The sequence below is a fragment of the Pristis pectinata genome, chromosome 1 (assembly GCF_009764475.1).
Source record: "Pristis pectinata isolate sPriPec2 chromosome 1, sPriPec2.1.pri, whole genome shotgun sequence".
NCBI classification, from domain to species: Eukaryota; Metazoa; Chordata; class Chondrichthyes; order Rhinopristiformes; family Pristidae; genus Pristis; species Pristis pectinata.
In genome coordinates, this window is record NC_067405.1 from 82,816,135 (window position 1) to 83,062,678 (window position 246,544).

General features: G+C 42.1%; 1 protein-coding gene across 4 annotated transcripts; it reads right to left on the reverse strand.

Annotated features, from left to right (window-relative positions):
- Positions 1–1,155: 1,155 nt before the first annotated feature.
- On the reverse strand, positions 1,156–228,179 carry LOC127578397 (tau-tubulin kinase 2-like). Of its 4 annotated transcripts, none has more exons than XM_052030378.1 (16): positions 227,890–228,179; positions 202,035–202,187; positions 182,319–182,466; positions 149,759–149,832; positions 144,159–144,299; positions 139,070–139,174; positions 124,102–124,167; positions 116,547–116,639; positions 108,155–108,280; positions 100,189–100,346; positions 91,647–91,878; positions 68,233–68,444; positions 63,446–63,887; positions 32,318–32,560; positions 6,139–7,577; positions 1,156–5,242 (listed from the first exon to the last, which is right to left on the reverse strand). In XM_052030378.1, exons 2-16 carry the CDS (start codon positions 202,101–202,103, stop codon positions 4,765–4,767), a joined length of 4,026 nt encoding a protein of 1,341 aa, XP_051886338.1. In that variant the 5' UTR covers positions 202,104–202,187; positions 227,890–228,179; the 3' UTR covers positions 1,156–4,764. The 4 variants fall into 4 exon arrangements, with proteins under 4 accessions (XP_051886338.1, XP_051886347.1, XP_051886357.1 ...); XM_052030387.1 differs by lacking the exon at positions 227,890–228,179 and adding an exon at positions 227,363–227,418; XM_052030397.1 differs by lacking the exon at positions 32,318–32,560 and having other exon boundaries at positions 227,890–228,146.
- Between the last annotated feature and the right edge of the window lie 18,365 nt (positions 228,180–246,544).

Genomic DNA, 246,544 nt, shown 5'->3' on the forward strand with positions numbered 1-246,544 from the left:
GAGAATCTAGAATCGGTGGGGTGGAGGTGGTGGTGGTCATGGTTTCAAAATAAGGGTCTCCAATTTAAGACATTAATTTTTTTCACTCAGAGTTTAGTCTCTTTGGAACTCTCTTCAAAGTATGGTGGAAGCAGATTATTTTAAAGTAGGTAGTTTCATGATAAAGGCATGAAAGGTTAGCATAGAAAGGTGACAATGTGAATTTGAGGTTACAAACAATTAAGCCATGATCTTGTTAAACAAATGCATAGCACACAGCATAACAAGGAGTGAGCTTAATTGCGAAAGATTTGAGTACAAGAAAGAAAATGTCTTACTGTAATTATACAGGCCTCGGCGAGACTGTACCTGGTATATTGTGTACATCTAGTCTCCCTACCGAAGGAAGGTTACACTGGCAATAGAGTGAGTGCAGCAAAGGTTCACCAGATGGATTCCAGGTTTGTTGTCAGAGGAGAGAATAAGCAGACCACACAGCTAGCTGACCAATAACTGAATGTCAACCACAGGAGCTTCTTTTATCCAACAAGTCCCAAATTCAGTCACGCACTTAGATGAACCATTTGAAACGTGCTACATTTTTTCCACACATCATTCAAGTGCAAAATTATTCAGATAAAATTAGGTGCAGTTTGATCATATGGTCCATGCCCAGATGGGCACATAGAGACTCAAGCAGCCTTCAAGCTTGCTCCACGCTGAAATTAATTTCATCTGACCTGTATTTCCATTTCTCTGCCTTTGATCCATTTCTGTTGATAACCTAAACTATAAAAAAAAGTCAATCAATCTTGTTTTAGACTTTAATTGACCCCCAGACTCCTCAAATTTTTACAAGAGTGTTTCATGTTTTTACTCTTCCTTGTATGGAGTAAGTGTTTCCTGATTTCGTTCCTGAATGGCATAAGTTCAAGTTTAAGACTATCCTTTTGATATGGATTTTCTCATTCCAGGAAAAAATGCAGTTGTATACGTTTATCAGATATCTTTATGTTTTGACTCACAAACATTGAGTTCTGGGGGCTGAATAGATCTAGTTTTAATAACCCTAGATAAACAATACATTGTGAATAAAGATAGAGAGTGAATCAGACAGCTTTTACAAGATACAGTAATCACAGATATTAAATGAAGACTGAGATTTGTACACCTGAATTAATCAATTCATTTTTATTTGGATGGTTGAAAGAAGATGGGTCATTAAATTAGTGGCTTTATAGTTAGATTTCCATACCACAGATAAATGCCCTTCAAAACACAAATCAAATGAGTACAGGAGACAAAGATTATTTGGGGGGGGGGGGGGTTAATAAAATAAAAACAATCCATTATTTGTCAGCCTTTTTTTTATTGGAATACACAAGACATGTTGGCATGCTTAGTGAATATTTTATTTTACTGGTTTATAAAAATAAAATACAAAATAATTTTAGAACACAACATAAAACACTGTACAAGGCTTTGATATGATACAAATCAAAGAACTTAAATAATTACATCTTTATGTACACCCTACCTTCAAATGATGTATGTCATTTGTTCATCTGCATATACTCTGCAGACTATGAAACCTGCCAGACCATTTCATACTCATTGTTGCTTTTGTAAAGTATTATGTTGATGCTAAATAGGGCTCCATAAAACAGATCACAATTCTTGGCCAAGATAATCAAAAGTAGCATAAAAGGCATTAAAATCTTTATTTCCCATCCTTTCAAGTTGTGCAATGAAATTCAAAGTATCTAGTAGATGCAATTTAAGTTTGGAAATATTATTCTTTTAACTACAAAGACAATGAATAGAAATCACCACATGAAACACCTAGCAATCTATTCTTCAGCTTAAGAGCTTAGAAACTTTTAGATACTTGATAATAGCAAAGCCTTTTGTATCTGCACCTCTTCATATTATGTAGCCATGATGCCCATATCTTGAGCAATGCAGTTTATTTATGTACAATCTTCTACCAGGAAGGAAGTTTGATTGACCTGCATGGAGCCCAATTTCCATTCACATTTTTAAAAAATCTTATGTAAATCAGATTATATATTCCCATGAGCCGTTGAACAACAAGCCCAACAGGAGTGAAGGAAATATTGTCAAAGGAAATTGGTGCCACAAAAAAAATCGTAAAAATCTTTTAGCACCTTGAATGCAACCATTTGCTAGAGTCATGGCCAATTTAGTCTTTCAGTGCACACAATTTGTACGTAAAGCTCAAGGTAGCTAAAGTGGACAGACTGAGGAAGGTCAGCAATTTGGTAACTCCTTGTCTCTTAATTATTAACATAAAATACAAAGTTTGAAATGACTTCAGATTAATTTAATGAATGCATGCATAAAGCTTTACTGTCTCATGTTTGAACATTACATTGACATAAATTTACATGTTATATCATTAGCCTAGATTACATACATATGAGTGATAACATTATTAATCTAGAGTCACTTCAGTCTACAGGTTTAAAAGTGCAGTAATTTCACTTTGAGTAGGTGCATGATGCTGCATCCTCTATTTGAATTCAGTGGAAGTAACACTATTCCATCCCTGCTGCACTAACCTTACCAAACTTGGTTAAAGCTGCCATAGTTCCTATTGTGGCCACAGTAGAGAACTTCTGTTTTGTCAAAGACTCCCGCAGCCCCCCACCCCACCCCAACTTTGTTAGATTTTTATAAAAATTTCCCTTTTGAAAACAACTATGACAAACACTACAGACTCTTTGACATTTTGTTTGGAAGAGAACTACATGATAAGGGCAAGCACTGAAATACTGTGTTCAAGGGAAATCAAAAAAAGGATACTTGCAGGTTTAAAATGCCCATGCTAAAGGGTTAACAGCTGTACACCTACTGGGCACTCAGGATAAACAATAACTTGGTTGGCATTTTTTGTGTATTACTTTTTTTTGCCTTTACAGTTTAATTACAGAAAAATGTCCTATTTATTCTCCTTCCTGATACAATTATAGCCCCTGTGGGATTAACAAACCCAACACCTCTGCTGTTTCACACCTTAAAGAAGCTCATTTTTTAAGTTTTATCTTGATAGTGCATGTTCCCCATTACGACACTAAGGTTTTGCATGCAGGGGAAAAACTGTAAAGTAAATAGCATTCAGGCATGCAAAACAATCTTACAGCCTGTTTAATTCATATGAAATTAATAAATATATATTACCAAGTGACATGCAGTTATTGTTAACATTTACAATACAATATACAAACCATAAAACAGGGCTTCAATTTGTTTTTAAGCATTTAAGCTGGTCGTTGAAAAGCTTAAATCTTTAATTTACCTAGCACGTTACAATACAGATGGAAAATATTACACGTTAAATAACTGAACCCCACTGAAAGCTAGCAAAAAGTGATAGCCGAAATGATTTCCATTTAACAAACAGGCTTCGCATGACAAGTTTCTTTTAAGAAACTCTTTTTCCTTCAACCAGAGATTCTTGCCTTGGCAGCAAAGTAATATATAGTCAAGATACATTAACATTTTTTAGACAGGCACATGGTACTCAAACGCTAATTGGTATTAGTTTATGCAAAATTATTGCGCATAAAATACTTTGTCTTAATTTTCTTTTGTTGATTTATCACTACCAAATCAACGGCTCATTAATTTTCCTCCTCTTGATTATGTGTTTGCATGATGTCTGATATCACAGTGGTTACAAGGAAAGTAGGTTGGTAAACACATAAAGCAGAGGTTTCCCCATTTTTGTTAGAAAGAAGGAGTTACATCTGAAGTTGCTATTGAGCCTAGCGCTGTTGGGACTAGACTTAGAATAATGGAAAAGAAGAGGCTTTTTGAACACCCCATTCCCCACCTGCCCCCAGCATTCTACCCGCCCCATCCCAACACCTTCCTAACCCAACGTCACATCACTATTCATGCCCATTTTCAAAGAACTAGTATTTTATATCCTTTTAACAGAGGTAATTCGAGATTTTGCCTTCTAATTCTATAGGACAATTACAAAACAGGAAAACTACACTACTCATGTCAGATGTCAGTATGCAACAAACATATGCACTCTGGTCTTTCAACTACTTTGATTTTAACTACTTCCTATGAATCCTGAATCAATTCAGTTACTTAAATTAAATTTTATTTATATCTAGACAGCCTGTACATTAAAAAAAAACTCACAGTTGACATTTTCATAAAAAGATGGCAAAAACATTGGCGATTGAAAATACTACAGCAGCCTTTCTTCTAATTACGATCCTGAGGTCTCCCTCAATTGAAAATGGCACAAGGACAGGTTAAGTTTTGGAGGAGGACACTGTACACAAGATAAAGATGGAAGTATTGGCCTAGTATATCCTACTCAAGTAGCTCAAGGCAGCAGAAGCCAAAATAAAACCTAGCAGCATATTGCACAGAGTTTACCCAACATCCTGTGCGATAGATTAATTTTATACAAAGCAGTACCTGTTCAAAAATCACAAACATCCTGTCCAGTAGCAGATATTTTAAAAGATGGAGCAACATTTAACACAGGAGAGAGGGAGAGAAAGTGAGAAAGCGAAAGAGAGAGAAAGCGAGAGAGAGAGAGGAGGGGGAGGGGAGAGGAGGAGGGGGAGGGGAGAGGAGGAGGGGGAGGGGAGAGGAGGAGGGGGAGGGGAGAGGAGGAGGGGGAGGGGAGAGAGAGAGAAGCAGAGGGTGGGGGAGGGGAGAGAGAGGGGCTGGGGGAGGGGAGAGAGAGGAGGGTGGGGGAACAGGAGAACAGGTGGAGAGATACTGTAGAAATTATTATCTGCTGAGTTTACTGGATATTTTGCCATCTCTGCCTGAGCACTTTCCCTTCATGGATTTACTTTGACACAAGTGGTGAGGACTCCCAGGTCCCTTCAAGCTATTTTTACCCTGTTTACCACAGCCATGCTCCTGCAAGAAGCTTCTCCGGGAGGGCGAGGACCCAGAGTAACTGGGAGGAGAGCGGCTTCTGGCAAAATGTGGCGACGAGCTTCTCTGGTCTGTGTATGGGCGGCCACGTGAAGGGGAGGAGCTAGCAGTGCGCGGCAACGAGGTGCTTCTGGGTGAAGCACTAGGACTCCGTCGGGGGATCACCGGACTTTTGGGTGGAGTTTTGGGACTGCGAGGAGACTGTGGGCTTTTGGATTGTGGGGAGCTTCGGGTCTTTTGGGATCCATTTTGAAGGATTTGAGCAAGATGGGTTAGTAGGTCAGAATCGGAGCTACCACTTCCAACAACTCTGTATCGCCGTAACCTGGAAATGATAATACATGGAAAATACACATTAGAAGGTAGAATACAAGACAATTGGCACTATATGAGCTCAATGTAGAGGTAGGAGTGTGGACTCTAGGTTTGATTAATTCAGCAGTAACAGAACTGGATGCATCTCACCCACTTAAGCTTATAACTGAGGCTGAGATGGCATCCAGTGAACTGCTGCACAATGAGAGGTGGTGTCTTTGGAATGAGGCACCGAAGCAAGTTCCCATCTGCAGCACTACATGGACATAATTGAACCAACAGAATGAATTCAAAGTAGAGTTGGGACTTCTCCCCCATGTCCTTGCTGATATGCAATCCTCAATCAACACAGATACCTGCTCAGTATCCTACAGCTAAAGGTAGGACTCTGAAAATTGGCTGTTACGTTACGCATTAAAAACTTAAGAGCTTGAGAGACAAGATATCAATGGAAATCTTTCCTCACCAGGGGCAAATGCAACATCAACAATCTTTTTTTCAGGTCTATGTAAAAATAGGGAAGTGGAACTGAACAAGGATGTTTGACGATTCAAACACAAAAGACTGCAGATGCTGGAATCTGGAGCAACAAATCTGCTAGAGGAACTCAGCAGGTCAAGCAGCATCTGTGGGGGTGGGAGGGTGGGGCAGGGAGGAGTCATTGACATTTCATAGCATTAGCCCTGAGTTCAGATTTGGGTACAGCAAGCAACGAAAAACATAAATAACTAAGTTGAAGTGAATGCCTGTGCAACCATTGTCTTCATGTGCATTTACTGTGCTTTGAAGTTACTTTAAAACAACTTTGTCACATCAGACTCAAGACATAGTTTAAGTTGCAGTTTAAAATTGATTCATTCATTAAATGTATATCCTGAAATGAAGTTATTGCAAGATAGCACTTACCGGACCTCCACACTGGGTCGAGTTGGAGGCTTGCCTGGAGGTGGCCTTGGGACTAATTGAGTTGAGGTTGAAGTAGGGGTTTGTTCGGTGTTGGTCAATGAAACCGGTCTTGGTATTTTACTTCTCCGGGACTGAAGACTGGTTAGAAGAGAGTCCTCATCAGTCTGTTTGCCCGATTGCTGTTCTGTTCCAGGTTTTAACGGAGGTCCAGAAGGGGTTCCATCGTCTGACAAAGTCATTGACGGGACAGACATTTTCTCTTCTGCAGACTTCTCAGAAGTAGATGACAGATCACCCAGAAGGGACGTTCTGAGCGTGTGTTGTCTCTTTTCAGCTAACTGTCTTGTTAAGTCCGTTTGATGAGCCTTCTTTTGAAGTAGTTTCTCTTTAGCTGAGACAGGAGCTGAAGACTCAGAAATTATTTCTGCATCAGATGCGAGGACTGGGATACGACTTTGCCGGAGAAGGGACGGTTTGCCTTCAACCTTCTTGGGATGGAGTGAATTATCACCAACTGTCAAGATGTGAATCAAATCTCCATTTCTGAATCCACTTAGTTCTGAAAGGTTGTTCTGTTCCTGAATCTTTCTCTGCATCATCTCAGAAATGTAACCTATTTCACACCCATCATTTCCAACATTATTGGCACAGTGCTCTTGCTCCGATACTGCAGCATGAAGCAATTTCTTTACACATTCATACGAAACGCTAGCAGGTTGTTCCTTATCTGTCTCACCTTCAATATACTTATAAAAGCCATTTTCTTCTTGGTCATGAAGTTTATCTTTCAGCCCATCCATTACAAGCTTTGTATACTCCATTGACTTAGACAAAGCATCGTCCTCTCTAATTGAAAGCACTTCACCAGCTGCAGCTGGGCTGGCTATAATATCATTTAAACAATGATCAGATGATTTAATTTCTTCATGCTTTTGCACAGAACTCAAGCTCCCTAGTTGTGCTGATGGCAAACATTCACCACCTATTTGTAGTTGCTTCTCCAAGGGTTCACTTTCACCTGAAGAGTACTGCCCTTCATCAGGCTGACTTCCTCCATCCCCAGAAATCATTTGACCGTCTTTACGTTCAGCTTCTTGAGCTGAATTGAGAGAGTCATCTCTGTTGTGCTCAGAATGAACACTAGTTTTTGCAATTATCTCACCTTGGTTACTGCTTCCTACTGTACCAGTCCTGATAGCCTCTTCCCTTTGAATTGTGTCTATGTCCAGTTCTAGTTTAAGGTCAGCACTGAAGGTACCATTACACAAGGGGCCATGCACTGCCACAGTTGGCCTTGATTTCTCTTCCGGAAAATGGGCTTGCTGTTTTTGATCAATGGTGTTTTCTACTGCATGTTGATCAGTCTCTCTCTGCTCATCGCGCTCTGCAACCACAGAGGCAGCATGAGTTGGTGTTACTGCAGGCTTAGACGCTGTTATCTTAAAAACAAAATAAATAATATTTTGAAAATACAAGTCAAATTACTCACATGCTGCCAAAAATTTCACACGAACTTCATTCAGAAGGATTTTAAAATTCAAACTACAAACAATAATACTCAGAAGTCCATTACATTATTGAGTTTAGTCAAAGCTGTTACAACAAGATGTGAACACAGAGTAATCCATGTTCAACCACGTGGGTAAAACACAATGATTCAACATCTTGCAAACAGTACTGGGAATCTCTGTACTCCCTACATGCTTTTCAATTGTGCTTAGGTGGAATGAAAAGGCTTTAACAATGTTTTCTATGTGTTTTCACACTGAAACAGCAAGTTCCAGCAGACCAAGTGACTGCAGAGGTAGAAACAAAAGTTTAGAAACAAACACCTACTTCAATCTGGGAAGATAGTGGGTTAGGGTTTTTTTGGTGGAACCAGAAGGAAGGGATATCCAAATGTCCTACTGATTTCTTTTCTCCAGATAGAAAGTAAAATCTTCATGTTGGGGAGGGGAAGAAAAATGGAGAGTAGGCAATTCCTCCCAAAGTTTTAGAAAAGGTGGATATTAACAGGATGGAGGATAGTGGAAGAGGTCAACTCTGAAACCTGACGCAAAGGCTTAACAACTGCCCAGAATTTTTGGCACATTTTTGGTGTGACATCTTGCATGCCCTATTCATAAAATTTCTGACACAATGAGACTGGGGAATTAATAATGGGAAGTAAAGAAATGGCAGAGACTATGAACAAATGTTTGGAATCTGTCCTCATAGGAGGAAACTCTAACACCATCCCAATAATAATAGAAAATCCAGGAGAACAAGGGCAGAAGTTAAAACAAAGTAGTGGGCAAGTGTTAGAGTGGGGTATTGAGGCTTTGGTTCAAGAGGCTTTGGTGAGAAGAGGAGAAGGTAGGTGTCTGGTAAGTATATTGTGGAGGGTCGTGGCTGTCACGTGACAGCACTGCCCCCTACCTGGTCAGAAGACACACTACTGCCAATCAAGGTTTGGCCCCACCCCATCCATCAGCACACACCTGACCACTGCCCTTTGTAATCGATTATTCCTTGCTGGCAATGGACCATTGGCCTTTGTAAATTACTTGGGCTGGATGCCCCCAGCCCTATAGAGTGCCACGTGCTAAGCTCTTCCTCTGTGACCTTCAAGGGATCACCCTGCTTCACTCCAGGCTGAGGACTGTGGGACGGTGCTGGAGAAATCATTGGTGAGGTGTGCACTGTTAAAGGGTTGGGAGTGTTTTAGTTAGTGTCCCTGGTAGCATAGAGCCGTGCCTGCTCTGAGTCAAGGGGTGGCAGGTATTGTATTGTTCCTTGATTGTCTGTACCTAGTTCGTTGTGTGTGTGTGTGTGTGTGTGTGTGTGTGTGTGTGTGTGTGTGTGTGTGTGTGTGTGTGTATTTCACCCCCATTGTGATTTTCCCACGCTCGCTATGAACTACGTGCTTGTGTGTTATCCCCGTTACCATTTTCCCATGTTCGTCTTTTGTAAATAAATCATTCATCTCCAGACTGTGTTCAGAGTCCTTGCCTTCTGAGACCCAGAATCTGTTACACAACAGTAAGTTCCTTCTTTTCTTTGATTTCTTGTTTCCTTTTGTGCCACACCAGAGCAGTGAGAATGGTTCCAGGATCAGTGGTGTGTTCAGCTTGTGCAATGTGGGAGTTCTGCGAGTCTTCCTGATAACTACATCTGCACAAGATGCATCCAGCTGCAGCTCCTTATAGACAGTGTTAGGGAACTAGAGCTGCAACTGGATGACCTTTGGCTACCAAGGGATAGAACATAGAACAATTACAGCACAATTCAGGACCTTCGGCCCACAAAGCTGTGCCAAACATGTCCCTACCCTAGAAATTACTAGGCTTACCCATAGCCCTCTATTTTATTCAGCTCCATGTACCTATCTAACACAGTCTCTTGAAAGACCCTATCGTATCAGCCTCCACCACTGTTTCCGGCAGCCCGTTCCATGCACTCACCACTCTGAGTAAAAAACTTACCCCTGACATCTCCTCTATATCTACTCCCCAGCACCTTAAACCTATGTCCTCTTGTGGCCACCATTTCAGCCCTGGGGAAAAGCCTCTGACTATCTACCCTATCAATACTGCTCATCATCTTATACACCTCAATCAGGTCCCCCCTCATCCTCTGTCTCTCCAAGGAGAAAAGGCCGAGTTCCCTCAACCTGCTTTCATAAGGCATGCTCCACATTCCAAGCAGCATCCTTGTAAATCTCCTCTGCACCCTTTCTATGGCTTCCACATCTTTCCTGTAGTGAGGCAACCAGAACTGAGCACAGTACTCCAAGTGGGGTCTGACCAGGGACCTATATAGCTGCAACAATACCTTATGGCTCCTAAATTCAATTCCCCGATTGATGAAGGACAATACACCATATGCCTTCTTCACCACAGAGTCAACCTGCGCAGCTGCTTCGAGCGTCCTATGGACTCGGACCCCAAGATCCCTCTGATCCTCCACACAGCCAAGAGTCCTACCATTAATACTATATTCCACCAATATATTTGACCTACCATAAATAATGGGGAGTACGTAGACAAGAGCTACAGGGAGGCAGTCACTCCTAAATTGCAGGAGGCAGGTAGCTGGGTGACTGTCAGGAGAAGGAAGGAGAATGGGCAGGTAGTGCAGAGTGCCCCTGAGGTCGCTCCCCTCAATAACAGGTATACCGTTTTGGATACTGTTGGGGGGCAACCTTCCAGGGGAAAGCTGCAGTGACCAGGTCTCTGGCACTGAACCTGGTTGTGTGGTGCAAAAGGGAAGGGGGGAGAAGAGGAGGGCAGTAGTGATAGGGGATTCCATAGTAAGGGGGGGGCAGACAGGAGATTGTGGACGTGAAAGAGACTTATGGATGGTATGTTGCCTCCTGGGTGCCAGGGTCAGGGACGTCTCAGATCTGGGCCACAGCATTCTGAAGGGGGAGGGTAAACAGCCAGAGGTCATGGTACATATTGGTACCAATGACATAGGTAGGAAAAGAGAATGAGGTCCTGAAGAGGGAATGTAGGGAGTTAGGTAGGAAGCTGAAAAGCAGGACCTCAAGGGTAGTAATCTCTGGAGTGCTGCCTGTGACACGTGCCAGTGAGGGTAAGAATAGGATGATTTGGCAGATGAATGCATGGCTGAGGAATTGGTGCAGGGGGCAGGGTTGATCATTGGGATCTCTTCTGGGGAAGGTACGACCTGCACAAAAGGGATGGGTTACACCTGAACTGAAGGGGGACCGATGTTTGTTAGAACTGTTGGGAAAGGTTTAAACTAGTTCGGCAGGGGGATGGGAACCGGAGTGATAGGTCAGAGGTTGGTGCATTTAGTGTACAAGTAGATGCAGAGTGTAGAAAGACTGTGAGGAAGTATAGGTATTTGAAAGAGGCATTTGCAGTCAGTTGGATGGGCTGAAGTGTGTCTACTTTAATGCTAAAAGTATCAGGAACAAGGCTGATGAACTTAGAGCATGGATAAGTATGTGGAACTATGATGTGATGGCCATTACAGAGACTTGGCTGTCACAAGGGCAGGAATGGCTGCTGGATATTCCGGGGCTTAGATGTTTCAAAAGGGACAGGGATGGAGGTAAGAGGTGGGGGAGTGGCTTTGCTGATCAGTGTCACAGCTGTAGAAAGGGAGGATGAGCTGGGAGGATCGTCTACTGAGTCAGTGTGGGTGGACGTCAGTAACAGGAACGGAGCAATCACTCTATTGGGAGTGTTCTACAGACCCAATAGCAGCAGAGACACTGAGGAGCAGATCGGGAGGCAGATTTTGGAAAGGTGCAAAAATAACAGGGTTGTTGTCATGGGTGATTTCAACTTTCCTAATATTGATTGGCACCTCCTTAGTGTAAAGGGGATAGATGGAGCTGAGTTTGTTAGGTGTGTCCAGGAAGGATTCCTGACACAGTATGTGGACGGGCTGGCTAGAGGAGAGGCCATACTGGACCTGGTACTAGGCAATGAGCCTGATCAGGGTTCAGATCTCTTGGTGGGAGAGCATTCTGGAGACAGTGACAATAACTCCTTGACCTTTACCATCACCTTGAAGAAAAATAGGAGCAGACAATATGGGAAAGTGTTTAACTGGGGGAGGGGAAATTATGATGCTATTAGGCAGGAACTTGGGAGCATAAATTGGGAACAGATGTTCTTGGGGAAGTGCACAGCAGAAATGTGGAGATTGTTTAGGGAGTACTTGCATGGGGTTCTGGATAGGTTTGTCCCATTGAGGCAGGGTAAGGATGGTAGAGTGAAGGAACTGGTTGACAAGAGATGTGGAATATCTTTTCAAGAGGAAGAAAGTTTACCTGAGGTTTAGAAAGCATGGATCAAACAGGGCTCTGAAGACTTACAAGGTAGCCAGGAGGGAGCTTAAGAATGGACTTAGGAGAGCTAGAAGGGGGCATGAGAAGTCCTTGGCAAGTAGGATCAAGGAAAACCCCAAGGTGTTCTACACGTATGTGATGAATAGGAGGATGATTGTGAGGGTCAGACCGATCAGGGATAAAAGAGGAAACATGTGCCTGGAGTCGGAAGAGGTAGGGGAGGTCCTAAATGAATACTTTGCTTCAGTATTCACCAGAGAGCGAGAGACCTTGACATTTGTGAGGATAGCGTATGACAGGCTGATATATGCTAGGGCACGTTGACATGAGGGAAGAGGACGTGCTGGAACTTTTGAAAAACATTAGGATAGTTAAGTCACCGGGGCAGGACGGAATATATTCAAGGTTATTACGGGAAGCAAGGGAAGAGATTGCTGCACCTTTGGCGATGATCTTTGCATCCTCACTGGCCAGAGAAGTAGTGCCAGATGATTGGAAGGTGGCAAATGTTGTTCCTTTGTTTAAAAAAGGGAGTAGGGATAACCCAGGGAATTACAGACCAGTGAGTCTTACTTCAGTGGTGGGCAAATTACTGGAGAAGATTCTTAGAGACAGGATTTATGGACATTTTGAGAAGCATCAGCTGATTAGGGATTTGTGAGGGGCAGGTCATGCCTCATAAGCCTTATTGAATTCTTTGAGGATGTGACAAAGCACATTGATGAAGGTAGAGCACTGGATGTGGTGTACATGGATTTTAGTAAGGCGTTTGATAAGGTTCCTCATGGAAGGCTCATTCAGAAAGTCAGGAGATATGGGATCCAGGGAAACTTGGCTGTGTGGATTCAGAATTGGCTCACTCAGAAGCGGGAAGCTTGCGAGCAGTTTAAAAAGCAGAAGAAAAAACAACTTCGGCAGTTTCGTTTTTGGGTTGTTTTGGCACCGTTTGGACTTCGGAGCAGCTAAGTTTTTTCCTCTCTAACCAGGAATAGTGGGGCAAGACTGTGCAGGCGCGTGACGTAAGCGGGTAGCGGAGTGAGAGGGAGCAGAGTGATTGGGCTTTGGCGGTAAAGGGGTGAGGCAGGATCCACTTATCTAACACTTTCTTCGGCATCAAGAGGCAGAGGCCATCTGCAACAACACTAGTGAGTAGCTGGTATGTAAAGGTAAGGTTTACTGTTATTATTATAAATTTTTTAAGTAGACTACAGCTAGGTAGGGGGGAAAAAAAACTAGTTCAGATGGAGGGCATGGCGATGTGCTGCAGGCTGCTTGAGGTGGGAACTAGTGGACCCTGCTGTGATGCAGTAACCACATCTGCAGTAAGTGTTTGAAGCTAGAGGAACTTCAGCTCATAATTGATGAGCTGGAGTCGCAGCTTCAAACACTGTGGAGCATCAGGGAGGGACAGAGATACATAAGATGCTGTGCATTGGGAGGCAGTCACCCCTCTTAAAGCAGGTACTTCTAGGGTCCAGGAGGCAGAGAGATGGGTGACGGTCAGGGCAGAGAAGGGGAACAGGCAGACAGTGCAGAGGACCCCGGAGGCTGTTCCCCTCAGTAACAGGTTTTCCGTTTTGGATGCTGTTGACGGGAATGACCTACAGGGATCAAGCAGCAGAAGCCAAGTCTCTTGGCACTGGGACTGGTCCTGCTGCTCAGAAGGGAAGGGAGGAGAAGAGGAGGGCAATAGTAATAGGGAACTCAATAGTCAGAGGAACAGACAGGAGGTTCCGTGGACATGAGCAAGAATCCCGGATGGTATGTTGCCTCCCAGGTGCCAGGGTCCGGGATGTCTCTGATCAGGTCCACAGCATTCTTGAGCAGGAGGGAACGCAGCCATAAGTCGTGGTACATGCTGGTACCAACGACATAGGTAGGAAGGGGGATGAGGTCCTGAAGAGTGAGTTTAGGGAGCGAGGCAGAAGGCTGAAGAATAGGACCTCAAGGGTAGCAATCTCAGGATTGCTGCCAGTGCCATGAGATAGTGAAGGTAAGAATAGGAGGTGATGGCAGTTGAATGCGTGGCTGAGGAGTTGGTGCAGGGACTAAGATTTCAATTTTTGGATCATTGGGATCTCTTCTGGGGAAGGTGGGACCTGTACAGAGTGGATGGGTTATACCTGAACTCGAGGGGGACCAATGTCCTTGCAGGCAGGTTTGCTAGTATGGTTCGGGAGGGTTTAAACTAGTTTGCGAGGGGGGTGGGAACCGGAGGGATAGGTCAGTGGAAGAAGTGCATGGAGTAAAGTCAGATCTAGCATATAGAGAGGCTTTGAGGAAAGAGAAGCGGAGTATAGGGTATAGAAGTAGAAAAGTGGATGGGCTAAAGTGCATTTACTTGAATGCAAGTATCAGGAATAAGGGTGATGAACTAAGAGCTTGGATAAATACGTGGAACTATGATATTGTGGCTTTTGCAGAGACTTGGCTGTCACCAGGGCAGGAATAGATACTGAATATTCCTGGATTTCAGTGTTTTAAAAGGGATAGGGATGGGGGGAGAAGAGGAGGAGGGATGGGGGGAAGAAGAGGAGGAGGGGTGGCGTTACTGGTCAGGGACACTATTACAGCTGCAGAAAGGGTGGATAATGTAGAAGGATCCTCTCTGGAGTCAATATGGGTGGAAGTTAGGAACAAGAAAGGAGCAGTTACTCTACTGGGAGTATTCTATAGGCCCCCTGGTAGCAGTAGGGATACTGAGGAGCACATTGGGAGGCAGTTTTTGGAAAGGTGCAAGGATAACAGGGTTGTTCTCATGGGAGACTTCAACTTCCCAAATATTGATTAGCACCTTCTTAGTACCAAAGGTTTAGATGGGGCAGAGTTTGTGTGTCCAGGACAGATTCCTGTCACAGTATGTTGCCAGACCGACTAGAGGGAATGTCATATTAGATCACTGTAATGAACCATGTTAGGTGACATATCTCTCGGTGGGTGAGCATTTGGGGGACAATGACAACTGCTCCCTAACCTTTAGCATTGTCATGGAAAAGGATAGGAGCAGAGAGGACAGGAAGATATTGTCTTGGCAAATTATGAAGCTATAAGGCTAGAACTTGCGAGAGTAAATTGGGATGACATTTTTGAAGGGAAATGTATTATGGGGATGTGGTTGTTGTTCAGGGATCTCTTGCAGGATGTTCGGGATAAATTTGTCCTGGTGAGGCAGAGAAGGAATGGCAGGGTGGAGGAACCATGGGTGACAAGAGAGGTGGAACAACTAGTTAGGAAGAAGGCAGCATACATAAGGTTTAGGAAGTAAGGATCAGATAGGTCTCGAGGAATATAGGGTAGCAAGGAAGGAACTTAAGAAGGGGCCAAGGAGAGAAAGAAGGGGACATGAAAAGGCCTTGGCGAGTAGGGTTAAGGAAAATCCCAAGGCTTTTTTCATTTGTGTGAAGAGCAGAAGGATGACGAGAGTGAACGAAAGACCCATTAGAGACAAAAGTGGGAAGATGTGCCTGGAAGCTGTGGAAGTGGGTGAGGTCCTCAATGAATACTTCAGTATTCACCAAGGAGAGGGGCAGTGTTGGTAAGGTTACTGTTCTGGAGCATGTGGATATCAAGAGGGAGGATGTGTTGGAGCTGTTAGAAAATATTAGCACAGGTAAGTCCCCGGTACCTGATGGAATAGTCCCCAGGCTGCTCCACGAGGTGAGGGAGGAGACTGCTGAACCGTTGGCTAGGATCTTTGAGTCCTCGTTGTCCACGGGAATGGTACCAGAGGATTGGAGGGTGGCAAATGTTGTCCCCATATTCAAAAAAGGAAGTAGGGATAGTCCAGGGAATCATAGACCAGTGAGCCTTACGTCTGTGGTGGGCAAGCTGTTGGAAAGGATCCTTAGAGATAGGATCTATGGGCATTTAGAGAATCATGGTCTGATCAGGGACAGCCAGCATGGCTTTGTGAAGGGCAGATCATGTCTCGCAAGCCTGATAGGGTTCTTTGAGGAGGTGACCAGGCAAATTGATGAGGGTAGTGCAGTAGATATGGTCTACATGGATTTTAGTAAGGCATTAGAAAAGGTTCCACATGGCAGGCTTCTTCAGAAGGTCAGAAGGCATGGGATCGAAGGAGGCTTGGCGATGTGGATTCAGAATTAGCTTGCCTTTAGAAAGCAAAGGGTTGTGGTGGAGGGAGTGCATTCAGATTGGAGGGCTGTGACTAGTGGTGTCCCACAAGGATCGGTTCTGGGACCTCTACTTTTCGTGATTTTTATTAATGATCTGGATGAGGGGTAGAAGGGTGAGTTGGCAAGTTTGCAGATGACACAAAGGTTGGTGGTGTTGTGGATACTGTGAAGGACTGTTGAAGATTGCAGAGGGATATTGATAGGATGCAGAGCTGGGTTGACAAGTGACAGATGGAGTTCAATCTGGAGAAGTGTGAGGTGGTACACTTTGGAAGGACAAACTCCAAGGTGGAATACAAAGTTAAAGGCAGGATTCTGGATAGTGTGGAGGAGCAGAGGGATCTGGGGGTTCATATCCACAGACCCCTGAAAGTTGCCTCACAGGTGGATAGGGTAGTTAAGAAAGCTTATGGGATGTTAGCATTCATAAGTCGTGGGATCGAGTTTAAGAGCCGCGAGGTGATGATGCAGCTCTACAAAACTCTGGTTAGACCACACTTGGAGTACTGAGTCCAGTTCTGGTCGCCTCATTATAGGAAGGATGTAGAAGCGTTTTAAAGGGTGCAGAGGAGATTTACCAGGATGCTGCCTAGATTAGAGAGAATGCATTATGAGGAGAGACTAAGGGAGCTAGGGCTTTACTCTTTGGAGAGGAGGAGGATGAGGGGACACATGATAGAGGTATACAAAATGCTAAGAGGAATAGATAGAGTGGACAGCCAGCGCCTCTTCCCCATGGCACCAGTGCTCAATACAAGAGGGCATGGCTTTAAGGTAATGGGTGGGAAGTTCAAGGGAGATATTAGAGGGAGGTTCTTCACCCAGAGAGTGGTTGGTGCATGGAATGCGCTGCCTGGGGTGGTGGTGGAGGCAAGTGCATTGGTCAATTTCAAGAGATTGCTAGATAAGCATATATGGAGGAATTTAAAATACAGGGACATTTGGGGGAAGGGGTTAGATAGTTTTTTTAGGCGAGGTTTAAAGGTTGGCACAACATTGTGGGCCGAAGGGCCTGTATTGTGCTGTACTTTCTAGGAGTCTATGACAGGGCGGTGGTAGATGGAGCTTATTCTGCCTGGTGACCAGTGGTGTTCTGCAGGGATCTGTTCTGGGACCACTGCTCTTTGTGATTTTTATAAATGACTTGGATGAGGATGTGGAAGGGTAGGTTAGTAAGTTTGCTGATGATAAAGGTTGGTGGTGTTGTGGATGGTGTGTTGTAGATTACAGCAAGATATTGATAGAATGCAGAGCTGGGCTGAGAATTGGCAGATGGGAGTTCAACCTGGAAAAGTGTGAAGTGATACACTTCAGGACATCAAATTTGAAGGCAAAATACAAGATTAATGGCAGGACTCTTAGCAGTGTGGAGGAACAGAGGGATCTTGGGGTCAGTAGCGTGGCAGTTAGCGCGATGCTATTACAGTGCCAGCGATCGGGGTTCGATTCCCGTCGCTGTCCGTAAGGAGTTTGTACGTTCTCCCATGTCTATGTGGGTTTCCTCCGGGTGCTCCAGTTTCCTCCTACATTGCAAAGACGTTCGGGTAGGTTAATTTGGGTTTAAAATGGACGACGCGGACTCGTTGGGCTGGAAGGGCCTGTTACCACACTGTAAATAAAATTAATTTAATAGATCCCTCAAGGTTGCCAGGCAGGTTGATAGGGTTGTTAAGAAGGCGTATAGTGTATTGGCCTTCATTAGTCGGGGTATTGAGTTCAAGAGCCGCCAAGTAATGTTGCAGCTCTACAGAACTCTGGTTAGACCACACTTGGAGTATTGCATTCAGTTCTGGTTTCCTCATTATAGGAAGGATGTGGAAGCTTTAGAGAGGGTGCAGAGGAGATTTACTAGGATGCTGCCTGGATTGGAGAGCATGTCTTATGAGGATAGGTTGAGTGAGCTAGGGCTTTTCTCTTTGGAGAGGAGGAGGATGAGAGGAGACTTGATTGAGGTATACAAGATAAGAGGCATAGATCGTATGGACAGTCAGAGACCTTTTCCCAGGGCGACAATGGCTAAGGGGGGGGGGCATAATTTTAAGGAGATCGGAGGAAGATAAGGGGGATGTCAGGGATAAGTTTTTTTGTACAGAGTTGTGGGTGTGTGGAATGCACTGCCAGCAGAGGTTGTGGGGGCAAATACATTAGGGACATTTAAGAGACTTAAATAGCCACATGAATGATAGAGAAATGGAGGGCTATATGGGCTGGGGGGTGGGGGGGAAGGGAAGGGTTAGATAGATCTTAGAGCAGGATAAAATTTCAGCACAACATTGTGGGCCGAAAGGCCCGTACTGTGCTGTTATGTTCTAATACACTATCATGAGAGAAAAGCTACCAGGCAAACTAATGGGAGTAAAGCCTAACAAATCCCCTGGAAGTGACAGCCTGTATCCACAGGTCACAAAAGAAGGGTCTGCACAGATGGTGCACTTATTCATCATGATTTGGACAGACCTATTGATCCTGGAGAGTTCCCAGAAGATTGGAAAACATCAAATGTATTGCTCCTCTTCAAAATGGAGGGAGGCAGAAGAAACAGCAGACCAGCTAGCTTGACATCTGTCATTGGGAAAGTGCCAGTCATTCCAGAACACTCAACTAAGGAGGTAGAAGAATATTTAGAAAATATTTACGTAATTAAGCAGAATCAACATGGTTTTGTGAAAGGGAAATCATATTTTGCCAAATATTACTTTTTTTGAGGAAGCAACAAGCAGTAAGATAGATAAATGGGGATCAGTAGATGTACTGTATTTGGGTATACAAAAGACATTCCCTGAGATTTAATACAAGATTACGGTAAAAGTTCATGGCATACAGATGATTTGTTAACCAACAGAAACCAGAGAATTAGGATAAATGGGTCATTATTAGGATAGTGCGTGGATTGGTGCTGGGCCTCAGTAAGTTCTGATCCATATAAATGACTGGGATGAAGAGACTGAGTATAATGGAGCCAAATTAGCAGACAACACAAAGAAAAGGTAGAAAAGCAAGTTGTGGGGAAGATGCAGAGTCCACAAATGGATATAGATAAATAGGTGAGCAAAAAATTTGACAAATGGAAGAATAATGTGTGGAAATGTTAGGTTATCCACTTCAGTCGGAAAAACAAACTGGTGTCCTTGTACAAAGCTAGCATACAGCGAAAAGATAAATGTTGGAATGTTGGCCTATGTTGCAAGGGGGCTGGGGTACAAAGGTAAAGAAGCCTTTTTAAAACTGTACAGGCGAGACCACACTTGGAAAACTGCATACTGCATTGGTCTCCTTGTTTAGGGGTAATTCGGAGAAGCTTTGCAAGATTGGTAGCAGGGATGAAGGGGCTGGTTTTGTGGTAAGGTCGAGTCTATGTGACTGGAGATCAGAAAATGAGAGAAAATCTTATTGAAACATTACATTCTGAGGTAGGTTGCTGGGCCAGATGCTTAGAGAATATTGCCGCTCATGGAGGAATGCAGAACTAAGGAGCATACGTTCAGAATAAAGGGCTGCCCATTTACGAGACTGAGAAGAGCTTCCTCTCTCAGGATAGTATGTATCCGGGGTAAATAATTCCAGAGAGGAGTGGAGACCAATTTACTGAATGTATAAAAAGCTAATAAGGAAGTCAAGTGCAACAGGGAACAGGCAGTAAACTGGGGTTGAGGCCAAGATCAAATCAGCCATAATCTCATAGAAAAGTGGGGGGTTCATTTGGTTTACTCCAGATCCTATTTCATTAAGTTCACTGACATTGTTTTATGTCTAAAGAACTTTAAGATAATGATAGCTTCCACCACTTAAGGCAAACACTCACTGCTGTACTGAAGGAGTGTTAAAAGGCAAACACCTCTTCTCTCTCAAGTCAATGTAATAGATCACATGGAACATTGAAGAAGAGCAGGGCATCCCTGATACCCTGCCCAGTATTACTCTCCAACCCACATCACTAAAACGAGTCTTGCCATTATCACAGCACTGATCTGAAAAGAAAGTGGGACAGGATTAATGCTCCAATATAGGGCCATTACAGACTCAATAAAATGAGTTGGCTCTTTTCATGCTGTAACTATTTTTAAAATCTGTTTTTAAAACCTGTACTTCGCTGGCAAGGCAGCATTCATTGCTGAAGCCTAATTGACCTTATGAAAGCAATAGAGAACTGCCTTAGACTGTAGTCATTTTGATAAAGGTAACCCCACTGTGCTTTTAATTGCAGCCTACCAAACTGACAAAGGTATTGTAGAAGAAGAACTTGTGGGAGTGTGTTAGGGATTGCTTCTAAGAGCAGAACCTCCAGGAAGTGGCTATTTTAGATCCGGTCATATGTAATGAGGAAGGATTAACAAGAGATTTTGTGGTTAAAGATTCCCTCAGAGGTAATGACTACATTATGATATTCCAGGTACAGTTTGAGGGTGAACACCAAAGGATCAAAACACCTTCATTTTTGAAAATCCTGCAGGAAAAATAACATTATTGTGAGTCTGAAACTCTCTGGGACCTAACCCTCCCTTTTCCCACTGACACGCAATTTTCTTAGGAACACAGCTACTGCATTATAGCAGAACTACCTGCAATTAAGGCAGCAAACTCGAATTAGGCCTTTATTGTGAAGGGGATCGATTTTTAAAAAAAGGGAGTTTTTATTACAGTAGTACAGGGTGTTGGTGAGGCCACACTTGGAATACTGTGCACAGTTTTGGTCCTATTCCCTAAAAGAGAATATTGTTGTTGGAGGCAGTCCAAAGGGGATTCGCCAGGCTAATTCCTGAGATGAAAGGGTTGTCCTATGAAGAGAGGCTGGACAGTTTGACTCTGTATTCCTTGAAGTTTAGAAGAATGAGAGGCGAATTTATTCAAACAAAAGTTCCTACGAAGGCTTGACAGGGTAGATGTCGAGATGTTTTCACTAGTGGGAGAGTCACAAACAAGAGGACATCCTTACAAAATAAGGGACTGGTCATTTAAAACTGGAGGTGTGCAGAAATTTTTTCACACTGGGTAATGAATCTCTGGAATTCCCTGCTCTACTTACAAGCCTGTGCCTGAAAGTTGTCCAGATCTTGCTGCAAGCAGACATGGGCTGCTTCATTTGCTGAGAGTTTTTTTTTGAATGGAACATTGTGCAATCAGTGAATGTCCTCACTTCTGACCTAATGATGGAAGGAAGATCATTGATGATGCAGCCAAATATGGTTGGGTTCTCAGCAAGTCCTGCAATGATGTCCTGCAGCTAGGATGATTAACCTCCAACAACAGCCACCAGCTTCCTTTGTGCAAGGAGCAACTCCAGCCAATGGTGTGTTTTCCCTTTGATGCTCACTGACCAGTTTTTCCAGGACGTGATGCCACACTTGGTCAAATTCTGCCTTGATGTCAAGGGCAGGCACTCTCACCTCACCTTTGGAATTCAGCTCTTTGGTCCATGACTGCAATGAAGCTGGAGCCAAGTGGTCCTGCCAGACCCAGCCGGACATCAGTGAGTTGATTGTTTGCGGGTAATTACTGCTGATAGCATGGTCAACAACAGCTTCACTCATTTTGTTGATGTGCGACAGTAAATTGCTGGATTCAATTTGTTTTGTATTTTGTGGACAGGATATAACTGACAATTTTCCACATTGTTGGGTCGATGCCAGTGTTGTAACTGCACTGGAATACCTCAGTCAGAAGTGCAGCTCAGAGTCAGTAATACAGCATGGAAACAGGAACTTCAGCCCAGCTCATCCATGCCAACCAAGGTATCCACTCTAGCTAATCCCAATTGCCCGCATTTGGCCCATACCCCTCTAAACCTTTCCTATCCATGTACTTCCCCAAATGTCTTTTTACATGTTGTCACTGTACCTTCCTCAACCACTTCCTCTGGCAGCTCATTCCATATATATACTATCCTCAGCGTGAAGAAGTTGCCCCTCAGGTCCTGTTTAAATCCCTCCCCTCTCACCTTAAACCTATGCCCTCTGGTTTTCAATTTCCTTTCCCTAGGTAAAAGGACTGTGTGCATTCACCTCATCTATGCTCATGATTTTATCCATCTCTTTAAGGCCACTCCTCAGTATCCTACACTCCAAGGAATAAAATCCTAGCCTGCCCAATCTCTCCCTATAATTTAGGCCCGAGTCCTGGCAACATTTTCATAAATCTTCTTTGCACTCTTTCCAGCTTAGTTACATCTTTCTTATAACAGGGTAACCAAAATGGTACAGAATACTTCAGATACAGCTTCACCAATGTCTTGTACAACTGCAACAATAACGTCCCAACTCCATAGAACAATACAGCACAATACAGGCCCTTTGGCCCACTATGTTGTGCCAACCTTCAAACCACTCCTAAGACTATCTCACCCCTTCCTCCCACATATCCCTCTATTTGAAATTCCTCCATATGCTTATCTAACAATCTCTTGAACTTGACCAACGTATCAGCCTCCACCATCACTCCAGGCAGCGCATTCCATGCACCAACCACTCTCTGGGTGAAAAACCTCCCTCTGACGTTGCCCTTGAACTTCCCACCCATTACCTTAAAGCCATGCCCTCTTGTATTGAGCATTGGTGCCCTGGGAAAGAGGCCCTGGCTGTCCACTCTATCTATTCCTCTTAATATTTTGTATACCTCTATCACGTCTCCCCTCATCCTCCTCCTCTCCAGTGAGTAAAGCCCTAGCTCCTTTAGTCTCTCCTCATATTCCATACTCTCTAATCCAGGCAGCATCCTGGTAAATCTCCTCTGCACCCTTTCCAACGCCTCCACATCCTTCCTATAGTGAGGCGACCAGAACTGGACACAGTACTCCAAGTGTGGTCTAACCAGAGTTTTGTAAAGCTGCATCATTACTTCGCAGCTCTTAAACTTGATCCCACGACTTATGAAAGCTAACATCCCATAAGCTTTCTTAACTACCCTATCCACCTGTGTGGCAACTTTCAGTGATCTGTGGATATGAACCCCCAGATCCCTCTGCTCTGCCCAGAATCCTGCCATTTACCTTGTACTCCACCTTGGAGTTTGTCCTTCCAAAGTGTACCACCTCACACTTCTCCGGACTGAACTCCATCTACCACTTCTCAGCCCAGCTCTGCATCCTATCAATATCCCTCAGTAAGCTTCAACAGCCCTCCACACTATCCATAACTCCACTGATCTTTGCGTCATCTGCAAACTTGCTAACCCACCCTTCCACCCCCTCATCTAAGTCACTAATAAATATCACAAAGTAGAGGTTCCAGAACCGATCCCTGTGGGACACCACTAGTCACAGCCCTCCAACCCGAATGCACTCCCTCCACCACAATCCTCTGCTTTCTACAGGCAAGCCAATTCTGAATCCACACGGCCAAGCCTCCCTGGATCCCTTGGCCTCTGACCTTCTGAAGAAGCCTACCATGCGGAACCCTGTCAAACACCTGAGTAAAATCCATGTAGACCACATCTACTGCACTACCCTCATCAATCTTCCTGGTCACCTCCTCAAAGAACCCTATCAGGCTAGTGAGGCAAGATCTTCCCTTCACAAATCCATGCTGGTTGTCCCTAATCAGTCCATGATTCTCTAAATGCTCACAGATCCTATCTCTAAGAATCCTTTCCAACAGGCTCACTGGTCTGTAATTCCCTGGACTATCCCTACTACCTTTTTTGAACAAGGGGACAACATTCGCCACCCTCCAATCCTCCGGTACCATCCCCACGGACAACGAGGACTCAAAGATCCTAGCCAAAGGTTCAGCAATCTCCTACCTTGCCTCACGAAGCAGCCTGGAGAATATTTCATCAGGCCCTGGGGACTTATTTGTCCTAATATTTTCTAACAGCTCCAACACATCCTCTCTCTTGATATCTACATACTCTAGAACATTACCCTTACCAACACTGTCCTCAGCATCAAGACCCCTCTCCTTGGTGAATACTGAAGAGAAGTATTCATTGAAAACCTCACCCACTTCCACAGCTTCCAGGCACATCTTCCCACCTTTGTCTTTAATCGGACCTACCTTTACTCTAGCCATCCTTCTGCTCTTCACGTACGAGTAAAAAGCCTTGGGATTCTCCTTAACCCTACTCGCCAAAGCCTTTTCATGTCCCATCTTGCTCTCCTCAGCCCCTTCTTAAGTTCCCTCCTTGCTACTCTATATTCTTCACGAGCCCTGTCTGATCCTTGCTCTTACACCTTATATATGCTGCCTTCTTCCTAACTAGTTGATCCACCTCTCGTCACCCATGGTTCCTTCACCCTGCTATTCCTTCTCTGCCTCACCGGGACAAATTTATCCCTAACATCCTGCAAGAGATCCCTGAACATCGACCACATCTCTATAGTACATTTCCCCTCAAAAATGTCACCTCAATTAACACTCTCAAGTTCTTGCCTTATAGCCCCATAATTCGCCTTTCCCCAGTTAAACATCTTCCCATCCTCTTTGCTCCTGTCCCTGTCCATGACAATTCTAAAGGTTATGGAGCAGTGGTCGCTGTCCCCCAAATGCTCACCCACCGATAGATCTGTCACCTGACCCGGTTCATTACCTAAAACTAGATCTAATATGGCATTCCCTCTAGTCGGCCTGTCAACATATTGTGACAGGAATCCGTCCTGAACACACTTAACAAACTCCGTCCCATCTAAATCTTTGGCACTAAAGCAGGTGCCAATCAATATTTGGGAAGTTGAAGTCTCCCACTATAATAACCCTGTTATTTTTGCATCTTTCCAAAATCTGCCTCCCAATCTGCTCCTCAGTATCCCTGCTGCTACCAGGGGGCCTATAGAATACTCCCAGTAGAGTAACTGCTCCTTTCTTGTTCCTAACTTCCACCCATATTGACTCCAGAGAGGATCCTTCTACATTATCCACCCTTTCTGCAGCTGTAATAGTGTCCCTGACCAGTATCGCCACCCCTCCTCCTCTTCTCCCCCTCTCCCTATCCCTTTTAAAGCACTGAAAACCAGGAATATTCAATATCCATTCCTGCCCTGATGTCAGCTATGTCTCTGTGATAGCCACAATATCGTAATCCCATGTACTTATCCAAGCTCTCAGTTCATCTCCCTTATTCCTGATGCTTCTCTCATTTAAGTAAATGCACTTTAGCCCATCCATCTTACTACTTTTATAGCCTGTACTCTGCTTCTCCTTCCTCAAAGCCCCTCTAACTGTTAGATCTGACTTTTCCCCATCCCCTTCTTCCTCTGACCTACTCCTCTGGTTCCCAGCCCCCTTGCAAACTAGTTGAAACCCTCCCGAACCACTCTAGCAAACCTGCCTGCAAGGCCATTGGCCCCCCTCAGGTTCGGGTGTAACCCGTCCTCTCTGTACAGGTCCCACCTTCCCTAGATGAGATCCCAATGATCCAAAAATCTAAAACCCTCCCTCTTGCACCAACTTCTCAGCCACGCATTTATTTGCCATCTCCTCCTATTCCTACCTTCACTATCACATGGCACTAGCAGTGATCCCGAGATTGCTACCCTTGAGTTCCTGTTCTTCAGCCCTCTGCCTAGCTCCCTAAACTCACTCTTCAGGACCTCATCCCTCTTCCTACCTATGTCGTTGGTACCAACCTGAACCACGACTTCTGGCTGGTCTCCCTCCCACTCAAGAATCCTGTGGACCTGATCAGAGACATCCCGGACCCTGGCACCTGGGAAGCAACATACCATCCAGGATTCATGCTTACTGCCACAGAACCTCCTATCTGTTTCCCTGACTATCGAGTCCTCTATCACTACCGCCTTCCTCTTCTCCCTTCCCTTCTGAGCAGTAGGACCGGTCCCGGTGCCAGAGACCTGGCTACTGCCCTGATTGATGATGCCCAACATGCCAAACACCTCATCTACTCTGTTAGCGAAAACCACAAAAAACTAAGATTTGTTGCACACAATTTCTCTTCCATAAATCCATGATGACTGCTGAATCCTATCGTTTTTTTTTAAGTGCCCTGGTTAATAATTGATTATATCAATCCTTGCTACTGTTTTGAGGCCATCTGGTCTGAAGCTTCCCTTTTTCTTTGTCCTTTCAGCAGCGATTTACCTCCTGATCTGATTGGTGAGACTATGTGCAGTACAATGCTTCCCAGCAATAAACAACAAGACCCTCCTGCCAAGTCTACTACGTTTCAAATTGGAGATTCTGGGGTGCACAGACACTAGTGAAAGTTCATAATTAAAACATGCATTAGAAACCATTTAAAACAATTACATTTAATGCCATTAATAGGTAAATTACCTGAACTTCAGCTCTCTCTCACATTAAAACAAACTGGACCTCTGGTAAAACATACTGAGTTACTGAACCTGGACCATTAGGATACTGTGAGAATGACAGTGACATGGAGTTCTCACACAGATCAGCATTTTCATGCGTGAACCAAGACCTTAATTTCTCAACAGTCTGAAACTCCGTGCTACACTACTGACATTTCCCAGGAAAATTCAGGCAATATCATGTCCTCCTTAAGTAGCTTTGGGATTTTGGCAGGAAAAAGAATCCTTAGTTTAAATGTCTTCAAGCTGCAGCAAACATTTTTATTTTAACTAAATAAACATACAACAGCACAGGAACAGGGCCTTCGGCCCACAACGTTGCACCAAGCTAATTAAACTGGTAATTAAATGCCTAACTAAACTAATCCCTTCTACCTACACAATGTCCATATCCCTCCATTCTCTGCACATTTATGTGCCTAGGAACCTCAAACGTCTCTATCATATTTGCCTCAACCACCACTCCTGGCAGTGCATTCCAGGCACCCACCACTCTGTGTAAAAAAAACTTGCCCCACACATCTCCTTTCAACTTACTCCCTCTCACCTTAAATGCACATGCCCTCTAGTATTAAACATTTCAACCCTGGGGAAAAAAGATACCGGCTGTCTATCCATGTCTCTCATAATCTTATAAACTTCTATCAGGTCTCCCCTCAGCCTCTGACACTCCAGAGAAAACAACCCAAGTTTGTCCAACCTCTCCTCATAGTACATGCCCTCTAATCCAGAAAGCATCCTGGTAAATCTTTGACAAAGTTTCGGCTTCTTTTCCAATGAACCTTTAAAGCTCTTCATGTTTAAAGACTGCAGGAAGAGAGGAGAGGTCTTTGAGGTTTTGAGAGAAAACTCCATTAGCAAAGGAATAGAGATTAGCATCATGTAGGAAAATGTATAAATGTATGGATGTATGGACTGTTGGGGGTGGGGTGGGGTCAGTGGGGCGGGAAGGAAAGGAGAATGAGAGGCAGAATTAATAATATGAACAAAACTACATTACAATTAAAACACAAGAAATATAAAAATTAAGAACCTGCACAGTAGTAGAATCCAAATCACAAACACAATAATACAACTTTTCCAGTGCAAGAATTAGAGATCAGAAAAGTAGAATTAGAGATCAGAAAAGTGACCATGGTAAACAATATAGTCTTTATTCAGCCCCGATTTCCCCTGACATTTGGTCCCTCTCCTAAGGAGGGCTCTTTCTACCATCGCCTGTTATTTTTTCCCTAACGGTCATTCTTGTGCAAATATAAACTATTAGCACAAACTGTTGAACAGCTGAGTTTAAACTCCTGCTCAGTGGGAACATTTCACACGTGCACTGAGTAAGTGAATGTGTGAGAAATGCTGCAGTTTGTAGCTCCACTCCTATGACAACGCCACAGTACAGTACCAAATGCCGCAAATAATGTACCATCTCTTGGTGGAGACTTTACACTATCTGCATTCTCAGTGGGTGCAGAAGACTCTATAGCAGTATTCAAAAGAAAGTTGGCATGCTCCTTGATATTTATCACTCAGCCAGCATTGCTGAAACAGATTATTTCACTCATTGTTATTTATGGAACTTTGGCTTCCATATTACAATATTTCACAAGCACTCTGCTACTTAGAATTTTGGGATGTGCCAAGGTTAGAAAACACACTATATACATTCAAGTTTGTTGATTTTTTTATCTGGGCACCTATGGTGGCCTTAATATAATTCAGTGAACACTAGTTCACAAACTAGAAATCAGCTGGGTATAAAATTAAAAACTGACCAATAATGAACCAACCCAAAGCCAAAGGCTTTTTCTAAAATACCAACCTGAACCAACACATCCTTGGATAACCAAAGCACTTGCAGAGTTTTCTAGAGTTAGACAATTAGAGAAAAGGGACTTCGCTGAATTTTAAGTCTATATACAAAGCTTTCGACATCTTATCTCTGCTCTGAATGGCTATGGCCCTTGGGGAAGTACCATTCCTGCATCTACTGGCAGCATCCTGGTAAACCTCTTCTGAACCGTCTCCAAAGCCTCCACATCCTTCCTGTAATGGGGTGACCAGAATTGCACGCAATACCCCAAATGTGGTCTAACCAACATTTTATACAACTGCAACTTGACCACTTTCAGGGAGGTATGGACTTGGACCCCGAGATCCCGCTCTACATCAATGCTGTAAAGGGCCCTGCCATTAACTGTATACTTTCCCCATACATTTGGCCTCCCAAAGTGCAACACCTCACACTTGCCTGGATTAAACTCCATCTGCCACTTCTCCGCCCATAACTGTAACACCTATATCCTACTGTACCCTTTGATGGCCTTCTTCGCTGTCTACAGTTCCACCAATTTTTGTGTCATCTGCAAACTTATTAACCAACCCATCTACATTTTCATCCAAGTCAGATATCACAAATAGCAGAGGTTCCAGCACTGATCCCTGCTGGACACTACTGGTCACAGACCTACAGGCAGGACAATACCCTTCCACCAATATCCTGTCTTCTATGAGCAAGACAATTCTGAGTCCAAACTACCAATTCACTGTGGATCCCATGCATCTTAATATTCCTGATCAACCTACCATAAGGGACCTTGTCAAACACCATACTAAAGTCCATGTAGACAACATTCACTGCACTATCCTCATCAATCACCTTGGTCACCTCCTTCAAAATCTCAATCAGGTTTGTAAGTATCAGCTGACACATCTTTATCTCTCCTCACACAACAAACCTTCTATCCTATGAATCAATGTGGACAACCTTCTGTCACCAAATATCCTTTGTTAGGGAGGCCAGATCTGTACATAATGCTCCAGATGCTATCTCACCAGTGCTCAGTATAACTGGGCAAGATGTCTCTATGCTTGTACTTAAATTCTCCTGCAATAAATGCCAACATACCACTTCCCTTTCAAATTGCTTACTGTACCTGCACGTTAACTTTCAGTGATTTGAGTTAAGGGTACACAGGCCTCTCTAAACACCTTTCAATCTCACATCATTCAAAAAATTCTCTGCCTTTCTATTTTTTTTTGACTAAAATGGATGACTTTTCTTCACATTAAACTCCAACGGCCATGTCCTTACAAATTGACTTTACCCCGAAATTCCCTGTATGTCATCAAACAATTCTACCAACTGTGCAAGCCATCCAGAGCCTAATCCACCAAATATTATAAAACAAAGTACCCTTGAAATAAGAATTAGTTCCAACAATGTAGTGAGCCTTTTGCTTATTGTCTGGAGTTCAAATTAAGAGAAGAATCCAAGTAACTAGGACCCATTCACATTATTCACAACAGCATCAATTGGCAACTTCCATTATGTCCTATACTTCTCTGATAACCAAGGACAAGAATGCAATAATAAAGCTATATTAGAATTGTATGAGTTAGGTAATTAGGAAGAATTTGGTATGCTCTTTGTGCACTCAGAACATCCAAGTGCAACAAGCTGACAGAAATTGCTTCAAACAGTTATCTGCTTTGCTTCAACACCCACTAACACTATAGTACTGAAACACCACCTTTGAAATCGGGTCAAAGGATAATCCACAGGCCATTACAACTGGGCCTTGCATTCAGAAGCATGAATTAAGAAGAAAGTTAACAGATACTGTATTGTATTTTTAACAAAGTTATGATTATTCATAAAGAGCTGGACCCCTGATTTGGTGTTGAAATAGATTTTATACATTCTTGTAAACCCTATTTTAGACATTATATGTGATTTATCATACTACACTCTTTAACATCTACAGCTGCACTGCATTTCAGATTTTAAGAACTTAGTATGAAAATTTTAGGCTTATGTAAATCCCACATTTGCTGCTTTCATTCATTTATGAATGGTCTGCAACTCAGTGCCTCAGGAAGCTAAAAATTAAGAGACATCAATGTATTTTATTCAAGAGGAGTGGAGTAGCTAGGAGACTGACAAACTCTCTCTCAAGAGTACTGGGTGAGTTGCCAACATTCATTCTATTTAATACATTCCATGGGGCAGTGCCAATGGCTGCTCCAAGAATTTCTGAGAACACCAACTGCCCTTTCTACCATGATTCTGGCCAAACTCTCCAAAACACACAGTATTATTCTCATCGTCATGAACAGTGGATTGTGCCAGAAGTGCAATATTGTGCTTTTGCAGATATCAAAATCTTGAATATAATGATTGGAAAAATAATTGAATTATATCTGATCTGTGGATCAATACTGGGACATTTTTGTCCAAGTGGACACTTGGACTGCATCAAGTAACAGAGCACAATCAGTTCTGAACCTGAATATTGCTTTAAACCTTATACTGGCTGAAAATAAGGCCTAAAGATTCTCCAAAACAGTTCATAACTTTATAATATGCAATGGATGGGCTTCCGATTCAGTGACCTAATTGTGAGATATGTTGGGAACGGGACAGCAAACAGGAAGGACAGATACCAGGGCAGAAAATGTTGGAGGTACTCAGCAGGTTAGAAAGCATCTGTGGAGAGAAAAAAGGCTTAATGTTTCAGGTTGATGACCTTTCATCAAACCGGGCAAAGTTAGAAAGTAATGGCACGTTTTAAGTTGTAGAAAATGGGGAAGGTGGAGAAAACAAAGGGTATGCTTGGGATAGGGCGAAGACCAGGAGACACTGTTTTGCAAATGGTGGTGGTGCTGGCCAAGAAAGGACAATGAAAATTTGCTAACTGAAGATGACCTGTACACCTGTAAAGTGCTGATTCATTGTAGCACTTTTTGCCCTGACCCTCTCAGGAACATACCCCACCTGTACTCTAAGACAGACACATCCACTCAGATTTCATGCTGCTGCGCTCAGAATGAGGTGCAAAGCCCTACCCTCTTCTGGCATTCTCCCGGCAATGAACTCCCTTCGGATCTGTGTGGAGAGGTTGCCTGTGTAAGTTGGTGATGGGCAGGTCAGGGAGAGTGGTGCAGCCGCTCAATGCTGAGATATGAAGCTCAGGGCTGCACCCTGGTTAGCATGGTGATTCCAGGCCATCACTGGGGATTGGCAGCACCAGTTCCACATGTTCAGTGCTCACCTGTACTGCAGAAACCAAATACAGATTTGAGTGACGTCTTAGCAGGAAACCTCCAGTCACTCCACAAGGACAACCCTGACCTTCCAGTTGCCTGACACTTTAATTCTTGATCCCACTCTGATCTCTGATTTACATCTCTTGCATTGTTCCAACAAAGACCAAAGAAAACTGAAAAAATAGAACCTCGCCAGAGCTGGCTAGTTGTGATACAGGATCATGCAGTAACTTGAACCCAGTTCTTCCTCTCTCCTATGATGCAGTCTGACCTGGTGGGTAGTTCCAACATTCTCTTTTATTTCAGATTCCCAGCAACTGCAGTATTCTGCATCTTGCAGTTCCAGCACTGATTGTTTCTTTCTCTCATCCATCTTCACTCCTCTGTGTTCTCTTCCAGACAGATCAACTGTAACTGAGAACCCATCAAACATCCTCTCTCAGCCAGCATCTCCAAATTTCGACAGACTAACCACATATTGGGCAAACCATTGCACACCTGTCCACTATCAAAACTGTTATGAGCACCAACTATTTTTCTGGTTCAATAGCCAGACAGCAGTTATTTAATTGATGCAGTGAAAAACATTCTAACTTAAATGATCAAACATATTCAAATATAACATTCCTTAGAAAAAACTGTTTTATTGTAATAAACATCAATGACGCATCCTCCAATTGGTTGTTCACCTACATAGCCCCTCTGTTAAAACCTGCGAAGCTCCTTCCAAACATAGATGACTGTTCCTTAACCAAAACACATTCCCAGAATGTTAATGAAATAAAATGGTTGATACATTTTTAAATTATTAAATTTAGGGTTAGTATTAAATACTGACAGATGGATTTAAAAGAAATTAATACAATGTTAGAATAGTTAAAAAAGAGACTCAACTACAGTAGAGAATACTGCAAACAAAATCTATTGGTTCACCTGTTGGAGCTGAGCTTTGGAGATGCGAATGACAGAAGGCAGCTTGGTGTTGCCTGGAATGAAAGGTAGCTGCCTGCGACCAGGGGAGCGTGAATTGTTCTCAGCTGACTGGCTCCTGTGCAAATCTGACTGCTTCCTGTGAAGTGGATCCGAATCAGAGGATAACAATGCTACAGGGCTCGGGGATCGGAAGGGACACTGCTTCCTTGGAGTGTTGGGATGTGGCAAATGAGTTGTGTTCAGCTGTGAGAACATATGGATGGGAATATTGGTGAATTCAAGATCAAGACGGCTCTCTGCATACATGAAAAAATACAAGCACACCAAGAAAACACACACATATTCTCATATCACACACACATATTCTCGCTTCTCAAACGTTTAGAATTCAGTCTGGAGTAATGTTAGTGTTCACAATGGAAAACAGTAATTACAGACATGTTCATTCAAGGATACAACCAGCCCACACGTTGAATTGCAACTCAAAAAAAAAGACAGCCTATTGATGAATGGATGAAGAACGGCTGTGGTAAAAAGCAAACAATACAAGACTGAAGGCACAATTCTCTTTATTACTAGGTTCTGTCTCCATTGCTGGGAAATAATCTCACAAATGCCTACAGATCAACAACTCCCTCATGTGGCCATTCATTCTTTATTTCCAAGCTTAAGAGTCAAGTGGGTCAAAAAAATGGTTTGACCATGCAGTGAATAATATCAAAGTCCGACCCTGCTTTTAACATGTGCTAAAACGAGCCAAAACCCCAGTTTATATTCCTTTCTCTTTCATGGAAGCATGCAGTGACATCAGCAAAGCCCGAGCTGAGACTGACTTCCACAACATAGACTTTTACTGAACCAAAATAAACCTCTGGGGGAACTCCAATTGTAGCATTGTGAAAAATGTCTTCATTTTCATTCCCACTACTGATTCTTTCAGTATTTTCAGGTCATTTCATCTTCCAATGCCGGCTAAAAAAAATCCAGGATTTTTTGAAATTTGTTTGCTATTGCTGGCAAATGCTAGCAAGCTTTTAAACAAATTTCCTGGAACACAAAAAAGTGAATTTTAGAAGGTCAATTTAGCCATGAATTGCTGAATAATTAAAGGACGTGCTCTAAAGCAACAGCCTGCTAGAATAGAAAATAAAATCATAAACTGTTCTGTGTGGATGTAAGTAGATTTGAAAATTAGCTTTATTTTAGGTTTTATAGTAGAAGTTCCTGCAGCATGTATTAAATGTGCTAGTGGGATGAGATACATTTCAAAACTGACTGCACCATTTATTATATTCAGAGAACTCCACCCTAAATGTTAAGTTAGAGCAAAAATTTTGCAGTGGCAGTGATGTTTAATAACTTCTGCCTCAAACTCACAGCAAGTAATTCACAAAAGCGTGACTCCAAATGATCTGCAATGACCATAGCTTTATTTTTAAACTGACTCTCATTTTCTTTCATAGTCACAAGATTCATTTGCTATACACATTAACAGTTTGGATATTAATGTAGGGGATATGATTAATAAGTTTGCAGATGACATGAAAATTGGTAGCATTGTTGATTGTGAGGATACTCATGGGCTACAAAATTATACTGATCAGCTGGTAAAATGGGGAGAGCAATGGCAGGTGAAATTTAACCTGGATAAGTGTGAGGTGATGCACTTTGGGGGGACTAATAGGGCAGAACATACTCAGTGAATGCAGAGCTTCAGAGTAATGAAGAACTAAGGGACATCAACGCACAAGACCAAGGATCTGTGAAAGGGCAGCACAGGTGGATAAGGTGAAGAAGGAGGTATACAGTTCACAGAATATAAGAGCAGGGAAGTTATGTTGCAACTTTCCAAAACACTGCTTAAGCCACAGCTGGAGTACTGTGTACAGTCTGGTTCCCACACCATAGGGAGGATAAGATTGCACTGGAGTGGGTGCGGAGGATGTTGCCTCAATGTTGGAACATTTCAGTTACAAGGATAATTTTCCTTGGAGCGGAGGAGGCTGAGGGGAGGAACCTGATAGAGGTTTACAAAATTATGAGGGGTATAGGGAGGGTAAATAGTAGGAAATCTTTCCCCATGGCAGAGGTATCTAAAACTAGCAGGCATAGGTTTAGGGCACGGGGTAAAAGGTTTAGAGAGGATGTGAAGAACTACTTTTCCACCCAGTGGTTGGAATTTGATATACATTGCCTGGATAGGTGCCGCAGGCAGAGACTTTCAGTTTAAAGTATCTGGACAAGCAGTTAAATCACCAGGGCATAGTAGGCAACGGATCAAATGCTGATAAATGGCATTAGTTTAGGTAGAACAAAGGTTGGCAGGACATTGGTGCGCTAAAGGGCCCATTTCTGTAACACATGATTCAATGAGTCATTTCCATAATTTTCAATATCACATCATCTTCTTCTGTTATTTCGGTGGTTTAATGTGAAAAAATGCCCGGTGTAATTAGTGCAAAGCTGAAGTATTCAAACTGGGAAGGTTCAAAGTTTACAGAAGTAAAATATTACAGACATTTGAAATCTGAAATAAAAACAGAAAATCCTGCAACTATTCAGCAGGGCAGGCAGATTCTGTCTGGCAGATCAACAACCTTTCAGCAGAACTCACTGAATGAAATGTTAACTAAGATTTTCTCTCTCTCTCTGATGTTGAGTATTTCCAACCTTCTAAATTTGAGACACAATCAATGTTGAGCTGACTGATCACAGATGAAATATAATGTTGAATTTAGAATAAGGAATTGAATGGCAGAATGTTACAACACAGCAAAGGCCCCTTGTGCCTCTGCTGGATCTTTAGTAGTGCCGACCTTGTAGGTACGCACTTCAGTAGTGCGGACCTACTCCCCAGCTCTTTCCCCATGATTCTGTGAAAATTATTGTCTTAGCTATATTTATCTAGTTTTCCTCCTGCTATTGAATCTTCTTTCCCATCAACTTGCCCCTCAAGCCAGCCCAGAATCTTTTTCCAAATATAAATTTGTGCTCCAAGTGACTCATCCACCCACTGTCCATCTACTGGACAGAATCTGCTAGACCTGCTGAATAGTTACAGAATTTTCTGTTTTTATTTCAGATTTCAAGCATCCGTAATATTTTACTTTTGTAAACTTTGAACCTACCCAGTTTGAATACTTTAGGCTTGCACTTATTACACAAGGCATTTTTCTTTCAAAATTCCTGAATCCTGAACTTAATCTTCCCATTTTTCCCCCAGAACAACTCCACTGCTTTGCTCTCTCTCTCTGTGAATGAAATCCCTTACTCCAGGTCCCAATACAAGTAAATTTCTTCTACACCGTCTCCAAAGCAGCTCCTAACAGTGCTAGAAAACAAATATAACACTTCAGGTGAGGCGCAACAATAGCTTTATAAAGGTTCAACACAACTTCCTTGGTTTTGTAACCTACACCTCAATGATAGAGTCAGTCACACAGCATAGAAACAGGCCATTCAGCCCACCATATCCACACTGACCAGTGAGCACCCATCTGTATTAATCCCATCTACCACCAGCACTTGGCCCATATTCTTCCATGCCCAGGCACTTTAAGTGGTTGTCTAGACACTTAAATGCCATCACTCTGCTTCCACCATTCTCCCTGGCAGTATACTCAAGCTACTTGCCACTCTCTGGGTGAAAAAAGATCCCCCCCCTCAGATCCCCTCTTAAATCTCTTAACCTAAATCTATATCCTCTAGTTTTATTCACCTCTGATAAAGGGGAAAAGTTTCCTGCAGTCTACCCTCCATATACCTCTTATAATTTTATATGTGCTAATCGTGTACCCTCTTAACCTCCTCCTCTCCAGGGAAAACAGACCCAGCCTCTCTAGTCTCTCATAAATGAAACACTCCATCCCAGGCAACATCCCAGGGAATCTCCTCTGCACCCTCTCCAGCATTATCATCTCTCTCCTATAGTGTGGTACACCAAGAATTTTGATTTTACAAGGCTGCGTGCACATTTACCCACTTTCTTACTGTATCCTACCTGAAATCATACCAGATAATTTACGTTACTTCTCCTTATTCTTAATAAATGGCATATCACACACCGCCACCCCTAAATTTCTTGCCATGTGATTAGTTCCCCAATCCATATCTCCTGAAGTCTGTCATTATCTTCACCATTTACCACCTCTTCTACTTAAGCAGTTTACAATTTGAAAATAGTACACTGGTCCAGGTCATTAATATGTATCAAAAGTGTACCGTTCCAATACTGATCCCAGGAGACATCATTGTGTACTCCTCACCAAATGTATGCATCAGGAAGCAAGAAATTTGCCTATGAAGCATTGGTTTGGTTCTGAAAGGTGATCAGTATCTGTGAGATATTAAACAGCAATTAGCACCTGCACAATAAAAAGTAAAGAACAGAGCCCAGATCAGACCTTCCACGGTGTCAGCAGTAAGTCGGTAGAAATCACTTTCATCTAAGTCAGAACGTTCACACTCCATCCTACTCACTTGAACACACAATCTCCTATGACACCCAGTGTGTACTAAAATAGTAATAAATGGTCACTCTATAATTTCCATTAAGCTCGTGAAGCAGCAAAGGCTCAACAAGATGTAGAGGATCATGTCAGCACTGGCATCACACATAATTAAAACTGAAGCTATGACAGAAGCTACAGGCAGAATAAACAGCCAATTAGAAATTGAGCTAAACAATCCCATAACCAGCTGATCAGATCAACTTAAAGCTTTTAAACTTTGTCACACGTGGTCATGAATAGCAGTGATCACTCAAACCAACAAGAGAAGGTGTTTCAACGAACATCCCCATTCTTAGCAATGGTGGAGCCAGCTGAAGCATCTGTAACTATCTGCAGCTGACTGATCTATCTTGGCCTCCTTCTGGATCTCTACCCTGTCAGAAGCTAGTCCAGCCAAATCAATTCATTCAATATGATGTAAAGAAATGTGAAACTAACTGAATTATGGTGGTGAAGGGAACGAATGCTTAGGGTAGTGGATGGGGTGTTAATTCAGTAATGTTCCTGGAGCTGCATACTCATCCACACAACTGGATGGTATTCTATCACATTCCTGAAACTTCACTGGCTTGACTGGTGGAGAAAGGAGTCACCTTATTGCAAGTCAGTCACCTTATTGCAATCTGCTTTTGTAGTTACAGTATTTACGTGGGTGGTCCAGTTATGCTTCTCACCAAATTACAACTCCTGGGATGTTGATCCTAGGGAACTCAGTGACAATAATGCCATTGAATGTCAAGGAGAGATGGTTAGGCTCTCTTGTTAGAGATGGTCATTGCCTGGCACAAACGTTAACTGCTACTTGTCAGTCCAAGCATGTTATCTCAGTCTTACTGTATAAAGGCACAGACTGCTCCATTTGCTGACACCACCACTCTCCTTTTTCAAAAGTCTCAAAACCAGGCTCATTTAAAAATAGAGGCTTTTTAGCCCATGTGCAAGTTTCCCAAATTATATGGAATCTTATTTTACACAACTTTGAAACTTCTGCAAAGAGCAGAATCCCGCCCTTGGCCCTACACTTGCCTATCAAGATAACAACTATTGTAAATTGCTTGTAACTGCAAAATTGACCAATTCAAACCTAACAACTCAAGTTCAAGGACATTAAAACCAAAATCTGCTCTCTAGAACATGGGGATTTCTGGACTCAAAACCCAACAGGGCAGAACAAGCCCCACAAGTAGGAATGGTGGAGAAAAGACTGACAGATGGCATAGCAATGCTCCACGGCTGAGCGAGGTGTCAAAACTGTCAAAAAAAAATTGAATGCCCCAATTCAAAAACATTGATGAACTAATAATTATTTTAAAATATTCAAATGATTGAAAAATTTATAAAATTAGAACATATTAAAATATTTAAATAGACTCAATTAGTTAAAAATAGAAACCGTCTTATACTCACCTCAGTTACTCAAAGCTGTTCTGCTCCTTGGGAAGTTTCCACAGTCAAGCTCTGGGGATGTGTCGGAGTTTCACACCCCACACTAGATTCCACAAGGAGCTCAGCTGCCGAATGCAGTCAGTAAAACCCAAACGAATACTAGTTTAGACTTCTAATCCTAAATCAGTATATTCAGAACTATTTGTATGTAAAATTGTCAAATGAAATACTGCGCAAGACCAAAAAAGGTAGGAGTGGCCACTTGGCCCCTCAAGCCTGCTCTGCCCTTCAATGTGATCATGGATGTTCTACCACCCCAACACCATCCTGCTGCCCTATGCCCATCTCCCTCAATTCCTCTAATACCCAGAAATATATCAACCCAGTTGATGACTGAGACTCCAAAGCCCTCCAGGGTAGAGACTTACCAGTCTCTGAGTGAGGAAATTTCTCCTCCCCTGTCCTAATTGGCCTACACTCAATTTTGAGACCATGACCCCCTAGTTCTAAACACCTCAGCCTGGGAAACATCCTCCAGGCCATCCTTTCATACCCATAAGATTTTGGTGTATTTCAATAAGAACACCAAGTGTATAGGAAAGATAGGCAGGTAGGTAGAGGGGGTGGCGTGGCCCTGATGGTAAGCAATGATATTAAATCACTAGAAAGCAGGGATATAGGATCAGAAGAGGTAGAATCCTTATGGGTTGAGTTAAGAAATGGCAAGGGTAAAAGGACCCTAATAGCAGTTGTATAAAGGCCACCAAACAGCAGCCAGGACGTGGACTATACAGCTGGAAATAGAAAAAGCATGTCAGACAGACAATGTCAAGACAATAATGGGGGATTTTAACATGAAAATGGATTGGGTAGTCAGGAAGGTACTGGATCTCAGGAGAGAGAGTTTGTGGAATGCCATCGAGATGGCTTTTTAAGAAACTAAAGGTAAAGGAACTCTTAGGAAGTAGTGATCATAATATGATTGAGCTCAGTTTCAAATTTGAAAAGGAGAAGCTGATATCACGTGTGTCAATATTTCAGTGGAACAAAGGAAATTACAGTGGCATGAGAGGGGAACTGGCCCAAATTGATTGGAAAAGTAGGCTAGGTGGAGGCACGGCAGAGCAGAAATGGATGAAATTTCTACAAGAAATGAGGAAAGTGCAGGATGGATATATTCCAAGAAAGAAGATGATTATGAATGGAAAAACGGCACAAATGTGGCTAACGAGAGAGGTTAAGGCTAAAATAAAAGCAAAAGGGAGGGCATTCAAGGAAACAAACATTAGTGGGAAAAGAGAAGACTGGGAAGCTTTTAAAAACTTACAGAAAGAAGCTAAGAAAGTCATTAGGAAAAGATGAATTATGAAAGGAAGTTGGCAAATAATATACAAAAGGATACTAAGAGTTTTTTTTAAATATATGAAGAGTGAAAGAGAGACACAGGTAGATATAGGACCAATTGAAAATGATGCTGGAGAAATTATAACAGGTAACAAAGAGATGGCAGAGGAACTAAATGAGTATTTTGCATCAGTCTTCACTGTGGAAGACAGGGGTCTCAGGGAATAGAATTAAATACAGTCAAGATTACTAGAGAGAAGGTGCTTGGGAAGCTGAATGGACTAAGGACAGATAAGTCTCCTGGACCGGATGACGTGCACCCTCGGGTTCTGAAGGAGGTGGCTTTAGAAATTGTGGAGGCATTGGCGATAATTTTCCAGGCATCAATAGACTCTGGCATGGTTCCGGAGGACTGGAAGGTCACAAATGTAGTTCCATTGTTTAAGAAAGAAAGAAGACAGCAAAAAGGAAATTACAGGCCTATTAGTCTGACATCGGTGGTTGGAAAGTTATTGGAGTTGATCCTCAAGTACGAGGTTATGGAATACCTAGAGGTGCATGACAAGATAGGTCCAAGTCAGCATGGTTTCCTTAATTAAGGGAAGATCCTGCCTGACCAACCTATTGGAATTTTTTGAGGTAATTTCAAGTAGGATGGACAAGGGAGAAGCAGTGGATGTTGCGTATTTGGATTTTCAAAAGGCCTTCGATAAGGTGCTGCACAAGAGGCTGCTTAATAAGATGAGAGCCCATGGAATTACAGGAAGGATATTACAATGGGTGGAGCATTGGCTGATAGGCAGAAAGCAAACTGTGGGAATAAAGGGATCCTGTTCTGGTTGGCTCCCGGTTACTAGTGGTGTTCCGCAGGGGTCGGTGTTGGGGCCACTTCTTTTTACACTGTATATCGATCATTTAGATTATGGAATAAATGGTTTTGTGGCTAAATTTGTAGATGACACCAAGATAGGTGGAGGAGCAGGAAGTGTTGAAAAAACAGAAAGGTTGCAGAGAAACTTGGACAGTTTAGGAGAGTGGGCAAAGAAATGGCAGAAGAGATTCAATATTGAGAAATGTGCAGTTGTACACTTTGGAAGAAGAAATAAACGGGCAGATTATTATCTAGATGGGGAGAAAATTCAAAATTCGGAAATGCAAAGGGACTTGGGGGTCCTCGTGCAGGATACCCTAAACTTTAACCTCCAGATTGGGTCGGCGGTAAAGAAAATGAATGCGATAGAACATAGAACAATTACAGCACAATTCAGGACCTTCGGCCCACAAAGCTGTGCCGAACATGTCCCTACCCTAGAAATTACTAGGCTTACCCATAGCCCTCTATCTTACTCAGCTCCATGTACCTATCTAACAGTCTCTTGAAAGACCCTATCGTATCAGCCTCCACCACCGTTTCCGGCAGCCCATTCCACGCACTCACCACTCTGAGTAAAAAAACTTACCCCTAACATCTCCTCTATATCTACTCCCCAGCACCTTAAACCTATGTCCTCTTGTGGCCACCAATTCAGCCCTGGGGAAAAGCCTCTGACTATCTACCCTATCAATACCGCTCATCATCTTATACACCTCAATCAGGTCCCCCCTCATCTACCGTCTCTCCAAGGAGAAAAGGCCGAGTTCCCTCAACCTGCCTTCATAAGGTATGCTCTGCATTCCAGGCAGCATCCTTCTAAATCTCCTCTGCACCCTCTCTATGGCTTCCACATCTTTCCTGTAGTGAGGCGACCAGAACTGAGCACAATACTCCAAGTGGGGTCTGACCAGGGACCTATATAGCTGCAACAATACCTCTCAGCTCCTAAATTCAATTCCCCGATTGATGAAGGACAATACACCATATGCCTTCTTAACCACAGTCAACCTGCACGGCCGCTTCGAGTGTCCTATGGACTCGGACCCCAAGATCCCCCTGATCCTCCACACTACCAAGAATCCTACCATTAATACTATATTCCAACATATTTGACCTACCAAAATGAACCGCTTCACACTTACCTGGGTTGAACTGCATCTGCCACTTCTCAGCCCAACTTTGCATCCTATCTATGTCCCTCTGTAACCTCTGATAGCCCTCCAAACTATCCACAACACCCCCAACCTTCGTGTCATCCACAAATTTACTAACCCACCCCTCCACTTCCTCATCCAGGTAGTTTATAAAAATCACAAATAGTAAGGGTCCCAGTACAGATCCCTGAGGTACACCACTGGTCACCGACCTCCACTCAGAATACGACCCTTCTACAACCACTCTTTGCCTTCTGTGGGCCAGCCAGTTCTGAATCCACACTGCAATGTCCCCTTGGATCCAATGTCTCCTCACCTTCTCCATAAGCCTCGCATGGGGTACCTTATCAAACGCCTTGCTGAAATCCATATACACTACATCTACTGCTCTCCCTTCATCGATGTGTTTAGTCACATCCTCAAAAAAATTCAATCAGGCTCGTAAGGCAGGACCTGCCCTTGACAAAGCCATGCTGACTATTCCTAATCATATTATACCTCTCCAAATGTTCATAAATCCTGCCTGTCAGGATCTTCTCCATCAGCTTACTAACCTCTGAGGTAAGACTCACAGGTCTATAACTTCCTGGGCTATCCCTACTCCCCTTCTTGAATAAGGGAAAAACATCCGCAACCCTCCAATCCTCCGGAACCTCTCCCGTCTCCATGGACGACACAAAGATCATCGTCAGAGGCTCTGCAATCTCCTCCCTTGCCTCCCACAGCAACCTGGGGTACATCTCATCTGGTCCCGGCGACTTATCTAACTTGATGCTTTCCAAAAGTTTCAGCACCACCTCTTTTCTAATATCTACATGCTCAAGCTTTTCAGGCTGCTGCAAGTCCTCACTACAATCCCCCAGATCTTTTTCCGTGGTGAATACTGACGTAAAGTATTCATTCTGGATCCATACACAATGCTGGCATTCATTTCAAGAGGAACAGTGTATAAAAGTAAGGATGCATTGATGAGGCTCTATGGGGCACTGGCGAGACCTCATTTGGAGTACTGTGTGCAGTTTTGGGCCCCTTATCTTAGAAAGGATGTACTGATGTTGGAGAGGGTTCAGAGAAGATTTACAAAGATGATTCCTGGAATGAAAGGGCTGACATTTGTCGGCTCTTGGACTGTATTCATTGGAGTACAGAAGAATGAGAGGGGACCTCATAAAAACATTTCAAATGTTGAAAGGACTGGACAGACTAGATGTGGCTAAGTTGTTTCCCATGGTGGGTGAGTCCAGGAGAAGGGGGCACAGTCTAAGAATTTAGAACAGAGATGCCGAGAAATTTCTTTAGCCAGAGGGTCGTGGATTTATGGAATTTGTTGTCACGTACATCTGTGGAGGCCCGATCATTGGGGGTGTTTAAGGCGGAGATTGATAGGTATCTAATTAGTCGGGGTATCAAGGGATATGGGGAAAAGGCCGGGAACTGGGGCTAGATGGAATAGTTTAGCTCATGGTGAAGTGGTGGAGCAGACTCGATGGGTCAAATGGCCTACTTCTGCTCCTTTGTCTTATGATCTTGTAACCATCTAAACTCTAGAGAATAGAGCCGAGCCTGCTCAGTTTCTCCTTATATGATAGACCTGCCATCTTAGGAACCTGTATGGTGAACCTTTGCTGCACTCCCTCAATAGCAAGTCTTACCAGGGCCCTAAACTCAAATTGTTAGAACCCCAGAACACTACAGCACAGAAAACAGGCCATTCGGCCCTTCTAGACTGTGCCAAAACGTTATTCCGCTAGTCCCACTTACCTGCACCCAATCCATAACCCTCCAAACCTCTCCCGTCCATGTATCTATTCAATTTATTCTAAAAACTTACTACATTTACTACATCAGATGGCAGCCTGTTCCATACTCCCACCACTCTTTGAGTGAAGTTCCCCCTAATCCTTTCCCCTTTCACCCTAAAGTCATGTCCTCTCGTACTTATCTCTCCTAATCTAGGTGGAAAGAGCCTACTCACATTTACTCTGTCTATACCCTCATAATTTTGTAAACCTCTATCAAATCTCTCCTCATTGTTCTGTGCTCCAAGGAATAAAGTCCTAACCTGTTCAACCTTTCCCTGTAACTCAACTCCTGAAGACCCACCAACATTCTATTAAATCTCCTCCGCACTCTTTCAATCTTACAAATATCCTTCCTATAGTTAGGTGACCAGAACTGCACACAATACTCCAGATTTGGCCTCACCAATGTCTTATACAACCTCACCATAACATCCCAACTCCTATATTCAATACGTTGATTTATGAATGTCAGGATGCCAAAGCCTTCTTTACAACCCCGTCTACCTGTGACGCCACTTTCAGGAAATTATATATCTGAACTCCTAGATCCCTTTGTTCCTCTGCACTCCTCAGTGCCCTAGCATTTACTGTGTCTGTCCTACCTTGATTTGTCCTTCCAAAATGCAACACCTCACACTTGTCTGCATTAAATTCCATCTGCCATTTTCTGGCCCATTTTTCCAGTTGGTTCAGATCCCTCTGCAAGCTTTGGAAGCCTTCCTCGCTGTCCACTACGCCTCCGATCTTAGTATCATCAGCAAACTTGCTGATCCAATTTACCACATTATCATCTAGGTCATTGATATAGACAACAAACAACAATGGCCCCAGCACAGATCCCTGAGGCACACCACTAGTCACAGGCCTCCAGTCTGAGAAACAATCATCCACTACCACTCTCTGTCTTCTCCCACACAGCCAATTTCGAATCCCATTTACAACCTTTCCATGGATACCTAGTGTCTGAACCTTCTGAACTAACCTCCCATGTGGGACCTTGTCAAAGGCCTTACTGAAGTCCATGTAGACAACATCCACAGCCTTTCCTTCATCTACTTTCTTGGTAACCTCATCGCAAAACTCTACAAGATTCGTTAAACACAATCTACCACGCACAAAGCCATGCTGACTATCCTTAATCAGCCCTGGGCTATCCAATTACTTGTATATCTGATCTCTCAGAACACCTTCCAATAATTTACCCACTACTGATGTCAGGCTCACTGGCCTGAAATTACCTGGTCTACTTTTAGATCCTTTTTTAAACAATGGAACAACATGAGCTACCCTCCAGTCCTCTGGCCCCGCACCCGTGGCTAAGGACATTTTAAATGTATCTGTCAGGGCCCCTGCAATTTCTAAACTAGTCTCTCTCAATGTCTGAGGAAATATCTTATCAGGCCCGGGGGATTTATCTACCTTTAGTCGCTGTAAGGCAGCAAGCACCTCCTCCTCTTTAATCTCTATATGTTCCCTGACACTACTGCTTGGTTCCCTTCCTTCCATATCCACTATGCCAGTTTCCTGAGTAAATACTGATGCAAAAAAACTGTTTAAGATCTCCCCCATCTCCTGAGGCTCCACACATGGATGATCACTCTGATCTTCTAGGGGACCAATTTTGCCCCTTACTATCCTTTTACTCTTCATATACTTGTAGAAACCCTTTGGGGTTACCTTCACATTATCTGCCAAAGCAACCTCATATCTTCTTTTTGCCTCTCTAATTTCCTTTTTTTTTTAGTATTTTCTTACTTTTTCTATACCTCATTTGTTCCTAGTTGCCTATACCTGCTATACACCTCTCTCTTTTTCTTAACCAGATCGCCAATAGCCCTTGAAAACCAAGGTTCCCTATGTTTGTTAACTTTGCCTTTAATCCTGGCAGGAACATGCAAACACTGCGCTCTCAAAATTTCACCTTTGAAGGCCTTCCACTTACTGAACACATCCTTGCCAGAAAACAACTTATCCCAATCCACTCTTCCTAGATCCTTTCTCATTTCCACAAAATTGACCTTTCTCCAATTTAGAACTTCAACTCGAGGACCAGACCTGTCCTTATCCATAATTAACTTGAAACTAATGACATTATGGTCACTGGACCCAAAATGCTCACCTACGGATACTTCCGTCACCTGACCTGTCTGGTTCCCTAATAGGGAATCAAGTATTGCATTCTCTCTCGTTGGTACCTCTATATATTGATTTAGAACACTTTCCTGAACACATTTGACAAATTCCAAGCCATCCAGCCCTTTCACAGTGTGGGAGTCCCAGTCAATATGTGGAAAGTTAAAATCTCTTACTATTACAACTTTCTGTTTCTTACATCAGTCTGCTACCTCACTACAGATTTGTTCCTCCAATTCTCTCTGACTATTGGGTAGTCTGTAATACAACCCTATTAGTGTGGCCACACCTTTCCTGTTCCTCAGCTCCACCCATATGGCCTCTGTAGATGAGCCCTCCGAGCTGTCCTGTCTACGCACAGCTGTGATATTTTCCCTGACTAGTAATGCCACTCCTCCCCCTTTCATCCCTCCCCCTCTATCACGTCTGAAACAACAGAACCCCAGAACATTAAGCTGCCAGTCCTGCCCCTCCTGCATCCAAGTCTCACTAATAGCAATAATGTTGTAATCTCACATGTCAATCCACGCCCTAAGCTCATCTGCCTTACCTACAATACTTCTTGCATTGAAATAGATGCACCTGAGAATGTTTCTGTCACGTACAAACCTTTGACTTCTATCGATACCTGCAGTCCTCGCATGACCTTTTTCCTCCTCCACCTCACTATCTGCTCTAACAGTCCGGTTCCCCTCGCCCTGCAAATCTAGTTTAAACCCCCCCGGAGCAGCACTAGCAAACCTATCCGCAAGAACGTTAGTCCCCCTCCGGTTCAGGTGCAAACCGTCCCGTCGGAACAGGTCCCACCTTCCCTGGAACAAGGCCCAATTGTCTAGAAACATGAAACTCTCCCTCCTGCACCATCTTCTTAGCCACATATTTAGCTGCATGATCCTCCCACTTCTAGCCTCACTAGCTCGTGGCACGGGTAGCAATCCTGAGATTGCAACCTTGGAGGTCCTGTCCTTCAACTTTGCACCTAATTCCCTAAACTCTCTTTGCAAGAACACCTCCCCTTTCCTATCCACGTCATTGGTCCCTACATGGTCCACGACATCTGGCTGCTCACCCTCCCTCCTGAGAATATCGAGAACTCGATCCGAGACATCACAGACCCTGGCACCAGGAAGGCAACAGACCATCTGGGATTCTCGATCTCTCCTACAGAACTTCCTATCTGAACACCTAACTATTGAATCCCCTATCACTACTGCTCTCTTCTTTTCCCGCCTTCCTTTCTGAGCGGAGGGTCCCATCTTGGTGCCAGAAACTCGACCACTGCAACTTGTCCCTGGTAGGTTGTCCCCACCAGCAGTATCCAAAACAGTATACTTATTGTTGATGGGAACGGCCACAGGGGTGCTCTGCTCTTACTGTCTTATACCCCTTCCCTTTTCTGACAGTCACCCAGCTACCTGCCTCCTGACTTTTAGGGGTGACTATCTCCCTGAAATTCCTGTCTATGTCTGCCTCACGAATGATCCGGAGTTCATCCAGCTCCAGCTCCCTAACTCCGGTTTGTCAGGAGCTGCAGCTGGATGCACCTTTTACAGGTGTAGTCATCAGGGACAAGTGTGCCGTCCCTGACTTCCCACATACTGCATAGGAGCACACGACTGCCCTAACTGCTGCCATCACTACCTACTCCTAAGTTAATTAAATTAAAGGAACTTACCTCTCTGGGAGCAAGCTCTTCCCCAGCCCCTGCTCGCCAAAGCCTCTTGAGCCAAAGCCTCAAAGCTCCAAAGCTCCACTCTTAGCCTGAGCCACTCATACGTTTGTCACTCCTCACTGGCCGCTCCTCTTCAGTTACTCCTCCTTATATTTGTCCCTGTTAAACACCTCAAGTAAACACTCCCTCTAAACAAGCACTCAACACTGTTTAACCCCTCAGTTACCCTCCAATTATTAAGCTTTTTAAATACACTCACCGTACCTGAAAGGGAACTGCTGCTCCAACGACTGCCGGGCTGCTTTTGTAAAAGAAAAGCCCGCGAAACACAGCTTTTTAAATACACTCACCGGGCCTGAAAGGGAACTGCTGCTCCAAAGGCTGCTGGGCTGTTGCACCTTCCTAATTGCTTGCTGCACAAGCTTGTTAGCTTTCAGTGACTTGTGCGCAAGGGCATCCAGATACCTTTTAACATCAGTATTTCCTAATATCCCATCATATGAAAAATAATCAGTGTGTTTTGTTTCCTACCATAAAGTGGATAAACTGACATTTCCCCACATTGTACTCCATCTGCAATGTGTTGTCCATGCACCTAGCTTCTCTATACCATTTTGAAGCCTCTCTGCATTCTCATCACCATTCATATTCCCACTTAGTCCAGCAAACTTGAAAGGGTTGCATTTGATCCCTTCAGCTGAACTGTTTATACGGATTGCAAATAGTTGAGAATACCTGCGATATCCTCCAACTCACATCCTGTTAACGTAGACAGGGCCTGCTTATTGCTACTCTGTTTCCTATCCGTTAACCAACTCTCAATCCACACCAGCTTATTATCCACAATCCCTTGTGCCCTAACCTTGTTCACCAATCTGTTGTATAGGTCTTTATTGAAAGCCTTCTGAAAATCCAAATACAGGAAGTCCCCGACTTACGAACGCCCGTACTTACGAACTGACCTTCGCGGTCAGTTCGTAAGCGGGCCCGGCCCCCAATCCTACCATGGCTGCGGTACACCTTCTTTGGCCCAACCCTGGGCCAAGTGCGCATGCGCAGCTGGGGCCACGTGCGGCCGCGATCCCCGGCCCAAGTGCGCATGCGCGGCCGCTATCCCCGGCCCAGGTGCACATGCGCGGACACTGTTCCGAGTTACATACAAAATCGGGTTACAAACAGTCTCAAAAACGGAACTCGTTCGTAACCCGGGGACTTCCTGTACATCAAATCCACTGGTTCTACCTCTTCTATTCTACTAAACACATCCTCAAAGTCTAATAAATTGGTCAAAAATTATTTCCATTTTATAAGCAGGTTGCTTATTATTTTCTGAGTGAGAGACAGTGATACAGCAGGGGAACAGGCCCTTCAGTCTACGAAGCCCATGCTGATCATCATTTACACGAACCCTACACTAAGCCCATTTTATTCTCCCTACATTCCCCACAAGATTCTACCACTCACCAACATACCAAGGACAATATTTGGCGGTCAATTAACCTATCTACTCATCTTTGGGATGTGGGAGAAAACCAGAGCACTTGGTGGAAATGCATGTGGTCACAGGAAGAGCATGTAAACTCCAGACAGACAGCACTAGTGGTGAAGATTGAACTCACATCGCTTTAAGTTGCAAGGCAGCAGCTCTACAACTGCACCACTGTGCTTTGCACAAATTGTTTAAATGTCATACCCTTTAATGTAGATCCCAGCATTTTCCCAACTACTGATATCAGGCAAGACATGTTGATGGTCCCCCATTTTCTATCTCCCTCCCTTCTGAAGTAGTAAGGTCACATTTGCTAATCTTCAATCTGCAAGGAACCATTCCAGAATCTATGGAATTTTTTAAGATAACTATTGCAATTTTAATTTTTACCTTTTTCTATACTGCAAATAATTAGAATTTTGGTGTGTTTGGAAGTAATCAAAAATTGATTACATTGACAAACTTTGGAAGGACTGCACTTCATAAGAGGAATTCAAACTCATGGATGTGAATGAATTAAGACAGTCCTGAATCAAACTGGATAACTTGCATTTATAGTGCTTTTAACATAGTGAACTATCCCAAAATGCTTTACTGCAATAACAGAAAAAAATTGACACAATGTCACTTGAGGGCTTTTTTGATAGATAACCAAAAATTCAATCAAAGATTGATCAAGAATGTAAAAGCCCAAGCGATGAAAAGTGGCAAATTGGATCTAAAATTTGCTAAATGGGAGAAAGCAAAGGATGAGGGCAAATGGGAGTCTTAGTGACTGGAGGGTTCTGCAGGGCTCAGTACTGGTCCATTCCTTTTTGCGCTTTGTTAATAACCTGGACATAAATGAAGAGGCATGATTAGGTTTGTCAATGATAGAAAACTGGGTGTGGTTAACAGTAATGAAGGAAGTTCTACATTCAAGGATGTTCTTCTTCTTTAGCAATCCCTCAGTTGTAGGCATTGAGGTGGCCAATGAGGCCAAGTGGAGACTTTTCCCACAGGTGGAAGGGTAGTTTGAGAGGTGGCACTTCTGCCATATACATAGGATCTCTTTGTGCTCTTCACATAGTTCAAGTTTCTCAATATCATCGCGAATACACCACCTCCATTTTGAGCAGTTATTGGCCAAGGCTTTCCAAGAATTACAAGAAGATGGAACAGTGCAGCACAGGAACAGGCCCTTTGGCCCTCGATGTTTGTGCTGATCATGATGCCAAGTTAAACTACACATCTGCCTGCTTGTGGTCTATATCCCTTAATTCCTTGCCTATTCATGTGCCTGTCTAAATGCCTCTTAAAACGTTGCTGTTGTATCTGCTTCCACTACCTCCCCGACAGAGCATTCCAGGCACCTACTGCTCTGTGTAAAAAAGCCTCCATGTAAATCTCCTTTAAACTTTCCCTCTCCCATCTTAAACCTCCACCCTCTAGTATCTGACATAACCATCCTGGGAAAAGACTCTGACTATTTGCCCTATCTATGCCTCTCATCATTTTATATTCTTCAGTCAGGTCACCTCTCTGCCTCCATGTCCTTGAGCAAGCAATCCATTTTTGTCCAACCACTCCATTGGTGGAGATGTTGTATTTCTCCAAGGAAGTTTTGAGCACATGCTTGAATCTATTCCTTTCTGTTTGCTAATCTCTTCTCATGTCAGAGCTTGGAATAGAATGTCTGCTTCAGGAGTCTGGTGTTAGCCCTGTGAACAACCCGGCCTGACCAACGCAAGAAACTGAGTGTACGTAGGACCTTGAAAGAGCCTGCAAAGCTTTGCTTGTCTAAGTGAAGCCAGAGGATTTTGCAGAGGCTGCGTTGGTGGTAATTTTCCAGTGTCTTGAGATGCCTGCTGTAGGTAATCCCTGTCCCTGGAGCATAGGGATCACTGCTGTTTGATAGACCACGTGTTTTGTGCAAGGTTTGAGGTCTTAATCGTCAAATACTCTTTTCTTCAATCAACCAAAGACGGTACTGGCACATTGAAGGCCACGAATTTCATCGCTGATGTCTGCCTTCATCAAGGGGTGGTTTCCAATATATGGGAAGTGATCCACATTTTGTCATAGAATCATAGAACAGTACAGCACTATATAGGCCCTTCAGCCCACAATGTTGTGCCGACCTTTAAACCTCACCTAAGATTATCTAACCCCTTCCTACCACATATCCCTCTAATTTTAAATTCCTCCATATGCTTATCTAGCAATATCTTGAATTTGACCAATGCACCTGCCTGCACCACCGCGCCAGGCAGTGCATTCCACGCCCTAACCACTCTCTGGGTAAAAAAACCTTCCTCTGATATCTCCCTTGAACTTCCCACCCATTACTTTAAAGCCATGCCCTCTTGTATTGAGCATTGGTGCCCTGGGAAAGAGGCATTGGCTGTCTACTCTACCTATTTGTCTTAATATTTTGGATACCTCTATCATGTCTCCTCTCATCCTCCTTCTCTCCAAGGAGTAAAGCCCTAGCTCCCTTAGTCTCTCCTCATAATACGTACTCTAAACCAGGCAGCATCCTGGTAAATCTCCTCTGCACCCTTTCCAACGCTTCCACATCCTTCCTATAATGAGGTAACCAGATCAATAGCTTCCAGTGGTCTCTGAAGGTTAGTGCCACTCCTGCAGGAATATACCTGGAAGAGAGATGCAACATTGCGGCAAGAAAGATGGAAGAAAGGGTTGGGGGCAATGACACAACCTTGTTTAACACTGGTCTTCATTGAGAATGATTCACTCAGAATGGTCTAGGATGTAATGAACTAGTTGATAGTGTTACGGACTCAGTGAAAGTCCCTTTAAGATAAAGAGTGTGTGTGTATGTGTGTGTGGGGCGTGCTTACGTCAATAGAAGATAAAGGACGTAATGACGTTGTTGAAGAAGTCAGAAGAAGAAGGAGAGAGAGAGAAGGGAGAGAGACGCCAGCCTGCTTGTTTTCTCTATCGATGGATGAGAAACAATAACTGTGTTTGCCACTGAAATTCATGTATGGAAGTTGGAAGTAATCCGGTGGAGTTCACTTTGTTGCTGACCTGTAGAAGGAAACAGGTATTTGTGTGTGGACGACCACGGTTCGGATGCTTTTCGGGGTGAGGAAGTCACTACCGAGTAAACACTGAAGTGTCGTTTGGGTTCCATCGTGGAACATTTGGATTTCGTATGTACTCTCTCTCTATGTTTTTCTACATCTACATCTTATCTTCAGACAACGGTGGTTGTTGAAGAAGCCCTTGCTCATGTTTCACCTTATGGCTTGCGGAACTGAACTTTAAGAACCATTCAGGAACTGGGAGTTTTGGACTTTGTCACACACACACACGACGAGTTTAGTTTTGGGGTTAACGTTCGAGGTTTAACATTCTTGAATTCTAACATACTAACATTTTTACTTTTATTTTACGTATTATCATAAGTAGTGATTAATAAAATAGTTTTTAACACTGAATCATGCTCAGTGTGTTTCTTTTGTTGCTGGTTTGTGACAAAATTGGGGGTTCGTCCGGGATCGTTCCCAAGGTTAACGAGATTCGTCCGGGATAGTTCCCAAGGTTAACGAGTGTCATCTGGGATCGTTCCCCAGTTTGCCGAGATTTGTTCGGGATTCAATCCAAAGATTTTTGAGGGAGGTCTGATAAATTCTTTTTAATTGGCTTGTGTGTGTGGAAACCAGCAGCAATGGATATTAAGGCATTTTTGGAGTCACCAACCCAAAAGGGATTGGAGGTGGCGAAAAAGGATGATTTGATAAAGATTGCTACGAGGTTAAACCTTACAGAAGTAAAGCAGTCTATGAGAAAGGCAGATATTCAGAGACTGATAGCTGGTCATTATGTGGAAAAGAAGGTGTTTGAGAAGGAAGTGTTAAAACAGTTTCCTGGCAGTGAAATAGCAATTTCTGAGGCACAGGTGCAGCTGGCAAAGATAGAGGCTGAACGAGAGCAAACTCAGTTAAAGATAGAGGCCGAACAAGAGAAATTAGAGGCCGAACAAAAGATAACTCAGATGAAGATAGAGGCTGATCTAGCAATGAAGAGGATGGAGCTGGATAACGAGGAGAAAAAGAGGCAGCATGAGTTACAAATGAAGCGTAGGAGTTTGGAATCTGATTCTGATGATGGTTTTTCAGCCAGCAGGGAGGTTCGATTAGTCCCTTCGTTTGAAGAGGATCAGGTTGATCAGTATTTCCAACATTTTGAAAAGGTTGCTGTGAGTTCTATACTGGCCAAGGAAAGGATGGGCTCTTATGGTACAGAGTGTGATTAAAGGTAAAGCTCAAAAAGTTTATTCTGCTTTGTCTGTTGAGGATGCAGCTGATTATACCAAGGTAAAACAAGCTATTTTGAAGGCCTATGAATTGGTCCCTGAGGCTTATAGACAAAAATTCAGAGACTTGAGGAAATCTGCAGATCAGACTTATATGGAATTTGCCAATGGAAAGAGAATATGTTTTGAACGATGGTGCCTGGCTAAAAATGTAGATGGGGATTATGATAAATTGACAGAATTGATACTGGTGGAAGACTTTAAAAGATGTGTTCCAGCTGAATTAACAACATATTTAAATGAAAAGGCAGTGGAAACTTTACAAGAAACTGCTAGGTTGGCAGATGATTATGCTTTAACCCATAAATCCAAATGGGGACAACCTAAAACCTTTCAAAAGAGTTACAAGGACAATCCAGGTAAACCGGAGATTAAATTGGGAGGTAATCAAAAAGGAAAAGATGAAAAGAAGCCAGGGCTGGAGAAACCTGTTGAGCGTACTTGTTATTACTGTAGGAAACCTGGCCACGTGATATCTAATTGTGCCCTTTTGAAGAAAAAGGAAGCTGGGCCCAATGCTTGCTTTCAGGCAATTAAAAATCAAAAAGGTTTAGGAGATGCTGTTAAAGATCAGTCCTTGCAAGAGGGAAAAGCGGAAAAGTTGGAGGAGGTGAGAAAAGAATTCCGTTCGTATGTATCAGAGGGTTTTGTTTCACTGAATGATGAGTCACCCCAGGTGCCAGTGAAAATTCTTAGAGATACTGGGGCTAGTCAATCTCTCTTGCTGGACAGTGTTTTAAATTTTGGTGAAGAAAGTGACACTGGTGAAGTAAATCTAGTACGAGGCGTTACAGGTGAGACCATGTCTGTCCCTTTTCACAGGGTGATTTTAAAGTCAAAGTTCGTAGAAGGACCAGTTGAGATAGGGATAAGACCTAGTTTGCCAGTGGAAGGAGTTTCTTTGTTATTGGGAAATGACCTTGCAGATGGAGAAAGTGATCCTGTGGTACGGTTAACAACCAAACCAAGGATTGATGAGTCTGAGAATGATCCAGATGTTTACCCATCATGTGCGGTGACTCGAGCTAGAGCTAGAGAATTAGCCAAGACAGACAGTCCGGTGCAGTCTGATGTGGTTCCTTGTGACAGTCCTAAACAGGAAGAAAATTATGATGCCTTATCTGAGACTTTTCTGTCTTCACTGGAGGATCAACATCCTTACAGTGAGCCTGAATTTAAAGATTTGTCTTTGTCGAGGAAGGATTTTATGGTGGAACAGACAAAGGACCCTGAGTTGACAGAATTGAAAGAAAAAGCACTCTCATGTGAGGAGATTGAAAAAGTGCCAACTGGATACTATGTCAAAAATGGAGTGTTAATGAGGAAATGGAGACCTCCTCATGTTTCTGTTACTGAGGAATGGGAAGTTATTCATCAGGTTGTTGTTCCAAAAGTTTATAGGGATGAGATTTTAAACCTGGCCCATAGTATGCCTTTGGGTGGTCATTTTGGTGTGAATAAAACTGTAGGGAAGATCTTGAAACAATTCTATTGGCCTGGTTTGAGAAAAGATGTGGTGATGTTTTGTCGAACCTGCCACACATGTCAGATGGTAGGTAAACCAAATCAAAAACCCCCTGTGGCTCCATTGAAACCAATTCCTGCTTTTGGGGAACCCTTTTCGAAGGTGATTGTGGACTGTGTTGGCCCATTACCAAAGTCTAAGACTGGAAATCAGTATTTGTTAACCATCATGTGTGCCACTTCTAGATTTCCAGAGGCAATACCCCTTAGAAATATTAAGGCCAAGACGGTGTCAAAGGCTCTTGTAAAATGTTTTACCTTGTTTGGTTTGCCAAAAGAAATCCAATCTGATCAAGGTAGTAATTTTATGTCAAAAATTTTTCAACAAATAGTCTATGAGCTGGGAGCAAAGCATATCTGCATATCACCCAGAATCTCAAGGAGCTCTGGAGAGATTTCATTCTACTCTCAAAAATATGCTGAAGACTTATTGCTTTGAAAACACCAAGGATTGGGACGAAGGTATCCATTTACTTTTGTTTGCCGTTAGAGAATCGATCCAGGAGTCAATAGGATTTAGTCCGTTTGAGCTTGTATTTGGACATAGGGTGAGAGGACCTTTGGAATTGTTAAAAGAGCAATGGGTTAATGAGGAAGTTCACTTGAGTCTGTTGGACTATGTCCAAAAATTTAAAACTCGGTTGGAGAGAGTCTGCCAGCTAGCGAGAGAGAATTTGAAAACAAGCCAGATAAGAATGAAGACATATTTTGATAGACGTGCTCGGCCTAGGACATTCGCAGTGGGGCAAAAGGTGTTGGTATTTTTCCCTAGCCAACATAATCCCTTGCAATCTCGTTTTTCTGGACCCTATGTTATTGAATCTCGAGTGACTGATCTAACATATATAATCAAAACACCAGATAGACGCAAGAAAACACAACTCTGTCATGTAAACATGCTAAAACCTTATTATGAGAGGGATTCAGTTGTGGCCTTGGTGGATGGTGTAAAGGTTGTTTCTAGAATGCCTGATGTTGATGTTGAGGAAGGCCAATTTAGACCAAATATTGTTCCATTGAAACTAAAAAACCAAAATATCATGGAGAACCTTGAAACGAAGTTGGACCATTTACAAGTTTCACAAAAACAACAGATGAGAGAATTAATTTTAAAATTTAAAAATCTGTTCCCAGACGTTCCAAACAGAACATCGATAATTACCCATGATGTTGATGTTGGGGATGCAAAACCAATCAAACAACACCCATATCGAATGAATGTGGAAAAAAGTAAACTTGTTGATCAGGAAATAAAGTACATGTTGGAAAATGATATTATTAGACATTCTACTTCAAATTGGAGTTCGCCCTGTGTTATTGTACCTAAACCTGATGGAACTGTTAGATTTTGCACAGATTACAGGAAAATGAATGCTGTAACAAAGTCAGATGCTTACCCTATTCCTAGGGTGGATGATTGCATAGACAGAGTGGGAAAGGCAAAATTTCTTACAAAGATTGACCTATTAAAAGGGTACTGGTGTGTTCCATTAACAGAAAGAGGAAGGGAAATTTCAGCCTTTGTAACCCCTTCTGGATTGTATGAATACAATGTTTTGCCATTTGGAATGAAAAATGCTCCGGCAACATTTCAAAGAATGATTAATTCAGTGATTCATGGGTTAAAACATACAGATGCCTACATTGACGACTTAGTGACTGAGAATGATACTTGGGAAGATCACATCTCTGTGTTAGAAAGGTTGTTTGAAAGACTTTCCAAGGCTAACCTTACAGTTAACTTGGCTAAAAGTGAATTTGGCCATGCCACTGTGACGTATCTTGGTTATGTTGTAGGTCAAGGCAAGCAAGCTCCTGTTCAGGCAAAAGTTCAAGCAATATCTGAGTTCCCTATTCCCACAGGTACGAGGACTGTTAAAAGATTTTTGGGAATGGTTGGATATTACCGAAAATTTTGTAAAAATTTTGCTGATATTGCTCTTCCCCTAACTAATCTTCTGAAGAAGGGAGTAAAGTTTGTTTGGACAGATTCTTGTCAAGAAGCATTTAAGAAGCTGAAAGCCATTTTATGCTACCATCCTGTGCTCAGAACACCTGACTTTGAAAAGCCATTTTCATTAGCAGTAGATGCCAGTGATGAAGCTGCAGGAGCTGTGTTGTTGCAGAAGGGTGACCTTGATGATATTGACCATCCTGTAGCTTACTTTTCAAAGAAATTTAATGAGCATCAAAAGAATTATTCCACCATAGAGAAAGAATTACTGCCGCTTGTTTTAGCCTTGCAATATTTCAGTGCATATGTTTGCACCGCTCAGAAACCATTGACTGTGTATACAGATCATAACCCATTGGTGTTTCTGAGCCGAGTCAAAAACAAGAACAGAAGGCTGTTAAACTGGAGTTTAATTTTGCAAGAGTTTGATCTCATGATAACTCACATTAAAGGCAAAGATAATGTGATTGCTGATTGTCTTTCCCGATGTTAAATGGGAAACATGTATCTGTACTAATCTGATAGTCTGTAGTTGTGTAGCATGATAATTATTAACATTACTAACTGTATGCGCGGTTAAATTTTTCTTGGGAAAAATATTTTTTAGGTGGGAGGTGTTACGGACTCAGTGAAAGTCCCTTTAAGATAGAGAGTGTGTGTGTATGTGTGTGTGGGGCGTGCTTACGTCAATAGAAGATAAAGGACGTAATGACGTTGTTGAAGAAGTCAGAAGAAGAAGGAGAGAGAGAGAAGGGAGAGAGACGCCAGCCTGCTTGTTTTCTCTATCGATGGATGAGAAACAATAACTGTGTTTGCCACTGAAATTCATGTATGGAAGTTGGAAGTAATCTGGTGGAGTTCACTTTGTTGCTGACCTGTAGAAGGAAACAGGTATTTGTGTGTGGACGACCACGGTTCGGATGCTTTTCGGGGTGAGGAAGTCACTACCGAGTAAACACTGAAGTGTCGTTTGGGTTCCATCGTGGAACATTTGGATTTCGTATGTACTCTCTCTCTATGTTTTTCTACATCTACATCTTATCTTCAGACAACGGTGGTTGTTGAAGAAGCCCTTGCTCATGTTTCACCTTATGGCTTGCGGAACTGAACTTTAAGAACCATTCAGGAACTGGGAGTTTTGGACTTTGTCACACACACACACGACGAGTTTAGTTTTGGGGTTAACGTTCGAGGTTTAACATTCTTGAATTCTAACATACTAACATTTTTACTTTTATTTTACGTATTATCATAAGTAGTGATTAATAAAATAGTTTTTAACACTGAATCATGCTCAGTGTGTTTCTTTTGTTGCTGGTTTGTGACAATAGGCACAAAAAATGGCAACTGGAATTTAATCCAATAAAGTTCAAGGTAATGCATTTGGGTAAGCAAAGCTAGGGAATACATACTAGGTAGGAGGATACAGAATACCGTAGAGGAGAAATACAGATATATAAAGTCATTAGAAAGGTATAAAAGATACTTGCTTCTAATGGCTCAGGCAGAGAATAGAAGAGCACTTATTACACCAACACTAATAGGCCACATTTCGTACAGCATCTACAGCTTTGATCACACACTATGGAAAGACATGAAAGCATTAAAGGATGTGGAGGAGATTGAACATGAAAATGTTGCTGGGCTCTGAAGAGTTATGCTTACGAGGATAGAATATCTAAGCTGCAGTTGTATTTTGGGGAACAAAGAAAACTGAAGGTGATTTAATTGAGGTGCACAAATTTGAGGGTGAACCCTTGGCACAGAGGTGACGATGATGAGACGTAGACTTAAGTTCACCAAAGGAAGGAATAGAAGGGAGTTGAGGAAAATTTTTATCACCCAAAGAGTAGTGGGAGTCTGGAACTCACTGCTTGAAAGGGTGGTTGAGGCAGAAAACCTCAAATTTAAATGCGTCTAGAAGCATTTGAAGAGCTGCAACTTCTAAGGCTATGGATTGACAGGTGGGAAGTGAGAGTGACCTTAATAACTCAGTTTTTAGTTAAAATGGACACAATGTGCTGAATGGTTTCCTTTTGTTATATAAACTTTTAAGATTCCATCTTTCAAAGAGCTAAGTTTTAAGGAGCATCTTAAAGTGACAGAGAGGGATAGAGAGGTGGAGAAGGATAGGGAAGTAGGTCCAGAGTGACAGGTAACCAAAAGTATGACTGCCATTGCCAGAAAGATCAAAATCAGATTTGTACAGGCTGGAAACAGGCCTTTCTGCCCACCAAGTCTGCAACAACCTTCAATCACCCATTGACATTGATCACATTTTATTTGCCCCACATTCCTATCAATTCCCCCCAGATTCTACTCCTCACCTATACATTAGGGACAATTTACAGCAGCCAACTAACCCACCAACCTGGACTTCTTTGGGATGTGGGAGGAAACTGGAACACCCAGAGGAAACCCATGCAACCACAGGGAAAACTTGCAAACTCCACACAGACAATACAGATCAGGATCAAAGCCAGGTCAGTAGAGCTGTGAAGCAGCAGCTCTACTAGCCATGCCAGCCCATTGCAGGGTCAAATGAAATGCTTTAAACAACCTGACTCAGCCTCGGGTAATTGCCAGGGAGGGAGAGAAAGAATTGTGGCCAACACAGTATGTGGTGGGACCTGAGGAGAAAGGCGCCAGTTTTCCTAACATTTAGTGATTGCCGGGCTTTAACACTAAGAAATCAAAGGCAAAACAAGTTTATTTACGCAGGAGCTTGAAGGATGGCTAAATAACACTTCTGAGAAATTTGCTGTAGAAGGAAAATGTAAGATTTTTTTAAATGTTTTTACTTCACTAGAAAAATCTGCATTGTAAAAGCACAGAGGACAGAATTGTTGACGTAGTTGGTCCTCCACTCTCTGACCCCAGGTTTATTAATAAATGTGGTATGCAAGCAGGACACATTTATGTTTGAGGAGATTTCTCTCTTTTTAAGAGGAGAAGAAAATCTATCTATAATGCTCTTTAATGCACTGTTTAGATAATGTTCCTGTAACTAATACACATTCTGGCTACTACCCCTTCATATCCCTTAAGTCTTGCTTTGATTTCTCACCCATTTTCTCATCTCTCAACTTTTATCAATTCCCATTACAGACAATAAAGGTCAAGTCACCAGCAGTTGGAGGAAAAGCACTGAACTGATTGAAAGACCCAATTATAGTTAACCCAATCAGACAGCTACGAATCTCTGTACCACTAAGTAGGAATTTTATCAGCTAATCAATCCTCCATATGACTAGGTAACATTTTCACAGCAGGTAATCTTGCTACCAAACAAGCAAGATCTTTTATCATGGTCATGCACTTAATATAATGATCCCCATTACTTATTTATCACTTATTCAACAATGTGATCTTTCAAGTTTGACAAATTTAACATGAACACTCCAGGGTTGATTGGTCAATTTCTGGCAATTGTGCAAATTATTACAATCAACCAACCTTATTTCAACAAATTAAGTTATCTCAAAGAGAAATATAAGATAATGCATTTTATACAGGTTTTCCAACATACAAAACATCCAAGGAGCTCAGATGAAAAAAACTAATACAATCCAAAAGAGATATTAGAACAGGTGACCAAAAGGTTGGCAAAGGTTTTAAGCTGCGTCTTAAAAGAAGAGGCGGTAAAGATAAGTTCCTGGAGCCTAGACGGCTGAAAGTGGGGCTTCTGCCTACAGTGGCATGCAAAAGTTTGGGCAGCCCTGGTCAAAATTTCTGTTACTGTGAATAGTTAAATGAGTAGAAGATGAACTGATCCCCAAAAGTCATAGAGTTAAAGATGAAACATTCTTTTCAACATTTTAAGCAAGATTAGTGTATTATTTTTGTTTTGTACAATTTTAGAGTGAAAAGAGGAAAGGGGCACCATGCAAAAGTTTGGGCACCCCAAGAGATTTGAGCTCTCAGATAACTTTTACCAAGGTCTCAGACCTTCATTAGCTTGTTAGGGCTATGGCTTGTTCACAGTCATCGTTAGGAAAGCACAGGTGATACAAATTTCAAAGCTTTATAAATACCCTGACTCTTCAAACCTTGCCCCAACAATCAGCAGCCATGGGCTTCTATAAGCACTCTAAGCCATGGCCTAGCACTCTGAAAATTAAAATAAATGATGCCCACAAAGCAGGAGAAGGCTATAAGAAGATAGCAAAGCATTTTCAGGTAGCCGTTTCCTCAGTTCGTAATGTAATTAAGAAATGGCAGTTAACAGGAACGGTGGAGGTCAAGTTGAGGTCTGGAAGACCAAGAAAACTTTCCGAGAGAGCTGCTCATAGGATTGCTAGAAAGGCAAATCAAAACCACTGTTTGACTGCAAAAGACCTTCAGGAAGACTTAGCAGACTCTGGAGTAGTGGTGCACTGTTCTACTGTGCAGCGACACCTGCACAAATATGACCTTCATGGAAGAGTGATTAGAAGAAAACCTTTCTTGCGTCCTCACCACAAAATTCAGCATCAGAAGTTTGCAAAGGAACATCTAAACAAGCCTGATGCATTTTGGAAACAAATCCTGTGGAATGATGAAGTTAGAATAGAACTTTTTGGCCACAATGAGCAAAGGTATGTATGTTTGGAGAAAAAAAGGGTGCAGAATTTCATGAAAAGAACACCTCTCCAACTGTTAAGCACGGGGGTGGATCGATCATGCTTTGGGCTTGTGTTGCAGCCAGTGGCATGGGGAACATTTCATTGGTAGAGGGAAGAATGAATTCAAGCAATACCAGCAAATTCTGGAAGCAAACATCACACCATCTGCAAAAAAGCTGATGAAAAGAGGATGGCTTCTGCAACAGGATAATGATCCTAACCACACCTCGAAATCCACAATGGACTACCTCAAGAGGCACAAGCTGAAGGTTTTGCCATGGCCCTCACAGTCCCCCGACCTAAACATCATCGAAAATCTGTGGATAGACCTCAAAAGAGCAGTGCATGCAAGATGGCCCAAGAATCTCTCAGAACTAGAAGCCTTTGGCAAGGAAGAATGGGCGAAAATCCCCCAAACAAGAATTGAAAGACTCTTAGCTGGCTACAGAAAGCATTTATAAGCTGTGATACTTGCCAAAGGGGGTGTTACTAAGTACTGACCATGCAGGGTGCCCAAACTTTTGCTTCGGGCCCTTTTCCTTTTTTGTTATTTTGAAACTGTAAAAGATGGAAATAAAAAAAGTAATCTTGCTTAAAATATTAAAGAAATGTGTCATCTTTAACTTTATGCCTTTTGGAAATCAGGTCATCTTTTACTCGCTTAGCTATTCACAGTAACAGAAATTTTGACCAGGGGGGTGCCCAAACTTTTGCATACCACTGTATAGGACTAAAAGAGAATGGAATGCAAAGAGGCCAGATCTGGTAGAACCGTAGGCTTCTAAAGAATAGGAGATTCAGACACACTTGAACTCTAGAATAAGAATTAAAAAGTTCTCTATTGAGAGAATAAACATTCATAAATTGAAGGGTCGGAGAATGTAAGGTGATAACAGCCTGATGTGTGTAAAGAACCTATTGCCAAATGAGTCTTTCTGCAGGTTTGGTGAAAATGGGATGGTTCTATACTGCTCAATGACAGAAGCAGCTGTGACAAGTCAAATACAAGGAGGTGCAATTATCACAAAACTGCTAGATTTTTTGCTCACAGTGAAAACAATGGACCTTTGACTGTTGTCTTTTTTCAATGTAAGCTTTATTGCCTTTTTGTATCCCCATGATTAATAGAGATTGGCAACACTGTATTGGTTGCTAGCATTTGGTTAAATAAAGTCAAGGCTAATGAAATGAGAGTGAAGAGTACTAAAAACTAATTATTTTAAGTGGTCATTAGGACTTGTAGCCTAGGGTGGCAGTGGATTTATCAATCCCAAATGTCCAGGAATCCCTGGATACAAAGAGAAATTCAGACAGTGATTAAATCAGAAAAGGAGTTGAGACTGATTATTCTAATGGGACAAAGCAGTAATCAAGTGCTGTTCAAACACATTTTACCAATGAGTTTGTATTATACTACCACTGGTAGCAATGTTGACATGTATGAATAGAAATGCTTGACTCTCATTATAGATGCATTGTAAAAATCAGAGAAAACCTCCTCAACAGTCATATCTGTCCCTGAAGCTATGATTGTAGTTCCGCTGTGATATTGCCTATGCTGCTTCTTAAATTTTTAGATGACGAATGTCATGAAAGAAGAAGTCATTAATATAGCCAAGACTCCTCAATACAGTATCACTAAAGCTGGGTCCCATCACTGAAAACAGTCCAATCATTTAGCCAATAAATGGAAATACCTACAGGCCTTCAGTGAGAAAAGCTGATTAAGGACATAGTTCTCAGGCCCCCCTTTCCACTTCTCCATCCTTCCTTATTGCAATGACATGGTTGGCAATCAATGGGCAGTTCGAATGTTAATTCTTAAGCTATACTCAACAGAAATGGCATTAAAAACCCAGCAAACTCCCTATTTCTTTACAAATGAGGATTTATCTTAGACAGAGTAGTTAGCCTTGAAATTGATGTCTGACAATGATAATTCTACCAAAAAGTGGGACACTGCAGATATACTGATAGCTATGCTACCCAAAAAGCATGCACTAATTAAATATTTGAGCTCTGGCTTATAATTACAATCATTTGGGACACGAGTTGAATTTTAAACCTCCAGCAGGACAGCAAAGAATCTGACAAAAGCAGATGCAAGTTTGGTGCTGTTAAATAACAATTACAGACACAATGGCACAGACAGACAAAGACAGATGTGATGGACAAATTAGTATCAATCCTTTCAAACTGCACTTCAAAACAAAATCACTAAAAACAAATTCCTTTACTTGAGGTGTATGCAATTCTCAGACTGCATTTTCAACAAATTCACTTTGTTAACTGTTTATCCTCTCACTGAATGGTGCAATTTAATAGTTACACAAACACTTGCTTCTAATAACTGGTACCTGCTCTCTCTCTGCTTCTGGTGACCTTGGACATCCCATGCTTTTGCTTGAAATGGCTTCGACCAACTTTAATCCTTCAGCCTGAGGAGAATCTTCTGCAAGGACTTCTGGCTCCTCATCATCTGTTCGTCCAGTTGGACTGGTTAATTTCTGGCTCTGACGTCCGTCTGTCCTGAAATCCTGGAGGTCACGTTCTTTATCCACAATGACCCACTCCTTGGAGTCAACCTCCTGCCTGCAGGAGCTTAAATTGAGTGCTACAAAGCCATTGCTAACAACACCATCACCATGCTCAGGAGACCCCAAAGAGACTGGTTTTGTACTGTCTGGAATGTATTCCTCATCAAAATGCCACACTCTGTCAGTACGAGCAGCAGCAGAGGCTTTCCGAGGCTGAGAAGCAGCAACGTCCCTCAATAAGTCTTCCTGGAGCTTTGTGGAACTGGACACAAAAGAACATCAAAAGTTACGCAGGCTTATTATACTAATATATCATCTGAACAACTTATAGAAGTATTCAGAATAACTAAATCCTTTTATTTAGGTTGTTGATTAACCCTAAATACTATATCCATGCCCCAAGGACATTTCATCTGCATTGGCTGTGCCGGACCATGTACCTTTTAATATCCCCACATTCCTTTTTCTGATCCATAGTGCAACATACTATAACAATAATTTCTGTATTGTTTTCAAAAATATGTTCTGGGATCTTCACAGATCTTTGTTTAAAAATCAAAGAGTAAATGGGAACAAGACTCAAATAAAGGCCACATTCATCATGACATTGAAATTCTAGAGTAAACAACAAAATTACTGTTGTTTACTGATCAACGTATTAAACATCTGAGCATGCCAACTTATAGGGTTTACACACTTACATGATCCTAGGTTGAGAAAGAACCAGATGTACAATTTTATGTAATATTCTGTATTACTGATAAAAAGCTACTAATTAACTGCTGAAATGGAGAATGAAGGATAGTAAAATCTAAAGAGTATATAAAATTATGAGAGGCATAGATAGGGTAGATAGTCAGTCTTTTTCCCCCAGGGTAGAAATGTCAAATACTAGAACATATAGCTTCAACATGAGAGGGAGAAGTTTATAGGAGATTTACAAGGCAAGTATTTTGTTACACAGAGAGTGGTAGGTGCCCGTAATGTTCTGCCAGGGGATATAATAGCAACGTTTAAGAGGCATTTAGACAGACACATGAATAGGCAGGGAATGGAGGGATATAGATTATATGCAGGGCAGAGGGAATTAGTTTGGATTGGCATAATGGCCTGCACAACATCGTGGGCTGAAGGACCTGCTCCTATGCTGTACTGTTTGATGTTCCAACTGGATATTTTTCATTATAAATAAAAGGAGAGCAAAAGGGAGAGAGAGTCATACAGGCAATAGAATATCTACAAGAGTATTCATTCTGACACTCTACAGACTACTGTCAATATTTCTCTTCATCCTTCCACCTTTTTGATTTTGTGTTTTGAAGCTGTGAGCCAATTCGTAAGTTGAAGGGTTCAAATGTGGAGTAAAGAATAGTACACCAATGATACTTTACACTATCTTCTCAGTTTTTGTTGTTCATCATATGCCTTCTCAGCCAGCTATGTTCAACTGCATACCAGGGAAACTAGCAGAAAAGAGACCATCTCCAAGGGAGCAGAAAGTTAAAATTAGATTTTTAAAAAATTATAAGCAACTTTAATGGGATGAAAGAGTAATCCTTCTGGTTCAGAGGTCAAGCAGAGAGGTCATGAAATTAAAAATATTAGAAATTTCTTTATCCAGGGACTTTAAAGCATCTAATGCTTCACCACCAGGAGTAGCTAACAAAACTGAAGTTTCTCCTGGTGGCTCAGTGGAGGGTTGTCTCTTATCAGATAACGTGTGTGGCCCAGAGTAGTTCTTTACTTTCTCTTTTTATTACTGCACTAGCAAAAATCAATGCTTACTCAAGATAAAGGTGAATAAATTCTGGAAGCAGAGGGCAATGCACTGCACTGAGATTATATTTTAAATTGTTGGCACAGAGATGATGGGTTGTAGATTTTTTTTCCCCCAACTCTTTCAAGGGATGTGGCCATTATGACAAGGCCAGCAAGCAACTTCAATTCCTAATTGCCCTTGGGATGATGGTGGTAAGCCACCTTCTTGAGTATTGCAATACTTACGATAGAAGTATCACCTCAGTGCTTTTGGGCAGGGAGAAATGTTACTTACTCATGCCTAAATGTTGCATAGGCATGACAAGAGCATTTGCAGCCACCTGTAGCTAAAAGTGCCAAGTGGATGATTCCCCCTCTGTCTTTTCAAGAGGTCCCCACCAACACAGAAGGCAGCCTTCAACCAACTTGATCCACTCCACAGCTGACCATTCCAGATACTGCAAGCTTTTATGTGCTGGCAGCATTCTGGCTTTTTAGTGCTGAAGACATGTGCTTCAGAACTGGCTGCATCTCAAACTGGGAGAAAAAAAATAAAATGTCGTGAAGATTAGTGGTAGACCAGGTGATTGGGAAAATTTTAGAAACCAGCAAAGGGAAAAAATTTAGAAAACAAAAAAGGGAGAAAGTGCAAGTTAACTGGAATTACGTAGGGAAAAAAAACAGCTTCTACAAGTGTATGGGAAAAGAGTGTAGCTAATATAAGCATTGGCTCCTTATGACAAGGCTGGGGAATTAATGATGGGATGAATGGAAGTGGCAGAAACTCTGAACAAATATTTTGTATGAATCTTAATAGTAGAAAGCATGAAAAGCATCCCAATAACAGCAGAAAATCTAAACGCAAAAGGAAGGGTGGAAATTAAATTAATCCACCGTCATTAGTGAAAAGGAACTGAGCAAACTAATGGAACTCAGCCGACAAGTTCCCTGAACCCGATGGTCAGCAGCCAAGGGCCTCAAAAGATGTGGATGCAGAGATGCATTGATTATGATCTTCCAAAGCTGCCTTGATTCTGGAAAGATCCAGCAGAATAGGACATAATCCCCATCATCACTGAAACTGGGGATTTTCTTGGAGGTACCTTTAGCTGTCAGCTGCCTTGCTTCCCATAGCTGCTCTTTACAAGCTGCTTTGACCCAATTTTTGATCACTGTCTTGATAAGAAGTCTGCTGTCAAGTTTCGTCTAATAATGCTTGAGTGCTTTTAAATATTTTACCACATGAAAACAAGTTGCTCTTGCTGTAAAGTTCTTAGCCCATGAAGGTGTTCCTGAGGGATAGACATTTAAAGTATGTATCTTCATTTCTCAAAAGTATCACTTAAGAGTCCTGCTCTGGTGTCGTGAATGTGGCATATTGATGATGAAAAGCAAAACAGGAACAATCCATTAACATATTTTTCAATTGGCCACCAAAACAGCACAATATTGAAAATTCTTGCCTTTCATTACCTTCAAATGGTTGAACATTTTAGTTTTGGCCAATTCAAAGTCTTCATTAATGAGCTAGAACATACCGATCTTTAGTTGGAAGCATCAGATAAATTGCGGCTTCATATTCCATTAGCCACTGGCTTCCACTCTTGCACACCAAAAGACTAAAGTCACAGGAGAGCAGAAGTCAGATGCCAGCATGGTGGACCTCCCCTTGCCCTGCTGGACTTGCCACTGAGGGTCTAGTCACTGCTCACTCTGCTTCACAGACAACCACAGAACCCAAACCTACAGGATAACGGATCTCACAGAAAGGTGCAAGAAACTTCAAGGAAGAACGTGGGCAGTGGGCAGGACCTAGCACTATCAGGCCCTGGTCTTTTTTTTAATGTCGAGCCATCCTTTATGTTAACTGAACAATACTTTAGGATCATCGCTTTATTACTTCATTGTATTAGTTCTACACTGCAGTAGAAATAACATTTCTAAAATACCTTATATGCAGCACCATCCAGCTAGCACCTTACATGCTTGTAGAAATAGGATAACTTTGGATCTGGGTTTATAAAATAATGAAGGACATAGATAAGATGAGTGGTCACAGTGTTGTTTTTCACGGTAGGGGAGTCTAAAATTAGAGGGCAAGGTCTGAGGTGAGAAGGAAAAGATTTAGAGGGGACCTAAGGGGCAAGTTTTCCCCACACAGAGGCTGGTGGGGATCTAGAATAAGCTGCCAGAGGAAGTGGTAGAGGCAAATACATTTACAATGTTTAAAAGACATTTGGACACATTGGTTTAGAGGGATATGGGACAAATTCAGGCAAATGGGACTAGCTCAGGAAGGCAGCTTGGTTGACATGAACAAGTTGGGCAGAAGGGCCCATTTCAGTGCCATATACTGTAACTCTATCTATTTATGTTCTAACATAGCCCAAAGGGAAAATGGCCTTAAGAAGGTGGGTCTCCGAAACAAAGCAAATTTTTCATGTTAAAACTAAATACATGAGAATACTTTTTTCCCCATTTTCCTCATGTTTTGATCAACTAACTCTGCGCTGTCTTTATTAATTAAACCATCTAGTTTCATAACCAGAATACCTGAATTTCTCAATTAATTTTACATTAGTTTACAATTATTTCAAAAATATATCCAAAATTAAAAATGATAACAATTAACTACAAAAGTTGTTACACTGAAAAATTAAACTGACTCAAGGCACAAGAATCAAGTTTCACATAATTCATCCTGATGTCCTGTGAAACATGCTTTTCCATTGCAAAATGAGCAGTGTTCAGCGCAAGTGCCAAGACTCTTTTGAGTACACTCCTTTAAATAACTGCAGAATACATTCACAATAGAAAATTAATCCAGAAGAGAATAAACTTGCACTTACCAAGCTTCCAAGAATTTATCAGTGCTAGGCTTTGGCTCCAAGGTGAGACGTTTTTCAAACTCAAAGCTGTGAATTGATCTCAACTTTCTTAACAATGGCATATCCCGATCTGGTTGCAAAGTCTCAGAGCGCACCTTCACAGGGGATCCCAGGCTTGGCCCATTTTGAGGTACATTTCCAGCACCATGACTGCTCTCTTCTTCAGCGACCCCCTGCATTTTTAGAAGAAAAATGTCTGTAATCTCAGCTACAAAGGCCAGCCAATAAAAACTTGCCCACCTTTCTTTTGCTCTTGTTACTTTATCCCTCATCTTTAAACATATTAAGCAACTAAATATTGTCTGAAGTATTTTAGAAGATGTGTTTAAACCAAAAGCTGAACTGCACTCACAGGAAGTCACTAAAGAGCCCATAAGGAAGTTGGGCTGTTGTGGTCATCATTCAACTCTCAATCAAACTCATTAAAACATGTTTTCTACTGCTTATTGAACCATGCTGTGAACAAATTGATTGCTGTATTTTCTTATAAAACAATGACCAAAAGTATTGAATTGACTGTAAAGACCTTCAGGATATCATGAGACTGTAAAAACAGCTCCAGTAAAACAAGTTTGCTTTCTTCCTTTAAGATGTATGCATCAATGGAAGAAACATTGATCTTCAGCTCAAAGATCCTGTGTCAGAACTGGAAAGGAAACAAAAGCTTGTTAATCTGCAGGGAGAGTAGATGAGGGGGATGTCTCTCTAAAACTGGGATGACCATGGGATAGAATCATAGAACAGTACCATCACAATGCAGGCCCTTTGGCCCACAATGTTGTGCCGACCTTTAAACCTCGCCTAAGACTATCCCTCTAATTTTAAATTCCTCCATATGCTTATCTAGCAATCTCTTGAACTTCACCAATGTACCTGCCTCCACCACCACCCCAGGCAGCGCATTCCATGCACCAACCACTCTTTGGGTAAAAATCCTCCCTCTGATATCTCCCTTGAACTTCCCACCCATTACTTTAAAGCCATGCCCTCTCGTATTGAGCATTGGTCCCTGGGAAAGAGGCGCTGGCTGTCCACTCTATCTATTCCTCTTGATATTTTGTATACCTCTATCATGTCTCCTCTCATCCTCCTCCTCTCCAAAGAGTAAAGCTCTAGCTCCCTTACTCTCTCCTCATAATGCATACTCTCTAAACCAGGCAGCATCCTGGTAAATCTCCTCTGCACCCTTTCCAACGCTTCCACATCCTTCCTATAATGAGGCAACCAGGACTATATTCAGTACCTCCACGCTATCCACGACACCACCAACCTTTGTGTCGTCTGCAAACTTGCCAACCCACCCTTCTACCCCCTCATCCAAATCATTAATAAAAATCACGAAAAGTAGAGGTCCCAGAACCGTGGTCTAACCAGAGTTTTGTAGAGCTGCATCGTTACCTTGTGGCTCTTAAACTCAATCCCCCGACTTATGAATGCTAACATTCCATAAGCTTTCTTAACTACCCTATCCACCTGTGAGGCAACTTTCAGGGATCTGTGGATATGAACCCCCAGATCCCTCTGCTCCTCTACACTACCCAGAATCCTGCCATTAACTTTGTACTCCGCCTTGGAGTTTGTCCTTCCAAAGTGTACCACCTCACACTTCTCCGGATTGAACTCCATCTGCCACTTCTCAGCCCAGCTCTGCATTCTATCAATGTCCCTCTGCAATCTTCGACAGCCCTCCACGCTATCCACGACACCACCAACCTTTGTGTCGTCTGCAAACGTGCCAACCCACCCTTCTACCCCCTCATCCAAATCATTAATAAAAATCACGAAAAGTAGAGGTCCCAGACCCAATCCCTGTGGGACACCACTAGTCACAGCCCTCCAATCTGAATGCACTCCCTCCACCACAACCCTTTGCTTTCTATGTGCAAGCCAATTCTGTATCCACATGGCCAAGCCACCCTGGATCCTCTGACCTTCTGAAGAAGCCTACCATGTGGAACCTTGTCAAATGCCTTACTATATTAAATCCATGTAGACCACATCTACTGCACTACCCTCATCAATCTGCCTGGTCACCTCCTCAAAGAACCCTACCAGGCTTGTGAAACATGATTGGCTCTTCACAAAGGCTTGTGAAACATGATTGGCCCTTCACAAAGCCATACTGGCTGTCCCTGATCAGTCCATGATTCTCTAAATGCCCATAGATCCTATCTCTTAGAATCCTTTCCAACAGCTTGCCCACCACAGATGTAAGACTCACTGATCTATAATTCCCTGGACTATCCCTACTTCCTTTTTTGAATAAGGGGACAACATTTGCCATCCTTCAATCCTCTGGTACCATTCCCATGGACAACGAGGACTCAAGGATCCTAGCCAACGGTTCAGCAATCTCCTCCCATGCCTTGCGGAGCAGCCTGGGGAATATTCCGTCAGGCCCCAGGGACTTATCTGTCCTAATATTTTCTAACAGTTCCAACACATCTTCTCTCTTGATATCTACATACTCTAGAACATTAACCTTACCAACACTGTCCTCAGCATCATCAAGGCCCCTCTCCTTGGTGAATACTGAAGTAAAGTACTCACTAAGGACCTCACCCACTTCCACAGCTTCCAGGCACATCTTCCCACCTTTGTCTCTAATCGGTCCTACCTTTACTCTTGTCGTCCTTCTGCTCTTCACTTAAGTGAAAAGAGCCTTGGGATTTTCCTTAACCCTACTCGCCAAGGCCTTCTCATGTCCCCTTGCTCTCCTCAGCCCCTTCTTAAGTTCCTTCCTTGCTACCCTATATTCCTCATGAGCCCTATTTGATCCTTGCTGCCTACACCTTATGTATGCTGCCTTCCTCCTCCTAACTATTTGTTCCACCTCTCTTGTCACCCATGGTTCTTTCACCCTGCCATTCCTTCTCTGCCTCACCGGGACAAATTTATTCCCAACATCCTGCAAGAGATCCCTGAACAACAACCACATCCCCATAGTACATTTCCCTTCAAAAATGTCATCCCAATTTACACTTGCAAGTTCTAGCCTTATAGCCTCATAATTTGCCCTTGCCCAATTAAATATCTTCCTGTGCTCTTTGCTCCTATCCTTGTCCATGACAATGCTAAAAGTTAGGAGCAGTGGTCACTGTCCCCCAAATGCTCACCCACTGAGAGATGTCACCTGACCCAGTTCATCACCTAATACTAGATCTAATATGGCATTCTCTCTAGTTGTCCTGTCAACATACTGTGACAGGAATCCTTGTTTATAAAGCTATAACCAAGCTATCTGGTCAATGAGTAAATGGGAGCAGTAAGAGCGTGAGAACATAGACAAAAGAATGTAAGAGGTGCGAAATGCAGCGCAGGAGGACTTGCCCAGCAGGTTAGGTTGGATATGTCCTCCACTCTCAGAGGAAGAAAAAGGGGGAAGAAAGCAAAGCCGATCCAATATCACAGATGGACAACTGATACGTACTGAGAAATGAAGTAACCTGAAGTTGTAGAATTCAGTGTCGGGTCCAGAGGCTTTAATGTGCCCAGGCAGTTGAGGTATTTTCTGCTCTGGGAGTGGAGGACATATCTAGCCTGACCTGCTGGGCATGTCCTCCTGCTCTGCACTTCACAGCTCCTACATTCTTTTGTCTGTGTTCTCTCGCTTTAACTGCTCCCATTTAGTCATTGACCAGATTGCCTTGTTTACTGCTTATCCTCATGGTCACCCCAGTTTTACTATGTCAGAGACATTTCATCCCACCCTCTGCCCCACCTTTCTTGCAGTTGAACAAGCTTCTTTTGTCTCCTTCCCAGCCCTAATGAAGCGTCTTTGACCTGAAACGTTGACTCCGCTTCTCTTTCCATAGATGTGGCCAGACCTGCTGAGTATTTCCAGCATTTTCCACTTTTACTAAAGATTCCCTGAATCTTTTTATAAAATTTTCCCCTGTTAAGAAGTTCTTACTGCACTTAACCAGATTTTGCTCTAACTCCATCTACAAGTTCACAAATGACACCACTGTAGTGGGCCAGATTTCAAATAACAGTGACAATGAAGTTACCTGAAGTTTAGAATTCAATACCGAGTCCAGAAGGCTTTAATGCGCCCAGGCAGATGAGGTGCTGTTCTTCAAGCTTTTGTTGGGCCCTCATCTGTGATATTGGCTCAGCTTGTTAGTTTCTTACCCCCCCCCCCACCCTTTTTTTCTCCTCTGGAAGTGGCGGACATGTCCAGCCTTGACCTGCTGGGCATGTCCTCCTGCTCTGCATTTCACAACTCCAACATTCTTTTGTCTGTGTTCTCTCGCTTTAATTGCTCCTATTTAGTCATTGACAAAATGGTTATTGGGGCTGGATGAGATGTACCCCAGGCTGCTGTGGGAAATGAGGGAGGAGATTGCAGGGCCTCTGACGCTGATCTTTGCATCGTCGATGGAGACGGGAGAGGTTCCGGAAGATTGGAGGGTTGCGGATGTTGTTCCCTTATTCAAGAAAGGGAGTAGGGATAGCCCAGGGAATTATAGACCAGTGAGTCTTACCTCAGTGGTTGGTAAGCTGATGGGGAAGATCCTGAGAGGCAGGATTTATGAACATTTGGAGAGGTATAATAAGATTAGGAATAGTCAGCATGGCTTTGTCAAGGGCAGGTCCTGCCTTATGAGCCTGATTGAATTTTTTTTTGAGGATGTGACTAAACACATCGATGAAGGGAGAGCAGTAGATGTAGTGTATATGGATTTCAGCAAGGCATTTGATAAGGTACCCCATGCAAGGCTTAAGGAGAAAGTAAGGAGGCATGGGATCCAAGGGGGCATTGCAGTGTGGATCCAGAACTGGCTGGCCCACAGAAGGCAAAGAGTGGTTGTTGAAGGGTTGTATTCTGAGTGGAGGTCGGTGACCAGTGGTGTACCTCAGGGATCTGTACTGGGACCCTTACTCTTTGTGATTTTTATAAATGACCTGGATGAGGGAGGGGTGGGTTAGTAAGTTTGCAGATGACACAAAGGTTGGGGGTGTTGTGGATAGTTTGGAGGGCTGTCAGAGGTTACAGAGGGACATAGATAGGATGCAAAGTTGGGCTGAGAAGTGGCAGATGCAGTTTAACCCAGATAAGTGTGAAGTGGTTCATTTTGGTAGGTCAAATATGATGGCAGAATATAGTATTAACAGTAGGACTCTGGCAGTGTAGAGGATCAGAGGGATCTTGGGGTCCGAGCCCATAGGACGCTCAAAGCGGCTGCGCAGGTTGACTCTGTGGTTAAGGTGGCATATGGTGTATTGTCCTTCATCAATCGGGGAATTGAATTTAGGAGCCGTGAGGTAGTGTTGCAGCTATGTAGGTCCCTGGTCAGACCCCACTTGGAGTACTGTGCTCAGTTCTGGTCACCTCACTACATGAAGGATGTAGAAGCCATAGAGAGGGTGCAGAGGAGATTTACAAGGATGCTGCCTGGAATGCAGAGCATGCCTTATGAAAGCAGGTTGAGGGAACTCGGCCTTTTCTCCTTGGAGAGACGGAGGATGAGGGGGGACCTGACAGAGGTATATAAGATGATGAGGGGTATTGATCAGGTTGATAGTCAGAGACTTTTCCCCAGGGCTGAAATGGTGGCCACAAGAGGACATAGGTTTAAGGTGCTGGGGAGTAGGTATAGAGGAGATGTCTGGGGTAAGTTTTTTTTTTACTCAGAGAGTGGTGAGTGCGTGGAATGGGCTGCCAGCAATGGCGGTGGAGGCGGATACGATAGGGTCTTTTAAGAGACTGTTGGATAGGTACATGAAGATGAGAAAAATAGAGAGCTATGGGTAAGCCTAGTAATTTCTAGGGCAGGAACATGTTTGGGACAGCTTTGTGGGCTGAAGGGCCTGAATTGTGCTGTAGTTTTTCTATGTTTCTATGTGTTCTCTCGCTTCAACTGCTCCCATTTACTCATTGACCAGATTGCCTTGTTTACTGCTTATCCTCATGGTCACCCCAGTTTTACTATGTCAGAGACATCCCCCACCCCCGCCCCCCCACCCTTCCTGAAGTTTAACAAGCTTCTTTTGTTTCCTTCCCAGCCCTAATGAAGGATCTTTGACCTGAAACGTTGACTCTGTTTCTCTTCTCATAGATGTGGCCAGACCTGCTGAGTATTTCCAGCATTTTCCATTTTTACTATAGATTCCCAGCAGCTGCAGTTTTTATTTGATCTTTAGTTTCAATAGAAGCTGGTGCATTTATTTTTCTTCCTCTAAACACTATCCCTATACCAAGTTTTTCATGGAGTCATCATTTACACTTTTTATATAATGATTACTTAAAACTGCGGTTGTCTCACAACTTGCCTGGATGCACATTTAAAACTTTGGGCAGTAGCAAATATTTTGCCATCTTCAAGTTTTCTGAAACAAAGGTTTATGGAGGGATTACGCAATAAACAGGTATCAGATGAAACTAAAATCCACTCATCCCAACTTCAAACACTACTGAATGAAAATAATTGTAGCTCTACATCTATTATGGAACACACGTATACTATACTCCAAGTATAGTCGCAACAACTCCAATTACATCAAATGCAATATTCTGAACTATTTTTATAAAATTTTCCTTGTTAAAAAGTTATTACTGCACTTAACCAGATTCTGCTCTAACTCCATCTACAAGTTCGCAAATGATACCACCATAGCGGGCCAGATTTCAAATAACGATGAGACAGAGTACTGGAAGGAGACAGCAAGACAAACATGGTGTCAGAACAACCTTTCTTTCAATGTCAGCAAAACAAAAGTACTGGTCATTGACTTCAGGAAGTGGGGGGGGGGAGGGTGTTGTGAGAAATCCACATGGCTGTCACTTGACAGTAACGACACTGACCTCCGCTGACCGGAGGACAGCATTGCTCCTCTGTTCAGGAGTGACACTACTGTCAATCAAGGTGCAGCTACATCCACCCCTCAGGTGTGAGAGTACCCTTTGCCTCTGAATTTGCCTGACCACTCTGAACTTGCCTGACCAGTACCCTTTGTCTCTGAACCTGCCTGACCATTGGCTGTGGCAGGAAACTTTGTCTTTGACTCCCACACCATTGGCTCATTTAAATCACAACAGTCAGGCTCCACCCAGCCTCCTAGGACCATAAAAAGGGCTGCAATCCCCTAGCTCTCCCTCTTTTGACGACCCCAGGAGTAGTGAGACAATGCTGCAGAAATCACTGGTAAGAGTGCATCACCACATGGTCTGGGAGCGTCCCACTCAGACTCAGGGTAGTATTAGAGCCAATGCTAGTGTGGGACAGGCATTGAAGTGTTCTATCCTGAAGTTGTACATTGTTATTGTGTGCTTGTTTGTATCAGTGTGTGTGTGTGTGTGTGTGTGTGTGTGTGTGTGTGTGTGTGTGTGTGTGTGTGTGTGTGTGTGTGTGTGTGTGTGTGTGTGTGTGAGAGAGTGTTCTATACCCCAGTTGCGATCCCCTCTCATGTTCGTGGTATCCCGCATGTGAGTAAGTGTGTGTCTGTTCCCATCCATTCTGTCCTGCGTTTGTCTTTGTGATTAAACTAGTTTTGGTCTACAAAGCTTGTGTCCAGAGTCCTTGATCCTTAAGACAGCAAAGAGCGATTTCACACAACATTTGGTGCTGCGAGCAGGGTCTTCAGGATTTTGGCTGGACACAAACGCGGGGAGAATGTTTTGGAACTGGGGATACAAGGCTAGCGCAGATAGAGGAGAGGATCCCGGGGTGGACAGACAAGAGTGAGGGATTTGGGAGCATGGCCAGCCTGCTGGCAAACCATGGCAAGCCCATGGACTGGGCTGAGCAGTTAGATCCACGTGGTGAGAAACTGGGACACCACATGGTGGCCCTGCTCCAGCAGTCAGGGTTCTCCAGTGCCAGAGGGAGCACGAGGGGTGCCATCTGGCTCCTAGCATCCCTCCTGAGGCGCCAGGTCGAGATTACTGGCCAGTTGCAGGATTCCTGCTCAGTAAGGGAAAGACAGATAGAGACCATCTGACAAAAGTGTTGCACACTCCAGGAGGCGGTCCAAACTGCCCAGACCCGGGCCAATGACCTTGAGGTCCAGGGTACCGAGGTCGCCTGCCAGCTGGTTCAGGTGCTGCAGGCACAAGCCACCTGCAGAGCCGGCTGGCAGCCAGATCCCTTTAAAATCCGAGCCCTGGTCCAGCTCGGCGACCGGCTAGACACATGGCTTGGGGACAGGGACATATGGATGGACACGGACGAGGAAGGGGCGCTTGAAGAGCAGGAGCCCCTCCAAGCCCGACCACCACCCTGTGCCCCCGAGCCCTTGCAGGCTCGACCCGTCCGAACACGGTCCCAGGTCCGCTCCACGAGGGAGGGGAATGGGGATGAGGCAGCCCCGGGGAAGAATGCACGGAGACCCGGGACTTCTCCATCAAGGGTTAACGCAGCTGGCAGACCGGTACTGCCAGCAGCCAGGTGAGCACCTGGCTGCGTGGCTGCTCCAGCTGTGGGATGGGGGGGCCTCCAACATGAGCCTCTCCCATCAGGAGGCGTGTGCCCTGGGAAGCCTGTCCGACCAGCAAAGCATCAACAATGGCTGCAGGTGCCACCAGGGAGGGCTGGGAACGATGCCACGCTGTGGAACCGGGTAGTGACCGCAGTAAGGACCTGGTACCCTACCCTCCTAGAATGGGACCTATTCGCGAGACCCCAGTGGAGTACAGTCAGTGAGGGTACAGGGGTCATTAGAGAGTGGGCGCTGGAGACAGGTATTTACCAGAGGGCAGGTGACCTGGAGCTTTTAGAAAATACCGTGGCGACTAGCGCGCTAGCAGGCTACCTAGTTGCCACCGTGCACCCCGAATTGAGACTGGTGGTCCTGCCCCTCATGGGACCGATTGGGGGGAAGACTGTACGGGATGCCATCACCCTCCTGGAGGGATTGGAGTATATGAAGCGGGGGATGCCCTAGAAGGTCCAGAGCGGAGACGAGGGCTGAGGACACCTCCCCCCGTCCCACGCGCAGGCAGCTGTACTTAGATCTGTTGCGCACAGGGGTGAATGGCGCGAGTATAGTTGGAGCTCTGACCTCCGCTCTCCACACGCGCTGGAAGGAGCTTAGCGGGGAGAAGCCTGGCCGCGGTAAGCCCCGGGGCCACCGCAGCTCCAAGCCTGACTCAGGGGTGCCCCCAACCGCTGGGCCACGTGGGCTGCCCCTACAGAGGCTGACATTGCCTCTGCTCCTCCCTTACCTGAAATGGCCTCTCCTGCACTCATAGCTCAGCTATGGGACCTGTTGCGGCAGGAGATGGCCCAGTTCCGCCCACAAGAGCCCTCACCCACAGAGTGGCAGACCCCCAGCCCCCTCCCATAGGATGAAGGCCAGGGTCCCCAGCGTGCCTGCTCCGTCACCCTTCCGCACCCGGGGGATCTGAGGCCACACATACCTGTAGCAATACACTGCGGGAAAGTACAGAGGTGGATGGCACTCATCGACATGGGTGCCCAGCACATTGTACCAGGGAACCCCGCTATTTGGAAGGGGCCACAGATGCAAATTGAGGGGTTGTGGGGTTCCCTTTTGCCAGCAAAGGCAGTCAAGGTCCGCATGGCTGTCGGGAACCAACCACCCACCACCCACCCCCCCCCCCACCCCCGAACGGTGGCCGTTTTAATTGCAGGCAGACTCGGCCGAGTGTATACTGGGGATAAATGTCCTAAAGGGACAGTCCCTGCACACTAGTCGGGGCAAGTTTACTTTCGGAGTCGCCCGAGCCACGGTGGTAGTCGGGGCGGCTAAATGGGAGCCAGTTGTCGTCCCCCCTCCCTTGCAGGTAGTCTATAGTATAGGGTACTGGGAGGTCACCAGGATATCACAGAGGCTGTGCAAGCCTTGCTGTGGGAGGGAGTTATTAGGCGTGCAGCCTCCCCTTTCAATAGCCCCGTCTGGCCCAGCCGAAAAAAGAATGGGACCTGGCGCATGACGGTGGACTACCGGCTGTTGAACAAGGCTGACCCCCTCCCCCCCGCCCCCCACCAACCCCCCCGCTTCCACAGTACCCGATACAGTCACCCTCGTGGAGAATGTGTCAGGGCACCCAGACAAGTCATGGTACGCCGTTATAGATCTGGCCAATGCTTTCTTCTCCATCCCCCTCCACAATACCTCCCAGGATCAGTTTGCCTTTACCTGGGATGGGAGGCAATATACATTTAGACACCTCCCCCAAGGGTACATCCACAGTCCAACCATATGCCATGGGTTAATTGCACGGGATTTGCAGACCACTGAACTCCCCCCGGGGGTGGTAGCCACCCACTACATCGATGATGTCTTGCTGCAAGGCCATTCCGAGGCCATTGTTGCAGAAGCCCTTGACATGGTAATTTCCTCTCTCAGAGAGCGGGGCTGGGACATTAATATGGAAAAGGTGCAAGGCCCAGCCCAGGATGTATTGTTCTTAGGAATCCGCTGGCACGAGAGAGATCCTTGAGTCCGCATGGAACAAAATTTCGTATTTTGCCGTCCCCAAGAACAAAACCAATACACAGAGGTTTGTGGGACTCCTTGGCTACTGGAGACAGCATATCCCGCACCTTACTATGATCCTGAGACACCTCCATAGGGTTTCCCGAAAAAAGGCCACCTTTTCCTGGGGGCCTGACCAGCAGGCTGCCTTTGAGACAGCGAAGCAAGCTGTGGAGCAAGCCCTGACCCTTGCCCCCCGTCAGGAAGGGGTCCCCTTTGAATTACAAGTCTCCAGTAGTGAGTCGGTCACTAAATGGAGCCTCTGGCAAAGGACCCAGGGGTGCAGAGTCCCACTTGGCTTCTGAACCAAGTCCTTGCCGGAGGCTGCTGCCCGCTACAGCCTTCGAGCGCCAGCTGCTGGCCTGTTACCTGGCGCTCCTCGCCACAGAGCACCAAACTGGCACTGACCCCGTCATCCTTCGCCCCCATCTGCCCATCATGCGATGGGTCAAGTCCCCCGACTCCACTCACAAAGAGGGCCGAGCCCAGAGGTCCTCGGTGAAGTGGAAGTGGTACATTGCGGACCAGGCTCGGCCCGGTCCAGAAGGGGTCAGCTGCATCCACGAAGAGGTCATGTCCTTTCCCCAATCCCAGGAATCACTCCCAGACATTCCCGAGATCGCGCCCTCCCCCGTGTCCTGGGGCCAACCTTTCGACTCCCTCGATCCCGAGCAGAAGCGGCATGCCTGGTTCACAGACGACTCCAGCCGCTGGAAAAATGGGAAGCAACATTGGAAGGCGGCGGCACTTCATCCCGCCATGGGAAAACAGTGACAAAAGAAGGAGCGGGAGGGCCCAGTCAATGGGCCGAGCCAGCAGCAGTGACGCTCACGCTGCAGAACTCCACCGGGCCAGTCCACATCTACACCGACTCTTGGGCAGTGGCCAATGATATGGCGGTGTGGATGGCGCGGTGGCACGAAACGGGTTGGGGAATTCACGGACGCCCCCTCTGGGGCCAGGAACATTGGCGCTATATCTGGGACCAAGCAGCCCAGAGACACATATCGCTTCACCACGTGGATGCCCATATACACAGAAAGAGCCAGGAGGCCATCCATAATGCCACGGTGGACAAGGCTGCCCAGATATGTTGCGTTACCCTTCCCCCTGATGAACTCAACTTCAGCGCCCTAGCTGCATGGGCCACCTAGGGGCTGACGGTACATGTCGTTGGGCAGAACGGTTCGGGGTCACCCTTACGATGGACCAGTGTAAGACCACAGTCGTGAACTGCCACATCTGCCAGCAGGTAAAACCACTAGGTTGGCCGACAGGGCCACTGTGCCACATTCGCTGCAGCACGGGAGCGGGTTGCGTGTGGCAGATAGATTATATCGGACCGCTCCCACGCCATAACAGAAAGCAATACGCCCTAACGATGGTGGACACGTACTCAAGTGTCCTGGTGGCGGTACCCTGTGAAAGGGCCGACCAGAACAGCATCAGAGGATTGCAGTACCTCTCCTCCATCTATGGAGTACCATGGGAGGTACAGTCCGATCAGGGCTCCCATTTCGCGGGGGCCAAGGTACAAAACTGGGTGGCAGAGGAGGGGACCTCGTGGCTGTTTCACATCCCCTACCATCGGGCCTGATCGAGAGGATGAACAGCCTGCTGAAGGAGACAATACGCACGCTAACACCCTCCCGCACACTGCAGGGGTGGTCGGGCGTGCTACAGCAGGCCGTCGATCAACTGAACACATGGCCCAATGGCCAAGGGGGGTCTCCATTATCCCGCCATCTGGCTTACTCCCCACCATCCGACTTGCGAGACCCCGAATCCCCTGGGACTGAGGAGTCCGGGAGGGTCTGGGTCTGACAGCCACAAGGCCCCCCTGAGAAGGGGGAAGTCGTTGCACGCGGTCCTGGGGACACTTGTTGGGTCGCGATTCCGGGTCGAACTAACCTGTCCTGTCTCCATACCCGACAACTGACCCGCCGGGAATGAGTTTGTTTCCCCCGCTACAGGACGATGGCACTGCTCCCTCCACCCTCCATCTCTTTCTGCTGACTATGATTGACGAGATGTCTGCTCAATCTTCCCTTGAAATTACTCACGGCTCCGCCAGCACTTCCAAAGACAGAACTGTGGAGCATGTGAAACGGTTGAATCTACCCCTGAATCCCGGCACATGCCGTTAAAGCCTTGCCATCGACGATGATTCCTTTGGCTACTTGTCAGAATGGACTGTTTACATGGACCGTCTTGTTTTTTATTAGTTTTCCTTTTATCTCTGTTGCGGTGTTGTGCAGTTCAGTCTCCCTGTTGCGCCTGTCGGGCTCGTTATATCCATGTTCTGGGGAGCTGGATGGCAGTTCCTCATCATTTCCCCCACCATTCCACATTCTTCCCAGAGATTCCGAATGGGGTGGGTGTTTTAGGAGCTGGTATTTCCCTTCATACAATTTGACCTCCACGCGAGTCCCAACCCTCAGAGTATTCCGCAGTTACTGAGCACACCAAGGGAATGCTGGTGCAGACTCCAGGATGAGTACAGTTCCACCTCTTCAGTTGGCCGTTGTGAGTTTGAGCGAGACTGGTGTCCAGATGCCCCCATGACCACTGCTGATGGTGCCGCTAAGCTGGGGCTCCCTAAACTCCAAACGGGACCCACTGGATCTCCAGCTCCAGTACCTACCCGTGGCTCCCCATGGGCTGGTACAGTTGCTGTCTTCCAGTGTTTGACGGTGCCCTGAATCCACACTCGATGAACAGGGGGAGCACTCAGCACACAGCACGTACAGGGACAGCAGGGCCATCGCAGAAGCGGAGAGGGTCAAGAGGATAGCCTGCCCCCCGTATTGCACGGCCAGACTGTCCCATAAGAAACGACGACAGCTGCAGAACCGGCTGCAGTCAGGCTGGTAACCTGGTGGAATCAGACGGCCCTGGATGGTCCACTCGCTGCGAATGGTGGTACATGTGCGGTGATTACAGAGGAGTGCTGCACCTTTGTCTCCGATACATCCAGCAACCCCTCCAACCTGGCTACTCACTTCGGGGACTCGGTGGCCAAAACTCAGAACCAAGGGACCAGCTCCTCCAGCATGACACCTTATGGGAAACAAGTGGCAGTTTGGGTCACTGGGGGATGTTGGGCTACTGTCACCCACTGGCCATTGCCCTCCTTTTGTTGATTATGGTTTCTGTGTACCCTGATAGCTCCCCCCTTGATTGGCAAGTTGTCTAACTTCTGAGGGGTGGAATGTTGTGAGAAATCCACATGGATGGCACGTAACAGTAACGACACTGACCCCCGCTGACCAGAGGACAGCATTGCTCCACCCACCTGTCAGGTGTGGGAGTACCTTTTGCCTCTGAACTTGCCTGACCATTGGCTGTGGCAGGAACCTTTGTCTTTGACTCCCACACCATTGGCTCATTTAAATCACAACAGTCAGGCTCCACCCAGCCTCCTAGGACCATAAAAAGGGCTGCAATCCCCTAGCTCTCCCTCTTTTGACGACCCCAGGAGTAGTGAGACAAGGCTGCAGAGATCACTGGTAAGAGCGTATCACCACATGGTCTGGGAGCATTCCACTCAGACTCAGGGTAGTATTTGAGCCAATGCTAGTGTGGGACAGGCATTGAAGTGTTATATCCTGAAGTTGTACATTGTTGTGTGTGTGTGTGTGTGTGTGTGTGTGTGTGTGTGTGTGTGTGTGTGTATGTGTGTGTGTGTGTGAGAGAGTGTTCTATACCCCAGTTGCGATCCCCTCTCATGTTCGTGGTATCCCGCATGTGAGTGACTGTGTGTTCCCATCCATTCTGTCCCGCGTTTGCCTTTGTGATTAAACTAGTTTTGGTCTACAAAGCTTGTGTCCAGAGCTCTTGATCCTTAAGACTGAAAGGAATGACTTCACACAACAGGGGGGCAGAGTACACACCCCTGTTCTATATCAAATGGTATTGTGGTGGATGCGGTTGAGTGCTTCAAGTTCCTAGGTATAAACAGCACCAATAGCTTGTCCTAGTCCAACCACGTAGACGCCATGGCCAAGAAAGCACACCAGCACCTCTGCTTCTTCAGAAAGCTAAGGAAATTCAGCATGCCCCTGTTGACCCTCACCAATTTTTATAGATGCACCATTGAAAGCATCATATCCAGATGCATTACAGCTCAGTATAGCAACTGCTCTGCCCAAGACAGCAAGAAATTGCAGAGAGGTCTCAGTCCATCACAAAAACCAACCTCCCCTCCATGGGCTGTCTACACTTCTCGCTGCCCCGGAAAAGTAGCCAGCATAACCAAAGACCCCTCCCAACCTGGTCATTCTCTCTTCTCTATCTTTCCATCAGGCAAAAGATACAAAAGCTTGAAAACACGCACGGTCAGGCTCAAGGACAGCTTCTATTCCGCTGTTATAAGACTCTTGAATGGACTTCTTGTACATTAATGATAAACTCTTGACCTCACAATCTACAGTGACATGGCCCTTGCACCTTATTATCTACCTGCACTGCACTCTGTAACTGTAACACCATATTCTACATTCTGTTATTGCTTTTCCCTTGCACTAACTCAATGTACTTATGTTTTGAAATGATTTGTGTGGATGACTTGCAAAACTAATTTTTTCACTGTATCTCAGTAGATATGATACAATAATAAACCAATTCCAATTAATGTTCATGGAAAACTCCAGTTAAAACAAAAGAAAGTAAAAACCCACTTTCTATTCGAGAGGAGAATTATTTTCATTTACTAATAACTGGAGCAAGAAAAATCTAAGATCATCCACAGCAATCAATTGTTCAACTTCATTCTTTCTTTGATTGCAGCTTTCTTCTGCAATTATTCACAAAGGAATAAAGGACATGCTTTTTAATGATCAAAGGATGTCATGCAATGTACATCAGGACTGCTGACTTCTGGCTGTGTTGCATCCTCAATGCTGTTCTCTTGGAAAACAGTGTAAATACTTGAAGGACCCGAGGGCTGAATGGACCAACTGACGCCAGGCCATTTATGGTAACAATGTTAAATTCCATTTTTATCATATGGTTGATTTATTTAATGAGTACACTGGGGACAAAACTTGTTATTCAGGTCAGGTTTTCATGAAACTTTCTAATTTATTATGCTATTCCTTCAACAAGGAATTCAAATCTTTTCCGATTTTCCTTTTAAGGCTAGAAAAGCCTTGTGGAGCAAGATCCAAGACTTTACAGGGATCAGGCAGAGAAAGGTTATTTGTAAGGAGATGGGAGACACAACTGATACAGCAAATGGAGATTACAGATTGAGAGTGAAAGAAAGCGAGGAAGCAAAGACAGAATAAGAGTGAAGAGTCTGGATTATGAATCTGGTAGGCAGTTAAAGCTGAAGCAATGAAGATCTGTTCAGGGAAATGAACTTCATGAAAAGCTCATTAGTGAACACACATTATTGCTTTGGGCTGGCTATCCTTGTACTATGCTATAAAATTCTAAGGTTGCTTTATTTTGTATCAGCTAAACCTCCCATTGCTTACATGTTGCTAACATTTTGAAGTTTCATTTGCTCTCAATGAACCTGAATTCCAAAATATAAAATAAGTTAAGAATCACAGCTAATTAAAATTATTGTATTCATATTTCACCTTCTTAAACATCAAAATGTTAATTCATGATGTACTCTTGAAGTATTGCCTCTATTATAATGCAGAAAATGCAGCAACCAAACAACCAATTCAGGCAAAGCAATTTCCCCTCAAACAATATAATCTGTTTTAGTGATGCTGGTTAAAAAACCAGCATTGGTCAGGACACTGGGGAGAACCTCTGCTCTTGTTCAAAGAGCCACACAATCTTTTACATTCAGCTCAGAGGGTAAGCATTCTCTGTTTATCATTCCTTCTGAAAGAGAGGACACTGCCCACAACGAAGGACACTGTACTGCAAGCAGAATGTCAATTTAGATTACATACGTCTCTTATCAAATTTTAATCTACAAACATCAGACAAAAGTATTAACATGATGTCGACACTGACACTTACAATAAAATCAATTTCAACTATTCAATCACCATAAGTCAATTACCATTAGAAAAGTCATGCAAAATTCTGCAACAGTAAAATTCTTTCTGCTCTGTTTGTCTCAGACATTGGATTTAAACTCTACTAGTGGATTCATGACGTACAATAAACAAATTCTAGCTCTGATAGTAAAGGAATATTTGTCCTCTTAGCCTTATTACATTTTAGCAGGATACAGGCTGGAAGGACAAAGATTCAGTCCCTCGAGTCTGTTTTGCCATTCAACAAAAATGTAGCTGATCTTCTAATGACATTTCCTTAGCCTTTCTCCTTATCCCTCAATTCCTCAAATACCCAGAAGTCTACCAATCACAGTCCGGAATTAATTCAATGACTGACCCTCCGCACTGTCTGGGATAGAGAATTTTAAATATTCACTACCCTGAGTGAAGAAATTTCTCTTCCTCAGTCCAAAGTAGCCTGTTATCCAAGTTCTATACTCCTCAACCAACAGAAACATCTCCCTACATCTACCCTATTTTTCTTACAAAAGAATCTGGTGTTTCAGTGAGATCAACTTTCATTCTTGTAAACTTCAGAGATTAGAAGCCTAGCCTACTCAATTTCTCCTCATATTTCAGACCTGCTTTTCCAAACATCAGATTGGTGAATGTTCATTGCACTCCCTCTACAGAAAGTACATCTTTCTTTCAATGTAAGGAGACAAAAAAAAAGCAATAAGGTCCAAGTATGGTCTTACTAAGGCTTTAAGTAATTGTATTACAACATCTTTACTCTTAGACTCAAAGAAATACTATTTGCCTTCCTACCTACACATGAGCTTTCAATGACTTGTGTAGATTGGGTTCCAGATATTTTAAACATCAGCATATCCCACATTCAACCACTGAATGGATATGGAAATACTCAGCATTTCCATTTTTTTTGTCGATCAGCTCACATTTTCCCACATTATATTTCTCTGGCAATTTGCTGCCCTCCTACTCAGCTCGTCTATACTTCCTTGAAGCTCCTTCACAGTCTCATCACTGCTTGGTCTCTTGGTCTTATTTCATCAACATGGTACATTTGGTCCCTTCAGCCAAACCATTGCTATGAATTGTGAATCACTGGAGCCCAAGCACCAATCTCTGTGGTACCCAACTAACAGAGACGGACCACTTCATTTCCTCTGTTTTTTTGTCTGTTAACTAACTCTAAATCCATGTTAGCATAGCAACTCCCCCACTCACCCCAAATTCCTTGCACTCCAACCTTGTTCATCACCTGTGTGGGGCCTTACGAAAGGATTTCTCTCATCCAAATACACAACATCCACTGGTCCCCTCATCGACTCCACTAGATAAATCCTCAAAAGAATTCCAATGTCAAACATGATTTTCCTTTTATAAATCCATTTTGAGTCTACTGAATCATGTTATCATTTTCTAAGTATCACATTCTTTACGATCCATGTCAGGTTAACAGGAAGCTAGTTCTGTTTTATCTCTTCCTCCTTTCATAGGTAAATAGTGGGGCAATATTTACTTTCCTCCAATCTACAGGAACCATTCAAGAATCTATCAAATCTTGGAATATAATAACCAGAGTACTCTCAGTCCTTATAGTCACCTCTTTGAAGCTCTGGGATGCAGATTATCAGGTCCTCGGGTTCTATCAATTTTAAGGCTCTTTAATTTCTCTCGTAGTAGTTCTTTATAAATACTAATTTATTTTACATATTTGCACTGGACTCTTGGTTCCACGGTATTTTTGGTAGGTTTATGTGACTTCATACATAAAGACAGCCACAAAATAATTGTTTAATTTTTCTGCCATTTCATTATCCCCCAGTATATTCTTCCATCATTATCAGTAAGAGACCAACATTTGATCTTGCATGTCTTTTCCTTTTTACATGCCTACTGAATCTCTTAGTCAGTCTGTTTTCTCTTTCCTCATTAGTTAACTGTCTTTACACTTTTCATCAATACCTTGGTCAACCTTTGCCAAATTCTAAAACACTGCTCAGTGGTCAACTATTCAAGCCTTTTTCAAGATTTAATACCACTTTTATTCCTGCAAATCACAGCTGAACTACTTTCCCTTTTGTGTCTTTTTGCCTTAAAAGAATGTATATTTGATGCAAATTAAACAATAATCGAGGCTTTTAATAGAACGCTCTCTTGGATACTATTTTATGAAGGTAAAAAAAATGAATAATTTATACTGAAGTTGGCTTTAGTTTTCTCCAAGTAGTCTCCCTGGCATGTCACTAAAGGTTAAATAAACAGTAATCAAGTGGCTGCATCTAAAAGGAAATACGAAGCAAACTTAGTAATTACTCAAAAGGTATTCATAACCATGAGCCATTACCTTGGAAACTAATGGAGAATAATCTATATTCCAAGGCAATGAACAGGGTTCAATTCTAATTTGATCAGTCCCAGGAAACAAATATGTAATTATTATGCAACAAGCACATTTGAGTTTATGGGCAACAACCTAATTTGGCTCTTTAACTCAATTAAAAAAATTCCACAATACATCTGGGTTAGCATTGGTCAGTAGATTCATAAAATCATTAGTCTTCAAATCTTTAGAGGTTCCTTTGATGATGCTAATGCACCCACTTCATGGCTTGGTATGGCTACTGCTCTGCCTGAGACTGCAAGAAACTGCAGAGAGATGTAAACACAGCTCAACTCAGCACATCACAGAAACCAGCCTTCCCTCCATGAACTGTCTAGCCTTCTCACTGCCTCAGTAAAGCAGTCAACAAAATCAAAGATCCCATCCAACCCAGACATTCTCTCTTCTTCCCCCTCCCATTGGGCAGAAGATACAAAAGCCTGAATACACGTACCACCAGGCTCAAAGACAGCTTCTATCCTACTGTTATAAGACTCTTGAATGGTCCCTTAGTACAATAAGATGGACTCCGGACCTCACAATCTATGTCTGCCTGCACTGCATTTTCTCTGTAACTATAACACTTTAATCTGCATTCTGTTATTGTTTTCCCTCAATGCACTGTTGTAATGAAATGATCTGTATGGATGGCATGTAAAACAAAATGTTCACAGCACATGTGACAATAACAAACCAATTCCAGTTTTTGGTCTTTGATTCCAGTTCACCTCACTTTTTCCACTTCACATTTGATTTTGCTTCTAGCGCCATGTCCTATCATCTCCTCTCACCTCTATGAAGATTAGATTTCGGCCACCAAACCAAAATGGTTTTGACTGAGTTCAAAAATAAAAAAATCTAGGATTTGACATTCGCAATGTTTTACAAAGACTTGATTTTCTTGTATCAACTTTGGAAGAAAATAATTATTTTTCTTGTTTTGAAGAGTTTTCTTAAAACATAATCTAGGGTTTAAACTAGTTTGTGAGGGGGAAGGGAACCGGAGGAGTAGGTCAGAGGAAGAAGGGGATGGGGAAAAGTTAGATCAAACAGACAGAGGGGCTTTGGAGAAGGAGAAGCAGAATACAGGCTATAAAAGTAGTAAGGTAGATGGACTGAAGTGGGTTTACAAATGCAAGAAGTGTCAGGAATAAGGGGAATGAACTGAGGGCTTGGTTAAGTATGGGGGACTATGATATCGTGGCTATTACTGAGATGTGGCTGACGTCAGGGCAGGAGTGGATATTGAATATTCCTGGTTTTTGGTGTTTTAAGAGGCATAAGGAAGGGGGGAGAAGAGGAGGAGGGGTGGCGATACTGGTCAGGGACACTGTTACGGCTGCGGTAAGGATGGATGTTGTAGAAGGATCATCTCTAGAGTCTGTATGGGTGGAATTAAGGAACAAGAAAGGAGCAGTTACTCTACTAGGAGTATTCTATAGGCCCCCCGGTAGCAGTAGAGATATAGAGGAGCAGATTGGCAGGCAGTGTTTGGAGAGAAGCAAAAATAACAGGGTTGTTATAATGGGAGACTTCAACTTCCCAAATATAGACTGGAACCTGCTTAGTGCCAAAGGTTTAGATGGGATGGAATTTGTTAAATGTGTCCAGGAGGGATTCCTGATGCAGTATGTCGACAGGCCGACTAGAGGGAATGCCACGTTAGATCTAGTTTTAGGAAATGAACCAGGACAGGTGAAGGATCTATTGGTGGGTGAGCATTTGGGGGACAGTGACCATTGCTCCATAACCTTTAAAATTGTCATGGACAGGGACAGGTGCAGAGAGGACAAGAGGATTTTTAATTGGGGAAGGGTGAACTATGAGGCTATAAGGAGAGAACTTGGGAGTGTAAATTGGGATGTCCTTTTTGAAGGAAAATGTACCATGGAGATGTGGTCGATGTTCAGGGATCTTATACAGGATGTTAGGGATAAATATGTCCCGGTGAGGCAGAGAAGGAATGACAGGGTGAAGGAACCATGGGTGACGAGAGAGGTGGAACGACTTGTTAGGGAGAAGGTGGTAGCGTACATGAGGTATAAGCAGCAAGGTTCAGACAGGGCCCGTGAGGAATATAGGGTAGCGAGGAAGGAACTTAAAGGGCTGAGGAGAGTTAGAAGGGGACATGAAAAGGCATTGGCTAGTAGGGTTAAGGAAAATCCCAAGGCATTTTTCAAGTACGTGAAGGGTAGGAGGATGGCTAGGGTAAAGGTAGGTCCGATTAAGGACAAAGGTGGGAGAATCCGCCTGGAGGCGGCGGAAGTGGGAGAAGTTCTCAATGAGTACTTCTCTTCGGTATTCACCAGGGAGAGGGGTCTTGATGACGCGGAAGGGAGTGCTGGTAGGGGTAATGTTCTCGAGGTTGTAGATATCAAAAGAGAGGATGTGTTGAAGTTGTTAAATAATATTAAGACAGATAAATCTCTGGGGCCTGATGGGATTTTCCCCAGGCTGCTTCGAGAGGCTAGGGAGGAGATTGTTGAACTGCTGGTAAGGATCTTTGAGTCCTCGTTGTCCACAGGGATGGTGCCAGAGGATTGGAGGGTTGCGAATGTCGTCCCTTTGTTCAAAAAAGGTAATAGGATAGGCCAGGGAATTATAGACTGGTGAGTCTCATGTCTGTGGTGGGTAAGCTGTTAGAAAGGATTCTAAGGGATAGGATTTATGAACACCTAGAGAATCATGGACTGATTAGGGACAGCCAGCATGGCTTTGTGAAGGGAAGATCTTGCCTCACAAGCCTGATAGAGTTCTTTGAGGAGGTGACCAGGAAGATTGATGAGGGCAGTGCGGTGGATGTGGTTTACATGGATTTTAGTAAGGCGTTTGATAAGGTTCCTCGTGGTAGGCTTCTTCAGAAGGTCAGAGGCCAAGGGATCCAAGGAAGCTTGGCTGTGTGGATTAGCAATTGGCTTGCATGTAGAAAGCAGAGGGTTGTGGTGGAAGGAGTGCCCTCGGATTGGAAGGCAGTGACTAGTGGTGTCCCACAGGGATCGGTTCTGGGACCTCTACTTTTTGTGATATTTATAGATGACTTAGATGAGGGGGTGGAGGGCTGGGTTAGTAAGTTTGCGGACGACACTAAGATCGGCGGTGTTGTGGATAGTGTGGAGGGCTGTCGGATCTTACAGAGGGATATTGATAGGATGCAGAGCTGGGCTGACAAGTGGCAGATGGAGTTCAATCCGGAGAAGTGTGAGGTGGTACACTTTGGAAGGACAAACTCCAGGGCAGAGTACTGGGTAAATGGCAAGGTACTTGGCAGTGTGGAGGAGCATAGGGATCTGGGGGTTCATATTCACAGTTCATTGAAAGTTGCCTCACAGGTGGAAAGAGCAGTTAAGAAGGCCAGTGGGATGTTGGCTTTCATAAATCGCGAGGCGATGATGCAGCTTTACAAAACTCTAGTTAGACCACACTTAGAGTACTGTGTTCAGTTCTGGTCGCCTCATTATAGGAAGGATGTGGAGGCGTTGGAGAGGGCGCAGAGGAGATTTACCAGGATGCTGCCTGGATTAGAGAGTATTGAATATGAGGAGAGGCTTAAGGTGCTAGGGCTTTATTCACTGGAAAGGAGGAGGATGAGAGGAGACACGATAGAGGTATATAAAATATTGAGAGGAATAGATAGAGCAGACAGTCAGTGCCTCCTTCCCAGGGCACCAATGCTCAAGACGAGAGGGCATGGCTTTAAGGTTATGGGTGGGAGGTTCAGGGGAGATGTCAGGGGGAGGTTTTTCACCCAGAGAGTGGTTGGTGCATGGAATGCACTGCCTGGGGTGGTGGTGGAGGCAGATTCATTGGACAGGTTCAAGAGCTTGTTGGATAGGCATATGGAGGAGTGTGGGATGGGGGGATATGCAGGAGGAAGGGGTTAGGTAGTGTGAGGGTAGTTTGATGGACAGCACAACATGGTGGGCCGAAGGGCCTGTTTTGTGCTGTATGGTTCTATGGTATAATCAATTCCCTGCCTCTTACTCACATTGATATTCCCAAAGGTTGAAACTACATATCAAATCATTGATTTATTTCTCTTCCTAGTGTCAGTATCCCCTTAAACTCATTTCTGGTATGTTCTTATAGCATAGAAGGCTATTTAGCCCATTAAATCTATGCTGAACATTCCTATCCATTTCATTCTTCCACTTATTTTCCTGGAAGCCCTTCTCCCACATATGAGAGCTATGAGGGATTGTTTTATATACAAACCAATATCAGCTTGCATACTTGTGGCAACGAAACTGTAAAGTTCCAGATCAAGTAGGTAGTCCAAAATAATGAATGTCAGTAATTTCTTATTCACTATTTTACATAATCTCTATCGAAGATTTTTTTCATGCTTGCCTTGAAACAGCCAACTTACATCAAGGTGAAACATCTGTGACAATGATAGAATTGCTGCAAATGGAGTAGACTCATGGGAAAAAGAACAGATTCCTAATAACAACTCAATAAGGTAACTTCCATACAAGTACAATTTGCAATATTTTCAGAGATGGTGAGTAGAAATCCAAATTCCGATGTCCTTATTTGATACACTGAATCCAATTTACCTTGTAGCCAGAGATCTTCATTTTGTTCCTGTTAATGTCCATTTCTTCCCAAACATCCTTCTCTCCAACGTAAGGAGTTTGTGGGTTTTGAGATCCTTGAATTTCTGCCATCCTTTCAGGGCAAATAACTCCTGGAATAGCATTCTCGCCATCACTGAGCTGTTCATCTTGCAATACCTCATCAGTGTTTTCTTTCATCAGATCTCCTGGCACCAGTGAAGCATTGGCGATTCTATCAAAATACAAGTATTAAGACACTTCATGCAGTCTACTTTTCATGGGGAGGAAATAAAAATAGAAACTTCTGTAACTTATTAAAAAGTATTTCTTTTGACAGCAGTCTTATCTGATTAAAGGGAAAGAGGTTAGATACTTTTGTAACTTGGGAAGCATTGCCTATACGAGTGCTGGGAGCAGATTCGATAGTAATCTTCAAAATGGGTAACTAGTTGAAAATGTTTAAGGGCAAGGAGGAGGAGCAAGAGAATAAGACTAATTTACTAACGGGTCTTTCAAAAGCAGGAGGAGACAAAAAGCCTCTATGCCATAAAATTCTTAACCCCCCCCCCCTCAAATATTGGTCTTGCTATTTGTACAAAATATGTTTTAGCAACCAATGAATGATTCTGCTATTACACATGGAAATGCTACAACACTTATAGTACAGTAAAATCCTATTATACATCAATTGCTTACGTTGAGTAAAATCTGCTTTCCAAAAATACATCCTGCCTGATGCTACATTCTTTCAATCACTTGAAGTGATTAATATTGGTCAGTTATAATCAATATCTTTGTGATATTTCCTCATGATTTGACAACTATTACCTCATACACTTTGCACATGAATAGATGATACAGCAGTAATGGACAGCTGCCTATTGTTAATTGGCTAATTGCAAAGAAATCTCAAAATATCCCTATATATGCAGAATTGAGGGATTCCTCTACTTTCATCAACTTTCTATACTACGTTCCACTCATAATGACAAGTTTAGATCCTGGGTCACGAGAGCACCAACACCCTGAGCAGCACATTATAGGAGATACTGAGCAGCTATTGTATTTGCCTGTATAGTCAGTGAAGTCACATTATGCTTTGAGGAAATCAAAATCAATCCAGCATCAAACATCTGGCATATTACCAGTTGGTTATAGTGATTAAATTAGCAGTTACCACATATCAGTAATTTATGCAGAAGCACTTTAGTTGGTGGTCAAAAATATATTTTTCAGAAAAACAAAGCTAAATTGCACCTTACATACAAAAATATAGCACGAGAAGATTAATGGTATGGCCAGTTAACCAGGATATATCATACTTCTCAAGGGGGAGGGTGAACAGCCAGAAGTCATTGTGCACATTGCCACAAATGACGTGGGTAGAGAAAGAGTTGAGGTCTTGTGGAATGAATATAGGGAGCTAGGGAAGAGGTTAAGAAGCAGGACCTTGAGGGTAGTAATCTCTGGATTACTTCCAGTGCCACATGCAAGTAAGGGTAAGAAAAGGACAGGGCAAATGAATGAGTGGCTAAAAAATTGGTGTAGGAGGCAGGGATTCAGATTTTTGGACCATTGGGATCTCTTCTAGGGCAGATGTGACCTGTACAAGAAGGATCAGTTACACCTGAACTGGAAGGGGACCAATATCCCGGCAGTGCTTCTAGGGTGGGTTTAAACTAGATTGGCAGGGGTGTGGGATTCCCATGCAAAGGGTGGTGCGTATTTCAAATGCACTACCAGAAATAGTGGTTGAGGCAGACACATTAGCAATATTTAAAAGTCATCAAGATAAGTACATGGATAGAGGGCTATGGGCCAAACATGGGTAAATGGGACTAACTGAGATGAGCATCTTGGTCGGCATGGACCAGATGGGCCGAAGGGTCTGTTTCCATGCTGTATAATGCTTTGACTCTATGACTTCTGCTTTCGGAGCAAAGCAACTAGAATTAAACAAACTTGATTTGGAACATAAATGGCAGCATTTCTTTACCACAAGAAACAAACAAAATGTTATGTTCTGGTTATTCAAAGGACTAAAATCCTAATGTAAGACTTTGTTCTGAAGTAAACAAAATTACTTATTTTTAAACCATTTTCCATTAGAGTGGTTTAAATGGTTCCACCAGTGACGAGTCACAGGGTTACTCCTGACATTTCCCCCTTTTTGGGATAGTTATTGGGGAAAGACCGATAACAATGTAGAAAGGGATTATGAAAAAGCTGAGGGTACATTGTGCACTGCTTTACAGTTGCCATAAAAGTCAAAAATCACTCGTTGACAACAAATGGAATGTGGGACAGGTCAATTTAATGACATAAGGAGTGGGGTGGGTGGAAAGAAGAAATTAAAAAGCAAAGTCAGTAAGTGCTCTGATTTCATAGCTAAATACATAAAACAAAATTACTTTGGATTTTATTTTTGCAGAAGGATATTGTTTACCATTACATTGGATGCATTCTCATTCAAGCCAGCAGGTTGTAGTCACTGGAAATTCAAACAAAAATGTCTTGGCCAACTGGATCCAGTGTACCACTGTGGGAGTGCATCACTATTGCAGATATCATCTTTTGGATGAAACACAAAATCTGCCTCCAGATGAAAGATCTCATGGCATTCAAAGAGTTGGGAAGCTCTTGCAGCTGTTCTGATGAATAATTTATCCCTCAGACAATATCAAAGACACAGATTATCTGATTAGCATAATACTATTTGTGGGAAAACGTTGTGTATAATTTGGTGGTACATTCCCAGCACTAAAGGTGCAAATACTCAGGCAACAAATAAAGTTAATTGTTGCAGGGTTTAATGACTTTTCATTACAAGGTCATCAACCTAAAATGTTAACTCTGTTTCTGCTGCCTGACTTGTTGAGCATTTTTGGCATTTTCTGTTTTATTTCAGACCTCCAGCACGTATAGTGTAATGTTTTTTTTTTGATTATTGACTGTAATCCTCCTTCAGATAACTGGAAACCATGAAAAACACAATAGCAATCCATTTTTTTTTTGAGTTCATAATTATATTTCCACAAACTGTGGTGTCTAGAAAATGCCCAGGGAAATGAGTGTGAAGGAAATTGTTTTCCAAGAGAGAATTATTTATTACAGATGGAATTCTAAAGCAGAATAGGTGTCCTCAAGATTTAAAGTCATTGTATTACAAGTTACTTTATCAAAGTGCTTTTCTATTGTCTCAAAATAGATATTTGCTTAGAATTTTCCTCACCCAATAACACTACATAGTACAAGGTAGTCAACAAATTGTTCTAGCAATTAAATTTAATGACTTGACTTCAATGGAATGAATTTTGCAAGCAGAGTAAATGCATTGATATCACTACATAGCATATTTACCACTACTGACTGGCAACGAATTTCTAAGTAGCTATGATGTTACTTGGCTTGGTCCAAGATGAATTAATTTCCCTGCTGACTGGTTTAAAGACTATTAATAACATTTACTGAACTGCAGCTGAATTTTGATATACAATTGTAGTGGTAAAACTAAATCCCAGAAACAAGTTTTCAGACAACCCAAGTCAATCTAATAACTGAATGCTTCATGAAATACATTCAATCCTGCACAACAGTCTTCAATGATTTTTTATTTGAAGCACTAAAATCGTGCCATTCCCTAAAAACCCACGATTTAGATAAACCAAGACTGCATCTAGTTGGAAATAGGGCCGTGAGCTAATAATAAGCCTGTCCTGGTAATTGTCAAGAGATCGAAACTCAACCAAGCAAAATCCCATTTTACACAGAGGACCACTGAATATCAGGAGGCACAGCTACCAAAGTATATTATTGTCAAGTAGCATGCTGTCCAGCTCGCCTGCCTTGCCACATTCATGTGGGTTTCCAAAGCTAATTCTCTCCATTTTATTTTAAAGCTTTTTCTATATATCAAGCAGTCAGTTTACTTACTTGCTTAAAATAAATGTGACATTCTCCTGCAAGGAAGAATACTTTGGAAATACAGATTTATGCTGTCAATGTGTGCATGATGAAACTACTAATTCAGATTTGGACTCCTATTTTTTAACCTCTGCAAAAGATTGTAATGATTTGCAAAAAGTGATGAAATAGTATTTTTACATTTGTTATAAACTCTAAACTATTATATTCTGTATACTACTTTAATTAAATAAAATTAAAACCAAATTATTGTAATGCTCTTCAGATTGGATTGATATCCTCCACTTTGCATCTTGTTCAAAACTGTTCTTCTGACTACATTCCAAATCCTACCATTTTATCACCCACCCTTGACGAGTTATGATGGCTCCCTAGCTAAATTATCTCACATTTAGTATTCTGTATCTTCACCCTTTGCTGACCTTCATCTCAGTAACCCCTACATTTCTTGGGATGCACCAGATGTTCAAATCCATTAATCAAAGGTTCAACATACAAGAATTGCCTTCATTCACATTCACCCACTCAGAACTTAAGTTTTTTGACCAAGTTGTTGGTCACCCTCTTAATCTTTTCATCTTTGTTTCAGTGTGCATTTTTCCTCATATCCATGAAGCATTTTTGAGTGTTCTGTATCATATACATGTAACCTGTTGCAGTACCTTGACAGAAATTAACCCTGCCCTCCCTTAACTTCCTAATGTGCCACAATTCTCCCTACAAAAAAAAACAGAATAAATGATTTCCCCTATGACTAGCAATTAGTTTTAAAAAAATACATCTGCTGGGTTGTGCCTGATTATGTCATCATCTTAACATTGCTTTAACTATGTGCTTATTGCTTTTAGTCGATAGCAATATATTTATTTACCAAGGTGGACAGAGGAACGTTTAGAAAATACAGCATAATGGCATTCAAAGATAATGGAATAAACAGCAATATTTCTTTATAAGAATTTGGAAAATACAGGGGATACAATGGCTTAACTTAGAACGCCAGTATGGAATATTTTTTAAACAAGCTCTTTTGAAATGATTGTTTCATTTCACATTTCATTTTACATACCCACATTGGAGGGTAGGTAACAATTTGCCTCAATTTAGCTCATATTCTGCATAAAGTATTTTTTCTACTTAACAAATGAAATAAGATAAACCTTATTAAATTTGTTAATGGTAAACATTTTATTTGTGTACTTTGAAAGTTACACCAGCTGTTCTTTAACATCCCATATCAAATTAGGTATTCCCACCAGAGAACATAATTCACCAGTGCTCCAATGTGATCCTTTTACTTAAATTTCACGTCAACTTTTCTAATTGAGTATTAAAGCAAGCTCGACTAGCCCCCAGTCCACAGTGAAGCCTGTCTGTGTAGATCCCATATACTCTGTCTCAGTTTCTTTCTCTCTGTTGCTTTCTCTCTGTAATAGAAAAATAAAAAATTCTTTAATGTTTAAAAGCTTTTTATTTTCTCTGGCTCTGTGTCCCCCTGTTCTAAACCTATCCTCATTTTCCTATCCCTCCATCCCCAACCTATGCTGTTTAACCCTTCACTTGTTGTCTTTTATTCTTAGTACTGTCAGTTGTTAGCTCTATAACAGGTCACATTTATAGCATTTAAAACATCCAAAAGGTGCTTCATTGATGCAAACATCAAACAAAAGTCAACATTGTGCCATTTAGTTACATATCTGAACAGCTGACCAAAATGTTGTTCAGAAAGGTAGTTTCCAAGTGTGTCATTAAAAGGCCTAGGGCTTTACAGCAAGACAGCTGAAGGCACATCATCCTACCAGAGCAATCCAGGTCACTGAATACAGGACTTATAATGCTTGGGTTAATGATGTGCACCATAGGGCTTAGCTTGATGGTGGAGGAGTGGAACTGACACCAAACATGAGCAGTGTTTCGAATACAACTCAAGTTTACAAAGGGTACAACTTGGGAAGCCAACCAGGAGATCATTGAAATTGTCCTAACTTTGTCATTTTCCCTGACTCCAGAAAAAACATACAAAGTGCACAAACCATGCTTTAAGCTCTATGAACATCACTGCAATGCAAATGAAGGCAAGTTGTTTCCAGTGAAAACTATTCTCACCTCTAGCATTATTACAGTAACTTACACCAAAATTGGTTAACTTTGATTATGACAACACGAGAACTGGAGCAACACACAATCTGCTGGAGGAACCCAGAGGGTCGAACAGCATCTGTAGGAAAGGAACTGTCGACGTTTTGGGTCAAAACCCTGCATCGGGACTCTGTTCCAGGTGTCAGATATCCCTGGGAACTGAAGACCAAATCAACTGACATTGGAGAACAAGGGAAATTCACACCACAGGGATCAATAGACTAGTCCTGATGCAGGTTTTCGAACCAAAACATCGACAATTCCTTTTCTCCCACAGCTGTTGCTCAACCCACTGAGTTCCTCCAGCAATGTTAACTTTAATTATGTCAGCCACAACTAGTATTAAAAATCTTGTAATAACTTGAATGATTTATAAGCCAATTAACTTTTTAAACTAAGAAATCATGGTGAAGAATTATAGTACAGAAGACAACTAAACCTAGCCCCAGAAGGTGGAACATGTTAATTTCTATTAATTCTTTGCTTCACTCTATAGAGCTGAGTCAATTAAGTTATTAGGGTTTACAGTAAAATAGCAATTTGGTAAAATTTGTTAACTATGGGGCACAGTCACCAAGAATGAAAATATTCTTTGTGCTTTAATCTTATGTATAATTAACAGCTGCATTTGAGATTACAAAAAGCATATCTAACTCTTGTTTTCAGACATTACTCAAAAGATGAAGAAAGGATTCAGCAGTTAAATGCAGATCCTCTGCATTCAGATAAGGGCTGAAGACTGCAAGGTCCGAGGAAAGTTCATATACAGGGTATGTTATGGATTCTGATCCAGGTCTTCATTTACCAATTACTGGCTCAGAGGAGTTGCACAGATAGTTATTTTTGTACTGAAGAGACAGAGGTAAAGTTACATAAAAAGTGAAGCTCGCTGTAATGTTTATCCTTGTTAATAGTATATGTTTAATAACCTTAGTCTAAAATTTACAACCTAAAATATGGTTTGATGGTATTTATTCCACTGGTTTCCTCGAGTCTAGAAAATTCAAAGGGGAATTGCACCATACACAGTAAACTGTTCCAATCCTGGCTCACATCAAGAATTTATTGAAATCCTGGATACAGAGCATGATACACATAAAGAGTAACTGTAAGTGAATTGTTGGTGCTAAAGATCAAACTTAAAAAGTGTAGACTGTAGGAGGAAGAGAAATAATTGAGAAAGTAAAGATTTCCAAACTTCTGGAAAAAGAAAAGGATAAAGAGATGGAAATAACCATAAAGGCAGAAAGGACATGCAAATTCTTCAAACAAGTTTACCACATTTCAAAACTAAGAAATTATAATGACAATGGTCTAAAAGGCCAACTGTAAATAATTACATTTCTTAAGACCTATTTGGAAGACACATTTTCAATGGTATTAAAATTAGTAGCTGCATTCTGTAACAAAATCAGGACTTAATCCTCTTTACAGATTCTTTCAAAAATTACATACATATCAGTTAGGACATTTTGTTTTGAATTAATGAAGAGGAATGCTTTAATTCCTTATTAAGGAGTAGAACAGTTGCCTATTATAGACTGGGGAATTCACTGGTACACCAGCTAGCTAAGATGTAGCTGGATTTGCCTCATGGCTAAATGGAATGGAATTAATTAAAAAAGGTCAATTATGAATGACATTTAATCCAATGTTTCCTTGTAAGTCATTCTACTGTTGACCAATGTTTTAGGTAGAAAAGCCTTGTTTAGGATATATATACTGCAAATTTTTCCCAACAGCATCTGTGAGGTGTGCAAATTCAGAGTTTTAATAAATTGAATGTCAATTCCAAAAATTAAGTACTGATGTCACCTCTCACTGGTATGGATAGTTGAATAATGCCTCAAACAGCTTTGCTAAGGATTGGGCTGTTAGAAAAATAGGACATTTTAAAAACCAATTGACAAATATTGGCATTTTTCCCCTGAACATTTACATTATCAGTATTTTGCTGCATTTCTACTCAATTCCATTAATTTTAATTGCATAAGTTGATCCATGAGTGATTATTTATCAATCTTCACAACAAGCCAAAGAACCCCACTTAGTCTTCAAATGTTATTCCATATAAACTTCTATCATACTACCCGTCTCCCCTCAAATTCATGGTAATTGTTAGGAGGCAGTCCAAATGCTGTAATCATTGGATTTCCAACATCTTCAGTGGTTCTACTTCTGATTGCTATAATCATCCATCTACAAATTAGTGATTGGATTACAAGAATCTCCCATCTCCAAAACTCAAAACACAAAAGGATGCAAGTGCACAACTTCCACGAGTATAAATCATTTAAGTTCTTTCTTATGCAGTATATGGCTCAACATAAAGGTCCTGTTCTGTGGGACTGTGCTTCTTTATAGAACATTGCCTGAATTATGACACACTACATGACTGGGAAGCTGATGTTGAATATTCTCCTCACATATTTAAACTCTGGATCACAGCGTTTGAAAAATATACTAACAGCGTTGTACTCACCCAAGAGCAGCAGGTGTCTGCCGTGTATGTAGCTGAGGAGTGGTAGAGGTGGTTATCATGGTGAAAGATCCATCCATCCCAGTTTTCTCCCAGTCAAAAGGATCACTGTCAACAACCCCATGTGCTTTAATGCTGCTGTCAAACACGGACATCAACAACTACAGACAAAGAGATAAGGGAAGATCAGGATAACGAAAAATGTAACAGTGCAATAACAGGACTGTTATGTTATTCTGGAATAGTTACAGGGAAAATAATACATCATGGTTACCATGGTTATATAGTTTGGATTTCAACAAAGTCCCAGTTATGAGAATGATGCCTTGAAATCATTTAAGGTAGAATAATGGATGTAGAACCTATTAGCAAGACTTTGTTTTTTTATCTATGTAACACACCTCAGAGGCAATGAGCAACAGGCTATGAAGGATTATTGAAATATCATCTATTGAGTTGTCATCAATAACTATCCAGGAAATAAAAAATTATTAAACATCAGGACTAAGTTCATAAGATTTTGAATTCAGCCTCATTTTCAAGTACTTATAATCAATAAATCTGCAAACTTATCAAACTACTAACTGAAAGGGCAAAAGAATAGAAGTCTAACACTACTGAACCGGAGAACACACAGAAAATGTTGTTCATTTTGTTTTCATCCTTCATACTCTGCTGTCTTATAATTACATATTATCAAATAGTCTTTAAACTTGAAAGACTATAAAAAGGGAAACAACAACTCCTGAAGATGTGAGGAATGTTATTTTGAGCAAATGATGGTGAAATTAGAAATGGAAGGTATTCTCCTTTTCTTCATCAACCAGACACTAAACAAAAGGCAAGTATCATACCAAGGTACATGAGACTGGTCGTAATATCTGTGGATATCTTAATAGATAGAACATCAGGCAATTTAGAAGTATGCATGAACAAATGGTCTTCACTAGGATTCCCATCTTCTCTTTTGAGAATCCAATAAACCGCTCATCTACTTTGATATTTACAGAACCTAATCTCAAGGGAAACAGTAAGCTAGCATTGGCCAGAATTACATTGTGACTGGGTATAAAGGGGCAAGGACACAGTTTGAGGAATTTTCACATCAATCTCTCAACAGAAATGAACTATCACATTATAAGCTATTTGATGATCAGAGGAGACCACAAAAAAAAACTTATTGTCATCGATTTGAATAGAGATAGACCAACCCTCCTTTAGTTTTTTAATTACCAATATCATTCATCACTGTGCAATTTATTCTTCTTGGTTCTTTCACCTAGCCAACAAAACATTGGGGTATATCCCATGCAGTTTGCCTGAGTGTGAAGCAGTGGCTTATAAGTGGGGGGGGTTGAACAGGGGAGAACTGGGGGGATGTTGCAAAATACTACACATGGGAAATCTGAAGATAAAACAGAAAATGCCTGAAATACTTGTGACACAAGAGATTCTACAGATGCTGGAGTCTGGAGCAACACACACACAATACTGGAGGAACTCAGCAGGTCAGGCAGCATCTGTGGAGGGAAATAAACGGTCGACATTTCAGGTCGAGACCCCTCATGAGGACTGGAAAGGATGAGGGCAGAAGCCAGAACAAAAAGGTAAGGGGAGGGGGAGGAACACAAGCTGGTAGGTGATAGGTGAGTCCAGGTGAGAGGGGGAGGGGGGGATGAAAGGGAGTAGCTGGGAGGTGATAGGTGGAGGAGGCAAAGGGCTGGAGGAGGAAGAATCTGGTAGGAGAGGACAGTAAAGGGAAGGAGGTGGGGAATAGATGGGCATGTCATGAGGGTGAGGGAGGGGAAAGAGAAGGGGTGAGGGTGCCACTGGAATGAGGGAAAACAAAGGGGGGGAGGGGAAGAGGGGACGGGTTACTGGAAGTTAGACAAATCGATGTCGAAGCCGTCAGGTTGGAGAATACCAAGGCGGAATATGAAGTGTTACTCCACCAACCTTTGTCTGGCCTCAATGCGGCAGTAGAGGAAGTCGTGGATAGACATGTCAGTATGGGAATGGGAAGTGGAATTGAAGTGGGTGGCCACTGGGACATCCTGGCCGTTGCGATAGATGGAGCGAAGGTGCTCGACGAAGCGGTCACTGATGTACTGCCTCACCTGGAAGGACTGTCTAGGGCCTTGAATAGTGGTGAGGGAGGAAGTGTAGGGGCAGGTGTACCACTTTGCATGGTTGCAGGGATAAGTGCCAAGAGGGTGATCAGTGGGGAGGGACAAGTGGACAAGAGAGTCACGGAGAGTGCGATCCCTGCAGAAATTGGGTTTGGGGGGGGGGGGGTGTTGGAGATGTGTGCCTGATGGGATGCCATTGGAAGTAGCTGAAGTTGTGGAGAATGATGTCACAAGATCACAAGACAAGGGAGCAGAAGCAGGCCATTCGGCCCATCGAGTCTGCTCCAAGGAAAAGGGAAAAAGAAATGGGGTGGGAAAAAAAGAAAAAAAAGAAAAGAAAAGAAAAAGAAAAAAAGAAAAGAAAAAAAGAAAAAAAAACTATTCTAATCCCATTTTCCAGCCTTATCCCCATATCCCTTGATACCCTGACTATTTAGATATCTGTCTATCTCCTCCTTGAACACCCCCACTGATCTGGCCTCCACTGCTGTGCGTGGCAAGGAGTTCCACAATTTCACCACCCTCTGGGTAAAGAAATTTCTCCTCATCTCTGTCTTGAAACTGTACCCTCTAATTCTAAGATTGTGCCCTCTGGTCCTGGACTCGCCCACCAAGGGAAACAGCCTAGCCACATCTACTCTATCCTCACCTGTCAACATTTTAAATGTCGCTACGAGGTCCCCTCTCATCGTTCTGTACTCCAGTGAGTACAGTCCAAGAGCCGACAAACGCTCATCATACTTAAGCCCTTTCATTCCCGGAATCATTCTCGTAAATCTTCTTTGAACCCTCTCCAACGTCAGCACATCCTTCCTAAGATGCGGGGCCCAAAACTGCGCACAGTATTCCAAATGAGGCCTCACTAGCGCCCCGTAGAGCCTCATCAACACTTCCTTACTTTTATACACTATACCTCTCGAGATGAATGCCAACATAGCATTCGCTTTCTTAACCACCGATCCAACCTGGTGGTTAACTTTTAAGGTATCTTGTACGAGTACCCCCAAGTCCCTTTGTACTACCGCACTATCAATCTTCTCTCCTAGATAATAATCTACCCGCTTATTTCTGCTTCCAAAGTGTACAACTGCACATTTCTCAACATTGAATTTCATCTGCCATTTCCTTGCCCATTCTCCTAAACTGTCTAGGTCCCTCTGCATTCTTTCTATTTCCTCTATGCTCCCTACTCCTCCACTTATCTTGGTGTCATCCGCAAACTTAGCCACACAACCATTTATTCCATCATCCAAATCATTGATGTACAAGGTAAAAAGGAGCGGCCCCAACACCGACCCCTGCGGCACACCTGTGCCCCTGTGTTGGATATGCAGGCTTGTGGGGTGGTGGGTGAGGACAAGGGGAACCCTGTCCCTGTTATGTTGGGGGGGGGGGGGGGGGGGGTGGTGAGGTGAGGACAGACATACGGGAAATGGAGGAGATGCGAGTGAGGGCTGCATTGATGGTGGTGGAAGGGAAACCCCATTTGCTGAAAAAAAGAGGACATCTCAGATGTCCTGGAATGGGAAGTCTCATTATGAGAACAGATGCAGCAGAGGAACTGAGAGAAGGGAATAGCATCCTCGCAAGTGACAAGGTAAGAAGAGGTGTAGTCAAGCAAACTGTGGGAGTCAGTGGGTTTGTAAAAGATGTCAGTGGTTAATCTGTCTCTGAAGATGAAGCAGAGAAATTAAGAAGGGGGGGAGAAAGATGGACCAAGTAAATTTGAGGGCAGGGTGGAAGCTGGAGGCAAAGTTGATTAAATTGCTGAGCTGCGCATGGGTGCAGGAAGCAGCACCGATGCAGTCATCAATGTAGTGGAGAAAGAGTTGGGGAGCATTACCGGTGTAGGCTTGGAACATGGACTATTCCATGTAGCCAACGGAAAGGCAGGCATAGCTGGGGCCCATACGAATGGGCATGGCTACACCTTTGGTCTGGAGAAATTGGGAGGAGCCAAGAGAGAAGTTGTTGAGGGTAAGTACCAGTTCTGCCAGATGGAGGAGGGTGGCAGTGGAGGGGAACTGTTTGGGTCTGTTGTCAAGTAAGAAATGGAGAGCCTTAAGGCCTTCCTGATGGGGGATGGAAGTGTACAGGGACTTGATGTCCATGGTGAAAATGAGGTGGTCAGGGCCAGGGAACTGAAAGTTGTTGAAGTGATGGAGAGCATGGATATAGGTGGGAAGGGACTGGACCAAGGGGGACAAAATGGAGTCAAGATATGAGGACACGAGTTCAGTGGGGCAGCAGCAGGCAGAAACAATGGGCCTACCTGGGCAGTTAGTGGATCTTGGGTAGGAGATAGAAACGGACAGTGTGGGGAAGGGGAACTATGAGGCTGGAGGCTGTGGTGGGGAGATCTCCAGAGGTGATGAAGTCGGTGATGATGTGGGAGACAATGGCTTGATACTCCTCGGTGGGGTCCTGGTTGAGGGGCAAGTCAGAGGTGGTGTCTGACAGTTAACATCTGGTCTCAGCAAGGTAAGGGTCAGTCTGCCAGACTATAACAGCACTGCCCTTGTCTGCAGGTTTGATGGTATGATTAGGATTAGTACAGAGAGAGTGGAGGGCAGTGTGTTTGGAGGGGGTGAGGTGAAGTTGAGACGGTTGATGTCCTGTTGGCAGTTAGAAATGAAAAGGCCCATAATGGGCAGAAGGCCAGGATGAGGGGTCCAAGAGGAGGAAGAGGGCTTAAGGTGGGAGAAGGGGTCATCAGTGGGGGGTGGGGGAGTCTTGCCAAAGTAGGAGGCCCAGAGATGGAGGTGACGGAAGAACTTGGCATCACAGTGGGTGCAGAACTTGTTGAGGTGAGGGCGCAGAGGGACAAAGGTAAGTCCCCTGCCAATGACAGAACATTCTGCCTCAGAGAGGGTAAGGTCAGAGGGGATAGTGAGGACGTGGCAGGGGTTGCAGCTAGAGTCAGTTCAATACTTGTCATGTATTAGAAATGCCTGTACTTAAGCTTTCCTGCCCTCGTTCCCAACTGGAAAAAGTTAACTTTGCTGCTAATTTCCACAAGGTTCATCTCCAGCTGTTCTGTTCATCAACATCTCTATCTCCATTTCCAGGGATAGTATAGTGACCAAAATCCACTATAATTCCACCTTAACGATACTTCCTCTGACTTTGCACATCTGTTTGATTTTCCCAGTTTCTCAGTCTTTGTTGTATCTGTTCCCACGTCAACTTGCATCTAATACTTCTAAAATGTCTGTTTTTCTTCAGTCGAGGAGTCCCTCCACTGTGGAGGGAGCCCTTAATGATACCTATTCCATTTCCTGCACTAACCACTTCTTTCCTCTCTTGGAACCACAATAAAGTTTACCTCGTTTTCACTTTCCACCCCAACATCTTCCATATTCAACAGATCATCTTCCACAAAAACAAATTCCTCTCCCTATTCAACATTCAGAAAACCATGGTTCCACTTCTCAATCACCTTCAACCACCCCTCCATTCCAGGTGGTGAAAGCAGCATATTGAATATTTGCTTTTTTAGTGGGGATAACAAATTTAAGAGCAGCGAGGTTATGGTACTTTATAATATATTGGTTAGGCTACAGCTGGACCACTGTGTGCACTCCTTATTGCCACACCATAGGAAGGCTGTGATCATATTGCAGAAGGTAGAGAGGAGATTCACTAGGATGTTGCCTGGTTTGGAGTGTTTCGGTTGATAGGCTTGGTTTGTTTTCTTTGTTTGTTTTCTTTGTAACGGTAGAGGCTGATCGAGTTATACAAAATTATGAGAGGCATAGATAGAAACATTTCCCCATAACAGAGATGTCTAAAACCAGGGAACATGGGTTTCACTGCATGTCTAAAATCAAGAAACATGAATTTCCTCATTTTACAGACCAGCTCTGCTTCTGATACGCTGCTCACTACTACCCTACTTCCACCGTCAAAAATCTCTCTGAGGAGTCTTGGAATTAGGGTCTGAAGCCAGTCTCTGTACAACCTGTGCATAATAAATCGACTAGAAGACAAAAGGGGTGACAGATAAAAGGGTAACTGTACTTATTTCTACATACTGTATATTTGTTGATACAAAAACAACAGGGCTTGGCTGTAGAGGTTGAAATAAAGGGATGCTGAAAACTTTAAAAGTATTTACAAAGAAAGAACATAATACAAGCAAAGAAACATCAAATTTGTCCTATTTTAGGAAAAGTTAACAGAAAAATGTGTTCACATGAGGGGGTGGGGAGGCCTTATGAAATCTGGTGAAAAACAGATTGAATCCCTTTCTATGCGAGGAACGACAGTGGGTCACTATTCGTACGTGGCCGTTCTTTAGAACATCCCGAGCTCACTGCAGTGCGTGTGGGAGCACATTCTGCATTTCCATGCCTGCAGCTGGAGTGTGCAACCTGTGCACATTGGAACTCCTGCTCTGCCCGAGTCCGGGGCATTCCGAAAAGCACCGAGCCAAGAGGCCGAATCCAGTGTGTACTTGGATCCTTCATTTTAACCCTCTCTCCCTCATGTCTGTGTCTCTGTGTATAGATAGATATATATAGAGATGTATAGATAGATATATCTCTCTCACACACACATAAATAAATAAATAACTGGGTATCTGGCATGGTCCCATGCATAGAGTCATACAGCACAGAAATAGGCTCTTCGGCCCGACATCCATGCTGACCAAGATCTGAGCTAGTCCCTGCTTGTCTGCATTTAGTCCATATCTCTGTAAACCTTTCCTATCCATGTACCTGTCTAAGTGCCTTTTAAGTGTTGTCAATATACCTGCCTCAACCACTTCCTCTAGCAGCTCATTCCTTCCACTGACCCCCCCCCCTCTGGGTGAAAAAGTTGCCCCTCAGGTCCCTATTAAATCTCTCCTCTCTCACCTTAAAACCTTTGCCCTCTAGTTCTCGATTCCCCAGCCCTGGAAAAAAGGCAGTGCACATTCACCTTGTCTATGCCCCCCAAGTTCTTTTACACCTATAACATCACCATTCATTCTCCTATGCTCCAATGAATAAAGTCCCAACCTGTTCAATCTCTCCCCATAACTCAGTCCCTCGAGACCCAGCAACATCCTCACATTCCCTCTGCACTCTTTCCAAATTACTGGCATCTTTCCTATAGCAGGGTGACCAAAACTGAACACAATATTCCAAATGTGCCTTCACCAACATCTTGTACATTCATTTGAATGGAGTCACCAACCTTCTTCAACAAGGTAAGCGAAGGCTGTGTTTTTTTTAAATTTTAATTGCTACAGATCCATGAACATTTATAAATTATGGTTTCAAATGAACTTGAATGATTCATTATTAATACATCCTTTAAAGTTTTTTTTTCCAATTGCTTTTACATATTTCCAATCATGTTCAGCATTGAGAAACCTTCTGACTGCACGTGATCAGGTAGCTATGAGATCAATCCATGGGCCAAGTTTTCTCCACCAGTGGCCACTTGCAACCTGCTCTGCCTTGAGGAATAACCATAGTAGCCATGCCAGCAAGAAGTGAATGCGAGGCACGAGCTGATTCGAGTGTGGTCCAGTCTGATGACACAGAACAATGGATGAGAGCTACAACAGCTGAGCAAGATGTGCATAGTATCTTCAATCAGTCATTGTGCACTGTGGTAACAAAACTGCGAAGGTGTTCTTTATGAATACAGAGACAAATTTATTAATATTGTTCAGTTCATAATTTCAGTTGGACTCAGGAGAGAGCAAAGATCTTCACTGCATGAAAATAAATGCCAGAAGCCAAGCCACTCTTACACCTTTTAGTGGGTGAAGTGGGTGATATTTTTTGCAAGACGTACTCTGCACCTAGATCTATTATGGATCTGACAAGACACCACATCATATTTACCTGATAATCCGGTTTTGTGAAATAATCTAAACAGAGAACGTGGTCCAGAAATAAAGCAAACTCTTGTGGGAGATGCTTCAACATAAGGCGGTGATCATATTTTTCTTTAATTAGGCCTACTTGTTCCTATAAACAAAACAGAATAAAAAGGACATGTTTAGACCATACGCAATCCAATTACCAACACCAAATCAATAGATTTAAACTTAAGCCTATCCATACTGCAACTAATTACTTGTAATTTACTTCACAACACAACCAAGTAATAAAAATTCTCACATAAGACTTATGATCTTTTATTTTGCAATCTTACTTTACAGCTTTTTTTGTTCAGTTAATTTTCATAAAAGATATTGTTTTCAGTTTGCACACTTGCACAATTTATGGAGATTCAGATCTTGTGTATTAGCCTAGAAACCCGGTGTCCGCAATAACCCTCCTGTTGCCAGCACAGAACACATGTCATACTGTTGGAGATGCATTTATTAAAAAAGTAGTACTAAATCAAAATTCCATGGACTCGTACGAGGCTATCACAAGCCTCATGGCACTTTCAGAAGTCAATCACAAAGGTACTTCCCAATGCTTTATCTTTGATATTTATTACCAATCAATAGTTCAGAAAACAAAAGATCATCAGGTCCTAATCATACTGCTGTTCTGAGACACCTTGCTGTGTGGTTGTCATGTTTGCAACATTACAATGGCGACTTGATTTTTTTAAGCATTTCCTTAACTGTGTGTTGTCCCAGGCAGAAAAAGACACTTAAATGAAAGTGCTCCTCTCCACACCAAAAAAGACATTCACAGCTGTATTTTTTGTTGAATACAAGTGATGCTAACTATGACTTTTCACTTTGCTTTTAGCTAATGGTCCACTGGAAACTTCTTTACCATCTTTTTCCAGATGCTCTCCACAACATTTTCAACATCTTGATTGGATGCCGAGAGACTTGCTGTTTATTATATTCATGTCCAAATTGTTAGAGTACGTAGGAGGTATAATTATAAAATTTGAAGATGACATGAAAATCGGTGATGTTGTTGATAGTAAGGAGGATAGTCTAAGGCTATAGGATGTTACTGATCCATTGTCAAGATGGGAAGAGCAATGGCAAATAGAATTTAATCTTGTTAGGTGCAAGGTAATGCACTTTGGGAGGGGTAGGACATACGCAGAAGGACTGTAGGGAGCATTGAGGAACACGGTTCTCAGTGTACAAGTCCAAGGATCCCTAAAGGTGACAGCACAGGTAGATAAAGGTGGTGAAGAAATCACAGGTGATACTTGCCTTCAATAGCCAGGGTATAGGATACAACAGCAGGGAGGTTATGACACAACTTTATAAAATATTGGTTGCGACACAGCTGGAGTACTGTGTATAGTTCTAGTCACCACACTATAGGAAGGATGCAATTACACTGGAGAGGGTGCAAAGCAGATTCACCAGGATGTTGCCTGGGATGGAGCATCTCAGTTATGAAGAGTGACTGGATAGGCTAAGTCTGGTTTCCTTGGAGTAGAGGAGGAACCCGATAGAGGTATATAACATTAGGAGGGACAAAGATAGGGTGGATAGTAAGAAAACATTTCCCCACAGTAGAGATGTCTAAAAACTAGACACAAGTTTAGGATAAGGGGCAAGATGTTTATAGGGGATCTGAGCAAGTACTTTGTCACCCACTGTGTGGTTTGAATCTGGAATGCACTGCTTGAGAGGATTGTGAAAGCAGAGCCTCTCACAACATTTACAGTAAGTACCCAGACGAACAGTTGTCAAGGCATAGAAAGCTCTGGGCCAAGTGCTGGTAAATTGATTTATTGTATATAAGTAATTGATGATTGGCATGGACATGGATAGCTGAAGGTCTGTTCCTGTGCAGTGTAACTCCATGAACAGCATCTTTTTGTTGTTTCATGAATTGGGATAAGTTAGTTTTGGTATGGTTTTCTCCCGCATAGGTTAAGTGACCACTGTAAATTATCGCTAATGCAGGTGATAGAAGAAACAAGGAGTTGGAGGGCATGAGACAGAATAGGTCACAGGGAAAGCATGCTCCTTAGCCCACTGAGTCTGTGCCATTCAAGAAGCACCCATTTACACCAACTCTACACTAATCCCATTTTATTCTCTGCAAAGTCCCATCAACTCCCCTCAGATTCAACATTCACCTATACTAGAAACAATTTACAGTAGCCAATTAACCCAAGAACTTGCACATTTTTGGGATATACGAGGAAACCAGAGCAAATCCATAGGGTCATAGGGAAAAGCTGTAAACTCCACACAGTCACCACCTGGGAGGCAACAGCTCTACTAGCTGTGCCAGTGTGCCTCCAAGGTTAAAGTGAAGTAACTGCTTAAACATTTCAGAGATGACAATATTTAAGGAATTGTAGTCCTTTTGGCCTGCCATTGTGGAATTACCATTAAATTGGACAATAACAAATTCTTCAAGTGCACCTATGACCTCTGGAGATGCCGTTAGGTTCATAAATTCTCAACTGAAATGCATGTGCTAATACACTATGGGATGCATCCTGACACTTTGTCACGTTGAGTTTGGCAATGCCATCCTATGCAACTAATTCATGCAACTGCATGATCCATATTCCCATTACTGTCCAGCAATTGCATGACTCACATTTCTATTACCTTCTATGCAATGACATTTCAAGTGCTCACCTAAAAATGATGGTCCAGAACATACTGGTTTCTAGCCAGTGGTTGCACAGAGGATTGCAGCCAACTGCAGTGTGCAGGTAACCTCATTCCTGTCTTCTGCACATGCAGTACATTAGTCAGGAACAAGTTGAAGGTCAGATGCTGCCACATCCGACAACCAATTCTGCTGCTGCTCACAACATTAAACCCAGATGTGAAGCACAAACATACCAAGTTGAGAGGCCAAAAGCAAATTGCAATAGAATTCATGGTAACTTGATAGTTTGGATTCAGAATTGGCTAGTCCATTGAATACAGAGGGTAGTGGTGGAAGAGTGTCATTCTGGCCGGAGGTCTGTGACCAATGGTCTGCAGAGATCAGTGCTGGGGCCTTTGTTGTTGGCAATATAAATGACATGGATGAAAATGTAAATGAATGGGTTATTAAGTTTGCAGATGACACAAAGATTGGAGTGGTGGACAGTGTTAGGTTAGGGTCACAGGTTAGGGTCCTGAACTAGAGCAGAGCAAATTTTGGAGCCATTAGGTGGGATCTTGCAGTGGTTGATTGGACAACATTGTTAGCAGGGAAAGGAGTATCTGTGAAGTGGGAGGCTTTTAAAAGTGTGATGTCAAGAGTTCAGGGCCTGCATGTTCCAGTTAGGGTGAAGGGCAAGGCTGGTAGGTTTCAGGAACCTTGGTTGATGAGAGATATTGAGGCTCTAGTTAAAAAAAAAAGAGGAAGGCATACACTGCACATAAGTAATTGGGAAAGGGTGAATCCCTTGATGTCTTGGACCACATACAAATTAGCAGGGAGAAGGTACTGGAGGCCTTAAAGTGCATTAAGGTGATAAATCCCCAGGGTCTGACCTGGTGCATTCTTGGACCTTGTGGGAAGCTAGAGAAGAAATTGCAGAGGCTGTTGCAGAAATTTTTGCTTCATCCCTGGCCACAGGTGAGGTTCCAGAGGACTGGAGGGTGGCTAATGTGGTACCATTGTCTAAAAAGGGTATCAAAATCAAGCCAGGAAACTAAAGGCCAGTGAGTCTGACATCAGTGGTGGGCAAGTTGTTGGAGGGGATTCTGAGGGACAGGATCTACCAACATTTGGAGAGACAGGGCCTGATTCGGGACAGTCAGCATGGCTTTGTGCATGGGAAGTCATGTCTGACAAGGCTCTTGGAGTTCTTCGAAGAGGCAACCAAGAGGTCAGATGAGGGTAGAGCAGTGGATGTTGTCTATATGGACTTTAGAAAGGCCTTTGACAAGGTCCCTCAAGGCAGGCTAGTCTGGAAGATTAGATCATATGGGACCCAGGGGAGATAAGCCGATTGGATTCATGATTGGCTCAGTGCTTAGAAGCGGAAGATGATATTTGAGTGTTGTTTGAGGCCTGTGTCCAGTGGAATGACCCTTGTTGTTTGTAATTTATATAAACGATTTGGATGTGAATGTATAAGGCATGGTTGGTAAAGTTTGTGGATGATACTACAATAGGTAGTGTTGTAGACAATGTAGGTTATGAAAAATTACAGGGGGATCTTTATCAGCTAGGTATGTGGGCTAAGGATTGGCAAATGGCTTTCAATCCAGATAAAAGTGAGGTCCTGCATTTTGGGAGATCAAATCAGGGTAGGACTTTTACAGTGAATAGTAGGGCCCTGGGGAGTGTTATGGAACAGAGGGATCTAGGTGTGCAAGTGCATAGTTCGCTGAAAGCGGCGTCACACGTAGATAGGGTGGTGAAGGTGGTGTTTGGCACAATGGCCTTCATCAGTGAGGGCATTGAGTATAGGAGTAGGGAAGTTATGTTGCTGTTATAAAAGACGTTGGTGAGGCCTCCCTTGGAATATTGTGCACAGTGTTGGTCACCCTGTTGTAGTAAACATGTTATTAGACTAGAAAGAGTGCAGAAAAGATCTACCAGGTTGTTGCCTGTACTTGGGGGCATCAGTTACAAGGAGAGGTTGTGTAGACTCGGACTTTATTCCCTGGAACATAAGAACTAGGAGCAGGAATAGGCCATCTAGCCCGTCCAGCCTGCTCTGCCATTCAATAAGATCATGGCTAACCTGGCCATGGACTCAGCTTCACCTACCAGTCTTTTCCCCATAACCTTTAAATATATTTAAGACACAGTCAGATATATTTTTGCATAGTAGGGGAATTAATGAAGTAACCTCTACTGCTTCCCTGGGCAGAGAATTCCACACATTCACTACTCTGGGAAAAGCAGTTCCTCCTCATCTCAGTCTTAAATCTATTCCCCTGAATCTTGAGGCTATGTCCCCTAGTTCTCGTCTCACTAACCAGTGGAAACTTTCCCACCTCTATCTAAAGCCAGTACATCTTTTCTCAAATAAGGAGACCAGAAATACACACAGTACTCCAGGTGCGGCCTCACAGTACCCTGTACAGTTGCAGCATAACCTCCCGGCTCTTAAATTCAATCCCTCTAGCAATTCCATTTGCCTTCTTTTCTAGCTTTTAATTAAATCCAGATAAATATGAGGTATTGCATTTTGGGAGATCAAACCATGGTAGGACTTATACAATGAATGGTAGGGCCCCGGGGAGTGTTTTAGAACAGAAGGACCTTGGAGTGCACGGGCATAGATTGCTGAATGTGGCGTCACAGGTAGGGTGGTATTCTTTTAATTCATTTCCAGCACAGTTATTTTAAAGTAAAGTGCCTACTGGAACGTAGAGAATTGAGGGGTGGACCTGATAGAAGTATACAGATCATGAGGGGCATAGACAGGGTGAAAGCGTACAGTCTTTATCCCAGGGAGAAGGTGCTAAAGGTAAGAGGACATAGGTTTAAGATCAGAGGTGACAGATTTAAAAGAGACATCAGGGGCAGCTTCTTCATGCCAAGGATGCTGCATATTTGGAATGAGCTGCCAGAAATAGTGGTTGAGACAGGCACATTAGCAGTATTTAAAAGCCATCTAGATAAGTACATGGATAGGAGAGGTTTAGAGGGCTATGGGCCAGATGGGACTAGCTCTCTGGGCAATGCAGTTGGCATGGATAAGTTGGGCAAAGGGCCTGTTTCCATGCTGCAAGATTATGACTCTAGTGAAGAGTGTTATTAAGGGTTACAGCAGGATATAGATCAGTTACAGATATAGGCGGAAAAATGGCAGATGGAGTTTAATCCTGGCAAGTGTGAGGTGTTGCACTTTGGGAGGTCAAAGTGCAAGGGGAAATAAGGGGAAATGTACAGTTAATGGCAAGACCCTTAACAGCATTGATGTACAGAAGTATCTTGGAGTCCAAGTCCCTAGCTCCCTGAAAGTGGCTACACAAGTAGATAGGGTGGTAAAGAAGGCATATGGCATGTTTGTCTTCATTGGTCAGGGCATTAAGTATAAAGGAGGTCACATTACAGCTGTATAAAACCTTGGTTAGCCACACTTGGAGTACTGTGTACAATTCTCTTTGCCCCATTACAGGAAGGATATGGGGGCTTTGGAGGGTGCAGAAGACATTTATCAGGATACTGTCTGGATTAGAGAGTATGAGCTATAAGGAGAGGTTGGACAAATTTAGGCTGTTTTCTGTGGAGCATCAGAGGCTTAGGGAAGAACTGACTGAAGTTCATAAAATTATGAGAGACTGAGATAGGGTAGACAATCAGAATCTTTTCCCCAGGGTAGAAATGTCAAGTACTAGAGGACATGCATTTAAGGTGAGAGGGGGAAGTTTAAAGATGTGTGGGGCAAGTTTTTTTTTAAAAAACAGAGTGGTAGGTGCCTGGAATGGGCTGGCAGGGGTAGTGGTGGAAGCAGATACAATGGTGGCCTTTAAGAGGCTTTTAGATAGACACGTGAATATGCAGGGAATGGAGGGATATGGATCATGTGCTGGCAGAACAGATTTAGTTTAATTTGATATAATGTTCGGTGCAGACATCATAGACCAAAGGGCATGTTCCTGTACTGTACTGTTCTATCTTCTAACTCATCCTTCAACACTACACAAGGTATGGTTGTTGAGTGTAGTTTGAATGGGGATGCCTACTTTTATGGAATAACTAAGTGCATGTGGTCTTGTTTCCCTTCATTTTATTCCATGTTTTTATTTCTAGCACAGTTAAAGTATTTTTTTAAAATCAAATTTATATTTTTTAATTCTTTAAATTATTTTGAGCTGTTTTAAAAGCCTCTGGTCATCAGATTTGTTTAAAGGTCTTTGACAGCAGTATGCTATCAAAAGCCTGTCACCGTTGGTGCCACTTTGCAAGACAACAGCATGAAGCCGCCAGTCCTGTCAGCTCCACAGGCCCGTGAAATGTGCAGGAATAGCACAACCAGCAGGTCTGATGCCTCTGGATATATACAAATTCCTATCTACTATTTCCCATCACTCTTCTTCTCTGGCACATTAATTTCACAAATTAATCCTTCATGTATTCCTGCAATAAAACACCCTTCCAACATAAAACACATATCGCCAGAGCTTTCACTTTCCCCCATATTCTTCTTTTCACATAATATTCCATCCCTTCAAAGTCCAGTATCCTGAATTTGAATATCATGACAGCTGTCAACAAGGTTTCCATTTTCATTTCACTCTTATAGTCAAGCCTTTGAACTCGAATGTTACTGTAAATAAAAACTTTGCTTTGTACTATGGCTTTATGACAAATTAGTCAATGTTAGAATCTATTTCTATCTTGTGCTTCCGTCTGCTGCAATTTGAGAAAAGTAAATCAATTATACCAAATTTGGCGGTTGTAGAGATAATACTGAGGGGGCTGCAACAGATTACATGACATTCATAAACCTGCAGAATGTGCAAATAACTGGCCAAATTCAGAAAAGATAAAGGTGAAGTAATACAACTGGTTAGAAGGTGGGAGTCTGGGTGGGGTAGAGGATAACAGGACCTTGGAGTACAAATCCACCAACTACTATGAGTTACACTGCAGGTTAGCAAGGCCATTAACAAAAAGCAAAACAACCACTAGGATTTCTAGAGGTTATGCTAAACTTGTTTTGAACTTGTTTTGGTTCAGCTATACCTAGTGATCTGCTATGGTTCTGGTTGTCAGAGAATAAAAAGGACACCGGAGTAAGTCAGAGGAGACTACCGATATCATGAGGGTATGCATATCATGAAAGGGTGAACAGACTGGGTCTCTATTCTTGATAAAAGTAAGCCAAGCGTGAGACTAGGCCCCAGGTTTTGCAATATATAAACGCATATCTACAGAAAACAACTGTTTTGGTTGAACAGTGCAGCGTGAGGCTTAGTCTCTAACCTATACTGAGTTAACTGAGTCAACTGGGAAGTACCAAGAACAGCATTTATGGTTTCAGTTTATATTTTATATCCTGAGTTTTCAGAATTACCCAAGGATTACAGAACACCAGCTTGCATATACGAATACCAGCTTGTGCACCTTTGATGTTTCTGGTGGACTCAACTTCAATATCAGCCTCATAAATGTTTAAATGCACCTAATTAATAAAGATGGCTTCCAACGATGACAGGCACAACAGACATACTGTACAAGCCCAGCAGTAAAGATCCAGTCCCAGTGCAAAAGATCCCATACAATTGTTCACAACAATGTTCCATCCAACATCTGCTGACATGGCACTGTGCTCTTTTTTAACCTTGATCACAAAGATAATTAACAAAATGGAAATTACAATCGTCTAGCACTGTAGTACATTTTGGATTTGTGTTTCAGCTTATTATTTCAAGAATACCTTGTCCTTTATCTTCCTCCATGGTAGCTGCCCAATGACAAACTCCACCAACATGTAAAATAAGGACCAGAGGTCATCATGTCGGCCCATTTCCTGTGTTTTCAAAAACATTGGTAAAAGTTAAAATGCTGTCAGAATGCTAAAATAGATTTAGGAAATAGCACAGTACAATTTTATTATGCAAGTTTTGGATCACTGAAAATCATAACTAGACCTGTAATGAGTCAATTGCTAATACAGTGGCCTATCTTTCCTAAAGACTTTCTTAGCAAAATAAACAAAGACAACATTCCAAATTACATCAACTGATTTGAGATTCTATCTGTTGAAGGAGCACCATATTGCAGTCACATTGGCCATTCAAAGGATTAGCAACATGCTGATTCTTTTGCTGACAAATGTTAAACAGCTGCTAAGCCTTTCACTTTTGAGAGCTATGGTTGCACATTTCAGTCTTCCACAGCAACCTCCTTGCAGATTCAGTTTCCATGGAAGCATGTTGCACTGGAATAGATGCATAATTACATCTGGCACCACATAATGCACAAGGTTAACTAGTGGGACAAGCTTCATTAAGCATGCACTAAAATAATTGCTTCAAATTAGAATAACAAATAAAAGTTTGACAGTATAGATTAATATGATAGGATCACAGTTAATTAATTTAATTATAACATTTAGCTACTAGTTCATTCATATTTAATTTATTGATCCGCTTACCTTTATCAGAAAGATGATAGTACAGAGACAAAGTTTGTTTGTTAGTTAGCTAGCTAGCTAAAATGCCTAATGTAAATATCCTGCAAAGACATTTCTCTTCTGGTTACTTCACTGTTTCAACCATTTAACCTGACTTGGGGTACAAAAGAACCTTCAATGAGAAATAGCCCTCAACCATTTTCAATAGTCAGAAATGTTTTAACTGGTTCTATGACTCTCGTGACTAGGCTGGCCAAAGTGCTCTGTATGAAACTACACCATTATAACAGAAACTGCAGATGTGCATCCTCCTTTTTTTTTCCAGTATAGTGGAGGTGGAGAAGGGCAAAACATTTATACTGCAATATAGATCCCATGATGCATGGTGCATGACATCCAGCAAGAGCTTGTCAGATCAGTGTGGTGTCCACTTGAAGAGGAATCTACTTTCTGAAATTGGGCTTGTTTGGTTTATTTATTTGTGAAGAATTGTAGCCGAATGATGGGCCTTCACTGAGTGGTGACACAAGAGATTCTGCAGGTGCTGGAATCTGGAGTGACACACGAAATGCTGGAGCAATTCAGGTCAGGCAGCATCTATGAAGGGAAATAAACAGTCGACGTTTCGGGTCGAGATGTTTATTTCTCTCCATAGGTACTGCCTGACGTGTTGAGTTCCTCCTGCATTTTGTGTGTTGCTTCATTGAGTGGTCGTTGTTCACTGGTTCAGGATCCACAATTCAGTGCATAATAGAGGGGCCTCTCAATTATTGTCTATCGGATAGAAGCTTGCTGCTGCTGGTTTGGATTGCCAACCATGTACCTCTTTGTATCTGCCCATGTCTATAGTAAGATTGTCCAATGCAACTGAAATGTGTCACAAGGGGAAACTTTTTGACCCAGAGGGTGGTCTAGAGAAAGTGATTGAGGCAGGTACATTAACAACACTTAAAATACACTTGGACAGGTACATGGATAGGAAAGGTTGAGAGGGATATGTGCCAAACATGAGCAAATGGGACTAACTTATATGGGTGCCTTGGTCAGCATGGACCAGTTAGGCTGAAGGGCTTGTTTCCATGCTGTATGACTCCATAACTAATACCAAATCAATGACAATAAACTAATCACAAAAGTGTTAATTTTCTCTCATCAAATAATGCACCAATGCTATAGTCCGAAACATTATTAAAATTAAGTACCATCTAATAGTCCTTATGCCTTTATATGTGCCATCAGACCCAATAATGATGCAAAACTATTCATATTTTATAAAACAGCATAATTAGTCAAAAATTAAAACTTCATATGAAAGATTTTTGGACTCAGATTTACTAAGTACATAAATACTCAGGTAGTGAGTCAACCAAGAAGATAAGTTTGATCCCTAGTCTCACACAAAATGAGGGCACTACAATTGTCTGGAGTAAAATAATGATCTTACACATAATTTGATGTCTGCTGTTATTAGAGTTGTAACAGATATTTGCTGTGATGTTTGCTTAGCACTGAATAATGTGTCATCAGTCACTCCCTTGACATATGTATTATTATTCCATACTGCTGAACAGATCTCAGACTTCCAAACATCTGTCCATACCTACAGTATCCATCTTCAGGTGAGGAATTGCAAAAAAAAAATGCAAAATCAGCTATGAATGAGTAATAAAGCACTCACCCCACTTGGGGAATGAAAGGAACTATGTTTCTATGCTGGTTAGAGATTTTCTTTTCAGCATCAGGAAATAGTCTAATTTTGGACTATAACATAAGCTATACATTTCAAGCAGAAAATTCTCTAAAGCTGACAAATATTTATATTTCACTGTTCAGAATTTTATAAATCATCCTATAAATTCCCAATTGCAATTAATGCAATTGGTGCAACCAGTGAAATGCTCATGTCAACTATATTCTTTAAAATAACTTCTATAATTTAATGCTTTACATTTTTCATTGTTGCAAATTCCTATTACGTGTTTAATATACATTACAATAATTGGCAAAAACACCATGATATAGTAGAGTTTTGCAAAACCTAGAGGAGAAAAAGGAAAAATCTTTGATTTTCCAGCCATGAAGCTACTTTTGCTATCCATGTAAATTATAATAAACACAGTCCTATATAATTCTCCTTCTCTGAGGGTATTAATACATAATTGCAAACTAAATTAAAACATATGAGGAGTATTGAGTGCTAGGAAGAAAGTAAGTAAACAAAGTTTGTTTGAAAGCAAAAAAAATGCAGATGCTAGAAATCTAGCCATTAACAAAAACATGGCTGAGGAAAGGGCAGGAAATAGCTGCTCAATGTTCCAGGAAACACATGCTAAAGGCATGACAAAGGTGCAGTTAAGAAAGGAGGGAGAATTGCCTTCTTGATGAAAGAGGACATAACAATGGTCCTTAGAGAGGATATTCTTGGGGAATCATCCAGTGAGGCTGTATCAGTAGAATTTAGAAATAGGGATAGTTAGTCTGATGGGATTGTATTTAGGCACCACCAACCCCCACCACCAACAGTCAGCGGGAATTGGAGGAGCAGATATGTAGAGAGATTTGCAGCTAGTTGTAAACATAACAGGGTAGTATTAGTGGGAGATTTTAACTTCCCTAAAATTGATTGGCCGACCATAGTGTAAAAGGCTTGGACAGAGTGGAATTTGTGAAATGTGTCCAAGAGAGCTTCCTTTCTCAACATATAGAGGGAACTACTAGAGAGAGTGCAACACTGGACCTCCTCCTGGGGAATGAGGTAGGGCAAGTGTCGGAAGTGTCTGTCGATGAGCACTTTGGGTCCAGTTACCATAACTCTATTAGCTTTAAAATAGTTATGGTAAAGAATACGACCGGTTCACAGGTTAAGGTTCTGAACTGGGTGGGGCAGACCAAATTTCAGGGCCATTAGATGGGGTCTTGCAGAGGTTGACTGGGCGAGATTGTTTGCAGGGAAAGAAGCATCTGCCAAGTGGGAGGCCTTTATAAGTGTGATGTCAAGAGTTCAGGGCCTGCATGTTCCTGTAAGGGGAAGGGCAAGGCTGGTAGGTTTCAGGAACCCTAGTTGACGAGAGATATTGAGGCTCTGGTTAAGAAAAAGAGGGAGGCATTCGCTGTGCATAAGTAACTCATAACTAGTGAATCTCTTGATGACTACAAGAAGTGTAGAAGTGCACTTAAGAGAGAAGTTAGGAGGGCAAAAGGAGGATATGAGAAGGATCTAGCAGGCAAGGTGAGGCAAAATCCCAAGAGATTCTATAGGTATATTCAGAGTAAAAGGGTGGTGAGGGAGAGAATAGGTCCCCTTAAAGATCACCATTGTGTGTGGAACCAAAGGAAATGGGAGAAATCTTTAATGAATATTTCTCTTCAGTTTTTACTGTGGAGAAAATTATGGAAGCTAAACAAATATGGGAAAATGAGTGGTGTTGTTTTGGACCACATACAAATTAGCAGGGAGGAGGTACTGGAGGCCTTAAAAGTACATTAAGGTGATAAATCCCCAGGGCCTGACCTGGTGCACTTTTGGGCCTTATGGGAAGCTGGAGAAGAAATTGTGGAGACCCCTGCAAAGATTTTTGCTTCATTTCTTGCCTCAGGTGAGGTTCCAGAGGACTGGAGAGTGGCTAATGTGGTGCCATTGTTTTAAAAGGATAGCAAAAACAAGCCAGGGAACTACAGACTGGTGAGTCTGACTTCGGTGGTGGGCAAGTTGCTGGAAGGGATTCTGAGGGACAGTCAGCACAGCTTTCTGCGTGGGAAGTCGTGTCTGACAAATCTCTTGGAGTTTTTCAAGGAGGTAACCAAGAGCGTAGATGAGGGTAGGGTAGTGGGTGTTGTGTACAGTGACTTTACCAAGGTCTTTGACAAGGTCCCTCATGGTTGGCTAGTCTGGAAGGTTTAATCGCATGGGATCCAGGGGGCAATAGCGGATTCGACTCATAATTGACTCAGTAGTAGGAAGCAGAGGGTAATAGTCGAGGGTTGTTTCTCAGACTGGAGACCTGTATCTAGTGGTGTGCCACAGGGGTTAGTGCTGGGACCTTTGTTGTTTGTAATTTATATAAACGATTTGGATATGAATGTACAAGGCGTGGTTAGTAAGTTTGCAGGTGATACTAAAATAGGTGTTGTTGTTGACAATGGAGAAGGTTATGGAAAAATTACAGGGAGATCTTGATTGGCTAGGTATGTGGGCTGAGGATTGGCAAAGGGCTTTCAATCCAGATGTGAGGTATTGCATTATGGGAGATCAAATCAGGTAGGACTTTTACAGTGAATGGTAGGGCCTGGGGAGTGTTATGGAACAGAGGGACCTACAAGTGCAAGTGCATAGTTCACTGAAAGCAGTGTCACAGGTAGGTAAGGTGGTGAAGAAGGTGTTTGGCACGCTGACCTTCATCAGTCAGGGCAATGAGTGTAGGAGTTGGGAAGTTATGATGCAGTTATACAAGACGTTGGTAAGGCCGCACTTGGAATATTGTGTACAGTGTTGGTCACTCTGTTATAGAAAAGATGTTATTGAACCAGAAAGAGTGCAAAAAAGATTACCAGGATGTTTCGTAGACTTGTGGGCCTGAATTACAAGGAGAGGTTGCGTAGACTAGGACTTTATTCCCTGGAACATAGGAGATTGAGGGGTGATCTGATAGAGGTATATAAGATCATGAAGGGCATAAACAGGGTGAAAGTACAGTCTTTTTCCAGGGAGGGGGTGCTAAAAACAAGAGGGCATGGGTTTAAGATACGAGGCAACAGATTTAAAAAGGGACATTGGGGCAGCTTCTTCACACAGAGGGTGGTGCGTATTTGGAATGAGCTGCCAGAAATAGTGGTTGAGGCAGGCACATTAGCAACATTTAAAAGCCATCTAGATAAGTACATGGATGGGAGAGGGTTAGAGGGCCGAGGGCCATGGGCCAAACGTGGGCAGATGGGACTAGTTCGCTGGGGAATGCAGTTGGCCAGTTTCCATGCTGAATGACGCCATGACTATCTGAAATGAAACAAAATACTGAAAATGCTCAGTGGGTCTGCAGTAGCTCTGGGAAAACAGAGATAATATTATATATTGAAGAGAAAACAAGGTCTATGATGGGATAAATTACAAGTTGTAATGACAAAAGGTAAATGACAGTTAAAAGACTGGTCAAAAGCAGATGCAAAGAACCATTATCAATTGGAAAATAGTGTGCCAGAAATCTGAAAATCAGACATTGCTGATCCTCTGAAATCACTGAACACAGTGTCGAGTTCTGAAGGCTCCAACGTGAGGCTGGTGTTCCTCAACCTCGTTGAGTTTCAAAGGAAAAAGTTAGGAGGTTGAAGATAGAGGTCAGAGGGACAGTGGGATGGAGAATTAAAGTGATGGGCAATTGGAAGCTCAGTCTTATCAGCAGACTGAGTAAAGACGTTCTGCGAGTGGTTACCTGAACTATGTTTGGTGTCTCCAGTGTAGAGGAGATCACATCATGAGTACCAAAACAAATCCACAGTACCAAATTGAAAGGACACAAGTAATTCGTGATATCAGTGTTTTGGGGCACTGGATTTTGGAAAGGAGAAAAATGAGCCACTGTTGTATGGTTCCATAGGACGATGTCGTGGTAAAAAGGCATCAGTAGGTATTGGTAACAATGGAGTATATCAGAGTGTCCTTGAAGAGATGATCCCTTTCCAATGCTGAAAGCTGACAGGAGGGAGTTGCACTTGCTGGTGGGATTGCATCAGAATAATATGAACAAAATTTGGGTACAAGCATTTCCATCCTCTTACATCATTATTGCTTTGTTGCTTTTCTTTCCACATTCCCTTTCTGTCCATCTGAAGCCAATGCTGATTTAACACACTTACTTACTGGATAAAAGGTTTATTAAATAGCTTGCACCCTCTAAAAAGATTTTATTAAATAGCTTGCACCCTCTAAAAAGATTTAGTGGAAAGCATCAGTCATTCCCTATGGTGTAGTGAAACATGCCCCACCATCAGTGAGGATTACACTTGTAAGAAGTTCAAATGGAACAGTCAGATCAAAGCTATGTCTACAAGAGCAGGACAAGGGCGATACCTGGATTAATGTTTGGACTACAAATTCCTCAATCGTTCACAAGACTCAATATGATGTTGGATTCTTGCTAGGGAAGGAAGTCTGCTATTCTTATGCAACTGACATACATGACTCCGGTTCCACATTAAATGGCTGACTTTTTCTTGAGATGGCAGAGTAACACACCCAGTTATTTAATGCTAGCCATGGCAGTGTCCCCTACACCCCAAGGATAAAACAGGAGTGTACTGGAATACTCAGCATCCACCTAAATGAGAGCATCTTCACTGTCACTCAAGAAGCCCTTCACCATTCAGTTGTGAAAGTCAGCATTCAGTTTCATTTGCTTGTACTCTTAATGTAGCACTCTCTAACCAAAGTCAATACCCACCACCTCACCTCTGGTATATTGTAATTATAGGATGTACATTCAGCAGGAATCATATGTTCAAAGATTATAGCTACAGCACCTCATCTCAGCCATATGACAGATAAGAACAACATCTTTGGGAACAAAGTTACACTCCTCCTGACTTGTACAAATAGTGATATCTGTCCCTCAGAGTATTCCAGTTCCAGAATGGAAAAAGTGAACATTGTTAAATTATGTGCATTTCTTGTAACTTCTATTTGCAGCAGAGACTTCTAGTTTTTGTCATTGGGGACCATGGTATTGATCAAAGAAAGCTGCCACTGGTTCTAGTGTTTCCACGTTATCACTGGGAAATAAACATAAAATATCTGTGTTCATAACATTGTCAGCAAATTTATGTTCTGTATATATTAACCTTTCAATAAAGCATCATTACTTACCCGGTTTTTATGGGCATTGATTGATGCATAGCGCACTGTGCCTCTGAACCCTGCCACCACCCGAGGCTGGAAAAAAACCAAAAGGAAAATAGAATGGACCTTTTGTGAAACTATATATTTTTTTAAAAGGAGAAAGTGACAACTCAGTATTTCACTCAATACCAGAGAAGAGCTAATGCACTAATGAACTCTGGTAATACCTCCATCAAAACTGACACAGCCTCCAAATGTGTCCATTATTTGTTTCTGAATTAATCCAATAGAAGCAAATGATTTATTTCCACCCTGGCATTGTTTAATGAGTAAGCTCAGCAAATGCACTTTAACTAATCAAGCACAGATGAAAATAGCTCAAGGGGCATTCAGTGCAATGCAGAGTCTATTTGCCTTCAGCGTTTCAACTTCTTTTGTTTAAAGTCAGTTTGGTGAGCCTCTATGAGGTAGATTATTTACATTTTAAAGCCTAATTTAAACCTCAATTGATTATGATTTTGCAATTCAAAAGCAGTACAATTCTTAATTAATTGGAAATAAAGAAACTAAACAATCATTCCTTGTTCTGGATTTTGCAAAAGTGAAATTCCCAACCTGCAGAACAGTTTAGGGAGTGATAATGTCTTGAAGGTTAAAGAAAAAGTGACAAACTAACAATTTCAATCAACAGAAAAAAGTTAATTATATGCCAAGTTCTTCTTACGCAGTCCCTTGGGATCATTTGCATTCCTGACATCAGACTACTGGAACAGGCACTCGGACTTTTGCCCTAGGAGGAGCTTACCAGGTGGATTGAGGAAAAGTGTAAGTGCTGCGTAAGTGCTGAAAGGAGCAGACTGCTTCACAAACCACTCACACAATTCATCAGGCACAACTGTCCTATTCGTGCAAGAGTTCACAGTCCCACATTGGCCTCATTGATCACCTCAAAACACACTAAATCAGAGTGGAAGTCAGTCAACTACTTGAGCATGATCTGTTCTTTTGAGCTTCTCCTCCTCCAGCTAATTGTTTACCAGACCTGACAGCTGTATTAGAATTCCTGAAAGGATCAAAACTGTTACTCTAGCAGAAACTTAGTTTTGTAGGGTCTATTCATCAGCTTTATTATGACTGTCACCAACGCCTAACAATGTTACATTTCAGCTGGGTAATCATAAATTCTAACTTGCACCCTCTATTGCCAACGGTACATATTAAAATAATTGAACTGAAGTCTTAAACTTGACATGAGTGCAAATTACACAACTCTTTGATCACATCCTTGATTTGTCAGTCCTGTCTGCTGACAATTTGTTCATGTTCTCAGGCTGCAAAACTGGGTGGGGATATGGATCTTGTAGGCAATAAGGGAAAGCAGTTCGCTTTGTATGCCTGAAGGGCTAATGAGATGCAAGGGAAGGCATCTATACAGTAGCAATCTGGTCCAGATCCAGATGGGATGACTGATCGTAAGAATATTTGAGACCAATTTTTTTTTAATTGTGCATTTGTGTGGGTATGACCAATATCATAAGTGTGTTGAGCATAAAGCATCAAGCATAATGATGGTACATTTTGTTTCAGTTTAGATCAACCTTAGAGACTCACTTTTAATAAAAACACATCAACAAACTGCAAGAGTACACCATTGGAATTCTCAAGTCTGCTTCATCAGTCAATAAAGTCATAGTCAATCTGTCCATTCAAAATCAGTATTCTCATCTTGTTTTCATTAATCTTGGCTGGCCCCAGTACCCATAAAGGGTTTTTAAAAAGTTCACATGCAAGGATAAAGTTACACAACTAGATTAAAAAGTACAGATGAAAAAGATAATGCAATTTTCTCTAACTAAATCTCTCCATAGACTAAATACCCTTTCCCCTGTACACAAAAGCTTCACACAATCTATTTAATCTCCGAAGAGTATAGCATACACTCCTGGCTCCTGCCCAACAAATCTAGCAAAAATATTAGTTTCTCTTTTACATCAAGAACTTGCATTTACATACATTTTGGATAAAAATGGTGACTTGGTGACTAGCAAACAAAATGTTTTCAGTATATGCTCCAGTTTTATTATTGTATATTGAGACAATTTAAGTAAATTGTTAAAAGATTCTGAAGTTTAAAGATTGGTAAGGAAAAAAAATCAGAGATTTAATCCACTTATGTTCAGCTAGGTGGCCTGCTCAACAATGGGTATTTTTCCACTATAAATAATTCCAGATCCAACTAGAAACTCAATGAGTGGAACAGAAAATTAGAACAATTCCTTACACCAATGTTAAAGACACAAGTTCTCTTGCGACTTGTGACTAAGATTGGGGAGTTGTTGATAGTGTGAAGGGTGGTCTTAGGCAACAGGGTGATATTGATGTGTTGGTAAAATGGGCTGAGAAATGGCAGATAGCATTTAATGTTAAAAAAAAAGAGGTGATGCATTTTGGAAGTACAAATGAATGTAGGACATACACCATGAATGGTAGGGTCCTTGGGAATAGTGAAGAACAGAGGAACCTTGGTGTACATCCAAAGAAGGTGGCAGCAAAGGTAGACAACTTAGTTAAGACAGCATATGGGATGCTGGCCTTCATTAGTTGTGGTACTGAATATAAGAGCAGGGAGGTTACGCTCCAACTTTTAGAAAGCATTGGTCAGATCTCAGTTAGAATACTGAGTGCAGCGCTGGTCAGCATGCTATAGGACAGATGTGATACTGCTGGACAGGGTACAGAGGAGACTCACCAGCATGTTGCCTAGGGTGAAGCACTTCAGTTATGTGGAGAGACTGGGTCTGCTTTCCCTCGACTGAAGGTTAAGGAGGGGATATGATTGAGGTATATAAACTTGAGGGCAAAGGTTTCCTGTAATTTATCCAATCAGAGATAGATAAAACTAGAGGACATAGATTTAGGGCTAGGGGGTTTAGAAGGGATCCAAGGTTGACCTCGTTTCCCCCAGAGAGTGGCGAGCACCTGGAATACACTGCCTGAGAGAGTGATGGAAGCAAAGTCACTGATGGCATTTAATAAGTGTTTAGAAGAACACTCGAATCATCTAGGCATAGAAGGCTGTTGGCCAAGTGCTGGAAGATGGGATTAATACAGATTTGTGCCTACTGGTAATGTGGTCATAGTAAGTTGAATGGCCTGTTTCCATGCTGTATGACTGCAACTCTGTTAAGGCAGCAACATGAAGACAGGAAAGCACTGCCTCCCATGCACTCAAGACAAATCACAACACTTGACATTAGACAAATTTCAGAGTGAAACTCCTATTGCATAGATCAGCAGGTACTAAAAACATGGTTCACTTTCACTCATGGCATCTTTTGCCCAACTACATGGCATCGATTTAAGATCTTCATCTTTGTCTAATCATAAAGGCATTTACAATTATTTACCCATTAAAAACAGAACTACCATTTAAATTACCACACAAATGTAAATGCAGCATACCTTCCAGAATGTTTGAATGGCAAACTAAATCTACAGCAAAGTGTTTGGTTAATGCAGAATAGTTAAACCCCACATTGTATTAACTATGACTACAGGTTCTGTTTAAATGCTAACAAAACAACTGCACAGAATTACTATGAAAGTCATTCATGGATTTTTAACCACGTTACCTGCAATACACAGAAGCAGAGACAAGGATTTAAAGGGGCATCATTAAATGGGGCAGGACAAAACTAAAATGTAAAAGTTAGCAAGCTGTTTATGGAATAACTGCTGGTCATCAGAGTGAAATACAAGAACCTCTAATAAGAAGATTTTGCAGCAGAGTAAAGAAAATAATGCTTATTGGGTGGACTGCTGCTGGAGTACTTCCTTGCCTTTTCAAAGTTAAGACTGCAATGCCCTAAACAAACATTAGGAAACATAGATATGACAAAGAGATAAAAAGTGACTATCCTTTCACCTACACCTGCATCATCAGACACCACTATCTCCGGGAGAAATTAAAATTGCACAACCAGAATGAATGACTGCTCGAGGGCAGACACATTGACTGGAATAATAAAGAGATTACAGCAGCATCTGATGCTTTGTTTTTATGACTGCTGCATTAAACACAACCACTCCAACCAGCATCCTTCTAGAGTGTTGCGACATTTATTTGACAGCCACGGAATCCACAATTGAAGGTGTGAATAATTATACTATGGTAACAATTACTGAAACAAATGGAAGCAACATAAATAACAAAGACTGACACTCTGAGATCTATTTGCTCCTTCAAACCATTCACAGGTAAAATATACTTAAGTAGATACAAGAGATCAATTTCTGCAGGGTATTACTAGACATAATTATCATCCTTCTTCAGTTTGTTCAGTCTTGATTCTAACTTATTAACACCACAAGAAAAAAAAGAGTAAATGAACACTTTACATATTGCATTAAGACTTTTTGCAAGGTTTTTCTGGAAAGAAAAGCACATCTATACTGACAAAATTTCCTTTGTTTCAGTCAAGGTACCTGTGGTAGTAGGAGTATTTTCTCCTTCACATAACAGGCAACTGCTAATGTTACTTAAAAATCACCAGCTTTGTGCTGGATGGCATTGAACTTCAAGTGTTGTTGGAGCCGAACTCATCCAGGCAAGTGGAAAGTACTCCATCAGAATTCCAAGATTGTAGAAAAGGTTTTGGGAAGTCAGGAAATAAATTATTCTCTGCAGAATGCCTAATCTTTGGCCTACTTTTGAAACCACAGTATATCCATTGAATCTGTGCCCACTCTCCATTCTGTTCAATTCAAGTTTTGACAAAGGGTCCCAGAGCTGAAAAATTAACTGTTTCTCATTCTACAGATGCTGCCTTCATGTACGGAGTGTTTCTAGCATTTTCTGCTTTTATTTCAGATTTTCAGCACTGACAGTTTTTCAATTTCCTTTCAAACTTCTGGTTAGTAGAGACTTTCACAATGCTCATTATGGTGGGCAAACTTAATGATGGTAAAGCCAATCAAGGGGAGCTGCTGAGATTCTCTCAGACTTGGTGCACATTTTTGGCATTTATTTTTCCAAGCCTAAAGTTGCCCTTGTCTTGCCATGCACAAGCACAGAATTGCAAATGGGACACTGAAATCACACATCCTCACTTCTAGCCTTATAAATGATGGTGGGATCGTTGATGAAGCAGTTGGGCCTGAAACTCCACGCTGAGGGCAGCACCATGGAAGGCCTGCTGCCTCACAGCTCCAGGACTCGGGGTCAATCCTGATATCAGGTGCTCTCTGCTTGGAGGTTACACATTCTCACTGTTACGATGTTAGGAATCCCCCTGGTGCTCTGGTTTCCTGTCACATTGCAACGATGTTCTGGTTGTTTGGTTAACTGGCTACTGTAAATCACCCTTAGTGTAAGTGGGTGGGAGGAAAATTAGTGAGCTTTGGGATTTAAATGGGCACGAGAGAGAATTGGTTACGGGGAATAAGGGGGATTGATGCTATTGCTCTGAGAACTAAAACAGATTTATGGGCCAAAAGGCCATCTACATTTTAAAAGAATGCGAGAACTACCGCAATAACCGGCCTTCAGCAACAACAATTATTCTTAGTGATTCTAGCCAGTGGAGTTTTCAGCTTAATTCCCTATTACTTTAATGTAATCAAGGCTCTTCGATGCCACTTTCAGTCAAATGCTGGCTGCAATGAGAATAGGAGTCAAGAGAGCCTGGAAGAACACAAATTGAACGTCAGGAGCTGGTTTATTGCCAAGTGCTGCTTATAGCACCAATAGCGTCATCTCCCATCACTCTGCTAATGACTGATGATAGGGAATTCGGACAGTAATTGACTTCATGGATTTATCTTGTTTTTGGGCAGTTTTTCATATTTTTGGATAAATGTAATTGTTGCAGCTCTATTGGAACATAAACATAGCTAGGTCTGGAGCATGTTTTCAGCTGGGATATTGTTGGAATTGATCATTTTTAACTGTATCCAATGAGCTCAGGCATTAAAGAATAACAGGTGTGGAAGTAGCAAGTGATCAATGTTTACAAAATATTAAATCTTACCATAGAACAATACAGCACAATACAGGCCCTTCAGCCCACCTTCAAACCACTCCTTAGACTATCTAACTCCTTCCTCCCACATATCCGTCTATCTTAAATTCCTCCATATGCTTATCTAACAAGCTCTTGAACTTGACCAACGTATCAGCCTCCACCATCACCCCAGGCAGCGCATTCCATGCACCAACCACTCTCTGGGTGAAAAACCTCCCCCTGACATCCCCCTTGAACCTCTTCCCCCCCCCCCCCCACCCCATTACCTTAAAGCCATGCCCTCTTGTATTGAGCATTGGTGCCCTGGGAAAGAGGTGCTGGCTGTCCACTCTATCTATTCCTCTCAATATCTTGTATACCTCTATCATGTCTCCCCTCATCCTCCTTCTCTCCAATGAGTAAAGCCCTAGCTTCTTTAGTCTCTCCTCATAATCCATACTCTCTAATCCAGGCAGCATCCTGGTAAATCTCCTCTGCACCCTTTTTAATGCCTCCACACCCTTCCTATAATGAGGCGACCAGAACTGGACACAGTACTCTAAGTGTGGTCTAACCAGAGTTTTGTAGAGCTGCATCATTACCTCGCAGCTCTTAAACTCAATCCCACAATTTATGAATGCTAACATTCCATAAGCTTTCTTAACTACCCTATCCACCTGTGTGGCAACTTTCAGTGATCTGTGGATATGAACCCCCAGATCCCTCTGCTCCTCTACACTGCCCAGAATCCTGCCATTTACCTTGTATTCCGCCTTGGAGTTTGTCCTTCCAAAGTGTACCACCTCACACTTCTCCAGATTGAACTCCATCTGCCACTTCTCAGCCCAGCTCTGCATCCTATCAATATCCCTCTGTAAGCTTCGACAGCCCTCCACGCTATCCACAACACCACCGATCTTTGTGTCATCTGCAAACTTGCTAACCCACCCTTCTACCCACTCATCTAAGTCATTAATAAATATCACAAAAAGTAGAGGTCCTAGAACCGATCCCAGTGGGACACCACTAGTCACAGCCCTCCAATCCCAATGCACTGCCTCCACCACAACCCTCTGCTTTCTACAGGCAAGCCAATTCTGAATCCACACGGCCAAGCCTCCCTGGATCCCTTGGCCTCTGACCTTCTGAAGAAGCCTACCATGTGGAACCTTGTCAAACACCTTACAAAAATCCATGTAGACCACATTCACTGCACTACCCTCATCAATCTTCCTGGTCACCTCCTCAAAGAACCCTATCAGGCTGGTGAGGCAAGATCTTCCCTTCACAAATCCATGCTAGCTGTCCCTAATCAGTCCATGATTCTCTAAATGATCATAGATCCTATCTCTTAGAATCCTTTCTAGCAGCTTACCCACCAAAGACGCAAGGCTCACTGGTCTGTAATTCCCTGGATTATCCCTACTACCTTTTTTGAATAAGGGGACAACATTCGCCACCCTCCAATCCTTCGGTACCATCCCCATTGTCAACGAGGATTCAAAGATCCTAGCCAACGGTTCAGCAATCTTAGTGGCAATACTTATCTAAAGAATTACTACAAAGTTATTTCACTTGAACAATGTTGTAATTCACAGTGAAAGAAATGTTTTGAATAAGATAATGGCTAAGATAGAAAATGTTTACACAGTTCAAATTAAGATTGGATGCTAGGCTGGGAATGTAAAGGGGGGGGGGTGGGAAACACATGTGGCCTTTCCCTATCTTTGACAGTTTATACATTCGAATGGAGTAATTTTACATTCCCAGTATTGGTATCACTTAGCTTGTCTATGCAAGTAGATAGAAAAGATATAGCTAGCATTTTGTTTTTGGTAGATAGGCAGAGGTAGGTGCAATTTCTCATGTGGTCCTTGTCGTGCATATTCAAGTTATGAAGTTCAGAGTAAGAAAGCTGAGATTGTGCACACACTCATTTAACTTGAGAAAATGACTGAGTACTAAAGTATCTCAGGGATGGAGGAATAACAGCAAGAAAAGAACAAAAATAAACACTTTTTGGCACACAGGATTGCAAAGCAAAACCAAATTGGTAAAAAAAACTCATTACATCATTAAGTCAGAGCCATACAGCATGGAAACAGGCCATTCAATCCACCATGTCCATGCTGACCAACAGGCATCCATCTTGTTGTGTAGCCTTCAATGCCCAGGCAATTCAAGTGCTTGTCCAAACACTTCTTAAATGATATCAGCGACTTTGCTTCCACCACTCTCTGGCAATACATTCCAGGTACTCACCACTCTCTGGGTGAGCAAGGGCCACCTCAGATCCCCTCTCTTTAAAGCCTTATAATTTATGGCAGTTATTCCAATTAAAAAGAAAACCACCTTTCAGGAGAACAAAAATAGCTAGATTAGCAGTGTTAAATAGCACTGGATATCTGAATTATTATCCAGATGCTGAAGATGCATTCTTTAGAACATTACACCACAATCAATATGTTGATTTTTGTTTTAAAAATGCAGGAAAAGAGAAGACATGAAAATCCAAAGACTTTATCGTGACCTTCTTAAAATTTCTGTCTAAAGTATTTTTAAGAAAGATTCCCACAGTACACTAAAATTATTATACAGGTTTGTGTTTCAACATCAAAATCTTCATTAATTTCAAATATTAATATCCAGAAAACCTTTTATTCCATTACCAAAGAAAACAGCCAGATCAAAGACTGTTTAATTGTCTATTGCAAATGGGATTGAATACTTTGATTATCTTTCCTATAACAGGATGGCCAAAACTAACACCATATTCCAAGTGCAGTCTCACTAATGTCTTGTACAACTGGAACGTAATGTCCCAAAGCTTATATTCTCTGCCCTGACCTATGAAGGCAAGGATGTCATATGCCTTCCTCAACACCCTGTCAACCCGTATGGCTACTTTCAGGAAACTGTGGACTTGGACATTAGGGCTCCCTCTGTTCATCAACATTTCTCAGTGTCCTATTTACTGTCTGCGTCCTACCACTATTTAACTTCCCAAAATGCATCACCTTGCACAGTGTTTAATTAAGGTTTTCAAAACTATAGCAAAAATCTAGCAATTTCATGATTAAATACATATTGTATTATTGTTGTGAAATCTCTTCACTGGCTGTAGTCATTTCCAGCTAAAGCAAAAATGATGATAGTTCTTGGAGGTCAGTAACCTCAGCCCCAGGATGTTTGCTGTACAAGTTCCTCAGTGCATTAGTCTCAGCTTAGCCATGAGTTGCTTCATCAATGACAGGTTAAATTCAGAAAGTCAGAGTCATTGCTCATTGGGACAGTCCCTTGACGAATATAGAAAGTGCAGGAGAGTATTTAAAAAGAAAATTAGGAAAAAGGGCTATGAAACATCATAGGCAGACAAGATTAAGGAGAATCCCAAGGCATTTGATAAGTATATTAGGAAGAAGAGGCAACCAGGGAAAGAGTAGATCGCCTTAGGGACCAAAAGGGCAATCTGTGCATGGAGCTGGGTGATGTGGGCAATGTCCTAAATGAATACTTCTCATCTGCATTTACCAAGAAGGGTGTGGTAGACTTCAAGGGGAGGGATGGTGATGTTCTGGAGCATATTGGCATTAAGACAGAGGAGGTATTAGTAAGTTGGACAGAGCAATGCCAAAAGAAATTTAATCCTGACAATTGTGAGGTGATGCACTTTGGGAGGGCAAATAAAGGAAACAAGTACACAGTACATGATAGAGCCCTAGGGAGTGTTGATCATAGGAACCCTGGGGTACGAGTCTAATGATCCCTGGAAGTGGCAGCACAAGTGGATAAGGTGATGAATAAAGCAGAAAGGATGCATGCCTAAATTGGATGTGGCTTAGAATACAACAGGTTTTTAGCAAGGTTCCTGCAACGTAGGCTGGTCCAGAAGTTAAAGCACATGGGATCCAATGTGTCTTGACAAACTGGATCCAAAAATGGTTTGGCGAAAGGAGGCTGAGGGCAGTGGTGGAGAGTTGTTTCTCTAATGGATGTCTCTGACCAGTGGTGTATCACAGGGATTGATGTGGGGATGTATCACGGTTTGGTACGGCAACTGCTCTGCCCAGGACCGCAAGAAACTGCAGAGAGTGGTGGACACAGCCCAGCACATCACGGACACCAGCCTCCCCTCCTTGGACTCTGTCTTTACCTCTTGCTGTCTGGGTGAAGCAGCCAGCAAAATCAAAGACCCCACCCACCCGAGTCATTCTCTCTTCTCTCCTCTTCCATCGGGTAGAAGGTACAGGAGCCTGAGGGCGCGTACCACCAGACTCAAGGGCAGCTTCTACCCCACTGTGATAAGACTATTGAACGGTTCCCTTATACAATGAGATGGACTATGACTCCACGATCTACCTTGTTGTGACCTTGCACCTTATTGCACTGCACTTTCTCTGTAGCTGTGACACTTTACTCTGTATTGTTATTGTTTTTACCTGTACTAACTCAATGTAACTGCACTGTGTAATGAATTGACCTGTACGATCGGTATGCAAGACAAGTTTTTCCACTGTACCTCGGTACAAGTGACAATAATAAACCAATACCTTATACATAAAACACATATATAAATGATTTGGGTGACAATATGGGTGGTCTGACTAGTAAGTTTGCTGACGACAGGAAAATTGGTAGAGTCATAGATACTGACAAAGGTTGTCTAAGGATAAAGCAGGTCTTAGATCACTGGGAATTTGCCAGGAGTGGTGGCAAATATTATTTAATCCAGCCAAGTACGAGGTAATGCATTTTGGGACATCAAATACTGGCTGCCACATATAGTAAATGGTAGAGACCTTAGGAACATTGATGTACAGAGGGAGCTTGGGTACAAGTCCATAGCTCACTGAAAATGGTGACAAAGGTGGATGGGATAGTGAAAATGGCATTTGGCACATTTGCTTTCATCATCCAAGGCACTGAGTACAAGAGTTGGGACGTCATATTGCAGCTTGGTCAGTGGTGTTGATACCAGACTGCCTTGTCCAATTGGTATTGAAGTCCCCCATCCAACGTACAGTCAGTGTCCTTGCTGCTGTGTGCTTCTGGCAAGTGTTTTCATCATGGATTTGTATCAATTCATCAGCAGAGGCAAGTGCTAAGTATTATCAGCAGAATGTGCTGATGCCTTTTGACTTTATGGAATCCAGGTTTAATGATAAAGACTCCCAGGCCCACTCCTTTCAGTCTTTGAGATAATAAGCCATTCCAGAATGCCCAAAAGGCTTAGAATGGATCTAGCAGCTCGAAATCTACCACATAGGAGCCCATTATTCGGTTCTTTCTGTGGCATCCAATGTACAGGAGGCCACATTCTTTTACGCAAATTGGAAGAACAACACCTCAGATTCTGCTTGGGTAGCTTATAACCCAATGGTATGAACACTGAATTTTCCAATTTCAGGTAACTCATATCCCCAGTGTTCTTCTCCCACACACACTCACCTTGTCCAGCTAGTTCTCTTCACCCTTTGTTCACTTTTCCAACCCTTCCCCCCACCTGGTTCCAGCCTCTTCCCATCTGTTTGCACCCATCTCCTACAAGTCACTGTCCCACCCCTTTTTCCTACTGCTATATCCTGGCTATCTTTCCTCTTCCCTCTCAGTCCTAATTGCAGTGTCTTAACCCAAAATGTCGACTTACACCTTTTTCCTCCACAGAGGCAGTTTGATATGTTGAGTTCTTCCACCATTCTGTTTTGCTTTCTAATAGCCATATAGGCAATATAAAATGAACTGCCAAAAACCGACCCTTCTTTGTGCCTCTTCAAGAAATTCAATCGTCATTCAGACATGACCTTCCCTTAATAAATCTATGATGATTGTCCCTGATTAACCTCTGACTCTTCAAGTTTATGCAGTCCCTTTGAATAGATTCCAATAATTTGCTGACATTAAACTAGTTGGTCAGTAATTACACAGTGTAATTACTTTCCTCCCTTTCAAACAACCATATATGTCAGCAGTCTTCCAATCCTTTGGCATCACTCCTGGAGCCAGGGACGAATGAAAAATGGTCAGAACATCTGCAGTTTCCTCCTTTGCTTAATTTAACAGCTTGGGATATACTTCATTCAGGTCTGACAATTTAACCATTTACCAACATGTTAAATCCCTTAATACTTCACATGTCCTCTTTCACTACACCAGCATCACCTCCCTCTTTTGTAAATATAGCCATAAAATATTTATTAAGAACCTCATCGACATGCTCTGCCTTGAAACACAGGTTACCGTTCTGACCCCTAATAGGTCCTATCCTTAGTTGTTCATTGTGGATTTATAGAACATCTTTGATGTGACCTGCCAGTATTTTATCCACATGCTTTCTTAATTTCTTTTTAGATTTCTCTCCTACACTTCCTAAACTCTCCCAGACTTTGTTGTATTAAACCCTTATGGTCTCAATTAAGGTTTTTTTTAAAAAAAACTTTATTCCTCACACAATGCACCTTCTCCTCCAGGGTGTTCTAGATTCAGTAAGTCCCACCTTTCCTCATGGGTAAACATACACCAAGGCCATTTCCAATCTATGTTTGCTAAATCCAGTAAAATTGGCCAAACACCAACTTAGAATCTTAACTCCAATTTCATTAAAACTTTGCTAAATACATCTAAGTTATGATCACTACCACTGATATTCCTTTCATCTGCCAGTTTCATTCACATAAATAAATCCACAACTGCACATCTTTTTGATGAGCTTGCTACATACTGGTTAAAAATGTTCTCCTAATTGCAATTTAGGAATTCTTTGTTCTCCATACTTTTTATCCCAGTTAACATCCAATCAAAATCCACTGGTATTACCACTTTTGCACTTGTCAGAAATTGGCTTACAAATTTGCTCTTCAATCTCCCTTGGACTGTTTGATGTTCTGCAGTACATTCACAAAGGGCTATTGTCCATTTTTATAGCTAGCCTCACTTTGCATTTGCAAACGGCTAGCAAATGTTTTTATACCCAATTTTATCATCAGACCCCTCCATTTTACCCCTTATCCCCTTCAAAAATCTTGTAACCAGGAGTATTAAGATTCTAGTTCTGCCTTCTGTAGTAGCTAGAAAAATAATACTTCCATGTATCTATCCATGCCTCAACTAATGGGTTTTGATGAAAGACCACTGACCTGAAATGTCAACTCTGTTTCACTCTCCACAAATGCTGCCTGATCTGCTATTTCCAGCATTTTGTTTTTATCCATCACTCGTCTGCCTTATTCCTTACATTTACATATATACCATTAAGCACAAACCAGGCTCCTTTTTTGCCTATTTTCTAACTTTTCTGCCTTTCAAATTTCCAAATTTTTGCCTCCATTTCTAGTTCTGCCTTTCTCCTTCTGAATCTTTGCTCACCTTCCTGTCCTCTTGCCAAACTCATTTAAACCCTTCCCATAAAGATATCTTTATTAGTCACATGTGCATCGAAACACAGTGAAATGCATCTTTGTGTGTAGTATTCTGGGGACAGCCTGCAAGTGCTGCCACGCTTCCGGCGCCAACATAGCATGCCCACAACTCCCTAACCTGTACATCTTTGGAATGTGGGAGGAAACCGAAGCACTCAGAGGAAACGCACGCAGACACAGGGAGAATGTACAAACTCCTTAGAGACAGTGGCCAGAATTGAACCCAGGTCGTTGGAGCCGTAAAGCATTACGCTAACCGCTACACTACTGTGTCTGCAGACCTACTGCAAGGATATTAGTGCTGGCCCTGTTGAGACAAACTACCTGGCCTGCAGATGTCCCATCTTTCTCACAATTGGTCCCATGGCACCAAGAATCTGATGCCCTTCTGCCAACTTTGTGGTCATGCAACTTTGTGGGACTTCAGGCTTCTGTACGTCCTGCCCGATGGCAGCTGTGAGAAAATGGCATGACCTGGATGGTGGGGATCTTTGATACTGGATGTTGGTTTTTTGAGGCAGCGCTTCCTATAGATACTACTAATAATAGGGAGGGAAGTGCCTGTGATGCATTAGGCTGAGTCCACTACTCTCTGGAGCTTTTTTGCGTTCCTGCACATTTGAAGTGCCATACCAGACCATGATCAGGCTGGAGGTACAGAAGCCTGAAGGCCCACACCACCAGGCTCAAGAACAGCTACTTCCCTTCAACCATTTATTTCTTGAACTGACCAGCACAACCCTGATCACTACAGTTCAGCAACACTATGACCACTTTGAACACTTAGCACTAAAGTGGACTTTGTTTTTTGTTCTAATTGTGTATAATTTATGTTTAATTTATGTTTTTCTTGTGAATGCTGCTTATATGATGCTATGTGCCTGTGATGCTGTTTCAAGTAAGTTTTTCATTGCACCTGAAATGTACTTATGGATGTGACAGTAAACTCGACATTGACTTTATCTAAATAAAAACCCAAGAGATTCTGGAAACACTCAGCAGGTCAGGCAGCATCTGTGGAAAGTAGAGTAGAGTTACCATTTCAGGTCAGAGACCCTTCATCAGAACTGGGAAACACAAATACTAACTTTATTACGGTTATGGGAGTTAAATATGGATGGAGCAGGCTTGATGGCACTTTCTCATGTTTTATTTGAAAAGGTTATGTATTTATAGCACTAAAAGATATCACAAAATTAGTGTAGAAGCGAAAACTTCCAAAACATGCCACTGCTGTATCTAAACTGATGCATAAAGTTTCCCTCTCCTATGCTAGAACAATCCCACCAACTTTTCCACAACAATCTGTAATAATCTTAGCAGTCAGCCATCTGGTTAAGTCTATAGCAGGCCAGGTTGAATCAAATTGCAGCCAATTCCATGCAGTGGCCCTTCCTCTTTTAGAATTGAAGTTGCAATAATTTCATCCTGTTCCACAAACAATTTTAAAATGACAAATTTAAATTGGGGTTTAAATTGGTCAAAATGGCACAGGCATAATCAACTGCATAACTCAGCTCTTCTCAGTATGATTGCTCTAAATTTTTAAATATTGAATCAATCACAAAAAATACTTACAGGTCTAACATCTCCACAGGAATTTGTGAACTGTCGTGCCAAACCAAAGTCCAGCATGAAACATTTTCTACAGGTGCTCGGAAAACGACCCATTGCGAAGTTTGACTAAAAATTAAAATAAAACAAAAGAATATTTTGCTAGTTTGAGTGAATAAATTGGCACAAACCACTCAATCAATACATTTTCACAGTTAAAGGTTAAAGAGATGTATGGAAACAGGCCCTTTGGCCCACTGAGTCCATGAAACCATTTATATTAATTTTATACATATAACATTTCAGTCTCCCCACATTCCAACAGCTGTTGTATAAAATATAGTTGCCAATTTACCTACAGCAAGATCCCACATATAGCAATGAAATCTGTGGCTTGATAAACAACTTTCAAATAATGCTTGAAGAATAAACCTTTGTATATGGTAGTCATAAGATGGATACCAGATTGTGAGGCAGTTACAATCTGATTGACATGCGATATTGTATATAGTGTTCATCATTAAAACAAAAACAACTTGGGGTGTAAAAGCAGGAAGGAGGAGAAATTTTACAGACTGTGGGAGGAAACAGAAGACATTCCCAAGCAGCTTTTATTTTAGGGTCAGTGGGTACTTGGGACTGAAATATAGTTATCATACAGAAAAAAAAGACTGCAAGCTCCACTGATGTTGACAACCTGGAAAACATAGGAAAGCAAGGCATCTGAGCCTAGTGAGTGCAGCAAGAGTAGGGTTAAGGGGGTTCAAAACTTGACCTCTTTTGCCTCTCAAAACCCATAAGATGAGAAGTGGCGATCTGAGCTCTCCACTTATATGAATATAAAAACACAAAAGGGCATGGTGTCCCTGGGCACTTTGAATGCATTAATTTTCTTTCTGTATTATGACATGATTTGGATAGATAATTCCGAAGATCAGAAGCACAACAACTAAAAGCTTAACCTCTATGAACTAGATCAACCAGAGAGACATATGCAGAAGTTCTTTGAAGGCATTATTTAAAGACCTACATTGAATTGCAACATCCATCCCTTCTCTCTGTGTAATTTATATCTGATGACCTTATATAACTAAGTTTCTGTAATATTTGTACAGAAAGATGCTTCTGACTCAAATGTGCTCTAGTTAGTGGAGCTGAAGTAACCATCCACAGCAATGCAGTACAAGGTACCATGTAAATGGTTTATGAAGAAGCAAGTCATGGACAAACAACTAATTACAGGTCACTATCTATAGCATCCTCCCCCAGGTCAACTTCCCCAGCATTATAGTCAACTAGAACGTGGGAAAACAAGTGTGTTTTAAATTGTAGAGATGGGAGATTGGGGGGTGGGAGAGAACAAAGGGAAAGCAATAGGGTAAAAACCAAGAGAATCAGATTACACAATTCTGTCAGTGCCAATTAAAAGAAGCTGCTGAATGCTTGTTCATAGCTTATCTGTCTGGACGAGTGTAGACAGAATTGACCAGTTACAACACAAACAGGAAAGAGTGGTTGTATGTAACTGTTGAATTCAATAATGAGTCCTGAGGGCTGAAATGTGCCAAGAAGACAATCTTGTGAAGAGTTTGCACACTAAATGTTACCATTATTAGATCATCAGGCAAATTTGCTGTAAGAAAATACAGGTTTCTCTGTGTGTATGTCAGCTGCATCCCACTAATTGCTCTAAACAGCCCACAATCATTTCAGTCCAAAATACATCCAATTACATCAGGAAACTACTGACATTGCTTGCTTCACTAGTTTCCCTATGGTAACTTATCCCCAAACTTATTACATCTTAATTACTAAGATGTCACATTTGGTTCTGTGGACAGCTCTTGCTCCAGTCAGAAGGTTGTGGGTTCTACTCCAGGGAATTAAGCTTAGTCTAGGCCAGTGGTTCCAACTTTTCTGAATGAAAGCTCCTCTTACTGACATCAGTAAAATATGCACCCACGCTGTCCCCTGTCAGTTAACAGATACATATAGAAGGAAAACCAAAACCATGCAATAGGTAGGGAAATGGGACTAAGATCATAGGAGTGGGTGAGCAGCAGTCAAATATAGAAAGAAAACTAAGTCATTCTAGTAGAAAGAGTATACACAGACTTGACAAAGCACTTGGGAGGAACACAAGGCAGGAGTGCATCTATCTATTCTAAGGCAGCATGGTAGCGTAGCAGTTAGCGTGACGCTATTACAGCGCCAGCAATAGGGGTTCGATTCCCGTCGCTGTCTGTAAGGAGTTTGTACGTTCTGCCATGTCTGCGTGGGTTTCCTCCGGGTGCTCCGGTTTCCTCCCACATTCTAAAGACATACGGGTAGGTTAATTTGGGGTTTAAAATGGGCAGCACGGACTCGTTGGGCCGAAAGGGCCTGTTAACACGCTGTAAATAAAAAAAAATTTTAAAAAGAAACTTGACAAGCAAGGCAGATAAACTAAGGGCATTGATTAACAACTTGATATTGTAGCTATCACATGTTTATGTTGAGAAAGAGTCGGACTGGCAAGTCAGTGTTCCAAGGTATAGAATTTTCAGATGAGATGGTGATGTGAAAGAAGAGATGGTATTACAGTATTATTCAAGGCATCCATTACTGCAGTAAGGATTTCATTGGAAGATCTTCAAATAAGGCTGTATGGGTGGAGCTTATAAAGAAAAAGTGGGGTTTACCACAGGCCTTCCAATAGCTAGGAGATAGAGGAGCAGATGTATAGACAAATCACAAGAGAGGTGTAGGGGATTTCAATTTTCTCAGTATTGACTGATATCACTTTAGCATGAAGGGCTGAAATGGGGCTTAATTTTTAAATAAATCCCTAGGACCTGATGAGATGCATCCAGAAGAGTATTTTGAGTCACAGAGTATCAGTGGGAGAACATTTCAGACACAGTGACCACAATAAATTCTTATTGTTGCTCTAGAGAAGGATAAGGATAGATTGTAATCAAGGTCGTGAATTGGAGGAAAGCAGACTTCAGTAATATAAAACTGGACCTGGTAAAAGTGGACAAGGAGCAGCTACTTGCAGGGAAGTCCATGTGAGACTAGGGGAAATCACTCATATATGAAATGGCGCCAATGTATTCTCATAAGGGTGGAAGGCAAGGACATTAAATCCAAGGAACCAATGATGTCAAGGGATATCTAGGGTTGGGTGCAGGCACGGTAGTGTAGCAGTTAGCGTAACGCTTTACAGCACCAGAGACCCAGGTTCAATTCTGGCCACTGCCTGTGAGGTGTTAATATGTTCTCCCCGTGTCTGCGTGGGTTTCCTCCGGGTGCTCAGGTTTCCCCCCCACATTCCAAACACGTATGGGTTAGGAAGCTGTGGGCGTGCTATGTTGGTGCCGGAAGTGTGGCGACACTTGCGGGCTGCCCCAGAACATTCTACACAAAAGATGTATTTCACTGTGTTTCAATGTACATGTGACTAATAAAAATCTTATCCTATCTATCTTAATAGTGTAGTAATAATAATAGTGTAGTGTATGACAGGTTTAGAGAACTGAAAACAGGAAAAAAAGTTATGCAGGCAAAGAGGGGTCATAATATAGCACTGGCAGGCAAGGTTATGGAAAATCACGAAGTTTTAAGTACATTAAGGGCAAGAGGGTATTCAACCTATATGTGGAACCAAAGGACTTGCGTTAAATGAGTACTTCTCATCTCTATTTGCAATGGAGGATATTATAGTTGAAGAATTTAGGGAGGGGAGGGGTGGGGGGCGAGTTCCAGAACCTATTACCGTCAGAAACGTGGAGAAATCAGATGCTTTAGTGGGCTTCAAGAGAGAAAAATCCCTAGGACCTGTGAAAATGTATCCCAGACAGCCATGGAAGGCAAGGGAGGAGACTGTTAAGGCTCTGTCTGGAGATAAGTGTCAGATGACTGGAGGACAACAAATGTGGTACCTAACAGCAGGGATATGCAAGTACAGGTCAGTGAGTCTAACATCATTTGTTGGGAAGTTATTGGAAAAAGTTCTGAAGGACAGGATTAATCCACACTTGGAGAGGCAAGAATTGATCAGGGATAGTTAGTATGGCTTTGACCCATTTGATTGTGTTTTGAGGTGACCGAGTGCGTAAATGAGTAGTGAGGTTGATGTAGTCTATGTGGACTTCATTCAGTCATGCCTTTGTCAAGGACACAGGTGGGAGACTGGTTCAAAAAGCCTTCAAGGCAATGTGGGAAATTAGATCTGAAACTGACTTGGTGATAGGCAAAGGGTGATGGTCTAAGGTTGCCATTGGAAGTCCATTACTGCAGGGATTGGTGGTGGAACCCTTGTTGTTTGTAATGTATGTTAACAATCCAGATGTGAAATGTAGGAAATGACATGAAAATTGGTGGTCGCTGTTGATTGTGAAGAGGATATGGAACAACACTGATAAGTTGGTAAGATGGGCTAAGCAACAGCAGATGGAATTTAATCAGGCGAACCAGGAGTGATTGACAAAAGAATGAGGCAATCAAGTGGTTAGGTTCGAGAGTGCACTGCCAAGGTAGCAGTGGAGGCAAATTCAAGTGTGGAATTCAAAAGACAACCAAATATGTAACAAAGAGAAAGAATTTGTAGGATGGAGTCTCAGAGATACAGCACAAAAACAGGCTCTTCAGCTCACTGCATCTATACCAACCATCAACTACTTATTTACACTAACTTATCCCCATTTTCCCCACATTCCCCCAGATTCTACCACCCTGGGGGCAATTTACAGCAGCCAATTAACCTACCAACTTGCACATGGTAGGAAACTGGAGCACTTGGAGGAAATCCACATAGTCTCAGGGTGAACGTGCAAGCTCCACACAGACAACATCTGAGGTCAGGTCTCTGGAGCTGGGAGGCAGCGGCTCTACTGGCTACATGCTGCCCTAGGCAAGAAGGTGACAGAGGAGTGGGACTACAGCTTGGTCTGTCAAATCCATGCCAGCTGATACAAAAGCAATCCAGCTTTTGTATCAGCTGGCATGGATTTGACAGACCAAGCTGTAACCATTCTGCGAAATGAAGTTCAATCCTCAAACTGAAGCTTGATAAACTTAAATCTAACATACACTTGTAAATTCAGCTTTAATTGCTCTCCGAATTACTTACAGGTTTGATGTCCCTGTGAAGGAAGCCCAGAGTGTGAATACTTTCTATTGCTTCAAGAATTTGTTTTCCCAGTCGTAGAATAGTGCTGATGCTAAATGTACCTCTCGACTGGCTGCGTCGTAGATCTGCAAGGTTCCGACCCTTAACAAATGAAAGAAATTCTTTAAAAAACCTGAACACATATTAACTGAATAACACATATAACTCATGATATGGCCCATACATGGCTATTGTTAGAAAATTCCGTGGACAAGAGTTGTTTTTCTGCATAGCAAATAAAACAATGAAATTCAAGTAGTTTAGTATTTTCAGACATCCCAGTTTTCCCCTCTGATAAATCCCAAGCCTCAACTCTATAGTCTTTAATCAGTCTTACCTCACATCACAGAAAGAAATCCATGGGAGTACCAAACATGCCAGCATGGTTTGGCCAAGGAAAAGCTTCCCGATAAATGTAACTGGGGGAATACAGCACCAATACACTCCTCCCAAAGTTTCAGACTCCAGTCTCCTAATATACAATATGATGAAAGCAACTACTTAAAAACATGAGCCTAGTAAGCAGCATTATGCACATGGGGCTGCAAAATTCTGTCTAAATTAGTGCTGTGCATGTGACACACAGAATATGAAAAGCTCCAAGCTTCCCATCAGCTGTTCTCTCCTCAGGGTGTGTCAGCAGACGGATTATTAAATCACTAGACTTGGAACCAGAGTTCCAGGCCATTGATCAAGATGCCAGCTGGGTACTTGTATTCAAGTAATTAAATAAAATATGGAATTTTAACTGAATGCTAGTATTGAGAGCAAAGGCAGAGAGAATAGAATGGGAAGCTACCATCAAAGGAGAAGCAGACAATGTACTTCAGGGGGTAAACAGCATGGAAACAGGCTCTTCAGCCCATGGAGTCCACAACAACCATCAATCACCCACTTTACATATCCTACATTAATCCCATTTTTTATTCTCACCACATTCTCATAAACTTGCAAACTTCACACAGACAGCACCTACGTCTGGACTGAACCTTGCCTCTCTGGCACTGCGAGGCAGCCACTCTACTAGCTGCACCATTGTGCCACTCAACCAAATGAGGCAAGTCTGGAACACACTCTGATAGCAAAGCTGATGACAAAGTCCTAGGGCAGGCTGATCAAAAACGCAAGAGCCCTTAGAATCTAAAAAAGAGCGGCAAACTGGATCCAAAACTGGATCAGAAATCAAAGGGTAATGGTTTATGTTTTAGTGATTGGAAGGCAGTTTCCAGTGGGGATCCATTGGGTTCATTACTCATTCCCTTGCTGTTTTTAGTTCATGTTAGTGATTTAGACAAATAAAGGAGACATGATAAGGTTTCCAGAGGACACAAAAAGAGATCAGCTGGCTGTTAGTGAAAAGGAGAACCTTAGGTTGCAGAAGTAAATCAACGAACTGGTCAGTTGGACAGAAAAGTGGCACACTGTATTAAATTCAGAGAACTATTACATAAAAAACAGGAGAATAATGAATGGTGTGGAGGAACTGAGGGACATAGATCATTAAAGGAAGCAGGAGAGGCTCCTTAGGTGATTAAAAAGGGAAAAGGAGTGCTTTTCTTTATTAGTCAAGGCACAAAATACAAGAGCAGGAAGGCTGTGCTGAAACCATTAGAATCCTAGTCAGACCACAGCTCAAGTGCCACATGCAGTCTTGTCACCACAAAACAAGAATACACTGAAGATGCACAGGAGATGTACAAGGAGACTGCCAAAAAGGGAAAGCTTTAGCTGTGAGAGGAAAGATTGGATAGGATGAGGTTGTTTTCTTCAGGACAGAGGAAGCTAAAAACAGCAACAAAGTGAGGAGGGACCTACATTGATGGACCTATTTCCTTTAGCAGAAGGATGAAGAATCAGGGAGCACATAATTAAAGGCTTCAGCTGAAATATTCAAGGGGTGATGAAGAATTTATTTCAACCACGGGTTTGAAACTCACTGGCTGAAATGGGTGGTAGAAGCAGAAGCCCGTAACACTTGGTTGTGAACTTGAAGAACAGTGACCAACATAACTACAGATCTGGTGGAATTAAGCTATGTAGTTCTTTTTGACTTACATGGATACAATAGGTCAAACTGGTTGCGTCCTATGATTCTACAAATAAGGAAACTGCAGAAATTAAAGACTCGGCAAACAACGACGATTATAAAAACTAGTAGCAAAAAGGATATTTTGCATTGCACCAAATTAAACTTCAAAAGATCCTATGGATGTATTCAAAAAGATATGTCAAGCCTTTCAAACCAGATTTTTATTCTAAGATGATGACTGAAGAACTGGATAGAAAAATGTTCATGGATTTTTTTAACATGAAATTCCATAAGCAACCAGCAAAAGCTGTAGCAGATGGAACTGAATGGAAATTAATGATCTCGCAACCATGTGACCAAAACTACGAAGTAAAAATTATTGATGCCACCCAGGCCTTTCGGTTTGGGGGATATCTGATTATCAATTGGTTAACACAGTCAAAGCATATTGGCCCTTTGATCCTGCTGATGAGTAATAAGCCGTGTTTTTTGGTTCTCTATACATTTGTAGCAATAAGAAATGACACCCAATCTTTTGGCTACTTGGCCATCAGCTTGGTAAGGTTTACCTGGCATTTATTGAAAAGGCAGTTTCATCAGCATTGAAGATATCAGCAAGATTTAATTTTGTAATAAGTTATTGCATATACTGGTCATCCAGGTTGAAGTGGCTGTGGATAAACCTTCACCATAAAGCTGCTTGTAGATGAGATTATGCCACAATTTTACATGTGAAAAACAGTTGTTCCTGGGACTAATGTTGGCAATATCCAGTTCCTTTGCAAAGCTTTCAGCTTTCTCCACTAAGTCTTCTTTTGTTCAGGCTATACTTGAATCAGCTTTAACTCGAAGAGCTCATTTCCTGATCCTGAGCTATCTGCGTTTTGCATCTTTTTGGAATTAGTATTCCATTCTCCAGTCTCAGATTTTTCCTTATTATTTTCAGCATTCTCAAACACAGCTTGTATTTCTTTACGCACCCTTCCTTTATCAAGTGCTTTTAATGCCTTGTTTGTGATTTCCAGTTCTTGAAAGTTTATCATGATTTTCATTTACACTTTATGGTTAACACCAAAGCTCCCAAAGCAAACTTGTCTTACGGAAATTGAAGCTGATGCTAATGTATTTCACTGAATGTACTCTGTACACCCAAGCCTATTCATTCAATGAGTTCTGTGCATCGTGTTATGCCTACTGTGACAGCAAAAGCAAGTGTTTCCCAACCTAACAGACATGGGACAAAACATTAAACACTCAAGATGTCAAAACATGTGGGTTATCCTAAACAGAAAACATTGGGTGGTAACAAAGACTGCTGTTAATTTATCAGGATACCCCATCTAGGTCAATGTTAGGATACGTGCAAATTACAAAGACAAATAGAGAAATGGATCAGAATTTTGTGTAGTTAACAAAGGCAAAACGTCAACTTATGTGGGGTCGAAGTAAGCAAGCAGCATTCTAAGAGAAAATATTATAAGATTAAGTACACAGGCATAGCTGCAGAAAATAGATCTCAGCACAGACAAATCAGAGTTCATTCAATTTAGACTTTAACAGAATACAGTAGTTTCCAAATGCTGAAAAACTAAAAGTAGTAGAGGTTCAAAGACATTTTAGCTTTCATGTATACACATCATTAAAATATCATGGACACATACAGAAAATAATCAAAAGGCTCCCCTTCATAATCAGCAGAAGGAGGTTGAAGTTATGCCTTTGCTACAGAAAGCCCTGGTAAAACTACCAGGCAGAGCAGGTTGAGATCTTCGGTAGGATATATTTGCCTTGGAGGGAGTGCAGAGCAAGGTTAATATCATATAATAATATAAAGTTAATATAATAACAGAAGGCAAAGAATGGTTGTTGAAGGCTCGTATTCTGAAGGGTTGTTGGAGGTCGGTGACCAGTGGTGTACCTCAGGGATCTGTACTGGGACCCTTACTCTGTTTTTTTTTATAAACAACCTGGATGAGGAAGTGGAGGGGTGGGTTAGTAAGTTTGCGGATGACACAGAGGTTGGGGGTGTTGTGGATAGTTTGGAGGGCTGTCAGAGGTTACAGAGGGACAGAAATAGGATGCAAAGTTGGGCTGAGAAGTGGCAGATGCAGTTCAACCCAGATAAGTGTGAAGTGGTTCATTTTGGTAGGTCAAATATGATGGCAGAATATAGTCTTAATGGTAGGACTCTTAGCAGTGTGGAGGATCAGAGGGATCTTGGGGTCCGAGTCCATAGGACGCTCAAAGCGGCTGTGCAGGTTGACTCTGTGGTTAAGAAGGAATATGGTGTATTGTCCTTCATCAATCGGGGAATTGAATTTAGGAGCCAAGAGGTATTATTGCAGCTATATTAGGTCCCTGGTCAGACCCCACTTGGAGTACTGTGCTCAGGTCACCTCACTACAGGAAGGATGTGGAAGCCATAAAAAAGGGTGCAGAGGAGATTTACTAGGATGCTGCCTGGAATGCAGAGCATGCCTTATGAAGGCAGGTTGAGGGAACTCAGCCTTTTCTCCTTGGAGTGATGGAGGATGGGGGGTGGGGGGAACCTGATAGAGGTATACAAGATGATGAGAGGTATTGATCGGGTAGATAGTCAGAGGCTTTTACCCAGGGCTGAAATGGTGGCCACAAGAGGACATAGGTTTAAGGTGCTGGGGAGTAGGTAGAGAGGAGATGTCAGGGGTAAGTTTTTTTACTCAGAGAGTGGTGAGTGTGTGGAATGGGCTGCCAGCAACAGTGGTGGAGGAGGATACGGATACGATAGGGTCTTTTAAGAGACTGTTGGATAGGTACATGGATCTGAGAAAAATAGAGGGCTATGGGTAAGCCTAGTAATTTCTAGGGTAGGGACATGTTCGGCACAGCTTTGAGGGCTGAAGGGCTTGAATTGTGCTGTAGTTTTTGTGTTTCTATGTTTCTATAATTCATAACCCAATGATTAAATTAACTGCGGGAACTACATAAACTATAATTGTAATTCTGGAGTTCAGAGAATTAAAGAATAATTTGAGTTTAAAAAGTTGTCAAAACATTAAAGTTCACAAGTAAGAGAAAGTTTTAGGTCTTAAGATTTTTGTTAACCAAAGACACAAGGGGATATGGGGAAAAGGTGGGTGTACGGAGCGAGGCCACACGAGTCAGTGAATAATGAGATGGGCTCAAAGGACAAAAAGCCGAGTTCTATTTATAAAAAGTAGTTCTAAAGTCACTTCAGTAGACAAAGAATAAATCCATTATTGTTGTACTGATATTACAAGAAAGTTCTACACTAAATATCTCCTTTATATTTAAAAAAAGACAAGTGCAGTGTGAAACTACTTCATGAATGGCACTCTTACTTAGTGATCCAAACCACAATAACCCACAGAAAATTTCCCAAGGGAGACTTGATCCCCTTATAACACCAAGAAATTAATTTATCAGAATGGACTATTCTTTATTAAATGACCTTACCTCTTAATTGTATTATGAATTAGGTACTTAAAGAATAAGGTGATAAATCAATTTACTGATAGTATAAAAAACTTACCTGTAGCTGCATAACAACATAATTAAATTGGTCATTTCTTCCACAGCCAATAAATCTACAAACGTGATCCTTCCCTATTGCAAAAAGGAGAAAGAAATGATTGATAGTTCCACTTACAAATGAATGTGACTAATACTGAAACAGTGCAAAATCTGCATTAAAAATTCAACAATTGAAAAGCCCCTTACACAATCCATCCAACAGCATTCATTTAATATCATCATTGTTCACTCTTCAGAGGATTAAGCAGTACTATGATGCCACACCATACAGTAAATTATAATTTATAGCCCATGGATGTCAAGGGGGCAACAATACAAAAAAAAGGAAGACTGATGCAAAAGAGACACAAGGATATTCCGTTATTGAAATGATGTAGTTTCAATGAATCTAGAAGCATTTGGGTAAAGCAGATTCATAAACTTCAAAGTGGAGTGAAAAATGTTATCTAGAAAGATTTCTGTACTAATAAATAGTGACTGTCAGGGGAGGGCAAAGGAAAAAGAAAGCGAACAGGCAGATAGTGCAGGGGACCCCGGAGGCTGTTCCCCTCAGTAACACGTTTTCCGTTTTGGACACTGTTGAGCGAGATGACCTGCCGGGGCCAAGCAGCAGTAGCCAGGTCTGTGGCACTGGGACCGGTCCTGCTGCTCAGAAGGGAAGGGAGAAGAGGAAGGCAATAGTGATAGGGGACTCGATAGTCAGGGAAACAGATAGGAGGTGCTGTGGCAGTGAGCATGAATCCCGGATGGTTTGTTGCCTCCCAGGTGCCAGGGTCCGGGATGTCACTGATCGGGTCCACAGGATTCTAGAGCGGGAGGGAGAGCAGCCAGAAGTCATGGTTCATGTTGGTACCAACAACATAGGTGGAAAGGGGGATGAGGTCCTGAAAAGGGAGTTTAGCGAGCTAGGCAGAAGGCTAAAGGACAGGACCTCGAGGGTAGCAATCTCAGGATTGCTGCCAGTGCCACGCGATAGTGAAGGTAGGAACAGGAGGAGGTGGCAGATAAATGTGTGACTGAGAAGTTGCTGCAAGAGGGAGGGTTTTAGATTTTTGGATCATTGGGATCTCTTCTGGGGAAGGTGGGACCTGTACAGAGAGGACGGGTTACACCCGAACCTGAGGGGGGCCAATATCCTTGCGGCCAGGTTTGCTAGGGTGGTTCAGGAGGGTTTCAACTAGATTGCAAGGGAGAAGGGAACTGGAGGAGTAGGTCAGAGGAAGAAGGGGATGGGGAAAAAGTCAGATCTGACAGGTAGAGAGGCTTTGAGGAAGAAGAAGCAGAGTACAGGCTACAAAAGTAGTAAGGTGGGTGGGCTAAAGTGCATTTACTTGAATGCGAGAAGCATCAGGAATAAGGGAGATGAACTAAGAGCTTGGATAAGTACATGGGACTACGATATTGTGGCTATTACAGATACATGGCTGACATCGGGGCAAGAATGGATATTGAATATTCCTGGTTTTCAGTGCTTTAAAAGGGATGGGGGGGGGAGGAGAAGAGGAGGAGGGGTGGCAATACTGGTCAGGGACATAGTTACAGCTGCAGAAAGGGTAGATAATGTAGAGGGATCCTCCCTAGAGTCAATATGGGTGGAAGTTAGGAATAAGAAAGGGGCACCCTCCCTCCTGGGAATATTCAAAAGGCCCCCCACACCCCCCCCAGTAGCAGTAGGGATACAGAGGAGCAGATTGGGAGGCAGATTTTGGAGAGATGCCAAAATAACAGTGTTATTATAATGCGAAACTAAAGCTATCCAAATATTGATTGGCACCTACTTAGTGTCAAAGGTTTAGACGGGGCACAGTTTGTTAAGTGTGTCCAGGACAGATTCCTGACGCAATACGTTGACAGGCCAACTAGAGGGAATGCCATATTAGATCTAGTTTTAGGTAATGAACCGGGTCAGGTGACAGATCTATCGGTGGGTGAGCATTTGGGGGACAGTGACCATTGCTCCATAACCTTTAGAATTGTCATGGACAGGGATAGGAGCAAAGAGGATGGGAAGATATTTAACTGGGGAAAGGTGAATTATGAGGCTATAAAGGTGAGAACTTGGGAGTGTAAATTGGGGTGACATTTTTGAAGGGAAATGTACTATAGAAATGTGGTCGATGTTCAGGGATCTTTTGCAGGATGTTAGGGATAAATTTGTCCCGGTGAGGCAGAGAAGGAATGGTAGGGTGAAGGAACCGTGGGTGACCAGAGAGTTGGAACAACTAGTTAGGAAGAAGAGGGCAGCATACATAAGGTGCAAGCAGCAAGGATCAGACAGGGCTCGTGAGGAATATAGAGTAGCAAGGAAGGAACTTAAAGGGCTGAGGAAAGCCAGAAGGAGACATGAAAAGGCTTTGGTGAGTAGGGTTAAGGAGAATCCCAAGGCTTTTTTCTCGTACGTAAAGAGCAGAAGGATGGTTAGGGTAAAGGTAGGTCCGATTAAAGGCAGGTCCGATTAAAGGCAAAGGTGGGAGGATGTGCCTGGAAGCTGTGGAAGTGGGTGAGGCTCTCAATGAATACTTCTCTTCAGTATTCACCAAGGAGCGGGGTCTTGATGATGCTGAGGACAGTGTAGGTGAGGGTAATGTTCTAGAGTAAGTAGATATTAAGAGAGAGGATGTGTTGGAGTTGTTAGAAAATATTAGGACATATAAGTCCCCAGGGCCTGACGGAATATTCCCCAGGCTGCTTCATGAGGCGAGGTAGGAGATTGCTGAACCGTTGGTTAGGATCTTTAAGTCCTCATTGTCAACGGGGATGGTACTGGAGGATTGGAGGGTGGTGAATGTTGTCCCCTTATTCAAAAAAGGTAGTAGGGATAGTCCAGGGAATTACAGACCAGTGACCTTATGTCTGTGGTGGGCAAGCTGTTGGAAAGGATTCTAAGAGATAGGATCTATGAGCATTTGGAGAAACATAGATTGATTAGGGACAGCCAGCATGGCTTTGTGAAAGGCAGATCTTGCCTCACAAGCCTGATAGGGTTCTTTGAGGTGACCAGGAAGATTGATGAGGGTAGTGCGGTGGATGTGGTCTACATGGATTTTACTAAGGCGTTTGACAAGGTTCTGCACGATAGGCTTCTTCAGAAGGTCAGAGGCCAAGGGATCCGGAGAAGCTTGGCCGCGTGGATTCAAAATTGGCTTGCCTCTGGAAAGCAGAGGGTTGTGGTGGAGGGAGTGCATTCGGATTGGAGGGCTGTGACTAATGGTGTCCCACAGGGATCGGTTCTGAGACCTCTACTTTTTGTGATATTTATTAATGACTTAGATGAGGGGGTGGAAGGCTGGGTTAGCAAGTTTGCAGATAACACAAAGATCGGTGGTATTGTGGATAGCGTGGAGGGCTGTCAAAGCTTGCAGAGGGATATTGATAGGATGCAGAGCTGGGCTGACAAGTAGCAGATGGAGTTGAATCCAGAGAAGTGTGAGGTAGTACACTTTGGAAGGACAAACTCCAAGGCAGAGTACAAAGTAAATGGCAGGATTCTGGGCAGTGTAGAGGAGCAGAGGGATCTGGGGGTTCATATCCACAGATCACTGAAAGTTGCCTCGCAGGTGAATAGGGTAGTTAAGAAAGCTTATGGGATGTTAGCTTTCATAAATCGGGGGATCAAGTTTAAGAGCCACGAAGTGATGATGCAGCTTTACAAAACTCTGGTTAGACCACACTTGGAGTACTGTGTCCAGTTCTGGTTGCCTCATTATAGGAAGGATGTGGAGGCATTGAAAAGGGTGCAGAGAAGATTTACCAGATTCTGCCTGGATTAGAGAGTATGGATTATGAGGAGAGACTAAAGGAACTAGGGCTGTTCTCATTGGAGAGGAGGATGAGGGGAGACATGATAGAGGTATACAAGATATTAAGAGGAATAGATAGAGTTGACAGCCAGCGCCTCTTTCCCAGGGCTTTAAGGTATTGAGTGGGAAGTTCAAGAGTGATGTCAGAGGGAGGTTTTTCACCCAGAGAGTGGTTGGTGCATGGAATGCGCTACCTGGGGTGGTGGTGGAGGCTGATACATTGGATAAGTTCAAGAGATTGTTAGATAAGCATATGGAGGAATTTAAGTTAGAGGGATATGTGGGAGGAAGGCGTTAGATAGTCTTAGGTGTGGTTTGAAGGCTGGCGCAACATGGTGGGCTGAAGGGCCTGTATTGTGCCGTATTGTTCTATGTTCTATAGTTCTAATATTCTCACCAATACTGTGTTACTAATGAAAAACACACACCTTAAATGAAGGGCAAAAATCTGCAGAGGCCAGAAGTCCGAAATTTAAAAAAAAAATTGGGGAAATACTCAGCAGTTGAGGCAGATAGCATTCTGATGAAAAGTGATATCCTGAAACACAAACTCACTTCCCTTCTCCACAGTTGCTGCCTGTTCTACTGAGTACTCCAAGAATTTCTGGCTTTATTTCAAGCTAGTTGAAACTCAGATTGGACACAACCTGTGCTATTTTGATACCTTTAAAACACTGCATGCACCATGCACCATAAAGCCACACAGGATTACTTATAACGCAATGCATCTAAGAAATGCAAATCTGCTATGCTCTTAAATTCCCCTTCCTTAGTAAATTGCCAAAATGAATCAGCACTTTAAACTATTTCATAATCCAGATAATAGAATGCAGCATCTTTGACTGCATATGCACAGTCTGCACCAGTGCAAAAACCCTTGTCAGGAATTTGTCAAGGACTGTATAAGTAACTTCTGCACCAGTCCTAAAATTAATGCCAAGGATAAATAGCTTTGCTGTAAACAGCATTTGAAGGCCATTCTTCTGTCCAACCATACTTTGCCAAATACACATATCTATGCTGCATGAGAATATTTCTAATCAGCAAAGTCAACGCTGAGAAAAAGTTAGTGACTCTTTAGGCAGTAGGAGACAAGAGCATGGAGATAAGGATGCAATAAGCAGCATTTCCCAGGGAACGAATCTGTGACCACAGCTTTTACCACACGTGCAACATGAAGACAGACAGGACTGTATTTGCAGGAATTCAGATGATAAAGTTAGAAGGCAGTAAATTGTGTAGATGGAAGGAGAAAGTTGAAAAGTGAGCTGGACAGATTAAGTGAGAGGTTATGCACTCTGGATCCAATAATGAAAATCAAAATATTCCCTTCATGTTGAGAGACCACACAAACTGGGGGGAGAAAAGTAATTTTGTTCATATTTGGAAAAAGATATATGCAGTGTGAAACACCCCTGCAAATGTCACTCTTACTTAGTGCACAAACCACAATAACCCTTTCATGTGATTTCCCAAGGGAGACTCCAATCCCTTTACACAGCCAAGAAATTGATTATTCAGAATGGACTATTCTTTATTAAATAACATTACTCTGCACTGTATTATGAATTAGGTACTTCAATCCAGGGGCATCATCTACTGATTTGTGCACAAGTACAAGTAGTACATACAGTATGTGTGTACAGATTAGGAACAGAGTGGGCTACTTGGCCCCTCAAGCCTGTTCTGTCATTCAACCTCAACTCTACATTCTCATTTGCCCATAGTAACCCTTCACCCCTTTGCTTATCAAGTACCTACCGCTGCCTTAAAAATACTCAAATACTCTGCATCCACCACCACAAGGAAGAGTATTCCAAAGACCCACAATCCTTGGAAAGAAAAGTTCACCTCATCTGTCTTAATTGAGCAACCCTTTATTATTACTACCCCTAGTTGTAGATTCTCCCACAAGAGGAAACATCCTCTCCAAATCCACCCTGTTAAGACCCATCAGGATCTTACATATTTCAATCAAATCTACTCTCAGTCTTCTAAACTCCAGTCTAAGCTGTCCATGTGTTTCATAAGCCTTCTCTTAAGTACCTCGAATGCATTGATGTCATTCCTTTATTTAAGAAAACAATGCAGTCACAGTACTCCAAATGTGGTCACAACAATCACAAGACAAGGGAGCAGAAGCAGGCCATTCGGCTCATCGAGTCTGCTCCAAGGAAAAGGGAAAAAAAGAAATGAGAAATGGGGAATGGGGGTGGGGTGGGGGGGGGAACCTATTCTAATCCCAATTTCCGGCCTTATCCCCATATCCCTCGATACCCCGACTATTTAGATATCTATCTATCTCTTCCTTGAACGCCCCCACTGATCTGGCCTCCACTGCTGTACATGGCAAGGAGTTCCACAAATTCACCACCCTCTGGCTAAAGAAATTTCTCCTCATCTGTTTTGAAACTGTACCCTCTAATTCTAAGATTGTGCCCTCTGGTCCTGGACTCACCCACCAAGGGAAACAGCCTAGCTACATCTACTCTGTCCTTTCCTATCAACATTTTAAATGTCGCTATGAGGTCCCCTCTCATTCTTCTGTACTCCAGTGAGTACAGTCCAAGGGCTGACAAACACTCATCATACGTAAGCCCTTTCATTCCTGGAATCATCCTCGTAAATCTCCTTTGAACCCTCTCCAACGTCAGCACATCCTTCCTAAGATGTGGGGCCCAAAACTGCGCACAGTATTCCAAATGAGGCCTCACTAGTGCCCCGCAGAGCGCCATCAACACTTCCTTACCTTTATACACTATACCTCTCGAAATGAATGCCAACGTAGCATTCGCTTTCTTTACCACCGATCCGACCTGGTGGTTAACCTTTAAGGTATCCTGCACAAGTACCCCCAAGTCCCTTTGTACTTCCGCACTTCGAATTTTCTCTCCTTCTAGATAATAATCTGCCCGCTTATTTCTGCTTCCAAAGTGTACAACTGCACATTTCTCAACATTGAATCTCATCTGCCATTTCCTTGCCCATTCTCCTAAACTGTCTAGGTCTCTCTGCAACCTTCCTATCTCCTCAATACTCCCTACTCCTCCACCTATCTTGGTGTCATCCGCAAACTTAGCCACGAAACCATTTATTCCATCATCCAAATCGTTAATGTACAAGGTAAAAAGGAACGGCCCCAACACCAACCCCTGCGGCACACCACTAGTAACCGGTAGCCAACCAGAACTAGATCCTTTTATTTCCACTCTTTGCTTCCTGCCAACCAGCCAATGCTCCACCCATTCTGTTATCCTACCTGTAATTCTATGACCTCTCATCTTAATCAGTCTCTTATGAGGCACCTTATCGAAGGCCTTTTGAAAGTCTAAATACACAACATCTACCACCTCTCCCTTATCCACCCTACCTGTAATTTCTTCAAAAAACTCCAATAGGTTGGTCAGGCAGGATCTTCCCTTCACAAAACCATGTTGGCTAGGACCTATCTTGCCTTGCGCCTCTAGGTATTCCGTACCCCCATCCTTCAGGATAGATTCCAATAACAATACCCTATTTTAACTGAAGCATAATCTCCCTACTTTTGTATTCAATGCCTCTAGCAATAAACAATAACAATGTTGGATTTCCTAATTACTTGCTGCATCTAATTACTTGCCTTTTGTGAATCACACACTAGACACCCAGAGGCCTTTGCATCTCTGAGCTCTGCAAGTTCTCACCATTTAGATATGTTTTTAAAATATTTCTTGTCAGAGGCTGTGCTTGATTTGATATTGGGTAATGAACCTGGTCAGGTGTCAGATCTCTCAGTGGGTGAACATTTTGGTGATGGTGATCATAATTCTATCTTCTTTATGTTAGCACTGGAGATGGATAGGAACAGACAGACTAGAAAGGTGTTTACTTGGAGTAAAGGGAATTACGAGGCTCTCAGGCAGAAAATTGGAAGATTAAATTGGGAACAGATGTTCTCTGGGAAAAGTACAGAAGATATGTGGCAAATATTCAGGGGATATTTGTGTGGAGCTCTGCATAGACATGTTCCGATGAGACACGGGAGTCATGATAGGATACAGGAACCGTGGTGTATGAAGGCTGTAATAAATCTCGTCAAAAGGAAAAGAAAGCATACAAAAGGTACAGAGAGCTAGGTAATGTTAGAGATCTGGAGGAATACAAGGCTAAAAGGAAGGAACTTAAGAAAGAGATTAGGAGAGCCAGAAGGGGACATGAGAAGGCCTTGGCGGGCAGGATTAAGGAAAACCCCAAGGCGTTCTACAAGTATGTGAAGAGTAAGGGGATGAAATGCGAAAGGATAGGGCCTATCAAGTACAGCAGTGGGAAAGTATGTATGGATCTGGAAGAAATAGCAGAAGTACTTAATGAATACTTTACGTCAGTATTCACCATGGAATAAAGATCTGGGGGATTGTAGTGGGGACTTGCAGCTTGAGCTGAAAACTTTGCAGCCTGAAAAGCTTGAGCATGTAGATATTAGAAAAGAGGTGGTGCTGAAACTTTTGGAAAGCATCAAGTTAGATAAGTTGCCGGGACCAGATGAAATGTACCCCAGGTTGCTGTGGGAGGCGAGGGAGGAGATTGCGGAGCCTCTGACGATGATCTTTGTGTCGTCCATGGAGATGGGAGAGGTTCTGGAAGATTGGAGGGTTGCAGATGTTGTTCCCTTATTCAAGAAGGGGAGTAGGGATAGCCCAGGAAATTATAGACCGGTGAGTCTTACCTCAGTGGTTGGTAAGCTGATGGAGAAGATCCTGAGAGGCAGGATTTATGAACATTTGGAGAGTTATAATATGATTAGGAATAGTTAGCATGGCTTTGTTAAGGGCAGGTCCTGCCTTACGAGCCTGATTGAATTTTTTGAGAATGTGACTAAACACATCAATGAAGGGAGAGCAGTAGATGTAGTGTATATGGATTTCAGCAAGGCGTTTGATAAGGTACCCCATGCAAGGCTTATGGAGAAGGTGAGGAGACATGGGATCCAAGGGGACATTGCAGTGTGGATCCAGAACTGGCTGGCCCACAGAAGGCAAAGAGTGGTTGTTGAAGGATCGTATTCTGAGTGGAGGTCAGTGACCAGTAGTGTACCTCAGGGATCTGTACTGGGACCCTTACTCTTTGTGATTTTTATAAACTACCTGGATGAGGAAGTGGAGGGGTGGGTTAGTAAGTTTGCGGATGACACGAAGGTTGGGGATGTTGTGGATAGTTTGGAGGGCTGTCAGAGGTTACAGAGGGACATAGATAGGATGCAAAGTTGGGCTGAGAAGTGGCAGATGCAGTTCAACCCAGATAAGTGTGAAGTGGTTCATTTTGGTAGGTCAAATATGATGGCAGAATATAGTATTAACGGTAGGACTCTTGGCAGTGTGGAGGATCAGAGGGATCTTGGGGTCCGACTCCATAGGATGCTCAAAGTGGCTGCACAGGTTGACTCTGTAGTTAAGTCGTCTCATATGGTGTATTGTCCTTCATCAATCGGGGAATTGAATTTAGGAGCCAAGAGGTATTATTGCAGCTATATTAGGTCCCTGGTCAGACCCCACTTGGAGTACTGTGCTCAGGTCACCTCACTACAGGAAGGATGTGGAAGCCATAGAGAGGGTGCAGAGGAGATTTACAAGGTTGCTGCCTGGAATGCAGAGCATGCTTTATGAAAGCAGGTTGAGGGAACTCGGCCTTTTCTCCTTGGAGAGACGGAGGATGAGGGGGGACCTGATTGAGGTGTATAAGATGATGAGAGGTATTAATAGGGTCGATAGTCAGAGGCTATTCCCCAAGGCTGAATTGGTGGCCACAAGAGGACATAGGTTTAAGGTGCTGGGAAGTAGATATAGAGGAGATGTCAGGGGTAAGTTTTTTTTTTCACTCAGAAAGTGGTGAGTGCATGGAAAGGGCTGCCGGAAACGGTGGTGGAGGCTGATACGATAGGGTCTTTCAAGAGACTGTTAGATAGGTACATGGAGCTGAGTAAAATAGAGGGCTATGGGTAAGCCTAGTAATTTCTAGGATAGGGACATGTTCGGCACAGCTTTGTGGGCCAAAGGGCCTCAAATGTGCAGTAGTTTTTCTAAGTTCTATGTTCTAAAATTAACAATTCAATATTTTTGTCACTCGACACTCAAGGTGCATTCCCAGGAACAAGAGCACCAATGAAATCAGTGCTAAATGCGAACATTATATATAGATAAATGTCTCACTGACAGTGCTGCTATGCAGAAAACCTGGTTTAAACCCCTGCCGTCCCTGCTGCAATGCTGACAAACTGAGTGACAGGAGTCTGACAAATCCCACAAACCCAGCAATGAATGTACCACAGCTCGATGTGAAGAGGCTGCCTGTGAGGGCTGGGATAAGTGGTGAGGCTGCTCACCCTGGCTGGCACAGTGAGCAATGCCATTGCAGGGGACTGGAGGCACCTGCTCCACATGTGAACAGTCTGCCCGGAGGCTATGATCCCTCTCATTACCTCCTGTTGGATGTCATGGGAGTTGCTGTCTCCGTCTCTGTGTTTGACGACACTGCACTCCCATCCCCCAGATTTCTCCAGGATACTAAACTCAATGACAGCCAGGTGGTCTGTCAACACACGCAGCAGGTGCTGCAATTCCTAACCCCACATCCCAGCATTAAGTGGCCGCACCACCCAACACCAGCCCTCACGGGCAGCCTCTCCACACCAAGCAGAGAGAGATTCAAAGCTAAGGGAACACCAGCCAAGGACAGATTCATTTGAAGCACAAAGCAATGGGAATGGGAGGTATTTGGCCCAGGTTCCTGGTACAACAGCAGACAGTCTGAGTGGAGGTCTTTATAACAGATCTGTGAGTGTTTGGACTCCAGGATCAAGAGCATTACGGTGAATTGGTGGTCCACGGAGTAGTGCTAACCGGAGTACCTGAGTATTCCATTTGCCAGACCTTACTCATTCATTACCCTATCTATATCTCTCTGTGGCTTCCTCAGATCCTCTTCATAACTTGTTTTCTTACCCATCTTCGCATCATCAAATTTAGCAACCATACCTTTAGTACTTCATTCAAGTCATTTTTATGAATTATAAACAGTTGAGGCACCCAAAATGATCCCAGTGGCACACCACTCATTAAATCTTGCCAAACAAAAGTAAGTCTATAGCATGCTGCCCTTAGAATACAAAGGGGAGAAAGCTGTACTTCAGTTATACAAAGTGCTGATCAGATTCTATCTGCAACTCTGTTTTCTCAGAAAGGACAGATGACTCTGGGGTACCATGAGACCTGCTCTAAAACAATGCAGATACTCCAAAATAACAAGGTTTAATTGCCAACATAAATTGGGAATATTAAATTAGCCACATGGATAAGTTCCTGGAGACATGCTGGTATAACAGCTCTGGTAGTCAAATGAGAATTGTCAGCTTCAGCATTACCAAGATGAAAGATAACCACATTGCAGGCTTATGAGCAGCTCAGAAATAATGTTGAGTCATGTTGTAACATGAACCCACAGAAAGTAACAAAGTGCTGAAAGAACTACTGGTGACAACAAAACACAAATTATGTGCCATAATCTAAAACAACCTCACTTGGAATACCGCAACTGACAAACTGAGCTTTCAGCCTATGAATGTCAGCTGAGGATGTGGTTGAATCATGGTAGTCTATTTCCAGGAAGTTGGAAAAATAAGTGACCATTGGTTCGTTTTCATCTTCAGCTATGAAGAGATCCATTGGTCCCTAAAAGTAACAATACAATTACACAGGATGGTGAAGGCTTATTGCACACTTGGATTCATTAGTTGAGCCATTGAGTACAAGAGTTGGGATGTCATGTTACAGCTGTACAAGACGTTGGTGAGACTGCACTTGGAGTATCACGTGCAATTCTGTTTGCCATACTATTGGAAGGATGCGATTAAGCTAGAGGTGGTGCAGAAAAGATTCACAAGAATATTGCCAAGACTGGACAGCTCGAGTTATAAGGAGAGATTGGATAGGAGACTGAGGTGTGACCTTATAGAATTATGAGGGGCATAGAAAAAGTGGATAGTCACAACTTGTTTCCCAGTGTAGGGGAGTCTAAAATTAGATGACATAGATATAAAGTGAGAGGCGAAAGATTTAAAGGGGGCCTGAGGGGCAAGTTTTTCCACACAGCAGGTGGTTGGCATGAACAAGTTGGGCTGAAGAGCCTATTTACCATGCTCTACGACCTTTACCCAAGGTCTATCTGGAACCTCATTCAAACAAAGGCTCCTTCTGTTGTCTTGCATCCAGGGATCTGTACACATCACATTTCTGTTTGAAGTCCTTCATTTCTGCCTTCATTCTCAGAGAATCTACTATCAATTAAAGTCACAGCTCGGAATGGTATTTTCCTTCGTTTTCCCAATTCATTCAGACAAATTCATCCAGCAGCTGTTCCATATTATTATCAGTTGTGTTTTCTGGCTGCATGGTTACCAATGATTGGCACATAATTCTTTTCACATACAAAAAAATCGGCTTTGTACTTCCTTGCATTATTTGGATTTTAAGTTTCAGTTGTGGTAGCCGTTGTTTGGTTGTGTATTGTTACCCCTTATTTTGTCTCATTGCAAACTTCTCAGGAACGGGATCACATGTTGAACCTCTGTCAAGTCCTTTACACCCCTGTCCATTTCCATATTAGCAAATATCTGCATTGCCCATTTGGCCTTCTTACTCTATTAAGTTGTTCCATTTCCTCTATACCTGGGTCCAATGTCATGGCTTAAATCTCATCATATTCTCCCTCAGACATCTCACAGCAACATTGTCAACTGGCCTATTTCCTTCACTAGTACTCTTTTCCATGCTCCTAGTCTTCCTCTGCATTGCAATGAAAAGTGCTTCATATTTACATGTGTGTGACATTCCTTCCCATAAAGCAGGGCATTTCTTCTTCTACATTTACATTTATAGCAGGCTGTTGCCATTCTGTGCTTCTGCTTGAAAGTTTGGATGTAAATGTACTGGCTGTTAATCCAACTCCAACTGATTTCTGACAGATTACAATATTCACCAACAATTTACCAGGTCTAAGTGTTTCTCTCAGCACTATCCACAATCTAATGGAAATACTAAGAATGATGTGAAAATAGCTAAATCAGTTCTGAGAAGGCAAAAACTGCATGACAGACAGATACACCAGCCTCTTCTAGGATTCACTTCTTTTAAGCTCAGAAATCAATGAACATTGAACCTGAACAACGATGCCACAGCTGCAATGTTGGTGAAGCCTCGTGCACTAATCAGAGAATGAGAGAGAAGGAAAAGCAATCTTCCAGCAACAGCTAAAGAGACGTTGCTGCTTAAATCAGGTGATGGGGAAGAATTCAACCATGACAGAATCAAGATAATATGGCAGAGAGCTATAGAAGCCAGACAGTTGTCATGACCTAACTCTATCAGTGAAGACTGAGGAAAGTGTTACAACTATATTAGGACCTGATGCAGGGTTTCAGCCCAAAACGTCAACCATCCCTTTGTCTCCATAGATGTTGCTTGGCCCATTAAGTTCATTCAGCAGTTTGTTTTGTGCTCCAGATTCCAGCATCTGCAGTTTTGTGTCTCCTAACCTTGTACAAGTTCAGTAAATAGACTCCTCAGCCCAAGTGCTGGCAAAATATAGCAGGTGAATGTTCCAGGGTCTAATGGAAACATGCCTTCCGTATAACCCCAGGAAACAGGTAACAGAAAGCTCAGAACAAACATTTTCCTAAGAGTCCCAAACCAGGTGGCACTTGTTGGTACTTGTATAAATTAATAAACAGCAGTTTAAAGCAGAAATGACTATCCCAGAAAATTCTGACTGAATGTCACCCATCTTAAGACAGTTCATATATAATAGACTATTTTGAATTGCATTCAATTAGAAAAACATGTGAGACACTTTGAACAATCCAACTCCCACCAATAGCAGTGGGATAAGTAATCAGTAAATCTGATATTGATGACCCTGGCCCAAGGTGGGGCCAGATCAGAATGCAAAGTCAAGCTATTATGTGGGTTAGCTGCGATGGGATTAAACCTAGAACTTTACAGTTAAGGAACAAGAGCATGAAAGGACATTAAAATTTACTCTGTTAAATTGCATCCATCCGTATTTGTATTAATACACAAGAAATTCAAATCAGGTGGTTAGGCTTCATTTAGAGTACTTTGGCTAGTGTTAGTCACCTTACATAGCAGGTGATTTTGGGTGGGGGGGGGAGGAATAAGTGCAAACATTATTCATAGTTTCAAGAACCCTAATTAATCAGACAATCTGCAGGACCCATTTTGTTTTAGACCTTATAGTCCAGGGGAATCCACTTCAGGTCTATCCTTAAGCAATCACTTTCCTGGTGACCCCACTCCAGGACTGAAGAGTCGCAGCCACTTACCTCGGAAGCATGGCAAGAGGGTTGGGCTGCAGGCGAGGCTGAAACAACATGGATACAAGACCCCCCCCTCCCCAGCATACTACTAGCTAACATCCAGTCCATTGAGAACAAAGTCGATGAAGGGGCAAGACTGATCTACCAAAGAGAACTGAGGAACTGCTGTGCACTATGTCTCACCAAAACATGGCTTACACCTGTTTCACTTGACTGTGCCATTCAACCTGAAGGCTTCTCAATCCATCAAATGGACCATACAGCGTCTTCAGGCAAAGTTAGAGGTGGAGGGGTCTGCTTCTAAATCAATAACCTGTGGTGCTCAGATGTGACGGTCCTGGCGAGCTCCTGCTCACCCAGCCTTGACTATCTAATGGTGAAGTGTCGACCCTTCTACCTGCCAAGGGAGTTCACTTCAGCTATCCTGATGGTAGTCTACATTCCACCAGACAGACATGAAGCCTGCACTCAATGAGCTATACTCTGTGGTCAATAACCTTGAGACCAGATACCCTGAGGCCCTCTTCATTATTGCAGGTGACTTCAACCAGGCCAACTCAAGAGTGTGTTACCAAAATACTACCAGCATGTCTCCTGCTCCACCAGGGGCCCGAACACCCTTGACCACTGCTATACAACCAAAGATGCCTTCTGAGCCACGCCTCACTCTCACTTTGGGAAATCGGACTACCAGGCTGTGCTCCTTCTCCCTGCATACAAACAGAAACTGAAACGAGAGGATCCAGTACAGAGTCATGCAGTGCTGGTCTGAGGAAACAGATGAGCTTCTATGCAACTGCTTTGAGCCAGTGGACTGGTCCATGTTCAAAGACTCAGCTGCCAGCCTAGATGAGTATGCCACCACCGTCACAGACTTTATCAGCAAGTGTGTTGAGGACTGTGTACCAAAGAGGACAATACAGGTGTTCCCAAACCGGAAACCATGGATGAACCAGGAGATCCACTCCCTACTGAAGTCAAAGTCTGCTGCACACAAATCTGGTGATCCTGACCTGTACAAGGAATCAAGATATGACCTTTGGAAAGCTATCAGGGATGCCGAGAGGCAATACCGACTCAAAACAGAGTTGCAGACCAGCCGTCAGTTATGGCAGGGCTTACATGCTATAATGGGCTACAAGGCAAAGACGAGCTGAATAGTTAATAACAGCGCATCCCTTCCTGATGAGCTTAACGCATTCTATGTGCATTTTGAACAGAAGGGAAATGGATTGTCACCACCCACCCTCAGCCTCCGATGCAACTGAACCCGTGGTCACTGTCAAGAATGCAAGATCAGTCTTCCGGAGAGTGAACGAGGAAAGCATCTGGCCCAGGTTGTGTCCCTGGCCGAGTGCTCAGATCTTGTGCTGATCAGCAGGCGGGAGTATTTGAAAACATATTTAACCTCACCCTGCTTCAATCTCAGGTTCCCATCTGTTTTAAGAAGACCACTATCATCCCAGTACCGAAGAAAAGCAAGGTAACATGCCTTAATGGCTACCGACCAGTGGCTCTGACATCCACCATCATGAAGTGCTTTGAGAGGCTGGTCATGGCATGCATCAACTCCAGCCTCCCAGACAACCTCAGCCCACTGCAATTCGCCTATCACCGAAACAGGTCTACAGCAGATGCCATCTCCCTGGCCCTTCACTCAGCTCTGGAGCACCTGGACAGTAAAGACACCTACATTAGACTATTGAAGGCAGAGCTGAAATCAATAAACAATACAACAATAATTCCAAGCAAACTCATCACCAAACTCTGAGACCTGGGACTCAACACCTCCCTCTGTAACTGGATCCTTGCCTTTCTGACCAAGGGACCACAATCAGTGAGGATAGGCAACAATACCTCCAGCACAATTATTCTCAACACTGGTGCCCCACAAGGCTGCATCCTCAGCCTCTACTGCCTATATACTCATGACTGTTTGGCCAGATTCTGCTCTAACTCCACCTACAAGTTTGCAGATGATACCACTGTAGTAGGCCGTATCTCAAATAATGATGAGTCAGGTACAGGAAGGAGATAGTGACATGGTGTCCCTTTCCCTCAATGTCAACAAAACAAAAGAGCTGGTCATTGACTTTAGGAAAGGGGTAGTGTACATACACCTGTCTACATCAACGGTGCTGAGGTCAAGAAGGTTGAAAGCTTCAAGTTTCTAGGAGTCAATATCAACAATAGCCTGTTCTGGTCAAATCACCTAGATGCCATGGCCAAGGAAGCTCACCCGTGCCTCTACTTCCTCAGGAGGCTAAAGAAATTCTTTATGCCCCCTTTGACACTCACCAACTTTTATTGATGCACCATAGAAAGCATCCTATCTGGATGCATCACAGCTTGTATGGCAACTGCTCTGCCCAGAACTGCAAGAAACTGCAGAGTTGTGGACACAACCCAGCGCATCACAGAAACCAGCCTCCCCTCCGTCGACTTTGTCTTTACCTCTTGCTGCCTTGGTGAAGCAGCCAGCATAATCAAAGACCCCACCCACCCAGGTCATTCTCTTCTCTCCTCTCCCATCAGGCAGAAGATACAGGAGCCTGAGGGCACATACCACCAGGCTCAAGGACAGCTTCTATCCCACTGTGATAAGACTATTGAATGGTTCCCTTATACGATGAGATGGACTCTGACCTCTCAATCTGTTGTGACCTTGCACTGTCACTGTATTGTCTACTTGCACTGCACTTCCTCTGTAGCTGTGACACTTTACTCTGTACTATTGTTTTTACCTGTACTACCTCAATGCACTCTGTACTAACTCAATGTAACTGCACTGTGTAATGAGTTGACCTGTACGATTGCTATGCAAGACAGGTTTTTCACTGTACCTTGGTACATGACAATAATAAACCAAGACCAATAAAAATTTGCAAAGTAATGAACGTATTGGACAGCATGCCAATGAATTGATTATTATAGTTTTACAGATTGAAAAGGATTAAGACTATTGTAAATGTAGGAATGAACTAGGTGATCAAGAGTTCTTTGATCAGAGGATAATGAACCCGTAAGCACACAAGCAGCATATTGCCCTCTGATAGTGTTATTCACCTTAGAATTCGTAGAGGAATTTTCCAGTCTATTTTCCCCTCTGCCCAGAAACCTTGTAACAACAGAAAGGGATTATGAAATGTTTAAACAAGAGAATTTGGCAGACCTGATGAACCAGATGACCTTTATCTTACATCCATTATTTGGAATCTGTTGAAGCAGATCAGCCTAATGCAGATTTTAAAAATGACATTTTGAAAAATTGCTAAAGCATACTGATTACGAGCTTTTTTGTACCCTAAAGATACAATTTCCTTTAATTATAAGTTCTAACCAATTAATCTCATTTGTTTTATCAATTCAAGCAAATCATATTGTCAGATATGAAGGGCCCAGGAGAATGGTGGTGCAGTGGTTAAGTTACCTCAGTAATAAAGCAGCCTGGCCAACAACCAGAGATACAAGTCTAAATCTCACCTCAAAAATTGGGGAATTTAAAATTCCATAGAACAGTACAGCACAATACTGGCCCTTCGGTCCGCCATGTTGTGCCGCCCTTCAAACCACACCTAAGACTTTCTTACCCCTTCCTCCCACATATCCCTCTACCTTAAAATTCCTCCATATGCTTATCTAACAACCTCTTGAACTTGTCCAGTGTATCAACCTCCACCACCACCCCAGGCAGTGCATTCCATGCACCAACCACTCTCTGGGTGAAAAACCTCCCTCTGACATCTCCCTTGAACTTCCCACCCATTACCTTAAAGCCATGTCTTCTTGTATTGAACACTGGTGCCCTGGGAAAGAGGCACTGGCTGTCCACTATCTATTCCTCTCAATATCTTGTATACCTCTATCAGGTCTCCTCTCATCCTCCTTCTCTCCAATGAGAACAGCCCTAGCTCCTTGAGTCCCTCCTCATAATCCATACTCTCTAATCCAGGCAGCATCCTGGTAAATCCCATCTGCACCCTTTCCAACACCTCCACATCCTTCCTATAATGAGGCGACCAGAACTGGACACAGTACTCTAAGTGTGGTCTAACCAGAGTTTTGTAAAGCTGCATCATCACTTCCCCTGATTTATGAATGCTAACATCCCATAAGCTTTCTTAACTACCCTATCTACTTGTGAGGCGACTTTCAATGATCTGTGGATACGAACCCCCAGATCCCTCTGCTCCTCCACACTGCCCAGAATCCTGCCATTTACTTTGTACTCCGCCTTGGAGTTTGTCCTTCCCAAGTGTACCACCTCACACTTCTCCAGATTGAACTCCATCTGCCACTTGTCAGCCCAGCTCTGCATCCTATCAATATCCCTCTGCAAGCTTCGACAGCCCTCCATGCTATCCACAATACCACCGATCTTTGTGTCATCTGCAAACTTGCTAACCCACCCTTCCACCAAGTCATTAATAAATATCACAAAAAGTAGAGGTCCCAGAACCGATCCCTATGGGACACCACTAGTCACAGCCCTCCAATCCCAATGCACTCCCTCCACCACAACCATCTGCTTTCTACAGGCAAGCCAATTCTGAATCCACACGGCCAAGCCTCCCTGGATCCCTTGGCCTCTGACCTTCTGAAGAAGCCTACCATGCGGAACCTTGTCAAACGCCTTACTAAAATCCATGTAGACCACATCCACTGCACTACCCTCATCAATCTTCCTGGTCATTTCCTCAAAGAACCCTATCAGGCTAGTGAGGCAAGATCTTCCCTTCACAAAGCCATGCTGGCTGTCCCTAATCAGTCCGTGATTCTCCAAATGCTCATGGATCCTATCCCTTAGAATCCTTTCCAACAGCTTACCCACCACAGACATAAGGCTCACCGGTCTGTAATTCCCTGGACTATCCTTATTACCTTTTTTGAATAAGGGGACAACATTCACCACCCTCCAATCCTCCGGTACTATCCCTGTGGACAACAAGGACTCAAAGATCCTAACCAATGGTTCAGCAATCTCCTCCCTCGCCTCACAAAGCAGCCTGGGGAATATTCCGTCAGGCCCCAGGGACTTATGATCTAATATTTTCTAACAACTCCAACACATCCTCTCTCTTAATATCTACTTACTCTAGAACATTACCCTCACCAACACCGTCCTCAGCATCATCAAAACCCCTCTCCTTGGTGAATACTGAAGAGAAGTATTCACTGAAAACCTCACCCACTTCCACAGCTTCCAGGCACATCCTCCCACCTTTGTCTTTAATCTGACCTATCTTTACCCTAGCCATCCTTTTGCTCTTTACGTACGAGAAAAAAGCCTTGGGATTCTCCTTAACCCTACTCGCCAAAGCCTTTTCATGTCTCCTTCTCACTCTCCTCAGCCCTTTCTTAAGTTTCTTCCTTGCTACTCTATATTCCTCATGAGCCCTGTCCGATCCTTGCTGCTTACACCTTATGTACGCTGCCGCCTTCTTCCTAACTAGTTGTTCCACCTCTCGTCACCCATGGTTCCTTCACCCTACCATTCCTTCTCTGCCTCACCGGGACAAATTTATCCCTAACATCCTGCAAAAGATCCCTGAACATTGACCACATCTCCATAGTACATTTGCCTTCAAAAATGTCATCCCAATTTACACTCCCAACTTCTCACCTTATAGCCTCATAATTCGCCTTTCTCTAATTAAATATCTTCCCGTCCTCTTTGCTCCTATCCCTGTCCACGACAATTCTCAAGATTATGGAGCAATGGTCACTTTCACCCAAATGTTCACCCACCGATAGATCTGTCACCTGTCCCGGTTCATTACCTAAAACTAGATCTAATATGGCATAATTCACATAATTAAATAACTGGAGTTTTAAATGAAACTAGACTCAGTGATGATGATCATGCAACTATCAGATTGGTGAACATAATGGATTTTCACTGCAATATCTTTGAGGGAAGGAGATCTTCTGCTCTTATCCTGTCTGGCCCCATATGTAACTCTAGACACACAGCAGTGTCATTGACTCTTATCCTTTCTCTGAAATGGTCAATCCTCCCTAGCCACAGGACTGATTGAAGAACTGCTAATGTATTATTACATAAATGAATAAACCATGAAATTACAGGTCAGTTACTTTAATGTCAGCGATGGGCAAATTATTGGAATCCGTTTTAAGGCAGTGTATACACCTTCATCTGGAAAGGTAAAGATTAATTCAGCGACAGTCAATATGAAGTTCGAGAAAACAGCATCTAGCTAACTATTACAGTTTTTGGGGCAGTAACAAAAGTGAATGTAGTCCACATCAATTTTTCATAATATTTTTGATGATGTCCCACATAACAGGCTGGTCTTAAAAATAAAAGCTTGTGGAATCAAAGGGAGAATCATAAACTGAATTCAAAGTTGGCAATAGCGGCAAGAAGCAGGGAGTAATGATGGTTAACACGTGTTTTTGTGACCGCAAAGCTGCTACCACTATGGTTCCAATGGGCTCAGTAATCGGCCCCTTACTTTTGTTATATTAATGATACAAAAACTGGACACATGGTTAATGGTGAAAATGAAAGGTTTGATGGATTTTTTTGTACTTGAATATTCAGTGTGGCTGTAATTTTAAACTCAGTTGAGCCTACAGTGTACATTTACGCCCTGTTGACTGTTAATTTTAACAGAATTTCCACCAATTAAACAATATTGTAGAGTCAGAAACCAGAGAAACTGACCCTTCAGCCCACATGTCCGTGCCAACCACTGAATACTCATCTATACTAATCCCATTTGCAAGCACTTGGCCTGTCACCTTCTACACCTCAGTGATTCATCTACATTTGTAGCTGTTGTGAGAACTCTCTGCTTCCAACATCCCCTCAGGCAGTGTGTTTCAGATTCCAACTGCCCTCAGGATGGAAAAAATCTTCCTCAGATCCCCTCTTAAATCAGCTACCCTTACCTGAAGTCTATGCCCTCTGGTTTACATACCTCTGCTTTGGGAAAGTTTTCAAAATGTCTTATTATCCACCCTATCTATGCCCCTCATAGCTTTGTATACCTCAATCAGCTTTCCCCTCAGCATCCTCCACCACAAGGAAAAATTTTTGTCCGACTTCAAAGTCAGAGCGTTTCTCTTTCTGCAGACACTGCCATACCTGCCAAGTATTTTCAGCACATGCTGATTTCAGATTTCTAGTATCTGCAGTTTTTAGATATACAAAGCAAGCTCTTACTCCATTTTTGATGAGACGTTAAATTAAGGCTCTGTGCTGCATCTTAAAAGGTCTAATTCCTACCTCATCCACCTCCTCAAAACTGAACAGTTAATCATTCACCTCAAATGGTTGTATATTCTTCATATTTGTAATTTGAAAAAGAAATGAGATTATCCACTTCAATGGAAGATGCAGAAATGTCGTAATTTTTAAATGGTGGAAGATGGGGAAATGTAGCAGTTGAAGGGACCTGACCATCCTTGCAGACAAGTTACAGAAGGCCAACAAACTGGTAAGTTAGACAGGAAGATTATATATTGGCCTTTATTGCAAGAGTCTTTGAATATACAAGTATGATGTCTTGCTACAATGGTCTTGCTCTAGTGCCATGGTGAAACCTGACTGATTTCTGGGATGGCAGTGTCTCACATGAAGAGATTGACAGGGGAGCCTATTCTTTAGAGTTTAAACAACAGAATCCTTCATTGAAATATACAAAATCCTTAAGAGGGCTCAAAAGGATAGATAGAGGGAGATGTTTCCTCTGGCTGAAGAATCTAGAGCTGGGAGTTACAGTCTCAAAATAACAGGTAGGCCATTTCAGACTGAGATGAGGAGAAATTTCCTCATTCAGGTGGTAAATCTTTAGAATTGTGTGTCCTGGAGGGCTCTGAAGGCTCAGAGACTGACAGATTTCTGCATTTTAGAGGAATCAAGGGATTTGGAGACAGGGTGAGAAAATGTTGAATTAGATCAGCCTTGAATTTTTGAATGCAGGGAAGGCTTGAGAAACCGACTTGCTATTCCTGCTCCCATTTATTATATCCTTTTGAATGCATTATAATTGTCAGTACGTCTTAAATAAATTTACTGCATGCAAAATAGTCCATAAGTGGAAATTCACTGCAATGAATATTGACTAGTGAAATTGAACTGAACTAATTAATCCCAACCAAACTTTAAATCATATGTTGTGGGTTCAATGTAATTATATGTAAAATATTTGGATCCCAAGATTACTGTTAAAACATGATCTTGCAATCCAAATATTTTACATATAATTACACTGAACCTACAACATGGCAATAGCTCATTCAATACCTCTGGTTTATACACCAATCTTGTCAATAAACCAGCATTTTAATAAAGGACTGGAAAGTCTTTGGAGCTGCCCATTCCTGGAAACGCTTTTACAGAAATTTATCTTTATTTCTCTCCCACAGAGGGGGAAAAAAAAAGGAGTATTTTAATTTATTTCAAAGGTAGTCTAAATGCTGCATAATAGAATATAATAGATGTCATGGCATTTAGGCCACAGTGACCACATCTTGAGCTGTTGCAAGCCTTGGCATGTCCCCTCATTCTACATAGAGAAATGCTGCTAATTGAAGATAAAGCCACATAACATCAAGTTTATAAGTGGCCCAGAGAATAACTAGTTCAGTGGGAAGAGGGGCAGTAGCAGAACATGAAAACTAGAATGGGAAACCAAAGGCATGTCAGAGAGAAAAATTTTGGTGGAGGTTTTTAAATAAGTGTCAAAGGTTGTTTTATCCCCATTTTTTCTAATTGTAACGGAAGGTCATCAACCTAAAATAGTAATCCCATTATTCTCTCTGCATAAGTTCTGTAGAGAATTTCCATCAGTTCATTCTAAAATTGAACATATAATAAAATACATGAAGACAAAAGAGACTGCAGATGCTGGATTCTGGCACAAAAAAACAGAACACTGGAAGAACTCAGTGCATCAAGCAGTATCTGTGTAGGTAAAAGACGCAAGTTGATGTTTCAGGTCGAGACCCTGCATCAGAACTGAGGGGAAACAGGAAAGATTGCCAGTGGTTCAAAGGGAGGTGGGATAGAGGCTGGTAGGTGATAGCTGTAGAGAGTATGTTAGGCAAATGGAATCAGGTGGGGGAGAGGGGTACATGGGGCTGGTAGGTGATGGGTGGAACCAGATTTTTGGTGGGGGGGGGGGGGGATGTTGGTTATGATAGTCAGGGAACCAGGCAGTGGAGCAGGACATAGTCTGTGTTTACTTCAAAATATTGGTACTAAGATTACAAGATGGGTCCTCAATTTCAGTTTTATATCCAGAAGATGCAGGCACAGGGAGGTGTGGGGAATATGAAAGTACAAAATGAGACAATCTCTTCTCTTTTGGACGATGAGGAGAGTACAAGCTGTGTGCTGTTAAACGGAAAACATTTTAAGTACTAAGTGTTCTACATGAAGTTTGTTGAAGGAAAGAGATTGTTATATCACTGCACACTTTCTGATCATGTTTAATCCACAAGTTCTTTATAATAAAACAGGAAGAATGTGGAGAGGAACTGTAAGAAAACAAGAAATAAGGACCATTCCTCAGATATTTTCAGTCATCGTCTGGTTCATCCATTTCAGCTTTAGCTTTCCAAATTATTCCAATATTCTTCAGTTCCCCAAGTATTTAGGAAAAAACTATTCTAAAGATCCAAATCCTGTGAGCAAAGAAATTTCTGTTCATCCACGTCCTTATCTTGAGTGAATGTTCCATAGTTCCGAAACATTTACCCTGACAAGCTCCTTGTGCTTCAATGATGTCACCTTTTATTTTCCTAAGCTCTAGGGAATGTTGACCAACTCCATTCAAGCTCCCTCGATATAAAACATCTACAGATGTACTGTTTAAAGTGTCCTGACTGGTTGCATCATAGTCTAGTATGGCAATTTAAATGCACAGGAATGCAAGAACCTGCAGAGTAGTTGACTCAGCCCAATACATCATGGGCACATCCCTTCCCGCCATCAGTACTATCTACACGAGGCACTGCCTCAGAGGCCACATCCATCATCAAAGATCCCTACCATCCAGGCCACTCCGTCTTCTCACAGCTACCAACCAGCAGAAGACCTGAAGTCCTACACCACCAGGTTCAAGAAAAGCTACTTCCCTTCAACCATTCGCTTCTTGAACCAACTGGCACAACCCTAATCACTACAGTTTAACACCATGGCCACTTTGATCACTTTGCACTAAAATAGACTTGGTTTCTTTTTTGCTCTTCTTTCTTATAAAAACTGTATAATTTATCTTTAATTCATGTTTTTCTTGTGAATGCTGCTTATACGATGCTATTGCCTGTGAAGCTGTAAGTAAGCTTTTCATTGCACCTGTGTATACACGTACTTGTGCGTATGACAATAAACTCAACTTTGACTTTAACAATCTCCCAACAAACCCAGGAATCAATCTAAGGAAAATACAAGATACTGCTTCCGATGCAAGTGCAGTATACTCTCAGCCATCTGGTATCCATGGGGAATGAGGGGTTCCGGTTGTATGAAAATTGCTCAAAAGCATTAGTATACATCACACACTAAAATTTTAAGCATAAATCTTTAAATAAATTGCCAAACCATGTCGTCTCTTTACCCTTTTAAATAAGTATTTTACACTGCAATTGTACATTTTAAGGCTAAACAGTATTAATGTAAAAAAAATCAAATCATGGTACTCACCATCACAGGGTGCCAAATCTTCAAAGAGAATTTTGCTGCTAATCAGCCTACAACTGGACTGTCCTTATGTATAAGCACAAATAAACTAAAAATGTCTTTTCACACTTATTTTGCACAATACTTGAATAAAATTCACTGTTTGAGCCTTTGTGATATAACACCAACTGCATTCCAAGCTCCTTGCTTAACTTTGTGATTCATGTACAAAAACAAAGAAGTTATTCTATGAACATTTCTGACGAAGTAACTTTAAAACTAAGGCATGTTTTTCCTACTCGACTTCTCCACATTATATTCCATCTGTCACATTCTCATCTATACAATTAACATGTCCACATCCCTCTGCAGTTTCTTTGCAGCTTACTTTCACACCTTGCTTTATATCAGGAGCAAACCACTTCGTGCTTTCATCTACGTCAATGATCTTGGCTGTAAGTAGCCAAGGCACAAGCAGTTACACCTTGCCAATCAAAAGTGATCTATTCATTCAAATTCTATTTTCTATCCATTAACCAAACCTCAGTCCTTGATAACAGCCAACCCAAAATACCATGAGTCCTTATTTTGTATTATAACCTTGTGTGCCACCTTAATAAATGCTTCTGTAATTCCATATCCACTGCTCAGGTGGAGATAAAAGATCCCATAATGTTACTTGAAAAGCAGATCTCCCAGCAGCCTGGGCAAAATTTAATTTTATTATTTAATTTTAAATTTAATTTAATTATTTTAATTTAATTAAATTTAATAAAATAAAATAAATTAAATTTAATTTAATTTTAAAATTTAATTAATGGGCAAAAATTAATGCAACAAAGAATAGATCAATAAATATTTATCACATGGTTTAATTCTGAGATGTTTTGCATAAACCTGCAGCCACATTTTGTACTCAACAATACCTCAAAGGTGCTACATTGGTTCCAAAGCATTTTGGATCTTGAGGTTGTAAAAGGAGCCATATTAGTGAAAATTCTACTTTTCTCTTTTCCAAGGAAGCCTTGAAGAAATTTGTACAATCTTTTACATACTTTCAGAAAGCACAGATTAATGATAGAAGGTTAATGACAGAAGATTTTTTTTCTATTACAAAAGCCTTGCATAAAAAGAGATTTTGAGGCAATGTTTTACAACCAGTGTTTGGTTCTTTTCCCATTTTACATTTAACTGAAGTTCCCTACAAGGGACAAAAAAGTTTGGAGACAAAAGAGACTGCAGATGCTGTAACCTGGAGCAATAAAACAAATTGTTGTCAGAACTTAGCAGGTGAGGCAGCATCTGTAGAGACAGAGGGACGGTCAACATTTTGGATCAAAAATAAGGTTTTGAATTTCCACAAAATTCTTTCACAATTGAAGGGAAATAATGGAAGGCCATGAAATGTTAAAACCTCTCAGTTAACCTGACCAGCTAGCTCAAGCAGGGGGAACTAACCTTAAGCATTTTAATTTCCTGTGAAAGTAGTGCTCAACAATTGCACATTAGCTTATAAGGAACATTCAGACCTGTTAAAAAAAAATCTCTAATTTATCTTCAGTTTCAACATCACAGCATGGAAAGATGCTGTTTAACTGAAACTCTCAACTGTTCCAGAATCTTTTTTTTAAAAAAGAGGATTTGGATTAATTAAAAATGACAAATCTAATCAGTATTGATAACAGCAGTCAGCTTACCCAATGTATCAGAGGGTCTGCTATCTTTTGGCAAAACACCATCAACCCAAGAGCCTCTGAAAATTGTTGTTCCTCCTGTGTCCTTGCCTTTACGCATTAATCAAACTCAACAGGCAGTTACAAAGTACATTCACTGCATTTGTCCTTTAATCACTGCAAATTAACAGTTACGTCATCTGTGAGAAACTGCACCGCCATCAAATTTCCTCCTCCCCCACATTGCTTTTAGACACTATTATTCTATTTTCTCTCTCCTTCAAGCTAGGTAACTCTCAGAAAGACTAAATGATTTAAAAGAACATGATATGGCCATTTTCAAGATCTGCAACATAGCTTGGTTAACGCTATCTCGGCTAATATCAGTTAATGCAGTAGAGATCACAATGAAACTTGGAGGATGGACCTGAATACAGTGGTGTGTATGACTCAATTGCACACATCCTCAAAAACACACTTATTCAATGTACTGACTGGTTGTGACAATCCGATGAATACCGTATCGAACCAGTACCTGCGGTACATCCTCCATATATCTGGCAGCAAGTCTTTTCTTGTTTTAAAAATATTGTAATAGAATCTTTACAACTCTAACCATAAGCAGAAAACAACTTTTCACTCTCCTCTACTCTGAACAAATGTCAAAGGCTTAGAAACAAATAATCATAGCTTTGACTGATCACTTAGTGCAGACAGCAATTAAACAGGTCTGATTTATCCTTGTTCATATTGCCCTTTGGAAATGCTACACATTATCACTGACACAAGAGATTCTGCAGATGCTGGAATCTGGAGCAACACACAGAATGCTGGAGGAACTCAGCAGGTCAGATAGCATCTATGGAGGGAAGTAAACAGTTGACATTTCAGATCGAGACCCTTCATCAGGACTGGAAAGGAAGAGGGCAGAAGCCAGAATAAAAAGGTAGGGGGAGGGGTAGGAGCACAAGCTGGCACACGAGAGGCGAGTCCAGATGAGAGGGGAAAGTAGGTGGAGTGGGGAGGGAGAATGAAAGGGAATGACATGAGAAGCTGGGAGGTGATAGGTGGAAGAGGCAAAGGGCTGAGAGAAGGAAGCTGATAGGAGAGGGCAGTTGACCATAGAATAAAGGGAAGGAGGTGGGGAACCAGAGGGAGGTGATGGGTTGGTCATGAGTGTGGGGGAAGGGAAAAAGAAGGGGGAGGGGGAAAACAGGGAGGGGGAGGGTAAAAGGGGGGACAGGGAAGAGGGAAAACAAGGGTGGGGGGAAGGGAAAACAATGGCGAGGGGAAAGGGAAAACAGAGGGGAAGTGTTACCTAGTTAGAGAAATCAGTGCTGATGCCATCAGGTTGGAGAGTACTAAGGCTTGTCCTCACCTACCACCCCATGAGCCTCCACATCCAACACATCATTCTCTGCAACTTCCGCTAACTCCAACAGGATCACAGCACCAGCACATCTTCCCCTCCCTCCCTCCACCACTTTCCGCAGGGATCACTCTCTCCAAGACTCGCTTGTCCACTCATCTCTCTCAACCAATCTCCCTCCTGGCACTTAACCCTGCAACCGTGCAAAGTGTTACACCTGTCCCTACACCACCTCCCTTCACCACCATTCAGGGCCCTAGACAGTCCTTCCAGGTGAGGCAGCGCTTCACCTGTGAATCTGTGGGTGTCATTTATTGCATCCAACGCTTCCTCCTCTACATTGGTGAGACCCGACACAGATTGGGTGACCGCTTCATCGAGCGCCTTCACTCCGTCCACTGCAACAGCCAGGATCTCCCAGTGACCACCCACTTCAATTCCACTTCCCATACTGACACGTCTATCCACGGCCTCCTCTACTGCCGCGTTGAGGCCAGGAGCAGGTTGGAGCAGCACTTCAGTCTCCAACCTGATGGCATCAACATTGTTTTTTCTAACCAGGTAACCCCTCCCCTGTTTTCCCTCCCCCCCCCCATTCCTGTGGTCTCCTCACCCCTTCTCACCCTCGCAACCTCCCTCTCATTCCCCACCCTCTTCCCTTTATTCCATGGTCTACTACCCTCTCCTACTGGATTCCTTCTTCAGCTCTTTGCCTCTTCCACCTATCAGCTCCCAGCTTCTCACATCATTCCCCTTCATCCCTCCCCCTCCCACCCACCTACCTACCTTCCCCCCTCACCTGGACTCACCTCTCACCTGCCAGCTTGTGCTCCTCCCCCTACCTTTTCACTCTGGCTTCTGCCCTCTTCCTTTCCAGTCCTGATGAAAGGTCTCGAGCTGAAACATCAACTGTTTATTTCCCTCCGTAGATGCTGCCTGACCAGCTGAGTTCCTCCAGCATTTTGTGTGTGTAACATATTATCATTCACAGATTTTGTACATCACTATCTGAGGTGAAGGATATTGACAAGGACACAGCCTGGTGGTGCACAACAAGCCTCTACAAAAATGAAGATTTTTTGTATTTTACATCCTTAAGACAATACAATAGATCCAAAGGTGAAGGCAGAGCTTTACCAGTGTTTACTCCTTAAGTATTCAAGATGTGATATTGAGGGTTGATGAGGGTACCATATTTGATGCATTCTGCATTAATTTTAACAAGATATTTACAAAATGTTCAAAATGGCAAGAAGAGATAGAAAGGAAGGCAAGATAGGGGGAGGAGTTGGACTACTAATCAGGGACAATATCACAGCTGCACTCAAAGGGAACATAATGGAGGGCTCAGCCACTCAGTCTATATGGATAGAACTCAAAAATAAGGAAGGTGCAATCACTGTGATGGGATTATACTACAGATCACCCCCTCCCCCCAATAGTCACTGGGACATTAAGGAGCAGATACGCAGGCAGATTAGGGAAAGGTGCAAAAACAAGGTTGTTGTAGTGGGTGACTTCAACTTCCCTAATATAGACTGGGACCTCCTTAGTTCAAGAGGTTTAGACAGGGTAGAACTTGTGAGGTGCATCCAAGAGAGTTTCTTAAAACAGTATGTGGATAATCCAACCAGAGGAGGGGCCATACTGGACTTTGCATTGGGAAATGAGCCTGTCCAGGTGACTGACCTTTCAGTGGGGAACATTTAGGAAATAGTGATCACATTTCCTTAAGTTTTAAGATAGATATGAACAAGTATGGACCTTGCAGGAAAATATTAAATTGGGGGAGGTTAAATTCTGAGTGTATTAGGTAGGAACTATGGATAGTTAATTGGGTACAGCTGTTTTTGGGCAAGTGCACATCTGACATGTGGAGGGTGTTTAAAGACCAACTGCACAGAGTACAGGACAGGTGTGTTTCCAGTAAGGAAAGAAGGACAAGGATGGCAAGGCAAGGGAACTTTGGACGGCAAGAGCGGTTGTGAATTTCGTCAAGAAGGAAAAGAAAGTGTAAGGTTTAGGAAGCTAAAATTGAACAGGGCCCTTGAGGATTATAAAGAAGTCAGAAAAGAACTCAAGAAGGGAATTAGGAGAGCCAGGAGGTGCCACGAAAAGTCTTTGGCAAGTAAGATTAAAGAGAATCCCAAGACATTCTATATACACATTAGGAGCGAGAGGATAGGACCACTCAAGAATAAAGGAGGGAACATTTGTGTGGAGGCAGAGGATATGGGCAAGGTCCTAAATGAGGACTTTGCATAGGCATTCACATGGAGGACAGTGAGATCAGTGTGCAGCATGCTAATATGCTAGGGCATTTGGAGATAAATAAAGTGATGGTGTGGGTCTCTTGAAGAACATTAAGCTGGACAAGTCCCCAGGTCCTAAAGGAATATACCCAGGCTATTGAAAGAGGCAAGAGATAAGATTGCTGGGGCCTTGACCAAGATCTTTGTGTCCTCTCTAACCACAGATAAGGTCCCGGAGGACCGGAGAGTAGCTAATGTTGTTCCTTTAATCATGGATGGGAATAGGGATGATCCTGGAAATTACAGACCAGTGAGTCTCACGTCAGTTGTAAGGAAGCTAATAGAGAGGATTCTTAGGGACAAGACTTATGAGCATTTGGAAAAGCCTGGTCAACTCAGGGACAGATAGCATGGCTTTGTGCAGGGCAGGTCACATCTTACTAATGAATGAGTTTTTTTTGAGGTGGTGACGAAGGTGATCGATGAAGCAGTGGATGTTGTCTACCTGGATTTTTAATAAAGCATTCAACAAGGTCTCCCATGGTAGGCTCATCCACAATATTAGGATGCATGGGATCCATGGTGACTTGGCTGTTTGGATTCAGAATTGGCTTGTCCATAGAAGACAAAGGGTAGTGGTCAATGGGTCTCACTCTGGTTGGAGGGGCATAGATAGGGTGAAAGCACACAATCTTTTTCCCAGGGAGGCGGTGCTAAAAACAAGAGGGCATAGATTTAAAATCAGAGGCAAGACATTTAAAAGGAACATCGGGGGGCAGCTTCTTCATGGAAAGGGTGGTGCATCTTTGGAATGAGTTGCCAGAAATAGTAGTTGAGGCAGGTACATTAGCAACATTTAAAGGCCATCTAGATAAGTACATGGCAAGGAAAGGTTGAGAGGGCTATGGGCCAAAAACTGGCAGATGGGACTAGCATGCTGGCCAACATAGTCAGCATGGATGAGTTGGGCCGAAGGGCCCGTTTCCATACTGTATGACTCCAAGACCCTTGTGTCTTTTATCAGAAACAGGATCCAAAGTGCAAGCTTTAGTTATCAACATCACCGAGACTCCTTCAATATCCAGCTGATTCCAAGTAATTTATAATGCAGCTATAGATGTAGGCAGCCAAGATGTCTGTAGACTGGGATTACCATTAGATTTTATTGTATCAGATCAGTCCCAATATACAGAAATCCAGTCCCTGCAGGACAGCATTTGGTCAGTGGTCTCCCAAGTTCCCAGAGACACTTCTCTCTAGCTTCCCAAGGAGCAGAGGGGTCCTAGAGGGAGCAAATCCCAACACATATAACAAATAACTTGAGACTTCAACAACATAAAAGCTCTGTACTAAGAGCTGGAAAGCACAATTAATCCAAGGAGTTCCTTTTTTGGACAGCAGAGAACAACTCTCCTGGGCTGTAAGTTTTTTGTGATGATTCTATGATTCATTGAAAGACCATTGTAACAAATTGATATGGAAATACTTTACATGGTTGAAGGCAAAGATGCTAGATATTAGAAATTAATTACTATGATGCGTGTTGCCCAACAACCAAACAAGAAGTGAGTTACAAATCAATTGCAAGTAAACTGCACTGCACGAACATAATAATAAGAACTTGGGAACAGTTGGTGGTCATGGATGGTTCTGGTACTTAACTGCTTTTTTAGTTGAAAGATGGCTAGATCGGAGGTGATTGCTGAACTGCTAACCTTCAGCCCTGTAATGAGTCTGGCCTCTTAATATGTCACTGATCACCAGATCTCCTGCCTGGTGCAGCAGCTGGTGACCTCCCCAATCCAGGCTCTGCCAAGACTTTTCCCATCACCTGATTCACTAAGTGGCAGGAGGCCTCTGACTGTGCAAGACACTTGGAAAGAATGGGGTCTCTTGCTTGGATTCTGTCATGGGAGGCATGAAATGCGAAAAATGGTCAGAAAGATCTGGGGAGGAGGGAAGAACATGGTGCCAAGCTTTGATCTTGCAGTGGGTGGAGAATACTGATCTGTTTTAGAAGAGAAATAAGCCAACATCACAGTTGATTTTTATTTGTACAATACGCCCTTCTATCTGGTAACTGACATGGAAAACCTTAAAGTTTCTTAGCAGTGTGCTTATTTAGAATGGGGGTGAGTATGAAGCCATTTCCAAGGCCAAAACAAGGAGACAATTCTGTGTCCAAGGGCTTCATTGTCAATTAAATGTCATCTGTACACACAGGGGCTTGTTACATTGCCTCCCCCATGCACCAATAATCAATGGGTGACTCAAAGATTCCCAGAACTCAGCAGGTCTGTCAATGAACAGCGAGTGACAGAGTGATAGCCACTGTGGCTGCGAGCTATCAGCAATTCACAGATGAGCACATTATTCAGGTTATCCAGCATTCAGAAACTGGCCTAATGAAATATAACAGTCTAAATAGGTATTACATGAGAACTAACCTTGTAGTTTCTTCAAAACAGCAACTTCCATTTTGAGAACCTGCTTTGGTTGCTGGGCTGACTCCACTTTGAGAGCAACATTCTCCTGGGTCAAAAAGTCTACAGCTTCATAGATTTCACCAAAGCCCCCACCTCCAATCTTTTTCAACTGCAAGACAAAAAAAACTTTAATTACTAAATCCACCATACCAAAATAATTATAAAATTAATGACATTTAATGCGAAGATATTTACAATAGGTACACCAAGTTTCAGATTTCACAAACATGGTAAATATTTTGTGTATAATTTTTCCAGTAAATTATCCAAAAATAGAAAAGGCAGACTCATATTTTAAGACCTTAGTGTCCCAAAGCAATTTCCACTGTAATGTACAAATGCAACAACCGAGCTGCACATAAGTTGCCACAAACATCTTATCTGGTCATACCAGATAAATCACTTTCAAGTCATTTGGTTGAGGAAAAAGTTCTTTTTTGAACAACAGGAATAATTCCACTGTTCTTCTTCAAAACCTACCACCGATACCTTTTAGGTTTGCATGGGAGAAATAATGTTCATTAAATGAGGATACTTCTGGCATGCAGTACTCCTTTGTCAGCCTAGGCATTTTTGACCCATACAAGTACAGCAGTAAATCTTAAAACATTATCATAATGGTGACCACGAAGCAACCAGACAGTTCTAAAAACCCATAATTTCATTAATGTCTTTTGCAGAAGGAAACCCTCTTTCCTTATCTTGCCTTTTTGTGACTTTAGGGTACCAGACACACTTTCATAAAGCAGAGCAAGCTGCAAAGTTATATAAAACCACAATAGTAGAATATATATATGGAGAGGGAGAGGGAGAGGGAGAGGGAGAGGGAGAGGGAGAGGGAGAGGGAGAGGGAGAGGGAGAGGGAGAGGGAGAGGGAGAGGGAGAGGGAGAGGGAGAGGGAGAGGGAGAGGGAGAGAAAATCAGCTTCTAAGACTCAAATTTGGTCACAAAGGCACACCAGGCCCAGATGATATTGAAGAGTACTCTTCAATGCCACCTAAAGAGAGGTGACAAGACAGAGGTTGATGAAAGTACAGAATTGTACCTAAAAACTTCTCATCCATAAAGCTGATGAATCACTATTATTCCAAATTGAATTCTACTTAAAAAAAAATGAGCTTACAATGAACTCAGAATATACTCTGGATGGGGGACTTCAATGGCCACAGCCAAGAGTGCCTTGGTAGTACCACCACTATTTCATTTGGGCAAGATCTGCAACAGATAAACACATCTACATGGCTTCAATCTCATCAATCTACCTCTACAGTACTGGAAGGAGTGAGTACCACAGTCTTTGTGAAAATATAGTTTTAAGGACACACATCTTCACAATTGTCCTAAATGGGATAGAGTCCAAAAAGATCTGCCAGCTCAACACTGGACATCCGGGAGATGCTGTGGACCATCAGCAGCAGCAGCAAAGTACACTACTGCACTTCATAACCTCACAGCCTGACATATTCCTCACTCTGCCTTTACAAAAAGACCAGGGGGATCAACCCTGGTTCAATGAAGAGTGCAGAGGGCATGCTAGGGCAGCACAAGGCACAACTAAAGGTGAGTTGTCAATCTGGTTAATCTGCTAAACAACATCTTAATCCATGGATCCAACCAAAGCACTGAAGTCACACCATATCTAGTTGCAAATGTTGATAAACGATTAAACCAAAAACGAGAAGAAAATTCAAGAATAAACCAGCACGTGTCGCAGACCAAGACCGTAAAGCTCACTGCCTGGTACTTTTATGACCCGAATACTATCAGTCACATCAACCCATGTCTAAATGTTATCTAGTCATGTTGGATGCAGGCATGGATTATTTCATTTGTGAGGAGTTGGGAAAGGAATTGGCTGAGAGAGAATATGATACTTCATCCCCACAGACAACAAAACCTATACAATGTTCTCACTTGAGTTGGAAAGTGGAAAATAACCTAGATGCAATAAAAATGCCAGGCAGTGATAATTTCCAAAAAGCTAAGACCATCATTTCCCTGTGATATTCAATAATGTTCAATTCCCTCACCATTCTGGGAATCGCCACTGGTCCAAGCAGGAGCAAACAATGACTATGGATACAGGAGCAGATCAGAAGTTGATTCTTCTGCAGTGAGTGACTTCCCAAACTCTTTCCACCAACAAGGCAGAAATACGAGTGTGATGTTATATTCTCTACTTGCCTGGATAAATCCTGCTCCAACATAGCATAAATTTGGCATAATCCAGGAAAGTCCTGCAAAGGTTTACAATTTATTTGATCACATCCGTTTAGTTGAAGGTAACGCGACCACTCAAGTCATCCTCAATAACAACTACATAAAAAGTTACAACTGTTATGAGATATATTATGCATCTGATTAAACTAAAGTGAGAGATTCCAGATTCCTGATAAAGCACTAGCGTGAAGCTACACTGAAATTTGCAGTTATCTGGAATACATAGGACTGCAGCCAGATACAGCTACAACTTACAAGAAAAAACTGATTCCATCACCAACATTGGAAGACTGCAGCTAATACTAGGATGTGCACACATAAGAGAGAATAGGTTACATGCAAGTAAATAGAAGGATGGGATTGCTCTAAGAGCTGGCATTCATGGGTCAAGTGGACTCGCATGTAGTGAGAAAGTACAAAATATGAAATGTAAAGCAATAGCAGCTTGTTGAAAAGCAGACACTTTTTAATGTGAATCTACATAATTTCAGTAGGCTATTAAAGCAGAAAAGCATAATAGTCAAGCCACATTCTCTCCTCCTACACAAGGTCTATCAGTGCCCATGGAATCAAATTTTTGAGAATGACTTTTCCTTTCCAAATCAGAGATACCTATAGTCATGTTATGTGTAATGAATTAGATGATGAACTACTGTGGTTTGCAGTGTGTACATTCAGAGGAATTAGGGAAATCAGTTTATCAAATAGATTTGCAGCAAAGTACAATTATTTTATTGCTGTCAATTAAAATTAGCCAGATTTTTGCACTTGATCACCAAACATTTGGTTCAGCTAATGAAATTACAGCCATATTTCAGTCAGGACAAAATCCAAATTCTGCAGAATCTGAAAATCTCAAAAAAACAGAAAATGTTCAAAATACTTAGGACAAGTAGCATCAGCAGAGAAAAAAATGGATGAGAAATATTAGACCCAGAGTTAAAGCACATTTTAAGATGTGCAGAAAAGGAGGGCAGAAGAGGAAGGGGAGAGGGACAGGGTTGGGGAGATTAAACAACAAAAAGGAGAGGTGCTAGTAACAGAAATATTAAGGAGACAAAGGTCAGCAAAATTAATCATCAAAAATTACCAGAGAAAAGTGGAACAAATGGTGGAAATATGAAATAAAAATGTTGGAAGTATTTCTGTAGGTAAACCACAGACAACTAATAAAATTAATTTCTTCTGAATGTTAAACACTGGCCACTGTAATCATTCTGCTGAGAGCGTCCTGGAGTAGTGATCTAGAGGTACAAGTTCAACCTTCACTTGAAAATTTAAATTCGACTGATTAAATAAATCTGGAATAGGTTAACATTAGTAATAGTGACCATGGAACTGCTGGATTGTTATAAAAACCCAGCTGACTCACTGAAGTCCTTTAGTCAGGAAATCTTGTGTCATTTCCTGTCCCAAACCAGCTATTGCATGTCTGCTGACACCAAATTGTCACCAGATAGTGCTATCAAGAACATTTATTCACCAATATGAAGTGATGCACGTTTTTCAGAGTATTGTGGCAAATCTTTATTATCCCAGGGTATTGTTGTGCAGCAGCGACAGGTTGATGGTGGACCCATGTCATGCAGATGTCAAGCTTAAGGGCCAACCCTTTGTGTGTTTCAGTGAACAAGTCAACAATGGCTTGGAGCTCAACCTCTAAGTGCATACAAACACCATCATCCACTGAGGTTCAGGTGATCTTGCTTCAGGAAGACAATTGCCATTGGTTGAACAGTTTCCCAGTTGTTCTGAAGATTAGTTCCACTCCCACAGGAAGTTAGTTCGAAGTGAGATACAGCACTGTGATGAGAAAGATTGAAAAAGATGTCAGGGCAGTGGAGCAGCTTTGCTTGACATTGGTCTTCACTGAGATTGGCTCTGTTATTGGCTCTGGTTTAGATGGTTTTCACGCCTTCATGTAGCAAAAGTAAAATGAAGCCTTCTGTAGAAGAGTCTGCAGTTCCTACATTGGCTTCAATGACCTCAGAATTCAAGACTGGAGTAGAAGCAAGTCAGCCTCAATCCTGAGGGATCATTTAAGAGGAATAAGATTGATCAATATGCTGTTCAGGGATGCTCAGTTTGGACGCTGTCAGAACCACTCAGCTCTAAACTTCATCACAGCCTTGGTTCAAACATGGACTACAAAGACAATTCCAGAGACAAGGTGATAATGACTGTCTTTAACATTAAGTTAGCATTTAACCACTGGTGGCATCATACTCTGGAGTCACACCTTGCACAAAAGAAGGTAGGTATAATTGTTGGGGGTTAATTATTTCAGCCAGAAGACTATGAATTCTTCAGATAATGTCCTTTGCATAGCCAAATTCAGCTGCTTCATAAACGACCTTCCTTCCACGTTAGAAGTAATGATGGCACAAAGTTCAATTTCTTTCTTAACTTCTTACATAAAAATCATATCCATGATCACATTTAGTAAGCCTGGACAAAATTCAGGAATGGACTGGAAAAATGGGGCAAGTAACATTCCCATCATACTGGTATTGACCACTGCCAACAAGGCAACATCCAAACCACCTTGCCATTGCAGTACCATCACCAAGTCTCCTGACATCCCAACATGGACCTCTACTATAGGGCAAGGTCCAAAGGCACATGGGAACACTACTACCTCTATTCTTCTTCAAGGCACATAACATCCTGCCTTGGAAATGTGTCACAATTGCTTCATCATAAGTGGTCAAAGTCCTTGATACCTTATACAAAAGAATTGAGGACCTTGTTGTCACAGATTGCAATAGTATATTAGAGCATATCACTTTTGCCTTCTGAAAAGATAATTGGGAATGAGCAATAAATGCTAGCTTTGCCAGTGACCCTAACATCCTGTATATGCAAAATCTCTCCATTTCAGCTGAAGAGTAATGGAAGCTCTGCAATTAATAGTGGTATCTTTGGGTCCATGGGATAAGAAGTTAAATATCAGGTTAGGAAGTAAAATCAGTCAAGGCTTAAGCTTAATCATTAAAGTAGCCCCCTTTGGAGATGGTATCTAGGAACTAGATAAGCAGTCGTCAATCCAAGGTATCATTTTTTCCCAATGGTCACATTATCTAAAATCAATTAACCTTAGTTTATTCATGACACTGGAGCAAGGCTGCCACTATTTCTAGCAAAGAGCCAACCACCCTAATTCAAAAATTCACTGAACTGTGATATTAAGTAAAGCAAAAATTACCAGGGTCTGTAGAAAATGTCCAAATGATTGGCAGTAATGAATTAGCAATTCCAAAGAGGTTTAATTAACTTCAAAAACTTATTTAACTTCCTTTGTGGATACATAACACTGGAGTGTAGTCAATATGACATCATCCTCCAAGGTGAATGGGCAAAGGGAAAACTGTTCAATGGTTGGATTCATCTTGCACCAAGTAAGATAGCTGGGGATTGTCTAGAATCAATTATTCCACCCCAAAGAGATCACTACACGAGTTCCTCAGGCCAGTGTCCTAGGCCCACCATTTTCAGCTGTTTTGATCAAAACCTTCCTTTATCTTAAGGTCAGAAGTAGCTATGATTCCACATGTTCAATTCCATTCAGAACTCCTCAGCAAATGAATCAGCACACAAGACCAAGACAACATTCAGACATGGGCTGACAAGCAGCAAATATCATTTACACCACAAGAATGCCAGTGACCATCTTCAAGACCATCTGACCAGCTATCCTGAACTTTCAAAGGCATTAACGTTGCAGGCTAACCTCCTCCCCTCACACCCTTGACATCCAGAAACTCAGTGGAATAGTTATACAAATACTATGGCTACTAGAGCAGGTCAGTTGATGGGTATTCCGGAGTAAATTACTTAATAGCTTAAAGCCTTTCCACCATCTGGAAGGCACAAGTCAGCAGTGTGATGGAAAACTATACACCTGCCTGGATGAGTGCAGCTCCTAGAAGTCAAGCACCTCGATCCCATCCAAGAAAAAGCAGCCAGCAACAACTGGCACCCAAACAACATCCTAAACATTCATTCCCTTCACCAGCATCACATCAGGGCTGCAATATAAAGCATACACAAGATTGAAGTGCAATTACTTGCCTCGGCTAGTACCTACCAAACCTGCAAACTACCGAGGAGGACAAGGGCAGCAGGTACATAGGAACACCACCACCTGCAGGTTCCTTAGCAAGTAGCACCATTCCTTCATTTGCATTGGGTTAGATTCTAAGAACCCTTCACAACTGCTTTCAGGAGTACTTTCACCAACACTGCAGTGGTTAAAGGAAGTGCCACTCCACCACCTTCTCTTGAGCAGTTCGGAAAGGGCAATTAATGCCAGCCTTGCCAACAATGCCCAAGTCCTCAAATGTGCTGTACGATTATGACTCTAGGCCCACCACGTCCATGAAACCACTGAGCACTCAACTATTCAGAGTCACCAAGTCTCTACGCACAAAAGGTTTGAAAATACATTACAAGTTATTTTAAATCACATTTAGAAGATTCTACTACTTTAAACCTGACACTAATAATTATTCAGTCAAATCAAAGAACTCACGGCCTAAAAAAAAGGTTTATAATTTTACCCAATACTAAAAGATTCAGATAAACTAACCTACACTGCAAATTTTTCCATTGTAAACCAATAAGATAAAAAAGGCCAAAGCATCATATTGTTATATCTGACTTGTAATTGTATTACAAGTATCGGAATAGGCCATTTAGCTCCACTATTTAACAGAATCATGATCGACCCGATTGTAATCTGAACTCCAGATTCATGTCTATCCAAAGCAACCTTTCACCTCTGCTTATAAAGAACCCATTGACTTCTGCCTTAAAAAGATTCAATTATTCTGCTTCTGTCACCTCGAGGAAGAGCGCTCCAAAGACTACGATTCTCAGAAAATACTTTGTCACACTTCCATTTTAAGTGAACAATCACTGTCATTATTTCATCCTCACTTCCAAACTCCACTAGATATAAACCTAACTTGTCCAACCTTTCCCTCATAAGCCAATCCATCTATCCTATGTTTTAATCTTGTAAACTGCCTTGTACACTTCCAATGCATGAACAGAATTTTGAATGAATGTCAAAACCAGCAGAGTAGCTGACTTCCATAAAAGAAAAAAAATAAATATAAAATTACTACAAAAAATGTAAATTCTAGCTACTAGATTGAGGAATGCAAGGATTGAATTTGTAATATCCTAAATATGTTAAGTCTTTATAAATAATCACACACACATTGTTTTGGCCATTGTGCATATTCTTGTAAGTTCTCTAACTTATCATCCCATTAAACTGTTAAAATCAAGAGATACTACTGACTAATACAGATTCAGAACATGAAGCTTTTGGACAATGCTTTACTAATATAATGATTTTACCTTGAAACAAAAAAAAAATGAAATTAAATGTGAAATGTCAAAGTTCTGGTTAATCATAGGGATAACCATTTCAACAGATAGGTGACTTGTAATTTTGGTCCCTTTTCCCAGGTAACGCATAATAGACCAACATCAATAAAACACAAATCTCCGATCTGCAGACCTGCAATGTCCCAAGGCTTACCTGCACTTTTGAGTCATAAGGTGGGTAATTTGGCAGTGAGGTACACCAATCACTGGCCTTCTATTTCTAGTGTTCAGCATCCATTAACTCTCTCGGCACTTGCCAGAGTATCCCTGATACTCGTGATTACGGCAGCATTGTTACGTGTTGGCACACTCAAGAGCAGGACTTTTATTTATGATATTTACTTCAGAATCAGGTTTATTATCACTGACTTATATGTCATGAAATCTGTTGTTTTGCAGCAGCAGCAGTACAGTGCAAAGACAAAATTATAAATTTCAAAATAAATAGTGTAAAAAAAAGAAATAATGAGGTAGTGGTCATGGACCATTCAGAAATCTGATGGCAGAGGAGAAGAAGCTGTTCCTAAATCGCTTGAGTGTGGGTCTTTAAGGCTCCTGTACCAGCTCCCGAGATGCTATCCTGGCATGGCCTGGATGGTGAGGGTCCTTGGTGATGGATGCCACTTTGAGGCACCACCTCTTGAAGATGTCCTTGATGGTAGGGAAGAGTTGTGCCTATGGTTTTTTAAGCAACCATTTTTATTTACAGCTCTTTATTGGACTACTTTGGCACTGCCAGCTTGCATACAACAGAACAGTACAGCAACAGGCCCTTCAGCCCACCAAGTCTGTGCTGACTATGATGCCAATCTACTCAATCTCATCTGCTTACACAATGGTCTGTACCCCTTTATTCCCTGCCTGTTCGTGTTTTGTCTAAATTGCTCTTCAATGCTGTTATCATATACTGTATGCTTCTACCACCTCCCCAACAACTCCCCAGGCATTTTTCTTTTGAAAAACGATGCTACTCAGAAGGATGAAATTAATAATAAACAGTCATAACTACACACATTACTGAAAATGACCTAATATGCAAACTCTAATCTATACACCATGAAACAAACAATAGTTACATCATATACTCTTTCAGGCCCATTCTCTGAAATAATGACAGATCTTCAACTGAGTTCCATGCATCTGACTTTTCCTAGTATTCTATTAAATCGCTGATTAACGTTGATCAATTTTCAACCTAACCATTGACCTCATAAAATTACCAATCACTGAAAGATCTCAGATTTCTACCACTCTTGTCATTTCTGGTCCCGAAAGTCCTGATTAATAATTTTTTTTAAACTAGGACCCTCTAATCCCTGAATCCCCAACCAGCAGAGGTGGTTTCTATTAGCTTGTCATTTCTCTTAATACTTTGAAAACCTCAATTCATTCTACAAGTATTAATTATTACTACTTATTTGCACATCCCACATGCATGCACACTAATCAGATAACAAGACATTCAATACTGCTATAAATCAGCATAGGCATCATGAGACAAAAGGCCTGTTCCTGTGCTTTACTGTTCTATGTTCAAATCCACCATGATGATTCCTGATAGGGAGTTAAATGAGACAGTAACAGCTTTAAATTTGATTTGTCAGTGTCAAAACCAAAATTCATGGACAAATGTATGAACACAACACTTCATTTACTTTTTTGTGTATGTGGAAAACTCTGGCAAGGCCAGCATTTCTTTTGTCTGCCCCACTTGCCCTTGGGAAGATGGCAATTAACCACTGCAATATTGCACGTGAAGATATTTCCACAACACCATTAGGTTGCAAGTTCCAGGACTTAGATCCAACAAAAACAAAGGAATGGCAACATATTTCTGAATCAGAATGGTGTGAATGCCTTGGGATATACTGTTCTCTTCCTTCTTGATGGAAGAGGTTGCACATTTGCAAAATGTTGTTACAGCAGCCAAGGCAAGTACCGCAGTGCATTTTATAAATGGTACACAATGCAGCCATTATGTAGTAGATATGAAGAAAATCAATGCTAAGGTTAGTGGATGGAGTTGCAATCAAATGGGCTGCTTTGGTCCTGACTGGTGTTTAATGTCTAGTGTTGCTGAAGCTGTACCTATCCATCCTACGTGCCATGTAGACAGCAGAAAGTTTTAGAGGAGTCAGGAAGCTTTTATGCAACTAGCACAGTAGAGTTTCTGGTCAATGGAAACCGCTAAAAATGTTGACAGTGGAAGACTATGCCAATAATTGTCAAGAATAGCTCATTTGTCTGAAGAGATAATTGCCTGATACTTTCATGGCACAACTATTATTTGCCACTCATCAGTCCACACCTAAAATATTGGCTAAACTTTGTAGCATGCTAGTATGCATAGCTTCATTTTCCGAGTTGCAAATGGAACTAAGCATTGCACATCAGCAACAAACTTCCCTGCTTTTGATGGAAGGTCATTGATGAAGCAGCTGAACGTATTTGGGCCTAGGCCATAATCCCGAGGATCTTCTGCATGATGCTCTGTGGCTGGGATGATTGACCTCGAACAACAATAATGGACAAAAATGTCAGCATGGATATGGTGGGCCAAAAGGACCTCCTCTTGTGCTATACAACTAGGACTCTATAAATCAATCTTCTGTGAAAGGTACAACTGAAACCTTTGGGGTGTTTACTCCTTAATGCCCACTGATATCAGTTTTACCAGAGCTTCTTAATGTCATACTAGGTCAAATGGTGCATTGATTTCAAGGGTGATCAGTCTCATCTCATGCTTGGAATTTCACTCTTGGTCCAAGACTAAGATATGGAGCCATGTGGACCTGGTAAACAGGGCATTAGTAAGTCCAAACAGAAAAGAGAAAAAGAAAGAAAGTTAACAATTCAGGTCCAAGACCCTTCATCAGAACTGGGATGACAGAAATTAAGTTAGTTTTAGGTATAGAGAAGATGAGGAAAGGATGGATATGACAGAGTATCTTTGATGGATTAAGGCCAAGGGTGCCATGGGGATAAACAGCAGAAGTCATCCAATGTGGTTTTTTCTTTACAATAAGGACAAAGAAACAAAAAGCAAAAGAGACAAGTGAAGTTGAGAGAGAATACTGAAATTACAGAAAAAAGTGCCAAGTGCAGGGCTGTAGGACATGCACAGCAGGTCAAACTGTGTTGACGGAGAGAGAAAACTGAGCTATAACAGATGGTTGACTTGCATCAGAAATGGCTACTTCTGATAGAGAAGTTAACTGAAATTGAAGAATTCAATATTGAATCTGGATGTCTGCAGTGTGCCTAGACAGATGAGGTGCTGTTTCTCAAGCTTACATTGGGCCTCATTATAAATAGAGCAGAAGGCCAAGGACACAGTCAAAGTCAAGTTTATTGTCATACACACAAGTACATGTATGCACAGGTGCAATGAAAAACTTGCTTGCAACATTACAGGCACATAGCATCAGATAAACAGCATTCATAGAATCACAGAACAGTACAGCACAATACAGGCCCTTTGGCCCACAATGTTGTGCCAACCTTTAAACCTCACCTAAGATTATCTAACCCCTTCCTCCCACATATCCCTCTATTTGAAATTCCTCCATATGCTTATCTAGTAATCACAAGGAAAACAAATTAAACAAATTATACACAATTTTTTTTTAAACAAGAAAAACAATTAGAACAAAAAAAAAGTCCAACTTAGTGCAAAGTGATCAAAGTGGTCATAGTGTTGCTAAACTGTAGTGATCAGGGTTGTACTGGTTGGTTCAAGGATGGAATGGCTGAAGGGAAGTAGCTGTTCTTGAACCTGGTGGTGTGGGACTTCAGGCTTCTGTACCTCCTTCCCGATGGTAGCAGAGAGAAGATGGCATGGCCCGGATGGTGGGGATCTTTGATGATGGATGTTGCCTTCTTGAGGCAGCACCTCCTGTCACTCCAACACCTATCATTTTGCACTCCAAGTGATTTTGCAACACCTAGCACTCCAATATCTATCACTTTGCTGATGATTGAGGGTTAGGCATAATTAGCTAGATTGGATTTGTCCTGCTTTTTGTGAACAGTTCATACCTAGGCAAATTTTCATATCATCCAGTTGTGCCAATGTTTTAATTATTGGCTCAAAGCATGGCTCATTCTTAATTCAAGCTTTCAGTACTACAACTAGGATACAGTTTGGGCTTAGTGTTTTTACTGTTATCAGTGGCCTCAGCTGTTTACCAATATCCATGGAATGAATCAAATTAGTTGAATAGCTTTTTATGATGTAGGGACTTCAGGATTAATCTCAGGTGGATCATCCTTTCAACACTTGAAACTGAACATGGATGTAAATGCTTCAGGTCTCTTTAGCAGTGCATGCTGGGCTTAGCCATCAATGAGTATCGGGATGTTCTTAGAGTCTCCTCCCCCAGCTAACAGTTCAATTGTCCATCACCAATCACAACTAAGTGTGGTAGGGTTGCAAATGCAACCCTATCTGCTAGTTGCAGGATCACTCATCTGTCTATCACACATAGTTTTTGCTGGTGTTGTGGCTTCATTTGGTTGGCACCTCATTAAGTAATCTGGTTAATCTCCTGGTTTCAGTGTAATAGCAGAATGAGGCCTATACTAGCTAAATTATAGATAGTAGTGGTGTACATTTCTGCTGCTGATGGTCCACAACATCTCAATGATGTCCAGGTCTGAGCTGCCAGATCTGCTCTAAGTCTATCCCAATTTTCATGATTCGTATGCCAATAAAAAAAAACAGAGGGTGCCCTCAGTGAAGACAGGACCTTGTTTCCACAAGGAAAGTCTATCAGTCGTCTCTACCAATGACTTCATGGACAAGGTTTATATCTCAAGGATATTTTCAATGATCATTACATACAATGATAACCACCAAAAACCCTAGACTACTCCAAAAATAACTGAAAAATCATTCCAGAAGAAAAAGGGGTTTAAAACAGATGCATTTTAATACACAGAACACAATGTGACTCCTTTTGAAGAACATGCTCTTTAATGTAGATGCTGGACCAAACCAATTTTCCCATTTCATAGTGTACCAAAGAATTTTTAACCAAAGAACTGGGGCAGATCAAGCCTCTTGACACCTATTGGAGGATTTCTGCTCATTTAAATTTAACAGAACTTTAAATTTGTGTATATAATGACATGACTTTCTTGTTTAGGTTATCTAGAATTAAAAATCAAGTCAAGTCAGTCCTGGAGTATATCAGTATTTCCAGGAAGTTTTGAAAACTGTTTTAGATCTCATTTATTAAAACTAAAAAAAACTCCTAATGTTTGAACCAATTTTTCCAAGCAATTATGTTCCCGATCAAAGATCGATGCTCCATTAACATGCAGTGATACAAACACAGATTGCTAGCAAGATGAAGAACATTTTTGTTCTTTGATTATTAAGTCCTATATTAATGTTCCACAGTTACCAAATAATGTTTCAAGATCAACAACAACAAGCTCTTCTAATACTATCAAGCTGACTGGAAAATTAAAACACTAAGCTGTTGTTGGATCAGTTTTTTTTACTTCAACCTACTCTACACAGTGCCATGTTTGGGGGAGGGAAGAGAGAACTTTCCAGAATTTATTTCAAATCATATGTTGCAATAATAGCTGGGGTATCAGGAGTATTAATAAAATGAGTAACACGTATTTTAATAGATGGGTCATTATATAATGGTAACAACTGAGCACCCACATTCCATTCATAACATTTTTCCACTCATTGTTAAGACCCTTGTACAAGGTGCAGCCATGTATTTAGAGTACATGTCAACTTTCAGCAAGACAGATTGCCAGAAGTCATCTCACTTGTAAACTTATTTTTAAACATCCGACATAAATTCCAATCTTATCAGCAACTTTTTCTAGATATCAGCAAGATTGAACTGGGAAAGGTCTAAAAGCATATTTAAGACCAACCCACTGACAAAGCCCTATGCATGGGTCTTTTGTTGAACAAATTAGCATAATGAACCTTTTTTTTAAATCTGCCAGTTATAAATGCTGTTTTCCCTTGTGATTTAATTTTCAGAGTGCCAAGCAGCTGTTGTTTATAACATCATCCAAATTCTCTGGGCTCTCTCCAATCAGTCATTCACACCAACATAATTAGGGGTGTTTACTGAGAGAAAAGGGACCACTAAGTATCTAAATTATGCTGGGGAAAAAAACCCAAAGATACTGCAAGAATTAATGAATCAGGAACTTAAAAGGCCAAACTAAGTTGCATATAGACATTCAGTCACTAATAATTTGTAACTTATAGTAGATAATCTAAGTGAATGTTGCACATCACTTTTCAGGCCAGAATTTCAATTTTATTTGTGCACAGGAAACCACATTCTTCAGCAGTACATTCAGCTTCATTGTAAAAAAAAGTTAAGTGGAGGATTTAAGTCAAACAACTTGTGCTGCTACTGTGTCAATGATTTCATGGAGATAGTACTGCAATTCTAATACACTGAAACCTACCACATTCACATCCAAAGTAATTTGCAAAAGCTAACACATTCACCCAAGCACAAGTTCATCTTACATTATACATTGCTGGATCCTCACAGCACATTGTTTGTCACTTTCCTTTTCACCCAATTTCTTCATTTTATTTTGCACAATTTATTCACAAAGCGAGGGAGACACATCCTCAAGGACAAAGGTATTGGAGTTATCCACATGTTCAAATTGCCCAAAAGCTTCTCGTCACTATTCTAGTAATTTCCAACTACAGGTAACTGAGTGCCCTCTTACTCCTGAAACTCCAGGTCACTTGTTCCCATTCTCTTCACCATACCATTAACTTACTATTCCAAATTCCCTGGCTTTCATAATATTGCTAGGCACAGTGATTAGTGCAGATGAGAACAAAGACCATGATAGATTAACCGAGGTCAAAATGGTACAAAATATGGATCAATGTGTGGAAGTTCAAGTCATCCACTTTGGACCTGTGGAGGATAAACTAGAGTAGGTTCATAACGCCAAGAGACTAGCAGCTGTGGACAAGTGAAAAATCAGTGAAAGCTTGTTCACAGGTACAAAGACTAAAGGAATGATGATTGTAATTCAATTAAGGGTTTTGGTGGTAATGGATGGAATACGCAAGGGTCAATGAAACCAAGTCCAATTAGCTTTCCAATTTATTATTTGTTGTACAACGTTGAATTACTTTCTATATTTCTACTTAAGGATTTTTTTTGTAGCACTTGGGATTTAATTCAAGACAAATGAGGTCACAATCTGAAAAATAGTAGTGTACCAAATCTTTACCTCTTCCAAGAGGATGCAATAATAAAAAATGGGAAATGGATAAATTTGAAAAGTTTAGTGATTTGAGAAAAGCACAGGTAATGTTAATGACACAGAAGGGGCCTTTCCAGCCCTGTATGAATCATCTATTTTGCTGCTATTCCTACTTTAATCCTTTTATTTATCCACTTTTTTAAACAAATTCTGCTTCTATTATAGAACATAAAACAGTACACAGGAACAGTCCCTACAGCCCAATGTCTGTGCCAAACAATGCCAAAACAAACTAAATCTGATCTGCTTACATATAATCCATATCCCTCCATTCCCTGCATATTCATATGTCTATCTAAAAGCCTTTTAAAAGCAACTGTCGTATCTGTTTCCACTACTGCCCCGGCAGCTGGTTCCAGGCACCTACCGCTCTAAAAACTAGCACCACCCCACCCCCCCCCCCTTACCTTAAATGCATGCCCTCAAATGTGACATTTCTACCCTGGGAAAAAGATTCTGACCATCTACCCTATCTATTCCTCTCAATATTATAAATTTTATTCTGAGAATATTCCAGAATCAAATATGATTGGACTGTAGTTTTTAATGTGCATTCTGAAAGCCACACAGCATTCTGAAAGCAAAATCCAAATTCTGCACGATTATCCTTTACCTTTATCACTTCCAAATTAGTCCTTCAGAGGCATTTATTCATGTTTTAAAAATCAATTAAAACCCTTGTGTTATTTCAGAGATTAAGCACTCTCCCAGCAATTCGTGTTAAAATGTCAAGTCAGCCATACAACAAAACCAAAATAACTGCAGATACTGAAAAACTACTGAAAATGTTAGGTAGCACCTGAGCAGAAACAGTTAACTTTTATCAGAACTGTAAAGTGTCAGAAGATACAATAAGTTTTAATATGCAGGAAAAAGGGAGAAAAAAAACAGATGGAAGATCTACATTAGGTTGGAAGGCAAAATAGATTGAAGTATATAGAATGACAAAGGGAAAAAAGAATTTTTACTAACCTCTGCTGTTCCAAACAAAAAAGCAGGAGTGATAATGATCTAAAAATAGTTAAACTGCAAGGCTACAAAGATAACTAACTGAAAAATGGAGGTGCTACTTCCTGATCTTACATTGAGCTTTAGTAGAACAGGATAGGAGACCAAGGACACAAATGTCAGCAAAGCAGAAAGCAACAGGAAAAATCAAGGTCACGCCTGCAATCTGAACACTGCTTTCCGCAAGCAATTACTTGCATTTGGTCTCCCTTATTAGAGGGGACTCATTATAAGCAGAAACTATGATGTACACACAATGCAGTACATCAAAGTTAATTCCAATTCACTTTCTACTATTGTAGCCTGGTTTGTGAAAATTTAAATATTTGTTTTTAATTTTAGTTTTCTCATTTAAAAACACACACTTGTAATTTTCCAATCCAAATGGCACAATTCTAGAATCCATTGCTCACTTATTTCTTTTAATTTCATTGGTAAAAAGTCATGAGGTTGTGGAAATTTCTGAAGTCTTAATATTTTACATTTTTAAAATGAACACATTAAATCTATCAAGTATTTCTCATTGAATTATTTTTAGGTTTTGTGTTTAAAAAAAGATAGATCAGAGAGGGAAGCCAGAAAATGACAAGAGCAGAAGCATGAAATCGGGCTCAACAGGCAAATAACAATGTTAATTTTGTACGTTTTCCCAACTATATACAAAGGGCAGCATCCTATGGTGCTTCTAATTGATAATGTACACCAATGCCTCTAGATGTCCTGAGAGAGCTATACTTAAACTAATTAATGCCTGGCAATAAGCGACTGCCTGTTAAACACAAATTAACTGCAAATAATGCTTCTGTAGCACCAATCGCAGCTGACAGACAAATAACATCAGATTTCCAGCTCTTTTCCTTAGGCTAACAGTTTTGTTAGAAAGACTGGTTTATATACAAAGCTTTCTCAGAGAAGCTTGCAGTGTTAAAGAGCAAATCATTTTAATACTGATTTCTGTGCCAGAAAATTAGCATTTTAATCCCATCAATTCAAAAAGCTTTTATATTTCCATATATACTCAAGTGCAATCATTCCCAGTAGTGACTCAAACTTGCTTGTAAAGGCCAATACTAATAAACACCCCATATGTTATTCCTTATTCGAACTTGGTAAGTGATGTGTTACTATCAGGGAAATTTTTATGTGTTACCTTTATTCAACAGCCAGATGCTTGACAAGTTACTGAAGCAACATGTTAACAGATGTAAAAGTACATGAAATACTAAAAACCACAAAATGACCAAGTGCTTTTACAACCTTGGGGACACATACTTGATATTTTTCAGGGTTTACTGCTAAGCAAGCAAGACAGGTACGGTTTTACATTTGATAAAGCAAATAGAGATAGAGGCTACTGATCACTCCACAGCATCTGATCCACAGGACTGGCATCAATCCAATCCATTTCCTTTATGACTGAGAAAGGAGACTTTCTCTGGGCACCACACAATGAGTAACAGTATTATCTGCTAAAATGTATTTTGAGATGATCCGGAAAGGAGGAAAATAAATAAAAAGCAATATTTCTGACTATAAAAATCCTCAAATGCACATGTTAATTGAATAAGATGATTTTCTTCAAGAATATCATATAAGAAATGCCATCTCATTTACATTACATCAGCAGGACATCAATATTCTTTTACATAGATTCCCTGAACAAATAATCCAAGGAGATCTTTACACAGGTCTCAGCCCATATGTTTGCTTTGGCAACAGGGTTCTAAACTGTGGCTTTTCCACTAAGCTTTAATGTGTTCCTCAGTACATAGCCTTGTGCCAGTCCATGAACAGCTCTTTGCACTGGAAGGTTGGCGAGTTCCGAGCCCATCTTTCAGCAAACTGGTGGTCTTCCAGCAACAGCTGATATTTGCCTGTGTTCCTGGGAACAAGCCATGTAACATTATGTTAAGCAGCTATTCAGGATGTACATCAACCTCAACTGCCTCCCCTTCCAAGCCTTCTTGGTAAATGCATTCCACAAGTAGATAAATGACAGTGTCATTCCCACAAGGCCATCTCTAGGGCAGTGTGCAGTAGCAATGGTACACCAGATGTACGAGGATCTGACAGGGAGGGCCCTTCTCACCAACAGCCAAGGTCACAGTGCTTGTTTGAAAGCTCTGGTGATAATGTGTTCTGTCAAATGCCTTTAAACAGCAACTCAAATCATTCAACAGAATCCAGCATCACTTTTTTTCTGCAGGGCTTCAAAATCGTTCCATCTGGATACATCTGATTATCTGGATAAAGTGTTCAGGTGGCAGGAACATCCTGTAGCAATACTAGGGACAAACAGAAGCTCAGCAGGTATTTTTTTGTGTACCTAGAGTCTATTCACAGATTAATGCAGCCACACACTAAATTATCCATTACAGTGAGTGCAACATTGCATACATTTCCCCCCTTTTCTCTGGAGATATATCCATCACATTTGAGTAAGCAATCTCAAAATAATCTGGAAAATAGCATGGATGACTGCTACAGCACTAAAGTCAGGTATAGGCCACACCTGTAACACCAAGGGCACTTTGCAACAGATGGCCAGGTGCTCTCCCACCATCAAGAAAATACTGTATCTATAATCCCAGTTTCAGCTTCACTTCAGTTCGTAGCACCAGTTTTTGGTGCATGCCCTGGCAAGCACCCATCTTATTCCAATATCCTTCGTGATGTTCTCAAAGGGCTCAATGCCACAAACAAATCAAACAGAGGAGAGGCAGCATCCCAGCCTGACAAGATTTGATAGGGAAGCTTTCCATTTCTCAGCTGTTAATTTGAACCAGATTAACGATGTCTGTCTCAAGCAATCGTAGCCAATCACAGATTCTCTCCAGAAATCCCATTGTGCAGAGCACATCATGGATATATACATATTCTGTGGAAGACCTTCTCACCCAATCTGACAAAACAAATGTTCACCCCTATTCTATACATAGGCCTTCATATCTTGGAATAGCACAAGGCTGTCAGGGGTCTCTCTGGCAGCATCCATCCATTCCCAAGCACACATCCATTCCCAAGCACACATCCATTCCCAATTAATAAGCAGAAATGATCCAAATAAGAACACTAGAATGAAACCAAATGTTAATTTACCTATTCAGGAGAAAGTAGAAAAAACAGAACAGTACAGCACAGGAACAGGCCCTTCAGCCCATGATGTTGTGCCAAACCAATTAGTAATTAAATGCCTAACTAAACTAATCCCTTCTGTCTAAACAATGTCCATAACTCTCCATTCTCTGTACATTCATGTGCTTAAGAGCCTCTTAAATGGCTCTATCACATTTGCCTCCACCACCACCCCCCCAGCAGCACATTCCAAGCACCCACCACTGTGTAAAAAAGAAACTATGTTCTATATCAAGATCAAAAACGTACTATGCAGAAATTCCTTCCCAAGTATACTTGCAGACTCAAGTCATTCAAACGATGTTAAAGGCTTTTCTTACAGGCTGCTGAGAAACAAGGATCACAAGCATTTTTCTCATATAACCCTACATTTAACAGTAACTCAATAACTGACAAAACAATGAGAAATCCATGTACAAAAGTACCAAGTGAGACAACCAATAACCCTTTCCACACAAAGATCTTTTACTGTATACATTAGTAGACTCAAGCTACTGTGACTCAAACTCTAGGATGTCTTATTATAATTTATTTTTCAATCTTGCTATAAAAGTCTATATATGCCCTTGTTATAGATGTTGTCACTTCCCAGCTTTCAAAGTACACAAAATAACTAAACTCAGTCGTACTTACCACTTTCCATCGTTCCTTTACTAGGAAACTGACTGACAATATGTCAGGCTGCTCGCCCCCTCCACTCATGTCTGTGGTCCCTTTGGAATAGCTGCTATGCAGTGCACAAGTCAGCCTGGATCTTCAGGGTTGCAAAGGCAGGTTCCATTTAACCTGAAATTAGAAATACAAATCAAAATGCATTAACTGTTAAAATTAATAACATGATTCTCATATTACAAAAACTTCCAGATCCAAAAATCAGTGTATTTGGGCTGCATGGCATGGCAAAAAAAGGCACAGACTCAATCACTAGGAAACAGTTGCACACTGTTCAAAATAGTACATGTGAATTTAAATTATGCAAGCTAGCTTTAAGCCAAAAAAAAAAATCACAATGTTGACATTTTCAGCTTTCCTTTCACCTGAAAGTTTAAAATAACAATAATGAACTTTTCCCCTAAAGGTTGCTTTCCAACACTTCCAGCTCCCAGTTAGAATATATTAAATTTGTTTTCAGATCCTGTAACATTTCTTATAATGAACTATGCTTAGAGATGAATTTTATGGGTCAGTTGGAGAGAAAAGCTTCCTGTGCTCCAAAAGCAACTAGAAACAATTCACGAAGGTGACACGTAAAATATACTCGACCAGCTTAGGTCAGCCTCACCGTCAGCCTGATGCAATTCATCATACACAAGGCAGGCACATTGGAAAGTCACCCAGGCTATGACTCAATTTCATAATAATTTGCTGACAAGAACACTTGCACATCTTCCAGTATCACCATACTTCCCTCAATTGTTTGGAAATTTATTTAGCATGTGCGTGACAGAACTATACATGCAATAGTATTGATTATCTGAGTTTAAGAATTTAAAATTTTAAGAATACTGACATTACCAAAGTACACAATAGATAGAAATAACATTTAAAAAATCATCAGTACAATAGAGAAAGCATGGTGCTGGCTAAAAATAGTTAAAGTTCAATTGAGGCCCAAAATATTGTTCCTACAGTCTATGTCAAAAATTGCTGACTAGCACAGCCTACTGAATCTCACCATCCTTGTTCCAGCTTCCAGTGAGTTGTGCTAAGTTTCAACCCAAAGGTAGAGGTTTATCCACAATGGTTACAGGCTATATGGCTCAAGTCTGAAGCAGCTCCATGAAGTAGAATTCCTACAAATCCCACTCACTCCACTGTCTCCCCATAGCCCTACAAATTCATTCAGCTCCCTTCTAAACCAAACCTTCCTCCATTACGACTACTTTCACTCCAGACTCACTCACTGTATACAAGTTTTTCCTCATGTTAACTTTAGTCATTTTATAAATCAAATTCATTTTATGCCCCCTCATTCTTGACACCTCCACTAGTGGAAGAGTTCCTCTTCATCTACTGTCTATATTTTTAATGATTTTAAATAATCATAACTCCTCAGAATCTCCTCTATTCCAAGAAGAAAATAACTATCTTCCAGTCCATTCACAAAACCAAACATAACTGAAGTTCCTCTTCATTGGAATGATTTTAGTAAATCTCTTCTCAAAACCTTGAGATCTTTCCTAAAGCACATCACCCACAAAACAACACAATAGTCCAACTATGATTGAACCAGTCTTCTAACAAAAAATCATTTTCTTGTTTTACTCGGTGCCTCTATTCATAAAATGCACAATTCCAAATGTTTTTTTTAAAATAACCTTTACAATATTCCCTGCCACTTTCAAACTATGCACAAGCTCCACATCTGTTCTTGTAAGCCTTTTAGAATGATGCCCAAGTTTATATTGCCTCCTTTCATTCTTCTGACAAAATGCAGCACTTATCATTCCCCGTCTGCCTATAACTCAAGTCTATTACTATTCTTCTCATAGTTAACTCTGCCAAGTTTTAATACCATCTGCAAATTGGAAAATGTGCTCTTCACACCCATATCCAAGACAAAAATATTTAAGGAAAAGAGCAACTCTGGTATTGCCCCGGGGAAACTTCACTGTACATTTCTCTCCAGCCCAAAAGACCTTTACTACTGTTCCTGTCACTTCACAATTTTCTGTTAATGCTGCTATAATTCCTTACTCCAAACATTTCAATCCTGATGACAAGCTTTTAAAAGTACACAGATACTGCATCGACTGCACTTCCCTCATCAACCCTCTGTTACTCCTGGTTTGTAGTTACTGGTTTTATCCCTGCATACTTTTATTTTGAACAGAAGTCTAACAGTTGTTCCAGTCCTCATGCAATAGCCATGAATCTACAGATGTTTGGAAGATTATGGCCAGGGGCTTCACAAATTCCTCTCTTCCTTCCCTCAGTAATCCAGGATGCATCCCATCTCAACCAAAAGATTTACTCATTCAGTAAGGCTAACCTTTCTGGTACCTCTATCAAATTTTAGACCATCCAGAATCTCAGCTACATTCTTTTTTTGCTGAGACTCCAACAGCTGTTTCTTCTGAGTACTGATGTAAAGTACCCACTGAGCACCTCAACCATGCCCTCCAACTACAGGAGTAGATTTCCATTTTGGTTTCTGATCTGCCCCACCTTTAACACCCCCTTTCCTATTCCCCTGCTTACAGGGTATTTTTCTGTTCTCCTTTATTTTTGCTGCCAGTCTTTTCTGATGCTCTGCTTTTCATTTCCCCTTTTACTTCCTCTCTGAACTTTCTGTAATCAGTCTAGTTCTCACTTGTGTTAACAATCTGGCATATGTCATATCCTTTTCTACTCTGTTCCAGTTTACTCCCTTTAGTCATCCAGGGAGCTCAGACTTTAATTTCCCAACCCTTCATCTGCATGGGAACATACCTAGATATCTCTCTACATTAAAGGTTTTCCATTGTCCAAGTAACACACACAAAATGCTGGGAGGAACTCAGCAGATCAGGCAGCATCCATGGAGAGAAATAAACAGTCGACAGTTTGGGTCAAGACCCTTCATCAGGACTGGAAAGGAAGGCAGAACCCAGAATAAGAAGGTTGGGGAGGAGGAGGAGTACATGCAGGCAGGAGAGTCCAGGTGAGAGGGGGAAGGTAGGAGGGTGGGGAGGAGAAGTAAGAAGCTGAGAGGTGATAGGTAGAAGAGGCAAAGGGCTGAAGAAGGAATCCAGTAGGACAGAGCAGTGGACATGGAATAAAGGGAAGTAGGTGAGGAACAGACAGGCAGGTCATGAGAGCAGGGGAAGGGATGGGAAGGTCATAAGGGTGGAGGAAGGGAAAAGAGAAGGGGGCCACAGGAATGAGGGAAGACAGGGGGGGGAAGATGCAGAGAAAGAAGGAGGGGTTACCAGAAGTTAGAGAAATCGATGTTGAGGCCATCAGGTTGGAGGCTACCAAGGCAAAATATGCCCAAGTGATGTTTTGCCCACAAAACTTGAATTCCAATTTATCCAGGCCAGATTAGTTCCCATGTCATCGAAATTGCCCTCTTCCAATTGACTATTTCTGCCTTGGAGTGGTCTACATACCTTTCCCAGCTATTCACAATCTTCTGATAGTATGATTACCGATTCCGTGATCCCAGCCTGAAACTTGCTCCTTTCCTAGAATTGTCCAGTAATGCTGTCATCCCTGTTAAGCCAGAAATGTACCTATCGATGCAATTCAAAAACTCCTCCCCTTTGTCCTTTTTGCTACTGCTCTCTCAATCTTTGATTAACTGCAGATCTCCATTTTCTTTACTCCATGGCTTTTTACAACTTCCTCGCAAATTTGTTCTATATCCTTCCCAGTACTTGGTAGCCTATAAGAATAGTTCCACCTTTCTTATTCCTAAACAGATAGATTGAAGACACTCTCTCTCGCTGCAATATTGCCATTAATCAGAATTGACACTCCTCGTCTATCTTACATGAAGATTTTGTATCCATTGCTGCTCTTATTTTATCCAGGTTTTGGCATGACTTTATAATCCACCTGGTTAACAACTGTGCCTGAAGCTCACTCGGCTTGTTTAAGACGTTTCTAGCATTTATATACACATGCTGCAAACCCATCTTAGAACCTCTGATACCCTTGATCTTGTACTGACTATAAAAAATTCCGTTTGTTGCTCTGATGCCATTTCTCCCAACCCTTTTCTTTTTCTCCCTCTGTGTAATGCTACCTTCCTCCTTGCCAAATTAGTTAAAAACCTTCATCTCCAGCACCAGTGATCTTTTCTACAAGTACTTTGGTCCCAGTTCTGTTGAGGTGCAATCCATCTGGCCCATACAAATCAGTATTCAACCTTCTGCAGTAACACAAGCTTCACATGCAGATTGGAAGAAAACTGAATTCAAAAAGTGTTATACATTCAGTAAATGGCAGGACACTAAGGAATGTTGATAACCATGATGTTCAAGCCTGTAGTTCCTTAAAGGGGCAACACCCTAGATAGGGAGATGAAGGCAATATGGCATGCTTGCCTTCACAAGTTGGAGCAGAGAATATAAAAAGTTGACATATTGCAACTTTACAAAACAACAGTTAGACCACACTTGGAGTATTGTGTGCAGTTCTTTGCCACACTCTAGGAAGGATAAGGTTGTGCTGGAGAAAATGCAGAAGAGATTCGCCAAAATGTTGCCTGGATTGGAGGACTTTGGTTATGGGAAACTAGTTTAGTTAGACCTGACAGAGGTATAGAACGTTATGAGAGGCATAGATCAACTAGACAGACAGAATCTTCTTCCCATGGTAGGGGTATCGAAAGCAAGGAGTTTTAAAGGAAATATGAGCTTTTTTTTAAGAATTAGCACAGTAGTTGATATCTGGAACACTGTCACAGAAGGTAGTGGAATCAGATACAATCACCACAGTTGAGGTATTTAGGCACGCACTTCAATAGGCAAGGCACAGAAGGATATGCACCTAATGCAGGCAAATGGGATTACAGTAAATGGGCAAGGCGGCCAGCATGGATGTGGTGGGCCAAAGGGCCTGTTACTGTGCTGCACAATTCTAGAGCTAGGGACAACATTCAAACTCCCTTCAAACAGATTCAAGTTTTGTTTGAACCCATTTGTACAGATTACATTTCTGTTGCTTATTAAGTGTTTAGCAACTATTGAATATTTAATAAGCATTATCTGATTCTAAAATTCTACTGTACTTGAGATTTACTTAATATCTTTAATCAATATTAAAAATCACACATTTAATCATGCTCTTGCTTGTATCACAATATTTCGTCAATTCTGATATCAACTTCCTCATGATAACAGTACGCAAATGTGAACATGCCAGAATTACATTTTCCATTTGCAATTTTTAGCCACAGTAACTTTTTGAGGAGGTAACAGATGATTGATGAGGGCAAGGCAACAGATGTTGTGTACATGAACTTTAGTAAAACATTTGTCAAGATCCCTCTTGATAGGCTGATTCAGAAGATTAAGGCACATGATCCACAATCACTTGGTAGCTTTAACTCAAAATTGCCTTGGCCATACAAAACAGAGGGTAGTTATTCTGACTGGAGGTCTGAGACCCATGGTGTCCTGCACTGATCAGGTCTGGGGCCTCTGTGGTTTGAGATATGTAAAAATATTTTGGATGAAAACACTGATGGGCTGACTAGTAAGTTTGCAGACAACACAAAAATTGGCAGAGTTGTGGATAGTAAGGTAGGCTGTCAAAGGATATATCAGGATATAGATCAATTGGAAATATGGGTGGAGAAATGGCAGATGAAGTTTAATCCAGACAAGTATGAGGTGTTGCATTTTGGGAGGTCAAAATGTAAGACGAAAGTATACAGTAAGTGGCAGGACCCTTCGAAGCATTGATGTACAGAGGGATCTTGGAATGCAAGGCCATAGCCCCCTGAAAGTGGAAACACAAGTGGAAAGGGTGAAGGCAGCATATGGCATGCTTGCCTTCAATTGGGGTGTTTAGCATAAAAGTAGTGAAATCTTACTGCAGATGTACAAAACTTTGGTGAGGCCACATTTGGAATATTGTGCGCAGTTCTGGTTGCTACATTACAGGAACGATGCAGAGACTTGAGAGGGTGCAGAACAGGTTCACTATGATGTTACCTGGAGTACAGTATTAGCTATAAAGAGGTTGGACAAACTTGGATTGTTTTCTCTGGAGTGTTGGAGACAGAGGCAACCTGATAGAGATATTATGAAATTGAGGCATAGATAGTGTAGCTAGTGAGAGTCTTTTTCCCAGGGTGGAAATATCAAATACTGGAGGACATAGCTTTAAAGGTGAGAGGCGGAAGTTTATAGGAGATTTACAAGGCAAGGTTTTTTTCTTTTTATACAGAGAGTGGTAGGTGCCTGGAACACCCTGCCAGAGGAGATGGAAAGAGATATGAAAGCAATGTTTAAGAGGCATTTAGACAGGCACTGAACAGGCAGGGAATGGAGGGATGTAGACCACGTGCAAGCCCATGGATTAGTTTAATTTGGTATCATTGTTATGTAACAAATCCATTGGGTTTCCATTAGAGCCTTCATTAAAATGTTTACTTGAGGGTACTGGTCCTTCTTAAAGGCCTGGGATTTGAACTAAGTATTTTCATGCTGTGCAATGAATTTGGATTGTATAGACCGTAAAAGTGCAACAGTACCAGCTAAAGTTATCTGTTACTTTTCAAAGGCTTTACAATGATATCTGACGTAAATTTTAAGGGCAAATCCTAAATCTCGCTCAAGGTTCACTTCAAAGTTTTTGCTAGAATTACCCATGCAACAAGAAAAAAAAGAGCTAATTGCTTAGATTACAAGCTTCTTTCAGCTTTTGTGCTCTCATTAAATTAGAACAAAAATCACAACAGTTCACTTCAAAATAAATTGGCCAGATTGTCCCACTCAACACCTGCCTATCATTCACTGTTCAGCTTCAGCCGAAATGTGCGCCAGTGATTGGCAGCAAACCTAGCGAACTCCTGAGTTCAACAGACTGATCTTGAGACAGGTTCCAAGCAGCTTGCTGCTCGCCAGCATGTTGGAGGTCACATTACCAATCCTCACACATGCCAATGTTATCAGCATTAAAACCACGTACCCCATTGCTGACAGACTTGTTTCTTTCTCAAGCAGATACTCTCACTTTTTCAAAATAATCAATCTGCTTCTGACACCTGTCTTTTATGATACACAAGGCCATTCAGCCCATTGAAATAATACCAGCTATCAGAGCAATTCCCTCAATCCCATTCCCCCAAATCCTTATAGGCCAGCTGTCAGTGTCCAAAATTTCCATTCCTTATATCCAGCACCATTCTTACTTTTAATCTAGTTAAGAAACAGGATACTGACTACCCTCATTAGTTGAACTTCACATGCCTTTAGTATTTTTGCATGAAAGGGCATTGTTGAATGATTATATACCCTACAAATGATATTAACAAACAGTTCACATCTATCTAAACCTTACAAACATTTTAGTTTCCATCAAGAACAGCCAATATGTTGAAGAAACCTTTCCATCAACACTTTTCTATCTTTATGAAACAAAATCCTATGCTGCTAGAGTGGTTATTTCTGACAGCAGTGTGTTAAGAACAGAATTTTAGAATCATTGCATCAAAACACACTGAGGTGTCCAAAGTCAGTAATAAATCATACAAAAATGCTTCCCTCCTGTGTAAAAGCACTAAAGACATACAAAATTAAGAAAAAAGTATGGGAAGCTATTAACCTATTTCTTAACCAAGTTAATCCCATGGATAAGGTACCCCATGCGAGGCTTATGGAGAAAGTGAGGAGACATGGGATCCAAGGGGACATTGCAGTGTGGATCCAGAACTGGCTGGCCCACAGAAGGCAAAGAGTGGTTGTTGAAGGGTCGTATTCTGAGTGGAGGTCGGTGACTAGTGATGTACCTCGGGGATCTGTACTGGGACCCTTGCTCTTCCTGATTTTTATAAATGACTTGGATGAGGAAGTGGAGGGGTGGGTTAGTAAGTTTGCGGATGACACGAAGGTTGGGGGTGTTGTGGATAGTTTGGAGGGCTGTCAGCAGTTACAGAGGGACATAGATAGGATGCAGAGTTGGGCTGAGAAGTGGCAGATGCAGTTCAACCCAGATAAGTGTGAAGTGGTTCATTTTGGTAGGTCAAATATATTGGCGGAATATAGTATTAATGGTAGGACTCTTGGCAGTGTGGAGGATCAGAGGAATCTTGGGGTCCAAGTCCATAGGATGCTCAAAGTGGCTGCACAGGTTGACTCTGTGGTTAAGAAGGCATATGGTGTATTGTCCTTCATCAATCGGGGAATTGAATTTAGGAGCCGTGAGGTATTGTTGCAGCTATATAGGTCCCTGGTCAGACCCCACTTGGAGTATTGTGCTCAGTTATGGTCGCCTCACTACAGGAAAGATGTGGAAGCCATAGAGAGGGTGCAGAGGAGATTTACAAGGATGCTGCCTGGAATGAGGAGCATGCCTTATGAAAGCAGGTTGAGGGAACTCAGCCTTTTCTCCTTGGCGAGGATGAGGGGGGACCTAATTGTGTATAAGATGATGAGAGGTATTGATAGGGTAGATAGTCAGGGGCTTTTCCCCAGGGCTGAATTGGTGGCCACAAGAGGATATAGGTTTAAGGTGCTGGGGAGTAGATATAAAGGAGATGTCAGGGGTAAGCTTTTTTTTTTACTCAGAGTGGTGAGTGCGTGGAGTGGGCTGACAGAAACGGTGGAGGCTGATACGGTAGGGTCTTTCAAGAGACTGTTAGATAGGTATGTGGAGCTGAGTAAAATAGAGGGCTGTTTCTAGGGTAGGGACATGCCTGGTACAGCTTTGTGGGCCGAAGGGCCTCAAGTGCGCTGTAATTGTTCTATGTTCTAATCACTTCTTAACTGAAAATAAGGAATGTAACATTTCTCATTGTGTAGCTGTACATCAGACATACTGATCAAAGATCAATATATTTCAACTGAACTACCTGACTTTACATTTTTCCATATTATCTGTCACGTCTTAGCCCATTCACTTAGACTTGTCTAGATCCCTTCTGCATCTTTCTGACAACCCATGCTACTGCCTAACAGTATTTTTTTTTAATCTAGCTTTTAAACTAGAGTCAATACAGTACAGAAACAGGCCCTTCAGCCCAACTAGTCCACACTGACCAAGATTCCCATCTAAGCTAGTTCAATTTGCCCATGTTTGGCCCAATCCCCCTAAACTTTTCCTATCCATTTATCTGCCCAAGTACTTTTTAAATGTTGTTAAGTGTACTTTCCTCGACCACTTCCTCTAGCAGCTCATTCCATATACGACCACTCTGGATGAGAAAGTTACCCTTCAGGTTCCTATTAAATCTCTCTCCTCTCACCTTAACCCTATGCCCTCTAGTTCTCAATTCCCCAACCCTGGGAAAAAGACTGTGTACATTGACTCTATCTATGCCCCTCATGATTTTATGCGCCTCTAAGATCACACCTCATTCTCCTTCACTCCAATGAAAAAAGCTTATGTTTACAGGAAACCTCTGCTCACTCCAAACCCAGGTTGAGGCATCCTACCATTCAGTTGTCCAGGTATTCCCAAAAAACTCCCCAGAGTCTGCATCGCAGGAATAGGAAGTTGCCTGTTTATGTATAGGCCAAGAGATTTGGCTTAGTGGAATGGAGAAAGACCAGCTTTGCCAGCAAGTGGGCAGGAAGTTAAGCAGAAGACCTCAGACGCAATTCCAATCCAAAGCACAGGTAAATGCCAGCAGTCATACCCACTTTGGATTGGTGGGTTGGATAATCCAACTCATTGCAAGTGTCAAAAGTTACTAGTACTAGTTACATCTGGGGGTGTAGGAATGATTGGCATTTACAATGATACAATGGCCTACTGCTCAGTTACATTAGTTTTCTTTTGAACTCAGCAGGCAGTTTTATCACAGTATAGGTAATAAATTTGTGTATTAACTATGCTCTCCGACAAGTGACAAACAAGTTAGTTTCACCTATACCAGATCCTCTAAGAAATTGCTATACTCCAACCAATTCTATTTCTTTGCTTCCTAAAGCACAACATCTTTCAATAAATGAAATTTTTTAAAAATAACTGCAGATGCTGGAAATTTAAAAGAAAAAAAATGTTGGAAAAACTTTGCGAGTCAGGCAGCATCTGTGGAAACAGAATTGACATTTCAGGTCAAAGACCCTTCATTAGACAGTATTATTTATTCATTTGCAGTGATGGTTAAATTACTGGGTTAGTAACCCAGAGGTTTAGACTAACAATTCCAGATGGTAACTGTGGAATTTAAATTTGGTTAATAATGTAGATCCTTTTTTGAAAAGTCTTAGTAATAATGACCACAGCACTACCAAGATTGTTGCAAAAACCCATTGGTTGACTTAAGTCTTTCAGGAGAAAGAATCTGCTGTCGTTTCCCACTGCAGCCTACATGTGCACCAAATCTGCAGAAAAGTGGTCCACCAGGAAGCCATGCTGTTCAAGGGCAATTAAGAATGGGCAGTTAGCACTGGCCTTCTCAGCAAAGCCCCATCCCAATAATGAACAAAAGGATGAGCGTATCACTGATAACAAATTAAATGCCTTTTGTATTGTACTTATAGAATAAATAATACCTGCCTTTGAAATAGTGATAACATCTCAAAGACAGTGTGCACCCCTTAGTCCATTTAATTCCCATCTTTCAACACTACTTCACATGAACCCTATATTTGGTCTTACATATCCAACTGCAGTCACAGTGGAGATCAATTAGTAATTTCATAAAAAGGTATAAAAAGCTTTAAAGAAAATGTTGCTACAGTAACTCAATTCCCTATACCAGCCTATCAATACTTGTCAATTAACTGAAACATCATCGGTCTTTTGTGATTCACACAACAATGAGTTAAGGTAGTTGCAGCTCATATACAGTCTCATTGCTTAGGCAAGGATAAATGAGAGTACCAAGTTTAAACAGAAGAAAGCTTATACAATATTTTTCCACCTTTTATCCAATGAAGATGACGGTTTCCTTAAAGGGATGCTGTTCCACAGACATCCAGTGCTTCACCAGAGTGGCCATTATTCAGCTGTGAGCTACGGCAGCATCAGCAAGCTATTCAGTGGCAGGGGTATCACATACAAGCTTGATTGTGTCCTCATCTGATGTGCAAACATACAGTCAGCAGAAAGTGCTGGACAGGCAAGGGACTCAAACCTCACCCACTTTTCCCACACTTATCCAGGGATATTGGTACCAATTGTAATGCCTCTACCAACACCACAGATGAAATTGAGTAACAGCACTTCTTTCATTGGGTGGCTTAGTACTTAAATAAATTGATTTGTCTTCCAGTAATGCTGATATATACTGCATTTAATTACAATGTTTAGCATGGACTGCCAAAAGGTTAAACAGTCAGGATTAATTGGTAAATGGAAAAATGGCAACAAAGCCTTCAGGAAATTTTTATTGAGATTGGGCAGCACGGTAGTGCAGCAGTTAGCGTAACGCTATTACAGTGCCAGTGATTGGGGTTCAATTCCTGCCGCTGCAAGGAGTTTGTATGTTCTCCCCATGTTTGTGTGGGTTTCCTCTGGGTGCTCCAGTTTCCTCCCACATTCCAAAGACATATGGGTTAGTAGGTTAACTTGGGTGTAATTGGGCAATGCAGACTCATTGGGCGGGAAGGGCCTGTTACCGTGCTGTATAAATAAAGTTTAAATCACAGTAAACCCAGAGAACCTGCAGGACATTCATTCTGTTCATAACGATCCATATTTCTGTTAGAATAAAATGTTTTTTTAATTGAAAGAAACAAATTTTTAAGAATACATACAGTCCAGTTCTGGCCGTCTCATTATAGGAAGGATGTGGAAGTATTGGAAAGGGTCCAGAGGAGATTTACCAGGATGCTGCCTGGTTTAGAGTACGCATTATGAGGAGAGACTACGGGAGCTAGGGCTTTACTCTTTGGAGAGAAGGAAGATGAGAGGAGACGTGACAGAGGTGTGTAAAATATTAAGAGGAATAAACAGCCAGAGCTTCTTTCCCAGGGCACCAATGCTCAATACAAGAGGGCATGGCTTTAAAGTAATGAGTGGGAAGTTCAAGGGAGATATCAGAGGAAGGTTTTTTACCCAGACAGTGGTTGGGGCAGTGGTGGAGGCAGGTATATTGGTCAAATTCAAGAGATTACTAGATAAGCATATGGAGGAATTTAAAATAGAGGGATATGTGGGAGGAAGGGGTTAGATAGTCTTAGGCGTGGTTTAAAGGTTGGCACAACATGGTGGGCCGAAGGGCCTGTATTGTGCTGTACTGTTCTATGTTCTATAATAATTAAACAAAAATGTTTAAACTTGAAGAGGTGCACAGCAAGAAGTTTAAAGAAACAAGCAAACAAAACTGTCCAGATTGAACTAATTTACAAAGCTGATTGACAAACAACAGACAACTAAAAATTTTAATTTCCGAAAATGTTAAGGAAGACAGCATTTGGCTATTCTTCATATTTTAGTTTAATATTCCAGTGAAATCAGTGGTAATATTCAAAAAAAGTGTTGAGCTTATATAGCATTTTAACAAGACCTCAGATAAAGCAGTACTGGATTACACACAATGAAAATGACACATATGATATCGAAGCTTTAAAAGAAATCACAACCCAGATTTACTTTAGGTATTGTTTGAACATAGAACAGACAGCACAGGAACAGGCCCTTCGGCCCATGATGCTGTGCCGAACTAATTAAGCTAATGACACCAATTCTCTCTTTCAGATGCAACTCATACTGGTAACTTCTGAGTTTGTTGTGAGAAGTATAAAAACCAAGGAATACTTTCCTCCCATACCCCAACAGAACAGAGACTGGAGGCTTTTTGATAAAAATTTTAGAATTTTGAAAGATGGAACTAGATAGGTGGAAACAGTTTCCAATAGCTTTAGGTTCAAGAATGAAAGGCTACAGCTATGAGGCCGAATGTGGGACATTTATACTTGGAAAACTGATATTGGGAACATTCATTTCCATGGTTTGTGGCTATAGGCAGATAGTATATGGGAACAGGGTGCATTAATGTCATTGTAACACTTTTCAGTCTCTTGTCATTTAAAAACTTTGCTTTTCTACCTTTGATGTAACCATCATACATTTTAACACATTACATTTGTCATGTCTCTTCAATTAACATATTTATACTCCCAAGCCTCTCTGTATCCAGCTCAATAGCCCTCTGCCATCCAGCTTTGCATCAATAACTTAGATCTATTACATTTGGTTGCCTCATTCAAATAATTGATGTAGATTGTGAACAGCTGGGGCTCCAGCACTGATATCCATGACACCCCAATCCATTTATTCCTTCCTACTGTGGGATTTCTATTCATCAACCAAGTGTCTCAGAATACACAAGTCATTGGCCTCAATCCCACGTGCACCAATTTGGTTTCGTAACCTCTTGTGTGGGATCTTAAAGGCTTCTGAAAATCCGAATACACCACATACACTGGTTTCCCTCATTTATTTAGTTGCTCCAACTTCAATCCCACGTGCACCAATTTGGTTTCGTAACCTCTTGTGTGGGATCTTAAAGGCTTCTGAAAATCCGAATACACCACATACACTGGTTTCCCTCATTTATTTAGTTGCTCCAACTTCAAAAACTCACAGATCAAACATGGTTTCCCTTTCAGAAATCTATCCCAATTCTGTCCAATTCTATTATTTTCTAAATGCTCTGCTCTCGTAACCTTAGAATAGATTTGAGCATTTTCTGTACAAGGCTAACTGGGATGTTTCCCCATTTTCTCTCCTCCTCTCCACCCCACCCACCATCCTTTCTTAAATAGTGGAGTTACATTTACTACCTTCCAATCAATGGAAAATTTTCTACAAAATTTAGAATTTTTTTTTACAAAATGGAAACCACTATCACTATAGACACTTCCTTCAAAACCCAAGGATGCAAGTTATCAGGCCCAGGGGACTTATCGATTTTCAGTTCCATTAATTTCTTCAATACTTTTGTGCCATTATACTAATTTCTTTCAGCTACTTAATCACTCTGGAGGTTTTCTGTGTCTTCTTCCATGGAAACAGAAAATATTTGCTTAATTTCTCTGGTATTTACTTGATCCTCAATTTAATTTGTCCTGCCAGTGTGTGCATGTCAACTTTTGCTAATTTTTTTTTAAATAGAATTATCACAGTTTTTCATCTAGATTCCAGCATCTGCAGTCCTGTGTTTCTCCAGTATGGTTTAAAGCCTCATCTAAAGTCCTAGTCAGCGAGTTCACTTGGACACTGGTCACAGTGAGATTCAAACAAAGTTCACCCAAGTTCTGTCACCAGAACTGGTACCCCATACCATAAATTTAAACCTACATTTTCCACACCAACCTGTGAGCGAAGATTTCAATATTTTGTATTTGTGCTCACAAGGTTCAGGCAGTAATTTTAAGTTTACCACCTTTGTGGTTCTTCATTTTTATTTGGACCTCAGCTATTCCTTTAAGAGAACTTCCTTTATTGCAATATCTATCTTGTTGGTTCCCTCATAGGCCTCCCCTCCCCATCTGCCCCATCATCCACACACTCCTCCCACTGGTTCTCTTCCCCACTTCCTCCCTTTATCCATACTCCACCTTCTTCTCCTATCAATTCCACCTTCAGCCTTTTGTCACTTCCACCCATCACCTCCCAGCTTCTGAAACCATTCCCACTTTCCCCCCCTCCCCCATCTGCCTATTACCCCCCACCCCCCACCCCAATCTGGATGCACTTATCACCTACCAGGACTTGTTCCACCACTTCCCCCACACCATTTTATACTGGCTATTTCCCCTCTATCTTTCAGTCCAGGTGAAGGGTCTCAACCCAAAACATTGACTGTCCATTTCCCTCCATAGATGTTCTTAAACACTGGCACCAGGCAGGCATTACAGCTCCCCCTAACTATACTGTCTACTATCACTATTCAGTTTGAGTGACACCCTATACCATGATGCTGTGGTCAACTTCCTCCCGACAGTCTCTGCACTCACCCACAGAACTTGCAAGAACTTCATACCTGTAGGAAACACACAAGGACTGATATTTGCAAACACTACCTTTTGGATACCCAAACCCACCTCATTTGTAGTCATACCTGCTATCTTTAGATCAAGTTCCATTAAATTTGCATAACAGTACAACTTCTAGTTCACAGGCTGCAGTGTTTCATTACATTAGGTAATATTCATCTAAAATTCTGTACTCACAGACTTGCACCAGATCCATGTCCTACACAGTCTCTGGATTTGGAACTGTAGGGAGAAATTTCTTCACCTGGGGTGAAGTTGGGCAATTCTCTACCTCAGAAGGCAGTGAAGACCAAATATATTAAGGAGGAGGTAGACAGATTCATCACACAAAAGGCATCAAGGTGGTGAGCAGGATTATTGTATTGAAAAAAAGAGGATCAACCACAGTCATATCAAATGGTAGAACTATCTCAAAGGAGCTGAAATGCCCTACTCCATTTTCCATATTTCCAGGTGCCATTTAATTTATAAATTTGAAAAATAATGTTTTGAACTCACTAAAATGTTCATGGTACACTGCTTAAGTAAAAAGACTAAAGGTTTAACTAAAATCAAATTAAAAATACACATTAAGCTCTATAATTCACAATTAAATTGGAGACCACATATCTAAGGGCACAATTACATTGCATTCATAAATTTCTTTTGTCATGTTAAAGATATTACTTGCCATTGATTAATGCAGCATCTAGCAGTAACATTGTACTTTCTCCACAGCAACCACTCCTGCCATCCCCTTCCCAAAAATTGAATTAGGCGAGTGTTCAGAAAAGGAATGTAATGGGATTAGAATTGATACATCCAACTGAAGAACTACAATTGGAATAACTACAGTTAAATGAACAGCTTCATTTTGTGATATAGGAATTCACCTGGAGAAAACTAGATCAAATATGGCCAGCCAGCACAGAACTGCTAAGGGAAAATTATGTTTAAACAATTTGACATAATGAGAGAGTTGATGAAGGTAATGGAGTCAATGTGGAGGACATGGACTTCCAGAAGGCTTTTGATGAGGAGCTGCAAAACAGGTTTAGAAGTCGAAGCACATGATATAATAGGGGCACCAATAGCACAGATATGAACTTAACCCTCTGTCTGTTGCCTAGTTATGATGAATTTTTATTTTTGGACTGGAGGAAAGTGAACAATAGTGTTCCCCAGTGATTGGTGTCAGAGCTATTATTTTTTAAGATCTATTTTAAAGATCAAGCCACTAATTTCCAAATTTCTGGATAACACAAACATTGGCAATATTGTGAAATGCAGTGATAAACTACAGCAGACTAAACCGATTGGTGGAATGGGTAAATGGCAGGTAAAGTTTAATGCAGAGAATGTGAAGTGATGTATTTTGGTATGAGGAATGAGGGGAAGCAATATGGAATAAACACTACTGTTCTACAAAGGGGAGAGGACAAAGCTAATTTGCACAACTTCAAAGAGGAGAAAGGGGTATTCTTCTGATGTCCTTGCCTAATATCTTTTAACCAGCACTTAAAATTGTTTCTGGCATTTTCTGAATCTCTGAACAGGTCAAGTAGCAACTATAGAGAGTAACAGAATCACTTTCAATTCAATGACTTGTCATCAGCACTGGAAAAATAAGAAAACAAGCATGACATTGCAGAGATGGGGAAGAATGGAGAGGAAATTTCTCCGATAGGATGAGTGCATCCAGAATTTGCTTTGGATTTTCAGCATCTGCAGCTTTTTTTGCTCCACTTAAAACTGATCTGACCATTATTTCATGTAGAGCATCTGGTAGTTGATGTAATAAATTGCTGCCATGTTCCCATGTTACAAGTTACTATATTTTGCAAGTGTTTTGTTTTAGTTTGCCCAAGATTGTGAGAGGCACCATTTAAATACAAGCTTTCACACAATAGATATAACTACACCATATATAAACATACCATTAAGATTCAGACACTCGAGTGGAAATGAAAGAAAATTCAAAATATCCAGCATACAGAAATCAAACAGCAATGAAAATTCAATAAACACAGGTACCCACCCACAAGAGTGAACTGTTCATCTTCATTACAAAACTGAATGGTACAGTGTTACAGTTCTGTGAAATCTATACTTCAAAAACAATCTTGAATTAACTTCATAGAAAAATGATAGTCCTTGCATCAGCAACACCCGAGAGCTTTACATTGATTTTGTCAAATATATTTGAAATGTTGCTACTTTTCTTCCTACATTATACAGTAATCAATTTTAACTGTCACTGCTAGTAAAAGGAAATCATTTCTAAACTCTGTTCCATACTGGTGCAAAAAAAAGCTTGTTTCGGGCCTTGACAGAGATCTCTATGCCTCTTTAGCCACAGGCAAGGTCCCAGAGGACTGGAGAATAACCAATGTTGTCTCTTTGTTCAATAAGGGCAATAGGGATAATTCTGCATTTTATAGGCCAGCAAACCTTACAATAGTGGTAGGGAAATTATTGGAGAAGATCCTTAGGTATAAGATCTACTTACATCTGGAAAAGCATGGTCTTAATTGGGGTGGTCAGCATGGCTTTGTATTGGAGAGATCGTGCTTTATAAACCTAGTTGAATCTTTTAAATAAGTAACAATGATTGGTAATGGGTAGGGCAGTGAATGTTATCTACATGAAGGCAAGGCATTTGACAAGGTCTCTCATGATAGACTGATCCAGAAGATTAAGGCATATGGGATCCACGCTTACTTGGTAGATTGGATTCAAAATCACCATGACCATAGAAGACGGAGGGTAGTGGTGGAGGGGTGTTATTCTGACTGGAGGTCTGTGACCAGTGCTGTTCCACACAGATCAGTGCTGGGACCTCTGGTCTGTGATATTTATAAATGATTTGGATGAAAAAGTAGGTGGGCCGATTAGCAAGCTTGCAGCCAACAAAAAAGGCAGAGTTGTGGATAGTGAGGAAGGTTGTCAAAGGATTCAGAAGGATACAGATCAGTTGGAAATGTGGATGGAAAAATGGTAGATTGAGTTTAATCTAGACAAGAGTGAGGAAAGTATATAGTAAGTGGCAGGATCCTTTGGAGCACTGATGTACAGAGGAATCTTGGGATGCAGGTTCATAGTTTCCTGAAAGTTACAACACAAGTAGATAGGGGGGGTATAGAAGGAGCACAGCATACTTGCATTCATCAATCAAAGCAATGAGTATAAAAGTAGAAAGTCATATTGCAGTTGTACAAAACTTTGGTTAGGCCACATTTGGAATATTCTGTGCTGTTGCGGCTGCCGCATTACAGGAAGAATGCGGGGGCTTTGGAGAGGGTGCAGAAGAGGTTCGCAACAATGTTGCCTGGATTAGAGTATCAGCTATAAGGAGAGGTTTGACAAACTTGGACTTTTCCTCTGGGAGCAGAGGCTGAGAGGCAACCTGATAAAAAAGGTATATGAGAGGCATAGATGGAGTAGGTAATCAGTGTCTTTTTCCCCATTGTAGAAATGCTAAACGGCTTAGTTTGTGAGAGGTGGAAAGTTCGAAGGTTTACAAGGCAAGTTTCCCCCCCATAAAGAAAGTGGTAGATGCCTGAGACACAGTGCAGGGAAGATGGTGGAAGCAGATATGATAGCAATGTTTAAGTAGTGTTTGGACAGACACATGAACAGGCAGGGAATAGAGGGATCTAGATCATGAGCAAGCAGATGGGATTAGTTTAAATAAGCATCATGGTTGTCACAAACATCATGGACCAAAGGGCCTGCTCCTGTGCTGTACTGTTGTGCATTCTATGATCTATTGCATAGTGTCAATGTTATTCAGTTTGCTCCACTAAATTTTCTAGAAGCAGCACAATTCACTATACAGCCAAGGTCAAAAAGGTCCCAAGACTGAGTAGGTAGAACTTAGTAGACTTGTGATTACAACCTAAAAATGTGCATCTCATTTAGTGCAATGGTCAGATTACAAACTGAGGTGTAAACTGTCATTGCTTATGTTTGTGGCATCATTAACTACTCTGCAACTATTGGGCTGCTTCTCATAAAAACAATCTTTTCAAAATTCTTAATGAAGGTGGTCATTTTAATCTTTTCTTTTATCCTATTTCAATATATTACTGCTTCCATACAACTTCCATTCAATAATAAAAAGCATAAATAGAAGTAGACCTTACTATTATAAAACCAATAAATCTCTGACTTGAATAATTTCAGCAACACAGCCTCAGTCCTCTTGCATATAGAATTCCCAAAACCCAGTGTTCTCTGGATGAAGAACATTCTCCTCATCACCATCCACTTGTTTGTTTTGAAACTGTAATCTGTTTCTAGGCACCCAAAGGAAACAACTCTAATCCTTCTAAATTCAACAGTATATCACCAATAGAAGAATTCCCCCATCCTATGAGTGAACCTGTACTACACACCTCTATTACAAGTATACCCTTCCCGAGGAAGAAAAACCTCTGCACAAGTCTGGTTGCAGCCTCAAGGACCTAGGTTATCACAGTAAGCATTTTACCTCTCATACTTGATCTCTTGTAATAAAAGCCACGTAACATCTGCCTTCCCTATTGCCTGCTGACCTGCATGTTAACTTCCAATCCCTCTGAACACCAGCACCTTTGAATCCTTCACTTGTTTTTATTTGAATGTATGCCATTGACCCTTCACTTAGATTGTCTATATTCATCCTAGAGCTTCTCTGCATCTTCCAATAACCCATGCTACCTCCTGGCTTCATATCATCAGCAACCTTGAGATACAACACAGAATTCCTTGATCCAAATCATTGATAATATATTGTGAACATCTGGACTCAGCACTTATCCCTGTGGCACCTCACTAGTCAAAGCCTCAACAAAAAAAATGGTCCACTTATTCCTACTGTTTTCTGTTCACTAATCTTCACTCCACATCATTAATATTCAATCACATGTGCTGTAACTTTTAATAACTTATACTGTAACACCTTTCCAAAAAGCATCTGGAAGTTCAAATACACCATAACCCTGGGTTTCTCATCTTTTCTAGTGGTTACAAAGTTATCAAACATGATTTTTGTTTCATAAATCCATGTTCCTAGCAACGGGATTGAGCAGAGTCAAAGTGCTTCCTTAAGAATAGATTCTCAAATTTTTCCTACTAGTGACAACAAGCTATAATTTCTGTTATTCCCTCTCCTTCTCTTAATAGTGGGGTTAAATTTGTTACTACCCAAATGGTGGGAACCATTCTGGAATCCATAGAATTCTGGAAGCTGACAACTAGCATCTCCATTGTCACTTTTTTCAAAACCGTGGGGCGCAAGCCATAAAGCCTTGCCAACTTATCACCTTTCAGTCACATTAATTGCTTCAATTTTTTTTAAATGCTAATTTCTTTCAGCTCCTCCTCAACATTCTTCTTCCTCCACGGAAACAGACAAAATATTTAATTTCTCTGCCAATTCCTTACTTCCCAACATAACTTTTGCTGTCTCAGTCCATAAGGGATCCACATTAACTTTTGTTAATCTTTTCCTTTTTTACACATCTATAGTTGTGTTATTGCTAGATAACTCTCATATTCCATTTTTCCTATCCTTACCATTTGATTCTCCTTTATCAAATTCTAAAATTTTCCCCAATCTTGATGCCCACTGCTTTTTTCTTTGACCCAACAGCATTTTTAAACTCTTGTTAGCTACAGCCAAGTCACTTTTCTTCTTAGATTTGTGTGCCTTAAAGGCTTGTAAATTCTTTAAATGTTAACTACTGCTTGTTTACTGCCACATCTTTTAATGGAATTGCCTAATCTAACAAGGCCAACTCACAACTCATTCCTTTGTAGTTTGCCTTGTTTAGATTTAAGAATGAATGAAACCTTCAATCCTTTTATAAACTTACATCATATTATGATCACTATTCCCTCAAGGCCTCTTATATCCAGATTATGAATTAACCCCCTCTCATTGTACAATACTAGATACAATGTAGCCACTTCCCCGGTTGGTTTTTTAACAAGCTGATCCACAAAACCAATTCTTATAGTTCATGAATTCACCCTCCACACAAGTACTGCCAATTTGACTTACCCAGCCTACATGTAATAGATATGGAGGACTTTAATATGCATGACCTTGAGTTTCCCAACATATGTAAAAAAAAACATACAAATCCAACATTACCACTACTGTTTGTGGACAAGTAGATGACTCCCACCAATGTTTTCTGCCCCTTTCTCTTTCTTAGCTTCCACCCAAACTGGCTCTCCTTGATTTTTCTGAGCTATGATCCTTTTCTTTATATCCCATTCTTTACTATCAGGGCAATCCTTCCCCCATCCCACATTGGCCATCTCTTCTAAAGGCATCATGGAATATTTAATTCCCAACCACATCTCTGTAATGGCTTTTTAAAATATACCCATGTTGTTTTACCAATTTTCCCTGTCCCCTGACTAATTGGAGAAATACTCTTACAGTTGTTTGCACTATCCCTTCATAAGAGTCTGGTTACCATGATCCATTTTACTACTCTATTTATCACCTTATCCTTTCCCTTTAAACTTTCTAAATTTCTTCTCAACAGAACCTGCCCCACAACAATTTAGTTCCAAGTTTATCTGTAGTACTAGTTATTTGATTTGCTGGGATATTGGTCCAAACTTGATTCAAGTGAAACCCTTCCCAAAAGAGGAGCTCCCACCTGTCCCAGTACTGGCGCCAGACTCACTAAATTAAAACCCATTTCTTTCACTCCAAACTTTGAATCATGTATTCAATTCTCTGTTCCTTTTTACCCTAGACCAATTCACATATGGCTCAGAAAATTATCTACAAACTACCACCTTTGTGACCTGCTTTTTACTTTGGATCCTGGCTACTCCTCCAGCAGAAACTCTTGTCCTATCTGTTGATTGTTCCCACTTGGATCACAATAATGGATCAATCCTCTCGCATCAAGTTCCTTTAGCTCCATGGAGATGCCCTTGACCCTGGTACAGGGCAGGCAATACAACATTTGGAACTTTTGCAGATGGATGCAGAAAACAGTATCTATGCCCCTAAAAATAGTGCCCCACATCATTATTACCTTCCTCACTACCAATGTGAATGGCCCCCTACACCATGCTCTTGTGGAGAATTTGCTCAGCCTGCCTTCAATCTCTGCTCTTGTCCACACAAACTAAACAAGTTCTTGTTGGATGTATTCATGAACTAAGGTTCCTCCAATGCTACCCTTAGATGTCCAGATCTACTTCACAAGCAATCAACCTCACCAGTCCCTCTTGACTGACCAATCTAAGGACTTATTAAAACAAAATACCCAGGTAACTTTCCCTTTCCCTGATGGATTCCAGTGTCCGAGTCCTGAAATCCAGCTCAATTCTGAATCGAAGTTCCTCATGCTGCCTGCGGTAATTTTCTGCATAGATGCCATGGATCCCAATAGCCACCAGCTCCCACATACCAAAGCTACATCACCCATCTTAATTAAATTCAAAGTTACACTATAAAATATAAAGATATGGTAGAAGCTTTAACATTTACACATTATACTGCTGGACACTCACTCAACTAGGAGTCATACTAGATATGTTGATTTCTATTCCTTTATACTGGGAATGCTTTCAGTCAACAGTTCAAACAAGGATTTTAATTTCAAACAACCTAACAAGAATTGAATTCTTTACCATTAAGCCTACTGATAACATAAACCAACTTTCACCAAGTCACTGATTATCGCTTTAAATTTTACTCACAGGGCATTGAGGAATAGGATGTCTGAATTTTTTTGGGAAGAAACAAAATAGTAATATACCCATTGCTTGTGCATACCAATTATAATAAAGAATGCTTCTAGTAAAATTCACCACATTCTGATAATCCCAACTACTACAATTACAATATTAAATTTCAATAATTGGTGCAATTAAAGCCCATCATCAGTACTTGCTATCCCAGTACCATAACAACACTTTCCACAAACACATTAACCAAACTTATCAACATTAAGTTAAAAAAATTTGCAAAACATCACAAAATTACTTGGGGGTCTATTCATGGTGTGAGTCTCATTGACGTAATGGAGGAAAGGGCCAAGAAATATCCACTTTTAAAAAAAATCCTTTCCTATTTTCAGCTTGGTTTATTTGATAGCATTCTTGTCAAAGTCAAACAATCACAATACGGATTTGTGCAACTATCACTAAAGCACAGTAACTGAAGCAGTGCTATGTATTTTAGATGGCACATTAAACTCATGACCCCTCTACCCTCTCAAATACATTGAAATAATTCCTAGCAATAGGAGCAGGGAGTACTCTCAGCACTAAACAAATCTCTGTCTGAACCAACACCTAAAAGTAGATTATTTTCTTTTAGGATTCATGTGTTGTTTGTAAAATCTTGTTATGGGCAAAATTTCCTGTTTTTTTTAAGTGATCCATCAAATGTAATCGCACACACACCATACATATAACTATATCTACATTGCTGGGGCTTTATTCCCTTTAAAGATAACATCTTTTGGAATTAATTTCCACATCAATGCATAAAATATTAACCTGAAATTTATACCAGTTAAGCTAACAATATGCTATTGTTATTTAGCTTATTCATCAGAATCATTAAAGACCACCATCTAGGTTTAATTTCTACTGAAGGAATAACTTATTTCAACAACTGTTCACCTACTTTAACCTGCTAGGATGACCTTTTCCCTTCTAGACTGCAAAATACTAACCATCCTCCATAGATTAACAACCAGAGAATACCATGGTTAGAATATTATAACTCAACAGACCTGCTGGTTACAAAGGTCCCAGTGGCCATATCCATAAAAAGGTAGCCAAAAATCATATTACAGACTTGCATGAAATCAGTTTGAGTTGGCCATTATTAAAAATTAGGCTTTCAAAAAGAAATAAGCTCTGTTACAAATTGCCTGGAAAATATGGAAACCATACTAGAAACAAATATCTGGTGCAAGTCAAACCCCACTGCCAACCAATGTTGTTGCTGTTATCCTCAGTCAGCCATCTAATTTTTGTTAAAATACAACTCAGTAATAATACACATCAGTACTATTTGTGCTTTGTTAAGATTACTAACTTTACATTTATTCCAACTTCAAAAACCTGTGAATGTAAAATCAATTTTCTGGATGTGTTATTGCTGCGAATAAACCAAAAAATATATAAGCACTCATGGGTACCAAATGTGGTACAATGAAGCCATAAATGTTAATTCATTGAAATATCCAGTTTAAACACAGCTTTAAAAAAAACATTTCCTCTTATCAGTTTCTCATCAGCATAATTAAACACTTATTTAGTAATCAAAATTTTCACCTAGTAGGATATCCTTGTAAGAAACCATAAAAAACTAAGTTCCAAAATCACTGCATAAATTTGATCTTCATTTGTAGATGTCATCCAACTTGTACTGTTGATTATTCACAACAGATCCTAGATTTACAAATAAAATCACATCTCTAGTGTTTCGATTTATACTAACTGAGGAAATGATTTTTTGTTTGGCTAACAATCAGCTCATTTTCAGTTTTTGTCTGTGGACCACTGAAAAAAGTTCAGAAACCGCAATGAATGTTGAAATGAAAGTGATAGCAGTTTTTTTTGTATTGTCCACACCTTTCCATGACCAATCAGGTTACACTCCATACAACAAAGCTTATTTATACTGTCCCTTAAACCTTGCAATAAAACAATATTAAAAAATCAGTGTAAATCAGTTCGTCTCTCACAGATTTAGGTTACTTTCAAAAGTTAGCTGCTTTGACTCAAATGCATTCATATTTGAATTTCAGTTTCAGTAACTATTACTCTTCAAATCCATAGTTAATGTTATCTGTGCATCATTTTGCATATATAAATAAATGATCTAAATTCACAAATCCAACCGTTCTTAAAAGCCACGACGGAGTCCTTTGCCACAAAACAATATAAATCCGTGCAAATAAGACCTCGCTTTGAAAATAAAGAAACCGGGTAAATCCCATTTACTTGGGAAAAAACATCAGGTACTGAAATGCACACAAATAAATGCCTCTGCACACATTAGTGACGCAAAGGCATGAACAGAATACACCACGAGGCAATAAATATTGCAGTGGGATTGTTTTTTCTGCAACATCGCCAAAAGCTGCTTTATCGCCGTTATTTCGTCGATCCATTCTGTCAGCGCCAAATGATTCTCCTAACAACAAAAAACCGCGGCGCTTATTTCCACGGGGTTTCAAACAAATGCCTTTCCATTCTTTCAAGGTCAATGCCTTTTAAAAAATATTGTAAGCTGAAGCAAACCTCCATATGACATCTAGTAGAAAAAACGATCCTGCAAATCGTTTTACTGCGAGGCCTTCATAACATGCACTACAAATAATGTCCACGTTTGGAGATTACCATGGCCGACTGGATCCTGAGGATGTTCAGCAGAATGTACCGATCAATTTTGACTGCCTACAGCGCGTGTGTCAAACACAAGCGTGATGAAATTACAATCAGCCAGTGTGTGCGGGATCAATTCGGTAGTGGTTCCCCCCCCGGTCAACAATCCAGCACAATAATATAAATGATTCAGCAGCTTGTGGCTTTAAAAAAAAGCCAGGTGGGAAAACGGGAAGATTTAGCTTATTCTGCCCATGACTCGGTCCAGGGAGAGCATCAATTAACCCACACCAATCCCAACCAGTGGAGTAGAACCGGCTCCCTCCTCTCTGTCCCATGAAGCTCACAAACTAACAAGACCGGCCACAGAAACAGTGAGACACACCCCCCCCACAGGCCAGCCCGCCTCGGCCCCCACCCCCGGTCTCACCCCGACCACTAGCAGGACGTGGTCTGCCTCTGCCGCTGCGGGGCGGCTGCAGCCTCACTCGCCACCCCTCTGGTGTGTACGAGCAGCGGCTCAGGCAGGGCCCGAGGCTTACCTGTGAAACCGCTCGACATCACCGCCACCATCACCCCCTCCTCCCGGGGTGAGTCGCCCCTCGACGACCGCCCGCTTTCGCCCCCCTCACGTTACAAGTGGCGGGGACTTTTCTGCCGTCCCTGTTTCATCACCCGGCGAGGAGGCGACGGAGAGGGGCGAAAAGAGGGTGAAGAACACCTCAGGATAATCAATAGATGAGAGTCCCCCTCAGTCAGGCGGCGGCGGCGGCTCCAGCCCCGGCTCCTCCTCCCTCCATGGTTGCCGCAACCTCTTACGTCGCACTGTACCATCGCAACCGGCCGAGTCAACTCAACCCACAAAGCGCCCGCCACGCCCACCCGTTTTTTTCTATTCTCACGCCTGCCATTGGACGGCGCCCGGCACCGCGGGGCGGGGCGCCGCGTTCTATCCCGCCCTCCGCTCGCGCCGATTGGCGGAAGGCGACGCTCGTCAAATGTCGTCACAGTCCTGCCGCATTCAGCCCGGGCCGATGAGGAATCCTTCATCCATCACCCCACAAGCCACAGCGCCATCGTGCCGCATGCATTCTGGGAATTGTAGTTGTCTGGAATGATAAGGTTAGTTTTGTTTCACTGTCCGCGCTATTGTTTGATGCTTTGCTCAAACCCCGCTCCAAAGTTAAAGCTCAGTAGCAGGAAAACCTATCATCTAGAATGTAATAATAGAACACCTAGAAAAAAGCGATAGAAAACAATGGATGCATGAAAGTGGCATCATGTTTGACTCTTCTACTGGAGTTCTTTGAAGCTGTGATCAAGAGCAAAGATAAGGGGGAGGCGGTGGATGTAATATATATATTTTTCAGCGGCTTTCTGTAAGGTTTTCGGCTGGAGGTTGGTCAACAAGGAATTGGGAGTGATTTACTGGCATAGATTGTGACCCTGGTTAACAGTCAGAATGCAAAGAGTGGGGATAGGGTGGTAGAGTACTACAGCATAAAAACAGGCCCTTTGGCCCATCTAGTCCATGCTGACCTGATCTGCCTAGTCCTATCTACCTGCACCCATACAATATCCCTCCAAACCCCTCCCATCTTCTTACCTATCCAAACTTCTCTTAAATATTACAATTGAACCTGCATCTACCACTTCCGCTGGCAGATCATTCCACATTCACACCATCCTCTGAGTGAAGAAGTTTCCCCTAAGATTCCCTTTGAATATTTCACCATTCGCCCTAAACCTATGTCCTCTGGTTCTAATCTCACCCTCCCTTGGGGGGAAAGCCTGCATGCATTCACCCTGTCTATACCTCTCATAATTTTGTATACCTCTAAAATCTCCCCTCATTCTCCTGCACTCCAGGGAATAAAGTCCTAACCAATTCAACTTCTCCCTATAACTCAGGTCTTCAAGTCCTTGCAACATTCTTGTAAATTGTGCCTGCACTCTTTCAAGCTTATTGGTATCTTTCCTGTAGGTAGGTGACCAGAACTGCACACAATACTCTAAATTCCACCTCACCAATTTCTTATACAACTTCAACATAACATCCCAACTCCTGTACTCAATGCTTTGAGTTATGAAGGCAGAAATGCCAAAAGCTCTCTTTGCGACCCTATCTGACAAAGGGATCTTATACAGGTTGGCACCAAGGGTTAGGCGAGATTTGCTAGGGTGGTTCAGGAGGGTTTAAACTAGTTTGTGAGGGGGAAGGGAAACGGAGGAGTAGGTCAGAGGAAGAAGGGGATGGGGAAAAGTTAGATCAAATAGGTAGAGAGGGTTTGGGGAAGGAGAAGAAGAATACAGGCTATAAAAGTAGTAAGGTAGATGGACTGAAGTGTGTTTACTTAAATGCAAGAAGTGTCAGGAATAAGGGGGATGAACTGAGGGCTTGGATAAGTATGGGGGACTATGATATCGTGGCTATTACTGAGACGTGGCTGACATCAGGAGAGGAGTGGATATTGAATATTCCTGGTTTTCGGTGTTTTAAGAGGGATAGGGAAGGAGGGAGAAGAGGAGGAGGGGTGGCGATACTGGTCAGGGACACTGTTACGGCTGTGGAAAAGATGGATGTTGTAGAAGGATCATCTCTAGAGTCCATATGGGTGGAATTAAGGAACAAGAAAGGAGCAGTTACTCTACTAGGAGTATTCTATAGGCCCCCCGGTAGCAGTAGAGATATAGAGGAGCAGATTGACAGGCAGTGTTTGGAGAGAAGCAAAAATAACAGACTTCAACCTCCCAAATATAGACTGGAACCTGCTTAGTGCCAAAGGTTTAGATGGGATGGAATTTGTTAAATGTGTCCAGGAGGGATTCCTGACGCAGTATGTCGACAGGCCGACTAGAGGGAATGCCATGTTAGATCTAGTTTTAGGAAATGAACCGGGACAGGTGAAGGATCTATTGGTGGGTGAGCATTTGGGGGACAGTGACCATTGCTCCATAACCTTTAAAATTGTCATGGACAGGGACAGGTGCAGAGAGGACAAGAGGATTTTTAATTGGGGAAGGGCGAACTATGAGGCTATAAGGAGAGAACTTGGGAGTGTAAATTGGGATGTCCTTTTTGAAGGAAAATATACCATGGAGATGTGGTCGATGTTCGGGGATCTTATGCAGGACATTAGGGATAAATATGTCCTGGTGAGGCAGAGAAGGAATGGCAGGGTGAAGGAACCGTGGGTGACGAGAGAGGTGGAATGACTTGTTAGGGAGAAGAAAGTAGTGTACATGAGGTATAAGCAGCAAGGTTCAGACAGGGCCCGTGAGAAATATAGGGTAGCGAGGAAGGAACAAGAAAGGGCTGAGGAGAGCTAGAAGGGGACATGAAAAGGCGTTGGCTAGTAGGGTTAAGGAAAATCCCAAGGCCTTTTTCAAGTACGTGAAGGGTAGGAGGATGGCTAGGGTAAAGGTAGGTCTGATTAAGGACAAAGGTGGGAGAATTTGCCTGGAGGCGGCGGAAGTGGGAGAAGTTCTCAATGAGTACTTCTCTTCGGTATTCACCAGGGAGAGGGGTCTTGATGACGCGGAAGGGAGTGCTGGTAGGGGTAATGTTCTCGAGGTTGTAGATTTCAAGAGAGAGGATGTGTTGAAGTTGTTAAATAATATTAAGACAGATAAATCTCCGGGGCCTGACGGGATTTTCCCCAGGCTGCTTCGAGAGGCTAGGGAGGAGATTGTTGAACCGCTGGTAAAGATCTTTGAGTCCTCGTTGTCCACGGGGATGGTGCCAGAGGATTGGAGGGTGGCGAATGTTGTCCCCTTGTTCAAAAAAGGTAATAGGGATAGGCCAGGGAATTATAGACTGGTGAGTCTCACATCTGTGGTGGGTAAGCTGTTAGAAAGGATTCTAAGGGTTAGGATTTATGAACACCTAGAGAATCATGGACTGATTAGGGACAGCCAGCATGGCTTTGTGAAGGGAAGATCTTGCCTCACAAGCCTGATAGAGTTCTTTGAGGAGGTGACCAGGAAGATTGATGAGGGCAGTGCGGTGGATGTGGTTTACATGGATTTTAGTAAGGCGTTTGATAAGGTTCCTCGTGGTAGGCTTCTTCAGAAGGTCAGAGGCCAAGGGATCCAGGGAAGCTTGGCTGTGTGGATTATGAATTGGCTTGCATGTAGAAAGCAGAGGGTTGTGGTGGAAGGAGTGCCCTCGGATTGGAGGGCAGTGACTAGTGGTGTCCCTCAGGGATCGGTTCTGGGACCTCTACTTTTTGTGATATTTATAGATGACTTAGATGAGAGGGTGGAGGGCTGGGTTAGTAAGTTTGCGAACGACACTAAGATCGGTGGTGGTGTGGATAGTGTGGAGGGCTGTCGAAACTTACAGAGGGATATTGATAGGATGCAGAGCTGGGCTGACAAGTGGCAGATGGAGTTCAATCTGGAGAAGTGTGAGGTGGTACACTTTGGAAGGACAAACTCCAGGGCAGAGTACAGGGTAAATAGCAAGGTACTTCGCAGTGTGGAGGAGCAGAGGGATCTGGGGGTTCATATTCACAGTTCATTGAAAGTTGCCTCACAGGTGGAAAGAGCAGTTAAGAAGGCCAATGGGATGTTGGCTTTCATAAGTCACGGGATTGGGTTTAGGAGCCGTGAGGTGATGATGCAGCTTTACAAAACTCTAGTTAGGCCACACTTAGAGTACTGTGTTCAGTTCTGGTCGCCTCATTATAGGAAGGATGTGGAGGCGTTGGAGAGGGTGCAGAGGAGATTTACCAGGATGCTGCCTGGATTAGAGCGTATTGAATATGAGGAAAGGCTTAAGGTGCTAGGGCTTTATTCACTGGAAAGGAGGAGAATAAGAGGAGACATGATAGAGGTATATAAAATATTGAGAGGAATAGATAGAGTAGACAGTCGGCGCCTCCTTCCCAGGGCACCAATGCGCAAGACGAGAGGGCATGGCTTTAAGGTTATGGGTGGGAGGTTCAGGGGAGATGTCAGGGGGAGGTCTTTCACCCAGAGAGTGGTTGGCGCATGGAATGCACTGCCTAGGGTGGTGGTGGAGGCAGATACATTGGACAGGTTCAAGAACTTGTTGGATAGGCATATGGAGGAATGTGAGATGGAGGGATATGCGGGAGGAAGGGGTTAGGTAGTGTGAGGGTGGTTTGATGGACGACACAACATGGTGGGCCGAAGGGCCTGTTTTGTGCTGTATGGTTCTATGGTTTTTAGCTAAAACAAATTGGATACTGCTATAACTGGTGCTTGGGTCCAGTTACATAACCTATAGTAATAATTTGGCTGAGAGGATCAAGTTTACTGACGACACAAAACTAAGTGGGATTTTGAGTAGTGTGGAAGATGCAAAGAGGCTTCAGGAAGATACAGACATGCCAAGTGTGTTGGCAAGAATATGGCAGATGGAATCTAAAGTAGGAAAATGCAGGCTCATCCATTTTGGTGACAAAACAGAAAACCAGAATACTTTTTAAATTATGAGAGATCAGGAAATGCTGATGTCCAAAGGGACAAGGATGTTTTTGAATTCTAATACACAAGTGATTGGGAAGGCAAATGGTGTGTTGGCCTTGTATTGTGAGAGCATTTGAGTACAGGAATAAAGAAGTCTTACTGCAATTATGTAGGGCACTAGCAAAACCATTTGCTTTCCTTACCCAAAAAAGGATGTGCTTATCATAGTGTGAGTGCAGACTGGTTCCAGTGAGGTTGGGTGTGCCATTTGAGGAGAGAATAAATAGATGAAGCCTGCATCCTCAAGAGTTTGGAAGCATGAGAGGAGATCTCATTGAAACTCATAAAAGTCTTGATAATCTGGATATAGGGAGGATGCTTCCCCTGGCAGAGGAGTCTCAATCTGGTGGTTACAGTCACAGAATGAGAGGGAGGCCATTTAGGACTGAGATGAGGAGTTTCCTCACTCCTATATCTAGGTTTGGAATTCTCCACCTCAGAGGGTTGCAGAAGTTCATTTGTTGAGTTCATTCAAAACAGAGATTGATGGATTTCTGGATCTTAAGGGAATCAAGGAATATGGGGAAAGGGCAGGAGTTTAGGAAGGCAAATAGGATGTTAGCCTTTTATTGCAACAATCTTTGAGCTACGGAAGTAAAGACATCTCACTCAATTATATAAGCCCTTGGTGAGACTTTGTCTGGAGTATTGTGCACAGATTTGGTCTCCTTACCAAATTAGGGATGTACTTGCCATAGAAAGAGTGCAGCAAGGAATCAGTAGGCTGGTTTCAGGGATGGCAGGACAGGAGAGTGGCGTAGAGGTAGAAGGTCAGCCATGATCTTGATGTTTGGTGGAGCAGGCTTAAAGGGTCACATGGGCAACTCCTGCTGCTATTTCTTATGTTTTTATGTTGACAAAATTATTTTTCTAGGGGACATGAGATAAAGCATAAGGCATTATACACTGCGTCCATAGGCACATTCTATTGCAGTGGGGAATTCAATTGGCAAGAGGTATTTTCATTCCAGGGATCAAGGTAGACAAATATGAAGAATATAAAGTCTTGTGAATATCCAGTTCAGAACATGAGATAATCTCCCTTACCCAGAAAATAATTACTATGTGTAACAGAAAATAAACTGCGGGAGGATCTCAGCAGGTCAAGCAGTATCTATGGAGACAAAGGGATGGTCGACATTTCGGGTCAAGATTCTGCATCAGGACTGAGAGTATAGAAAGAAGATAACCAGTGTATAGAAGTGAAAGGGAGGGGTGAGACAGAGGCTGCTAGGTGATAGGTGGAACCAGATAAAGATGGGATGATGGGCAGTTGGAAACAGGTTGGGGGGGGGGGGGGGAGGGAAAGGTGAACCAAGGGAGAGAGACCCTGTGTGGGCTGGTGGGAGTTATTGTGGGATGTGGGTTATTTGAAATTGTAAAATTCAATGTTACCATTGGGTTGTAGGCTATTGAAGTGGAAAATGAGGTGTTGTTCTTCTAGTTTGTGTCTTCTGCCCTCACCCTGGCAGTACAGAAAGCTGAGTACAGAGAGGTCAATGTAGGAATGGGAAGGGGAGTTGAAATGAAATGCAAATGGAAGCTCATGGTAGCCAGGTACTCTGCAAAATGGTTGCCTAGTACATGCTTGGTCTCACTAATGTAGGGGAGGCCAAATCGCAAGCACCAAATGCAATAGGCAGGGGTCCAGGTGAATCTCTGCCTGACCTAAAAGGAATGTTTAGGTCCCTGGAAGGTGGTGAAGGAGGAGGTAAAGAGACAAGTGTTGTACCTCCTACAGTTGCAGGGGAAGGTGCCTGGGGATGTGGAGGGATGGATGGGGAGGGATGAGCAGACCAGGGTGTTACAGAGAGAGTGGTCCCTGCAGAAAGCAGAAAGGGGGGAAGAGTGGAAGATGTGACTGGTGGTGGGATCCTGTTGTAGCTGGCGGAAGTGGCAAAATATAAAATGCTGAATAGGGAGGCTGGTGGAGTGAAAAGTGAGGACCAGAAAACTCCATCCCTCTTCTGCTTGGGGAGAGAGGGTGTGGGGGAATGAGAGAGGATGTGCAGGAAATGGAGGAAATGTGAGTGGGGGCTCCATCAACTACGGCAGATGGGAAGCCATGTTTCCTAAAGAAGGAGGATGTAGCAGATGTCCTAGAGTGAAAAGCCTCATCTTGAGAACCGATGCAGCAGAGACAGAGAAACTGAGAGAGAGATGCTGTCCTTACAGGAAACGGGGTGGGAGGAGGTGTAGTTGAGGTTGCTGCAGGAGTCAGTGGGTTTGTAGCAGATTATCAGTGGACAGTTTTTCTCCTGGGGTGGAGACAGAGAGATCCAGAAAAGGAAGAGAAATGTCAGGGACAGTCCAGGTGAATTTGAGGGCAGGGTGGAAGTTGGTGGCAAAGTTGATAAAATTGAGAGTTCCACATGAATGCAGGAAACAGCACCAGTGCAAAGCTATGTGTAACTCTCTACATAGAGAGAAGGGAGGAATTCCAAAGGAATATTTAAGGTTAAACAAGGCAGGAATGACGTCATGCACTTGAGTATATCTTTGAGCATGAACATGCTGTTCTCTTTGTATTCATGTGCGTGCTCATGGGTGTCCTTGACAATGTTGCTTGGCTACAGAACAAGCACACACATGAATTTAAAAGCAAAAAACTGGAGATACTGGAAATCAAAAAATAAGAGGAGGAAATGCTGGAGATTCTCAGCAGGTCAGACAGCATCTGTGGGAGAGAAACAGGGTTAGCATTTCAATTCTGATTAAAGGTCGTCAGTCTGAAATATTTACCGTTTCTCTCCCTACACAGGTGCTGACCTTATGTCTCCATTTCCAGCATTTTCTGTTTTCATTTCAGATTTTCAGCATCTGCAGATTTCTTACTTTTGAATTATGTGCTGTGTTGATTGTGTTGATCAAAGACATACAATTTACATTAACAGCTTAAAGACTATAACTTAAAGGGGCACAGATAGGGTGGATAATAAGGAATTTCTCCCAATAACAGAGATGTCTAAAGCCAAAGGACATAGATTTAAGGCAAGGCATAAGAAGGTTAAAGGAGATCTGGGGAAAATTTCCTTCCTCCAGAGGGTGCTTGGAATCTGGAACACACTGCTTGAGAAGGTGGTGGAGGCAGGTGTACCCACAGTATTTAAGAAGCATCTAGACAAGTATATGAATTGCCAAGGCACTGAAGGCTCCAGACCCAGTGCTGCTGAATGGGATTAGTATAGATGGGTACTTGATAGCATGGACAGGATGGGCCAAAGGGCCTGCTTGTGTGCTGTATGACTCTATGTTAATAGCTTGTGTGCTTATATATAATGCTGTGTCCCGGTGTGTTTGTGACGTCATTACAAATGGTTAAAAAGGGTGACCTGATGTTGGTTGAGGGAAGGCCTGTGTGGACTGTAAACAACAGGGGAGAATTATTGTGCCAAATGACCTATTTCTGTGATGTACTTTTATATGTAATAAATCCCTAAGTTTACTTACAAAAAAGGCTGGAAAAATGTGGTGCTTTATACCTTAAAAGGGTTTGATATGGCAAAGATATTCATTCTAAGAAAACTGATGAACAGATGGAAAAGAAAGTTGCCACACCTCTCAAAAAGTAAGTCCTCAAACAGGCAATTACTGGTCCGAAGACAGCTCTGACAGGTCATGTCAATTTCTTTACGGTGACTGAATGAACAAGATGTTGTTCTATTCTACCGTATTCAGGATGGAATAGAATTAACAGTTTTAGTGGGAACACATCAGGGTGTGAACTTGCCATGTGTGAAAAAAAAATCTGTTTTGGTGCTTGCTAAATCTCTTGAATGCAACAGTATTCTATTTTTCAACGGCAGATGTAAACATAGCTGAATGGAATCAGACATCACAGAAACAGTGCTTTGCTTGACCATGTTCACATCAAACAAGAAGCACCCATCTCAGCACAGTGCACTGGGGTTTGTGTTTTGCCACATCTGTCTTTGGGTTAATATGAAGACCTCTAGCTCAAAGACATGGGGGGCAGTCTGTAGGATCTGTGATAAGAAACCTGTTTGATGATGATGCTGGTGATGTCAGAGGTCTCTGCATCTAAAATAATTATTGACTTGGCCAGGAAATTAGCTGAATAACTGAGGTAGAGGGTGAGCACATGGGCAGGTCATCACATAGGCAACGTGTGCCTAATGGTATCCTAGGTTGAGGCTGCAACTGTTTAAAAACAATCATTATCTGAATGGAAAGCCATGTATCTGAGTTTGCTGATGACACTAAGATGGCAGCATTGCAAGTAAAGTGGATGGAAACATTCAATTATAAACATATTAATAGATTTGTTGTGTGGGAAATCCAGTGGCAAATGGACTTCAGTGCTGCAAATATGAACCGATGCATCGGCATACTGTCATGGTTAGGTAAAGAAAATAATCACAGCACTTCTGGAACACTGGCTTTTAGTTCTGGAACAGAGAGGTGGAAGTTGTGCTGTAGGTACACAAGGCCCTGGTTAGACCATACCTGGAGTGCAGATCCAGGCACCACACCTAACAAAGGAGAGATGGCCTTGGAGGGAGGGCAGCACCAATTTCCTAAAATGAGACCTGAACTCAATGAAGGAAGTTTACACACGCTATAATTGTATTTCTTATAATTAAAAACAAGGCAACTGAATGCCTCAAATGAGTTGAGTTGAATAGAGAGATCCAGCATGAATGTGTGAAGGATGGGTTTTGTTCAACTAAGCCACAGGGGGGTGGTTTAGTTGAAGTTTTCAAGGGGGATTGCAGGGTAACTAGAGAGAAGCTATTTTCACTGGTCTTTTAAATGCACCTGCTCCATATCAAACCGTCACAGCACCCTCTGTGGTGCAGACTGCTGCCCAGGACTGTGTGCCTTGGACTCCGGCATAAGGAACACAGAACTCACAGTCTGCCCTCAGTAATTACATCATTAATGCAGCTTCATCGTTAGCTAACAACATCTAATGAGGGACTTTATCAAATGTCTTCTGGAAATCCACATAAAATCATCCATAGATATTTCCCTGTCCACTACTTTTATTACCTTTACAAAACTTTCAGTCAAGTTCATCTAACAAAACCCATCCTTCACACATTCATGCTGGATCTCTCTATTCAGCTCAACTCATATGAGGCATTTGGTTGCCCTTAATTATAATTTAGCCACCTCCAACAACTGATGTCAGGCTAACTGGTCAAGAGTTCTCTAGTTTCCCTCTCTCACCTTTCTTAAAGAGAACACTGGTATCCACAGTTTTCCAATCTAAAGAAGCACTACACAAATCAGGGGAACTTTGGAAAATCATAGGAAGAGCAACAGCAATGTTCACTCGTGAATTTAAGATCCCAGTAAATACCTCATCATACCCTATAACTCCCTTCAGAGTTTTAACCAAACCTGTCTCACTGTTCAATTCTCCCTTATGGTTCCAGGGCATCTGTCGCAGAAAGCTGTATTGTGCACACTCCATAAATTCACAACCTCATGAGCTCGTTGCTTATTTTCATCCATATTAAAGATAAATTTCCTATTGAATCAGAAAGGTGCAAGGTCATGGGTTCAAGCCCCTCTCCTAAAATTAAAGGTGAAACTCCAGTGTAAGACCAACGGAGGGGCTGCCTTCCAGAGAGATGTTAAAACAAAGGTCCTGTCTGCCTTCTTAATAGGGGAAGTAAAGGCTCTATGTTGAAGACAATGAAGACAACAGAAAATGCTGGAAATACTCGGCAGGTCAGACCACACCTGTGGGAAGAGAAAGAAGACAAGAATAGCTTTCCTGAAGATCCTGAGAAAACTATTTTAAATCTGAGACAGTGAGTAAAATATTTTGAAGAAGTCTCATAAGTTCTCCTCAAAGTCCCTAACAATATTTGTCCTCTAACTAACACCAATTGAAGCAAATTCTTTGGTAACTGCAATTGGGTCTTTCTGTACACGGCTTGTCTCCCACAATACAGTAGTGACTCTACTTTAAGACCTACAGATGCTGGAATTCTGAAATGAACAGAAAATGCTGGAAAATTCTCAAGGCTCAGGCAACATGGTGGAACAAGAAATGGTGTAAACATTTCAGCTTATTGATATTTTTGTTTGAATTGGAAGAATTGTAAGAACAAAAATTCTTTAGCATCTATATTCCTGCCAGAGGGATTCCACACACAAAGAGAAACTGGCAGTGAATTAAATGCTAAAATAATATACTCCAGACTCTGGAAACATTACTGACTTGCTGAATGTTTCCAACCTTCTCTGTTTTTACTTCACACGTTCTGCATAGACCATGAAGTATTTTGTATTGTTCTGGAGTTGCACCTCTGTGCTGAGATATCAGCCTTGTGCACAGGACCGTGGGTGGGGCTTGAACCATCTAATTCAAGTAATAAGAAATTAAAACAGTGAGAGCTGAGATTCACTGTCAACTGATTTATATTAGCACACTGTCAAAATTACATAATTAAACCATCTAGAAACTCCTCAAACAAGTTTCATGGAGGTATTCTTCCAGATATTTGCTTCAATTCTCCTGTGTTTAGCAAGAGGAAATATGGTTCTGTCATCTGATACCCTGCCTTTCAACACTCTTGGACTATTCAACCACTGGCCACATTGCAAATCAAAGAAAAACTGCAGCTGCTGGAAATCTGAAGTAAAAACAGAAAATGCTGGAAACACTCAGCAGGTTGGGCAGCATCTGTGGAAAGAGAAACGGTCAATGTTATGGGTCTGTGACCCTTCATCAGTACTGGGAAAATAAGATACAAGTTAGTTTTCAGTAGGAGAGAAGGTGGGGCGGGGAGTTTATGTAGAACAAAGGGAATACTTGTGATGGGGGTGAGTCAAAGTGGCTTAACGGGGGCAGTTAGGAGCATATTAAGCTTCTTAGTCTCTATATTGTGTTGTTAAAGGTAAGGCGGTGGGCCAGATTTATATGAGTAGGATAAGAAAATGACCACAGTGCCTGCACATCTGTACTTTCCAGCTATGGGGTCAAAGGACAGGTAGCAAGCCATTTCTCAGACCATGGTATGATGTCAAATATCACAATTTCAGACAATGACCTGCACATATGTAGAATCTTTTCTTGTAGAATAATTCAATGAGCTTCACGGCAGTATGATTTGACAAAAATTGGCACAGAGGCAAAAGAGGAGATATATGTGACTCAAAGTTTGGTCCAGCAGGTACGAGCACATTAAAGGTAGAAATGGACAGGAGAGGCAGGAAAATTCATGGAGGGATTTCCAGAGTATGCGGCCCAGGTGGCTGATGGCCCTGTAACCAATGATGGGCAGGGGAAAGTATGCACAGGGGTATGGAATCTGGCAGAAGTGATGGGGAGAAGCAATATTGACGATGACCCAGTTGTAAAGAGTACAGAGCATTAGAGGGACCTGGGGGTCACGTATATAGATCTTCAAAATAGCAGAACTTATTGAGAGGGCAGTTGGCAGACCACATAGATTGCTGGACTTCATAAATGAAGGTACTATAGCGGGGAAGTTATACTGAACTTAAGGATATTCCTTCCAGAGGTAAGCTCACATTTTAGAAAGTATGTGAAGTCCCTTGATGGTTGTAGAGGAGATTTACCAGAATGGCTCCAGCAATGAGGGAATTTAATTACAAGGACTGGCTAGAGCAACAACAACTCACTCAATGTCAGTAAATCTAAAGAACTGATTGTTGACTTCAGGAAGGGTAAGGAGAGCAAACATGCCCCAGTCTACATTGGGGGATTGGTGGTGGAGAGAGCCAGCAGCTGTAAATTCCTGGGCATTAACATTATCAGATGACCTGTCCTGGGCCCAGCACATAGACATAATCACAAGGAAAGCGCACCAGCATCTTTACTTTCTTCAGAGGTCAAGGAGGTTCAGCATGTCACTGAACACTCTAACAAACTTCTACAGATATACTGTCGAAAGTATCGTGCCTGGTTGCATCACGGTCTGGTACGGCAATACGAATGCACAGGAACATAAGAAGCTGCAAAGGGTAGTGGACTCAGCCCAATGCATCACGGGCACATCCCTCCCCACCATCGGTAGTATTTACAGGAGGTGCTGCCTCAAGAAGGCAACATCCATCATCAAAGATCGCCACCATCCGGGCCATGCCATCTTCTCACAGCTACCATCGGGCAGGAGGTACAGAAGCCTGAAGTTCCACACCACCAGATTCAAAAACAGCTATTTCCCTTCAACCATTAGGTTCTTGAACCAACCGGCACAACCCTAATCACTACAATTTAGCAAGACTAGGGCTACTTTGACCATTTTGCACTAAAATGGGCTATGTTTTGTTTTGTTCTAATTATGTTCTTTCTTGTAAAAATTGTGTGCAATTTATATTTGTTTTTCTTGTGAATGCTGCTTATATGATGCTATGTGCCTGTGATGCTGCTGCAAGTAAGTTTTTCATTGCACCTGTGCATACATGTACTTGCGCATAGGGCACTAAACTTAACTTTGACGAGAGAAGCTGGGGTATTCTCCTTGGACAATAGAAAGTTGGGGAGAGATTTGATAGAGGTCAAAAAGATTATGATATGCTCATACAAGATGGGCAAAGGAGAGCTGTTCCCATTAGTTGAAGGTGCAGTATGGACTTAAGGTTTCAGGCAAGAGATATTTAGGGTGGCATAGTGGTGTAGCTGGTAGAATTGCTGCCTCACAGCTCAGACAAGCTAGATTAAATCCTGAGCTCAGGTGATATTCATGTGGAATTTACACATTCTCCGTGACTGTGCAGGTTTTGCCCAGGTGTTCTAGTTTTTTCTCACATCTCAAAGGTGTGCAGGTTGGTAGGTTAATTGGCCACTGTAAATTATCCCTTGTGTGTAGATGAATTGATGGGAATGTGGGGTGAATAAAAATGGACTTAGTGAAGGATTTGTGCAGGTGGGTGCTTGATGTTCAGGGCAGACCTGGTGGGCTGAAGGACCGGTTTTCGTGCTGTGTTACTCCATCTGTGACTTTAAATGGGGGCAAATGTGAGGAAGAACTTTTTACATGGAAATTGCTAATGACATGGAACCCACTCCCACAGGGTTGATGGAAGTGATTAAAGGATTTAAGATCAGCACTTGGAAATAAATTTATAATTGGGGAATGGAACTGGCAGGATTTCTCTACAGAATAACTGGTTCCATTCTGCGCTTATTTTTGTGGAAGTAATGGATAGTGGCTGTGGTACTGTATTAGTAATCCCAAATTATGAAGAAGCAATCTGGAGATAGGAACTAAAATACCACACATAGCAGAGGAATTAATCTTTTAAATTCAAATTTTTTAAATTTTATTTACAGCGTGGTAACAGGCCCTTCCGGCCCAACAAGTCCACGCCGCCCATTTTAAACCCAAATTAACCTACCCATACGTCTTTGCAATGTGGGAGGAAACCAGAGCACCTGGAGGAAACCCACGCAGACACGGGAGAACATACAAACTCCTTACAGACAGTGACGGGAATTGAACCCCGATCGTTGGCGCTGTAATAGCGTCACGCTAACCGCTACGCTACCATGCTAAATCATTAAAAAAAGAATCACCTAGAATAACATACTTGTATCCATAATGGAAACAATGGCCATGGCTGCTGAGTTACTGTTAAAAACCCATCCAGTTCACTTTGGATCCTGAAGCATATACATTAGTTATAAACAATTGTTCTTTAAGCCTGTTATCCTTTAAGGACTGCAATACGTGACTAACAACTCTGAGTTGCAACAATGTTTTGTAGAAAGCTTCAGAATGACAATTTCTGAGCGACAACTCTTGAATAAGCGGCACAGGCATTTTGTTTGAGCTCCTGTCTAAGTCCATACATTCTGCAGAGGGCTTGGTTAGAGGTTAAAGACACACTGAGGGTGCATTGATCACTGCTGGGGATGCAGAGCAGTGTGTGCTTAATCTCTATGTTCAGAAATAGTCCAGCAAACAGTCCGGCACTATGGCATTTAGGGATAGACACTAAAAGCTGACCTTGAAAACAATGTCCACACCTGGTGTATTAATTTAAAAACAAAAATCCCAGTTGTCTGGGGTTGGCAAGTTGTTGGTGTTCACAACTTCCTGTTGCCTGCAAAATCCATGTTCACGATTACACAACTGAGTAAAGCAGTTTTCACAGCTGATGTGCTCCATTTCAAAGTTTCATTTGAAGAAATTGCCGCAGCTTTGCCACTGGTTGGTTGGATTCTATTTAACCGACTACTGTTCACCACGTGGAGCTCTTCATTCTTGGCCTGCTAGAATTTTCAGGTGGACAATTGCTCCCAGCCACATGGTTCCATGCCAGTGGACTTGGACATCCTTTGAAGGGTCACTTTGTCCAGACAAATGCTGAGCTGTTGGAGATCCAATGAGTGTGCTGGGTGAAACTGAGTGAACTGGGGTCCTGTCTGCTCTGTCAGGTGACACCATTTTGGAGAAGAACAAGACAGCTGTTCAAACTGCAAAGTAAAAACAAAGAATGCTGGAAATACTCAGCAGGTAAGGTGGAGGAAGAAAAAGTTAATGTTTCAGGTTGATGACTTGCATCTGAACTGGGGTATTCCTAGTATCCTGGTTGATATTCATCCCTCATTCAACAGCATTAAGAGGAATGTTATCTAGTCATTACTGTATTGCTCTGTGTAAATTGGCTACTGGGTCCATATGTTCCATTAACCACGTTACACCAAACACCACACAAAGGCTGGTTGTATGTTATAGGGTCATACAGCATGGACCCTATAACATCGGCTCAACTCATCCATGCCGACTGTGTTGCCACTGAGCTAGTCCCATCTGCCAGTGTTTGGCCCATAGCCCTCTAAACCCCTCCTATCCATGTACTCATCTAGATGGCTTTTAAATGTTGCTCATGCACCCGCCTCAACCACAATTTCTGGCAGCTCATTCCCAATACGCACCACCCTTTGCCTGAAGAAGCTGCCCCGGATGTCCCTTTTAAGTCTCTCGCCTCTGATCATAAACCTACGCCCTCTTGTTTTTAGCACCTCCTCCCTGGGAAAAGGAGTATGTTCTGGAATGATCTCGATTTCATGTCTGTACAAGAGGTTATTTTTAAATTTCTACTTGCTTCCCCTGAGATGAAAGAATAAACTGTCTTTTGTCTAATCTCATCATACACTGCCTTGTACAGGAGAAGGAAACATTGGGGGAGGGGGGGGAGGGGGAGTAGAATCTACAAATCTGAAATTCAAAATAAAAATATAGCAATATCAGCAAAGAAAGTAAGTCATGATATTTCAGATATGGAGAAACAAAATGATTTAACAAAGCTCAGAGTGCAAGCTGCTGTCTTGCAGTGGGGGAAGCAGCAAGTGACTGGGGAGGAGGGGGCAGGTGACCTCAGGGTGAGATGCACCATCTGTCAGCCTGGGGTAGGTGACCACTGTGATGCCACAGCCAGAGTGTAAACCCCATGGACCTGGGGCAGACAGCAGCTTCCTGCCCCAGGACTGGATCAGCAGATCTTCTGTTTAAATGCTGGGAAAAACAAAGGCAACATTCTTGGTGCTCCTCGGAGTCTCAGTTCCCAGGATGTTGGAGCTGAGGCAGCAGCTCTACAAGCTGAACCACGGTGTAGCCCAGTGAAATATAATACCAAATACACCAGGTCTGAATTGGATCTGACCTGATAATCTTTACTGGCCTCTTAACCAAGTACAGTATATTGAAGCATGAAATTAATAGCACATGGACTCAAGAGGGCAAATTCAACATTAAGTTGGACAAAATAAGAAAAGCAAAGGGATGTACAGAAAATTTGGAATAAAGGTGACAGAAAAAAGGTGAGATGCAATTAAAAGCAGAATTTCACTCAACACAAGTAATATTTCATCTCAGGGCCAGTCAGGTTGACTGACAATAACACACTTGTGTTGCTGGCAGGGTACCTAGACCAGAAAGGACAAGTTTAGCCCAAATCTGCCGGACGCATCAACTTCATATCATTCAATGCACGTCAGTGGTGAGGCAGAGATGCTATTTCTCCAAAACTGTGGCAGGGTGGCACAACACAGGAGATTGTAGACAGGTGCTTAACACCAGCCCCTCACCTGCAGTTGCTGTGCCATTTGTGCATAGATGATGATGAGCAGTATTAGTATCCTCATTATTTTACCAGAAAATTCTGAGCCATTAAGCAACACTTTCCTCATTGACGGGGAATACTGTAGCAGGAGCAAAGATAGACTGAGGGTCATCATCAGTCTCCAAGGCTGAGTGTTATTGATCCAGCACTCTAGAGGTATGTTGATCATTACTGAAATAATATACCCTGAAACATGATATGAGAATAGGAACACATTTGACAAGATGGATTGTAAGTGGCTTGGTTCTCAATAATTTACAAAGGATTAGAAGATGCAATATTCTGTAAAAGAAGTCTGTGGCCATTTTCAGGAGTTACCAGGAAATTGCACTCAGACTTTCTGGCAACCAGAGAAGCTTCCAGAGACTAATCACCCATGCTATTTTGCCAGACACACTTAAATACATACTTCACTCCCACTAAAATAACTTATTTCAGGACATAGGGCCCAAAGCATCAAGCTTTAGCCATTTCCAACCTGGGACCATCCACCAACAAATGGGGTCTTGAGCAAAAAAACAAACTACTGGAGGAACTCAGCAGGTCAGGCAGCATCTGTGGAGAGAAATGGACGGTCAGTGTTTCAGGTCAACACCCTTCATCTGGACTGAAGGGCAGAGGGAAGATAGCCAGTGTAAAGAGATGGAGGGAAGGGGTGGAGCAAGAGCTGGGAAGCAATAGGTGGATCCAGGTGAGAAGGGGTAATAGGCAGATGGAGGAGGAAAGGGTGAGATAATGACAGAGGCTGGGAGGTGATGGGTGGAGGCAACAAATGGCTGCAGATGATGGAATCTGATAGGAAAGGAAGGTGGAGTCATACAGCACAGAAAAAGGCCCTTTGGCCCAACTGGACCATGCTGACCAAGATACCCCATCCACACTAGTCTCATTTGCCAGCATTTAGCCCATAACCTTCTAAACTTTTCCAATCCATGTACCTGTCCAACTGCCTTTTAAAAGTTGTTATTGTACCTGCCTCAACCACTTCCTCTGGCACCCACTGTGTAAAAAAAATTGCCTCATGTTCCTCAAGTCTTTCCTCTCACCTTAAACCTCAAGTTCTTGATAGTCCAACTGTGGGGAAAAAAAGACCAAGTGCATTCACCCTATCTATGCCCCTCATGATTTTATACACCTCTCAGCCTCCTACACTTCAAGGAGGAAAGTAATGACCTGTCCAACCTCTCCCTATAACTCAGTCCAAGTCCAGGCATCATCCTTTTCTACACTCTTTCCAGTTTAAAACATCTTTCCTATAGCAGGATGACCAAAACTGAACACAATACTGGCACAATGTCACATGAAGAACAAGATAGCAGAGAACCCAAATGCAGAACGCCAGTCCAAGACTGGAGTCAGGATGCTTCCTCAGAACCAAACACAGAACAGCGAACAGAAGGAATCTTGCCTCAGGGCTCTGAGGCCGAGTCCTGACACAGAAACAGGGTTTTCTAGGAGAAACAGCAAAATCGGGACTGCTGTGGCGTTGACAGCTCTAAGCAGCCAGGAGACAAAGTATACCCAGAGATAGACCAATAATCTGGCAACCAGTGTTTGTGAAACGAGGGTTCTTATACTAGTCTCCTGATGGAACTCTGGTGTGTGTCATTAGGCAAATAGTAGTGCATG

Bases quoted from the DNA above. Each gene is read 5' to 3' on its own strand.
- LOC127578397 (XM_052030378.1), bottom strand. From the start codon at position 202,103: ATGAGTGGAGGGGGCGAGCAGCCTGACATATTGTCAGTCAGTTTCCTA. The intron at 149,833-182,318 runs GTTAGTTCTCAT...TTTTTGCAATAG, and splicing joins TGTTTTGAAGAAACTACAAG to GGAAGGATCACGTTTGTAGA. The intron at 139,175-144,158 runs GTAAGTAATTCG...TTTAATTTTTAG, and splicing joins TTCACAGGGACATCAAACCT to TCAAACTTCGCAATGGGTCG.